The 262,889-nt window shown below is 40.0% G+C and overlaps 12 protein-coding genes and 1 long non-coding RNA gene across 25 annotated transcripts in view; 8 read left to right on the top strand and 5 right to left on the bottom strand.

Moving 5' to 3' along the window:
- The first annotated feature begins 16,712 nt into the window (after positions 1-16,712).
- LOC120442247 lies at positions 16,713-43,077 on the top strand. Its single transcript, XR_005614583.1, has 3 exons — positions 16,713-16,849; positions 17,051-17,242; positions 43,020-43,077. It is a non-coding gene; the product is annotated as an uncharacterized LOC120442247 (long non-coding RNA).
- A 7,310-nt stretch (positions 43,078-50,387) lies between these two features.
- Positions 50,388-71,004, bottom strand: cxxc5a (CXXC finger protein 5a). 5 transcript variants are annotated; one of them, XM_039618957.1, is made up of 4 exons: positions 70,697-71,004; positions 63,048-63,150; positions 62,141-62,953; positions 50,388-52,077 (listed from the first exon to the last, which is right to left on the bottom strand). In XM_039618957.1, the coding sequence occupies exons 3-4, from the start codon at positions 62,933-62,935 to the stop codon at positions 52,033-52,035; spliced, it is 840 nt and encodes a 279-aa protein (XP_039474891.1). In that variant the 5' UTR covers positions 62,936-62,953; positions 63,048-63,150; positions 70,697-71,004; the 3' UTR covers positions 50,388-52,032. The 5 variants fall into 5 exon arrangements, with proteins under 5 accessions (XP_039474891.1, XP_039474889.1, XP_031615892.1 ...); XM_039618955.1 differs by having other exon boundaries at positions 62,141-63,150; positions 70,693-71,004; XM_031760032.2 differs by having other exon boundaries at positions 62,141-63,150.
- Positions 71,005-80,428: 9,424 nt separating this feature from the next.
- Positions 80,429-111,980, top strand: ppp3ca (protein phosphatase 3, catalytic subunit, alpha isozyme). 2 transcript variants are annotated; one of them, XM_031760042.2, is made up of 14 exons: positions 80,430-80,736; positions 85,646-85,846; positions 90,688-90,812; positions 90,910-91,021; positions 91,496-91,641; positions 91,732-91,871; positions 100,844-100,921; positions 101,052-101,146; positions 103,150-103,275; positions 103,390-103,467; positions 104,537-104,621; positions 104,785-104,882; positions 106,805-106,855; positions 111,767-111,980. In XM_031760042.2, exons 1-14 carry the CDS (start codon positions 80,682-80,684, stop codon positions 111,943-111,945), a joined length of 1,569 nt encoding a protein of 522 aa, XP_031615902.1. In that variant the 5' UTR covers positions 80,430-80,681; the 3' UTR covers positions 111,946-111,980. The 2 variants fall into 2 exon arrangements, with proteins under 2 accessions (XP_039474781.1, XP_031615902.1); XM_039618847.1 differs by lacking the exon at positions 106,805-106,855 and having other exon boundaries at positions 80,429-80,736.
- Positions 100,992-147,338, bottom strand: brd8a (bromodomain containing 8a). 6 transcript variants are annotated; one of them, XR_005614691.1, is made up of 21 exons: positions 146,795-147,338; positions 146,303-146,399; positions 145,729-145,798; positions 145,505-145,554; positions 145,270-145,392; positions 145,099-145,179; positions 144,910-144,974; positions 142,576-142,718; positions 138,954-139,139; positions 138,442-138,532; positions 137,907-138,056; positions 137,526-137,692; positions 136,952-137,399; positions 136,799-136,842; positions 136,398-136,666; positions 135,780-135,872; positions 135,629-135,697; positions 135,258-135,540; positions 112,560-112,717; positions 103,709-103,763; positions 100,992-101,124 (listed from the first exon to the last, which is right to left on the bottom strand). XR_005614691.1 is itself a non-coding variant. In XM_039618845.1 (20 exons), exons 1-19 carry the CDS (start codon positions 146,811-146,813, stop codon positions 112,577-112,579), a joined length of 2,589 nt encoding a protein of 862 aa, XP_039474779.1. In that variant the 5' UTR covers positions 146,814-147,338; the 3' UTR covers positions 103,524-103,763; positions 112,560-112,576. The 6 variants fall into 6 exon arrangements, 4 of the variants coding, with proteins under 4 accessions (XP_039474779.1, XP_039474780.1, XP_039474778.1 ...); XM_039618845.1 differs by lacking the exon at positions 100,992-101,124 and having other exon boundaries at positions 103,524-103,763; XM_039618846.1 differs by lacking the exons at positions 100,992-101,124; positions 103,709-103,763 and adding an exon at positions 146,457-146,568 and having other exon boundaries at positions 112,547-112,717; positions 146,303-146,369; positions 146,795-147,337.
- On the top strand, positions 115,718-128,585 carry dnajc18 (DnaJ (Hsp40) homolog, subfamily C, member 18). Of its 2 annotated transcripts, none has more exons than XM_031760024.2 (8): positions 115,718-116,232; positions 116,920-117,088; positions 119,036-119,181; positions 119,721-119,927; positions 120,159-120,271; positions 120,545-120,654; positions 120,772-120,944; positions 124,318-128,585. In XM_031760024.2, exons 1-8 carry the CDS (start codon positions 116,106-116,108, stop codon positions 124,440-124,442), a joined length of 1,170 nt encoding a protein of 389 aa, XP_031615884.1. In that variant the 5' UTR covers positions 115,718-116,105; the 3' UTR covers positions 124,443-128,585. The 2 variants fall into 2 exon arrangements, with proteins under 2 accessions (XP_031615884.1, XP_039474782.1); XM_039618848.1 differs by lacking the exon at positions 115,718-116,232 and adding an exon at positions 116,265-116,635.
- A 4,924-nt stretch (positions 147,339-152,262) lies between the features above and the next one.
- gng8 (guanine nucleotide binding protein (G protein), gamma 8) lies at positions 152,263-155,078 on the top strand. Its single transcript, XM_031760039.2, has 3 exons — positions 152,263-152,620; positions 153,354-153,451; positions 154,658-155,078. Exons 2-3 carry the CDS (start codon positions 153,368-153,370, stop codon positions 154,784-154,786), a joined length of 213 nt encoding a protein of 70 aa, XP_031615899.1. The 5' UTR covers positions 152,263-152,620; positions 153,354-153,367; the 3' UTR covers positions 154,787-155,078.
- A 134-nt stretch (positions 155,079-155,212) lies between these two features.
- Positions 155,213-159,756, top strand: tmem45b (transmembrane protein 45B). Its single transcript, XM_031760035.2, has 6 exons — positions 155,213-155,387; positions 157,117-157,314; positions 157,394-157,600; positions 157,709-157,893; positions 158,461-158,603; positions 159,497-159,756. Exons 2-6 carry the CDS (start codon positions 157,125-157,127, stop codon positions 159,606-159,608), a joined length of 837 nt encoding a protein of 278 aa, XP_031615895.2. The 5' UTR covers positions 155,213-155,387; positions 157,117-157,124; the 3' UTR covers positions 159,609-159,756.
- Positions 159,757-159,790: 34 nt separating this feature from the next.
- nfrkb (nuclear factor related to kappaB binding protein) lies at positions 159,791-168,796 on the bottom strand. 2 transcript variants are annotated; one of them, XM_031760002.2, is made up of 26 exons: positions 168,717-168,796; positions 168,232-168,373; positions 167,920-168,121; positions 167,701-167,828; positions 167,439-167,610; positions 167,149-167,253; positions 166,937-167,010; positions 166,765-166,846; positions 166,157-166,352; positions 165,936-166,047; positions 165,723-165,849; positions 165,540-165,617; positions 165,368-165,444; positions 165,184-165,230; positions 164,979-165,039; positions 164,708-164,882; positions 164,501-164,607; positions 164,059-164,182; positions 163,470-163,549; positions 163,172-163,365; positions 162,781-163,048; positions 162,507-162,689; positions 161,495-162,220; positions 160,834-160,940; positions 160,526-160,661; positions 159,791-160,394 (listed from the first exon to the last, which is right to left on the bottom strand). In XM_031760002.2, exons 2-26 carry the CDS (start codon positions 168,355-168,357, stop codon positions 160,257-160,259), a joined length of 3,825 nt encoding a protein of 1,274 aa, XP_031615862.2. In that variant the 5' UTR covers positions 168,358-168,373; positions 168,717-168,796; the 3' UTR covers positions 159,791-160,256. The 2 variants fall into 2 exon arrangements, with proteins under 2 accessions (XP_031615862.2, XP_031615863.2); XM_031760003.2 differs by having other exon boundaries at positions 162,507-162,686.
- Positions 168,797-168,855: 59 nt separating this feature from the next.
- LOC116336197 (ryanodine receptor 1-like) lies at positions 168,856-224,379 on the top strand. The gene is made up of 106 exons (XM_039617990.1): positions 168,856-169,022; positions 170,480-170,552; positions 175,106-175,225; positions 175,316-175,414; positions 175,549-175,569; positions 175,730-175,804; positions 175,896-175,974; positions 176,058-176,170; positions 176,253-176,352; positions 176,421-176,517; positions 177,578-177,652; positions 177,755-177,911; positions 178,016-178,180; positions 178,264-178,385; positions 178,505-178,691; positions 178,812-178,947; positions 179,073-179,168; positions 179,389-179,507; positions 179,637-179,770; positions 179,867-180,108; positions 180,626-180,818; positions 180,936-181,152; positions 181,225-181,329; positions 181,424-181,527; positions 181,611-181,694; positions 181,799-181,958; positions 182,387-182,534; positions 182,661-182,866; positions 182,946-183,120; positions 183,202-183,410; positions 183,501-183,859; positions 183,960-184,089; positions 184,254-184,414; positions 184,518-184,680; positions 184,872-184,958; positions 185,072-185,298; positions 185,384-185,822; positions 185,949-186,518; positions 186,611-186,811; positions 187,037-187,148; positions 187,232-187,375; positions 187,642-187,915; positions 188,022-188,136; positions 188,258-188,390; positions 188,489-188,583; positions 188,657-188,792; positions 188,906-189,092; positions 189,177-189,288; positions 189,368-189,488; positions 189,679-189,848; positions 189,947-190,167; positions 190,250-190,340; positions 190,430-190,570; positions 190,763-190,926; positions 191,016-191,094; positions 191,263-191,352; positions 191,435-191,575; positions 191,673-191,750; positions 191,824-191,899; positions 191,987-192,110; positions 192,627-192,742; positions 192,834-192,901; positions 192,993-193,114; positions 193,259-193,308; positions 193,496-193,556; positions 193,648-193,774; positions 193,853-193,964; positions 194,264-194,345; positions 194,431-194,561; positions 194,652-194,972; positions 195,061-195,301; positions 195,444-195,531; positions 195,620-195,712; positions 199,632-199,802; positions 199,910-199,969; positions 200,079-200,213; positions 201,170-201,282; positions 201,480-201,576; positions 201,656-201,765; positions 201,880-201,931; positions 202,037-202,129; positions 204,929-205,028; positions 205,100-205,179; positions 205,271-205,347; positions 205,436-205,509; positions 209,603-209,683; positions 209,781-209,869; positions 210,078-210,206; positions 210,288-210,392; positions 214,455-214,536; positions 214,633-215,954; positions 216,061-216,143; positions 216,452-216,611; positions 216,705-216,791; positions 216,906-217,178; positions 219,050-219,180; positions 219,298-219,340; positions 219,421-219,554; positions 219,638-219,698; positions 219,777-219,923; positions 220,005-220,139; positions 220,221-220,377; positions 220,600-220,664; positions 220,737-220,837; positions 222,549-222,600; positions 222,698-224,379. Exons 2-106 carry the CDS (start codon positions 170,505-170,507, stop codon positions 222,791-222,793), a joined length of 15,234 nt encoding a protein of 5,077 aa, XP_039473924.1. The 5' UTR covers positions 168,856-169,022; positions 170,480-170,504; the 3' UTR covers positions 222,794-224,379.
- Positions 224,380-224,443: 64 nt separating this feature from the next.
- LOC120442380 lies at positions 224,444-227,975 on the top strand. Its single transcript, XM_039618865.1, has 5 exons — positions 224,444-224,516; positions 225,283-225,541; positions 225,792-225,825; positions 226,762-226,936; positions 227,026-227,975. Exons 1-5 carry the CDS (start codon positions 224,474-224,476, stop codon positions 227,367-227,369), a joined length of 855 nt encoding a protein of 284 aa, XP_039474799.1. The 5' UTR covers positions 224,444-224,473; the 3' UTR covers positions 227,370-227,975.
- A 3,580-nt stretch (positions 227,976-231,555) lies between these two features.
- Positions 231,556-237,057, top strand: sms (spermine synthase). The gene is made up of 11 exons (XM_031760026.2): positions 231,556-231,691; positions 232,606-232,726; positions 233,307-233,394; positions 233,734-233,798; positions 233,880-234,055; positions 234,198-234,352; positions 234,523-234,612; positions 234,847-234,961; positions 235,056-235,135; positions 235,357-235,472; positions 235,998-237,057. Exons 1-11 carry the CDS (start codon positions 231,646-231,648, stop codon positions 236,026-236,028), a joined length of 1,083 nt encoding a protein of 360 aa, XP_031615886.2. The 5' UTR covers positions 231,556-231,645; the 3' UTR covers positions 236,029-237,057.
- A 3,053-nt stretch (positions 237,058-240,110) lies between these two features.
- LOC116336167 (adhesion G-protein coupled receptor G4) lies at positions 240,111-255,942 on the bottom strand. The gene is made up of 30 exons (XM_039617921.1): positions 255,660-255,942; positions 254,731-254,810; positions 254,048-254,122; positions 251,035-251,105; positions 249,818-250,947; positions 249,013-249,052; positions 248,893-248,930; positions 248,682-248,812; positions 248,517-248,595; positions 248,321-248,379; positions 247,614-247,664; positions 247,437-247,504; positions 247,275-247,318; positions 247,134-247,173; positions 246,509-246,543; positions 246,256-246,389; positions 246,023-246,137; positions 245,456-245,913; positions 245,164-245,365; positions 244,593-244,749; positions 243,815-243,979; positions 243,531-243,653; positions 243,159-243,204; positions 242,967-243,070; positions 242,743-242,867; positions 242,241-242,612; positions 241,836-242,119; positions 241,143-241,244; positions 240,469-240,615; positions 240,111-240,369 (listed from the first exon to the last, which is right to left on the bottom strand). Exons 1-30 carry the CDS (start codon positions 255,749-255,751, stop codon positions 240,266-240,268), a joined length of 4,671 nt encoding a protein of 1,556 aa, XP_039473855.1. The 5' UTR covers positions 255,752-255,942; the 3' UTR covers positions 240,111-240,265.
- Positions 255,943-258,580: 2,638 nt separating this feature from the next.
- gabrr3a (gamma-aminobutyric acid type A receptor subunit rho3a) overlaps positions 258,581-262,889 on the bottom strand; it is a 9,954-nt gene continuing 5,645 nt past the window's right edge. Inside the window, exons 6-9 of the mRNA XM_039617979.1 lie at positions 262,108-262,245; positions 261,139-261,291; positions 259,351-259,544; positions 258,581-259,232 (exon numbers count right to left, since the gene is read on the bottom strand). Of these exons, the coding sequence (XP_039473913.1) occupies positions 258,936-259,232; positions 259,351-259,544; positions 261,139-261,291; positions 262,108-262,245 (782 nt within the window). The 3' untranslated portion in view covers positions 258,581-258,935. The remainder of the gene's footprint in view (positions 259,233-259,350; positions 259,545-261,138; positions 261,292-262,107; positions 262,246-262,889) is intronic.

Here is a 262,889-nt window from a genome sequence, read left to right as displayed (position 1 = left end):
GTGTTCAGTCTCTTTTTGATGTAAGCTTTTCTTTTTAAATCTGCTCCAATGTGATTGGTCAGTTGAACTTGAACTAGAAACTAGCTACAACAGGTAACCAGTCAGATCAAGAAGCAAACAGTCTTGTCCCTTTCCTACTAATTCTGAAATACTGGATAATTCTATTCATAGAATTTATAGTTTAGCTTACTTTCATCACTGTAATCCCAATAAAAAAGAAATTTAAAAAAATGTTTCATGTGGCGTTCAGAGGGCAAAACATTTGAAATCATTTGATTATTTACTTGTAAAAAAAAAATAAAAATTCTGTAACATGTAGGTTGCAGCTGGTGAACTGAGAATATCTGCCTTTTTTAGATGTCCAGCCTCAGCAAATATACTTGCATGCTTCACCAGGGTCAGTGTAAAATTTTAATTTCAGCAGCACAACAGATACACCCACACGCTTATTATCGCTGTGCTCAGACATTTCTTGCTTAATTTCCAGTAATGCTCCTCTCCAAGCCTGCAGATGAAATTCAAATCTTTGCAAAAATTGAGGCATATTTTCACATTTGTACCTGCGATTTCCATTGCAGATTGCAGTTGCCTTGGCTAATGTTTGGCACCTGGCTAATCTGTTTAAAGAACATCCCCTGTAACAAATCAGCCAACTGGGGGTGAATAACAGCAACATTCCAGCACCTTTTAAGTTAATGCACCACTCACTTATTAATGGTGAGTTGCAAATTGCCCTCTGATACCCTACAGTGCCATCATTAACAACATTTAGACAGGAAGTGTTTTGTCCAGCAGAATAAAGTCTGGCACTGGATTTTAAGGCAGGAGTCGCAGGAGCACATGAGATGGAAGTAAAATAGCATGCTAGTTTGGGGTGACAGAATTTATGTTTTTGTAATGTCTGGATAGGCAGCAACATGCATGCACAGGTCTACAAAGCAGAGCCCATGACTCAGCATTCGCTCTATACTCTACAAAAGACACAGTGTAAGGGTGTCATGACGCTGCTGATTGATCGAGACTCCTTTCAAACATAAGTGCACACTGGCACCATTTTAACGAGTTTCATTACAAGCTATTGTATTAATTATACTGAATACGTCAGAGTTTTTCACCTGGAACCAGATGTGCCTCAGATCCCTGAACACCTTGGAGAGACCAGCTTCTGCCTTAATGATTGTGATGACTTCAGATAGTAGGGGTGTGTGTGTGTGTGTGCTGTGGGTTTATTAACTTGAATTTAAAACTGTTACAAAAATGGATAATGTAGGAAGACTGCATTCACTCTGCCTTAAACACTGCTTGGACTTTTAATCGCTTAATCTAAGAACAGCAATGCAGTAATCAACAGAAGATAAGAAAATATTGGTGTAGAGCATGATTACATTAGATAAGCATAGGTAATTTAGATAGTATGTCTATGAAAAAGTGACAATATTAAAGTAAAAAAATATTCTTTATATGTATTTAAAGAATATTTGAAACTAAAGATGATACTTAAAAAACATTTACTGGGGAGACACATTTCATAGAGTGATGACTTGTATGCTAAGACGATATCATAATAAAATTCGTGTTTACCTAGTCTTGGTCACCCACTGGTAAATGCATTTAATGTCACTGTGTTTGTAGAATGATTTTTGCATCCGTCTAAGATATTATAGGAGAGAAGCATGAATTCCTGAATGGAAGTCTTTTGGAAAACTCTGCGACAGCAAAGATGGCCCTCCCCTCAAAAAGCATGCAACAGCTGAACCAATAAACATGCAAGCCCGCTGTGTTGTTGCGCTGACACATGCACACAGCAGAGGTTAATGACAGTTTCAGCTAAGCAGTGGCAAGCATATCTGCTTGTTTCTGTAGCGAAGAAGTAGCTAAGTTTCCTTCTCATTTTTCTTTGCAGATACGTAGAAAGGCAAAAATGCCTTTTAATCCTTATTATGGGGAAAAATAAGGAAACTTCTGAAACTTATTTTTCCTTCGGATGATCATTCTGTACATAGTCTTTATGCCTGATGACTACTGAAATTTAAGTTATGGCTCTCATCTCATTTATTCAGATAAGGGCTAATATTTATTAGAATGTGACTATTTTGTGAAACCAGATCAAATATAGCCTTAGGCCTTTGCTTATGAATCTGTTCCCACCTGATGTCTTTTGAACCAAACAAGTTTTTTTTCTCCTGATTATGACTGTAAGATAATTTTCATATGATATGATGGGCTACTCTAATATTCCCATCTGGCACTGCAAAGTCATTGCAAACAAAACACTGCTGTCTAGACTGGTGTGGATCTTGTATCTGTGTAGGCCCACACAGAGGGCAACAGTGTTCTCTCCTGCAGGAAAGTGCTTTATAACTTGACAAACGACCTGCGAGTCCACATCCTCAATCAGGTCTCATCACCGAGGTCTTCTTTTAGGATTTACAGCACAACACGTCATGTAGCATACATAGTAGGTTCTATTGTTCACGCTCTAGGTACTTGTGCAACACAGTGAAAGTGCTGAAGCACGCAACTGTGCAATGCCGCCTATAGATCTCCGTCCCTCAATGAGCCTAACAATGGCTGTGGCTGTTCTCTGATGCGCAGAGACATCGTCGAGCAGTTTCCAGGAGATATCTGTGGCGAGTCCCTTGGTATGCCCCCCACCCCCCTCAGCCCCACACACACACACGCGCACACACACTTTTCTCTTCATCCACCGAGCGCGGCCACTGCTGTCGTCAGGGCCCTCCGATGGGAGATAAAAAAGAAGCTGTTGTTGTCTCCTTGCAGGAGAGATGGACGCCTGTTTCTCTCTCTCTTTTTCTTTTTTTCTCTGCCTCACTTGTTCCACGCTCACACAAGGGGAAGTGAAGAGATGAGAGGAAAGAGAGGGGGAAAAAACGAACAATGTGGAGGAAAGAAAGAAAGCTATACTGCGTGCTGTGGCGTTCCACCACACCACCAATAACTCCCCCTCTCCTCCAGCACCAGCCCCATCCACAGCAACCCTAGTAGAGAGAGAGAGAGTGAGAGAAGAGAGGGGGGCCAGGGCCATGTGATATGGAGAGCATGCGGGCACAGCTTCACCCCCAGGCAGAATGAACGGGGGCCTGCTGTGTCTCTCCTGCATGATTAATCTGGCTGAGGGGCAGGAGGACTGCCACAGCCCTGCCTGCATTAACTCCCTACTCTCCAGGTCTGCACGAACACACACACACACACAAACTCACACACCAGCCTTAGAACCATGGCAGGATACAGGTTGCTAACCACACAATGCAGTATGTGTGCGTGTGTGTGTGTGTGTGTGTGTTTGTGAAGAATAGTGAGTGGCAGTGAAGCAGATTCCTGTTGAGGTATCTGATTCTGAAAGTTGAACTGTATATTTGTCTGTGGCCAAGGGGCAGCGTCTCACATGTTATTCATGCACTGACATGACACTAAACCTTCTGCATGTTGCCAAACTGTGAAGACCACCATGATGCAAGGGTCATTGGTTTCTAGGTAGTTCTGGGTTTCCGTGAGTCATAGTCTCATGTGACCTCTGTCTCCCAGGCAACATTGCGGATGTTTCCTGGTGTCGGTCTTGTCTTTTTGTGTAATTCACATGAAGCAGATGGTCCAAGAAATGCGGCTTGCTCTTTAAAATTCTCCCTAAGAGTATCTGGCGTGTAAGTGGTCAAATTTTCAAATAGCCGTGACAGCTTCTTCATGACAGTACAGCAGGTCTGTGTTGTCTCTCAGTACCACACTTTCGGCTAATGTAGACACTGTAACCGTCCTTCCCGAGGTACGCTGCACTTTCTTTCATAGGAATGTTTAAGCCCTGGACTGCTGTAAAGCAGGAAGTGTTGGGGAGGACCGGGTATTGTGCAACAGTGGAGACCAAGTACCAAAAGGCAGGCAGAGGGTTAACATCCTGCAGTACGCTCCACATTAACTGGAAAGGAATGAAGTGTCAAGCATGTTTTCACCACAGCGAGACGGTCAAAACCCTACCCCCTCCTCCTCCCACCAACCAGTCACCCCTCAAACCTTCTCCCCCACATCACCCGCATGCCTCCCACTCCCAACAGCCTCCCACAGCCATGACCAAATTATTTTCCAGCCTCCCGAGATTCGCCTTGCCAGACAAAAATCTGCAGCGCAGTCCTGAATCGGTGCGCGAGCACACTCAGCCTCCCTTGTCTCTTGTTGCCTCTCTGCCACCACGAAGAAAATAGGTCTTCCTTTTGCCAACTTGGTCTGTGCATGTGTTTACTTGCCAGATGTAAACAGCTACCAGCCAAATGAGTAGCCTGCCTGCGCTTTTACTTTGAACAATGACACGTTCAAAGTGCTGAAGTGTTTTGCAAAGGATTCATTGAATACAGGTATGAAAGTGCTGAATGAGCCGCAGAGACACAGAGAGGGAGGAAGCGCAAGACAGAGAGAAAGGACAGGCGCTCGGTGATTGAGAGAGTAAGTGAAAGGGGGGAGTAGAATGAGAGAGAAGAGAGACAGAACGAGGGAGGGAGAGAGAAAATAAGCCCCACCAGTGAGCAGGCCACACAGCCCTGCCAAACTGCTTGAAAAAAAAGCCCCCTCTGTTTTATTTATAGTGCACTGTATCCATGGCAACCAGAGAGGTCAGGCAAGCTGGGCCTGCGCTTCACCCTGCTCTGGGGATTAGGATTTCACAGAGGTTCTCAGATGTGAGGAAGGTGGGCTAGAGCAGCTTGCTGCTCGCCAACGCAGTCCTCCTGCCTTTTGGTGAAGTCTGGGCCCTTCGCGGGAAGAGAGGGGGAGCAGCAGAGAGTCATGGGAATACTGTGGGAACGGTGGTTTGTGGTGATGGAGCTGGGAAGAAGGAGACTAGCACGGAGAGGAAAAGTACACGCATGTTAGCAGTTGCATGCAGAGGCTGTTTTCACTGAGTACCTTCTGTCACACCAAAGCTCAGCGGAGTTTGTTCTGTTTTTTCGGTTTGCTTCTTAGAGCAGAATATAAAAGGTCATGCAAGGTCATGGGAAACTTCACTTTTGGCAGGATACATAACACTGTTTTATACATTAAATCTGAGTCTCTGGTAATTGGCTAAGGTATTGCAAGATTATTTATTTTGTTAAGATTTGTTTTAAATGTCATCTTTACCCAATTTAATAATGGTTCATGATATAATATTCCTATGCAGTGTGCACCTTTGCCATGTGTAGAGGCCACAGGGGGACGTTTACGGTTGCTGTTCTGAGCTCTGTTCTAGTGTTTGTGTTTTTTGGTACAGACTTCTAATAAAGCCCACTGGTTCTGAGGTCGATGCTGTCCCCAGGTTCTTACTTACCTTTGACCTGAAACTGATTTAATTAAGTGCTAGTCAAAAGTAATGTATAAGTACAGGTTAAAAAAAATTTAAAAAGTGAGGCAATGTTGACAAGAACAGCCACCTGTGATCAAAAATAAGAGACTTTAGGTCGGAAAAGCCTGGGCTTTGTATTAGTTATGTTCTTAGCTTTGCTTTTTGTTAATATTTCCCTTTTCCAAAGCTATTTACAAGAAACTAACACAAAAAAATTGTTAGAATGAAGAATATTCAGAAGAGAAACACAAAGACATAGGCCAGGAGTGAGGGAGTCAGTGAATAGATGAGGAAAAAGCCGATTGCCCTCCAGGAAATGCATGGTACAACTACAGCAGAGGCCTCCAGATTCCTCCTGGGGCAGAGGACCTACGTTGCTAGGAAATGGCTCTCGGGCTGGTGTTTTGCCATGTGTGGAGGCTGTTGCCTGCCATATTCGAATGCACAGGAGAACAAGGATTCAGTGCACTTTCAGGCAGCATGCTCAAAAAGACCTTAAGAGCCATGAAAACCCCCCCAAAACAAAACCTGTGGTCCATCGGCATCATCCAAGAGCAGTACTGACTTCCCCTGTCTCTAGGGGGCACCCTCACCACCTGAGTCACAGGACCAATTCAGCCAGATTTTTTCCCCCCTTGGAAATGTGACCAGTCCAATATGTGTGGCTGCAAAAAAAAAAAAAAAAAGGATGTCACAGGCACATGATCATTGGTGGTGATCAGTCCATCCTCCATAGACCAGTGTATGGTTCATTAGATGGATGGAGGATGAGGTGTCAATGTGCAAACAAAGAATGAATTCAAGTCGCTTGAAAATTGCCTAATGGGCACGGGCTATGCTGCTATTAGTGGCAATGACAGAGGAAAAACTAGCCGGGCCACACAGCAAGGTATAAAAGTTCTGGCTCAACAATACGAAAGTTACAAAATACTCGAACATTTAGAAGCCTACGTTATTTTTTAACATGTACCTGTGAATAAACCTCACGCAGAGCAGATAAACTCAATAAAAACCATTTGGGTGAACAAACAACTTGACTGTAGTAAAGATAAACTAGACTTATGCTTATTGTTGTTATTGTCAATTCCGTTACATTTTACTCAAGATTGTATTGCTGTTGTCAAATGAAAATGAGCTGTGAGTCTGTTTTTACCCCATCCATCTCAGGAGGTTTGTGGTTTATCATGCTCACATTCTATATTTAAGGTATATAAAGCTTTTACTTTGTTTCTACAGCAGCAAACAACCTGAGTGTATAATAATCAGTCTAAAACACTGCACCATAGCGTAGCAATGCAGATACGATGGGGTGTCTCTCTGTCCGAAGAGATAATTATTCCATGGGTTGTAATGATATTTACACTCACCCAGGCTCACAGGAACTAAATTATATTGCACATTACTGTAAATAGGTTTTCAGGAGAGTCAGTGTACAGAGTTGGTTGTGAAGCAAGTCTTTCAACCAGAGCAGCCAGGTTCAAGCCCTTCTGCTGCAAACAGACCGCCTACTGTAGCTAACCCTGTTGTCGAACTTTAACATCAACAAGGATTTCACTTCTCAGTCCATTTTTTATTTAAGTAAAGGGTTTGATATATAGTTCCCATGTAAAAACTATGCACATTTTCTAAATAAAGTAATACTCTGGGAAATCTTGGATCCATCCATCTATCACCATCTAGGTGACCAGTTTAAATGAAGACACCCAGACTTCCCTCTCCTCAACAATCTCCACAAGCTCTTATGAATGGACATAGAGGTGTCCCCAAGCCAGCTGAGAGACACAATTTGTCCAGTGTTTCTTGGTTCTTCCACGGTCTTTCCCCAGGTGGACATTCCTGAAACACCTCACCTAGGAGGAGTCCGGGCGGAATTTGGTTCAGATGCCCAAATTACCTCAAATGGATCCTTTTGATGTTGAGGACAAAGGCTCTATTCTGAGACCCTCCTGAATGACCATCTCCTCTCCCCATCTCAAGCTCACACTGCTTCAAACTCAGGTGCATAAGAGCTTGAGGTCATCATGATCAATCAAACAGGATCACATCATCTGCAAAAAAGCAGAGCTGAGCTCCTGAGACCACTAACCTCGACACCTCTCACCACTAGGTTACATCTAGAAATTCTTTTAGGCATTCATGTGAATGTGATGTTGACATACCAGCCACGTTAAAGACTTCTGCAAATCAAGAACATCCCAGTGTGTGCCACCATACTGCTCAGGGACAGCTAAAGGAACACGACAATGAAATCTCCCAATCTCCTAAAGTCCCAGTGCCAGACACCACCACTGGCTTTCTGTGTCCAAGCCCTGATGGGTTAGAGTTGTGGCTAATTGTTGTAAATTTTTGCATTTCACTTTTTAAAGGCTGCTTATTTTTAACACAACAATAGCCCATTCAGCTAAGCTTTAACCGTTGTTTCTTTTGCTGTACTGAACAAACAACTAATATCCAGTACACAGTTCATGTTTATTTCTGGGAATGATCCTCTCTGTTGCACTAGAACTCTTACATTACCAGAAAAGACAAAACAGCAGCTGTTTGTTTGAAATCAATACAAGACCTCAGCATGCACACTCATAGACACCTTGAGCAAGCAAATGAACAGACTGGTTACCTGCAGAAAGGTAAGTTTCAACAGCCCCAGTACAACAAAAACAATGTCAGTATGGGTCAAATAAGATATTCTTTAAATGTAGTGAGTGGCAAGAACCTTGCAAGCTTTGAGGGAACAATGAGTGAGAGAAAAGTTGTGGCCTGCTTGTCCAAACTGATTCTCGAATGTGTTGCAATAGCAGACTAAATGCTAGGAGGTAACAAAGAGGGGTTGGGGGGCAAACATGGATTTGGTGGGTCAATGGGGTGACAAGGTCATGCAGATCCATTTATGAAAAACTAACAAGATCTTTTATCTACTCAGTCTTTTTCTAATAAGTAGTATTTTTATGATCTACTCTTACTGAAGGCACATAACTCTGTAGAAGTACCATAATGCAAATAACACTAGCTGTGTCTGAAGAACTGAAAACTTGGACTGTAATTGTAGACAGGAAAAATGCATTGTTACTGGAATATTATCTCAAGAAGTAGTTACTGCAAATATGTGTGCAGATGTGCATCCAGAATAAAGAAGCAAACATGGCACTTGTGAACAATGACAGTACTAACTATAATCACTAACAAATTGTAAGCACTGTCATTAGGCCTGGACTGGGACAAAAATTGGTCCTGGCATTTTTGGTCCACAAGGTGTATGAGCACACAGGGAAGGTGGGAGAGGTGAGAGATTTGAAATTTGATTGGGCAATCCATTGTCAATAATGACAATGAACCAATGGGCTTTTATCAGTGCTTGTGGGGCCAGTGTATAGTGGCCCTTCAAGCTGGCCTGTAGGCTATATAATATATCGACAAAGAAAATAAATGCCCACAACTGCCCCGGCCCACCGGGCAAATGTCCGGCATGTCAGATTACTAGTCCAGCCCTGACTTTCATCATAGTGCACTTATATAACTATAATGACATTACTGGGATCTCTGTCAGGCATAAACAAACTGAAAATACAATATGAACAATAGTTTCTATAATGGTAGTAACAGGCACTGAAGACCAGAGTAAAAGTGAGAAAAAATAAATAAGCCAAGACCAAGACAAGCAAGGAATGTTACAATGTAGAAAAAGGGTTAATTCAGAGCCCGATGTACTGAACTTACAAACACTGAAACATGTTTTAGCAAGTGACCACCTTGGGGCTTAAAATTTAATCCATGAACCAAGTATCAAAGACTGCCAGTTGAGGTAGGCTCAAACCCAATATACGCCCACGTTTTAATACACTTGTACACACTAATATCTTTATAGATTACTACGTTTCTTCATGAAAAAGTGTACAACTATCCCACTTACCAGTTCCAGTTGCACTTGGGCTCCAGTCAGCTGATTTCAGTTGTGTGTGGAAGGGGGAGGTCTTCAGTCTACAGCGTGGGTACGGGCATAACCTTTATTTTTATTGCACAAAAGGAGAAGAGCGTGATGGTAAAGTGGAAACTGCATCCAGGACAGAAACAGCTGCTGCTAACACAACTTCAGCTCCTTGTAAGCATCTGCACAGACAGCATGCTAATGCTAAGCTACCTAAGAACCCAGAATGAGTTAAAGATGAGTGAATGGCAGGCTGCTGCCTCTGTTTCTACCTGTCTATGTTTCTACAGTAGAATCACTGTGGGCATTGCTTTAAAGTGTCTTTGTGCTGGTTTTCATTGTTGCTTTGTATTCATACCTAAATACTAAGAGAAAAATTATTTGTGTCCTCATTAGGATAGGCAATTATGTTGGTGTGTGCGGCTGTAGCTTTGGGTTATATTGATGTCTTTCAGCTATTTTACAGAGTAGCATGAAAGTAAATGTGACATTTGTAATAACTGTTTTTGTTGAGTAACGACTCCAACACTGATCACAACAAAGTGGGAAAATACCTCAAAGATGGACAAACATTTCACCCACAGCATGAAGTTAATTTGCATGAGTATAATGTCACTGATATGCTGCTTAGTGATGGTGACCACTCTCAAAACAGAGGCAGTTAGAAAATAATGAAAATCGATAGGAGAATCGATATTGGATCAAATTGGTAAGTGATATCAATTTGATATCCATCACTAAATTCATATCAGCTCCCATCCCTAAACAGGACTAAACTCAAGTTGTCATGGCAACACAGGAAACAAAAGTTTCATTATAAACTGCTCAAACAAAACTAACAAAAGACCAGACAAACTAGAGTCAAAGAGAAGCTTGAATCAGACTGAAGTAGATAACTCATTACAAAGAATCACGTTTATCTGTTAAATACTTACTTTACAACTTTAAAGCTATAAAATACAAGAAAATAAGAAAATATCTAACTTAAAAGTCAAAGAAAATGAGCAACATAATTTAAGGTATATAAGTTACCCCACTACCCTCAGTTGTGTAGCAACATTTGGCATGTCCCAATTAACACTTCCTGTTTTGAGTAGCATTGAAAGGCCCAACTTTGGCTCTTAAGAGGACATCTTCTCAGCTAACAGACCACTCAGCATAGGCAAAACAGCACAGATTTTTTTTTTTTAAAGGTATGAATTAATACAAAATAGAGTAATTTAACAGAGCTGAAAAAACAAGATTTAACAAAAAGTTGACTAAATGCGTGCACTACAGAAATAGGAAATAAGCACAGTACAGAAATACAGTAAGTTGCACAACTTTACCTACTTATTTTTGAGCATATGCATAGATGGATGTCTTATTTATGGTAAATGCCTTGTAATATATATACACACACACACACACACACATATATATATATATATATATATATATATATATATATATATATATATATATATATATATATATATATATATATATATACATTCCACTGTTATGTACTTCTGATAACTACAACTAAAAGAAGTAAATAAGGCAATAACTGCTGAATGTCACTATTCATTCAGTGACTTAACTACACATAAATGTACAAGTCCTTCATCACAAGCAGTTCTGGACAAATTCTGTATCATTTACTTCACTTTTATTTAATTTAACAACTGCCCCAAGAGTTTGAATCATTTGTTTGTTACATATTTGTTTTTACTTCAACTCTGACAAACTCAACTACAATTTCTGTTTCACTGTTTGAATATTTGTAATATCTATGTTTTTGTGTTTCCGTTCAATTCTCTTTATTTTTGAATAATTTCCTAATTATTTTTCCCCCATCCTCAGACACTATATCTGTCTATTTAAAAAAAATAAGAAGTGAGACATCTTGTCACTGCGTGACTTTGTGTAAAATGTCCTGTTTTCCTTGTCATATTGGCCACACTTTTGACCATGCTTTTCCGCTGTCCATCTCTGTTATTGGCATTGTCCAACCATTCTGTTGATGTCTCTCTCTGTATTTTCCTCTCCCAACACTGGGTAACTGGGGACTTGTGTTGGTCTGTGGAGACAGACTGTAGCCAGCACTGTGAGGGGCTCAACTTGGTTCTCCTCTGGTTCTGGTGCTGGCTGACCAGCAGGCCCCCACAGCTCAGGCCCAACTCCAGGACAGGCAGTGGTGAAGCGGACAAAGGACTTCATTCTCTACTGGATGTGCGTGTGTGTGTATGAGGGGGGGTTATAGGATGAGGAGGCGTTAGGAGATGAGGAAAGCAAGAGAGGAAGGGGGGGGGCTGGCGCAAGGGTCTTATCCTCCCGGCTCAAACACATGCCACCAGCTGCTGCCCCCTTCCTGTGCTTTCATTAAAAAGCCTCCCTGTGTTTCGCTAGGGTAATCCACATGCTTTCCTGAAAAAGTGTGCGGTAAATTCTGTTTGTCTATCCACTGTGCTATTTTGCCATCTCTTTCCCTTTGGTGCTCCCTTTTTCACTCTTTCTATGATGTGCTTTGCTGGCCAGTGGAGAGCGGTCCATTCTCTGCATGTCTGTGTGTGTATGTGTGTGTGTGTGTGTGTACCTGTATGTGCGCCCATGGAGTCTGTCAGACTCTCAGCATTTCCAGCACTCAGCCCAGAGCCAAGGCAAGCATTGCCAGAGGGAGTGCCTGCAATGTAGGGCGCCCAGCGAGCTGGACGCAGGCAGAATATCAACGCCACACGGCAGACACTCCTCCCAGCAGCCCACCTGCTGACTTACGTGATCCAAATTTGAGGAGGAGGGGGGGGTGTTTTGGGGAGAGAAGGTGGTGGGGGAGGATAGGCTGCAGGAAATTGCCAGGTAGTTTCCAGACCCACTTCCCTGCGTTGCGCCCAATTAATCAGGGCTACATCTGTGTTGGATGGACCTCTACCCCAAGGGGAGGGGGTGGAGCAGAGACGCTGGTGTTTTTTGTCTGTAAATGCACATGCATTTGTGTGAGTGTGTGTATACTACCTGTGAGAGTGCACAGTGTGTATGTTGTATGGGAGCGAAGGGGGGTTTGTGTGTTTTGTATTTACCAGCAGAGATGGGAGGAGGTTGTTGATGCCAGGCTTGTTCTAGCCTTGCAGTCAGAACTAGAGTCATGGGTAACCTTCTTCGGTCCACTGTCCTCTTTATCCACATTATTCTTCCAGTTTCAGTTTCGGCTATACCCCCACTCATTCCCCCCAACGCATACACAGACACACACTACACACATATGCACACTTCCCTGGGTTTCTGTGCCTCACAAGGAAAAGGGTCATTTTTCAGCACCTGCGTAGCTCAGTGTCTGTATGTTTATTTCCTGAAGCTTCTGGCACACCTGGACCTGAGCTACCCCTCCTTCTTTCATCTCTGCTCTCTGTGTTTTTTCCTCTTCTCCCTGTGTTTGGCCGTTATGTCGCAAATCCCTTTCCAGGTTTGTTCATATGACTAACAAATAAAATAATATAAAGCCAGGCAGTGTGTGCAGGCTTCCACAAAAACCAAAAACAACTCATATTCATTTTTTAAAAATCGTCAGTTAAACTGATAAATCCCTCTGTGAGAAATAGAAAAAATGCTTGTAAAGGGCTTGGAATAGACAGGACAGACTCAGTTTATGAAGATGGATGTATAAGCGTACTCTGCTATTACTGGGGGCTGTTTATATTTTTAAGAAACACCAAATATACATGAGAAAGATTTAATGAGCCCTCGCTTTCACATATGTGTTTCATTTGACTGCAGCCTTTTGAAAGATGCCATCGGAGCAATTCGGTGGTCTGCATCACCTGATTAAACCATTCGTGAAAACCTTTTTGTTTAAAAACTATGAAGACACGTCCCATCGTGTTTTGATGTGTTTTAATGCTAGCGTGCATGTGTGGCTCACGATCCTGTGTGGAGGCCTGGCATAGTGTGGTGCAGTGCAGAGTGGAGAGGAGAGACAGCTGCCCTGACAGATGCCGGGAGGCAGGACCCCACTGGGAAGCAGAGGGAGGGAGCTGGCACTGTCTCACCCCAGCGGAAACACCATAGGCTGCAGAGGAAGTGGGCAGGGGGACAAACCAGGGGCTCAGTGTGTGTGTGTGTGTGTGTGCGTGTGTTTGTGTCTGAGCTACTTTAAGAGGACCTTGGCAGTTGTTCATGTATGTATGTATGTATTTACATCTGATGCACCATAAGAGCAGAAATCCAACTAATCAGGCAGGCTACACGCTCCATGCTGCAGCCATGTTATTCCAGCTCACTGTGGCTTTTTGCAAGAAAAATGGATCGCAAGTCAGCTTGCAGCTGCGTGACATTAAAACTGAAAATAACTTAATGAATCCTTAATGAAAGTACATTAACTACATTTATATACTGTGCTATTATGCTAAACGTTGTTATTGTAAGCACCTTTCCTTCTTAATGTTGTATCCTGGACATGTTGCTGAATCGATAATTCAAGATGAGATACATCATTCAGGTGTAACCCAACAGGGTGTGGAAATGGCCCAATTAATTTTAATGGAGGGACACGAGTGTTGGTCGACTTCAAAAACAGAAAGTTGGGATCAGATGACCGTTTTTTTTTTTTTTTGATGGCCGTGATTCTATTGATGGTATTGCAGTTCTACAAAATCATCCAGGATCAGTTTCTTACGCTCGTTAAAAATAGTTGAAATGGCAGTAAATGTACTATGATGCTTTAATGTCTCTCATAAGCTCTTTAAAGCACGATCAGTACTTAGTTTCAAACTTTAAGCCTGGATTAATTAGAATATTTAAAAGAATATATTTGAGCTTTATTTAAATTTCACTTTAAAGTTATACTTTGACCTTTATGTGACCTTAAGGGTCTTTACCTTGCAGTTGCCATTGTGTACAATGAGCCTATTTGGATCAGACAGCGGTGGTGGTTCTTAGTTCTGTAATCCTTGCACTACTGTGTATTTGTGGCATTTTGTATTCACTTGATTCAGTAAACACAGAATATCTCTTTTGACTTTTTTGTGTATTTCAATAAAGACTGTATACAAATTGACAGACTTTTTTTTCTTTTGCAATTGATCACACACAAGACTGCATACACCACTGTGGCTGAGGCACGCATTCACATATTTTTCAAGTGACTGTATATGTTACAGAATGAAACAGACAGACCAGTTCAAACCACTGTTGAACCCTGTGCACCTGGCAGAGACTGCAGCTTTGGCTCGTGATCAATATATTTGGAAAACTGACCTTGTCCCCTGCCTGTCTCCTTTGAATAGCTTCTAATATTAGCAATGTGTTTTCAAGAGAAAAAAATGAATCTGAAGAAGTTCAAAGAGGCTTTATAGAAGCATTCATACAAATAGGTTGGCTGAGTTTAGCTGATACTGTGTCACACATGTAGTTAACCAGAATCATGTGTTTTATACAGTTTTCAGTGGTAGTATGAGCTCTCGGAGTGTTCACTATATACAGTCTTCTTTGTGCTGGTTATTTGTTACTTCCTGCGTTATTGTAAGATGCGCTTTACTATTTCTGAGTGTTGTTTTGCTGAGCCATCTCTGAATTGGCAGCGTTATTATTTTGGGAGATGAATGAAAGCATCGTCTTTTAATCAATAGGCAGAGAAGTTGAACTCTTTATCCTGCTAAAAGTGTTGCTTCTGTTGAAATCTCAAACATCAGTCCTATAAATGTGTCACATTTTTTCCATCTGGAACATGCTGAGCATACAGATTTATGGAGGAGAGTGGCTAGTTTGAAGGCGCTGTTTGAAAAATTTCTGTTGACATTTTGACTCTTTCAGTGTGAAAATTTTGGATTTCATGCCTGACATTTATGACTACTTGATGACTCCCTTTCTTCTCTAAAGGAGAGTGAAAGAGGCATGAACAGTAAGATAAATTTGCAAATAAAGACATAGCAGATATGTACGTGCTGTAGGTTAAGGTTTTAAGAAATCTAAGTTGTATTAGGTTTCAATATCATGTGCGTATTTACGTATTCACCAGTTAACTGCAATCAAAGTGCAGTAAATCAAGAGAAACTACATGATCATTACTATTAGTTCTCCAAGTGCACATTTCTTTAGTGTACTTAGCGAGTAGATTGTTCCAAGCTTGTTGGAGAACTGTCCTTTTTTTAAATTTAAGCTTTCTTACTGTTTCTTGCTGTCTTCTGCCTCTTCACATAATTAGACCCACCCACTGAGTAGACAAGGGGTCTATTTGGATCCATACCATCTGTTCAGAGGACAACTTATTCTTCTTGTTGCTGAAGATAGTTTTCTGTGACTTGCTGCGCGTTCATGCAGCAGAATTCATTTGCGATCAATCAGATTTCTCCCTGATTGTACTAGCAGAGTCTAAGCATCTTGGTCGCCTAAAACCTTTGCACAATACTGCACATTTTTACTCAGAATTTGATCCCAAGATGTATTTTTGGTATTTTCCCCCCTTTTTTCACTGCTAAAATATCTCCTTTGGAAAAAGAAGTCAAATATCTTTGATACAAATTATAGACTTTAAGTCAGGAACACATGTTGTGAGCCATTTGCTGCACAAAATGTTACAAAGCTTTCATGTGGGTGCAATGTGCTCTGCTCTCCAGGTTGTTCTCCGTGTGATTCTGAACAGCTTAGGCGCCATTATAACAATACATTTATATGACAAAACCCAGTAGATAGTGCTCATTTTGTAATTCTACCTATAAAGGCCACAAACATGTACTTGCAATGACATTACTGATTAATGCTATGAAAGAAAAGTGAAGTAGCTCGCTGTTAAAAAGCCAGACTGGTGCATACAGATACTGTAGTGCATATTTTAGTTCATGTATGGAAGAAGAGTGTAAGACCTGCTGAGCACACACATCTTATAGCCACAGAAGATATAGCACATAATTGAGCTGGTATAGGCTTAAAAATCAGATTTTTAAGATATTGCCACAGCATAGTATGCCACAATATTAAGCAGAATCAAGGCCAAGTACCTTAAAGGTGACTTTATTCGTAATGTTACATTTTTAGAGAAAGGGTATAACGGGTTTTTAATGATTTTCTGGCCAGATAGCAGCAGGTGGCCCCTCTGGTCTGAACCGCAGAGGCAGTAGTATGGCTTGTAGGCAGCTGCTTGTTCAGTGTCACTGACCAAAGACCCCAAGCACTTTGAACAAAGTACAAAGCACTGATTCAACTCTTTATCCTTCATCTTTGACAAGATAAATTCATGAGATTCACAAGATTGAAAACTAAAGCTCTTTAAAAGAATTCCTGTTGTTTGATGCTTAAAAAAAAAAACTTCACTCTGAAATTAATTCCACAGAAATAACTCCCGCTCATAATAACTGCCAACAGCAGAGATAAGTATGGAGTTTTGAGAAAACTAAATGTCACTGTAGCCAGCTGTTTTTGTTCTAATTATGTATGTGCATACATACTTGTGAAAAAGATGTGTTTGTGGGTGTATGTATTCTTTAGGGTCTCTTTAGGAATACTGGAGACCTGGTTTGCATGCTGTGTGCAGAAGACTAATGCAGCTGCAGGGCCTGCACAGTGGGAAGTGTTGCCATGGTGAGCTGGGTTATCGGGCCCTGAGAGAGACCGTCCACACAGTCCTCATGGTCAGTGCAACTGACTTTACTGGTAATGCAAATGGTGTGTGCATGCTGTCTGTGCTAGTGTATTATTCTACACAAATATTCACAAATAGTGAATATGTGTCAGTGTGGTTTAAACCCTTGCAACAGAGAAACAGCCGTAGCGGTAATGTTCAAACCCAATAGCTACTTCAAACTGTGCTTCCTCCTTTTTCCTTTCTTCAGACACAGCAGCTGACAGAGTGAGACGTCCACAGGGATCATGTCCACTGGGAACAGTGCTGTGGAGGCAGAGCCTATGGAGAGCCACAGTGACAGTGTCCAAGAACAATGTGTCTGCTAAAGTCATCCATGTGTGACGGGCTAAGGAAGAGGGATCTTACGAGGTGTTTGTTTCTCTAAGGGCTGTCAAAGAAGGTAGGGTAGTGAGCAAATATGTGCGAATAGTTATAAGATTCATTGGACATTTGGGGAATATCCTCATTTGCTTTTATCTGAAGAGTAGATGTGAAGATTGACATGACTCATATCTGTGCTAACTATGCAGTTTGACTTAGCAGTCTGTTAGCTTAGCATAACAAAAGACTCCAAATAGTACCTAGCCTGGTTTGTCCAACTTTAACAAACTTCATCTAGCAATATCTTACAGCTGACTAATGAATAAATAACATCTAATTTGTTAAATATGAAAATCTGTTGCTGTTAGGTGGGTGTTGTTGTGTTGTCTTTCGGCCAGCTTTCTCCAGCCAGTTTTTTTCCCTCAAATCGGATCATTGTACATTAGAAAAAAAACATTTGGCTGCAGGTTCTAACTTTATTTTTACTACACATAAACATTAGAGAGGTATCACAAATTTTCATTTAAGTATATATGCCAAAATGTTGAACTGTTAACTTAATGGCTGAGAGTTGTATTTCTGGCAGATAAAGATTCATTACACAGGATACTAATACAACACTGCTTAAAAAATGAAAATAGATACAAACAAGACTAAAAATCGAAAAGAAAGAAAGAAAAGAGGGACAGAGCTTGTAGTTTAACCAGGGCGTAATAAATACCCTTTTTTACAGAAAGTAATCTGTACTCAAATCTAATGGGTTCTTTCATTCACCCAGCTGCATGTCTCTGCCGGGTTTCATGAAATTCAGCTTTTTAAATTTCAGCGTGAGCCACACAAGTATTCATATTATGGACAGGGCAGAATAATTTGGGCCAGGCCTTGTAACTACAGACGTTAATACTTTTAATCCTACACCTTCTATATATTATTGCTGGTAAAAGTGTGTGTGTAAATTAAGAAAACAACAACCAATCTATCATCGTCATTTTTGCTGTGGATTGTGAAGACCAATACATGCTATCTGTTCACTTAAACACTGAAATGCAACGTGTAATTAAGTAGATATCTTATCCGCAGGATTACTGTCACATAGATGAGAGAAACAAAAAGCCTGCTGGATGAGCGACACTGTGTCATATCAACAGAGAGAGAGAGAGAGAGAGTGATGCACTGTGCTGTAAATTCATTAACTTATCTCAATAGAAACCACCTGTGCTTTCAAGGAGAAAGTAAAACAGGCAGACAGCTCTGACTCCTGTCTGTTCTGTAAGTTCTTCTACTTTGAACAAAAAAAAAGACTATTTGCTGCAATCAGTGAGTTCATCCACACTGATTAACCCATTACCCACCTTCTGTGCAGCCAGAAACTGAAGGAATATTTCTACTGTAAAACAAAAATAATAGTACATTATAATAATAATTACACAGTGGCCAACAAATGGTGTAAACTGGGGAAAGCCACACAGGTTGAGTAAAAAAATCACATCTGTATACAGTGCAAATTAAGCTAAGGAACTTTTCATCCTCAGCCACCTCTGAACCATGGTGTGTTTGCTCAGATGTAGCAGGTGTTGGTCACTGTGAAACAGCTTGTTGCGATTGGTCAGAATTTGCCTGTGATAACCTAATAGGTTTGCTGTTTACTTATTTAGAAAGACAAACACATTAGTAGTATTTTGCTTACTAATACTACTAATGCTTCTCATGGGCAGTCAGGATGGGCCTGTCGGGTGGTCCCTGGCCCCTTAGGCCCACAAACAATGCTCCAGTATCCATTATCTTGCTGATAGACAAATTCTTGCTTAGCTGGAATAAAAAATATTGAGAATAAAATATTCTCAAATATTGGCATAAAATATTATTTTTCCTCCAGTAAGTGATTCCCAGAGATCTATTAGCTGAAAACTTAGTATAGTGTATCTCAGCATGATGGGCAGCGTGTCGTTAAAACAAGAGGAAACTGGACAAGTAGAGGACAAAAGATGAAGTGGCTATCTACAGAAGATAAACAGTAACTGAAAGTCATGGCTTTAAACAGAAAGAAAATCCATTTGAGTGATGAATCCAAATTTCCAAATTGTCTTCAATATGGACAGAGCAGGTGAGGAGAGAGGTACAACAGTGAGCGTCTACAGCCATCTGTAAAACACGGTGAAGGCTCGGTCATGGCTTGAGACTCCATTTCAGCCACTGGTGTTAGGAATCTTATTTGAACACAGAAAAATACCGTCCAATTTCACCCACCATGCAATACCATCCAGAAAGCATCTGATTAGTTATAGCTGCATTTTTCAACATGACAATAACCACAAACATTCTGTCAGCGTATTATTAAAACCATACCTGGATAGAAAAACAGACAGTGGAGCACTATCAGTTATAGATCAGCCTCCCCAGAGCCCGGACTTCAAAATTATTGAAGAAGTGTGTTAACATCCAACGAAGAGCTTTGAATGTCCTTCAAGAAGCCTGAAGACCTCTTCCTGAATAGATTTTTTTTAATTACAAGAAGCTTGACTAAGAGAGTTTAGGCTGTGTTGAAGAATAAAGGTGGTCATACCAAGAATAGGCTTTCAAGCTTGTAAGAATTGTACAAATTGTGGTTTGTTGTTGCACCTTTCCTAGCTTATATAAGAAAATGAAATGGGGCTCAAGACTTTTGCACAGTATTGTAGGTTTCAAGTACTTTACTTTACTGTAGAACAGCAAACTTGAGGTTAGTTACAGGTGGTGAAAAATATTTCAAACACTTCCTTGCACACTGCTTTTTAAATGCTGTCCTAATCCTTAGATGCAGAGGATAAAATAAAATATATAAAAGATATCAAGTCTGGCTCTCGGTAGCCAGGTCAGTGGAACAGGCTGTGCTCTGCTGAAGTTTGATGATTGAGATTTCTCTAGACATATCTGCTTTCCTCTGAAAAAAGAGCTAAGCGCATACCACCCAACTATTGTGGCTCTGATTGAAAAATAAAATGAACAGCAAGTGGGACTGAAACTTTCACCAGCTTTCAATCAGAAGTCACAAACTTTTGGCGGTCTTGTCACGATATTATGGAACCGCATTGTTTCTCGTCGATCAGTCAAAGCCTGTCATTTAGTGTGGAAATTATTTAAGACTTCACAGCCTGAGTGCAAATCGTCTGAAGCTGTAGCTGCTGCTGCTGATGATGCACCCTCTCACAGTATTTCCGTGTAACAGCATGAAGATTTGTCAGATCAGACTCTTTTGTACTGGTGAGCAGCCACAGTGTCCTGTGCGTCAGATTTAGACATGCTATGACAAAGATGCTGAGAACTCAGTACATGACATTATCGCAATTTCAGGTGAAATTTGTCCGTCCTGGCAAGACTTTAAAACATGACTCATGCTGACTCATCCTCTTGCCTCTTTATTCAGCCATGATCTGCAGAGGGTGTAGCCCCAGTGTCTGCAGAACTCCTCTCAGAAATCAGAACATCTCAGTGTAAGTTTGCGTTGTCCTTTTATTCACTTTGCTATGTTTGTCACAAATGTGGAGTCTTCTAAAGGCCTCTGTTAGAGAAAAAAGCCAGTGCCGTGATATAATGTATTGTTTTTTATTAATTATATAAAGACTGAATTTGTGTTACATGTTCGTCATGTTTGTCTCCATGTTTCACTGTTTGTTGTTTGGTCTTTAGGTACTTTTTGGAACACGTTTGTAAGGAGAACTGCTTACATATAACCTTGCACATGTGGTCTTCCTTTTATTCATTTATATGGGCAAAAATTGACATTTGTAGGACTAATAACTTTCACACAGACCTTTAAGTGCATATAAAATCTTGATATACTGTACACCCCACCCCCCACACACACACTTTTTGTTTTTGGTTACCAGTGTCCTGTAGTGTCCAAAGTGTTCTGCCTCTGCTTCCATTTAGCTGAGCTGTGATACGAAGCTCTCAGGTGATGTGACGTGCCTGAGCAACTGGCTACCACCCAAGCTTTCTGATGCGTAAAAATTAACATGGCAACTGCTACCATGTGCAAAATCTTGCAGTGCAGTGCAGCTGGACCGGGAACAAGTAATGACTGAAGGTTCTTCACTAATCATCTCTATTTGCCACATAAGAAAAAAAAAGAAGCTATAACGATCGAGCATGTCTTCCAATTTTATAAAATCAAGTTTAATAAACTCCAAGAGATCTTTTGATAGCCTTGCTTTTTTTGCGGACGACTCATAATATAACAGAATGTGATGATATAGTTACAGTGTTAACAGTGACTCACTGAGGCATCAGCTCTTTTGTAAGCATACAGTGCATCCAGAAAGTATTCAAAGTGCTTCCCTTGCACCACATTTGTTACGTTACAGCCTTATTCCAAAATTTTTCACCTAGAAATTCCTTACTTGAAATTACTGAAAATTTATTAGAAACATGAAACAAATATATAACATATATAATATAATCATTTACAGCTTTGCCTTGACACTCAAAAATGAGATCAGGGGGATTTGGTTTCCACTGATCATCTGTCCGATGTTTCTACAACTTAATTGGAGTCCACCTGTCGAAATTGCACAGTTGTGATTTGGGAAGGCACACACCTGTCTGTATAAGGTCCCACAGGTGACAGTGCAGGCCAAAGCTCAAACCCAGTCATGAAGTCCAAGAGATTGTCTAAAGACCGCCAAAGCAGGATTGTATCCGTACAGATCTAGAGAAGGATACAGGAAATGTTTTCAGTATTGAAGGCCCCAGTGAGCACAATGGCCTCCATCATCCGTAAGTGAAATAAATTTCCAACCACCTGGACTCTTCCTAGAGCCAATCTGAACGAAAGGAATAGAAGGGGTTTAGTCAAAGCTGCAGTGTTGCTCTGTGGAGAGATCCTCCCAAAAGGACAACCATTTCTGTAAAAGTAATCACATGACAGCCCACCTGGTGTTTGCCAAAAGGCACCTGAAGGACTTCCAAACTGTAAGAAACAAAGTTCTCTAGTTTGATTACACAAAGATTAAACTCTTTGGCCTGAATGTCTGGAGGGAACCAGGTACCACTCATCACCTGACCAATACCATCCCAACAGTGAAGCATGGTGGTGGCAGCATCATGCTGTGGGGATGTTTTTTGGCAGCAGGAACTGGACGACTAGTCAGGCTCTTGAGGAACCTGGTAACCTTGATGATAACCTGCTGCGCAGCACTCTAGATGGTGTGCCAAGCTTGTAGCATCATATTCAAAAACACTTGAGTCTGTAATTGCTGCCAAAAGTGCTTGAAAAACATGTTGAGCAATGGCTGTGTCTTTTTTCACTTTGTCAGTATGGGGTATTGTGATTAAACTCATTTTTATTTGAGAATAAAAATGAGTTTAATCCATTTTGGATTAAATAAAGCTATAACATGACAAAATATGGAACAAGTGAAACAATGCTGTGAATACTTTACTAATGCACTGTATGTGGAACAGCCTTTGACATGAGCTTACAAAAGCAAGTGAAGATTTTTTCACAGGATGCATGAAAATCTGTGTCCCATCATTCTGACTGTTGCTTTTCATGTATTTCTAGTGGTTTCAAAGGTCATAGACACTTTCCAGAGTAATACTGAATACAATTCCACTTAAACTATTAATATAGTGTCAAAAGGCTACACAATGAAAATTATAAGTGAAACAGAAAGCAGACTCCACAAACTGAGCAATGTTGGGATCCAACATATGCATAGCCCAGCATGAGGCTGAGTACTAATTCAACCTGACAAAATCGTTTTTATGCTGATCTCAATTGGAAACAAAGTGCTTGTTTTCTTGAAATCACAGAAATGTCAAACACCCTGCTTCAAGCATCAAAGTAGCCACCTTCTTAATGGTGCCCATTGTGATGTAAAGTTATCCATTGTGATATAGGGGTGCATGCAATCTTGTATGGCCATTTGCTCGTACATTAATATGCAAGAACAAGTACATTTCTTTGTTTTTGTCTTCAGATAGAATGAAATTGAGCCTTCATGACAAAAGGAAAAAAAAAAACAAGACCAGTGGAACTGGAGTTAAACAGCTGGGTAAAATATATAGTCTCCAATTAATTTGCCAGATGGATGCAAGCGTAACACATGCCAAAATCAAGGTTATTAATACAATTTTACAACATGTAAATTTAAAAAAATGATTTACAACATTTAAACTTGCTATATTTTGTTTAATTGCAGACAGTTTAAAAGATTGATGGTACTCTTACATCTGTGAGTAGAATAAACACAACTTAGCCATTTGAGGGTGACACGTCACTCCCTTATGTATCATTTCTTTCACTGGCTAGCTGCTTGTTTTCTGTCTTCATGGTGAGATATAATTATGCCCCTTGTTCTTTTTTTAATTCTCTTTTCTTTTACTTGTCAGCTCTGGAATTGTTACGTTAAAAATATCTGAAAATAAACATAATAAAATCAAACTGGCTAACAAGAGGAGCCTATAGAGATTTTAAAGAGCTCTTCTTGCAAGCAAATGTATTTCGCACAAACATACATGCAGCATACAGACCATGCTTCTGCTTGCTAAAGCTGCCGGACAGGACCTGAACAAAGCAAACGTATAAAGTATATCCTCTTAAAATTTGATATCATATTTAGATTTAGATTTAGATTGATTTGCACTGTTAATTAATGATTAATTAATTAAAAATCAAGCAGTCAGTTGCCTCATCTGTATCTGATTTTGAGAAATATATTTGTAGCACTAAATGATTCATGGCAATGTTATCCCCGTATTTATGTTTCTACTGTAGATAGATAGATAGATAGATAGATAGATAGATAGATAGATAGATAGATAGATAGATAGATAGATAGATAGATAGATAGATAGATAGATAGATAGATAGATAGATGATGTCGTCAATTGCTTGTTCCTAAGGAGTCAACTGATTGTTGAGGTTTTCTCTGTATTATTATAGGATCATTACCTTACAATACAAAGCGCCTTGAGGCGACGGCTGTTGTGATTTGTTGCTATATAAATAAAAATGAATTGAATTGAGTTGAAATGGATCCACATGGGAAATTGTTGTACTGCTCTGTCTTTTGTTTCTCCAGAAGGAGCTGAACAAATCTGATCAGCTGACTAAGTTCACTCAGCGTTTGTCTAAAATGGAAAAAGGAGAGGAGTCAGAAAGGTGTGAGCCTACCAGAACTCTGTTGCCTGCTCCTCTTATCTGCTTGAGGCCAGAGGCTACATTAGGCGCTTCTATCACAGAACAACTGAGTTGTCACTGTGGTCAGGTTGCATTGTGGGTAATGTAGGCCTTAGGTCTTTGAAGCGAAAGGACAATCTGCAATATGATTTTGATTTTGGCTCTTTTTTTTCTATCATGAAATGAGCGAAACACTTTTTAGACAATCAAATTCAGAATTGTGTCTCATTGCGTCATTAAAGAAATTCCACGTGACCATTGGCGACCGGACATATCAAGTACAAAACCATAATTACGTGTTGCTGTTCACTTGGCGATTCCTTGAGATTTTCGCTGCCAGCCATTCTTTGTTTGACTGTGGACTCATGGATGCCTGACTGTTGTGAGGAAGGACAGACTGCAGCAAAAGTATTGTAGGGACATTCACACGCATCTCCTCCCTGCACTCCTGGGGGAGGATCCATTCCCTTCCAAACACACACCATCGCCTGAGGGGCAGAGTGACCGCTCAAGCAGTGCCTGCCTCAACACTTGCACACACACAAACACACACACAGACACAGAGGCATGTTCATGTTAGACCGTTGCAACATCCTAGCCAATTGATTAGACAACAATGAATGCCTAACGGACTGACTGCCTATTAATGATTAGCAGCAAACCGAGATATGTGTGAAGGATATGCTGCTCTCCAAACAAAGGGTGATTTTAGTTTGACTGCTGTGAGTGCTCACGCTTCTCCTTCTTCTTCTTCTTTCTTTTTTTTTTTTGCATTTTAATGCAACACCCTTATTCTTCCACCCTTTATCTTTTTTTAAGTGAGACCACATGTTCCTGTCTGTATTTCTTTGCTTTATACAACTATCAGTCCTATCAGCACACACACACACACACACACACACACACACACACACACACACACACACACACACACACACTTTAAGAACAATGCTCTACTCTTCTTCCCCGCAGTCTCTCATTACCCTGCTGTTTATATCTTTGTCTTACTTTCACTTTCTAGCTCTATCTTCCTTGTGCCTCGTACTTCTTTTTCATATTATATCCGTGTCCCCAGTCTTTTCTTTACCTCATCCTCACTGGCATGTTCCCTCCTGTCTCCCACCCTTTGTGGGTCTTATGCTTGACACCTTCCCCAGCCCTTTGACATGCTCCACTTCATATTATGAGTGTCACATGCCACCTTGTTAGGTTTTGTGTGTGTGTGTGTGCGTGTCTGTATGCACACACTGACTGTTTTCCGCAGAAGGTGAGAGTGAAGCAAAGAAAAAAGAGAATGAACAAGGAGGAAGAGTTTACGCATTTAGCCCGAGTTTGTTAATAATTAATGTGTCACAGGTTTGCAAAATTGCCTCACGCTCCCTCTGCTCAATCCTCCCTTCTCCCTCTCTCCCTCTGGCTTTCCTTTCTCTCCTTCACTCTGTCTTCTTCCTCCACCTCCCTCGTGGCGTTGGCTACCTCGCCCTCTCCATCTCAATCTTTCTCCAAACACAATGCTCACTCCGGTGTTGCTGTGTGCCTCAAGGGAAGATGAAATGTTAATACACTCGTGGGGAAAGAGGCACCAAGCGTCCAGCTAAGATGCCCACCATGACTCCATCTTTCTGACCAAAGTCGTGGGCAGTCCGGGTGACAGTGTGCTGCCATAACAACGGGGGCACATCCAGCTCACAGTGGATTTTGGTAGCACTGTCAGTGAGAATTTACTTGCTTTTACTGCCTCGTATGTTTTGAAGACCCTGCTGATGCACCGCTTGTTGCCTCCCGGTTAATTTTAGACATGAAACGAACCAGTAATTTGTATTATTTTTAAAAGCCGATCAACGAAACTAAACGAAAGACTTTCTTCGCATGTTTCTCCCTTTCTCTCCTCTCACTGCAGTGCCCGTCACTATGCCAGCCGTCTAATGCTTCAGGGTGCTGGACTGCGCAGGCGGCAGGTGACACGGATTTCAATAAAAGGGATTATAGATGTGGGGACTGCAGAGAGGGAAAAACAACACATTCATGTACACATTTGGGGCAAAAACATGGCTGCAAATAGGCAGTGTACACACAAGAAAGCATTTTGGCTTAATAATTTTAAGACTTATAGAGAATGGTCTCATTTTAAAAGAAAATCTGGGTTAAAAGTGCCACCAAAAAAGCAATATAAGATCCTGGATTCAGTCATTCAATCTGCTGTTGTAGTTACAATATGAATGTAAAAATCTGTGGACAGCTTTAGAACCAGCACCGAATGAATCAATTTCAATGGACCTTTTGTATAACAAAAAGTTTTGTTAAAAACAGGATTTTTTTTGAGCATGCACACAGTGTGAAAACATTTAATTTTTAATGATAGGTACACCATCTTAATTATAGTTCTTAATCCACTGAAAGAGGTGTCTTCCATTTATAGTGGAAGCCAAACATTCAATTATATAAACACAGATGCCAAGTGACAGAAATTTAATAAGAGCCTCTCAAGGTTTTCTCATATTTGAAACCTTTTACAGTGTGTCCATTGTCAGGTGCTGGACGTCTGTGTCTCAGTAGGTGGACAGAGGACCACAGAGTGACCTGCTCAGGACAGCTGCTGACATAATGAGGCCAGTAAACAAGCATCTGTCTCGCCCACTGAAAGGCAAACTCACTCAGACCAGGCCAATTCTCTCCCCTTCTTTCTCATTGTGAGTTTTAAGCTGGGATTCTGCAAATGGTCAGACTGGAGACAGTAAAAACATAGGATCTCCCATAAGCCTATGGCTATAATGGCTATAATGTAGAGATGAGAGAGGTCATAGTAGTATTTAAACCCCTCTCCTTACTGTTACACAAATGCAAATATTTAAGATGATTTATCAACTATACAAGGAAAAGAACTAACGCATGTTCTTTTTTCAGTAATGATCGAATTTGTGTGTACTCAATTATATTCAGTTCATTTCTGCCATGTAGCACTGCCGTCTGATTGGTTGCCCCTGATTTGTCGTTGGTTCGTTAGTGGTTTTTGGTTGTTTATTGGTAAAGTTTTCCAGGATGATTTTTAGAGGCCTGGACAGGACTGATGCTGTCCTCATCTAGAAAACATTCAGTTTTTTGTGTAAGGTCTGTGTAAAGGTTACAATTTAAAACTTAGACCATGTTTTTATACTTAAAAAAAAAGTGAAATTACAAGAGTCCAACTTGTAATTTGAACAAAAATTTGTAATTTTTATATGGTGAACATAATTATATCATGTAGGATCTGTATAAAATTAAACAGCTTAATTTATTCTTGTTGCAATGATGTGATAAAATCTAGCAAGAGTGGTTACTTGCCTGGACTCGCCATATCACAAGATCACACAAGATTTCAAACCATGGGAGACTTACTGGGGTTATAAGAGGCAGAAACCTGTCGTCACAAAATATAAAGAGAATTCTCTATCAACCCTGGTAATGATAGTTATCCTTCTTTATTAAAGTATGGATTGACGTCTCAGTGTCGCAGTGATTAGCACTGTTTCCGCACAGCAAGAAAGATCAAATCAAGAGTTCAACTCCACCAACTAGCCGGGGCCTTTCTCTGTGGAGTTTGCATGTTCTTCCTGTGTTTGCATGGGTTCTCTGGCTTCCTCCAAGAGTCCAAAGACATGCAGTTAGCGTGGTTAGGTTAATGAATGCGAGTGCCTCTCTGTGTTAGCCCTGTGATAAAGGTGTACCCTGCCTCTGACCCTGTGACAGCTTTTGTGACAAGCAGATGGATGGAGTGACAACTATGTGAATTTTAGAGGGAAAAAAGATCCACATGAGAAGTTTTATGTCAACACAAAATGCACAGGTTTATGAATATTAATAACTTGTGTTAATTTAACTCAAGTTAAAATTGCTTCCATAGCAAAACATTTGTGTGCAACCAATGTCCACTAATGAATTAAGTAAATCCAACATTCTTTTTTTTCTTCTTTTTTTCAGTGTAGGTTATAACAAATTTGTATTTTAAACCAAACATTGCTAACCTGGTTAGCAATCTTTTACAAATGCTAACCTGGTTAAAAGTTGGGTGTGTTGGTGTGCTGCTTCTACACTACCTGCTGCTTGATGCTGGCTTTGTCCTTTTAAAGTGGAAACACTCCTATGTGTCCTTTTAGGGGTGCTTACAAAGATGTTTCAGACAGTAGGAACAAACTACCATTGTTATTAATTTATCTGGAGGAATATGCTTTCAGGGAGTATACACTTCTTAGGTGCTTTGGAACAAACAGTTATGGGGACTACCTGGGAGTAAGTACCCACACGGGAGGTCCCTCATGAACTAAATAATTTCCAAGCCCTTTTTTCCCCTATTTTCTTTTTACACCACTAATAGGAACTTTGAAGTGCAATCTCACCTCTGCTAGTGTTCCTTTATTTTCTTGTTTCGGCTTGTTTCATTTCAAGTCTACATCTCATCGCTGTGTGCTGGATGCCTTGTAGCAAGTTGGGGGAAAATTAGTAAAGAGTTTTATATTGTAATCTAATGAGTTAAAATGGTAGAACTGCATATGGGTCCAGCTGAGCTGAGACTCCAACCAGCTTTTGTGGTGCATTCATTAGAAGCTGGAAGTTCGAATTTCCAAATTTCCAGTCAGGATTTTAAAACTTAAACGCCCCGTTGGAAGATGGACTTTCAGCTCAGAAAGTTAGAGCAGGTAAAGCTTAGTAAAAGTGTAAAATCAGCCACTGTTGTGTATTTGTGACTGGAAAAATGATCCATATGCAGATATTTGACCAGGGTCTATTTGTGAATGCGCTTCTGTATTTTTTTACTGCACAAAAGCAAGCAGTGCACTGTATTGTTAGTAATACATGAATGCCTCTACTTTTCTAAGGAGCAAAATAAATCCTGATTTTTCTTGTCTTTACTTCTTCGCCATGCTCAAATCAGGAGTGACGTCACTCCCGGCTCCGACATTTATCTTCAGAGGTTAATGGCCTGCTGCTTACACAGCTAATGTTTTACCAATGTTTACACTTTTTAACTCATCTGGCTGAAGGACCGATGAGCTAACGCCACGGAGAGGCATCCGCCTTCCTTCTATCCATTCACACTTCAAGGGAATCACTATTCCTCCGGCTGCGCTCGTCAGATTTTAGTGAAACTTACACAAAGTGATCACCTAATGGTTCTTTACCCAAACAAAGCTCATTGTCAAGGTCACATTTGTGGTTTTACAAGGAATAACCTGTGAATTCTGATTCGTTAGCTGGATGAGCTACTGCAACATTGATGTCTGAGTATTTAATTAATGGAAATTGCCAGTGCTGTATTTATGTGCGCTTCCCTTCTTATTTAGTCTGATTATCTTGTTGGACGTATGATTTCAAACCTTCTTCCTATATTAACTATGGCCAGTGAGAACCAGTGAGGGATGTAAACTCACAGCGAAAGCAGACTATTGTAAAGTATAAGGGATTGAGTGATATGCCAACATTTCATGACCTAGAGTTTGGTGAGACACACTAAATGTAAAGGAATGAACCATTGGTTGAGAGGTTACAAGCCAGCAAACGCTTAGGTAAAAATGTTTATTTTGGTAATAGCAATAAAATGCAATCCCATATCTATATATCTATCAAATGGGGGCTTTCAGATTTTTTTAAACTTGTAATTTTCTGTGTTAAATCAAGGTTATTAAATCTGCTCTCACTATTTCACTCGTGGTCCGACATCTCAAATAACAGCAACCATAAGCTACTAGGAACATTGTAGTATTAGTACAAAGAACAGTATCATCAATGCACCAGATAGCATCTAAAATGACTTGGAAGACAACTTACTAAAGCTAATTTCCATAATCACATTGTCTCAGCTGGGAAACCTCCACCCACATACCCAATGATGCAGTGGCTACAATACATACAAGATTCGGCATTAAAGCTTATCCTAACAATTCATGAAGAAAATAAAACAAAAGGGAAAAAATTAAGAACATTTTAGGAGACAAACATTAATACTTTTCCACAGAGAACAAGTAACTCAGACTACATTAATATTACTCTTAAATGGGGTCTAATGACCACACCCATTTTTGACAATTGCATGTGTTTATACTCCAGAGGAGGGGGAGAATTGTGAAAATTTATAATCAAAGTCATCAAAATCTTCATCAGCAGGTTTCCTTTATGTTAGCTGGCTCGACAAAACCTAAAACTACAGACAGAGAAAACTTTCTTTGTTAACAGCTGCTTTCTTCCTCAGACTCTGTGCACGCTCACATAAATAGGGGGGTGTTTTACAAGTCATTTTACTCTCCTTCCACTGAAAATGAACCGCTTGAGTGCCGCCTACTTCAGTCACAAGGTCATCGAGCGCTATGAAGATATATAGCAATATATATTCCTGAACACTATTAAACTTTAAACTTGATAGATTTAAACACAAGTCTCGAGAAGTGCACGCAGGTCTCGCTCTGTCTAATGAGTGAGACATGGAAATCTCTGAAGGTTCTGGTCAAACCAGAGTAAAATCATTTTTCTTGAATATATCAGTGAACACTAATCCATTTTCTAATGCGCGATTGTGCCGTGATAGCACACAGACAGACTCAAGAGGTGAAAACAATATCAGCCATGCTGTCAGTGCTGGTGAAAACTGTGACAAGACTAGACTAGACTTCCTTTAATGCTGCATTTATTGCTCTTCCACAGTTTGCCTTTACTGTATTTTAACCACTGGTAAGGTTTTATAAGTACTGAAAAGGACTCCCTAAATCACAACATAAATCATTTTGTTTTGTTGCGGAGTGCTACCAAAGCATGTATATAACAGCATGTTATATTCTTACAGCGCAGGTGCTGTCAGTGCAAATGTCAGGCAGCGTCCTGCGGTGGTAAACTGCACTGGAGTTTGCATTTCAGCTACACCTGCATGCCTTTGTATGAAGAAGGCATACGTGTGATACACATGTAAACATGCTGCCACTGATGATACAAATTACATTGTCTGCATTTGCATAGAGAAGGACTGGAATGAGGCAGAGGAGAGATTTATTGCTCCATAAGACAGTAACGGGGGTTGAGGTTGTTGGAGAGTGAGGGTAAGGAGAACTGTTGAGTCTTTTCCTGTAGTATGAGTCATTGTTGGCAACCTGACTCTCCAGTCTGATTGCCTTGTTGAGCTCGCTTTTGGCATGGTGGCGCTCTCACTATATCCTCTCCTGAGCGCCTGATCCATGATATTCATGAGGTTTCTAAGTTCCCCGCTAATAGCTGTTGAAGAAGTGGTGAATGTCACATTTTATCGTCTTTGAAATCGCGTTATGGTTTCCAAGGTAATTGTATCTTTGTATCAAGACGAGTGCAAATTTGTTTTGATTAAAGCGTATGATCTATAGTTCCTTAATTTTTAGAGATATGTAGGGTGAGACATTCACAACAGAAAAAAAAAATGATGGTGAGGTGTAAAGTAGAAAATATACTGTAGAACAAATCAAAGCTGTTTAGGGTCAATCTTGCTTCCGTAAAATGTCTTTTTTTCCCCCCCTAAGAACCGAACGCAGGTCGTGGCTGCTGTTCAGACTGTAGAGAGAAGGTTATTTGAGCATTTGAGAAGCAGGATAGAAGAGCCAGGGCTCAGTGGAGTGCTGACCAGAGAAGGAAGGGCCAGGCAAGAGAGGGAAGCAGAGCGTGGAGTACGAGCAGTGTGCAGTGTTGGAGCATTGCCTGGAGGTATGGGGGGTGCGGCTGCCTCGGCAGCACTATGTGCCTGCACCAGGGTTTACAATCCATTACGAACAAACCACAGGCAGCCAGTGGATTGAGTGATGCACAGAAATCGACATCACAGGAAGCAGCGAGGTCTGCCAGTCTACGTTTCACCAAAAATGTGATTATATCTCTGCTATGTACAACATCGTTAGGTATAAGATCTGCAGTGGCCTCTTAACATGTAGTGTTGTTCAAAAAAATTTACTCTAATTTTTTTTATTATTGACCTTTTTGTTAAATGTTTTTATGTAAAAAATCTGATTTGCAGCTTTCAGCTTCATTTGGGTGCATATTGTAAACAAGGTTTAAACTGCCTGAGGTTCTATACTCCAGCAAATGAATGACGATCCCCCACAAAATCACACATTTCCTATCTTGTTTCAGCAGTACTCCACTTCCCAACGTGACACCAAGTACTATGTGATTGCTTGAGAAGCTCTTCATTCATTTGCTTCATTGCCAAAGCTTGTGCAGTCCTGCAAAGCCCTGCGCATAAAATTTGATGAATTTGGACTTTTTAAAAACATTCTACATGTTCACACAGGAATTGATTGAAACAAAATGTAAAATGTGATATTTATCTAATACACACTATTATTTTTATACCCATAAAGCCTTACTAGACCATATAAATGTTCCTGAAGATTACATTTATCACAGGCTAGTTAAAAGTATATTAGCGAGTATATCATTAGGGCATGAATTGTTGCTACTACAGTGTAACAAGGAGTCTTTTGGGTTTGTTTTGTATCTGAGTGTTTTATCATAAGATAATACCTCACACCTCTGGGAACTTCACTGCACTATTTAATCCTGCTGGGCTCTTCTTGTTAATAAAATTGATTGTGCATATTGCATCATTATTTTTAAAAAATTCTCTGACTCATGCACGTCTCACTTCAAAGCAACAAGTGCAGCATGCGCAAGAGAAACTAGAATGGATACATTGTGTGTTATTTGTCATATTGAAAGACTTTATATTCACAATTTTGATTTTAGCACACTTTATTACTTTTTTGTGAAGTCATGTAGTGCTACTAGTCCTAGAGCTGTACAAGTTTAAATACTCATAAAAGGACAATCTAGAAAAGTCCATTGTTTGTCAGTGGTTCATTGTTTGGTGGGCAAGGGAGGACCCAAATACAGGACTCACTCCTGGTTAAGTCCAAAGATACGGACAGATGATAAAATGTTTCATTGTTTTGGGGGGGGGGTTTTACAATATATTTGCAACCACAAAAAGCGCAAAGGTGTCTGTAGCATGGCTCTTTTTCATCAAAATCCAAACCATTTTAGTGTGAGGAAATAATAAATACAATGTCTGAAAAAATTCAGTTTTCCATGATTTTATCCTTTAAAAGTAAGTCGACACTTAATATTGTGCTATCTAATTTAAACTTCTGACTCATGTGATTCGTTTTGCTGTGACAGAGATGAAAAATAGTTCGATGATGAGTTCTCCTCCTGATGCTGGAATGAACCAGGCCAAGTCTGCCAAAGGGCCAAGGGTTAGAGTCATCAGAAAAATATAATATTTATAATAATAGCAGAAATAAAATGTATTTTATGTTTCTCTTAAATGAAAGAAAATGCTTCAGTAATTTCTCTTCTTGGTCAGTCACAATTTGTGAGTGTATAAATACGTCATATCTTCAAAAATTATTTATCTATTCTGCAAAACACACACTGGAAAAACAGCTAACCTCTTATAATCAGTGCCTACCTCTATAAAGGCCAGTTAGCCATATAGTTGTGCAAAATAGAAACCTTTCCATATATCTGTAGTAGTATTAGTAGTAGTAACTATATTTTTTGCTTGTATATTGTTGTATTTTTACACAAATATCAGCCTAATTCATTTTGTCAGGCATACAAACTGTCTGTACTAAAGTTTATGGGCATGAAAAATGTGTCTGAGATTTCTCAACAGCATAGTGGAAAGGACACTGCCCTCCCCAAAGCCCCGCCATGATCTTGATCTCATTCTTGTTGTGAAATTGACAGAACCTGTTTGTTAGCAAACAAAACAGCAGAACCTCCCAGCAGCCTCTGGCTGTTATTTTTACACCTCAGGTACAATTAGTGCTCCCTTTGCCGAACTAAAAACCTCCATAAGTCTTTCTTCATTCTTCACAGGGCCTTAGTGAGAGTTGCACAGACACGGGGAAAAGGCCAGAGATGCAACACACAGTTTTCCCACTGGAGCGAGACATGGAAAAATAAGTTAGACAGAGCAAGCGAGAAAGGAATTGAAGCGAGTTGAAACGGAGTAGAGAATGATAAAACCCTGTTGGGGACACAAAAAAGAACAGGATAGGGGGCATTTCATCGGGGCATAATTGGCAGTCTTTGTCAAAGGAGGCCCTTGATTTAATAGGCAGGTCTGGTGACTAAACCACTGGAGTGCAAACAGTGGAGAAAAAGCTGTGGCAGATCTGGAGTTTCCTGACCAGCCGCCCCTCCCCTCCTCTCCCCTCCCCCTCCCTGTCTCTGTAGACAACCAAGCAACTAGCTCACAGCCTGTTTTCCTGACTGCTTGCACCCAAGCCACACTGCATATCTCACCCTGCCACCATGTGCGGTGCACACTGCTACACACATTCACAACACAGCGCCATTATCAGCTCCCCACCATATTAAGATTTCATCCCTTCATTGACAAGAGGGAGAACTACAGACCAGAAATTTTATGTGATCAGTGCAGCAGCAGCAGCAGGTGCGTACACCTTAGTGTGGTCTTACCGTGTGACAGAGCAGCCTTTACTCAGTCTACAAATGGGATGTGATACCCTCCAACCTTACAGTAGACTTAGCACAGCACAGATGAAGGAGCGTCTATAACTTCCTTCCTGAAACCTCATCAGGTACATTACAGCATAATACCAGCTATTGCAGAACTATATGGGGCCATGTACTTGCAGCTGTATGCTCACTCCCCATCAAAGCACCTTTTAACTTGAAGAAAGGAAGATCATGGACCTGATATGTAACAAAAGCTGGATTTCACTGCACATGGAGCTGCAGCGGGCTACCTTAGGTTAGCCAAATGCACAGAGTAAGCATACTGTAGTGAGATTTACATATGATGTACAGTACTGCCGGATCACATACAACTTGCTAGACATTGGTCTAGCACAGTCAAAGGCCACAAAAAGATAAGCAGCTGGAGGGCAATTTTCACCTATTCAGCATTAGAAGTGATGACAAAAGAAGTCACACCTTATTAATTTATTTTAAGGGTGTTATCCCCAAATTATCCCCAAAATAATTGCTTCTAACTGTTGCAGATTTAACGCTGCTGAAAAAAAACCAGTATCTTTTTCAATTAATTCATGCCATCATTAAAATAGACCCTACATGTCAGGCTTGAAAAGGGTAGATTAATATTACTTGATGTACTACATGCATTTAGTTCAACTAAATGCATGTAGTAAATCAAGAGATAGAGCATGCAAAGCTGCACAGGTCTCATACATGTATTCCACCTCCTCTGGCTGTGGCTCACGTGGTACAGGTTCGATGCCCAGTACCACAACGCGGTGAAGTGTCCTTGGACTGAGGAACAGCTAATGCTAAAAGCTCTGATAAAAGTACAGAGTCATTTACAATTCCAACCAGACCCTGTAGTCAAAAATAGATAGATTTGCTGGTAACTGCTACAGGGGAGATATAAATAAACCCAAATCAATGCACACATTTTCTCACATTACAAAGCTTATATCTAAATCAGGAAATTCCTTGTACCGGGTATTTCCCACAGTACAACTGGTCAGCATTTAAGGGGTTAAACATGAATGTCTATACATAACATAACTTCACCATCTGAAACAGAGAAGCACGTCAAAAATCTTACCTTGTCAGAGTTTTGGTTTCAGTGCACCTTGTGGTCAAAACTGCCGGTCATACATCATTCATTGCACACTCAGTCTTATCTGAAAGGAACTTTCAAAACCACCCACAGGTTATGAAGTCTAGGCCAGTGAATAAAAGCTTGAGGAATAGAAGGAAATGATAGACTGCACCTGAACTGACCCAGTGAAGTTACAAAACCCAAAGCTTTGGTAAATTTGGTCCTTTTTTTCTCCTCCAGACAGCTAAAATATAACTTACAAATTTACATTTCCTGATTTTATGTAATGTGATGTGACAAAGAACAACATAAAAACAAAAGAAGCGATACATAACAACCCCCAAAGATTAAATATGCTTCCAAAATACACAGTTATGATACAAACCCATAATTCTGCATACAAAGCCCTAAAATTTGTTTTAAAAATCCAAAGAAAACACTGCAGTGTAAGATAAAGATATCACAAAAACTGATTTAAAAATGCTATTATGTTTTGTATGTGCTCTCTATTTGTGTGTTTAGTGCTCGGAAGGAATTAAGGTGCTAAAAGGTGTGACAGAGGAAGGTTAGGTGGGGATGAGTGGCGATGGAGGGGGGTGGGAGGGCGTGAGGTTGCGTCAATGCTATGATTAGCGCGGACCAAGCTATGCTGTTATTGATTGGCACAGTGGAGACACTGGGCTGCCTTCCACTACACTCTAATGAGAAGCCCTGACCTCCACTAGTCAGCAAGGTCACCAAAGCCTACTGTAATTGCACTTTCTCTAATGGCGTCAGTCACGCACGCACTCCAACCCCAGTAATGACAATTACCATAATGTCACCAGGCTCTGCGGGGGCCTTCCAATCATCTGTCATTTTGGGAGAGGGGATGTTAGTCAGCTGCTGCCAGAGATTCAAAGGGTGCAAGAGTGTATTTGATTATGATACCTTCACACACTGAAACCTGTTTCTTAATCACCAGGGTGCACCAGATTTTATACCGACCATGCACACACATGCGTGCTGCCTTAAAAAACCAAAAATATATTAATCTCACATGAAAAATAAATGGCTCGCACTACGTTTAGCTACAAACTCATTTCCACGTGCAGCCTCTGGGAAAGCAGGACACCAGTGATATCGATATTTTTTCTTATTACTAATTATTTTTGTCCTGCATTGTTTGTGTTCTTCTGCTTTGTTTGTTTAATTGTTTCCTTTCTGTAGGTGAAAATGGTTTGTCTCAATGTCAGAGACTTCAAAGACCTCAAAGACTCACAAACTAGCCAAATACTCCTCTTCCATTACATGAAAAACACCCCTATTTTACTATATACTACACTATACTATACCATATTTTATATGTATTTATCGCCCAGACTTATCAGAAAAATGACAGCACTGATCAATTGTTTAAGGGGGTTAAAACAATCAGTGTTGACGTGCATGACCTCTTAAGAGCATGCGGATGCTCTATGCGTCAATAAGCTAAGCTCGGTGCATGTTTTAACCCCTGCTGAAGAGGTCCATGTTACCAAAGAAGTCACCTTGAAACATCAGAAAAGAAATTGCTACATTTATTACTGAGATTTCTTTGGGAGGTGTCAAAAACCTACAAAACAATCTAAACCACAGATGGTCAAGGGCCGCAAACATCATCCACTTTCCCAGTACGAAAGTGTCAGTGAAACCTTTGTCTGACTTAAAAAATTTTTTTTATGTGTTTTTGATGATTAGGCTGGAATTTGAAGAGTATTCTTTGCAAGTTTCCATTGCATTAACTTCAATAGTTACAGTTAGGACCATATGATTCTTGACAATGAAACTTTATTGTGTACTTTTTTTTGGGACACAACCATAGTTAATGTAAAATTTTTCAGTGTGTGATTAAAGTGCAGACTTGTGACCTGTATTGAGAATTTCTAAACACAGTCTCCCATTTTCAGAGGCTCAAAATCAATTGGACAGTTGACTGATAATCAGTTTCATGGTCAGGTGAGGCCTGTTTCCTTCTTATTAAATGACGCTATTAAGCAGATAAAACATGTGGAGCTGATTCTAAGTGTTGATCTTGTTGGTAATTGTTCACTGGAAATCTCGATACAGGAACAATCTAGTGCGCTCTTAAAAAGAATGAATGCACTGGCTAGCTCAGCAACACCAAAAAGGCCTGAAAGAAGACCTCGAAAGCGCATGATGATGGAATTATTTTCATGGTTAAGGAAAACGACTTCACAAATCTATCCAAGTTTCAAACACTCTTGAGGAGGTGGGTGTATCATTGTCTCAATCTACAACCAAGAAACACCTTCATGAATGGAAGTACAAAGGTGATTTATAACAAGGTGCAAATCACTTCTTTTTCCACTCAAGAAAAAGAAGGTCACACTTGGTCTTTTTCAGATCTGTGCCGCTTCTTTGAGATGTTTTCTGGCAAAGTCTAAGTTGAACTTTTACCAGAATGATGGGAAGAGAAAAGGATGGAGAAGGAGAGAAACAGCTTATGATCCAAAGCACACCACTTCATCTGTCAGACATGGTGGAGTCAGTGTTATGGCATGAGAATATATGGCTGCCAGTGGAACCGGTTCACTAGTGTTTATTAATGATGTGACTGCTGATAGAAGTAGCAGGATGAACTGTGAATTGTACAGCGCAATGCTCTCTGCTCATATTCAGCCAAATGCTGTAAAATTGATCAAATGGTGGCTCACAGTCCAAATGTATAATGACCCAAAGCTTACTGTAAAAGCAACCCAAGAGTTTCTTGAGGTAAAGAAATGAGGTATTTTTCAATAGCAAAGCCATTCACCTGATCTCAGCCCAACAAAGCATGCGTTTACTGAAGTTACTCTAGAAACATGAAGACGGAGAGAGACTTAAGTCATTGACTGTTCTTATATTTAAAACAATGCTAATTTGTTCAATTACTTCTAAGCTCTGAAAACTTGTGTCTGTGTATAACAATGGCTGTAATTCCTAAACATTTAATTCAAAACTTGTGTTAAGTCCCTTGAAGTAAAAGTAAAAGTCTGGACTTCAATCACTTCTTGGTTGTTTTTTTGTTTTGTTTTTTAATTATATATCATGCAGAGAGGGAAAATTTTAAAAGGTGTGTCATTGTCCAACAACTTGTTGACCTTACTGAAAATCTGCATGTCTGAAACTGCGAGGTGACTGTGATAAAAACAGAGCACAGATCGCTTAGTGTCGTTATTATTGAGGGGTCAAAATTTGGTCAAAATACAGTTTTAATACAGTTTGTTTGTTTGTTTATCCCCACTTGATTTTTCTCTGCAGAATATTGGGTTTCCAGTAGAACAATGCCAAATGGCTCTGTGGGTGTTTTTAATAGCCTACTGTGTTTGGCTTGTGTTTGCTGTTCAGTGTTGAAAAATCAATCTTCCTTCTACTTTTCCCCGTCTCATGAGTACTGTCGTGCATTACAGTGATTCAGTTTGTTTTAATTAGAAATGCAAAGAATAAACTTTTGTTTTCTAATATTTGTGTTCCCTTTATTTCTTTCTATATGATTAACATCTGGTGGGTAGGTGTGAGCCGCCTGCTGCTGAGATTTTTTCCTACCTCTACAAAGAGTTGCATTGTGGTAAAAACTGTTACTCTTATAATGGAATAAAACTGCTACAGCTAATAATATGATATTTTTATAAGTAGAGCAGCCAAAGTTAAGACTGTAACACAGGTTTAATCTTAGCTCACTGACCAAATCCTTATTCATGTGCTCATATCCAGCAGCTATAGTTAGCATTAAAGCTGTAGCATCTTTTTTATAATGACGCTTTTACACACACTTCAACACCAATATCTCATGTTTTACCCCTTAATAAAAACTAATCAGGCATTGATGTTTTCAATAAGTCACCCTTTAAATTTTGCCTTGGTTGTCTTTTGTCAACCTCAAACTGGACCATTCAACTGTATTTGTTGTCCTTTTGTCTTTAGCAACATTTTAATGCAGTTGACCAGCAAAAACTATGGTTTGATGATTTGTTACTTTTACTCAGACATTATCTAATAAATATCACTTAGCATGAATTTGCATATGCGTTTGTGTCTGTGCGTATGTGTCCATGCACCCATCTTGGGTAATAACTTAGCACTCCACATGCTCATCCAAATATGGTAACCTCTGGCTCCAACGAAACTGACACAGCACATATCAGTGCTAACAGTGAGGCTTTAGAGTGGGACCTTCACAAACCAGCAGCTACATCTTTTATGTACAGTATATGTATAAGACACGTTCTTGAGATTTAGGTGTCCTTCGCTGTGTATTATACCTGGATTCTTTGCAAAGTTATGATGCATAATAAGAGATCCATAATGAGATTTTAAATGGGACCTATTTTGCTTTTCTTTATTTTATTTCAAATACTCATATACAAGCTTGGGCAGCACAGACTGCAGTAGTTAACACTGTCGCCTCACAGCAAGAAGGTCTTGCTGCTAGTGCCTTTATGTGTAGAGTTTATATGTTCTCTAAATTGGCCGTAGGTGTTGTCTGTCTCTCTGTTTTAGCCCCATGATGGATTGGCAATCTATGGACTGTTGTATCCTGGTGTATCACCCTATGAGAGCTGGGACAGACCCTCAATTGGAAAGAAAATGAATGGATGGATGGATACAAGTATTCTTACAGTGTTAGATGTTCATATTAAAAATGGGCAGAAAATAATCCCTGTGAGGCAAAAGCTAATGTTTAACTCTGCTCTAAATGCTCAGTTTCAGACTTCTCCTCTCAGTTGCTCCCTTTAGGGGTCAATGCATTGGACAATCTGCCCCATCTAACCCTATCCCTATCTTCTTCTGTCACACACTCTGCATGTCCTCCTACACTACATCCATGAATTGTCTTTGTGGTCTTCTTCGTTTCCTCCTGCCTGGCAGCTCCATGTTTAACATCTTAGCTCTCTTATGTCTGTTAGGATGTTCTGAATATTGCCAACTGAGGCACAAACTGAAGCCCCACTCATATGCTGTTTAAATCTTTTTGCTTGTGAAGCGCGGCCAATCAAAGGAAAGTGACCTTAAATGATGAGGAAGGGAGCTAAAATCTCTTATCTTAGTGACTGAAATGGGAACATTAGAATTATTTTGGACCAGAAAAGCTACTCCAGTAACAACCAAGCATAAAAACATGATGCTGGAAATGAGTATTAAAGACCAGGACCTCCTCTAAAACCCAGTCCCTCTTCCCACTGCAGTATTTTTTGTGCAATCCCTTAAGAAATGGCAAGGGGCTCAAAGCCTTCCAGGATTACAAACAATGTGAAATATATTGTATTGACAAAACTGGTCCAAAAGTCACCAGATACCACCAACAGACTGTTTTTGTGAAATGGTGCAGGAAAGAGTCACAAAAACCGATCATGAGCAGCAGCAGCGTGAATGTGCTTCAGGAATGAGTATGAGCCACGTTGGCTTAAACAGACCGACTTATTGTCAGTCTGATTGTAACTTGGCTGCTCATGGGTCAGCTGATAGCATGCATGACTGAGTGTCCTATATGAACCGCTTCAAGCTTGACTTTGAGCTTTCAAGAGTGGACTTTTTAAACTCAATCTGGCCCCACCTACACGTGAAGCGAAGCGAAGTTCATTATGTAGTTGGCCTGAGCCAAAGCCATTAAATGCAATAATCACTGAGTAAAGACTGTGTTTAGCTTTAGTTGTACTTCATACTAGTGTGATTCATAGCGTCTCTCTGCAACGTGAAGATGAGAAGACGTTTTCGCAGACAATCGGCCACTATGCGTTCATCTGCATGCGTGATGAGGGGAAAAGGTTTATGCTATCTGGCAGAAAGCGTACGCGCTTTCCTTCAGATTTACTGCAGCGTGTCTCCAGTTTTAGGAGGTTCATGTATTTAAGTGAGAGCTGGGGTCATAAAAAAAGTGGGAGTGAAAAAGAAAAAGTTAAAAAAAAAAAAAAAAAGATGGCCAGGGTAGGTGGTTGCTAAATCAGTGAGAGCACAAAGAGGCAGGCGTCTGAGAGGTATTGACCCTCCATTGATCGTCAGAAGCTGCGTGGTGGTATTGACCAGATAGAGGAGAGACCCGGGGAGGCAGCACACAGCTCCACTGCTGAGAGAGAGAGAGAGAGAGAGGGAAAAAATACAGAGAAAAACAACCATATACACTGCCTACTCTGACCTTGTGGGCCGTCGCTGTCCTACAGCCCACACCACTCTACCCCCACCTCAAACAGAAAATGTGTGTGTGCGTGTGTGTGTGTGAGAGAGAGAGAGTCAGTGGCCCCTGCAGAGAACCATGCAGAAAGCTTGGCTTTATCTTACTGAGGCCATTTCCTATCGTGTCTCTCAAGAATCTTCACTGTAACGCCGGGAAACACCGCAGCAGATAACAGTCCGCAAGGGCCTTCTTCTGCTGCCTCTGCTACAAAAACACCCAGTCGTGTCCGTATGTAGAGCTGGACCTCGGAAAAATCGCTGAAATTGGTCAATATACAGTATTTGTTATGATCCTGATTTGATGGTTCATTACTTAGTAGCAGACAGTTTTCACACTGTAAACAGAAGGTGGGGGGCAGTGGATTTTATTCAAATGTGTTACAAAACAAAGCAATGTCTCCAGTCAAATATGAATGCAAGTAATTTAAAGAACACTTATCTTTGCCACAGTTGAAGCAGTAACTGGGAAAATGTGGTGCTCAAAGAGGCAGGCAAAACCGCCCATGGTAACCTGTAGCATAAGCTATAGCATTGTTGATCTCAGCAATGTATGCTTCCAGAGGTGAAGGAGGGTGGAGACGTGTGGTGACAAAGAAAAGGTGCATACAGTATTTTGTCACCGTCGGCTGTGATGTCAGTCAACACAACATTTTTTTAAAAATTTGCATACATGAATGAATAAGATGATATCAGCATCATGCAGGCACAGGACTCTGTGCTCGGGGCTCCAAACTCAGGAAAGTCATGGGGTAAAAAAAAAAAAGGAAAAGGTGGAGGGGAGGGGGGGTCATTAAAGTGAAAACCAGGAGCCACATGGGAGGCAGAATTTTAAATGACTCCCCTTGTAGCAAGACTAGCCCAACAGAAGGACTAAACCTCTCTCCCTCTCGCTCTCTATCCATCTCACTCTCTCCCTCACAGAGATGCAATTAATTCGGATGGAGCGTGCCAAGTGTGCAGAGATAGAGCGAGCGGGATGCGCCCTCGCACATGCCGGAGGGAGGACAGTTTCACATTCCCCAGAACAAATACAGATTTGGGGGGCTTTCAGCCCAGCGCGTCACGACCAAACTTCATCCCATCATTTCCACCTCGTCTCTCCTGAGTTCCTCCTCACTGCAGCAAGAGCACCACCCAAGCTTGCTTCACATCTATCACGCTCGCGAGCTCGTCAGCTAATAAAAATGCTGCACAGCCCAGAGTTTAAACCAACTCTAAAAGAGAGCATGGTGTGGAAACATGTGGGTCGTTCACATGCTTGCTTATACCCCCTCCTCCAGAACACAGTTACCCAGCTGTTGACATTTCTCAAGGCCAGGATCGGAGGACTGCAGGTGGTAAAAGCCCGGGGTTGGAGTGGGTGGGGGTGTTGGATGTGGTTGAGTGTGAGTCATGTCATGGTACACAAAGCACGTACCATGCAAAGTGCAGGAGGGAGTGCAGCTCGGGGCCAGGGAGGCCATCGATACCAGGGAAATTGATTGTAATCAACCAAGTTACAGAGACTGAGCAGGGATTGGCCGACGACCATCTTTCCCCTCTTCTCCTCACAGTCCCTCCTCCTCCTTTCTTTTCTCTCCTCTTCTTCCTCCATCTTATGCTGTGGTTCCTGACGCCGGTTTTACCCAGACTGAAGAATAATTGCTAGTCAGCAGATGGAAACAGGTTGCACAATGTAAACACCAAGAAAAAAAATAAAAACACGTAGGAGCAGGCAGGTATGGTTAACGCAGGCTTTTTATTTAAACGTTCCAACTTGTCTGATAGAATTATCTTTGTCCCGGTCTCTGTGTGGGAGTGCGTTTGATCAACCAAATCAAAAAGAAATCACACGGGAAGAAAACAAAGAGTTCTTGAAAATCAGTTGCATCTCCTCTGCTGTGGCTCCACTGTAATTTCTCATTTGAAGACAGTGGCATACCTGGCAGTGCAGCTGCACCGTTAAAAACGCTGCCCCAATTATAGCATAACACCTAGCCTTATGGTTTCCATGGCTGCACGATGCATTTTCCCGCAGGACGCACCGTGGAGAAACGAGTGTCTTATCAACCATCACCCTGGTAATAACACTCCCTCGAGCCTTTGCCGCATGTGTCAGACCTTAACGAGAACCCTGGGTGAAATCTCTCTCCCAGTCCAGCCACAGCCATTGATTTGGACTTAATCTGTTCCTACGTGTTCTCGGGTGTGTGTGTGTGTCTGTGTGTGTGTGTGTGTGTGTGTGTGTGTGTGTGTGTGTGTGTGTGTGTGTGTGTGTCTGTGTGTGTGTGTAAGAAAGAAAGAAAGACTGTCTTTGTGTCTGCTCAAAACTGTGTGTTTATGTGTATATTTCTGTTTGTATATTAGTGGTTGTGCATGCTCAAAAGTATTATATATATATAATACGTGTATAATACATCAGGTGTATATTATAGGCCTGTTATATTGAACTGAATTGTTTCATGTTAAGTGTTAAAATTTTTAAATATACTAAGTTGGTATAAAAAAAAATCATAAATACATATCAAGTCCATTTTTATTATTGCCATTTAGGATTCAATTCTATCTTCAGAGAAAACACCAAAACTAGAAAGGGCTTGTGAGGCTCAGACCCAGACTCTGTGGCTGTTGTATCATTGCTGGAGCATGATCTTAGCAGCGTGCACTGCTGCAGGAGTACATCCCAACCTGCCCAAGCATACCAAAAAACTGCGTTTTAAAGCTTTACACAGAGATGGCTTTATCCTCATGCTTGTCCCAAGCAGCGTCCCTATCAGAGTTGACATGGACATGTCTTCAGGGCCTGTTTAATAGGATTTTTTTTTCAAAGTTAGATAGAAATTGTAATGGGTTGCGCAAGATTGTGTCACTGTGCTCATTCACAGTCATTTATGTGTAAAAAATCTGGCCTAGTGTTGTTCAACTCACATCCTATTCACCCCCAACCTTTTTAATCTCACAGTCTGGCCAGTGTCACAGAGTCATTGGTCTGTGTGTCATCTTAAGAATGTCATACATTTGTAGCCTCAATTGTTTTGTTTTTAACTGTATGTGTTTGGAAAAACTTTTTTTTTTTAAGTACAAAATGACTTAGAGGTTCCCCTGAGCAAGGTCACTTTAAATTGTGCTGATCCTCTGTAATTTTCCTAATCATGAACATGCCCTTAGTCAGCCCTCTGGTTATCAATAATATATTTAAATCCTAGAAACTGGTGGTGAGATTTTGACAGATGAACTTTAGTTACTCAGTTCTTTTGCTTCCCAGTTTTAGATAAATGAAAGCATAAATCTGATGATCAAAATTGCTTTTAGATCATTTATTGCACATAACAATGAACCGTACTTTCATAATCCAATCCATTCTCTGTAATTACTAAGAATGGATTGGATTAGCAGACTCATATAACAAGTCTCAAGCCTTATATAGAAAATGTGGTGATTTGTCCAAAGGTAGAGTTTATGAATGAAGTTTGATTATATATTACAGCAGAGCAGCATGAAGTATTCTTACAGCTTCTCGCAGCAGCAGCTTTTATTGTAATAATTTCAATAGAAAGGTTTCATTTACAGCTCAGCGTGGTTTTTTTTTTTTTTTTTTTTTTGGTCACCACTTAGAACAGAAGAAGTTAAAAATACTGCACAGTGCTCCATTAAATTCAGCCACCAGCTCATATTTTAACGACATTTGTGCTAAAACACCCACAAACAGACTTTCCCTGATTCCATCTGTGTAGAGTTTCAGGTTAAAAAGTTACAACGGATCTTCAGTCTGACTCCAACAATTGAGACTCTGCTTAACGCATCATTTTTATTTATGAAGACGCAGCTGTTGGCTTTTGTTTAGTTTACTTAGACTTCAGCAGGAAGCACCATAATGCCTTTGAGTGACTTTTACATACTTGTCGAAGCAGCTCAAAGTAACTTTGTTCCATCCACACGTGTCAAGAGGACAGGGCTGCGGTGGCAAAGGAGAAAGTGACTATTTTCCTCATTTATACCCAAAATGAGATGAATCCTTTGCTATGCTTGATTCCTCTCTGATCTTATATGTGTTTATTTGTGCAAGTTATTATTTCACACATACAGGTAGTTTGCGAAAGTTTGATTCAGCTGCACTCCCTTGGTGACAAAGCGTTGATTTCAACACATCAGCTTTCTGTAAAAAGCCAAAAATGGGACTAACTTTAAAATCCTTTCTAATCGCTTTTAAGGCAGTTTGGTTTCACCAAATATCAGAAAGCTGCTAAACTGTTTGGGGTTCACGAAGGTTTCTTCTGTGTTATTGCTTCATTGTCTTTGGTGACTTGATTAATACTTATGTAGTTCTACTGCATGGACATAATAATCTATTTTAAAAGAAGCATGATGAAGGAAAAAACTAAGTATAAAATGTATTAACTGTGATTTTCCTTCTTTTGTTGACAGTTTTTGTTCTTCTTCAGTACAAATATGAGCAACGGCTCAAATGGGATGGTGGTTGATGAGCCTTACAACACAAGTGTCATCTGCTATATTTCTTCAGGTTTTTCTACAAAGCTTAGCTCCCCTTTCAATGTAATTGGTTTTCTAAATACCTGAAATAGCTTCTTTATGAGTCCTGTCATAGCTTTGAGTGTTACCATTAAGCCTGTATGTTATATCTTTAATAGACCTCTAGTAAAAATAATCATAGGGCAAAAGACAGTGGAGACAGATAATTAGAAAACATCCAGACTCACATTTAACAACTGGAGCTTCAGCTGGCTGACATAATATCACTTTGATTAATTTCACTATGGCTGTAGTCTGCTCTGATCTATGACCAAGGGTTTCCAGATTAAACTGTAATCATGCGTTGCTTCCTTCATCATGAATTTGTTCCTTGAGGATATATATTAGCACATACATACGTTAGCATTATCACTAAGTTCATGAGGCAGCACTGGAGAAAAAAACATTAGCTTCATCAGACTTCTTGTGTTTTTCTACTTGAATCAGGTGCATCAATGCAAAGGTAGTATTTTATACAAGGTTTTTATTATTGTACCTGTTTTCACACAAGTGAAGAATCAATTTAACTTAGTAAGTTAGTTTATTTACTAATATAAGCTATTCATAACTATAGTAAAAATGGTTGTGTAGTAAAAGACTCAGAGGGGAGCTTTTGTTGAGGATTTTACAAAAAGGCGTGCACGGTCTTTAAATTGTATATCCTATGCAGAAGAATCACAGAGAAAATTCTATGAAGACTATATTTTCTTTACCTTTACAATTAAAAAGGGTCTTGAGGGAGTGTCGTTGTTGTTGTGACCTGGCACTATATAATTACATCTGAATTTAATTCAATTTTTTTCAATAGCAATCAACAGTTGGCGTAAGGGGAAACAAATGTTTTGGGAGCATCTAACACTGGGATCGTTTTTTCCAGTGAACAAATTTAATATTAATACGTAAAAAGTCACTGAATATTTTGTAAGGTTGGCGATACAAGTTCTAACACAGCTGTATCATAAATGACCTTTGTTGCTGCTGTAACTGTTCTGCAGAGCATGCAGTGAGACAAAGAAATGGTCTACCCTAATGAGACCAATTTTTCATCCACGTTCCTGCAATACGCCGAAACAGATAAATAGCCTAAGATAGTTAGAATCGCTTTATTAAAACCGTTTACAGTCCCCCTACATTACATTAAGAGAATATAGAAATAGTCCAATTAATGGGGCATCATATTGACTATTTTTTATGAAGGCTAATGTTGTTTTTTTACACCACAGCTCTAAAACAACAATGTTGTTTGGTGAGATTATGCTTAAAAAAACAACTTTAAGGACATATGTCTCTTTAAATAGCCTCTTGTACCTCATTCTGCTTTTTACCGTGACTTGACTTACATTCGGTCAATTACTAAAACCAGGGTTGCGCCTTGTACTTACTTGAGGAGCTTGTGTTTTTCTTCCTGTTAGTCACATTTTACAAGCAACATTCCTCCCCTCCTCAACAATTGGACTGCATCAGTCGCTGCTATCTCCCCGTTCGAAGAAGGTGGCGACTGAGCTGAGAAGGGGCCAGCCTGTGCAGGGGCATTTGGATGGGGGAAGGGCATGTCTGCTGGCAACAAGGGTGAGTAGATCAGTGCGGCTCAGTGTCTGTGAGGCGGTGATAAGATTCCAGGATTTTCCCAATGTGACAGGCCTGCTCACCAGCCGTACACCCCTCTGTATGGAGACAACCGCAACCTCCACCACATGACCCTCTCACCCCAGCCCTTGGGCTGCTACAACTCAGCAGGCAGGAGCCACTGTCACCTGCAACCACACCCAGAACCTCAGCACTCACGGTGAAAAGATGTTAATCTGAAATCTGCTAAATGTAAAATCCAGTTTCTACGTTACACTCAGACGCTTGCACCCTGTACACAAGTCGTGCTGTCTCTTTCTTTCTCTCTGGCTCACTTCTCTTTCTTTATCTCTGCCTTCTCAGTCCCCCCTCCCCACTCCCTCTCCCTTGGATGGCAGGTCAGGCAGTGAGCTGTGCGGGCTCAGAGGAGGTAAGGACGCCGCGGTGCACATTAATAATGAAAGGCCTCAGCCACCACCCCCAGACACACACACACACACATACACACACACACACACTCCCCCCATCGCCATGGCGATGGCACTAGCCCAGCACTGTCACCGGGGGGGAAGCTGGGAATATAGCTATGCTCTCCAAGTCTCTGCTCACCAAGCTGATCACAAGCTCGTACACAAGCCCACCATACTGGGCCTTCCACCATGGATATTTGCTAATTAAAAACACTCCGCACTTTGGCTGTCTGTATCTACTTCCCCACCTGGATAACAGATAGTGAGTATGAAGCTGTAAAACTAAATTAATCACAGAATCATTGCATAGCAGGGAATGGAAATCAACTCAGTAATTACACTAAGACCAATGTGATCAGCTCTGCCTTCTCTTATCCGTAGATGAGTCTCAGAGTCTTGCATGCTTCCATCGTTATTCTCGCTATCTTTAGTGCATAAGTGTGTTCACACCAAGAGCCAGCCTCTGGGGCTGGAAACGCAAGCCAACGTGGAAGCTTCATAATCTTGCAGTTCCTGGAATGGCCACTTGAGGCTTACTCAAAAAGCAAGTCAATCCCCGTAGATTTTTGTGTTCACCATCTTCACAGCCTGATATAAAACAAATTCTCTGTAAGCTGTTTACATCTTATTTTATCCTAAAAGTTAGACCACGTTGGCTGAGGGACGGGTGTTGACACAGGGAGCTTTCCACTGGGCTTCTACTTCACGAATTTGAGTCACAGAACCAGACCTCTCAGACGGGTTTGTGGTGTTGGTGACTTTTGGAGTTTTAAAGGAATTATCTGCCAAATAATATGGCTCACTGTGAGGTACAGCCCATCCAAGAAATCTGTGCTCCAGTTTTGGAGAGTCTGCTTGGATTTTATTGGATTGTTATTTAACATTAATTAGTAGATAGCTGTGCATTGGAGACAGACAGTCTCTGGATACCGCTTTTAGCCTTACCTGATCAAAATTCAAAACACACACACATATTTGACAACTTGTAAATTTTCAATAAACTAGTCTATGTCCATGCGACAGGTTATTGCTAGGCAACATGTGATCATAATATACCCTTCATAATAAAGGTTTTGTGGATGGATGTTACTGAAGAGAAATTAAAACCATATGATGGTTTTGTATGGTGTTACAGGTGCATAAATGCTACAAATGGGTCAATTTTGCCTATTGGTAGGTGGTTGCTAGGCAATGTGATGACATCATAATATCTGATATAGATAAGAACCTTCACGGGCCTAAGATGTACCTGTGTGCCAATTTCGGTTGCTCAACTCCAACTGTGTTTAAAGGAGTTGGGAGACAAGCAAACAGACAGTGAGTTATGTATTATAGTAAAATGCTAGCGCAACCATTCCCATAAAGTGAACAACTTGCTGCATTCAATTTAAGATGACACTAGTGTGTTTAAATTCACATACTGCATGTATGCAGAGTACACAGTGAACTACATGGAAGTGTTGAGATCCAAACTTTTAAAGTCTGTGTACACATGATACTATCAGCGTTAAGCACCACAGCCTAAATAGGTCTGGACACAGAGCTTGCAATCATCCATCCGCAAATATCATCAATTTTCAAAACTTCTGTTTGTGTTTTCTGGTTCTAAATGTCAAGAAGTTGGGCAAATGTCACAAAGATCTTGTTGAGAAAGAAAAATCCTCGTAGAATTAAAAAAAAAAAACATTTACGTGGAGCTTCAAGAGGTCTCATGCAATTTGAAGAAAAACTGCAAACAAAAAGATCTTATTCAAACATCATTTAAATCATTTTGGTTACATTTTAGCATAGCAAGGGTCCATTGTTCCACTGTAGGCAGATACACTATATGGGCAAAAATATTGATATAAAAAGTATAAAGTGTAAGAAGTAAAGTGGGTAAAAGTCACCAATGATCTGCTGGTTCAATAACTTCAGAGCTCCAAAGCTCTTCTGGGTTTAACATCAGCACAAACACTGTGTGCCAGGAGCTTCATGGCATGCGCCTTCACGGCCTAGCCGCTCCTGTAGGGTTCATGTGTAGATTGCCCAGTACTTTTGTCCATATAGTGTATTACATAGGCAGTAAAAAAGAGATCTCAGTCAACCCAAGAACATCTTAGCGATTCATACCACCACCTGATTTACTTTAATGAGCTGTGTTTGAGTCAAAATTATGCTGCAGCGTCCAATTGTAAAAGAAAAGGAAACTTTTTTTTCCTTCTAATTTGTGGAAAATGTATGCTTAATATTTATTTTGTCAGTCCAACCATTTTTTAAAATCAGCTGTTAAAAAAAACAACATGCAAATAGACAAGTAGACAAACATCAGATTTGTAAATTTTGACACGAATACATGCATTCCTTTTTATTCACAAAACCAGTCCAATTTTCTAAACAAATACAAAGATTGGTTATTTTTAAAAGCTGTAGCTACCCAGCAACATAACTAAATCATGAAAATATGACAAATAAACAAATAAATTTAAAAAAATGCTTGTCCCAGTGCTTTCAGTAGGGTAGACTCAGAGCAAGTGCTGTCTCTTAGTGCTTTTGCCCTGAGCAGTATTGGCACATGCTCAGTAGGGCCACAGTAACAAGGCTGCCAGTTTCACTAAAGGAACAGTTTGGAAATGCAGAGGAGGGCTGATTGAGGAGATTACAGTAGTGACGGCTCTGGCGAACAACATCTTCAAGCCAGCGAAGAATCTCAGGTGATCTGCCCATTAACATGACTTTTTTTTTTTTTCGTTTTTTTAAGTTTCATTACAATCCAAAATGGACAGCACCACAATTTGAAACATTTTCTTGACTGTCAAAGGACAACCACTTAAATCTTTCTGGAAAGTAAAATGAAATCATAAAGAAGACGAGGGCTTTGAGTAACATAATGGTGAAGAATTACAATAATGTTTACCATTAGCCACTAGTTTTTAAAATATAGCTGTAAATTTACATTCTCTACACAAGTACTTTATCTTTCCACACATGAACAACATTAACACCAAACACAGAAATTAGTTGATTGTCCACACTCAGTCCGTCATTTCTGTTTCTGGCAATGAGCAGTTCCATGTTTAAGCGACAGAAAAAACCTGCTGGGATAAGGACAAAAGGTACCAAAATGGAAACATAGAAAAGGGAATGAAAGTTGCCATAGATGCTTTTCTTTACGTTTTCATTTTTGGTTCAAGGAATAAGTAGGTGCATCCATTATCCGGCTGATTTTTTTTCCTCTTTTTTTCTGCTTTTATTAGTTTAGTTTTTTTGTTTTTTGTTGTTTTTTTTTCTATAATTTTATTTGTTGCTAGCTTGTTTATTAGCCAGTGTCTGTTCTGGAGACAATCCAGGAGTTGGCATTGCACTTCATGGCAGAGCTTTGGGTAGGGAGCGGAGGAGGAGGAGGAGTCCTACTGGAACCACCGGAACGCCGCTCCTGTAGGAAGCATCACCTTCTTGGAGAAACAGAAGACAAAGAGGGAGGAAAAAGGGGGGAAGGGGATGGGAGAGGAGAGGAGCAGAGAGAAGATGCGGGTGTAGTTGTTAATGAAAAGCAGCACATTCTATTTGGCGTTGCAAAGATAATGTCAAATCCACCACTTATCTGCTAAACATTTTTCGAAACTTGAAAATCGAGGCGTGTCTAATGTTTCCCTCCAGTTAACAGAGAGTTCCTCTGCCTCATTTTTGGGCACCAACCAGTGATTAGTTAATGAAACAGTGATTGCTTAATGCATGAAGAAAAATTGTTTGCTACCAGAGGCCATAGTGTGACAACTTGTTGAGATTCAATTAGCAATCTCACACCAGTCATACAAGAGACGAGGACAAAAAACTCGAGATGAAGGTGAAGTATTTCCAATTGACAATCGACTGGAATGATTAATGTAAATTAAGTTTAGCAGCTAATCAGTCGTCCAACACTTCTATCCCCCACCCCTAGATGACTAGGTCTGAAATCTTCACATCTTTATCCTCGGCAGCACCACAGGAACAGGCTTCAGTCCTGGCTTCACACAAAACCCAATATGCCACATTTATTATTTAGCCACCACACGCGTTGCTCTCCCACACCATCATCAATGATGGTGCCGTTTCCCGTCTCCCCCACCCCTTCACTCTCTCTCTCGCTCGCTGTGGTTATCTGTGTGCCTGATTGAACTGAGCAGGAGTGGCACACATGCATGCAGCTGCAGGGCTCAGCAGCAGCCTGCCAGTCGGGAGATAGAGAGCAGCTCGGGTCCCTGGAGCCGCAGCACGGCTGGCGTCCTGTAAAGTGCAACTCGATTCTGCAGCACGGATTCTTCCTTTAGGCCGGCTCTGCCTGGAGCGAGGCAGGAGGAGCTCGGGAAACATTTATGCACCCACACACACTCTCGCACCGAACCAATATGTATTCAAGTACAGTCACACACCTCCACACACAGCGGCACGTTAACCGACACTCACAATACACCCCCGAAATCGCACCAAACAGCGAGACTGTTGAACTAAAATTCTCATAAACGCTGGATTCATTTCCACTTCTCCATCAGTGCTCAACAGCAGAAGGTTTCATAAGGAATCATGCATACTGCGAGTGCAAACACAAAAACACACGTGCTCGTGATGGCACGGAAAAGTAAACAAAAGATGCACTAAAGGTGCGTACCAGCCTCATATTTATAGTTCCCCTCAGAACAATTTTTTTTTTCGATTCTAATGAAATTCAAATGAAAAAATTATTTGTAACCTGAACATAATCAGACTTGATTTTTTTTTTTTTTTTTTTTTTTGGGTAAACTGTTGTGCAGCTCTTTTTCACAGCTGCAGTGAAATTATAAGTTTTTCAACAAAGGCAGCTCGGCAGCAAATGGCCCATTAGTTCAAGAAGGTTGTTTGAAACCAGAAACAATGCCAGCTCTAATTACTTTTCAGGCCCACTTAAACCATTCCTCTACCCTTGAATCAGCAGTACAGTGTTCTTTTGACTGCTATTGTTCATATCTGGACATGAAACTGAATGACAGCAGGGTTCGTGCTCCACAGGTTTCGTGTACTTTCATTTTGAAAGTTAACTCCCGCTGACAAAAATAAAACACTTTTGCTTGGGTAAAAAGAATTCAAACAAGGTAATTATTCTGGTGGTCTCAGCCAAATATAACCCACACTGTGCTTTATTTGTGATGTTGACTCAAACAGGAATAATCTGACAGAATATCACAGCGCTGCTCGTAGCTCGCGCCTGCCTCTCAACGTCTCAACTTCTCATGTTTACGGATGCAGGCTTGAATTAAGTATAGCTTAAATTTTCCCTACAGCTTTCAGTCCTGTCAGCAAATCCTTTTTGGCTCAAATGAATATTAATACAATCCTCAAACCCAGAGGTTAACAGCCAATGTACATCTAAGATGATTTGATGATCCGTGTGTTAAAGTGTGCTAGCCTCTCATCCATCTCTGTGATGACCTTTCTGTGGTGGTACTCAGCTGTTAAGAAGACAGACAGAGGACACAGCAACATCTGGCACTGTCGCAGATGTCAAAAATCTGGTAGGGGCTAGACTGACCATGACGTAATGTGTGTGGAGGGAAAAACAACACATCCCTCGACCGAACTGTAAACGCCGTTTTTCCTCATTATTAAACATGTGCAATCAATGGAAAAATGGCAGCGTTTCAGGAATAGACCCCTTTTTTCACCAACACTGATTGCAAAGGTTCAAACAGATGGGATCTGTGGGTGTGAAGTGGCCAATCACTAAAAATCGATGGATGTGTTTTTTCAAACAATGCATGCACATTTGTCTTACCGGTGTGGACTATATCACAAAAGTCAAATGAAATTAATGTTTTTTTTAAGCGAGCTCAGGTTACGCTGCTTATTGTTATGTGTTACTGATCCCCGGAAACCAGTTTAACCTATCATGAAATCATGTTTTGGCCCCAGGGCCTCGCTGAATGTTCTGGCTATTGTTTTCATTGCTTTATCATCAACAGTTTTCACTACTTTCTTATAGACACCCACAAAAAAAGGAATGAAACACAAAGCATCTCTGCACACAATTGCACATGTGGGATGTTGCAGCGTCTGTAGCTCACAACGACCAGGAAAGAAAAGAACCTTTAAAACAACTGAGTCAAAAACCGCGAATGACCTCCAGCTGGCATAAAGATTCACTGTTTGTCTGGCTGAGGGGATGATGCATTTTCCTAAGCAAGCGCTCTCTTCCAAGAGTCGATTGTGATTGATTGTAAATACATTTGATACGATTCCTCTTACTTGACCACTAAACACATCTCACAGCCAGGATCGGAGTAATAACACAAACACAATCTGATCTATTAACCCAAAGACCTTGAATTTATTATTTATTATTAAACCATACACATCCACTGACATAATCAATTGTTGTCTTCATTGATTTGTCTGCCGATTATCATCTCAGTTACTTATTAATTGCATTAATTGTCTTCTTCAGACATGGAATATGGAGTTGCTAACTTCAGTTAAACTGTTAATTTTGTTTTATTAGCCATGCCTACAAAGACACTTTACTAGAGTTCAGTAAACACATCAAACCTTTACTGAGGATTGCAATTTAACTGTAGCTAACAGCTGTTTGCTCTGTGACTACACAGTGTCATATTTGTTATTAGATCCTCAACCATCCTGCCTCCACGTCTGGGGTAGACTAATTTATCAAATATTTTCTCAGGTTTGTGCTACATACGAAAATGTGCACCACTCTCATGGTTGGACCCTACAAGTATGTAAAAAAGCCCAGGGGACTCCCGCAAACTGACTGTCTCCTGTCCCGTCTTCATTTTGGTAAAGATGTTACCCTTAAGGTTGTGTTTTACAGATATGTCACTTTAACAGATGTGCAACTACTAAAGCACACCGTCTGGGGGGAAACTTCAAATAGTTGTAATGTATGCCAGCTGAATGTATGCTGCTTGGGGCATCCTCCAAAACAATCATGTCTCGTAGTAAGCCGAGCAGCTCATGAGGTGGCGCAGGAGAGATTTGCAGATACCACGACTTATATCTTAATCTTGTGCGTGAATCGTTTCATGCAGTTCACACCTGTGGTTTGTTGAAAAGGATATGTAAATGTTACCCGGTCCAAAGTACCGTGGTTAAATTGCCTTTTGTTGCAAAATAGTTGCAGATCACTTTTCTACTCATCATCTAACGTATCACTTTATCATCTTAACTTTAACCTTTCAGACCCACGGCCATTAATCCCAGATCAAAAGACACATGGACATCTATCTTAAAGCTGGGTTCAAACTGAAAGATTTTTAGAGGCCTCTACATATCGTAGCTGTTCAACAGTGTTTCTAAACAATGATACCTGAAGATTTTGTTGTGTTGTTGTGTATAACATATAGGTCTTAAAATAGTTTTAACCAGCCAGCATTTATTTTAAAAATATTTAAAACTACTGTATTTAAATTTTTGAGCTGGACATTGGTATAACCAAGGCGACATTACTACTATTACTACGGGCCCTTCAGAAATATCAGCCATGCATAATTTACATTTACAGCCGACTATAACCACAGACGTACTGATCATTCATCGCGAGTTAAAAAATATTAGACCAACATCAAGTTATAAAGTGTCCGATTTTTTTCTGTATGCGATGTGTACAATTTCGACAATATTTATAGAGATCTGATTGCAAAACCATCAATTTAGACGTCAGTCCTCTCTAGCTCAGACATCTCTATTGTTTTTTTTTAGACTGATTATAGCACTGGATGCACACAATACTATGCTGCATTGATTAAATCTGTTCTACTTTTTATATCTTATATTAAAAGAATACTCAGTGGGAAATGCTACAGCAGAAGCACTATTATAGATTGACTTAATAAAATGTTAAATACAGCCTACATGGCAATCAGACCTTTTTTTTTAAGTATGAAAGAAGCCAGCCTATTGGTCGGGTTATTGCCCATTAGTCAGTCGGGTAGTTGTATTGTGAAGTTAAAGTGAAAGAGAATGCTGCAGTTCAGGGAAAATAAATGCGGCCTAAAGTTGCAGTAACTGGGATATTCTGTGAAATTCAAGATTTTTTTTGCCCCCCGGGGCCTCATGGGTCCTTTTCGCTTATAGCAGCAGTGAGTACGACACCTTGGCTGCCTGAAAACCTCGTCTCTCTCGTTGTACCTACCTCTCCCTTGACTGTCCACTCTAACTTGTCCCTCTGCCCGCCCAGCAACTTGCCCACACGTCCATGTGTCTCTGTGTCAGTCTGCATGCCTGTCACTTTGTGTGAGTCGCTGCTGTCCTGACTGCCTGATGTACAGTGTCTGGGAGCCAGGAAAGACCATGAGGGAATATGCTGCTCCCATATCAGCGTCTGATACTGCCAAAGTGGCTCCCAATGGAAAACACTTGTATGTTTAGGTGTTAGCTGCATCTGAAGCACACAACCACTGAATTTCATAACAGAACACGCTCTTCTATGAGTAGACAAAGACAAAAAAAAACAGGTGGTCTTATCTTTTATGTAGTCCCGACACTCCAGTACAGTACGTCCCAAGCACACGATGACATTCAAGTAAAAACAAGGTACCTAACCCCGGCTTTCCTTTTACTTTTTTTATGCCAAACAGCATCGCTGAGACTTACATCACTTGAGGGTATTCAGACATAGCGCAGAAAGGAACTGCCTTCCCACTTATTTCTATCAAATGTAACATTCCCAGAATAAATCCAGACACCTTCAGCCAGTGAGCTATGAGGTGGCAAAGGCCTCAGCATACTGACTCCCCCTCACTTGCCAATTTTACGCTCCTCTTTGAGCTGCCATGAGCTTTCAATGGAAACCGTCAACACCCTTAAAATAAGCACACTGCTGCTGGACTGCACTTGTGTACCGACGTGTATACGCTCATAGGCTCGGTACAAACACGAGAAGAAAAACCTTTCAATGCAAATTCAGGGAAGCGAAGCCAGGATATTTCTGCCAGTCTTTTCTAGCTGCAGCTGCGCGCACACATAGACGAGCCGAAAAAACAGTCAAAACCATCTGATAAACTGACCGCGCAACGTGTTAAATAAGACATAATGCTCCTTTAGAAACTGTGCGCCGAGTATTAAAGCCACAGCAGACGGGGATGTGCTGCACTATCTTTGATTGGAAGGAAATGTGACACTTAGGGGCTGTCTGAGCTACAGCTGAGCCTCACTGCAGCTCACTGTGGACTGTGAAAGCCAGGAGGATCTTCTGTTCTGGCGCAGGTGCTTCCCAAGTTGCCCTGAATATGCATTAACGGAAAGTAGAAAGTTCTCTTCTAAAGCCCGTGTTTAAAAAATAAATAAATTCTGCGTGAAACACATTTTCACAGCATCTAGTCGATACAGACATTAGTGAATTACGCTGAGTCTCTGCTCTTTCTTCTGACATGATTCCCACCTTGTGAATCTCAGTCTCTGAGTGTGATGTACTGATGACATCACACTCTGACAGTGCAGTTCGGGCTTTAATCTGTGATCTCATCACCTGCTAAACAAGATCTGCAGACTTAAGAACAAAGACAGACAAAAATGAAACTTTTGTAGTACTGGCAGAGCTCTGCTCCAAGGGAAAAGATATCAAATAACATTCAGGGCAAAGGCATAACAGCTCGCGGACGTCTTTGAATTAATAAGACCACTAGGTTTATAAAGCAGCATCAGAGGGATTACCTCAAAAAAAATGTGAGTTTGTTTCTCGTGTGGGTAGACTGCCAGTCACCTTAACATGAACGTTTCCCACCTTTCCCCAAATGTAGCCTCGCTGCACCTGTGGATCTGCAGGAATACTCACACATCCAAGGTGGCACTGCAGCATTGTTCAACAGAAGTCAGACTTCATCTGTTGTACAACAACAAAGCACTTGTTGTTCTCTTTAATATCTGATGTACCGGCCAACTTTATTGTGGCATATTCAGTGAATTGAAAAGTGACAACATTTCATGTTTACTCCAGCTACTAATGGATTAGGTCAGGCAATGCTTGACTTTGAAAGCACACGGCTTGCTCTGGTCAACTACGCTGCTCTGCAGATGCTATCATGAGATGATGTAATAGGAGACGCTGACAATATTCATTATTCTTGTATTGCTGTATTATTTTTCACATTTAATTAAGCGGCAATAAAAGATTAGCCTTCCCATATCTGGTCAGAAAAAAAAGAGGAAACAGTGTGACAGGGTTATTAAATAAATTAGTTGCAAGTAATTACTAAAGCCAGTAATCAGGCTGCGATTCTACTTAAAGCTTTGACAGGTTTATGCTGGTGTTTCTTTCATATGAGGTGGTCACTAGGAACATCAGCAGGCTGCGCCCTTCCAAACAACACGATGACCCGTATTACCGTCAACTACCCTGATTATTCCAATCCCCCCGGGTTTGGCATCCGTGGTGTGAACAACTGGTGTTAGGCTAACTGCCATGACAACATCAATTGCAAATCATAAATTAAAATTAAATCCTTTCCTCTAAGAGACATTGAGCCGCACCACCTACATAGCAAGCTGACACATTTCACCATTTTCGGTGAATCATCGACAAAGACAAATGGATCTTCTCATCAATTTGAATCTGAACAATGCGAGAGGCAAAAGCAAACTGATAATATTCATACAGATCAGTCTGATTTTCAGCATCAGGGAACATCTGGCTGTTTTCCCCTAACAATGGTCGTGTCTGACCAGGTTAGTTTCACACTTTCAGCTCACGGAAGGGCCAGTAATAAGTTATGGCGTGTTTGTAAAAGGTTTTTACTCCATTAGCATTTATGTAAACTTTTTAATGTTGCCAGTTATTTCCTTTTTTACATTTATTTACATGCTGCATGAAAACTATTGCCAAGGATGCTGTCAAAGTACAAATTACAGCTCCAAGTCAGTCAAACCAGACACAATCTCCACTCTGACAGAATCAGTTAGTCCTCTAAGGAAAAATAAGATCAAATCAATGCTGAGTCACTATTCTTTCAAATTACACATACAGTAGAAGCCCTTTTTCAGTCTGACATGCTGACAACCATTGCAATGGATAGGATTTGGGGAGGTTTCCGCCTTGTTATGCATGGACTCTGATCTCTTTTCTTTTTTTTTAGGTATTTCTATATCATGGCTATAATAAAAAGCATGTGGTTAGGGTTGGGAAAGACTGAGATCATTGGACAGAGACAGCATTACTGACTGTGATGCTCTAAAATAGGAAATGAGTAGTAGTAGTACCTCTCTGTGCAGACTTAAGGGGGAAGAATGAATAAGAAAAAGATTCCTGAGTTCATCCTTTGCTTTAGACAGACAAAATTAGGGCCACACAATCAATCCAATTGTAATCTTGATCACAGTTTTGGCTTCCCACCATTCAATGAGCATGACTGAGCAATATTATCAGCACTCAACACGTGCCAATCACAGATGTTCCCTGCACCACGTCGCTTGAAGTTACCTGGACTAGTCTGGACGCGTAACAGCGCACGAAAACAGATAAACAACAGGGAAAAAACCTCAAACGTCCAGCAGGCCGTTTTCTGGAAATACTTTTGGGTTTAACTAGGAAGAAATCACATGCACAGAGCGCTGTGTGTCTGCCCCATAACAAACAACAACAACACAACAAACTTATTGAAGCGCCTGAGAAGCCACCACAAACTGCAGCGTTTAATGCACATAATTAAAGCCAAGAAAAACAACGTATTGTTGCTGCTAACATAAATCGTCCAGCATCAGCTCAGATGTCTGTGAAACCGCAACGATGTGTCAACGTATCCAGCTCACGGAGATGCACTGAAATCACCAAATATCTTTGGCCAAAGCTGTGTGTCCACTAAACACGGTGAGTAACGACTGTTTCCAGAAAATGGTCAAGATACTGGACAAAAGCTACATTATCCCATCGCGCAATTATTTCAAAGTGGTAATAAATGCACTGTATGCAAAAGTTTAATTCACATCCATCATATAGGAACAATGAATGTAGTGCAAGATTTTCAATTATTTGTCAGTAAAGAAAATTTTAAAGAATACTAAAGCACAGTTTATCAATGTAGTACAATGTAAAGATGATGTTAACAGAATTTTGTTCTATGCACTTTTTTATATATATTTTTTTATATATTACTTATATATTATAATGTTGGTTTCTTAGCAAGACATAATCTTAAAGGGCTAAAGAGCTACATTAACCTCCATTAATCAAGCTAAACTAAGCTAATCCCTTTCTAACGTCACATTAAAGTGTACACACAAGCTAAAAAATGTCTGCATTACTCAAAGTGTCCAGTGAACATGCTATCAAGTTTGACCGTGGATGGTCAAAGTCAGAACATGGAGACTGAACACCTTTAGCCTGCTAGGATGAGGCCAAGCTGTCACCCTCAATCAACATCAGAAAGCGAAAGTGGTAAAGCTATTAGCAGTTGGAATCATAGATCCAGTTTGTGTCAATTACACCAGCGGCCTCTCTGCTGGTTCACAGGGTTACATATCTGTCAATTCATTATGTAACGGCAAAGCGACACTATTAGGCATTGATCGCAAAAGTTTATTTCCTTTGAGATGGAACATCTGCTGAGATGGATTCCATGATTGGTCATTCTGTCACCGCAGCCAGAGTTAGTTAGGCCGCTGAGTGTGACGGCGGAAACAGACAGGAAGTTCAGAGTGCCATTTAGATGAACAGGAGTGTCACAGGAGAGAAGGACAGTGGCGGCGAAGGCTGCCGGGGGGAGGAGATGGGGGTTAGGTGGGGGTGCGTGTGCCACGCTGACACCTGGTGCTCCAGATGACAGCTCTGTAGCCAGATGGACCTTGTTACATGTGTACACATACACAAAAATGCCCACACATGTATGCTTACATGCATACTGTACACATATTCACAATTACTTCCACTCTGCCTCCACACACCATTTTATTTGCATTTCCTGGCAGTTAAACAGAGGAACACACAAGGCAGTTTTATATGGGATCAAATCCAAAGTGCTCTAGTAAAGGGAACTGCATTAAGTAGCATCATTTTAAAATGACATGCTTGTTTTTTAGCCGGTGAATCAGTCTTCCAGTAAAAAAAATGTGGACACGGCGCTTGTTAGTTTTGGTGAACAGATTAAAGAGACCCCATGGCATGAACTTACCCACCGCACTCTTCACCACCTGTCATTTTCCTGCTTGTGGAGCCATCACCCCACCAAAAAGCCTCCCTGTACTATCCACATTAAAGGGCAAGGACATTCAGGTATGAATCTCATTTGTGCCTTCCAGTGTGATTCTCAGATTTGTTTGTAAAATTTAAACGCTTTTGTGGCAACTTTTACAGAGGTTTTGGGATTTTCTCTGCTAACTTCCCAGCTACAAATCTTAAAACCAATAATTACAACTGTGTGGCTCATATTTCTTTACCTTTACAGATAATGAATGGTAAATGCATCCAAATAGCTTTTTAATGACCTTTTGCATCAGACCTTTTGCATCAGAATGGCCTCCTAAAGCAATGACACATCATAACAAACACTGTCTTACCTCCAGAGCAGCAGAGGGCTTCTTCTTCAGTTCCTCACATTTGCGAAACTTGCAGATCTGGTGGCCCGTTTTTCGATTCCGGCAGCTGCTGCACTGCTCACAATTAATCCGCCGTCGGCAAGGTGGGCACATCCCACAACGTTTTCGCTTCTTTTTACCGGAGTTGATAGCAGAGGCCAGCTCGCTCTGCACTGGGTACTCGGCCAGGCCGGCCATGTGCAGCGCGCTGTCCGCCAGAAACACTCCAGCCGGCGTCATGATGAAAAGCCCCGGGTTGAAGGGGAAGCCACCCCCTACTCCATATGGGAAGTCAACAGGACCACCTACGGCGTCCGTGACAGACGTACCCTCCAAATCGCTAGCCCCCGAGCCTGCGTCTCCACCGCCAACTCCCACTCCCATTCCCCCAGGCAGGAGCATGTGCTCCATACCGGCTCGCTTTAACAGTGCTGCTGCCTGGGCAAAGTGCAGCAGGCCATTCTGTCCTTCCAGAACCTGTTCTAGGGTTCGGTCCAACTTGGCTGCTGTCAGTGCAGAGACAGTGGGTTGGGGCTGCGGGGTGGGCTGAGGCTTGGCCGGGTGGCTCTTAGTCTCACTATTGTCTGTGTGTCCATTGGTGGTGGCAGAGGAGACCGCTGTATACTGGGAGAGGGTGCGGGAGTTCTTAAGGCTCTTACTGAGGGGCTCACTGATGATGCCACTGCGGTTTCGGCGCTCTATAACAGGAGAGTCCTGTTTGCAGCTACTCCGCTCCAGGTCCTCTGTCTGGCCACCCTCCGATAGCCCGCTAGACATGGTCCAGAGCGTATGTGCCTGGGTTGGGGGTGAGGGTGGAAAGGGGGCAGGGGTGAGTAAGGAGGGACCTTTCCTCGGTCCGTTCTGTGCCCCAGTGAGAGCGGTACCTCACCTCGATGGAGCAGTCAGCCAGGCGACGACAGGCAGGCCTCGAAGCCCTCTGTCCCCACTACAGCTCAGCCCTCATCCACGCTCTTCCATGAGCCATCTGGAAACTTTAGACAGGGAGAGAAATGTGTACATTATGCATTGATGATCACTTCTCCGAAACACAAATCAACTCAAAAGTACAAAGAACCAGTATATTGGGAGGGAAACAATATTGACATAACAGCACCTTACACTTCATTTCATATCAACTGTTTCTTTTTCACTGTAAGACTGGAGTTCATTCGATCGTGCTTCTGACCACTTGATGAACAGAAGTTTACTCTTCGCTCAATCAGCACGCTTTTCCTTTTGTCTGCACCATTTGCATCTCTTCAAACCCAAGATGCTGCACTGCTCACCAGCTAGAAGCTAAGTGTGTTTCCAGTACTGCACTGTGAGTTTCTGCTTTAAAAGACAAAAAAAACCCAGCTTCCTTGTGTGGACGAAATGATGTTAACAGAAACCAAAACGGCGACACTGTAGGCCACACAGCAGAGTAATGAGATGAAACTCAGCATAAAGCTCCTTAAAGAGAGCAACAGATTTGAGTGGCTTACTCAGGCTTACTCGTGAACGCTTTTAGATTCTTCTGCTCTTTTCACGTTACAATTTTATATTTAATCATTTGTGCTTGTATTAAAAAATGTTATTGTTACATTAAAAATATCAGGTTCACACGAGATCAGCTGAAGATCAATAAATTAGTAAATTAACAAACCCAACATCCTGTTCCAGGCCTCGCAAAACATGATAAAAATTCTCCAAATTTAACAGGAAAAAATATTTTATTAATGTTGTATAGTGTAATATTGTGCAAATAATTGAATTAAGTATTGAAATGTGAACTATTTTTGTTAGTCTTCTAATACTTCTGCTGCTTTGATACATAGTAATTAGCTTATGAGACAATAAATAACACTTCTAATAATATATAAATAAATGAATACCTGCAGGGATTAAAACTCGGATAACAAGAGCCAACTCATTTTTAGTTGAGGCAGAAAAAAAAAAGAAAGAAAACACCCATCGAGAGGGACCAAAATTTCGTCTCAGTAAATCAGCTTTAATTCTGATTCTTTTCTTAACAAACTACAAAAATCAAACCTCGCAGTTTTGGGCTGGTGAAGAAACACCAGCTCCCCTGGAGATTCTCTGATTGGTTAGCAACAAAAAGAAATTACAAGGTAGGGAGCCAAATCTTATTGTTATCTCATTATTGTCCAATTAACTTGTGCTAAGAACAGAAATTTCTTTGGTAAACAACACAAATTGCAACTCAAAGGTTCATTATACCTTCTTGTTTTTTCATTCTCACCTTAAATACTCTGAAGACCTTTGAAAATATATGAAAATATACTCAGCATCATCATGTTGTCATCATTGCCTACAGTGGAACGGTGCTCAGGTGAACTATATTCAAAGTCGACTTGTTGATCTCAATTATTTTATAAATTATTTTATACTTTTAGGTGAAGGTTGTCTTTCCAGAATTAATCATTACCTTTGTTATGTAAGTACAGGTGCATTTAAAGACCAACCTGGCAGTGAAAGTCAAATAGCATGTATTGACCCAAGCGCAGTTTAGTCATTTAAGAAAAGACTGGATTTATTGACAGTTACAGCAATTTGGTACAAAATATGGGAGAAAATAAATATCTGTGTTATTAGACTTTCTCACACAGCTCAATATCAGGTGTTTCTGCTGATAAAAATAAGACAGAAATCCAGGCTTCTGTAATGACCGTCCTTTTCATCGGAGCATCCCTTCATTTTTTTGTTTTTTTGTTGTTAAAGACCAAACATGTGGAGCAATAAAATTTGGCAAAGTGTTATTATCAAACGGGCAGGTAAGAGATACGAGGAGGGTCACTTGCAGCAGACTGCAAAGTGGATGAGTACACATGCATCTAGAAGCTTTTAGTGCAAGACTCCTGTGACTGCTATGAAAAGAGGAAAAAAACTACGCCGCTGTTCTCCTGACCTGTCCGTGTTCACAAACAAGCACACCACCTCCCACAGAAAAGCTGAGGAAATGGCCGGGCAAGTCCTTATAAGGGAAACAAAGGGAAAGGGAGGGGAAGAGGATTGGGGGGGGGGGTCTGTGCAGTGTGTGGAAACTGGAAGGCCAGAATTAGTGGGAGGTAAAGCTTCAAAGGCAAGAGCACAGCCCCCACATTCTCACCAGCTCAGGGGGATGTGGCGCCAGCGAACCAGAGCCAGCGCCGCAGCCCCTCAGCCCCATAGTTTCAGTTTCTCCCACTACAGCACTGACCGGGGTCCAGTTTCCCAGAAGCATCCCCTCACCGCCGCTATCTCTGCTCAGCTGTGTGCGAACAGCACGTGAACTCATCAGAGTAGTGCATGGGAGGTTTGTGGCTTTCATAAAATACTGGCATTGAAGAGTTATGATAGAGGTCAGTTGTGACTCTTCAGCGAGAATTTAAACGCATGATCCCGAATAAAATATGAACAGCTTATTGTAAAACTGAAGAGTTTCCTGGTTAATCGGGGCTGATCTGTTTCAACAGTGCTCTAAATACAGTAAATATGCTAAACGACTTGAGTATCCCACATAATTAATGAACTGGCTCATTTTCAATTGCTGGAATAAATGAGTCCTCAAGCTGAAAATCATTACGCATGAAAATGGCTTCTGATCACTCGTGATGCAACCCAACCAGAACACCAGCTCCAGTAACTGGCCTGTCGATGAAACCATTAGTGTGTTGTTTATTTAAGAAAAGGGAAGTCTTTCAGATAACACATTGGCTGTTTCAAATAGGAGCTCAGTCGTATTAGATATACCACAATACCTTTCATAAGTACTTCTGACTTGCTTTGTTTAGCACCCCTATCCCCCAACACCCACATACAGTATGTTGATACTAGAGTCTCAATAAGCTACTTTCAGCTCCTCCTTTGTCACAAGGTGTCGCTCTACGTATTTGATTTGCCAAATTTTTTATGCTGGACGCCCTTCCCGATTCAACCTCCAAGGGATTTGTGTCTCCTCCATGGATCTTTTACGTTTTATGTGAATGTGTAGACAACTACACTACAGAGCCGCCTTTCAGGAAACAGCTAATGATATTTAATAAGAGGGATTCGTAGGTAAGCATAAGTTCTTTTCGTACTCTAGCTCAAACATCACTTTGACAAGTGTGGCTTTGAGCTAAATCGTCTCCCTCGATGAAGCATGGTTAAAACCACAATTCTAGCTCTGGGTGATGCAAACTTTTGGTATGTCTATGGAAGAATAATCAGTAAAATATGAGTTAAATTATTATAATGGACAACAGCTGTCCTAAGATTTGCAACACAGGAATCAATTATTCAACTAATTTTCAGATATGATGGCGTGCAATGGCAAAAAAAAGAGAGAAAAAAATCAATGGCGCTAAGGAAACCAACCCGGAATGACAAACACATGTATGTAGATTTATATTTCACATGTTTAAAGGATGTGTGTTGCCCACCAAGGCACATTTATTACTTTGGTCAACCACATTATCTAAGAAATGACAGTAAGGGCACCTATCTAAAGACTCACACTCATTCTCCTCTGCTGTGTGTGTGTGTATATGTATGTGCGTGTGTATGTGTGTGTCTATATGTGTACACATCTGCCTTCCATCTCACTGCCCTATCAGTCACACTCTTTCCATCACCATAAACCCTGAGCATGGCATATAGTCTTTGGCTAATCATCCTCCTCCACTTCCAGCGTCATGGCTCTTCAGATCCCCTCACCGCATCATTTACAGAAAAGGTTTATGTCCTCATGTGAACTGTCTGCTGAGCCACAGCTGCATCTTCTACTGAGTAACTATGATACTGCTCAACTTCCTGTGATTTTATTGGCCTGTTGCTGTGATTTACATTATGGACGGCTAGTAGGAATAACCCCTGTTTTTCTTTTCTGAACTAACAAGTTTCTGGCACGTTTCAAGCCTGTTTTCAGAACAACATGACCGGGTGTGCATCAGAAGTTAGTAAAGCTGATCTCTGCCTATACAGCTTAGTAGGGATAACCTCCTCTAATGAACATCAAACCACAGATTTATTGATATATACTAAGGTCAAATGTTGTCTTTAAGGGGGAATGAATTAAAACTTTACATCACAAGTTTCTGTGACTTGGCTTGACCCCTAAACTGTAACTGATAGTAACATATTAACGCCAGCATGAGCCAGATTCCTCCTTTCCAGCTCCTTCAGAATAAAAAAGAAGAGTAAAATGTGGCTTGTCACCTTCTCGAGTCACTCTCTTCCTCTTTTTTTTTGTTAATTTATCTTCATGCGACACGCTGCACAGGACTTACAGAGAAAGGTGTGAACAAAAATGATCAATAAGGTCCGACAACTGCCTGTGTCGCCCCTTTCAGCTTAACCGGTGAGGTCTGCGTGAGATTTCAGAGCACACGTTTATCCTGAGAACTTGCATTTAAACCATCCACAAAAATAATTGGTGGCCTTTGTTTAAATACATTCAGACTTCAACAGGACAAGCGTCACTGTACATCAGTGTGTTTTTGAGCTGGTTTTGGTACACCCTCACTGTTATAGTCAAAACCGAATCGCCTTTTTAAGCTCTTCTTGCACAACTGGGGAAGGATACATGAGTGTAGAATAAATTTTGGTTTCAGTGGTCGGTAAATCATTTAGTGCAGCTGACAAAATATTTACTAGCCTGTAAAGGTACGACACGGGGCGCTTAATGTGATTATAAAGGTTGCTGTTTAATCAGAAAAGACGGCAAAAATCTGGACATTAATTAGAGCCATGTGCACGCTTCGTCATCAGCGGCCGATCCAGTCCACTGATTTGAACTCTATACTTTCATACTGTAATAAACATGACAGTGTGATACATAGAGAAGCTGTTGTGCACTGTCACACAGGGCGTCATGTAAAGATGATTTTTTTTCTTAATCCAGATATTCCTGATCTAACAATCTTTATTAAATTCACAGCTCAGTATCAGTGACCTTAGATTCACAGTCAAACTAAACATGTTCCAGATCAACTGTATTTCTTGCTGAGAAAAAGCTAAAAATATCCCTCATGGTTGGGTAATTATGAACCTAGGGCAAGGAAATTATTAGCTTAGCATAATGACTGGAAACAGTGGGCAACTTAGTCCAAAGTTTCAAAAAGTGACCTACTTGCACCTTAAGCTGACGACTTAAAACATTACTTCTTTTCAAAAAAAAGTGGATGTTATCTACCAGGATGATTTTCTAGCCAAGAAATAATAAGGATCAATAACACAGGTTCCTTCTCACCAGTAAGTGGCAAAATGACTTTTTGCTAGAGGTGGCTTCATATTTAGGAGTGTGTGTGTGTGTGTGTGTGTGTGTGTGTGTGTGTGTGTGTGTGTGTGTGTGTGTGTGTGTGTGTGTGTGTGTGTGAATGATATCAGTCTTCCCATAACTCTTGGCAAGAAAGCAAACAAGTACATTTCTGGAAATGTCAAACTTTTTTTTTCTTCTAGGCCACACATGGTCAGTACAATCCAATCTTACCTGAGGCAAAGCTGGTCATAACACTGTGTCAAAGCGTTGTAAGAACCATTCAAAAGCCCACATGATGTCAGGTGTATGACTGATCAGCAAAAATCTGGTGCACACAAACCAAGTGGAGTTTTGGTTTGGAGCCTCAAAAAAAGACAACTTTCAGGCTTGAAAATCATTTGTGAATGAAGTAGCACTTTAACAGCGCCATAAAAAAGGGAAGACTAGTTGTCAGCACTGCTGTATGAACATAAACAGCTCATTTAACATTCAGATGCTGCTCTCAGCTTGTTACAGCTTAAAACCTGACTGGCTTGTCACCTCAAAGACACAATTTTAAACTGATTTTTCTTCTCCGATTACACACCAGCTGTTGCGAGAGGATACCAAGAGATCCGTATATATAAATGAAAGCCGGCCCACAAAACAGTGACAGCCAGCTGACTGATGGATGAATGGTTGGCTGGTTCAGTCATTGACCAGTTGGATCAATAGGTGATGGGGGAAAGGAAGAGAGCATTTAGGGCCAGTGTGCGTCTCTCTTTTCCGCTATTTCTGGAGCTGCGCCGTGAAATTATCCAGGTGTGAATCTCTACGGCACTTTGCGTCATCCAGTGATCATTCCTGATTTACACATTTAAAAACTGAAGTAAAAAAACAACTAACCTGGAAAAAAAAAATCACAAAAAGATGACAAAACGAAGCTGTGTGACACATTCAGGGGGCACACGTCCGTGTGTAAATCACGGGATCTGAAGTGGGCTAACTCCTAGGTAAGTTTCCGTCACTGACGTCACTGCTTGCGCACGTGTCAGGTAATCGCGGTGAGCTTTTTGACAGAGGTGGGGGGATATTGTGTGATTTCCTGCATGGTTATGAATCATTTGGTCCCCCCACGAACTCCGGAGCAGCTGACTACACCTCCAGACCTCCAGAGAGACTGCTTAATGCGTTCAAGCGATGCGCGACGCAAATGCACTCCCTCCCTCCCTTACCTCCCCTTTCAGACGCGCTGTCTGCGGACTCTTTATTTGTCCACGGTGAGCTACACACTCTATTTCTCCTACCTCCTATCGACTGACGCGCGCACACGGGCGCACACGCACAAAAAGGCAGAGGGAGTTAGAAAAGCCTGGTGACAATAATTAGACTCAAGGCTTCATCCATTGTCCACAACCTGCTGCGTTTCTATTCTCCCTAATTAGGCAATGCACACAAAAGTTAGAGGAGAAAAACAACCACGCCGCGCACACTGTGACTTCAAATTATTCGCCAGCATATGGAGGACTTGGAGCTGCGATATCATCGGTGGCGGATTGCAGGCGGTGAGGAAGAGAGGAGGAGGGGGGTTGACTGTAAAATCTGCAGGTAGCTCGAGAAACGCTGCCGGGGAACTTTCTAATGATGCCCGGAGAAGAGGGGGGGGGGGTTAAGAGATATAAGAATAATATATGTTTAAAAAAGAAACAATAGTCTCTTCAGGTCTCAGTGAGAAACTGTGATATTCGTTTTGCGGTTAATGGTTTGGGATGACTGCTGAATAAAAGTTTCGGTTATAAACAGACAGTCTGATGTCAAATATAAGCGTGACCTGACTCCAGGCATTTCTTTCATTAAGTGTAAGCGTCAAGTTTGGCGCGCATCATTAACAGCTGATTCACAATAAACCAGCGGACTTTTTGCTCCGGTGGTGTGGCGATCCGTATCGGCGCTGAGGGCGACTTGTTAAATAAAGACAAATGACGAATCCTGTTGACACTGGCTTCTAGGAGAAGCTTGTAAAACATCTCCTTCAACCTATCACATTAAACTCATCAGCTTTTTCCCCCTTCATCATTTAATCACTAAACAGATCCAAATAACTGGCTTCTTCCCGGACTCTGTTTGAGCACAGCCTATCTGCGGTACCAGCATATGCTCTGCAGTCACACAGAAGCTCCCAGGTTCACCCTGCTATAACTTGATCCTATACAAAGATGACATCCCAACTTTCAGCACACTTCAACAAAGTGTGATTCCCCCCTCCATCCAACCCCTCCTCCCTCCTTTTCTATGTATCTGCATATTTGCAAACACGGGCCCATTTTATTCGCACCTACCAAAGCAGATCCGAGCAGAGGGGAGGGCTCCCACAGTCCGAGCGGTCCGTCTCTCAGCCTGCCGTGCAGAATGGTGACAAAAAAAAAAGAAGAGGGCAGGGGGAGGAAAAAAAGCTTCTTCTCCGAGAACACAATCCTACAGAGTGCCTCTCTGTTAATGGTGAATGTGAAAAGAAAAAAAAAATATTCACCGTCAGTTATTTCGGAAAAGCGTACTTTCTCAGAGGCTGAACGCGTGGGTTCCCAGAGCTTTCTCGGTCCTTGCAATCCCACCTCTACATCCCCGCTTGCGGAGAGGAACATGCAAACACATTTCATAGATTTTTGGAGCTTCGCGGAAAAACCGACCTGGACTTTTCGGCGGTGCGCGCACTTCAGCCGAGGCAACAACAAAACGAGAGCGAGGGTTTGGTGTGATTTCAGGACAACTGTGGAGAGAGAGCTGTGTCAAAAATAAATAAACACAGCTGACAGCACCAATCTACGCGACTGATTACTGGCTGTGTTTATCCTGTCTTCAGATACTCGGTATTGGCTATGATAGTAGTATTCCGACATTATAACAATTATTATTTGCTTTTTGCCCAAACAGCAGAGACACGTGGGCTTAATTGTGTGATTTAAAGAGTGATCTCTGTTATCACGAAGGATTCGGGGTAGCTGAGAATAAACGGGGTTAACCTCAGTTCACCAGTTGTGTTTATTTGGAGCACAGAGGTTGTGCAGAAATGACGCTGACATAAATCAGTCTCATCCCCGGTTGCTCTTCCTTTCCCTCAGCTCCAGAGTCCAGTCCGCCTTTTTCGACTGTCCTGTCTGCTGGCAGGCGGCCAACCCAAGTGTGTGGAAATGACACCGCCAGGGCGGCAGAGATTTTCCTTCATTTCTCTCCTTCCCGATCGCAGACTGGCTGACATTGGCTAGAAAGTGGAGCAGCTCGTCAGGGACAATCAATGCGAATCGATCGAGCTTTGCGGTTGAGGCTCCAGAGCTGGAAAATATCGCGGCAGCTGAAGAGAGGGAGAGGGAGGGAGGGAGAGGAGAGGAGAGGAGAGGAGGGGGTATTCGCCTAACTCTGCCCGTAGCCAGCCAACCTCCCTGCAAACAAATAACGCTACGGCTTTCATAAACATGACACTCACTTCGTAAACACTGAAGTCAAAAAGCCGACACATGCGTAATTACGCACGGTATTTGTGCTCTAAACTCGGTCACAATAAAGGTGTCCACCCACAGGCTAGTCCATATTCTGTGCGTGCGAAAACATTGACAATAACGACTTTGTTGAAGTTTTTGCGCTTCTTTCCACAGTACTTACCTCGTGATGAAATGACTCTGACGTGAATACTTCCGAAACACTTTTCTCCGAGCAGGAAACATTTGAAATAAAATGCCAGGAAACGATTGGCTCCTTTAAAAAAGAAAATCTGTTTAAAAGAGCGTCTGACTTTGCATTCTAACTCCTCATAAATTAAATTAAATCCCCTTCAAGAAGTGTTGGGTGAAGCGTGCGTGTCTGTGTGTTATTTTGACATTAACAGCTTCTCCACTTCAGCAAAGAAATGTTAATGCAGCGGGGATTCACCCTAATGTGACTTGGGATTAATATAATTAAAGGCATCTTTAATACATTCCGCTTTTAGTCACTTTCAAAACTACAATGGACCTACTGTGGACACCTGGAAGCGGCACTTAAACGCCACATGTAATCATTTTGCCCAGTACTCACCAAATTTAATTGCAGAAACATTTCAACACACGTTTTCTGGTGACACGGGGATTCAAATATATATAAAATTATAAAAGTCTATATTTACACTATATTGTTTACGTTCTGCCTTTTTACACCTGTTATTGCTTTTGATTTTAGTCATTGAAAGATTATCCCCTCTTTTGAGCATGAACAATTCATCAAAGCAAGCAACATGGTTCAGATCGAGAACTCAAGGCTGTAGCTATGGTGGCAAAAAAAAAGAAAATCCAGCTCTGGGTGTCTATCTTCTCTGAGGCTGCCCAAAAATGAACTGAATATCCACTGTTCCACGTGCTCATGATTGCACTCACAGTGAATGAAAGTTGGCTTCGATAAACCTGCTTACACTTTCATAAAACACGTGATAGTTATACTGTAGCTACACTCGAGGAGTAGACATTAAATTAAAGAGAGGCCTTTGCTCTCTTCACAAATTATAGTGTTTATGTAGACAGCATTAATGACTCCTTACTCAGACGTGTTTATTTTATGACTAACAAAATGTAATGCAGATATAAATGTTAGATGAATATACATGTGAGCACGTCAATGTGTGGCTAATTAACTTTCCAGATAACTTAGCAAAGATGGCTCAGATATGGTTCATTAATGTCCACATTTACAGTTCCAGTGCAAAACAATTGATTAGAGCTTCACTTTTCTACATTTTCTGCATTCAGGGTTTCAGACTATGTCACTGCCATTCTACATTCACGTGGGATAAAATGAAGCGACCATGTTCTTTGACTCTTTTGTAGCAGACGTCCTTCCCTTTTAACCTCCTAAAGTCCTCTATTTGTGTCCGGAAAAAGCTGGAACGTTACACGGCAGCCCGCAATCATACGTGCTTTTCTCGGGTTGAAAAGAGGATCAAAGAGAGAAAGCATGGGTTAGGAGAGTCATGCATGGATAGATGGGTAGGAGTGAGCAGCAAGCTGTGACTCTTGGACATGTTCTGGTGGGTGCACTGAACCCCGGAGGCTGCAGCCACACTCAGCCCTTTGTTGTTTTCACTCTGCACAGGGAGGCAGGGTACTTTCCTGAGCTGGGGTGGAGGATTAGCGTTGCATGGCCTCCATCTCCAGCTGCACACATGACCAGAGCTGTAGGAAAGCCCCCAGTGATGGCCCAAAAAGAGGTACGTAAGTGATGACGGGAGCAAGCAAAGCATGAACATCAGCTTTTTCCAATTACAAGCCCTGTAAACTGCCTAAATAATCATTGTAACACACTTCACACATGCCACCTACGGTATTTCTGAAAGACTGGCTTCGTGTTGAGTGTCTCTCCCATGTTACCATATACAAGTTTTTCTTTTTTCTCTCAGTTATGGATTCTTTAACCTCTCACGTATATCCACATCAATACGTGTAATCATGCCACCTAATAATCGCAGTTCACATTAGTCGTAAAAGCACACTTTTATGTCTCCATGGGACCCACTGAAAACAAAGCTCTCTCATACTAGCTGGTCTTTGGTGCCAGGTGACGTCACTTAAAATACCACAGATCATCTGTCACCAGAACTAACCAGTTGTTAGAGCGGAGTGTTCCAATAGCTCTTTCTTTTCCCTTGCCAGGAAGTGGAAATGCTTTGAATTATTGTTTTTTTCCAGTTGTTTGGTTTTTCTCACACATGGAAGCAGCTATAAAATGTCACAGACTACTTTATCTATTTAGTAAAAACTCCTATGTGTCAATTGCAGTCTGCCCCTTATCTCTATGCACTAGCTTCAACAGGCCTGGGGTCCTATCAGAGACTCCAAGAAGTCACCACAGCCATGGTGAGAAGTAGTTCTCTCTGCCAACTCTTCTTGTTGTTTTCCAGTTACAAATGTTTAATTAGTGAGTCGTGGAGATGCAGGTTGGCATATTTTGGGGGCTCGGAGAAAGACAGGTTGGTGGTTTCCCTCTTCCTTCTTGCTCCTGATCGTCGTGTTGAACTAAACTAAGTGCCTTCGGGCTCTGGCTCAAGAGCTGATGCACAAAACAACTCTTGAGCCAGAGCCTGTGGTGTCAACATACTCATGTAATTCATGCTAGAAAAAAAAAAAAAACCCAAAAAACCCTAGTGACTATTGGTCAGAGATTTTTTAAGGTACTCCTAAGGCATAATTAAACATTTTTTGGTGTATTTATACTGGTACTGTGGTTTTAGAAAATGGAAGTGAGGAAGTTTAGCCAAATTAAAGGCCAGTTTTTGGAGCATTACATATGGATGACACAGCTTTCTATCAGAAATAAAACAATATGTATATGTATGTATATATTTACATAAGTATTTCTTTAAACTATTTGGGATGACAGTGAGAGAGACAGAGACACGGGAATCAGCATTTTATTAAACTTGGGAATCAATAGTATTTATGAAGCAAGGCAAGTTTATGATCTGTATGAGTCACATGCAGCATGGCTTGTGATTCGATGAACTGTCTGTGTGGTGACATGACCAAAGATGCTTAACCTCCAGCAACATTTGTAGTATACTGAAAACTTTATTGTACTTTTAGAATATATAATGTCTGAGATGTTGATAAATAGACCCCCTTTTGGTAATTTCCCGTTCTCCTCCCTGCATTTTGATAGTAGTGCCAGAAAGCCCTAGTGATGTGATTGCGAGAAAATGACTTAGAGCAACTTATGTGGGGGCTTACAGCTGGATAAACTCCAGCACATAATGCAGCTCCTTTCACAGTACCGTTTTCTCCTACTGTTGCGCCAGGACGGCACGCCAGTAAAAATAATATTTAGGTTCTGCACGTCCAAGGATATGTCATTACAAGATCATGTAATGTTTTTAGGCAGTAAATCAGGATTGGCATTAAGTTTCTGAAAAAATATTTTTCATTTTGGTGTTGTTTTTATTTGTTAGTTTTTTGTGTTTAAGTGAAGCAAAAACAGGAACATTGGCAGAAAACCGTCTCCACTCTGTTTTTTTTCTGTCCTGGTAATAATGACAACTCCAAGGACATCCCATGTGCAAATCCAACATGCAGTGGACCGACTTTTGAAAAAAAAAATTCAGTTTCTAATGTGGTATGGATTTTGTGTGCCGTGTTTTCCTGTCCTACTGAATAGGCCTAAATCAGTCACACCTTGTGTGAGCCTGACAGCTGCAAAGGCTTTCTGCCTGATGAGCAACACTTGTTCCATTTCTAGAGATTTATTACTCATCCTGCCACTCATCACATGTTCTGCCTCATCTGTCAGCGAGGAAGTGCCTCTGTTGTCTTGACTGACAGTATTAGGACAAAAAAGCATGACAAAATCACATCAACAACTGTTTAGCTTGTGCCACTAAATAAGCGGTGTCACTGCCTTCTCAAATTATCACGTCTCATAATGCAAAGCAGCAAATGCTGCCCCTCATGTAACAGTACCAGAGAACCAGCTGTTGCTGCTGCTGCTGCAGTTAAAATAAAGGTTAGAGCTCCATCTAGTGGTAAGTCTTCAAAGTGACGACTGTATAAGCAACCATAAAGTTTCACGTCTAAACCAAATAAAACTTGTCTTGGACAGAGATTGGCATCAGCATCTATCCAGCTCAAAATGTTATGAATCAAAATGACATCTGTGAACTCTGTTTCTGTTTCTCTGTTTCACTTGAGATTTCTTTACCTTGACTTTCTTCCAGTTTGTTTGTTCCACATTATGTGGATCTCTCAAGTTCACCCTCAACCTTTACAGATAGAAGTTCAGCAAAATACTTACAAATATAAACAATATAAAAAAAAATACGTGCACCATAATATAAAATATACACTTAACATAGTAGAAGATACATAATGCTGACACTGTCACCATGAATCATGGGACCATATCTTGTTCGCTTATCCAATGAAAATGATGAGGTCATGGCACGGCGTCCGCTGTCTGTCCATGCATCCACAATTCACAAGACTCACTAGTCCTACAGTACTGGTCTGAGGGCAAGCTCACATCTGTCGTTTTACAGACACTTTTCCATTTTCACAGCATCACCTTTATGCTGCACAGGACTACAATGTCAGTTTCTTAATGTATTAAACAATATTAAACTCAAACCATTTAGCAAAGTCATCAACATAAGATTTTTAACGTTGATACGTTTTGCATGCACACGATGTCATGAATGATAATAAAAACTGAAATCGCTCTTTGCTATACGATACATAGCATTTGTATCCTGTTAGATGGTCCTGGTTGGGGCCTTCATTTCACCATTAGCAGTTTGGTCAGTGCTATGAAATGCACCACATATTTTCATGCTTTTTAAGGCTATATGTGGTCATAACAAGGTTAGTTGCAGGTAGCAGTTAACCAAAAGTAGTTAAAAAAAACATTTTAGTTAACTACAATAAAAAAAACGAGACTTTTAAAATTACTTTAAACTACCTGAAATGATTTTGTAAACTTGGAAAATTACCTAAAAAAAATATACTACAACTAATAAAACAAGAAGCACCTCAAGAGTGCCAAGTACTGCTGCCTGGGTAGTATTTACATTTAATGGAATACTATTGTATTTTGTTTTCTTTGTTCTTTTTAAATGAACTTTGAGATGTTTGTAGTGCATTAGAAACAAATGCAAAGTGTGGGTTTTTCTTATTTGCCCTTTTGAAATTTATTTTAATATACCTGACATAACTGGCAGAAATAAAACGTAAAAGTGAGGTCAGAGGTCAAAGCTGACATGATATATGATATGTGGCAATGTGATATTTAAAAAGCAGATATCCCAGTATCACTAAGTGTTGCCAATACAAACAAAGGTAGTAGAATTTTAACCATAATTTTAAAGATAAAAGATATTTTAGGAAAGTTTGACTTTGAAGAAAAGGTCAGAGGTCCAAAGTAATGCATCATTATATCATTGATTATATGCCTATATGTTGTTAATTCAAACAATGGCAGTAAGAAACAAAGGTTTAAATAGCTCTGTACAGCATTATCCCCTTTGACCTTCAGCTCAATCTACTGACCTTGAAAGGGAGGTCAAGTGTGACATGTTATTTTAAATCTTTATACTAACATATTTACCTTTTTTTTTAAGTCATAAGGCTTTTTGTCACTTTTCAACCACTAAATCATTAAGTAGACCTTGAAGACCTCGGTGGATGTATATGTTTCATGTTTACAGACAGAGTGACAGGCACACATGCAAACGCCACCAAAAACATAATCCATCTTGGAGGTAATAAAGCAAAAAAAATGTAGAGGAAATATCCTTAGGTTTAGTATTTGTTAATTTATTAAAACTAATCACATGAGAACTTGCCTGAAGAGGCATTGATCTCCGTGTATATTGACACTTTAACTGTTTACAAGACTGTGAGTCAGCTGCTTTGAAAAAATTCTGTTTTCTTTCTTTTTTTTTTACTTGTGCTGATTTTTCTAAATACGCTAACACTTAAAAAGGCTAAAACTGAAACTGGAACTAAATAAAAATTAAACTGAAAACTAAAAGTCAAAAGTAAAACTGATTAGAAAATACAAAACTAGAATAACTCAGAGTCATAGTAATCCTGGCCTGAAACAGTCTCATTTCTGCCAAAATTGTTCACAAGCCTCTTTGACTCATTGGAGTCTTTGGATTTTAGTTCTAATTAGTTTGTGCAGTGTAGCCAAACAATAACATGAAAACGTATCACTTTCTTTATGGACCTCGCACATTATAATAATCTGTGAATTGTGGACTGTGAGCTGGATAAGATAGGACTAACAACAGTCTATTAAATAGTAACATTATTATGGAATGAAACCATAACTCAAAATCTAAAGAGACGACCCTCACTTTGTCACAGATTCACAAGAGAGGACAAAATTGCAGATCAGGTGAACTGAAGAGAAAGTGGAGCTTTTATCTGACTGTTGCAAAAATCCAGAGAAGTACAAAGTCCAAAAAAGAAAAAGGTGAAACAAAACAGGAAACTAAAACAGGAGCAAAGAGAACGCTGGGAGACACGTGAAGTGCAAACAGACACTCTGACAAAGACACAGATAAGATTATATGCACAGAGAGGGCTGATGGCCCAGTGAGGTACGGGCTGGAAGAGGGCACAGGGGGTAAATATTTAAGACAGGGCAAACAACTCACACAGGAGAAACCATAATACAGGTGGAAACTATCAGAGATGTAGTAGAAAGACAGAGAAGGCACATAACGAGAAACCAAGGTGAACCAGGAAGAAACTGCACGAACTTAAACATCAACAATGAAATAAAACACTGAATTGGTCTCGTGTTTCAGAAAGCAGAGACCTAACACAATGGATTCAACTAAAGGAATAATCCTCATTCACTCAGGTGAAATCCTTCACTTGATTTCCTATAAAGAAAATAAGTAAGTAACATTTATTTTTAATCACACTATAGTGATTGTGTAGCTTATGTATGCTTGTTTGTACATTCCCTATCAGATTGCTTGCTGACGAGTAAAGTAAAAATGAAGCCCCTTTCCATCTTTGATTTGCTTTTTGTTCGTTTTGTTTTTTTGCTTTTTGCTATGTTATCAGATTTATTGTGATACAATTTAGTATGTAAGTTATAAATAAGTTTATAAATGTTTATTCTTGATTAATAAGCTTAATGTGCTCATGGTAACATTTCGAAAGTCTAAGTGATTAAGAAACTATTTAGATCTACATTTATATACATATAATGATTAAGATATGAGATTTGTTTGTAAGCTCAGTGCATCTCTTTCTCTTAAACCCCTCTTACAAACTTGGACTCTGGTCCTACCTAATACTTTTCAGTATTCTGCAAACCTCCGGTGGCAATAAATATTTGAGTGTTGTGTATCTCTCTGTGCTTTGGGTGACTCGTTTTTCTGTTGTGAAGATAGCTGAGACTTGCGCAGTCTTGGGGTACTTTAATTTTCATTTTTAAATACCTTAAAAGGCAAAAATACTCCTCACTTTAAATGAGGTCACACAAAAATACTTAACAACTAGTAACTGCCTGAATTAACCATGAATTAAAATATGAAATAAGTATTTATAAAACCTTTATTAACTCACTCGCAAACAATTAGTTGATTAATCAAGAACAAAAATATCTGTATTTATAAATTACATGCATGCTAATGTGTACATGCTAATGTGCGCCATAAATGATGCACCCGTGTTAAGTGTTACCAAACTGGAAAATAATTTTAACTCGATTTTCTTAAAACTCTAACTGTTCTGGCTACAATTTGTGCAGAGTTAAATGTGAAACTAGACTAAATTGTGAGATTAGATGAAAATACAGAACCATTATATGTGTCATGGTTGACAGTATGAAGAGTGTGGTGATGTGGGGAGAGCAACAACACACTTGCCCTTACAGTCTGGTATTTTCATGTGAAGAGTTCATATTTATAGATTGATGAATGATTTTTTTTCTTAAAAACTGAACTATAATTCATAATAAGCAAATCAGTCTGAGCATCAGACGACTAGTGTTAAATATCATTCATTTTAAAGTGCGCAATCACCATACAACGCGCTAATTTACCTTTCCTGTGTCCAAACGTGATTATCTCATCATTAGGATCCATAGTTAACCATATTAAGCATTTTCCTTGAAAGATCCATGGACTAAGTTGCTACTTTGATTGCTTACTTTGCATAAAACCTGATGGTTTGTCGCCACCAAGTGAAAAGTCTCCGCCAACATTTGCACCCGACTGCTGCTTTTGGCGCACACGTGTGCGCGCTGCGGGAATCAAACCGAACCCGTCTGATTGTGATGAACGTGTAACACGTTTAAGCCGAGGTCCACGCGCTGTCATTATCAGGCGTATAAATTTCGAGAATACCGAAACATGGCGCATCGTGCGTGCGTGGGGGCAACCCCGTCTCAGCCTCCATCTGATGGCAGCATCAGGCAGTCCCGTGAAACATTTGCGTGGGAGTTCCCTTCACCGCCATGTCGGGATAGTGCACGTCTCTCTCTCTCTCCCTCTCTCTCTCTCACTCCCTCTCTCTCCGCGCATCCTCCCCCACATTAACAGCTTAGGACAGCAGAAGCAGCTCCTACAGCATCCAGCACCCAGCATCCATCCCTGCCTGGGGAGCAGCAGTCCTACCCGGCGCAGCACCGACGCACGGAGGGGGCGCATCATCTAAGTGATGCCACAGCATCAGCCGCATTTCGACAACAAATACTGAGAGTACATCCTAAAGGAGAGGGAGGACGAGGAAACAGAAGATAAAATAAAATAATTAAAAAAAAAAAAAGCTTCAGCCTCGAAGACAGCAACTGCCCATGAAGATGTCTAACGCTGACATCGTCTTAAACGCCACGGATCGGGTGGTGAAATGTAAGTTAGCCTATATTTTCTGCGTGCTTATGGCTGTATTACATAACACCCCCGGTGTTTAGCTCTCTGCGGATCGGCAGGACGCGGACTTTATGAACGTGTCGCGCATTAATGGTGCATATGCGGCCATCAAGTTGTGTTCGTGGTGGTGTTGGTGTTGGTAGTGGGCAAGTGAAGCTTTGATGTTGATAAACAATCCGGGTTCCTCTGCTGCACAGCCCCCGCGGAGAGCGAGCAGAGCACACGGGCAGCACCAGGAAATATGAAGTGTAATACATTTTTAATTGTGCCCGCTGATTTATGTTTAATCGTATCTGTCATGATTTGACTGTACGCTGGCTTTCGCTCACGACGGGAGGAGAGGGGGAGTGAGGGGGGAGAAGGAGGAGGAGGAGGAAGGAGGAAAAAACAGCTGAATTGCCGAGCTTGTGGTAGAAGCTGGAGCAGTGATGCAGCAGGATTTCACGGGCTTAGACGGGGGCCAGCAAAAGGAGGGAGAGGGCATGAAATGGACATTTATTGGGGGGTTTATTTTACCGGTCAGGGTTTAATTTGATTAGAAAAAAAAAGGGTGGTGGTGTGTGGGGGGATTCCAAAAGCTGAATCAGTAGATGGATCAATGGAGGATGATAAAGTGCCCACAGTTGTCATAACTCACTTAGCCCTGCTCATTTTTCCCCCTCTCTCTTCTTTACAGTGGAGCAGCCAACAGTCAGCACTCTGCCTGAATATATATATATATATATATATATATATATATATATATATATATATATATATATATATATATATATATATATATATATATATATATATATATACATATATATATATATATCCACATTCCGTATATTATCATAATGTCCGAGCAGCTCAGTCAGCATTAACAACTTTGTCCTTTAGCCTCCGGAGTTTTAGAAACACCGTAATCTGCACTGTGAGATGCACTTACATGACAGTGACTGCAGGCGCACAAATGTACTGCGTGCACTAGCAGTTACAAACGAGCCTTAAATTGTCATTGATTACAGAACGTGAACTGTGTCACGTGAAGAAAATTTAAAAAGGAAAAAGACAGACTCTTCCTGAGCTGCCTGAACAATATTGTTTTCTAGCTTTATTTTAAGTGGAGTTTTATCTAACAGGCCATCTGAATAGCTTCCGTCTCATGCTGCGGACACTTTCGTTTCATTATACTTTTACTGTACTTTCACCTTTTTCACAGGATATTCGGTTTCAAACAGAATTCTGTTTCCGTGCTGTCCATCATAAAAGGGAGAAGTTGGATTTGATTTGCCGTGCTGTTTTCTGCACATTTGAACACGAATTTAAAGCAGTGACAAAACCATTGTGGTTATTTCCTGGCGCGGCTTCACTGACACCCAGGAATTCAAAAATATGTCAAACAGAAGGTTTATATCAGCGAACGTAACGCAGCCAAGAATTCTGACTCAGTTTTCTGCTTTTGTAACATGGTCATGTAACACTTTAGGATTTAGGACTTGATAAGTATTGTGTATTTTCTTTCATTTTCAGGCTGTGTGCCCTGGATACTTGTTAAATAGCCTCACCTGTGATTTCTAATACAGATTAATTTGGCTGATCATAGAGAAAGAATTATAATTTTTCAAAATCCTTTTTTTTTTCCATGCTCTGAATTGTCAAGGTGCTATAAAGGTTTGTTATTGCTTGGCCGACACTGGATGTTTCTTTTGTCACTTTTATCTGCTCTCCTATTCTTGCATACCACTTTGAAAAAGAAGTAAAAGCCATTTTTACAATCCCCAAAAGACTGAAAACTGGGGGGAAAAATACAAAGAAGAAACTGAATCTTGCATCCATCAGGTGATCAAAGGAAGCTATTGAGGTAGTGGCAATTTTGAGCCAGAAGACTGACATTTCCTGCTGTTTTTGTGTGCGCTGCTTGTAGTGAACTACCGAGCACTGACACTACAAGCTACTCGAAGCTATTTTTATCCCTGCTGTGTACATAGCTTCAACTTAAACCACAGCCAGTTTCTCGCTGGTTCTCTTTTAGTCTTACATGTCTTAATCTGACAGAGCATATTTAAAGTGGTACAGTAACAGTAACTGCTGGGCTGTGCAGTTTGTTTGCTACAGTACCGTCACCACAGGCTGTTTAGTGCAGGTGCACTCTTATATTTCACCCCGAGGTTTAATATGTCAGTGTAAAACTGTGTCACATTCATGTCAGCCTTTGGTAACACCATCCAAATATTTGTATTGGCATTAGTAATTTATTAATGGCCATGATGCAGCAGTAGTTAGGTTGAGAGAACAGACCTGCTCTGATAGCATCTAAATAAAAACATCAGTCAGGTGGTACATACAGTAAGACACTGAATATCATACAAAGCAAGCTATAGCAGAGAATATGGGTAATAAACCAGAATACTTATGTCATTGTTTTATTTTATTTTATTGATCTTTTAATTGCACTGTTTACTTTTGTGGAACCATCCTGCACTTCACAAGACAAACTATGGTTAACAAACACATAAACCCACCATATACTTATTAATTGAACAGTGCAGAGAGGCAGCTCTTCTTAGCAGAATGCCTTTTAACCCCATACAGACGCTTAAGATTTGACCACTGTGTGAGCATTTGCATCACTGTATCTACGTGAACCCCCAATGCAAATCCCAGTTTTCTGCGGAGCACAGCTACTGGCTGTACTCCAACAGTTAGCTGCTGCTGCTGCTGTTGCCCGGCAACGTACAGTATTTCATAGTTCAACTCTGCTCGGGTGCTGAGCAGAAGTCAGCTTTTCATCTCTCCACCATACATCTATATCAGGAGACCGCTCACATGTCTGTGTCAACATATGTGTGTTTCTTTAAAATGTGCCGTTGAGGATTATCTCGAAATAATCTCTGTTGGGTTTTTCTGATAGTCGGCTAAAAAAAAACACAAAAAACAAACAAAAAAAGAAACAAAACAGAAAAAAACAAAGCGTAATGTTCCTTTTAAAGTATCCACATGAGGCTCGTTTCAGCTCATTTTACAGTCAAATTGCTCTGCTAGTTTGAAGTTTAAAATGAAATAAGAACAGTTCCTGAGTGATCTGGGCTCCTGCACCACATTTACCTTTTTACGGTTATGTAAGGTACATGATAGCACCTACGCCAATGTATTTCAACACAGGTCATGTTTTCAATCTTTTCCATCTGTCAGATATGCTACGCTGACTTATGGTAATTATCAGCTTTAAATCAAAATGACATATTTTCATCTGGCCTGCCTGTAGCGATGTCTGGCTGTTCTTGTTTATAAGGCAGTGGATGTAACTCAACTGGTGATTCTCAAAGCACTTACAACCATCAACTGGTCCTCTGCATGGGCAGTGGATGGGACAACAGTAGATAGGCATTCCTATTCACCCAAGTGTAGTCTGTGAAAACTGCAGACCAAGACTTCAGAATATCGTTGCAACTTATTACACAGTCGACCCATGCACTGACTTGTAGCACATCAGGCTGTTAATTTTTAAATATTGCCACGAGCGCAAGCCCCTCATCATGGGTAGATGTTTGGTTTGGCAGTGATGCAGTGCACCTCAGTATAAAAGTAAATAGTTGGTATTTAAAATTGTTCACGCTGAGGTTTGTGGATTTTTCTTTTTTTAAGTAACTGGGACATTATTTTTTGGAAGGACACATTGTTGCTGAGTTTTTCACCACAAGACAAGTGCTACTTAGTTCCAGTACATTCAGGAGATGCAGACATTTCGACAGCCTGTGGATAAACAGGTAGGGTGTTTAAAGGTACTTTGCGAGCACTGTCCACATACCCCACAGGCTCACTTCACTTCCTCTCCGTGCTGACTGTGCTGAGTTTGTACTTGCTGGTAAAGCGTCAAAGTACATATTGCCATCACAGATACACGCTGCACACTGTGAAAAATTGGAGTCCCATTAAAAACACTCGCTGGGGCTTGCCTCATTATACCACGAGCGGCGACTTTGAGATTCCTCTAGTCAAGCATTCATTATTGAAGAGCATGTTGATCATGTTCAGTTTAAGCCTGAGATTTGAGACTCTTCCTTTGTCTTTTTTTCATTTGGCACTGCTGAGTGGCTCTGTTTGCTATGCTCTGCACAAATCTGGCAGGCTTACCTTTACTAGTACGTGTACTACGGCTGAATGCTTATGTTGTGCGCACCTGTTTGCGTGTGTGTTTGTGTCTAGCTTTTCAAATGAATTCTGCCACTGGACCTCATGTGATTTTTGTTAAGCTAGATGAGGCGTAGATTAACGTAAATACACAGGTCCTGATAGCTTGCAGTTAGAGTACACAGAGCTCGGCACCAGATCTAATAAATAACCTTCGCTGCCACTGAAGTAATGATCTGTGGTTGGATTTCACAGTTTCACAGGCTGTCTGTTGGTAGGTGACTGATGCATTTTAATGGGCAAAGGCTTTAGCGATCCAGGGAGAGTGTTGGATGAGTAGATGGCTTAGATATTTTATCTGGCACTCAGAAAATACAAGTAACCACATAAAGGATAGTTTGTCAGTATGCTAAGATAGATAGATAGAGAAGTCCTTGCATTTTCATGGGAGATTCTTTCAGTTTTAAGGAAAACTGTGCTCTTAAGAATGGTCTTCATGCCAAAGTGCACACACCATCAACAAAGATGAAATGAAGCAGCTGTGCAGTATTGCTTGCAGGCAAAACATGGTCGGGGTTTTCTCTTTTATGATTGCTGCATGAGTTCCTTGATAAAATGTTGTCAGTATCATTCCCAAGTGCTGTTTACTATAATAATGCAGCACAGTGGCAACAAAACAGTCGGGAATTGTGTCGATTTCTTTAAGAGTCGCCATAGTGACCGTGATGTCCCTGTGCTTAAATGTCGCTGCGTTCCTGTGCTCTGTCCTCAGCTGTCCCCTTCCCCTTGAGCCACCGCCTTACGATGAAGGAAGTATTTGACTGTGAAGGGAAACCTCGCGTGGATCTCCTGAAGGCCCATCTCACCAAGGAAGGTCGTGTGGAGGAGGCCGTGGCGCTCCGAATCATCAATGAGGGAGCAGCTATCCTGCGTCAGGAGAAAACTATATTAGACATCGAGGCACCGGTCACAGGTATGAAACCTTTCACAGACACTTACCTGAGACTTAAAGTCAAACTGCAGCATGGCGAGCCTGGAACTTGAAACGACTGAGTGTTCAGATTAAAGATGTAGATCTGTTTGGATGCAGATCAGGAAAAGAAACAGGTGTTTTTAATGTTGGCTCATTTCTGCTGAGTGTTGCAGTAAACCATGACAATGAGGCAGCCTGCGCAATAGCCAGGAGCAAGCTCACTTGACTAGAGCACAGTCATTGCTAATTTAGTTTACTTTAGTTTGATGCCAAGCTAAAATGTTTGCTCAGATATAATATGACATGGGGCTGGCATTTGAGCGTGCATATGAAATATTCTAGTTTTAATATCCTTTATATTAGGAAGTTAGAGGATCTGCTCTGTCTTGATTTTATTGGACAGCTGATATTCGAGAAGAACCGGAATCAAGTGTTAGATAAATAGAATTGAATATGTCTTTTTAACTTTCATCATCACAGTTCATCCATCATTTAGTGATTGACAAAAGTTTTACATTTTTAATTAATTCAGAAAATATTTAAAGAAAGCAGTCAGAAGTAATAAAGCAAAACCAGGCGATATAATGTCTTGTTGTTTTATTTTTTCCATTTCTCAGGCTATTTTTGATCTGGACTATATTTGCCAGGGAAACTGTTCAAATAAAGCGTATAAAAATGAGTCCTGTTTAAGTTAAAACTGTCTTGACTCTGTATAGTAGTATCATATTATTATGTATTACAAAAAACTTTAAGCTTTTTTAATTAAAAGTTGTATACAAGTAACTGTCAGTGAGACAAAAATGCAGCTCCTAACTTTAATTTCCTAAACATCAGCAGCTCTGTGACAGTAAACTTGAGCTAGCTTAACCAAGTACGTTTACCATGTTACATGCTAACATTTGCTAGTTAGCATAAAAGACAGCTGATGCTATTACCCTTATTTGTCAGGTAAGTTAAGACATTTTAATAAATTGTAAGGGGGATCGTAGATCAAATTTCTGCTCCTTTATGATCAGTATTTTTTAAAGAGAACAGAGAGCACAAGTGATTTTTAAAAATAGATAAAGGAGAATTCGTGTGAATACAGCAGGAAGCTGTCACTACCAGGCAGAATCATCATTATCTTGTTAAATAAGTTCATGTAAAGTAGTTCAGCGGTATCTCAGAAGCACTGTGTCTCTGCGCAAATTTCTGGTCTGTTAGGAAGATGTTAATCCCATAATGTTTCCTTCTTTGTCTACATTCTGCCACAATCGTGTTGGAAAACACTAGTTTGAAATATATAAAAATATATAAGTCAAAGCTTTAAACCTATATTTACTTTAGATGTAAGTAGAGAGTATAAAAGTTAAAACAAATGCTGAGTTTCTAAAAGCCTGAAGTATCTCTCATGTATAAACAGATAAAATCTTTTTTCTGCTGAACACCCTGCAGTGTGTCCTAGTTATGCTCTAAAATATTAACATGCCTCAGCCCGACACAAAAGTATACTGTGTACTCAACCGTGGCTTCCCATCAAGAAAATTTAATTAAGAGACTTAGTTTTATTTCTTTTGCATCATCTATTTAGCCAATTTTATCTTACTAAAGTTGTGAATATAAATGCATTTCAAATTAAAACTCAATATTGTTTCTTGTACTAGTGAAATGTCAGACTCTGTTGTAGCCGGTTGTGTTTCAGCTAAATTTAACATGATTCTGTCGCCAATATGATAAAGGGGTTATTTGGGGCTCTCACTGGTCTACTGCTTACCACACATACCGTATAATTACAACACCCACCTCTTCAGCTTTCAACCTTTGTTGCAAGTAATTTCTCTAACTTTCCCTATTTTCCATCTGTCGCTTTCTTACTTCTTAGTTTAAAAAAACAAACACTGTTTTTCGAAAAAGCCATTTATAGGGTTAACAGAAAATGGTCCAAAGAAGAGAAAGAGTTGTCTGAGTGAAAATGCATTGTTGATGCTAGAGGTCAAAGGAGAATGGCCGTACTGCTTTGAGTTGATAGGAAGCATAGTCCAACCTATATAGGATTTTTAACACTGACTCACATGTTTGGTTATTTAAAAAAATCTAATATATTGGTCATTCTTTTTTTTTTTCCCAGGCATACAAGACACAAACACATTTCCCTAACATTTGTTATGTACGGTCATTTGTTAGTTCGTACTGAGCTAATGTGACAGTGCAGTTTCAAGAGAATCTTGTCACAGAGTACTCGTTTAGGCGCTGGCTGATTCGGCTCACATCAGCTGGTTGTTGTGTTTGTGGCGTTCAAAGCTCTGGAAGCATAGCATGAACGTTCACAGCATTGTTAAAAGGTGTTTCTCTCATCTTTTTCTTCCTTTTTAAATTTCTCCTTTACCAACCTTTATAAATACAGAGACAGATATGTTGACAAATAGCTCAATTTGCCCAGAATAGCAGAAATATTGGGGTCTAATAGGAAGCTAACTCAAAAAACCACTCATGACAACCAAGATTTGCAGAATCAGGTGAGCTACAGCATCAGAAAACCACTCCTGTCAGCTAAGAACAGGAAACTGAGGCTAACATTCACACTGGCACACAAAAATTGGACAGAGAAGACTGAAAAGACTGGCTGGATTGATGAGTCTCAGTTTTCTATATTCAGATGGTAGGGCATGCATACGTCCTACCTTCTGTCAGACTCATCTAATAGTCTAAGTGATTACTTTGGGCCCCTTAGTAACAGCTGAACATCGTTTAAACATAGCAACTTAGCTGAGTATTGATGCTGAACGTGTTCATGTCCATTTGTGAGCACGGTGTACCCATCCTCTGGCTGCTCCCAGCAGGATAACTCAACATGTCACAAAGCTCATATCGCCTAAAACTGGTTTCTTGAAAATGACAGGAAGTTCACTGTACTCAAATGGCCTCCACAGTCACATGATCTCAGCCCAATAGCACCTTTGGGATGTGGTGGAACAGGAGATTGACATTATGGACGTGCAGCTGACAAATCTGCAGCAACTGTGTGATGTTATCGTGTCGATATGGACCAAAATCTCCTAGGAATGTGTCCAGCACCTTGTTGAATCGATATCTATGGTATAATTGAGGCAGTTCTGAAGGCAAAACAGGGCCCAACCTGGTACTAGCAGGGCAGGGTGTACCTAATAAAGTGGTTGGTGAGTGTATATTGAACATAAATGTGAATGCACATGTAATTATGCATTTACCTAGCTTCCTATCAGCTTAATGTCATCAAAGATGACAAATGCACTTCAGGAGAAGGCCTCAGCTCGACCTGCATCAGCAAAATGGAGGCTTTATGTACTAAGTATGAAATATGTATGACAAACTAAGTATTATGTCTGCACATTTGTTTATATCTGTGTGAGCGCGAGCAGTGTTTGAATGTCTCTGCAGCCGATTATGCATGTGAATCCTTCCTTGCACGCATGTTTTACGGGTGTTTGTGCATGAGCTTGCATGTATGTGCGCATGTGTGCTTTTGATTGCTTTAGTCACACAAGAAGTCTCCCACTCACATTGCTCTAAGCTTTGAGTGGGCGAAGGCCACTGTGGAGCTGATAGGGGAGACGGAAAAGCGAGAGGAGATGGAGGGTGAGTAGGAGAGAAGGAGACAGAGAAAGATGATAATGAAAAATTGAAGGCAGCGAGGAAATGAGATGTAGGTTTGCACTCCAGTGCCACAGTGTTCACTACGAAAAAGTGTATATCTCCCCGGGGGCTCGAGATTTTTCTAACTCTGGGAGGCGTGAGCGTCTCATTTCTCAGAAGCAGAGGACAGAAGCCTTTCAGCTAGAGACCTTAGAAATATCTCAATACAGCGACACCTAAAGAGGGGAGAATTTCTAACATGGCATCCATCAGATCCAGATGCACACGCAAGAATATTATTCTCATAACATGCCGCTCTGCTGACAGGCCGTGCTTTCTCTATATGTGAGCACTAAAGAGTTAAAAGAATGAAGAACACTTCCAGTGACAATGTGAATAATTAAGTGCTTCGAGTTCTCCATGGAAGGAGAGAAGAAAAGTGCACATAGTAGATGGAGTAATCCAGAGAGCTGATAAAGAAATGTGTAAATGCCCATTTGGTGAAACCATATTTTTCACCTTGCACAGAATACGCTCAGATCTTTATGCTTATGGCATAAGTAGTTATTTTTATTTATGCCTTTGTTTATACTTACATTACATCCATATTTCACTGTACGCAATACTGCATTATTAACAAGAGCCCGTTCTACGGCTACATTCTTAACTGTTGCAAAAGGTATTACACAACACAACGAACGCGAGACATTTTTATCAGATGCAAATAATCAATAGAGTTGCGATACAAACAGCAGCATCTCCATGCAGCTGCACAGCCTGGCTGTCTATTTATGCAGCTAACCTGCACGCAGAAAATGAAGACACACACCTCTGGTACAAAGTGTACTATTCTGTAACGCCATGAGCTCCTGTCACAGTGGTCTCTGCTGTCTGTCTCTCATCTTCTGTTCTTCAAACCTTCGAAAACAATAAATATCAAGCCTGGAAATGCAGGCGATACATATAGAAACTCACACTTCATCACTGTCGTGTGAAAAGACAACAGTGATGAAGTCAGAAGTATCGGTCGAATCTTGAATGTTTTGTTTCGTGACAGCACTGCAATGGCTGCAAATGGTTTTACAGGCTACAGTAGGTATGACCGAAATGATAATGTACTGCATTTTTTTTATCCTAGCAGATGGGAAAAAGATGCGTGCACATGTTGGCAAAGAAGAGAAAAGGATTTTCAGTGGGGTTTTTTTTTTTTTTCGGTTTCATAACATCTGCCTTTTTGGGGTGTTTTTCAGTCTGTGGAGACATCCATGGGCAATTCTTTGATCTTATGAAGCTGTTTGAAGTGGGAGGATCACCAGCTACAACACGGTACCTGTTCCTTGGTGACTATGTTGACCGTGGCTACTTCAGTATTGAGGTAAATCCAAAAGAATATTATTAAGAACGCCACACAGGAATCCAAATAGGAAAAAAAAAACATCACAAGTAACATTTTCTTGTGCTTGTTTCAACAGTGTGTTTTATACCTTTGGTCGCTGAAAATCCTCTATCCAAAGACACTATTTTTACTTCGTGGAAATCATGAATGTAGACATTTGACAGAGTATTTCACCTTCAAACAAGAATGTGAGTACCTCTCAGTTCTTCTTTCTCTGTCTTACTACGGTCCTGTGTAGCCTGGAGCTAATGTTAATGCTATATCAAGGTATATAAGGGAATGGAATTCACCTCACCCCAAACTGGTCATGGCAGACGGTTTCTTCCTGTTGAAAGGGAGTTTTTCTTTCCACTATTGCCAAGTGCTCGCTCATTGTTGGAGGTTTGTCAGTATTGCTGTAAGGCTTTTACCTTACAATATAAAGCACCTTGAGGTGACTGTTGTTGTGATTAGGTGCTACATAAATAAAATTGAATTGGAATTGCCTGTGAGAAGCCGAAAATGAAGAGCTACAAATGCAACAAGTTAAACAAATTAAAACTAAAAGAACTAAAAGCATGCCTACCAGCCAAAGTTAAACCCAAATAATTACCACTTGCTAACATTTCAGTGTTCAAAAGGTGACTCATTGAACCAAATCATTACTTTTTGTGTTGTGCCAGGTAAAATCAAGTACTCTGAGCAGGTGTATGACTCGTGTATGGACGCGTTTGACTGCCTTCCCCTGGCTGCGCTCATGAACCAACAGTTTCTGTGTGTTCACGGCGGACTCTCACCTGAAATACACACCTTAGATGACATTAAAAAGGTAACAGTCCGGTCACGCCTCACCACTACCATATCGCACTCTGCTTTCTTTGTGTGTGCCTGACATCAATTTCTGAATCCGTGTGTAAAGTTGGATCGGTTCAAGGAGCCACCGGCTTTTGGGCCCATGTGTGACCTGCTGTGGTCCGACCCTCTCGAAGACTTTGGCAATGAGAAAACCCAGGAATATTTCAGCCACAACACAGTGCGGGGCTGCTCTTACTTCTACAGGTGAGCTTTTTCTTTTGCTACCTGCAGCAACTTCAGATCATGTTTCATAGTGGAGGGAACTTTATTCCTCGCTTGCTGCAATCGTTTTTTGAGATATTTTATTTTATTCTAGGTCTCAGCGAAGCAGCATAATCTTAAAACAGAGAGCGCTTCAGCTTTATGGCCTTCTTAATGACCTTATGTAAGATTTGCCAGCAGCCTGCTGGTTTGAATAATGTTTAATACAATTTAATACATGTTCATTACTTGCACCCAAGACCATTTAATACAGTTAAGGTTGAAGCTGAAAAAGCTGTAGTAAAATGGTCATAAATGCCATAGAAAAATATTTAAGTCATATAAATATGTAGGAGAATATGTAGTTGTAATTATAGTCACATCTACTTGTGTCTTAATGTGGGGACAGATATAATGATAAGTCTCTTAGCACATCCGTATTTTTGTCTGTCCTGATTGTGGCTGCACCAAATGTATCACTTTCAATCTCTTTTACATATTTTACACTCCTTAAATCTTAGTTTTGGCTTGTACAACCGCAATTCCAAATTTGTGACTCTCATCTCGAAAGTTGGGACAGGGGCAACAAAAAGGCTGGAAAAGTAAGTTTTACTAAAAAGAAAGAGGTGGAGGAAGATTTAGAGCATCTTAGTGAGGCAAAGTTTCTCAGATATAAAGATGGACAGAGGCCCAATCTATACAAAATTGTGTCTACAAATTGTGGAACAACTTTATGTCAATATTTGTCAATGTGAAATGGTGAATACTTTGGATAACTCATCTTCTACAGTACATAATATCATACAAAAGGAGAAATCTCTGTGCACAAGGCTGAAACTGGGTGTCTGTGATATTTGGGCCCTCAGGTGGCACTGTGTTAAAAACAGGAATGACCGTCATGCATGAGCTCAGCATGAGTTCACGGTACTATCCACAAATGCAGGTTAAAGCTCCATCATGCAAAGAAGGATCCATATGTGAACTTGATCCAGAAGCGCAGTCTTCACTGAGCCTACGTTCATTTAAAATTGAATGAGACAAAGTGGAAAACTGCCCTTTGGTGATTAATCAAAATGTTGAATTTTTTCATCTGGACTAAAGAGGAGAGGAACACTGTTACACTGGAAAAACAGTGTTAATGCTGAAAGGTATATACAGCAACATGCCGCCATCCAGACAATGTCTTTTTCAAGAAAGACTGTGGATATTTGAGCCACATACTGCAACTATTACAACAGCATGGCTTCATATTAGAAGAATCCAGGTGCTGATCTGGTCTGCCTGCAGTCCAGACCTTTCGCCAACTGGAAACATTTGAAGCTTCGCAAAACAAAGAATACACCAAAGAAGCTGAGGGAAGGACTGTTGAGCAACTAAAACCTTTATCAGACAAGAATGAGAATACACTCTTCCCCAAAATGCAGCAGCTCAGTTCCCAGATGTTTGCTTACTGTTAAAGAGGGGAGGGTGCTAAACAGTACTAAAAATGCCCCTGCCCCAGCTTTGTTTTTTGAGATATGCTGCTGCCATCAAATTCAAAATGACACATTTTTTTCTTAAAATGTTGCATTTCCTCTGCTTAAGCATTTGATGTTTTCTGTGTTGTATTGTGAATAAAATGTGGGTCTATGAGACTATTTTTTATACAGCATCCCAAGATTTTTGAAACTGGGGTCACAGATTGTTCTTAGAAGAACAGGATATATCTATATTGCTCTAGATTGGTTATCTGCTGCCAGCATCTCCCTATTTGGAGAAATCTCTTAACCGCTTACAGAGTCGTGATCACAGTTGAGGTTTAGCAAAATTAGATAATAAAAAATACATCCTTGGTATGTTGAACATGACTCCCGGTCTCTAATTGTACTTAAGTTTTAAAGGAAAGACTGCAGCTCACACCGTGAAGCTGTCTACAATAAATCCAGGCTGATATAAATAGGGCAAGCTTAAAAAAAGGAAAGATAGAAGCACATGTGCTTTGATCTTGAAGTAGGTGGCTATTCATCAATTGTGTGTATGTCACACTCTTTCTACTTGGAGTACAGTTAAGAGATGGAAGAAGATGGGAGGACAGGAATGACATGCATTTAAAGTTAACACCCTTAGTTATCAGTGTTGATGATCTCATTTAATCTTTCGAGGATAATGTTGGGTGAAATTTGACTGTTGCACAGAACCCATGCAAATGAGCTCTTAATAGCAAAAATAGATGTTAGGATTATAAACTATTAATAGATATCAAACATTTTGTTTTTTATACCTGAGCACAAATTAAATACGGACACAGCTAACATGAACACAGATAGATTCAGACAGATAAGCATATCCCTGACCCTTACAGTGTCTATCAGTGAAGGAGTCCCCATGTCCCGAGGTTAACGTGGTGATAAAGGGGTGGTAAATATGTCAAATAAAAGCTGGGGCAGAAAAGATGCCCTGGTAACGTATCAAGACGATAGGAAGTCAGAGGAAGAGTGAGCTCTGTCCTAATGTTGTTGTGAGATGGAAGAGAGCTGTGGAAGTAGGTGGTGGTGAGGAGAAGAGATTAGGTGGCAGTTATGGTGAGAGTTTTCTTAATGAAGGTTCAGAACAGCACAGAGCCATGCGTGGGAGCTGCAGATCTGCTCAAATCACAGAAAGTCATGAAGACTTGCTCCTCCACCAAAGAGTAAATGGCATTCTGGACAGAGTGTATAGGATAATTGTAGTTCCCATTATAACCCATCTTTAATTTAATTCCTGTGTATTTTCAGGCACCGACACTAATATCTAAGAAAGTGTCCTTTTTGTTCAGTTGTAACAGTTTTAAAGAAGTCTTATCTGCTTCTGAGGCCTAACTTAAAACCGTTCTGACAGTTTTGTGTATATTAGTGTGTTAGAGTCCAATTTGCATAGCATTTACAACATTCCCAAAGCATTTTCATTTTTATTTTTTATTTTTGTTTGAGCTTCAAGAACACTGATTTGTGTTTCGGAGATCACCTTGCTGCAGGAGCAGAGGTTTTCAGATTTTTGTATTAATGTTTCCCCGCAGGATAAAACCAACTCCAATTAAACATATGAGATCTCTTTGCAGCAATAAGATAAACTTGTTTACTGTGGTTGAATTCTCTTATAAAGCAAGTTTCAAATGTCTGAAGGTGTTGATTATATTACAAAACTGAGGTGAACTTCAATATATTATTCTTTGGAAAATGGATAGCAGTTGCAGGTGCTTGAGAATAGTGAAGATGAACAAGCAGAAGCCAATAAAGTGTTTTAACTTCTCCTTTCACTCCTGTTAAATGGTCACTGATAGCTGTTCACCAGGAGATGGGAGCTCAGTGAGGATTATTCTGTGGATGTGTGGAGGCTGCTGCTATAATAGTCATCTATCTCCCCGTGGCTTAGTTCCTGCCTTCACTCTCAAACGTACCTCTCCATCATTATGACTCTCGCTAAGCATACAGGATGCATGCTACACAGAGAACCTCATTCTGTATTATTGACAAATGACAAAAAATGTAATAGAAATCGAGCAGATTAAGAAAAGTAGTGTATCGAAGATGCAGTCGGGTATAGATGAGGACAGAATTATTAGCCCCTCTATGAAAATGTCATATTTTCTAAAAGTATTTCCCAAGTGCTGTTAAACTGAGAAAGAAATTTTATGTCGCAGCTTTTTCACATTTTTTACATTATGTTACTTACATACACAAAATTATAAAAAAAAAAAAAAAAAAAAAAAACTGCCAGGGTTCAAAATTATTATCTCTCCTGATGCTAACAGTTAATTAGATTTGATGGTCATCTGGTATGGACCTTGGTCTTCAGTTCATGCCCATTCAATGGGATTCAAATCAGGGCTTGAATCACCCCATCATTAACGTCGACTTTGGTCTTCTGAACAAAGAGCAACATTTGTTTTGGGGCATTGTCATGTTGGGAGACAAAGCGATAACCCAGAGCCAGTTTTGTTGCTGACTGATTGATGTTTTCTTTCAAAATCTTCACGTCCTCCTTTTTTCGAGATCCCTTCTACTTTGATGGGAATTTGTATTCTAGACACATTAAAGCATTCCCACAGCATAATAGACCCACCACCGTGCTTCACTGTGGAGCCGGTCTTCTTTTGACCTCTCCCTTCTTTCTCTAAACATAAGCAGTGTTTTGACCTGCTCTCTCTGAATTCCTTGATGATGTTTCTCACAAGGTATCTGTGATACCATCTCCTGCTTTGTGAGCATCGACAATTCTTTTTCTCAAGTAAAAACTGATTTCTTTTGTTTTTGGCACGATGCTTTCTCAAGTGACAGCTCAAACATTTACAAGTTTTTATACTCTGTATAAATTGGAAGATAACCCCTCAGTTTTATTTCACAAGCTTTTGAGCATCACAAAGTTAAAGCACATCATTACACAGCAGTGGTTTGTGCAGTTACTCAATAAAAAGGTCAGTTTTTTCAGGGGGGCTAATAAGATTAACCCTGGTATTTTTTTTTTCCTGAAATCATTCTGTTATTCTTTGCAAATAGAATAAATAAATGCATGCTTTCTAAAGAAAATTAATAAGAAAAAAACAAGAAAAATATCTTTCTCTGTTAAAATAGGCAGCACGGTGGCATGGTGGTTAGCACTGTTGCCGCACAGCAAGAAGGTCCTGAGTTCAATTCCACCATCAGGCTGGGATCTTTCTGTGTGAAGTTTGCGTGTTCTCCCCGTGTTTGCGTGGGTTCCCTCCGGGTACTCCAGCTTTCTCCCACCGTCCAAAGACATGTGGTTTGTGGGGATAGGTTAATTGATTAATCCAAATTGCCCATAGGTGTGAATGTCCAGGGTGTACCTCGCCTCTTGCCCTATGACAGCTGGGATAGGCTCCAGTGCCCCCTGCGACCCTGAAAAGGATATGCGGAAGCGAATGGATGGATTTAAAAAATACTTAAAAATTTAGACAAAATCTTTCAGTTTCATGGGGGATCAAATCATTTTGCACATATAATTATTAGACTTCCCCAATGTGTGTTCCATGAACGCAGTTAGCAATTATATTGTTTTTTTCCCATAGTTTGGAACAGCATGCCTGCCTTTGGCTCCTCTGTGATACAGTTATCACATACAGGGAAATTTGCTTCTTTTTTTTCTTCTGTTGTTTTTGTTGTTGTTGCAGTCGGATCCTTTTTTGTTCCTCAAGTGACCTTTGATGAATTGCAGTTCTTAGCACTTGTACATTGACTTTATTTTTCAGCCTTGGAGGAAATGCATAAGTGCAGGCTTATCTTGTTCAGTAATGTGATGTAGTAATGCTGCATATGATTTAAGGTTCTGCATTAAATCTGCTGTCTCATACAGTGTAGGCACTACATCACATCGTATGTTTGTTTACCTTGGCCTTTTATTCTTGTCAGTCTTATTATTATGATATCAAAGCACTAACTAAACATTTCTCATGCGCCAAGGTGCAATCAGAAAAGTGTGAGTCAGCTAAGCGATTATGGATATGTTTATATGATTTCATAGCTTTTATAGTGGGGGGAAATGAGATTAATGACCACCAGCCTGGCAGATGGATTTTCTAAGGTGAAAGGAAAAAAAACTCTTTCACACTCACAACACGCCACTTCCATCTCTCTCTCGGTCTCTTTCGCTCATACTCACTTGTCAGATTCCTCGCGCTCTCTCACTCACAGGCTCACCGACACATTATTGTGTGTTTTCACAAAGGCAAGAAAAAGAATGTGAGCTGCGGGCAAGCATTGTGTGGGTATTCTTTTCCCTTGCAGTAATCAATAGATAGAGCGGACAAAAGAAAAGGAAAAAAAACGTACATCAGTGCATGAGGAGTTCTTTATTTTTATCTTGTTACACGACATGGAAAGAAAACAAAACAGAAAAATGCTGTTTGCAGCTGTAACAGGCTTAATCTTCAGTATGTGTGATGCAAAACTGCAGAAATGCATTGTGGATGTGTTTTTTAATAGAATCTGTTATATAACATTTTTTGAGAACACCGTTTTGCAGATCGGTAACGGTGCAGCAATAAGGGAAAGGGTTTCAATACGTTCAAGCTAATCCTGTGGTTTGTATATTGGCCACTAAAGGAGGGTTGCCCGTGCGACCTACTTACATATGGTGGATGGCATAGTTTCGCCAGGTGCTTAGGGCACAGCAGTCTCCTTGTTGTTTCTTCCGGCACAAACCTTTGAGCGCTTAAATATTTTAAACACTTCTGAAAGTTTGATGGGTCCAAGGATGGCAGAGACTTTAGGGAAGTGCAGGAGGAGAGGATCGTTGCTGGGGAGGGTTATGTTGTAGAGATTCGGAGAAAGATGAACGCGCTGAAGCGATTATGTTTACATGTTTTGAATAATTTCAATCAAGCTTTTCAAAGCAGCTACTTTTCTGACGATTATCAGTGTAAAGTGAAGATATTTCTATTTTAGACAAAACTAGCTAACTAGTTATATATCAAAGCATAGTGGAGAGATTAACTAACAATATAGATATAACAGTACAACATGGATGTAGCCAACGTCACATTAAATGAAGTCCCATTTTAAGTCCCGGAGATGAACGTTTTCACTCTCTCTGTGTTCTGAAACTGGATGTGATGAGCGAGAGCTTGATCTTATTGGCTAATGACTTGTTGATCACAAGTTGTTAGCCAATAAACACACCCGTTCGGACATTTAGAGTAAGGAGATTTTATAAAATGGACTTCATGTTTTATTCAACAGGCCCCAAAATGAGTGACTGAGACCATAAAATCACCAGCAAAGTTTTTTCATTAAGGTCGAAATCTGTTTAGACTTCTATTGAGGTTTCATACCATGACTTTATGTGCACATTGTTTGAGATTTGTTCACCAGATTAGATGCAGTACAACCACTGGTTGCTAGGGAAACATTCCCCAATTGGTTTGCAGTAGTTCCCGGAGGTTGTTGGCTCTCAATGGGTGAAATCAGTTGCAAAGAAGGCGGTGAACCAAAAACCTCCCAGCAGATTGCCATGGTTGCCTGCATGTTTGTCTGCAAACACTTTATCTATCAGCCAAGCAGTAGTAAAACTTGAAAAAGTGCAAGGCAATCTGGAAGTGGAGAAGGATAATGTTCAAAGTAAAATTTGTGCTTCAGAGCTTGTGAATGTTTTAAAAAGCACAGCTTTTACTTTAAAGGCAAATAGTTTCCATTTAATGTTACACTTATTCAAGTTTTAATACAGCTCAGCTCGTAGTTTTACTGCTGTTTGTAGACATGCCTTATTCAATTGAGCCTACATTGTCGCCATGATTGTCATGTTCAAAATGGCCAACAAGTTAGTGGTCACATGTCTACAAAACCTCAATAGGTCAGGATGTCGTTTTCAACTACACCCCTCATCCCCTAGTAGTTGTTTAAAAGAACTGCATTTGGTGAACATTCGTGTATGAAAAGCTGAACCCACCAACATCTGGGGTCCATATATTGGAGCTGTTTTGTAATGTTAGGCCCTTCGGTATCTACAGCTGTTGTCTGTGATAGGTCAATGGAAGAACATCAGGGTAAGAGAGAGTGAATGCCAATCAATTAAACTGGAAACAGCCTAGTTTGCGATGTGTGCGAGGTGTGTAGCTGGAACTGAGGGACTAAAATATATCATTCTTGTAACTTCTTGAAAGCAGCAGCTGAAATAAAGAGATCACAAAGGACTTTAAAAAAACTTTTTAGAGAAGTGACAGATTGAGGTGATGTTGAATCGAGGACAGTAATTGTTGCATTTAAAAGGGCTAATTAAACTGTTCTCTAAAATCCCCTTTTCTTTTTTCTTTTTTCTTTTTTTTTTAAATCTACAAGACTGAGTTTGAAGAGATAATGTGATTTTTGAATGACAACCTTTCGGGTGTTACAAATCTCAGGTGATAGCTGCTAAATGTACCCTACTGTGGCTGGTAGCTGAAGGTGATCCACTTCTCATTATTTCTCCCTCCTGTGTTAGGGAGGTCTGATGCACTGCTCTATGATTCATGGCTATGAAACTCTGGCCTGAACTGTAACACTGGAAGTCGTGTGTTAGCATTGTTAGTCTCCATGGGACAAATCCTTGTCCATCTGGCTAGAAAAAAATACATAAACCAATAAGGAATACCACTATTAGCCACATTTTAATTAGTTTTTTGGAAATGAACGTGTCATAAGCAGAACTAGAGAGGTTGTGTGACAGTAAAATCAAGGACTGGATCAAGTAGGTTCCATTTGAGATTATACTCATTTAACATGGTTTTTGTTGATGTTGTTTTTATAGCTGTAGCTGAAACACATACACTAATAGGCTGAACATTATGAGCACTCCTGCCTAATATGCTATCGGTCTTTTTTGTGCTCTGGCCTGCTTTACAAGACCTCTGAGGACACCTTACCCAGCACCAAAGTGTTTGAAGCAGATGCTTTAAGTCCATTTATAGTTTTTCCCTCACTAACACTGCCTGGGAGACCCCACATTTGTTATCATTTCTGAGATGTTTGGAGTAATGGCAGAATAAAAATATCAACTCTAGTTGACAGAAACACCTCAAACACTTCCAGTTCAATAAGGTGAGATGATTATAAGGAATTGAACTTTGATATACAGAACAGTGCACACAAAGATACGGAGTGAAGCAGCCCTTTTTTGCGAAGCACTACATAGACAAACAAAGCAGCCACAGTCTCAGCTGCACGTTTCCTGTCAGGACGGGGCTGAGAGGCAGGAAGGTCTGACCGCCGCTTACTGGGTTTTATATATTTATTTTATCACACCAGGTAGATATCAGATGCTTTTTCACACACTTGCATCACCCGTGTAGAAATCTGAGAGTGACAGACCTGGTGAGTGAAACCAGATATGAATTAGTAAGTCACACCTTAAATAAAGTTATACCAAGTCACTCCCATTCTCTGTTGCTAGCACCACTCTGTTATTTTTACCTGGTGTTAAAGTTTTGTTGCCGCCTCTTAACACAGTTTTCATTGACTATCTTTCAGTTATCCAGCTGTATGTGAGTTCCTACAGAGCAATAACTTATTATCCATAATCCGAGCGCACGAAGCACAGGATGCTGGGTATGTAATCGCTACAAAAAGCACGGAAAGACACACCTATGCGCACAAACAAAAATAAATGAATGTTTACCTATTTAAGAGCAATGCTCTGCTTTTCTTCTGTCTTCACCTCCACGTAATGGCCTTGAAGCTACCGGATGTACCGTAAAAGTCAGACGACTGGATTCCCATCCCTCATTACCATCTTCTCAGCGCCAAACTACCTGGATGTTTACAATAACAAAGGTCAGAATATCCCTTCATCTGTTTCTGCCCCATTTTTCATCATCATGTGCAGTTCTGTTGGGGTTTTTTTCCCTGTGTGCGATATTGTGTTGCTTTCTTGCTGCTGTTTTTATTCAGAATGACAAATATGGGTCCGAATTATATTACGTTATGTAGAATGAACATGTTCGTTTATTAAATGTTGCAACAGAGAATAGTAAAGTATGCTGCTGGAAAGGAGAGAGATTCCTCCAGTGGAACACCTGCTACCCCGGCATTTTAGCTGAATCTAGATTGCAACTAACTGATGAAAAATAACAACAGATTTGTAGATCATCAAAAGCACATTTTGGCAAACCTTAAAAAGTGGCCCTACATCTGATTAAAAAGATTGCCAATGGGCTCCTCAGACTTACGTATTAAAATGTTTTTAACAATACAAACTGCAGTGCACGAGTTAGTGCAACTGCATGTAGCTGTGTGCAGGCATAAGAATGCATCAGGGAGGCCCCGTTTGTTTGTGTTCTCAGATCTGTGTCTTGGTTGCCATAGGCTATGATAGATGGGGAACGTGGGAGGGACTGTCGGCATTGCTGACTATCTCCATGTGGCTTTATTCCTCCTGATATAACAGTGTCAGCAGTCCCCTGCCTCTACTAGGCCATCTAGTGGCTGACTTTATTTTATTTTTCTCCCCTCTCTTTAACATCACTGAGTATAAACATGTTATGGTTCCTCTGAGGACACGTCAGAATGAATCTCAAACTGAAGCTTAATAATTCTGGAGAAGGATATTAACACAACAAAAGTATGTAAATTTATCTCCAATAGGCTTATTTAAATCAAATAATACTCAAGATTAAAACTATTCTATGACTGCTTGAGTTGTGGTAAAGATGTGTTACAGTTATTATCATTAAATGATTTTAATCACAACTGTGATATGCTGTAGTTGCTATGCATCAACGGAGATGCAGAGAAATAAAGTTACTACCCTGTCCAGCAGAGCTGCTCCGACTCCATTGTTTACAGTATTGTCAGGGCTGTGAGCAACACATGTAGCAGAGTGTATCACAGCTGAACAGACAGAGGCAGAGTGCCAAGCAGTGTCTTAACTCTAACTCGCTTGTATGTAGCTGGAAAGTTAACAAATGATTACCTCACTCAGTAGAGTTTTAATATACCATATGTTAAATATTGGCCTTCTACTCGCTACATCATGCTTTCACTGGGCAGCAGTGGCACTACTGAATCTGAAATCTGGATAAGCTTGCTATTCTAATTTAGAAATCCTTATCCTCACATACAAGATGATAAATAATCAGGCCCTTTCATACCTTAAAGACCCCGTAGCACTACCCTATCCTAATAGAGCACTTTCCCCCTTTGCCTTCTGGCTTACTTGTGATACTAGGATAGTTAAAAGTAGAATGAGAGGCAAAGCCTTTAACTTCTAGTCTCCTCTTCAGTGGAACCAGCTCCCCGTTTGGATTCAGGATGACATATGCACTCTCTAATTTTCCGATTAGGCTTAAAACTTTCCTTTTAGATCAAGCTTACAGTTAGGGTGGACCAGGTGACCCTGAACCGTCCCTTAGTAATGCTGCTGTAGGTTCAGACTGCTGCAGGACTTCCTATGATACACTAAGCATTTCATACCTACTCACCTCTTCTCACATTTATATACCACTGCAGCATGCCATTAAATCACTGCGTGCTCACAGAGGTTCATCTGATTTTTGGGGTTTTCTCTCTACCTTGCACTCCTTGAGCACCTTGAGGCGACCATTTATGTGATTTGATGCTATATAAATAAACTTCAATGGAATTTTATCAAATTATTCGTCAGACATTTTAATGAACTCTAATCTCTTTTATATGAATACTTCATATCTGCTCTATGGATCTATGTAAAAGGAATTTTATGTTGCCTTCACCAGGTCTATAACTACATATTAATGCCATAAAATGTTATGAGACTTTATGGAAAGTTTTCCTCTTCTGTGTCTCACCTGCCCCAACAGCTGCCGTACTGAAATATGAAAATAATGTCATGAACATCCGACAGTTCAACTGCTCACCCCATCCCTACTGGCTGCCCAACTTCATGGATGTCTTCACCTGGTCTCTGCCGTTCGTTGGAGAAAAAGGTATTTGTATTTGTCTGGGTTTATTTGGTTTATTTGGAACAACTTGGTCGGTTTTCTCCACGGCTCGTTGCTCAGTGACTTTACCTTTGTTGCACTCTCTATTTTTTATCCTAGTCACAGAAATGCTGGTGAATGTGCTGAGCATTTGCTCTGATGATGAACTCATGAATGATGAAGATGAGATTTTTGATGGTAAGATGTTTTGTAAATAAACATGCCATTTTTCATTTTTTAGTATTTATTATTGTTCATTTAAACTTTTCATACACTAAACTACAGATCTGTGAAATATTGAAGGAAAGGCTAACATATTGTATCTCATTATGGTAATATTAACATTGATTGATGAACACAGTAATCACAGGTTTGTGGACAAAAACAACCACACAGAGACGCTTTAGAGGAGGTAGTGTATGTCTGATTTCAAACATACTTGCTTGTCCTCACGTGGTTTGTATTGAGCTAATGCAGTTCGCTTGGAGTTTCCTCTGTGTGAAAAGAAACAAAAACGCAGGTTAAAGGCTACAAGTTTACAAACTCTTCGACTGATTTAAACCACAGTAAACGAATTCCTGGTGTGAAAATGCCCTAACACGTCAATCTTGAATCTCCAGAAAAGGGTTCAAGATGTGGAGACTGTTAAGGCCATTGCAGTTTTACACTATTTTTAAACTTGTCAATACGATGAAGGTGATGACTCTGAGCAGCTGCGTATTGATTTACAGCAACCCTTCTCTAGAAGGCGACAAGTGGACCCAAACCATGCCAGCAAAATGCACCTTCACAGCATAATAAACCCCCTCGTTGTAGGGGTCGAGGATTGAGGCCTTTCTTTGATTTGTCGCCCTTTTGTAAATCTCCCAGTGAAATGTGGACAGTGGCGGTCAATGCTGGCCTTTAGTGACATTTTATGCAGCCCACGACTCTAGAAAGAAATGAATTTACTGGACATTTCATTCCTTTACAGCTCATCATCAAAAGCTATTAGCCAGCAAAAAAAACCCATCACATGTACTCAAATGGTTCGAGCATATTTATATGAACGCTCGCTAAAAAATGTGCATTTTTTTCTGTTTTGAAAACTTGAAAGAGCTCGCTGTAAAGCATGACAGTGACCTAGAACCCATTATAATATCACACATTATTATCAGTTCACAGATAATTAACAGAACATTCTTTGTGTCTAAAGGCTTCAAACAAGTTTTTCATGCACCGTAAAGCTTTATGAGACCAAAGCCTTTAATGACATGTTCCTTTGCAGCCAACGCAGCTGCACAACGCAAGGAGGTGATCAGAAACAAGATCCGCGCTATCGGGAAGATGGCCAAAATGTTCTCTGTTCTCAGGTACATTATTTACACGTGTATGGAGGTATGATTTCCCCCCCAAAAAATTTTCAATATAGAGTGCACTCTGTATGTATATCTACTGTTATGAGAGTGGGGGCATCCAGTAAAATCGTTCAGCTGCATTTTCTAATCTGTTTGCTGGCCTCTGTCTGTCCTGCAGAGAGGAGAGTGAAAATGTGTTGACGCTTAAGGGCCTGACGCCCACTGGCATGCTGCCAAGCGGGGTTCTTTCTGGAGGCAGACAGACACTGCAGAGTGGTGAGTACGAGGCCGGGCCTAAGCCTGTTCGCCATCATTCTCTTCATGACCGACATCAGTCCCCTCCATGACTCTTATCTCTCAAACTGTCTCTCTTCTGTCTTTTTTACTTCTCTACCTTAAATTAAGTTAGCTTTGTTTTAGCCTCTGACTGATGTTCTTAACAGAAGAGCCTAAGTTAACGTAAAGGTCCAGTCTTCCAGTTTTTTTAATAGTTTCACATGATGACAGTCATACAAATACGCAAGACAACTGCATCAGTGCTCAGAACAAGTTGTCTTGAATTCAAAGTTCAGACCTAACATTTAAGCTGCTGTGCTTTTTTGAGACTTATTTATAGGTGGCAGTAAAACTAATTCACAGCAGCACACCACTTTTATTTTATTTATGTATTTATTTTGTTCAGAACTGATGTGATGCAAATAAAGTTTATAGACAGGGGTGCAGATAAGTGCAGGTGCACATGCGCTGTCAAAATAAAAGACGCGCACCAGATAAGAAGTTGCAGCGCGCGTTTGCCTACATATAAAAGGCACTGTTTTTGTCCGCTAGAGTGGGATTTTCACAGCATATTCTGCTCCATATCTCTGTGCGTTCATCATTTGTTTGAAGCCAGCTCACCTCCTGCAACCACTTTTCCGAGAATACGCCTTCTTTTGCGGTTCAGACTCCTTCTGACATTTCTTTGGAGGTGGGGGAACACCAAAGTAATTGCTTAAAGGAGCTTGCTTCTTCGACATCTTTAAGAGTTCTAAACAAATGTCTGTCCTCCTCCAGAAAATCTTATGTACTCAAACACTGGTGCACCCCTGTTTATAGACATTGCTTATTTCCAAAACAATGTCCCTCTTTGGGCTTTTATGCCCATGAAGCACTGTAAAGATTTACAGCGTGCAATTAAATTAAATGGCAATACAGTACTAGAAAAATATAGTGTAAGACAGATAAATAATTTAAATATATGGATACGTAAATTCCAAAAATATAAATAATTATGAAATTATAGTATAATTAGTCCTAGAAATGCAATTACTTTCCTTCCTTTAAATGTAGCCTATTTATGCAAGATAATTCATAATTTTATTGGGGGGGTCATAACCCCCCTAACCCCCCTGGAAATTACACCCCTGGTAGAAATACACTTTGGGGCCAGACTGTTTATACATTTAACAATTAATTTAAGAAAACAGACATGAAACTCTCAAAACTAGGTATTATCATTTTTTAGAAATATGACAATGATGCCACCTAACAGGCTTTTTATCCATTATTTTGAAAGTTTGGTTTTATAAAGGTGATGTTTGAGCTCAGATTGTCATATGGCACAGCCAAGCTGTTACAGCAAAGGTATTAGTTCCAGAAACAAAACAACATGCAAATCTATGTGAAGCCTAATGTCTCACTTTTTGAAGTCACTCCTAAACTAACTACTGGCACAGTCTTTGAATTTTTTTTATTTCACAGTGTACGATTACAAATGACCCTACTGGTCTTTTTTTTCTGTATAAGATGAAAAAGATTTAAACTTTAAAATTCAGTTTTTTAAATCAGGAAAAACAAAGGAATTGAATATAGTGCTAAGCAACTACAAGTTATTTCTGTCATTGTATCTAATATATGTATATATATATGTATGTATATATATATATATATTTTTTTTTTTTCTCAGCCTACTACTTCTGCCATCTTATTGTTCCTCACAGTTTCTTTCTTCATGCCTCTGTCTTAATTATTTTTCATACAATTTTTCTAACCCCAGATTGACAGTATTTCTCTCAGTACTAATGCATGGCGCTCCTCTGAGTTTGGCTGCATTGCCAATATCTCATCCGGCCTAACACGAGCTGCCTTTTTCGCTGGGGCTGCATTTTACATTTGCATGGCTTAATCAGGAGTAACCCGATCCCCTCCTCCCCCCTCAGCCACCATTGAAGCCATTGAAGCCACCGAGACGCATGATGAGGACGGAGAAGGTAAACCCCCACCCATCTCCCACCCCTCTCAGTATATCATCAGGTTCTCCTGGAGTAGGAGCCACCTGCCACTAACACGTTCATGTGCACAACAGCCCACAAAATAATTCCTCCACTCTTATAACTCTTTAATATGGTATGGCTGGCACTTTACTTTGCAGAGATTAGATTAAACAGAAAAACCAACTAGATGATTGGATTTAAACTTTTAGAAGAGATGGAACTTTATAAAGGACCGTGAGCTGGATTTTAACACAGTTGTGTGTAATGTAGACTCTTTTATCACAGGGAAATATTGGCAGTGTTTGCTGGGTGGGGGGCTGGTGTGGTATCATGTTCTTGTAACTCTTGAGTCAGTGCGCTAAGGTTGGAGGGAACTGTTTCACACCTAATGCAGTATTCCTGTGGACAGATAAAAAGACGTTGATCCATGAGAAGTTTATATCTAGAGGTTCAGCATCCACAGTGGCTGCAGCATACATTTGCATTTAGTAATTAGAAAGTGGGCAAGAAAGGGAAAAACACTACTTAAAAGAAAGGAATTGCTTTTTAAGGTATATAAGGGATATATAGTCATGATAAATTAAAACACTGCAAAGTCAAGTGCTGCTAAGAGATGCATGACTAAAGCCCATTATTTTGGGTTTGGCTTGTAAATGGCCTCCATCTGGTACTAAAAAGTGTTGCATGCAGAAAAACAAGAAACGGACCAGCGCATCAACATGAAATATGCATCCCTGTGTCTGAGTTCCTGAGGTAATCTTAACTCATGAACGAAGAGTAAGAGATTTACAGCTTTGTTTATTCGACACATTATTTGTGCACTTTCAACAAAACTAAAGTAGCAGGATGACTGCCAAGGGACATTGTAGCAAGTGTTTAGAAATGGTGTTCGTTTTATTGAGAAAAAAGGGCAAGATTACAAACCATTGACTGATGTCACTTTCTCTACCATGCAGTTTATGACTGGATTATTAAAAAAAGAGGTATACCACAGCTTGAAGTAACAAACATGCAGACTTGTAGACTTTGTAGACATTTTTTTAATCCTCTAGGTCTGTAGGCCTTGAGACTGGGTGGAAACTGCCTGACAACTACCAGTGAGTGTTTGCTGGTGGTTGCCTAAAGACCAGTAGGTGACTCAACGGTAACCACTGCTTGCTAGTGAAAAATGTCTATTCCCTGAATGGCTGAAAAGTAGTTGCAGGAAGCTACTTGCTGTCGCTAGGTGACATTGGTTGCCAAAGTGTATACAGTGCTGCATAGAAAACCTTCTTTGTATTTTACTGATTTTGCCGCGAGCTGACTGCTGCGGTTACATGTACTTTGCATGGAAGATGCTAACTTGTCTGCAAAGACTCACTTACTGCTGTAATGCAAAGAGGAAACGTAGGCCGTTTGCCTTCAAAGTGAAAATTGTACTTTTGGAAAAATGTTGGGCTCAGCAGCAAGGCACACTTTTAAGGCAAACACTTTCTGGTTTGCATCACACTTTTTCTTTTCACTACTGCTTGGTGGTTAGTTAGCAAGTGTTTGCATGCAAGTGGCCACCTTCCATACAAACTACACACAACCCTGGCAATCTGATAGCAACCAAAGTAATTGCGAGATGGTTTTTGGTGCAGAAACCATCTTTGTGACTGATTTCATCTAGTGGCATCATGATTTTCCCTAGTAACCAGAGGTGGTCAGGGGGTTGCTGACCAGTCTCTAGGCCTGTGTGACTGAGGTCTAAGGAACATCAGTTGAGGGAAGGGCAGTTTGACTACAAGAAAGCGGCTGTCACTATTGTTAGTCGCAGAGATGAGTGATTAGTTTATATAAACAGCATGTGACCATGTGCACTTTAATAAAAAAGTATGAGGGGCCGTACAAGCCAAAATTCATTCTTTCACTCTCACACACATACATTCTTCTTTCACACACATATATTTTCACTCTCACACACATACATTCTTCTTTCACACACATATATTTTCACTCTCACATACATATATTTTCATTCTTTCACTCTCACACACATACATTCTTCTTTCACACACATATATATTTTCACTCTCACATACATATATTTTCACTCTCACATACATACATTTTCATTTATGCATTCCTACATTTTGCTCTCATTTACATGCATTCAGTATGCATTTAATCTCACAAATAATATATGTATGTAAGCAGAGAATGCATACATGTCAGAAGAAAATATATGTATGCAAGAGAATAATGTATGTGAATGAAAGAGTATAGTGGAAACGGAAGGAGTTTAATGGAAACGGAAGGCTGGGTGTCTGTACCGCTGTGATTGGCTGAGAAGCACGCGCGGGTCACTTTCAAGTGTCTGACAGCATGGAGGGGGGAGAAGAAACTCGAGTTCTTCAGCAAGCTATCGGGGTGTTAAGAAATATTTTATCATCTCCTGAAACGGTCACATCGTTGTCCTCGTCACTTGATCGAGATGGGACGGGCTCAACTTTTTTTTTTACGTGCGCTCAGAATAGTGGCACAAAAATAACGCCACAGTAACCCAGAAAGAGTAATATTTAAAACTCCGCCACTCTGTGCTTCTCTGCCACTGCCTCGTTTGAGTTTTGGACGAAATGGATTCTGGGATATTGCATTTCGTCATTTCGAGCCGATTGGAGACCAGAACAGCCAATCAGATATTTTTGCATCCAAGTCTGTGATTGGCTGGTTTTGTGGCACAAAAATAACGCCATAGGTCACAAAATAAACTTTTAAGATATTTTCATGCGAGAATGGTGCTGTGTAAACTTCAAATATCTGCTTGATTCATCAAGACATCACATATTTCCATAAGTGCTCTAACATTTTCGGAGATGCCTGTTACCTATGGCCTTATTTTTGTCCCACTATTCTGAGCGCACGTAAAAAAAAAAATTTGAGCGCACGTAAAAAAAAAAGTTTGCAGGTGCAAGTGTTGCATTTTGAGGAGAAATTTATTTTGAGCGAAGAAAAGCTGAATTTGAGCGAACAAAATTCATTGCCGTGTGCAAAAAATGTATTTCAGTGTTTGCTATTATCCATACACACACACAATAGCAGCCCCTCTCGCTCAGTTTTTGTATTTGCGCTCACGCTCTCAACATTTCTGCCCGTGCGCGCTCAACTCTTTGTGTACGCTGTTATATTGTGCCACAAAACCACAATATAACAGATGGTGATTTTTCATTCTTATGTTTGTTTGTTTTTGTAACGGTATAAACAATGAAAGGTGGTGGATCAGCCAATTGGTCATGATCAACTCTGGGCTGGACCAATTACAATACATCCGTATTGAGAGGAAAAACAACGCGATTAGTCCCGTACTTCAGCTAGAATGAAAAAAGACAAAGCTGGAGTTATTCTGTCTTTACGTTGCACAGCTGCCTCTTCTCCCTCATTCTCTCCCCTCCCTCCCTCTCCTGTTGCTACTTCAATCATGAAACCGATCAATGATCACCTGATCGTCTTTCTTGTTTGTTTATCTCCCACTTTGCGCCAGAAAGAGGAAACCAGCGGATGTCGCGCTAAACAACAGCAGCACGTTCAAGCTTGATAAGCTGTTAGAATTTATTTAAAATTAATTTCTAGTATCAGCTGATGTTTGCTGGAGCCAGAGCTGTAAAAACTGCTGCTCATGGTATCGGTTTGGAAACATGAAGGTGATACAAATCATGCATATATACCAACAAGACAGTGTACATCACTGTCACAACAGCGTTTGTTTTAGTTCAAAGGCTTTATGGTTTTTCCTATAATACCTGGTGGTGTAGTCGGTGATTTTTTTGTCAGTTGAGCTTTATATATTATGTTTAACCCGAGTGACCACCCAGTCAGCTGGTGGGTAACTATGGCGTTATTTTTGTGCCACTATTCTGAGCGCACGTAAAAAAAAAAGTTGAGCCCGTCCCATCTCGATCAAGTGACGAGGACAACGATGTGACCGTTTCAGGAGATGATAAAATATTTCTTAACACCCCGATAGCTTGCTGAAGAACTCGAGTTTCTTCTCCCCCCTCCATGCTGTCAGACACTTGAAAGTGACCCGCGCGTGCTTCTCAGCCAATCACAGCGGTACAGACACCCAGCCTTCCGTTTCCATTAAACTCCTTCCGTTTCCACTATACTCTTTCATTCACATACATTATTCTCTTGCATACATATATTTTCTTCTGACATGTATGCATTCTCTGCTTACATACATATATTATTAGTGAGATTAAATGCATATTGAATGCATGTAAATGAGAGCAAAATGTAGGAATGCATAAATGAAAATGTATGTATGTGAGAGTGAAAATATATGTGTGAGAGAGTGAAAATATATGTGTGAGAGAGTGAAAATATATGTGTGTGAGAGTGAAAATATATGTATGTGAGAGTGAAAATATATGTGTGAGAGAGTGAAAATATATGTGTGAGAGAGTGAAAATATATGTGTGTGAGAGTGAAAATATATGTATGTGAGAGTGAAAATATATGTGTGAGAGAGTGAAAATATATGTGTGTGAGAGTGAAAATATATGTGTGAGAGAGTGAAAATATATGTGTGAGAGAGTGAAAATATATGTGTGTGAGAGTGAAAATATATGTGTGAGAGAGTGAAAATATATGTGTGTGAGAGTGAAAATATATGTGTGTGAAAGAAGAATGTATGTGTGTGAGAGTGAAAGAATGAATTTTGGCTTGTACGGCCCCTCATAAAAAAGAGTATACTAATCCATTAATGAAATAAGCTCACTGATTCCTAATAGGACTCACGTACTGAATTTACACATCTTCATTAGTTATAATCCCTGGGAAATCACAACAGCATTTCATGTCTTGGGAGGGTACGCATCATATTAAGAACACTCTGGAATTGCGGCGTTACGTGAAGATCCTGATCCCTTTATTTGTGTTTTTCAGCTATCCGTGGGTTCTCCCCCCAGCACAAGATCACCAGCTTTGAGGAGGCTAAGGGCTTGGACCGCATCAATGAGCGTATGCCTCCTCGCAAAGATGGGGTGAACCATGTGGGTCACTCCATCGGAAAGATGAATATGTCAGAGGCCAACGGCACAGAAGATAACAGCAACATCCAGTGATGTGCTGTCTGAGCCTCAGAACTGCCGGTGGCTACGCAGCAAGAACTTTGCTAAATCCTGAATTCAGGCCTCTGAACATAAAATAAAACAGGCCCTCAGATAGAAAATGAAATCTGCAGCAAATCTAAAATGGCAAAAAGGTCATTTCTTTCATGACACTATGTCATTGCACGGTTGGGGGAGGGGGGAGTTGGGTTCACGGCAAAGGGCAGGCATAAGGAGAGATGAGCAGGCTTCAGCTCGACTGAAAAAAAGTCAAGTGATTGAAAGTTGTGTCTGCCTGTTGTTCCCTTTCTCGATTCAATTACAGACTGAATTGTTGGGGGTTGTTTTGTTTTGAGCGCTGACACGTGTCTGCTCCTTCATCACAGGGCCTGACAGCAGACATAATTGCAGTATCCATGCCTCACAAATCCTTTTAACTGTTTTATAAGGTGTTTATTATGAATCACTCACAAATTCACTTGATGAGGAAAACGATCTTGTTTACCTACATGTTTTGCTAGTATTAGGTCACGCCACTTCATCAGAAAGAAAGAAAAAAACAAGCAAAATGCATACCTCTTCAAACCTGCAGTGCAATCTTACTGTTGAACTTTAATTTATTGATTTACCTTGTGGTAAGAAGCTGTTATCCTGCATGGGGAAGAGGACAGGGTGCTTTGGCCTGGCCACCAAAGATCAAACTCCACTTTGCGTATGTCTCCGTAATCTCCAGCACTGCTCTTTTCCTCACCTTCCTCGCTGTCAGCCATCTCCTAGCAAGACATAACTTGGAGGAGATGTGGGAAGAAAAGGGAGGGGGATGAAAAGAGCATTGTGAAATTTTTATTCCACCTCTTACTGTAGATATCCCAGTATCAAAAATTACATACAGTCCGAAAATGTCACACTACCCTAGAAGTTCAGAAAGTGCAACATTTGTAGGTGAATCTCAGAGGGTTTTATTTTATGTGCTTATATCAGAGTTATTTACTTCCTCTTCACTGTCTGTTTACACATTTCACATGAGAGAAGGGCAAAAAATTATAGTTACTTTTTGGGACATTTTACACCTGAGCATCCTCTGCTGCAGGATGCTTAGTGTCACGGGTATTTCATCTCTTCTTCATCGCTATGACTGCCAACATTGTGGAATTAACACTAATTTCTGGACCTCAGAAGAAAGGTTTTTAAATTGTGGGACATACCCTGCTATCAGACACCACCCGACATTTCTCACCTCCTTATTGCTAAAGATAAAATAGTTGGTGCAGTTAAATATGAAACCAGTGCCCTTTGAGTTTGCAAATTCAGTGAGATTTCATGCCACACACTGAACTGTATACGATGAAGAAATTCTGCAAATGTGCTGTTGAAAGCTTCTCTAAAAGCCACACCATTGTGTCACTTAAAACAAGCAGACTTGGAGCTAAACTGAAACATATTGACATGATTAGCTTGGATGACGAATCCTGACCAGAATTTAGTTAATGGATATTAAATTGTTGGACATTAAATATATGAATCTGTTAATCCTTATTTTTGAATCGTTTTTTCTAATTTAAGTAGAGTAGGGAAGCAGACTGAGAAAATCTTTAATGTGATCTCAATGAAATGGATTCCCATGGCCAACAATAAGTAAGTAAATAAGTTTAAGCAGAAACACTTCGAAATCACGCCCAACACCTACTATATACATTTCTACAAATTCCTATCATACATCAATATTTTTTCTACTTTATATTCCATCTTTCTATTTAATGATAAAGGTATGTGAATTAAGGATGAACAAAAAGTGATTTTTACACACAGCATCTATGGTATGGAACGCATCAATGCATGCAGTTAAGTTCCTAATTGTTATGTGAGATTATAATTGTGATCGTTGTGTTTCAAATAGTAAACTTGAATTTATTTATTTTGAAATTCTATTGTTAGTTTTATTTGTCTTGTTTTATACATTTTATAAATAGGCTTCCTTTAGTTGATTTGGTCCATATATATTTTTTTCATTCTGTTATTAATTACCACTGGTTTTAATTTTATATTAGTTTTATTGTATGCAGAGATGCCCTTCTAAGGTGTTACGCATTGTGTTTTAAATTTTTTCTGTTGTACTGATGTACAGAACATGTTCAGTAGTGTGAATGAATATAATCTCAGTGAAAAGCAACTTTCAGGCTGCCAAAGCATGATAGCATGGTTTTCAGATGTAAATGAACTGGACACAAAGAAAATCATGTGTCACACTTACATTTAACAGGAAACATTGTACTCTGGTTATATTTACTGCAGATATTATTATTGTTACAATTTAGCTTATGGTTACTTTCCTTCCTCTGTTTCTGGGTCTTGTATGGTCTAAATGCATATTTCAACAAACAAATATAATGGATTTTATCTTGCAGCCTTTTTTTATTATTATCTATCAAAATATGTTTTGGCATTTGACCTCCTAAATAATACACACATTGTAAGCATGCCCTATGGGACAAATCACATTTTTTTACTCTTGAATAAAATATGCATGAACAAAATGTGTGATGTCATTTTTTTTTTTACATCTTACCGGTGGAAGTACATTTTAACCTGTCAAATCTTTTAAAAGTTTCATTAGGTATATCTGGAAGATACAATTCACGCAGACTCCCCAAAAGTGGACAACAGAAGAGTGGAAAAATGTTCCGTAGTCAGATGAATCTCAATTTCTGCTGCAAAATGCAGATGGTAGGGTCAGAATTTGGCATGATCATGAAAACAAGGCTCAGTCCTGCTGGTGTATGCAGTGTTGTGGGGGATATTTTCTTTGCACACACTGGGCCCCTAAATATCAAGTATTATCAAGGTATCAACCATACCTTGATAACCATAATGTATTCACATCATAGATGTGCAGGTGACAAATCAGCAGGAACTGTGTGATTGTATCATGTCAACATGGATCAAAATCTCTGAGGAATATTTCAAGCACCTTGTTGAAATCTGTACAACATAGAATTAAAGCAGTTATGAAAGCAAGAAGAGGTCCAATCCTGTATTAGGAAGGCATACTTTATCACCATAACAGTAATCTACCATTAAGACTTTCTTTAAAAACTTTAATTTTCCAATATAAGACTGTTATTTTACAGTGTACCCACTGTTATCTACAACATGTTTTTACTGAAAAAATATTACATTACTCTGGTGTAGAATAATATAAACTATAGAAACTATAATAATATCAAATATTTGGTTGCCATGACATTGCTATTGTCAAAAAACAGCTCATTACTGTAAAATGTGTTAAAGTACTGTAAAGCTGTTGCAAATGTTAAGGCAGATTCTCAGTATGCCTTTTTATTTCAATGCTCCAGAATGCTGAAGTCAAATTATTTATCTCTATTAACTAGAAAAAATATGTACTGTATGTACAGTACAGTATTTGATTACGCTTCTTTACATCTAATTAAGTGTGCCTTATTTTATGCCATAAACAAAAGCAATCATGATAGATAGTGAGTCATTGTCACAGATATATAGACAATTATATGTAGTTTTGTGCGTTGAGCTTTTTGTTCAGTACAACGTACAGTTCAATGTACAGTAATTTTAACACTTACAGCAGGACTTAGAACTAAAACTCCTATTTTTTAACCAGGCAAGGGAGGGAGATGGGATTTTACTCAGAATGCAGATTAATCAAAAAGCTCGACTACCAGAAGTTATGTTTTCAGATGCTTTTCCTTGTGCATATATACACTTACATGTTTTTTTAAAGGCACATTTTAAACCTTATTACACCGGATATGACGCCACCACGGTCTCGCCTCCGTCGCTTGTCCATCACTGGACGGAGAGATCCCTTTAATTTGATAAGGTGGCTCTTTAAACGCCACTAAAACAGACAAACAGTCAATTTCAAGACTCTCAGCTTAAATAATGGCGCAGCTGCAGGCCTGTTTGCAGCCTCACAACCACCGCCACCGTCTGCTAATCGGATAGAGACAAGGACTTTGAGTGACTGCAGGATTGCGCCTTGCTAATGTTACGCAGCTGCTGTCTGTAACCAAAGCTAGTCGGCTATCTAACGTTAGCTGAAGCGGCTCCGCTTTGCCATATGATATAGACGCTCAGTGTACAGGGACAAACCTGAGCAGAAAGCGACTTGCTCCGCTAAATAGCCCAATACCGCTGACATGGACAAAGAAGAAGCAGACCGGCTGATAGAGAAGGCCAAGCTGTGTTTACGGTCAGGACGGAAAGATCGGGCGTTGCAGCTGCTATATGAGGCGCAGAACATTTACCCCAGCACCCGGGCCAGAGGTAAAATTAGCTGACGCGCATACTGCAGTCACGGCCAGATTATTTGCTAACGTCGGCCCAGTACTTAACTTATTCCAACCAATAAACTGTAGTAAACATATATTCAGATGGATGGGTGGATGCACCGAACGGCTATTTTAGATTAGGACTCGCCACCTAGCTTTGATATTATTTATATATTGATACATGCTGATTTGGGGCTTCAAACTATGGGACAGCGTTGTGTTTAGAAAAAAAATCTTTGTGGAACTTGTAATTTTCAGTGGAATGATTATGCTGTCATGGATTACTTTAAGATCATTGAACATAACGTGTACGACAGCCCATCTTGCAGCATTATGCACAGGTAATGTCACCCTACCCTATCTACATACAGACGAAAGAAAAGACCAAGATCAACAAGGTAAGAAACACTGTTAATCAAACACTGTGACCTTCAAGTTCTCCAATTAAAAACCTGTGGCAGATTTTGAAGGGATTCCACTGACAGCACCTTCATTTTTAAAACATCAATTTCAGCAGGAAAGATGGTCTTCCGTCCCCCTGGAGTCTTAGAGATAAATTACCTTGGCCACTAACAATAATTTTCCTTTCTTGTTTAAACATGTGCCATCTTCTTTCTTCCCTTTTTTTTTTCCCTTTATCTGGATTTTCAGCTGATTGTCAACTGTTGCTGCTGTTTTGTAGTGCTGATAGATGCCATACTGAGAAATGGAGGCGGTGCCGCTCCAGAAACAAACCACGTGCCCCCACCGACAGGATGGCGAGATGAGGACATTGGAACCAGTGAAACAAATAATGCAAGTGGTGACGAGAAGAAGAGCTACACCGAGGAGCAGCGCCAAGGTGTTCTCAGGTGACTGTTTACTATTTTAAACTTCTATATTCATTTCAATTGCCATCAATTACTCTTATTTGCAAACACATGTGAATTTAAGTAAATTGTTGTATTTCTGGAAAATAAAATCCTCCTTGGCTTACAACTCAGATTGTTTACCTGCAGGCAGGTGAAGTGTTCTCAAGTATGATTAGTCAGTCAGAAAACAGAACATTTCCAATACCAAAAATCTTGTCCCTTTGCAGCGAGATCCTGCATATTTTCCTTTTGAAATCTATAGAGATTCCTGGTAACAGAGCTCTTGTTTATACACTAGATTACCAAAAGTGTTCACTCAGCTATTCACACCTATGGGCAATTTAGAATCACCAGTTAACCTAACCCCCCTAACTGCATGTCTTTGGGCTGTGTGAGGAAGCCGGAGTACTCAGAGAAAACCTACGCAAACACGGGGAGTACATGCAGACTTCGAGCAGAAAGGCCCCAGCCAGATGTTGGATTTAAACCCATGACTTTCTTACTGTGAAGCAACAGTCTAACCACTGTACAACCATTCTGCCTGCCTTAGGGTGAGAGGCACTGTACACCCTGGTAAAATCAAAGACTCACTACTCCAAACATTTATGAAAAAATGGGTTTCTCTCGGTGAATCCCATCACGATACCATAATAGGATGCCACCTGTGCAACAACCCCAGTCATGAAATTTCTTCCTTACTAAATATTCAGCAGTCAGCTGTGTGACTGGGTATGACAGGTAATCAGCCACGAAGTGGAAGGCCCCACAGGGACCATGTAACGTGAGGCGAAGAATCCTCAAAGGTCAACAACTATCTGCTGAGTCAATCACTAAAGACCTCCAAACTTCTTGTGGCCTTGAGATTAGCTCAAGAACAATGTGTGGAGAGCTTCATGGAATGAGTTTCCATGGAAACAGCTGCATCTAGACATTACATCACCAAGCTCAATGCATAGCGTCAGATGCAGTGACATAAAGCACGCTGCCACTGGACTCTAGAGCAATGGAGATGCGTTCTCTGGAGTGACAAATTGCACTTCTTTTGGCAATCCAAAAGACAAGTCTGGGTTTAGGGGTTGCCAGGACAACAGTACTTGACTAAACGCATTGTGCCAAGTGTAAAGTTTGGTGAAGGGGGGGTTATTGTGAGGGATTGCTTTCCATGAGTTGGGCTTGGCCCCTTAGTTTCAGTGAAAGGAACTGTTAACACTTCAGTATTCCAACACATTCTGGACAATTCCATGCTCCCAGCTTTGTGGGAACAGTTTGGTCATGACCCCTCCCTGTTCCACCATGACTGTGCACCAGTGCACAAAGCAAGATCCATAAAGACGTGGATGAACAAGTTTGTTTTGGAAGAACTTGACTGGCCTGGACAGAGTGCTGGCCTCAACCCGTTAGAACACCTCTGGGATGAATTAGAGTGGAGACTTTGAGCCAGGCCTTCTCGTCCAACATCAGTGTCTGACCTCACAAATGTGCTTCTAGAAGAATGGTCAAAAATTCCCTTAAACACTCATAAACCTTGTGGAAAGCCTTCCCAGAAGAATTGAAGCTTTTGCAAAGGGTGTGCCTACAAAATACTAAGTTTTATGGATTAAGAATGGTTTTTCACTCTACTTCATAAGCGTGTGAAGGCAGAGAAGCAAATACTTTTGGCAGTATAGTGTATTTTCCTTCTAAAACTTTATGGAGATTCCCAGTAACAGAGCTCTTGGTTATATGCTCCTCATCAAAGCTTAACCATGCGCCATTGATTGGTCTCCATCCTACAAAACAATGCTCTGTTAGCAAAACATGCCACTATGTTCACTGCTGTGACCTTCCTTGACTAAGTATTATGTTTCACTCAAAGCAGAACAGATATGCAGTAACAGAAAGAAGAGGTCATAAGAAGCCTGGAGATATTTGATATGCATTCCAATTCTCCCCCCCCCCCCTTTGCAGGATAAAGAATTGTAAGGACTTTTATGAGATTCTCGGCGTGCACAAAAGTGCCAGCGATGAAGATTTGAAGAAGGCCTACAGGAAGTTGGCCCTGAAATTTCACCCTGACAAGAACTTTGCTCCGGGAGCCACAGATGCTTTCAAAGGTACGAGCTTTGGCGATAAAAAAGCAAAATGAGCTTTTATTGCCCAGTTCATTGTATTCTACCAAATGCAGAAATTTATAAAGGCTCACCAAAGTTAGAGTTTGTGGTCCGCTCAGCAGCTGAAACCTCGTGCGGGTAGTGTCTCATTTAAAATGGATTTTATCAGGGCTTTAAGCTTTCGCAGCTTTGAAATGGTTTTTTTTGTGTGTGTGTTTTTTAGGCAGTTTGTATTCATTTATGACTGTGAGGTGCAGAGGGAGAGACATGAGACACACTGCAGATATTGATCCAAAGATGATCATTAAAGTCCAGTCAAATCTGTTTGGAAATCCAAGAAAATGTTTCTTGGAGCTCTTTGCATGAGAGTCAGCACCGATTTTGTTCACTATTAAATCTGGCTGTCACAACAGCCTGTATGGCCATAAGTACAGGAGCTGCTCATTTGAATCCACTGTTTTGCTCTTTTCCCAGCTCTGTTGCTGCTTATTTTTTTGCTTTGGACTTCATGCATCGCAAATTTTTCCCCTCTCTCCCTACAGCAATAGGTAATGCATATGCAGTGCTGAGCAATCCAGAGAAGAGGCGGCAGTATGATCAGTATGGAGATCAGTCTGCAAGTATGAACGCACCCCAGCAATCCACCCACAGTCGGCACGGACACTACCGCAGCTTCCACAGGGACTTCGAGGCTGACATTTCCCCCGAGGAGCTCTTCAACATGTTCTTCGGAGGAAGGTTTCCCACAGGTATGATGGGAGGAAGGTTACTGAAAAGGTCACTATTCCAGGCGGCTTTTAGTGGGCAATTTGTAATAAATTTGCAATTTAAATATTTCCAATAGAGCTTCCAACAAATGAAAACACAGTGAGCAGCAGTATTAGTATTTATGGTTAATTTTGACTGCTTTATTTTAGGTATATTACATGCTTTTTTTTTATGTTTAAGTGCCGATTCCATAGAACTGTGTCTCTCTACAGGAAATATCCATGTGTACACCAACCAGGGAGCCTCCTACTCTCAGTTTTATCAGCCTCGTCGTCGACGTGCTCATGAAAGGCGCGAGGAGGTGGTGGAGGAAAATCAGAGTCAGGTCAGTGACTCACTAAGCATGAGGAGAAATCCCTGTCAAACAGCCTCAATATTATGTTGTTGTCGTCTTTAAGTCTTTGATCATGAGTCTACAGAAAAGCATTGAAAGGTTCTGGAATTCCTTTTTAACATGACTGTATCCCTTAAGTTACTGTTTCTGCTCATATTCCAAAGACGTAGAAATACCGCGCTGGCATGAGTGCGGCGTAATCATTGCAGCCTACATACAGTATTGCATGCTTTGTAAACTGCGCTGATTTCTATCTTCCCACAGAACACCTTCACAGCTCTTCTGCAGCTTCTCCCCGTGTTGGTGCTAATCCTCATATCAGTGTTTACTCAGATGATGGCCACTAACCCGCCCTACAGTCTCTTCTATAAGCCGTGAGTCTGTTTGACAACATATGGGTCTCACTGCTGTGATTTTTAGCCATCCTAAGGGTTTTGACATGCTTGACGCTGTAAATCCACTGAATTAATTTGGTTTGGTTTTGGTTTCAGAGCCATGGGGCTAGTGGTGTCCAGGGAAACGCAGCACATGGGTGTACCATACTATGTAGACAAGGGTTTTGAGAAGGAATACCGTGGCGCTGCACTGCAGGAGCTCGAGAAAACCATCGAGAACGACTATATTGAACACCTGCAGAGCAGCTGCTGGAAAGAAAAACAGCAAAGTAAGCAAACAGGTTCTTTGTTTAGATGGGGAGTATAAACTGCTGGGCCAAAAAAAAAAAATCCCCACCCGCTTAATATTTAATTACATTGCCTTTAGCTTTGGTGATGGCCTACATTTGCTGTGGCATAAATTTCGATAAGCTTTTACAGTGTTAAGACATTCATTTCCATCCAGAGTTGCATTAATTTTTTTGCCAAAATCTTGGATTGATGATGGTAGAGTCAGACAACTATGTGGGCTTTCTTGAGCCATGCTTTCAAACCTTGAGCCTAACATTGGTATTACCATTTTGGAATATGGCTGTGCCATCAGGAAATGCAAAAAAAAAAGTCCATTGATTGGGGATAAGTGGTTTTCTTAAGGCTACACAGCTAAATAATTATTTGAGCAGTGAGTTCTGTTATTTTTTTTTTTATTAATAATTTCACCTAACACTTAAGTAATCTCTGATTAGATTCATTTATTTTATTTTTTTTATTTTGACCCCATTCCTTTCTCAAAGATGATGATTCACCACTATGCTTACAGGTTTTAGTAGTCTTGGACAGTTCTTGACCCAATTTTAGATTGTTTTTTTTTTATTTTTTTTATTTAGTATATTAGTATGCAGGGCAATAATTTTCTGAAACTAAGTATCATCTTCTCCACTACCTCAAGATATGTCTTCCAAAGTTGTTATTTAAGAAATAAGAAAATACTCAGTGAAATAGTTTGTTTAATAATCTACTGCCAACTCAAATATACAAATCACTGCAGTAATTATCTGGAAGGCCCCCTTACTTTTTGTAAGGGAGGGGCAGTGTACATTACTGCTAATTTGTTAAAGTTCAGATCCTTAACGTCCTCAACATTGCATTCAGTTTAAATTGTAAAAACAATCTGAAGCCCAGGAAAATGTAGAGCAGGGGTGTCCAAACTTTTTTCACTGAGGGCCACATACATACAAATATAGGAGGGGCTGGGCCACTTACTAGAAATTAGGTATATAACCTTAACTGTAGCGCATTAAAGTTAGAAAAATCATTTAAAAGTGGTCAAATGTGTTATATTGTTGAATATAATTAAAGACAAAACTGCCTTCATCACAGCTTTCCATAAATGGATCTTTATTGATTTATTCAGAAAAAGCTTTGGTAGCTCATTCTCAGAACAGCAGCCTCAGATTTCTTCTTGGACAGAAGATTTACAGCACAGAGAAAAAACAATAAAGGGGAAAATGGGACGGGTACATTTCAAGCTTGTTATTTAAGTTCTTAGGCTTAGCAACACACCTATTAACGTTCGTTTGAAACGGTTATCAACATTAACAGACTGAACTGGACTTAATAACAGGAGTGCATATAATTTTAGTAAATTATTCTGGTGAGTATCAGCTGCGCTGGGTATGTAAATCGGGCCATCCAGCCGCGGTGCTGATCGTACGCCACTCGTGCCAAAAATCCGGACAAATGTCACTTGATCAAGGAGCAAATCTGCATCAGATGAGATCAGCTGACTTTGCGTATGCTTGCGCTGTGCACAGCGGTGTGTACTCTGTGTGTTAACAAGAAAAACGCATATAAGAAAGTGGTGCGCAAAAGCAGGGTAGTGACAGAATTGATGCGCATTATTGATATTTGAAGCATGTGTACCTGCACATTAACACACGGGTACTGTGGAATATATTTTTTACTCACCTAAAGCGCTCGTGCTCTCGTCCACTCCCCGCAAAAAAAAATTAGCAGCTGTGCGGTGTCTGTGGCATCGGTGCTCTCATCGCATGCGATGGAGTAAAAATGAAAAACACAGCTTTATCAGACAGTTGCAGTTTAATGTTGGCTGACGACTCTTCAATGCGTGGCACAACTGTACTTCTGGACATGCTGACGTTGCTGAAGTCCTGCACTTTTTTCGGGCACATTATTTCGGTGACTTTAACGAAGCCGTGTTTTATGAGGTCTCCATCTGAAAAAGACTTGCCATGTCTTGCGGTGAGTTGGGCGACCTCATAGCTGCTATTGGAGCCTTTTCCTGGACAATTTGAGCACGAAAAAAATACTGTTGCTTGCTGACCCTGCAGGAGAGCTACCCTTTGCTTTAATTTCTGCTCTCGCTCAGCACCAGTGTAGGATGCATAGGCCTGATGTTTGGTTTCATAATGACGTCGTACATTATACTCTTTCATAACTGCCACAGTTTCAGTGCAGATCAAACAGACACACCTCCCCTTGAATTCTTTGAAGAAATACTCACTCTCCCACCGTGTCTGAAATTTTCTGCATTCACTTTCTACCTTTCGCTTCTTTGGTTCTGCCATGTTTGGTAACTTGGGGGTAAATTTCTTCTGTGATTGTCCTTTTTGGTGGAGCGACTGCCTTGATCAACAGTAGCTCCCCCTGGTGTTAAAACTAAGAAGTGCAATACACTCAAGCAAAAGTTGAAGTGCGGGCCATATTCTATTCTATTTATAAAATTACTTGAGGGCCAATTAAAAATGGACTTTGGACACCCCTGATGTAGAGTTTGTCTTTTATGGCTGCCCCTCTCTAAGCCTGGTTCTGCTATAGGTTTCTTTCTGTTAAAAGGAAATTTTTCCTTCCTACTGTTGCCAAGTGCTTAATCAAAGGGTGTTATTTTATTTCTCTATTATTGTATGGTCTTAACTTACAATATAAAGCTCCTTGAGGCGACTGTTGTTGTGATTTGAAACTATATAAATCAAATTGAAAATGGGACTAAATTTCCATATCTGTGTGATGATTCAACTGCTGCAGAGATTTTTGCTGGTAGAGGATTGTACCTGCTTCCCAGAGTTTCTGCCACACTCCCATGCTGTAGATAAAAGATTGAAGTAGCTAATGTTAGCTAGCTTGGTGCATCTATAGACGGTGCAGGTGCCTCACAGAGACATAGGGTCCTGCTAATTAGTGCTGACATGTAAGATCAATTTCACAGAGACAAAAACTGAGAGCAGGCTTAACCACATTCAGATCCATGTTTTTTGTCACATGACTATTAAAATGATCCAACAGCAAAAACATGGTCCAGAGGGTTCAGAGCAGTGAATCAGATTAGCTTAGGTGATGCTGATCAGTCATACTTAGGGAAGTACAGGCACAAGCAGCTGTCACTAAAGCAGCCACACCCCTCAACATTCATGAATCTCCCTTACAGTTGTAATAAAGTACGTTTTTGTAGCCAGCCTCAAGTGACCATTTGAGGAACTGCAGTTTTTTGGGGTTTTTTTTTTTTTTTTTGGTCCTGCTCTCGATCTTTAGTAGTGTTTCTCACTGCAGGATAAAACCAACTGTTTCCATCTATTTCTCTGTTTATGGTAAGCTACATTACCAGTCTGCTGCAGCTTCATATTTGTCATTCCGTTTCCTTTGCAGAATCAGACCTGGCAAACCTCGGACAGCTGTACCGAGACGATCGTTTAAAGCAGAAGGCGGAGACGATGAGGCTGGAAAACTGTGAGAAACTGCATCGACTGCTTGGGCGTCAGAGAGGAAAATGAGGACTCTCGGAGAGGAGAAAGTGTTTCTTTACAGACTTTACAATAATGTATTTTACCTAAGTGTGTAATTTATCCAATCTGGCCACTTTGTGAGGAAATCTCTTTGGGTACAGCACAACCAGTGGGAGATTATGCCGCTGGGAACGATGTGCCTTCTCTCCTCGTTCGATAGTAGAAAGTGAAGTTGCATGTTAGCTGCCGGCCCTAGCTGTGGTGGTAGCTGTGACAGGTGCGGAGTCACTGTGGAAGCGTGTACAATGTCTCAGAGCCTTTAAACTTTCTTATAGAAATGGCATGACATAAGGGGGCTCCCTTTGGGGTTACAAAGGCAGTTGTATGTTCACACATACATGTTTTATCTGGTTGGGTTTTGTAGTTCACCTGTATTTATTTTGGATGTTTCTGTGTCCTTGCTCAAATTTTAGGTGTATTTATTTAGTAGATGATAGAGGAAACATCCATTTTTCTTTCCTGTTAGAAATGAAGTACAGTGTACTGTAGTCTTATTTTTAGTCTGCAACATTTTATTTATGATTGAAACATAGACAAATCACTCATTTGGACCTTGAGCAATAGGAGGCACAGTAACATTTTACAGAATATGCTGTTTTCTGTTTGTGCTGCCAAAAAAAGGAGCTGCTTCCTACAGCAGAGCTTCAGGCTCCCTGCGTCAGCGCTTGCATAGGTGTTTATTGTGTTGGTCATTTAGGAATGGCAGTTCAGCCGAAAGAAAAGGCAGTTCACAGTGTTTCCTGCTGTATATGGGAATCTTCACTATAAGCAGTTTGTATAGTTTTATGGAGTTTAAATGGCTTGCAATACAGTTTTTTGTTTGTTTTCCTAACTGAAAGCTCAGATGCTTCCAGAAAAATGGGTTTTCAGCTCAAATCTAGATATTTTATAAATCCGATACCCGTAATTTCTTCTGATCTTTTATAACAATAATGATCATTTAAAAATAAACGTTAAAAAAAAAACAACCTAATATATAAGAATTGAATGGCTATGATTAGAAAGCCTAATCCGATAGTGGTAGCTTCAGTCAGTAGTGGCTGGGAGTTTTTCAAAGAAACAAGCACGAAGCTGCTTTGTCTCTTTGTGCTAGCAGTCGTAGTCCTCCGATGCACTGCTGCCTCCCGGTGTCATTTTGTAAATAACGGAGACTGTTAAACTCCTTGGAGACTTTGTTTTCCACAGCTAACTTGTGAGTATGATCATTTCATCCAGACAGAAACCAAAATTGGGATTTTTACTTGCCATGTTCTGGTCAAATCACGTCATCATTAATGGGATTCTAACTTATGGAGCCCTTTTTTCTTCAATATATATATATTTTTTTTTAAATAAAAAAAGCTCAGCTCACACAAACCCTATACAGACATTAATACTTGTTGCTGCGCACTAGGACTGCCAGACTGCCTTACCTGTTGTCATACTTGTGAAATATTCAGGTTCACCTCAAGCACTTTTTAAGTTCATATTAACTCCATATTGTTACTGTTGCATGCATCTTTGTGATTTTTTTTTTTTTTTTTTTTTTTTTTTAAATTAGTTGCAAATTAATTTTTTGGCTAATACATCTTCATGACTGCTGAAATTATAAATGTCAACTGTCAGAATATATTCAGATCCACACTGGAAGTCACAAACATGTAAATGATATTATATTTACTGTGATACACACGAGTCAGGGTTTGGTATTAATCAGTGCAGACATACCCCTTGAGTAAGAACTGCAAAGTTAAGCTTTCAGCCAAAAATACCACAAAATTAAAGAATAATCAGAAAATCTTCTCAGTCTGTCTGGTTTCTTTTTCACGGTGGCTCTTTGAATGCATCACTTCATGTTAAGCTGCTATTTAAGAACCAGCTCTTAATTTTTAACTAATAATCATGGATTTCAAAACTATATCACACAAAAAATATCAAACGGTGAGCTTCAGCTTCACTGTTTACTGGGTCTGAACCTAATTTGCATTGTAGCCGTGATGCAAACTGTTCAAACTGGACTCAAAGTCTTCAGATGTTTTCACTTTTTTCAAATGATTTCATTGTAATTTAACTTTGAATTGCTGTATTTTTTCCTCTATCATTCTTCACTCTAACCCTTATACAGAAGCATATACAGTAAAAGGTCCCACAGTTCACTCCATGTCAGGATAAAAACCAAGTCAGTGGATTCAAATAACTCTGTAGTTTTTAGATAAAATTGTGGCGAGGCTTAAATAGTGACAAAGGTATCGAACTGTTTCTCGAGCTGTCGCTTGTGAAATAGAAACATTTTAGAAACTCTAAGATTCTTCCTGGAGTTCGCCCCACAGCCAAACAGAGAAGCCAAGCAAGAAGGGCATTCATCCAGGTCGTGACCAAGCACCCAATGGTCAACAGTTTCAGACGTAATCTTCACAGATGGGAAAGCCAGAGTTGCTTCAGTCCACTGACTGTCCTTGAGCGGCTGAGCCAGAACCCAGATGTGACGCTCATGACACTGGTAGAGAGAACTAGAGATGGCAGTTATCCAATCTGATAAAGCCTGAAAGGATTTGCCTGGAAAAATGGAATAACCTGCCTTTATCCAGGTGTGCAAAGTCTGTAGACTTAGCCAAACAGATAAAAAGCTTTTAAAGCTATCAACAAAACTTCTGCAGAGCACTGAGTAAAAGATCTAAAGGCTTTTGTAAATCAAATACTTGTGATTTAGACTTTCAGACAAATTTTGGGGGGAAAAAATCTGGCATGCTTTTGCTTGGTTATGGGAAATTTATTGTATATTGATGGGTTTTTGTTTTGTTTTTTAATTTTGAAAATTAAAAGTGTGGAAAAAGTGACAGGGTCTTAAAATCTTCTCAAAGCACTGTAAACGCTTATCTAAGACGAGTTGTTTGTTAAGCAGACCAAATGTACAAACTGAGAACGTCTCGTACTTTGAATTACATAAAAACCAAACATTTGTCTGCTTTTGCATATTTACAAGGAAGAGCGAGGACAGAGTAGCATCATGAGCTACTAAACCTGGAAATATCTTGGCTTGGGTTCTATAAAAGTTACAAGCTTTATTCATTGGGTCATTAATACTGAACATGATTGAAGAAAAGCAAGTGGGAACGCTGTGAAAAACGCTGCATCTCCTTCGGTGTGCGCACAGGGTTTAGTATTAGTGTTCCTTAAAGCCAGTCCTGAAAAATACTACAAGCTTCCAAAATCAATTACGGTGCATGAAACATCAGCCTCGCAACAAAAAAGGGGAATTTCACTCTGACAAAAACAAAAAAAAGCCAACTGTTCTCACCGATTTGTGCGCACATAGCTTGCATGAGAGTTTGTGATTGGCTCTAACAGTGACCGCTGTGGTCGGTTTTGGGTTGGCACAGTGGAAACGTTTTGTGCAAATTCAAGTATAACGTAACAGCTTTTTTTTTTTTTTTTAAACAGACTTTAAAGTAAACAACAGTTTAGAAATGTAACACTTAATCAAAAGCACTGAGTATGTAGTAGAATAAGCATGTAGGTACTGTTTCACAGAAGTGTCACATTGATAAAATAAATCAACACAAACATTACAGTAATGCTAAAAAAAAAAGATATCAAAGTCTTAAAATTAGATTAAAATTTGTTTTACACCTGCAGTGAAAACACTTCTGTTTGAAATCAACGTGCCCCTCTGGCCAGACTTTTTGCCCTCTGGACGCTAATCTAGGGATCAACTTCAAGCCCAGTTAATTCAATTTTCAGCCCAACTGTATAATAGGAGCATTTTTTTAAAAACATCTCTACATCCCCATGAACTTCAGAGCAGGTTACGTCTGAGTGATGTGCAGCTATATCTATGAAAGGTCTGACATGGTCTTTCAGGATGCTCCCACTCTAATCTGGGATTATACTTTATGTAATCCACGACTGTATGGCTGTCTCAGAACAAATTAGCATCTCCACACTGCAGTCTATCCTTTTAATCTAGAGTGCAAGCAAAGGTTACACTGCACCATACGCAGAGCCACAATCTGTGCAACTGAGAGACAATGAGATCAGTCTTTTCACTTTATCTCAGGGACACCATACTGGTACAATATCATACTGATGGTTTCATTTCTTCATTTTGAGGTCAGCTTCTATGGCACTACGGCGCCCTCTGGTGCCTCCATCCTGCAGTGGAAGTGGGGGAAAAAACATTTAGTCTGAACTTTAAGAGACTAAATGAAATATTTTAATAAAGTCTTCTTTGTTTGTTTGTCTTCTTTGTTTGAATATATGTAACTGCAGTTTTAAAGGTAGTAAGGAGGGTACTTACAAAAAGAGAAAGAAGGAAGGCAGGGGAAGACATGGACACAGTGTCCTGTAAGAGGAAAATGACAGATAAGAGCTGCAACTCAGTAGTGTGCTGAAAAATCTCAAACAGGAGCAAAATAATACAAAGAGAGAGACAACACGGTACATTCAGCTAGAGGAAAACTGGAGACAAGCTTTAAAAACACACATTAACTGCTATAACACTAGTACTACATTTACTATGTTTTGTTGCTGCCCTGCCATTAGATTACAGGACGATGCCACATGTTTAGCTCAGGATCTTTATATCATGTAAGCTACGAATATACAGAATATTGTTGTCAAGCCACTTTTCAAGGCACTGCAGGAAGCTTTAGTCATCTCCTACCTTTCAGTGATTTCGAGGTTCCCATTAACATCAGTATGCTATGACACATCATTATTTAACTCTTTAAACTTTCCTATCTTCAAATGGGTTATCTGTAATCAGAATATTTAAAGAAACAGAAAAAGACATTCTGCCATACTAGATGACCTGGAGGAAAAATCCTTTATTTCACCAAATACTTTGGGTGTAAGTAACATTGAAAGCCATTGTTAAAAATGAAAAAATACGTATTTTAGATAGTATGGTCTGTAGCATAAGTGTTTTAAAATCATTATTAGTTTGGCAGTTCTTTATGCAGTGCTTTTGTCACGGAAATGTGATACGTCTTTTATAAATCAAACTAAAGCTGATTGAACAGTAGCTTTAATTCATTAGACCTAATATCCAGCAGTCTGCTTTCATAGTAAACACTCATTGAATGCTTTGGATAAACTATAAGCACATAAAGGCTTCAGACAATAACTTGAGGTTACTCTATTCCGTAACCTCCGTTCTCTGATAACATGAGTGAGGTGACTCACTGTGGGGAACGCTCTCTCAGCGTTGTCCTCAGAAGCCTCTGTCATTACTCCAGCCAGCATTGGCTGGAGTAATGACGCTTGCGTCAGGGAGGGGCCACCCTCCTCCCTATAAAAGGGTGTGACGCAGCGTCACCCGTCATTCAAGATAAGCTCACATCTTCCTCGCTTCGTGCAAGGAGGGTGATCTGGTGAGACACCTCACTCATGTTATCAAAGATATGCAGACTCCCATATTGCCAGGTAAGCCCATCTGAACGACTGACTGCCAACTTAGGTCTCGTGGGGACCCAAACTTAACACAGTGTGGGCTAGAGATGGTGCAGTGACATCCAACCTGTAAAACCTTGCAAAGGTCAAAGGTGAAGCCCAGCTCGCTGCTGCACATATCTCCTCTATAGAGACACCCCTAAAAAGGGCCCAAGAGGTTGCTATGCTTGAATAAGCCAATTGGATTGCCTCAACAATCCAGTGGGAAATGCGTATAGGTACATAAAGCCTTAACTGGACAGACAGCATCTAGGCGCTCCTGTTCAGGGGAGGAGAAAGGAGGAGGGCAAAAAGCTTCCAGCTCCAATGGGGTGCATTGGAGATAAGGATTTTGGGGCACAAAGGCCAGATTTGGCCTGAGTATGACTCTAGAGTTATCCCGCGTGAATCGGGTGCACTGTTTGTGTATTGACAGCGCATGAATATCGCTGATACGCTTCGCAGAAGCGAGAGCCAGGAGCAATGCAGTCTTCAAAGACAGGATTTTTATTTCCACCCGGCTTAGTGGCTCAAATGGTGGCTGTGAAACTGCCCCCAGCACCAGGGATAAATCCCATGTGGGGACGAGAGGTTTAGAAACCGGGTGGAGTTGTTGTGCCCCTTTCATAAAATAGCGGACTAGCGGGTGATGGCTCACTGGGCCATCCACGAAGCCCACATGACAGGCTGAAATGGCTGCTAGATATACTTTAATTGTGGAAAAGGCCTTTCCTTTATCTAACAGTTCCTGGAGAAAGGAGAGAATTGTTGTCATAGAGCACTAAAAGGAGAGAGTGTGAGACTTTCCATACCACTCCTCAAATACCCTCCACTTGTTCTCATAAAATGATCTTGTGGAGGGGGCTCTAGCACTCTGAATAGTGGCTATAACACCCTGGGGGAGTCCTGCCGTACTCAGATTCAACCTCTCACAGGCCAAACCCACAGGGCGAGGCGCTCGTGGTGAGGGTGAAAAAAAATCTCCCCCCTGGCCTGGGAGACTAGGTCTCGTCGCAGAGGGAGAGGCCAAGGTTCGCTCCACAAGAGGGGCATAATCTCCACTAACCAATGGGACCTCGTCCACCTTGGGGCGATCAATATTATTGTTAGCCCTCTCTCTCTCACTCTGGTTAGAGTGGGAGAAATTAAAGCCAGTGGAGTGAACCCATAAAGTCGAGCATGTGGCCAGTTGTGAGCTAATGCATCTACCCCTAGCGGAGCCTCCTGGTCCCTCAGGGAGAAATACAGTGGACACTGAGCGTTCTCCCTCGAGGCAAACAAGTCGACCTGTGGCTGGCCAAAGCGGGTCCAGATTTGGGTCACCACCTGTGGGTGCAGGGTCCAGTCCCCGTACTGCGGGTTCCCCCTGGACATTAAGTCTGCTCCCAAGTTCAGAGCTCCTGGAATGTGAGTAGCTCTCAGTGACAACAGATTGATGCTGCTCCACATGATCAGTTTGCGAGCCAGCATGTGCAAAGGACGGGACTGTAACCTGCCCTCTGTTGATGTACATCACAACAGTGGTGTTGTCTGTTCTAATCAGAACATGGTGGTTTCTTAACAGGGGAAGGAAGTGTCTCAGTGCTAGAAACAATTAAAGCCAGTTTATGTGAGCACCCCTCTGTCGTGAGTCCCAGTTGCCGCTCACTGCTCTGCCCTCGTGAGTGGCACCCCAGCCTGTGAGACTCGCGTCCGTGGTCACCACCTTTCTGGCTGTGAAAGCCCCAGTGACACCCCCTGAGTGAGAAATGTGGGATTTCTCCAACAGTGGAGTGCTGGAGCAATATCTGCTGTCACTCTGATATGGTGGTGGGCATGGCGCTTTCGATTCAGTCTCAGTGATGCAACCCATTGCTCAAACTCCCTCATATGCAGTCTGCCTACTGGAATGACCGCCAGTGAAGACACCATTAATCCCAGCATCTGCAGGCATCTTCTGAATGGGAGATATCTTCCCACCTGAAAAATGCCGGCATGTGATAGCATTTTTTTGACTCTATTCACTGAGAGACACGCTATGTGCGAGGTGGAGTTTAGAGCTATTCCTATGAAAGAGATGGCCTGAGCTGGCTGCAAGACACTCTTTTCATAGTTTATGGTGAAACCCAGAGCCATCAGGTGATCCACTGTCAACATGGCGTTTTCTCTTCCCATTATTTCTGACTCTGATAGCAGCAGCCAATCGTCTATGTATGTTGCTATGCAGATGCCCCGCCTCTTCAATGGGGCTATGGCTGCCTCTGTGCATTTGACAAATACCCGAGGGCTCAGTGAGAGACCAAACGGCAGGACCTGGTACTGGTACATTCTGCCCTGAAACACAAATCACAGGAAGTTTCTGTGAGGCAGGTAAATAGGGATGTGAAAATATGCGTCCTTCAGGTCTATTGATGTAAACCAATCGCCTGGGCGAACTACATGCAGCAGAGTGGTGGTTGTCAACATCCTGAATTTGTATGACCTCAGATGCTGATTCAGAGCCCATAGGTCCAGTATCGGACGCAGTCCCCCTCCCCTCTTGGGCACAAGAAAATACTTTGAGTAAAAGCCGCATTGGCTCTGCTCCTGCGGTATTTTTCGTACTGCTCCCTCTGATAGCAAGGTAGATATTTCTTCTTGCAGAATCCTGGCTGATTCGCCTTTTGCAAGAGAGAAAATCACTCTGTGAAATCAGGGAGGGGTGGTTGCAAATGGTAGCCTCGCTCTAATGTCCTCACAATCCATTCTGGCGTAGCGAGAGCTCGCCATCTCTCTTTTCTTGCTGACAGCGGCCCCAAAGTCAGGCACTCCGCAGTAGACAGGGCTTTGGTTCTCTCTTGTGGTGGTCCTGCAGGCCAGACCCAACTGCGCATGCCAGCGTTCATGGGGCCGGACACCACTGAGGAAATCGGCCCCGGTGGTGTGGTGAATGGGCTCCAGAACTGAGCCCTGAAGTGAACTTGTAGCCTGGGCTGGTCCCGCTCCAATCTCCCCGTGGGGGATGTTAGGCAGTCCTTCTTGCGGTCCGACTGCTTGGCTGGTGGTGGGGCACACTGAGGGGCAGCAGGCGGGACATGTTTCCTGGGCCAGTGGGTCTTGGGTTTCTGCGATCCTAGGGGACCCTGGGCCGCGACCTGCAGGGCTGGGCGGCGAGGGATTTTAAACTTTGGCACGCCGGCTGGACGGCTGGTGACCTGAGCAAACATGCGGCGATTGGGTGGAGACGGGGGCGCAGCCTGGCTCTTCCTCGGGAGACACAGCTGCAGGGCCTCTCCCTCTTTCTTTTTCTCCTCGCACCATCTTTGCATGGTGGCAACGGGGTCCCGAAAAGGCCAGTGGGGTCGATCCTTTCATCTCTGTCCGAAAGCCCCGACAAGTTCAGCCATCTTGCCCTCTCCTGCAGGACGATGATGCTGAGAGCTCTGCCCGCCGCTTGTACTGCTGCTCTAGTGAGGTGGAGACACAGGTCCGTAACGACGCCCAGCTGTTCCCACAGCTCGCTAGCATCGGGCTTCGCAGCAGTGTGGTCCTGGAGCTCCGCCGAGTAGGCTAGCAGGAGCGATGAAGCGTTCAATGCCCTCACAGTGGTGGCAACAGATTTATACGCCTTGTCAGCCAGGGAGGACTGCAGGAGTTCGGCCTTGGAGGGCAGGGATGGACCAGATGACATGGAAAGTTTCTGGTTTGGGTGGAGATGAGAAGTAACCAGATTCTCCACTGTGAGAATTTGGAAGATGCCCTTCTCCTTCATTCCAGCACAGTCAAACGCCGACGCTCCCTGCACAGGGTTGGGTGACAAAAATGGCTTTGCCCAGCAGCGTGTGACCTTGTCCATGCATTCGGGGAAAAGCGGTAGTACCTGCTTAGTAGTGCGCTTTGCTCTGGGGAGCCTTTTACCCTCGTATCATGAGGTGGAGGTCTCCGTTGTCACCTTGGGCCATGGGATTGCCAGCTTTTCAGCTGCCCGTTTTGCAACGTCAAATAGCTCCATGCCTCGGGACTGTGTGCCGGGGTTATCGGCCCCTTGACTCGCAGAATTCCGACCAGAGGGGGCAAAGAAAACGTCGTCATCCTCATCCGAGACTAGATGTTCCAACGCTCCCTCAGAGGATTCGCTGAGTAGCTCGTCATTAGCCTCGAGGGAATCAGACAACATAGCTTCGCAGCTGGCCTCGGCATTGTCCACCAGCAGGAGGACGATATCCATCTCGTCGCCCCAGCTGGGGTCTGGTGTGACTGACTCAGTGTGCTCCATCGGTGCACCGATTGGAGACAGCATTGGGTCTGGCTAGCCTATGATGAAGACTTTTCAGGGTAAAGCGAGCGCAGTGTTCGCATGAACCTGGTGTTGAAATAGCCACTTGGGCGTGTTGCAGCCCAAGGCACATCACACAAGCGTCGTGCGTATCTGAGCCTGAGATTTTGCAACCGCAGGGGCAAATTCTGAAGAAGCGAAAAGAGGTAACTGAATGACGGGTGACGCTGCGTCACACCCTTTTATCCGGTCTTTAAGTATGATGTCATTAGCCGTGCCTGGGCCCAAACTCCGCTGCAGGTCCATAAGTCAAACGATCACTGCAGCATTACTGAGAGCTGAAAAACTGTCTAAATTCTTTCATCTGTAATAAAATGATTAGTGTGGCTGCTCTAGCAGGTGTAACAATTAAGTTTAACATCCAGGCATCCACAAAAACAGAATTTATGAAATTTAAGGAGTTAGAAGTTAGCAGGAAGTTAGCTCACTAGTTTCCATCTAAATATAAGATACCATGTTCTGACTGAGGGATTTATGAAATAAATTAAGACGTACAGCTCTGCTATCACTTCCGACATAAATGAAGACAGGAAAGTAAACAGCAGTGACGTTTGTAGGGTTACTGAAGTTTGGCTAGCTGGTATATAATGTGCTACGTGATCACTAGCGACACAGCTATGTTAGCATAACATAAACAGTGAAGCTGGAGGACGAACGCTAACGAACGTAGGACTTTTTTCCATTTAATAAAAGTTAACATGAGGGTTCCCAAAGGTTAGGGGCAAATGCAATCGCATGGCAGGATCCTGTAAACGGACCAAACTTCAGTCAGGAGAAAAACTGAGATAATCCATCCACAATACAAAGTTAGTCATTAAAATACTACTGCATGGGCTGAGCTGTAGTTACATGTAAGGTTTTAAAAACTGAGCTTTAAAATGATTAGCGGTAATAAAAACCGAGAGAAGCCGACAGTGATCACTGACTGGTTTTAGGGGCTTGTTGAGCCAATGGCTACCTAAGAAGAACTGATTTAAAATCAAACGTCATGCTTTGGAAAATGGCCATCAAATAGTTTGGCATCACTTTCTTCTACCTTTGTTGTCTCACCCTTTTCTCTTCTTCTGTACTCTGCTTTTGTCAAAACTCTAGTGAAGCACCTTGTCAGTAGAGTCCTGTTTGCGCGTGCTCTCACGGCCTCTCAGGCTCTTGGCGCTGATACCAGATTCTGACGTCTCCATGATGAGCTGGGTAGCTAGAAACTGTTGGATCTGCTCCAGGACGTCACGCTGCATCTCCAGAGCCATGTGGTACACGTCGTGGTCCAGGCTGTTGTACATGACTGCGTTCTGAAACATCAGCATGATGTCCCTCTGGAACTCGGCAGTGGTCCGTATCAGACCGTTCTCGATGTTCTTCTTTATGGTTGCCAGGTCCATGGGCCTGGAGAACAAGAAGAGAAGACAGTTCTGTCTGAGATGTTTTTCTTCTAAAGCTCCAGTAAAGTGATACAAAAATATTCTTTGCTTACCTGTGCACAATACTGTGGTATCCAGGTGCAATCTCTTCTGTTACTGGCTGAAGGAAGACATTTGCATACCTACAACAGGTTTACACGACGCGTTACAGAAAAATATCGGAGACTGTGCATTTAGTGTTAGAGTTATGAATCAGATTCTGACCTGTGATTGGCTGCTGCTCGCCACACAAGCATAATGGCTTTCTTCCAGATTTTGTGAGCCTGTAGAGCTTCCAGATCCTCACTGCACACAGAACTGCATGTTGAAGGTCAAAAAAAGGAAGTCGTATGAATGCAGAAACTGATCTGCTGCAAAGTCAGTATTCTTACACCATCAGCACCATCTAGAGCAGGCGTCTGAAACTCGCGGCCCGGAGGCCACTTGCCCCACTTGTGTCACCCCTACTTGCAGCCCGTATATTGACTAATGTCTGGATTTTTATTTTGTTAAAAACAAACAAAGTTATAGCAGAAGTGCTGCCACGTGTCTGGCCAGAAAGAGAGTACCAATTTGTTTATTTGGTAGTTTAATGAAAGGCTTCAGTGAGAAAAAAAAATTCATTCGCATTTGCAGTTTTTTCTTGTTATACAATATTTGACATTTTAAAAAACAAACAAAACACCACATTTTCGGAAATATTTGTGGGTGTTTTCTTGTTTGTTTGTTTTGTACTACTTGAACACTAAAGTGGTCCTCCAATGAGATGACAGTGCCAGCAGTGGCCCACAGCTCATTTAAGATTGAGACCCCTGATCTAGAGTATAAATGCATTTCACTTACAACTGCGAAGAAGCTGGACTGCTGGGGATGGAGTCTGCAGTTGTATGGAGCTGCAGTGAAGAGGAAGCCGTATGGAGGCTGTATCCATCCTCACTCTCACTGGCCGCCGGTTCTAGCTCAGTTTCGCCGTCTGGCTCTGATAGGAATTCTTCCACCCCATCACCCACTTCTTCTCCACACACCTCTGGCCCATTAACTTTGTTTTGCAGGTTAGTCCCCGAGGCCTTCTCTCCTCCCCCAACAGTTATTGTGTCCTCCCTCTTTGTCTCCTGCAAAAATGTAAAAAGGCACAGACAGATTCAAACAAAACTGAAAGTGCCGGGTTACTGTGGAGCACACTGCACATTTTAGTACAGCAATTACAAGCATCATGCTTGCTTTGTCCTCATACAGTGCTATACCTTTGGATGCCTTTCTGTCAGTGGGTTATCTTCTAATACCGAGTCTGTCAAGATAGTAGAAATGAATAATAAGGTTTGCAAAATGCATAGTCTGATGCAAACTGCATGTTATCTGGCAAGGCAGTACAAATGCTTAAGCATGGATGTTCGTACCTCGGTGGATTTTTTCAGGGATTTGCTGTGCCCACTTCTCACGTTCACATTTTACGGATGACATTTGGGTTTTTGAGTGCACCGCCTCTCCGGTCTCTCTCACTGCTGCAGACTGTGGAGGCGTTCCACTGCGGTAGTGCTCCAAAATCTTTGAGTCGCATCCAGATGAGGAAGAGGGAGGAATGCTCCTCAGTCCCACAGGAAATCCTGCAAGATGGTTATCTTGACTGTTGCGAAAAGAAGAGAGTGAAGCTTCTGTCCTCTCCTCCAAGCTACAGTGAAGAGATGAAGACTGTATAGCCCCAGTGGGCACTGTGGGGTTGTGTGGCTCATGAGGCTGGAAAGGCCCAGAATCCCAGGCAGCAGACAGAGCGTGGCCATTTTCTTCACAAAGGGACAGAGCAGCCTCAACTGCAGCTGCATCCAAAGCATCAGCAGCTTCATCAGCCTACAAAAACGAAACATACAACGAATACCCATATTGTAAAAAATAAATAAATAAAAAAAAAATCAAAACAGGTCTCGTAAATTATTTAATGTAACCTAAACAGTAAGGTTTATTGACTTTTAGAACCTTCTCTTCAATGATGGCAATGATGTCCCCCACTGTCTTCAGGTCCAGCTCATCTCCCATGTATGACACAGTCACATCGTCCTCACTGAGCTCTGACACCTTATCTTCTACCATAGAGGAGACAGGCTGGCATCCAGGAGCCACAGATGGCACCATCACATTTACCTCTGCATGAATGCAACAACTGATTTACTATCTGTTTAATATTTCAACACCATGAATCTAAATTCTTATTTGGTATAGCATTATTACATCTTTGCTAGTTTAGAGCAGGTGGCCAAGAACAGATCTGATCAACAGGTCACAATTAAATCCTCTGTATACAATGCAAAGTTTGTGACATTAAGAATGTGAGGGTGTTGGAATAGAAAGTGGACAGACCTGCACTTGCTGAGATGTTTGATTCAGCAGGAACAGGAGTGGTGGCAGAGAGAGGAACGCTGGAGGCAGAATCTGCACTGACCATAAAACCTAATGGAGGGGAAAACTGGGCGGGGCCTGCTTCCAGGAGACGGGACAACATCGGGGCACCTGTCATGCAAGTATTCACGCACGCATTAACACATGAAGTGCAGAGCTCTGACAAAGCACCTCAGGCTATCAGATGGCCAGAGTATTAGCAAACATTTGTGACAATGGCATCACCAGATAGCACCCATGCATTCAGAGTTCAAGAGTAAAACTAACAATTATAAAACATGTTCAAAGAGCTAAAGATAAGAAGACCTCTAGGACGCTTTTTCCTGTGTCAAAGGGGGTTCTACTGAATGCTTTTTTTACTGGTATGGTAATCTGTTGCTTTGTGAGACATTTCTGTTTATCGAAATCCGAAAAGTAAGATTTGCTTTTGTAACAAGACATACAAAACTCAGACATTTTAACAGAGATCAATAGTGATCAAACACAGCATCTGTACCTGCTGCCTGAGAGAGAGGCTGACAAGGTGGAGCCAGCTGCAAGTCATGTGCTCCTGACACATTACCTGTGGACACGTCACCATCTCCAATCTGAGATAAAGATGCATACACAAATCAAACACGTCTAAAACATGAAGCAGTGCTGTTTAATAATAAATCTGTTACTCATTAACAGGCAGGGCAGAATAGCTGGTGTTTTTTTATCCCACCAGTGGTGTCTGATCAGTACTGGATTTTTAAGGCCAGTGCCAATAAAGAGAGTAGGCAAAATGGTTTCTTCTTCACACATCACAGTCCAGGATATGTGAAGTGAATTTTATATATACAGTGATTTTAAACAGAATCCAAATCTAAACGATAACAGAGAACTGTAAGGAGACAAAATGGATAGCCAAATTATTAGACACCCTCTAAAGCAGAGGAATTCTTCACGTGATCATATAAAGGTAGACTGCCCTGCAGTCTTATACAAGTTCATTATTGGCATATATATTAAAGCCCTTCAACACACCAATCTGGAATTTGTGGCCAATATACTGCCTTTCTTCAGTAACTCTGACAGGAGGGGAGATGGTGGTGGTGTGGCTTTCTGACATAGTAACTTCTTTTGGGTGGGGTCCTCTAGCAGGGACCCGTGGCTGATGTCATCATTACCAGAAGGCTCAGCAAATGTCATTAGCCTGGCTGTTCCAGAAGCCTAGAGACAGACAGAGGGAAACGTGAAGTTTTATTAGGATTTCAGATGTAGTTATTATCAAAATATGTTTTCTTTTTTGTCTCTGAAGGGAACATTCAAAAGGATTAGACTCATTTCCAAAACAAAAACAGTCATTTTCTATGCCTTACATCCCATATAGCACTCCTGGTAAGTTACTTTAAACACCTAAAGTGAATTTTTTTTAGGTATTATGAGCCCGACTTTAGCAAATCTAAATTTGTGGCACACAAGAAACGCATTACATTACATCTACTAGGTATATACTGGACATATAATGAAGGACATTATATCTGCTGAGTGTTGTGGTGAAATAGATTGTTTAAATTTGTGACTATTTAGCAATTTTTCTTAATAGTACACTTTGTCTTGGTGTAAACTACATGTGTGTAAATATATAAATATTAGTAACAGACAGATCATAGCATGGGCCAAGCAGGCACATTCCCAGGAAGACATTTGCATATCTACAACATACCAAAGGTGACTCTTCTCAGTAAGATTTCTTTCATGAATACAGTATTATTGTGTTTTTTTTCTTTAATATTTTTATAAAAGGATTTTAAAATTCTAGTATGATGATAAAATAGATGGAATGTTTTGTAAATTAGCCAATCAAGTCACAATGACAAATCAAATGTCAATTGGGTGGTTAATGAGGAGAAATCGGTCCGTGGGGGAAAAAGACGCATTTAGCAAGTTTGCAAAGTGTTAACTGGCAGGAGCCATCCTGGTGCTACAGTCGTGTTTACTGTAGAAGACCTGGATGCTAAAACTGATTTCCCCTCTTGCATCATTTTGAGGCTGACGGCTGGACGCCTGCAGACATTCAAAATCCGGCTGCCTAGGTAACCCTCTAATCTACAGATAACGACAGGTTTTTTAGCCCACCAATGAAAATCTATTAGTATTAGTAAATAAGTAAGTATTTCCCAAGTGCTGTTAAACCTGGAAAAGAGTTTTTAGGACTTTTTAAGAATAAAACACCCACGTTTTATCTATGATCCTTACATTTTTTTACTTTAACACAGAAACAAAATTATTTCATAAAAACAGAAACTACCAGGGTTAAAATTATTAGCTCCCCTGATGCTAACGGTCAATTGTGTATCCTTGTTGCTAGATAACAGCCTGCAGTCAACTGTTGTAGTTTTCAGCAAGTCTCACATGCGTCTCCTGAGCAATCTCAGCCCAATTTTCTTTGGTGAATCTCTCAAGATCCTTCAAATTTGATGCTCTCCAGGCACGGACCTTGGTCTTCAGTTCACCCCACAGATTTCCAATAGGATTCAAGTCAGGGCTTCAATATGCCAGTCAGTTATGTTCACTTTGGTCTTCTGGAGGTAGGAAGGCAAAGCGACGACCCAGACTCGGTTTTGTTGCTTGTGGAGGTTTTCTTTCATAATCCTCACATATCCTTCTTCCTTCATGATTCCTTCCACCTTTCCAGCTCCAGACGCACTGAAATCTCCCCACAGCGTTTCACTGTGGGGACGGTGTTCTTTGGCTTGTATACTTCTCCCTTCTTTCTCCAAACATAAGCAACATCTCTGTGGCCAAAGAGCTACTTTCCTCTCATCTGACCAAAGAATCAGGTTCTCCGGGTTGCCCTTAGCACACTTCAGTCTGGCCTGAAGGTGTCTCTTTTGCAGAAGTTTTCTTAGTCTGCAGCCTCACAGTCCATTCCTATGCAGGGTTCTGGTGGTCGTCTTCTTTGAGACTACAATTTCCAACTTCCAACTTTTTGCAGTTGTTCTAAGGTCTTTAGACACGTCTCTCACTAGTTTTCTTTCCCTAGTCTTTGAAATCTTTCGCTTCTACCTCTGCTGGGCTTGTTCAGTACTGTGTTGCCCTATTTGAATTTCTTGATGATCCCTCTCATTTCAGTTCTTGACACTTGGAAAGGCTGTGATAACCTTGTATATACATCTGCTTTGGAAGCAACAACAATTCTTTTTCTCAAGTCTAAACTGTTTTGGGGGTTTTTTTTGGCATGATGTTCTCTCCAGTAACAGCTCAAACCCTGGCTGAAGTTTTTATAGTGTGTGTTAATTAGAAGATAACACTCAGTTTTAAATTGATTTAACAAACTTTTAGCACAAATCTGAAGCACATCAAAGTCTGTTACGCATCAGTGGTTTGCACTATGGCTCAATATGAAAGGTTAATAATACTGAATCTGGTAATTGTTGTGTTTTCTGAAATAATTTTGTTATTGTTTCTATATCATTGCTTCTATCTAACATTCACACACATTTATACTCCGATGGATGCACTGGAGAGCAACTTAGGGTTAGGCCTAAGGATATTTGGCATGCAGCCTGGAGCAACCTGAAAAATTTGACACAAACTTGAAATTTCATTAATGCTCCTATCACAGCTAATTACTGAAGCTTGAAAGAGCTTTTGTAATTTGCATTCTAACTAGCCATGTGTTCATTTTGGCTATGCTGTTAGTGCCTGGACTGCAGCTTTGGAACGATTGATGGACCAGCAGCGCTAGCACTAACAGACAAGGTGCAATGCTAAGCTGATGGCCTCTGACATTTCCTCTGAAGGAAAAAGGTACTTGAATGTGGATTACATTCCTTCTATTAAGCATATTTGACACTTCCTGTCCGTGTCTGCCAAAGGGTCTGTTACTGCTGCAATGTTCAGGATGTTATAAACTAATTAAGGATAACACAAAGACACCTAAACAGCCTGTCACTCAAGGCTATTGAATCTGAGCTCTCTGGAAGCAAACGACTTCATCAATGACTTTTCTTGAAAGAATACCAGAAAAAAAAAAACAATGCTTTAGACAGGACTTTTTTCATTGTGCCTTTTTTTTTTAAAGCAACTCTGTGTGTTTGACTCCTCAAGATGTATATATTGAGCCGCACAAGACATATATAGAACATAACAGGATAGCAATAGTTTAACATGTTAAAATAGCAAATATAAGGTCAATGTAATACGAGCTATGTAAGCTATCTTGTGTTCTTGTGCTTATGATAATTCGCTCATGGTATTAGTGATTAAGACAAAGCTTCAGTATTTTGCATTCTAACTAGCCATGTGTTCATTTTGGCTATGATGTTAGCCTGGTTTTAAGATTTATTTTAGTCTGATGAAAGCTGCAATTTTTACAGACTCTATATGTGGAGAGTGAATTGGAAATAAAATAGAATACTAAAGTTTATTTGTAGTCTACAACCCAATCATGATCAAGTGATAATGCCAGGGATAAAAAATAATTTACCAATTATGTTTTTTCTTATTCCCCCTAAAAGAACATGACAGAAACAAAATATAGTTATAGAATCATTACACCATTATTAAATACTAATAAACAATGTAAAATGTCTGAAAATAAGGCAGGATAACTGAAATGTCAGGCATTGTCATAAGTAACTCTGAGTCTTCAGAGACTTACATTCTTTGTAGACGTAAGATCCAGTGTCAAGCACTCGAGTTGGTCACCTGGGGAGAACTCCTGGCTTGGGGAGCTACAGCCTGAGGGCGAATGCATGGTGACACTGGGTATCCGCTTGGGTGTGTTCTTTGCCACCTGTCTGGCTGAAAGAGGGACAGGCAGCACAGAGAGCCTTTTCTTGTGAGTCATACAAAAGCAAAGCTGATGATCAAATTTCTTTTCAAAACAGAGCTCCCTACAAGGGCTGTCCAATTGGCTCAACCTGAGTATGAAAAATGCTGACATCTCTTTGACAGGTGATCACCTGGAAATGAAGGATATTTTCTTTGTTTATTCCAATGTTTTCTAGTGCCAACAGCAGTTTAAAGTTTCTGGTCAAACAGTACCCTGCAGAGTGCAATACTTCTAAAATACCTAATCAAGTCTTGATGAGCTTTCTGTAAGACCATTCTTAACCCAGTTTAATTGTCAGATACATCTCAGTTTTTCATATTTTCCTTAAAAGAAGCCAGACTTTCTTCTAATTTACAAAAGTTTTCTCGAGCAATATAATCAGTTTAATAAATTTCAAAGGTTTTCTTTGGACATCGCCTGCTTTTTCTCTCATTTTCAGTACCTGACCATTTTTAGACAACTTTTACTTTGTTTGTTTGTGACCCACTTAAAACTGACCAATAAATCATGAAAGCAAAATTATCCCCATTTCTTTAGTTTAATCTATTAAAAAAATGACAAAGACAATACAATTTTTTTATATACTTTTTTGTCATTTGCCTTTATTTGATAGTGGAGACAGACAGGGCCACAGGTCAGAATCGAAACACGGCCACTGCCTTCTGGCCGGTCACCTGCTCACCCACGGAGCTAAGCTGGCAGCCAGATAATATAGTTTGAGGCACAGGCATAAAATTGTACTTTTGAACTAACCAGGGGAGCTGGTTGGTTCAAAAAACAAAAAAGCCTGCATACTTCAGCATGGTATTAAGAATAAAGGTGGTATTTCCAAGTATTGACTTTCAAGCTTGTTAGAAGTGCAAAAACCGTGTTTTTCCCGTGTCTTTGTTGCATGTTTCAATAAATCACTGCACCTTTTTCCCATTTTCTTAGCAAAACATCTAGAAATGAGGGTTGGCTCATGACCTCATTTTGAGGCTGACGGCTGGACGCCTGCAGACATTCAAAATCCGGCTGCCTAGGTAACCCTCTAATCTACAGATAACGACAGGATTATTAGCCCACCAATGAAAATCTATTAGTATTAGTAAATAAGTAAGTATTTCCCAGGTGCTGTTAAACCTGGAAAAGAGTTTTTAGGACTTTTTAAGAATAAAACACCCACGTTTTATTTATGATCCTTACATTATTTTACTTTAACACAGAAACAAAATTATTTCATAAAAACAGAAACTACCAGGGTTAAAATTATTAGCTCCCCTGATGCTAACGGTCAATTGTGTATCCTTGTTGCTAGATAACAGCCTGCAGTCAACTGTTGTAGTTTTCAGCAAGTCTCGCATGCGTCTCCTGAGCAATCTCAGCCCAATTTTCTTTGGTGAATCTCTCAAGATCCTTCAGATTTGATGCTTTCCAGGCATGGACCTTGGCCTTCAGTTCACCCCACAGATTTCCAATAGGATTCAAGTCAGGGCTTCGACATGCCAGTCAGTTATGTTCACTTTGGTCTTCTGGAGGTAGTTCTTCAGAAGAATTGTTTTAGGTTGTGTTGGAAGGTAAAGCAACGACCCAGACTCGGTTTTGTTGCTTGTGGAGGTTTTCTTTCATAATCTTCACATATTCTTCTTCCTTCATGATTCCTTCCACCTTTACAAGATTTCCAGCTCCAGACGCACTGAAATCTCCTCACAGCGTTTCACTGTGGGGACGGTGTTCTTTGGCTTGTATACTTCTCCCTTCTTTCTTCAAACATAAGCAACATCTCTGTGGCCAAAGAGCTCTACTTTCCTCTCATCTGACCAAAGAATCAGGTTCTCCAGGTTGCCCTTAGCATACTTCAGTCTGGCCTGAAGGTGTCTCTTTTGCAGACCCAGACTTTTGCACAGAAGTATATGTTACTTGTATCACAGTGTCTGTTATATGTTTCAGTGGCGCTAAGCACAAATATATCTAAGAAGTTATTTTTCATGTATATTACTAGCAGGCCGACTTAGCTACACAAAATCTCAGTTTAATAATCATGTCTAAAGCAACTGAAAAATTATACTTAATCTCATTGTTTTTTATTTTCATTATTTATGGATGACCCGTGTAATTACTAAAATATAATTCTTTATGGATGTGTTCCTCAAAAAAGACCCTTGAAATTGAAAGAAATACCTTGATAAGCAGCATCTGTGTTTTTTCTTTTCATCTCTGCTTCCTCCTCCTCCAGTTTCTTCTTCCTAACAGATGCACAACAAAAGATCATTTCCTTTGTTGTTACAGAGAGGCCAGTGTTTAAGGTTTACAAGAGAAAAAGACATGCATGATTGTACAAACAGGGTTGATAGATTTGTTGCTTCTTACTGCAGAATTTCCTCCCATAGCTCTTTCAGTTTGGAATCCAGATGTCCCGCTTGAATCAGTTCAGCCTCTCTCTTCAGCTTCCTACGAAAACAGCAATATGTCAGCTCATCTCACTGATGCAGTTTGAGGTGTGTGTTTTTTTTAGATGAATAATGTGTTCGTGCTGGTTACCTGTGCTTCTCCTGCGTTTCTTTGATCAGCTTCTTTAGTTCCTCGATCCTCTCAGCCGTCAGTCTGCGAACTATCACATCCTCCACTGTCTCCACCACCTCACCTTTCTCACCGCGCTTCCGCCTGAAGGTAACAAAGGCATCAGCTCGTAACGCTGCATATCCTGTAGATGCATTCATCAAACAGGGTAAAGCTACATAAGCATGTTTGAAGTTGAAGTCACTTATGTGCTCACTTTGGGGCCTCTGTCGCTTCCAGGAGCTCTGAGTATTTGGAGGCACAGTGCTGTGAAGATCCAAAAGAGTATCAAGAACAACTTCACTCAAATAGAGTGCGTGAAACCTACTGCAGAGATCACGGATTAAGCTTTTAATGTTGTGAAAGTAGCCCTGCGATAGTCTGACAACTGTACAGGGTGTTCTCTGCCTTTCACCCTGTGATAGGGTGCTTTGGTCATACCTTTTGAGAGAACCAGTCAGGTGGTCGCCCAGGTTCTGCAAATGGTTTTATGGCACGACTGACCGATACCCTGATGAAAAAAGCATAAGACAACCCAAGATAAATACAGTTCTAAAGACTTTTAGAGTTAAACAATGTTCTATTTATGCAATGGTTTATTATATTTATATTTCAGGAACAAAATTATATTAAATCTATTTTTTTTTTCCATTTATAATTACTCTTTTATTTGTTACTTCATGCAAACCTGGTACTAAATTAAAGCCAGCCAGCACTGGGCTGCATCATGTATGCCAGTGTAACAGATAAAGAACGACATGGCTAACCATGGTTAAGTCATCCTGTTTGTATGTCACTCTGTACTGTAACAGGAAAGCAGACCAGCAACCCTTTTAAGTACTCAGGCACAGGAATACTAACAGAACCACCCTAAGTGACAACATCTTATCTTAAAACCTAACCATAAGAGAAAGGATACATGTGTAACTAACAACATCTAATGTGCCAGATTATGACTCACACTATTGAGCACAATACAGAATCGCTGAAACCAGCTGAAAGAGGCATGCATTACCAGTTCTGGTCCCCACTCTTCATGACAGATGTGGCCAAACACAGCTTCTCCCTCACTGACCATGGTTCTGTTGGTCCAATGACAAGCAGCTTGTGTTCTGCAGACGTGGACGAAACATAATATATACTTTATGCAGTATATTTTTAATACAGACTGTGTTCTGCTGGACTTCTCCGGCCTGGATCTTGTTTCTTCTTCTTCTTCTTTTTCTTTTTTTTGCCATTGTGATCGAGCTAACCACCAGTACCGGCACTTTAAGCATGCAACTGCACACACAAAGAGAGAGCCTTTGATATAGCTGATAGCAAACGGTAGCCACCACCAGTGTAAATAGAGCCGTCAACTCGTGATGACAACCAATAATCCGTGCAGGCTGCCACGCAGGGAGCGAAGAGAAGTTAGAAGCGATAAGATCCAAGTACGACACACACAAACACACACACGCTAACGGGTAGCATGTCATGACATTTGCTATTTTCTAACGTTACTCACTTCCAGCCCCGTTTGCCATCTTCCTGTCATCCCGACATCCCGCACATCTTGGTAGATAGAAACCCGGCGATTAACAACGCTGGCGATATGCGAAGGCTATACTCATAGGCTAACATCAATGGATGTTAGGCTGGATGTGGAGGCTCTAAAGATTTTTCTCACTAGCTAGCACGCTGAATCACCGCTGTTGCCCGTTAGTCTCAGTCTGGTATGCCAAAGCTTTTGGTAATTTAAGGATTAACCAGCTTGCTAGAATGCAAAGACTGCGTCTGTAAAAGAGTCACAAAACGGTCTAATTACGTTAGAAAGAGTTTATGCTACCAAGCGACAGGCAGCCAGACGAAGAAAAAATTTTAGCTTACTGTAGCCATAAACCTTATTTCTCATTCTAGCTAGCAGCGAAGTGTTCGTACACGCCCACCACAGTAATAATAATGTACCACCCTGCAGGCGGCTGAGTTTTCATAATTAAGCAGGATAGCTTGTTTTTTATGGAAAGATGGAACTTAACTTGTGTCAGTAGAAAGATAATTATATGTATAAATGTCAGTTCAGCACTTCTTTTTTCCACATAACTGGGTAAAAGCACTAAGCACAAACAACAAGTTTAGTACACAAGTTGTTTGCAACACAACTAGCTAGGTTCATATGTAGCATGCTGCGCAGATGTGCTACTACTACTACTAAAAATAATAATATTAAATTCTCTATTAATTTGTTATCAGTTTCATGTAGCTTAAAATAACATTAGACTTCAAAAATATTTGTGCCAAAAATTAAATTTAATGGAATCCAGTCAAATAAAATGTACTTGTTTTGTATACATTCAGTCCTTTCCAAGCATGTTTTCCTATATTATTAATTATTTGAACAAATACATTATAATTTGATATATCTCAGTTGCATTATACTCAAAATTGCCAAGAATCATTTTTTGAGTGTACTTTAATGAACAAACACGCACAGTCAATAAAAATAATGCTAAGCTATATGATTTCCAAAAAGCTCTCTGAATTGAAATGTTGAAATTTACGTTTTTTATGCTGTCTCCTATTGAATAAGGACTACATTAACAGCTAGACACAGCAGAAAATAATATCAGAACTTGACACTTGTACTAAACAACAATAATAATAATAATAAAATCACTATTTTCCCCAAAAATGCCCTAGATATGAGGAAACCAAATACTAGTTCCCCCTAAATAATGAAATCATTGATTACAGTATGAGCTATACTCTATGAGGAATGTTTCCAGCACCCTGTTGAATCTATGCAACAAAGTATGACAGCTTGGAAGGCAAAATGGTGTTCAACTCGGCACTACCAAGGTGTACCTAAAAAGTATCCAGTCAGTGTATAAACAAGCTTTAAGCACATTTAAAACCACCCCAATCCATAGTTTTTAGATTAAACTTAAAAAAAGTGTCCCTCAAGTATTGTTTCCCCAAAACCTGGGTCCACTCATGAGCAGCATTTGGTCCATCAGAGTAAGTTTGCATAAAATCTTTTCTGGTTTAACTTTAACCCTCGTACAGATACCTTCTCAGTATATTCAAGAGGAATTTGTGGTCAAATCTGAGACTGGCAGTTATCTAGTATTGACTTTCTCTAGTTTTCATAGTGGACTTCCTACTGGCTCAACTCCCATGAAGGTAAACTCTGTGCACACGCTTTCTGATTAAGATATGTGCAGATCCTGTGAAGACATTTAGAATTTCTCCTCATTTCTGGTGGACTTACTTTGTCCCCTTTATTCTTGCCATTGAAGTTGTGTTTGGCAGTATACAGCACTTTTAGATGATTTTCACTTAGGTGGGTGAGTTATTCAAAATGATTTACAGATGAGCTGAACCATAACAAGATCAGGAAATTTCATGGAACTGAAAGAAAACAAAAACAAAAAGCCCTAAGAGCCCCAAATGCAATTAAGATGACTTCTAAATTATAATTACAGATACAGTTTACATGTACACGGGAAAACACTAACAAACCCTGCTGAACAGAATTGGGACAGATTTTTATAATCTTGCATCCAGCCCCCAAGAATCCGTCTACTTCAAGGCTCTCCCAGCCTAAGAGATAAGGCCAGAAACAAGCAACCTATGTCAGTTGGTACTGAGACTGTCTGTCTCTAAGAGATATTCTGCCAATCATAATCTGACTTGTCTCACAACACTTCTTTCCAAACACCTATCAGTGTAAACCAAATTCTAACAAAATGAAAAGAAATCTATCTCCGGGAAGAAGAGTTAAAGCCCTAAAAAACAGGTATGAATTAGCAGAATGTCTCTTAGGTGTCAGAAACATAAAAACAGAGTCAAATTCTAACCTAAAAGAAGGACCACAAACTGGCAATTGAACAAGGAAGACACACAAGGTTGTGGCAACCGAAAGATTAGAAGAACATGTGATCACTGTTTGAGAGGTGAGGTTGAAAGTGAGACATTTCCTCCTGAAATGTAAATCATTCAGTGAAGTAAGGAACACTTACTTTAGCCACTTCAGTTCTGTAATTCCAAATTTCCAAAAGCTGAACATCTCAGTTGACGGGGCATGTCTGAGCCTGCCATATATATATCAACATGCTACAAACGAATGGGTTGTGAATGACCAGCGCGCGTGCACACACACACACACACACACACACACACACACACACACACACACAAAATTTTATTAATTTCTATTGTTCCTTTTTCTGTTATTGTTATTTAATTGAACTTTTTTTTCAGTGAAAATAATAATAAAAACAAGTACACGAGAACAAAAGAAAAATCTATTTGGTTTCCAAATTTTTCCAAACCTGAAAATGAATCTTTTGTTGGCCTTTACCTGCATTAAAGATGAGTGTGTCACACATGCAGCGGGAGCAACAAACTTGAAAAACCGGTTTGTTTTCAGCATGATATGGCAAAAATAAATTGTGCATGACATCCAGGAGGACTGGGTCTCTTTTTATAAATTGGTCTGGCTTAGATATGTTTACAACAGTCACCATCATGAATTCAAGGTACTCATAAATAGGTCATTTCTGGATCTTCTTCTTGCCTTAGTAAAGACTATATTTTACAGTCTTGTTTCCTAGCCACGCTGACCTTAATGAAGGTTACAAAAGAAAATGAGAATGTGTAACAGAACTGTTTATGTGTACAGCACACTGTAAGTCACCATAAGGACCTCTGTGGACAATCAGCAGACATTGATTCTACAAGAATCAAGCAGACGTTATGACAACAATTTAGACAACAATTTAAAAGGAGAAAACAGCAGCTAGTCCAAAACTCATTACTGTTTGCATAGTAAATGGCACACTCGCTATGTTTGGTTAGCTGGCAATGCATGCTCTTATTTCTATGGCAAAACACATTATAAATATTAACTCTAGATGAGTTTAAAAACATCTTTGTTGAAGCTGTGTATAGATCTCCTCTCTGGTTTCATTCATCCTATGGTGTAGCATCTATTATGAATGAACAGAATGTCAGAAGAGACATGTTGTTTTGTTGACTGGACAGATGGATTGAGTTTACAAATGTTGCCACTGAATTCATAAGAAGCACAACAGAATCTGTCCATCCATCCATTCTCTTCCGCTTGTCTTTATCGGGGTTGCAGGGGAGGCTGGAGTCTATCCCAGCTACTATATTGGGGGGGGGGGCATCCAGCCTGATGCAGGGCTAACACAGAGAGACAGACAACTATTTGCACTCCCATTCAATTTGCAATTGAGATTCACCAGTTAACCTAACTCTACTTACTGCATGTGTTTGGACTGTGGGAGGAAGTTGGAGTGCCCAGAGAGAACCCACGCAAACTAGAAATCATGCAAGCTCCATTCAGAAAGGCCACAGCCAAGTCAGGGAGTCAGGACCTTCTTGCTGTGATGCAACATTGATAACCTCTGCTCCACCTTGCTGCCCAGCAAACACTGATTAGCTGCCCAACAGAATCTGATTACATTTTAACACTACAGTACTGTGCAAACATCTTGGGCCTCTCATTTATTTATATTTGGCCAACAAAGAGCCAAGCTTTTATCATTTTTTTTTTAAAGTGGTCTTAAACGGTCATTCTCAGGCTTTTATTTGTTAGTTATTATTCGGACATTAGCTGCATTTTAAAAAATTTTCAGTCCAGTCCTTAAACTGACCATTTTCAGATAAATATTTTTTTTGTTTGCTTGTTAAGTCACTTAACATTGATCTATAAAACAAATATCTAACTCAAGAGATGAACCAGAACTGTGTGTTTGCACATAAAAGACAGCCAATTTTAAATTTTACCTTCAGGCACTTTGTTACTGGCAGCCTGTCTCAAAAACATGTTATTCCATTCTCAAAAACATTCAAATTTTGTAGCTGAATCTTAAAAATACCAAAGATAACGCAGTTATGTTAAAATTAAAACTGTACTTTTCCACCAAGGGGGTGAGTCCAAAACTTTAGCATCATTGAGCATGGTGTTCAGTGTGCCCTTAAAAATCTGAGGAAACTGGACAAGTGGAGGACAGAAGAAGAATTGTCAGGCCTAAAAAGAAATATAACTACAGCAGATGAACAATATCTAAAAGTCATGTCCTTAAGTAATAGAAAAAAGTCCAACAAAGACCCAACACAGGACCCAAGAAATGCATCTGGACCTTTAGTTGATTCAACTACTTTTCACTGAAGCCTCATCAGAAATGATCTCAGTGGGAGGGTGGCTGTCAAGAAGCCATTCTTAAGGAAGGGAAACAGGGAGAAAAGGCTGAGGTGTGAAATTATATAATAACTGGACTGGCAACAGGTCTTACTGAGTCATGAATCCAAATGTGAAATGTTTGGTTCAAGAATAAAGGTGGTCATTTCAAATCATTCACTTTTGGGCTCATCAGAATGGTACAAACTCAGTTTTAGCCTTATAGTCTGTATTTACATGTACCCTATGTTTTCACATTTTGATAAATAGCTGTGCCTATTTTCCATTTTTGTAAGAAAAATAAAGAATTGAGTGGTGACTCATGACTTTCACACATTACTGTATAGACTTTTTAAATGACAGAGGAGGGTTAAATGAACCAGAAGCTTTTTTTTGCTATAAAGGCTTATATCGTCCATGAAGCAAGACCAATTACTACAGGGAAACAAATGTTAATGAGGCATTTGACATTTAACTCCATCACACTGCCACTTTGCTCCCTGCTGCTCTGTGGAATAATAGTCAGCTCTACCGGAAAGACTGGCAGCCTTGAAGAGGATCGCTAAAATATGAGACAAATAACTCTGTTTCTGAGAAAATCCTCCCCTTGACAAAAACTCTGTCACTGAACATGCAAATTTACCAGAGGTTATATTCAAGTGTTCTTGTGTCTGATAGAATTAGTCCAACTCATTTTAATGTACTCAGTAATTCCAAGAATTTAAGGTTTAATATTTTGATATTTTATACACAAGCATGTTATGCAAAGTCATGAAAAATAACTGCCTGTTCTGTTGAGGTGTTATGATCAAATACACTTTATTCTACACATATTATTATTTCAGTCATATTCCATCTTGTTTTAAAAGCTACATTTAACTCTCTTCGGTGTAATCTCAGATGTGTGAGTGATAGAGAGTGTAGAAATGAAGGTCATACCACATGTTGCCTTTAACTGTTGCACTGCTGCACTGAGCCCATCCCATAGGCAGATCCACCGCTAATTATGTGAAGGTTGGAAGCCCAGTGAAGATATCCTCTACGTCTTTGCCATTCATCTCACTTCATTCGGAGCTACAAGTTGCTGTTTCGGAGGACAAGTGTACTTTCACTCCAGGAGCCAGTCGTTTGCTGTCGGTCTTTGTTGTGAGTATGTTTGGAACTATTATGAGTGACTGCAAATTTTTCTTTATCATCGTCATCATCTTTTTTGATCTTTTCATGTGCATCATACAGATGCACAGAAGCAGCCTATTTCAAATATTTCCACACATATCTCAGTGTGTGCTGCATGAATTATATTAGCACTAGAAATTACTTATATTGAATTTCCTTTAAATTATTTCTAGCAAAGTTTTTTTTTTTAAAAAGGCCTTCTGTTGCTGTTGCTTTTATTTACTCCCCTATTATGAGGATCATTAAGTTGGTACTTGAATGTGTCTTTTAAACTCAGAAACATAACAGCATCTACTTATAAAGAAAAGCTGAGATTTGAAAAACAACTTTAAATGTGCACTTTATGACAGACATATTCTGCGATAGCAACATGTTAATATTAGGTGTATTTACAATCTCAGCTAGCGGATGCCGCCCCCTTGGGAGAGCTGCGCTACCTCCGCTCCCCTGCCCTTCTCCTTTGAGACCCTCCCTGTTCCTCTTGCAGCTGAGACCCAGGGAGCAGAATTAACAAGCAAATTGAAACAGACTCTAACCAGCACCTCAGATACCTTCAATAATGTCTCACATTGATAATTTGTGACAATGTTCTTTATATTGCTCTTTATAAGAGCAAACTTGTTTTCTACAACCACATTTCTTTATTGGTAATCTGTACTTTTGTGTCTTGTTTTTAAATTTGCTCCATGATGGCTGATCCAAGTGGGAGAGGGCAGGATGTCTAACAACATGGCCAAGATTGCAGATGCTCGAAAAACAGTAGAGCAGTTGAAACTGGAGGTCAACATAGAGAGGATGATGGTGAGTCAGCATAGACAGTGACTGGAAACAAAGCAAGGGCACAAATAAGGCAGCGTGAATTGAAAAGTCTTCCGATGAGCAAGTATTCACTTCAGTTATGGCACCATGTGTTGTTCCTTTGTACTTCACTGTGTCTCGGAAACTTTCAACAAAAAGTTACATTTTACATGCTTTTATTTATCAGATGTATTTATACTTTTGACAAAGAACCACTTATTTGCAGCAACCACAGATGTGTGAATCTTTATTATCGTAGATATGTGCTCCAGCTTAGGTTAGACCCACAAATGTTCAATCAGGGTTTAGATCTGATGATGGTACTGTCCACTCCTTTAAACAGAATACTAGCTGACAGCTTCCTTTTAAAAAGTTCTTGCATAGTTTGGAGCTATATGCCCTGGTTCAGTAATTTCACTCCAGCCTGGCACTGCACGTACCATCAAATCATCACACTTCCTCATATCAAGCACTCTTCCAGCCCCTCGCTCAAATGTTCTTTTTGACTTAAAGACCTTAGACTTCAGATATCATTGTGTATAGCACTTTTCCAATCTGCCTCTGCCCAATATCTGTGTTTTCCTGCTTATTTGTTATTTCTTACTGTTATTGGCCAGTCTCAGATATCCTGGAGGGACTTCATGAGTGCCATTTAATGAGCCTGCCATTTGATATCGGGAGACTTTAATCGACTTGTCCTCTTGTTCAGTTATGCAGAGGTCCTCCCACTTCTCTTTCTTATTCTGTGTAGTAAGCGAAGTGAAATCACCAGATTTTCAAACATTTTTCTATGGACTAACTTTAGTCCAGAAGAAACACAACTTATTTGGCCACGATGTGACTACAATTACACCCACAAAGGCTGGCAATCCAGAATATGATAGTAAAATTTATTGCTACTTTAATAAACACAATTTAGGTGTCGGCAATGGTTTTCTCTTTAAAGCAGACTCTGATCATAATAAACATGATAATAAATAAAAAACAGGCTGTGCATTCAAAACACAGCTATTTCACCAAAGTCATCCCCAAACATTTGCGCTATAGAGTCAATTATATATATATATTGTTAATTTCAACACTACACCGAGTTCTTTTGATTCCTCAGAGGCATATACACACACAATTGGAACAGATGAGCTCATACTTAACATCTTATCTTGCACTTTTATGATCACTGACTCACTTTAACACAGTCTGCTTTTACAGGTATCCAAAGCAGCAGCTGAACTGATGGCCTACTGTGAAGCTCATGCCAAAGAGGACCCCCTGGTGACCCCAGTGCCTTCATCTGAGAACCCGTTTCGAGAGAAGAAATTGTTTTGTGAAATCCTATAACTCTCTTGTGCAAAATACACACACACAAACGCACGCACACACACACACACACACACACACACACAAAACAAAAACAAAAAAACAATGACAAACACTTTCTTTATTAGGACTATTTTCCAACAGCATTCAGTTTTTAATTTAGGTAGCGATTTCCTCACATGTCAAATGACTGTGTGTTAAGCACGATAAGAATGGCAATAAAGATTTATTGAAAAGAGTGCAAAGTTCATTTAAACAAGCCACTGCTGCTGCATCTCCCACTGTGCACACAGTTTACATATTAACAAAACTGCATATTTAAGTTGTCACCGGGTTGTTGCTCGGTATTAATCTCGGTATTAATCTTTTTGTTGTCAAATGAATAGCCGAATAAAGCTCACCGTCTTTAAACAGCCTCTGTTTTTCTGCCCGTTTCCCAGGGGGCTGTTACTTGGTCACTGAAACCTATGCAAACTAGGGGTGGGGCTATGTGTGATCCGTCAGTGCAGGTTAGAGGTGCAGGGATCAGGTGTGCACAGTCTCCAAACAGCAGGGAGCTCTCATTCAAGGCGGTTTGCCAACATTAATTTGTTGTCTTTGGGAATTAGCCGCAGAGATTAAGGTATGTACATTTTATCAAGCATGTACTCAGTTGAAGATTTACCTCGGTACAGGTGCTGATGTGCCACAGGCTGACTGGACTTTAGATAAACACGTATTTATTGTGTCGAAACATTATTTGGAGTTAGCTCTGATAATGTGAAATCAGCTATCTGCCTCCATACACGTCGACAGTTTTGGAAATGTTGGACAATGTGTGAAAAGTGTATAGTAACATCACGCCAGGCAGGGCTGATCAAGAAAAACTTGTCTGACTAACCGAACACGCGGATCTTAAACACACCCGTGTCTCCAATACTAACATTAACAGCAGGGGGAAGAAGTTTTAAAGTCTGTTATAAACCACCGACTCCCCTTTGAACAGTGGAAAAAAGCCCGTGTTACATGTTCATTTTAGATTTCACTTTAATGGGTCAGTGGCAGAATTTAACCTAAAACAATATAATTGCGCTTTCCCATTTTCTTAGTAACTTTCAGTTAGTCGTTAAAGTATTACTTGTAAAACTTTTAATACTGTTTGTTTTTTCCGATTTAAAAGGCTGCACATTTTCTATCGAACAACCCTCTTTCATTTGAATTTCAATTTTGCAAAACAAATGTCATCTGGACCAAAGAACACGCTCTGCAGGCGCCGCCCTAATCAGACAGGATTATATTATAGATTAATCGCTGCTTTTTCCCCATTGTATGTAGAAAGCAGTTTGCAACACTGTATTTGTTTTTATGTAATGCCAGCTGCTTTGAAAAAGCCCTCTGTGAATGTGGCCATCTATTTTGATTTCGTTCCCTTAAATGCCAGGTTCTTATCTTCTCAGTAAAGCGGAACTAAGAGCCTGCACCTTAACCTCAAAGCTAATACCTTTGAACTTTAAACGCTGCATTTCGTATATACTATATTTCCATTCATCCTAATGTATTAATATATTGCATATTTGTCACACTTATTGTTTTAGATCATCAAATTAATTTTAATATTAGTCAAAGATAACTGGAGTGAATACAAAATGCTGTTTGAAAATGATGATTTCATTTATTAAAAGGGGGAGCTATGCAGCCCAACCTGGCCCTGTGTGAGGAATTGCTCCCCTTGTGAAATCCTGAATTACCTTAATTACAACATTTATTGACTTCAATTTCTTCAGCCACACCCAGGCCTGTGAGACATGTTAGATCAAGAAACCTCTCGAGTAAATCCTATCTGACAAAGTGAAGCAGGTTAAAAGTTCTCAGAAAACAACAACGCAATCTAAAGAGACAGCTGAGTCATTGATATCCATCAGTCTGGAACAGGTTACAAAGCCATTTCTAAGGCTTTGGGATTCCAGTGAACCACGGTGAGAGCCATTATATACAAATAGAGTAAACTTGGAACAGTGGTTAACCTTCCCAGCAGTGTTACCAAAATTACTCCAAGAGTGCATTCATGAGTCATCCAGGAGGTCACAAAAAGACCAAGAACAACATGGAAAGAACTGCAGGCCTCACCTGCCTCAGTTAAGGTCAGAGTTCATGATTCAGCAATAAGAAAGAGACATCCTTAGGAGGGGAAAAGATCAGCTGCTGAGCAAAATGAACACATAGGCTTGTCTCAAATTTGCCAAGAAACATCTTTATGATCTCCAAGGCTTTTGGGAAATTATTGTGTGGACTGACGAGAGAAACATTTAACTTTTTGGAACGTTTGAGTCCCAATGTATGACATGACTAAGGCATATTTCTTCATTTTTCAGGCCTAATAATGGCCAACTTTGGAGGACACGCTATTCCTGGCTCTTTTTTCCTGCTCTATGGCTTCTGGCTAACGGTGAAATACGTTCTCCAACACTACTGGAGGACAAACCAGCCTAAAGGAAGGCAGACTTTGCCGCCAGTCTTTAAAAGACTGGACTACATTGAAGGAGGGCTCCAGATATTTGCTGCTTTTGTTGGTCAGTTTTTCTGTAAATACATATTCATCAGTTGTGTGCGTCCACCTGTTCTAATTTCACTGATGCTGTCCTGTCACAGGTATTATGGTTGAGCAGTTTGTGGTGGATGGGCCACATGCTCATCTCTACAATGACGGCGGGTGGATTAAGTTGATGAACTGGCAGCACAGCACAATGTATCTGTTCTTTGGGATTTCTGGAATAGCACTGATTTTAAGTACAAAATTCCAACTGGTGCCAAGAGGAGTGGGCCGCTTTGCTCTCTCGTTAGCTCTTTTTGTTGAAGGTAAGCTGTAAGAAAGCCAGGTTTTAGTTGTACAATATTTTTCACCATAATTCCTGGTGGCTAACGTGTATTTGAGCTACATTGTGTGTTTGACTCTATTTCACACAGGGTTTCTGTTCTACTACCATGTGCACAATCGACCTCTTCTGGACGCCCACATCCACTCCCTGCTCCTGGTGGCGGTGTTTGGAGGCTCAGCCAGCATCATGCTGGAGATGTTCATAACAGACAACATTATTTTAGAGCTGTTCGGGTCATGCATGTTCATCCTACAGGGCTCGTGGTTCTACCAGGTGATTAGCCAAATGAGATCCTGATGCAGAACACCTTCTTTATACACCCATCAACATCTATCCACCCATCCAGTTCAGCCCATCTGACACAGGATGACAGACAGGGTACACCCTATACAGGCTGCCAGTCCATCACATAGAGACAGTCAACCACAAACACCGACAGGCAAATTACAATCACCAATTAACCTAACAAGCACGTGTTTGGACTGCGGGGAGACCAAGCAAACTATACACAGAAATGCCCCAGGAGGATTAAACCAGGAACCTTCTCGTTGTGCTAAACACTGCATCGCCATGCCACTTGAATACTAAAACAAAGACCACTTAGAGGACCAACACCACTTTTTAAAATATTTACTTGTATAGTGTAATCACATTTTCTAGACAAGCAGTAGATTTCATTAATTTCTGTACACTTCAGGACCAGCTCTGTGCCATCTGTGTGGACTGTCCTTAGATCTTGCTATTTGTGAAAACTTTGTTTTTGTTAACTTACGTTTTTTATTCATTTGCTAATAATGATAATAGGTAGTTGGCTTCTTCATCACACATTTGTCATTTCAGATTGGATTCGTACTTTACCCACTAAGTGGACCGGACTGGAACTTGACCGAGCACGCCAACGTCATGTTCGTCACAATGTGCTTCTGCTGGCATTTAGCTGTGGCCCTGCTTTTAGTCACTTGCACTGCAGCTGTAGTTTGGTTGTAAGTATCTCATCCTTTACATACACAAATTTTACAACCAGATCAGTGTAATAACCGAGTTTGCACAGACTAGGTTAGAAAACAGAACAAGCGGGATTCAGCAAAACAGGTACAATTATAATCTTGTCACAACATGGCAGAACAACATGTGCACCTGCATTTATGATACGTGTACTCGGGTTATTATTCCCTGTAAAATGCAACTTGATCAGGGTTTAGCCTGCATGTTTTGCTCTGAAATGATGTTTCATTAGAGCATAATGTGCCTCAATGGGATAATATCACTAGTTCACTTGAGATTTCAGAATAGCTGAAGCAAAGGTTTTCGGGGACGGTTTCAAGGACAAGTAAACTTCCTGATAAATCACTTCCTGAACATTTTGTAAGCTTGGTGAAAGCCACCTTTTTTTGAATTCTGACATTCAAACCTGCTTTTTGAGGTGTTTACAGGTGATGTTTATATAGGCAACATGTTTTTGTTTACATTCAACATTTCTCATAAATACCCAACAGCTAGTGGCAGCTTATTTTAGTAGTTCTTAACCCTTAAGGAGATGGATATTTACAGGTAACTTATAACCTGTATTAATCTGCATTACTTGTGTTCTTTATCTGTTATTAGTGGGTAACATTTTACACTGAGTGCTGTGATGTCTTGCATCTATGGATCCTCTTGCGGTTGTTGGTAGAAAAAGGTTTAGGTTTAAGAGGCACTAATACTGTTTAAACCTTGTCTCGATTTGGAACTTTTGATTAGATTTTACTGTCCTTTGGTAATATTATCATTAATAATGATAATTAATAGTCATTAATAATTCTTTAGCTTTCAGGAGGTAACAATAACAGTGTTAGTTGTGTAATCTTCATGTACACTTTTGTGTTTGTTCCAACAGGACTGTGGTGCAATTCTCGGCAAGGGGACGAGACATAGAGATCGGAATGCGTAACACATCCTCTGAATTGAACTCTCAGAAAGCTTTGCTTCAAGAGTCAGATGAAGAATGAAGGCATGTTTATGGCTCTTTGATTTCATTTTTCAAATGTTGATCTATTTCATCTGTTTTTAAAAACATGTCTAAAGAAAATATGATTGAAATTCTTGTGAATTAACTATGATTATCATGTTTGTAAATATTAAAAAGGACAATTCATATTTGTGTATAGCCTGCTTTTACAAAAAAATGCAATATATTGAAGTATTTTATTAACAAATCACAACTTGCTTATATTAAACTGAATTAGTACTTTAATACAATCTGACAAGTTGTTGTTTGAGGTTATCAAGAGACCATGTAGACTTTTCAGTTTTCCCACAAACTTGCGCCTGGAATTTCTATGGAAAGATTATAAACAGGCTGAATTTCTTATGATATATTTTGTTTATAACAATGTGGAGAAACAAATTTGGGAGGTAACATTTTGTTAATAAATGACCAGAATTTGCAGGTAATACTTACAACTTGGAGAAAAAGAAAAGAAAGCCAACAGGGTTTTCAGGGAAGAATAAGGTTTCTGGCTTTTATGTTTTTTAACTTGCAAACTGAACTAAAACTCTGATAAATATCGGACAAAAAGAAAAAAAACAGTAACAACAATCCTGGCACATATATAGCATCCTTGACCTATGAGTCATTATAGTCTGACAGGATGAGATCACTGTTGTGGAGCCGGTGGAGTATCAGGTGTACATTTTGGTGAAGGTGCTGTTGTGACTACGACTGTTGAAACAGATTTCGGGGAGCCTGCAGCCATGTGCTGAACCTGCTGCGCTGGAACTGTCTGGATCCGAACCTGAAGAGGAAAAGATAGTAGACAATTCTCTGTATTTGTTTGAGTCGACTAAAACAGATAATTGATCTGAACAGACAAACTATAAAATGAAATCACTATATGTGCTAAAAATGAAAAGCATCTACAAGAACCTGTGTGGCCTGTCCTTGCTGCTGAAGCTGTTGGAACTGTTGCGCTGTGACAAAACTGACAGGTTTGTTTCCTGCAATCAGCTTCGTGCCAGCAGGCATGGTGGTGAGAATGATGTTTCTGCCCAGGCTGCTAATACTGCTCGCACAGGAGAGAGAAATGTATAAATATAGATCAAGCGACTACAAAAATGTGCACTTCTACTGTTATAATGTCAAGAAAACACAAATTGCTGAAATAACATTTTATCTTAGAGCATTAACCTTCACAATAACATGAAAGCGAAAGGTCTAAATCTGTGCAGCCGTACTTTGTGTTCAGGCTTGTTTTCCCAATGGGTGTCGTCACAACACTCTTGCTCTTCAGTGGCTGATTGAGGACAGACAGGGGGACTGTGATCCGTGTGGGTAACTTCCCCTACAGTGTTCACAAAGAACAGAATGGTTTGGGCCATACTGAGACACTGTTGTTGATGGTTTTACAGTACACTTAAAGCAATCATTTAAATAAGTCAAAATTCCCATTATTGAGAATATCCTATTATAGATTGATCAGTGCTGCACATCACTAAAGGAAAAAAAAAAAGTAGTCTGCAGTGAAATGACTTGCTGAATGCAAGCAGACTGTATGTTTGGAGAAAGCGAGGAACAGGTGGATGCATTCCTTGCTTATCAGTTCCTGGTTTTCATTTGAGGAAACCATGCAAATCAATACATTACCAACCTGTTAAAACATTAACTATCTGTTAATACATTAACTGTTTTAGTTTTAACAGATAGTTACGCATAGTTGGGATAATCTTTTCAGTAACTGTAAGCTGTTTGGTTAAATCTCACTGCATTCAGATGTTCAGGCCAGATTCTAAAGACAACCACTTAAACCCTTCTTAAGACATGCATTAGATAACATTGTTGGATTCAACAGTGTGTTATAGTGATGACTGACTGAATAACACTGAATATTTCTCTAACCGTTTGTGTGGTGACAACTGTAGTAGGGACCTGTCGCACAGCTGTAGCTGTTCCTAGCGTCAGAGCTGACCCCGAAGCTCCAGAAGCCACTGTGATCCCTTTAGCACCGGCCACAACACTGGCAGGCATGGTCACTACGTTAGCACATGTAGTTGCTGTGAGAGGTTTACTGCCAGTGGTGGTGGTCATTGTGATGGTCTGACCTGGTTTCTGTGGAATTACACCCAGGCCCGGCATTATCCGAATAGTGGCGCCGGCCTTGTCTGGGGAGGTCACAGTGGAGAAAGTCCTAGATTTTTGGTCGGCCACAGTTACGGCCAACGTGGGCATCAAACGAATGGTTGTGTCTCCTGCAGCCTTTAACAAGGTCGAGGCAACGTGTCCTGCTTTAGTGGTCTGTACTTCCCCAGTACAGGATGCAGCACTGGACACCGAAGAAGGTGAAGGGTGGGGTGGTGTCACGTGAAGAGTGGCTGATATGCTCTTGCCGCCTGTGGAGGCAGAGCCCAGAAAGTCAGAAGTGAGCTTGACAGTCGTAACTGGGGATTTGGCAAGTGTAGCCATCATGTCTGGGGTGATCCGCAGCACTGTTTGGCCTTTAGCATCTGTGGTTATGGATGATGGTGGAAGGCGTAGGACATCTTTTCCCTGGATGCGAAGGTTTGTAGCTGTGATAGGAATTCCTGCTCCTGGAGACTTTACTCCCAGTTGTCCTGTGATAGACACCTGCAAATAATAATAATAATGATAATTATACAAATAATAAATCATGGGATCATTAAATGGTAAACTGCCTTCAAGGATTTTTCTCCTGTCACCATCCTCTTCCTGTATACTACTCAGTTAAACTACATTTCAACTATAGATTTTGTGCTGAGATTGGAAGGAGTGAAATTTGTTTATTCATGTGTACATCTGTAAGCATCTGACATTTAAGGGAACATCTCTCCTATACGGTTAATAACTATTCACCAAAAATGATCTTATTATCAGTTAAAAGAAAATGCTCGACCTGTTTGATGTTCGGGCTGGTGACTCCTTGCAGCACAGCTGGAGAAGCAGGGTTGTTAGCTGGGCTACCAGGTGATCCAGACTGAGGTTTGGCCACAGTCACAGCTGACACAGACAATGTGGTTGGAACTTGGATTGGACTGCTAGCAGGTTGACTTCTTAAAGGCACAGACACCACAGCCTGCTGACATACATGACAAACACAGACAGAATTAATTGTACATTTGCAACAAGCATCCATCCATCTTTTAAAAATTATTAGTTGTTTTTGGTACCTGTGAAATTCCTTTAGCTGCCACTGACACTGGCATCCGGATCTGGTGAGGGGTCTGATGCACCAGTGTGGCTTGCTGACTTCCTGCCGATGACCCAAGGCCAGGCTGAGCAGGAACGACTCGTACTTGTGGGAGAGAACCTGCCGCCAGGTGACTCACTAAACGAGCTGCGTGGGATGTAACTGGCTGTGAAGCTGGTGGACAAGCCTGACTTGTGGGCAAAATGGTTCCCAGCTGGGGCAACGATGGAGGGGACACAAGAAGAACACTAGGAGTACAAGAGGGAGCAGAAGCAACAGACAAGAGTTGATTTGAAATTGCACAAATGAATCACAGTGTATGTTCTTAGACAATATAAATTAGAAAAAAAAAAATCATATTGGACACTGACCCTGGGCTGGTTTTGATTGTATCTGGGACTCCGGTTTTTGTTGGTGTGGTGGCTGTGGAGGGTAAGGGTGATTTGGGGGTTCCAGGTGTGTTCGGAGTGGGTGTCGTTGGGATTGGTGACATGGGATTAGAACTTATATCCTGTCCTGCTTCCAAAAATCCAGTTTTGTTGCTTCCATCTTTGCTTCCAGACTTCTAAACCATTAAAAAAAAGATTAATCAAAACAATAAGTGGTAAATGGTTATTTCCCCCAGTAAATGCTGTTGGGTGTTTGATTTTTTTTTTCCTGTGGACTTACAGGTTTAGCTGCTGGTTTCGGTTTTTGCTGTAGAGCTTTTCTGGCTTTAGCAGCTGCAGCTTGAGCCTGGTGGATCCTCTCTGGATAGGACAAATAAACCAAAGAATATGGTTTTTTTTTCCTCCACTGCTCAGTGATTAAGTCATTTTCTGTATCTAACAGAGCTAAAGAGGCTTTTACAAATGAAACATGTCTTTTCTTCACATGGAAAGAGATGATGAAAGTAGTTCATTTTGCTTGATGCTAATGTTAAATGTGCCATGACTCACGCACACAACAGGAACAGAATCAAGCAGGAAATAAAACAGTTAATGTTAGTTGAGCTGAGGACAACAAGTGCAATAAAGGCGATAATTAGAGTTAATCTGTAACACCTCATGGAGACGTGGACAGGGCCAAGAGCCAGCGAACCAACCAAGTAAGATATTGTGCAAGAAAGGGTAAGATTTTAGTAGGCTCCTAATGTCTTCTAATAATGTCCTTCATACAGAGCAGAGTACTGTATCCTGACGTTGAGTAAAAACAAGACACTGTTCTTTAAGGCAGCTCCATAAACCAGAAATATTTTGAAATAAGCTTTGTGGCTTACCAAACTCTTCCTGGCTGCGATTGCGGTGCAGGTAAATCCACAGTTTGCGGCCAATGTCATACTTCACACAGGGGTCTTTCTCATAGTGAAGTCTATCCAGAGCCCCACTGACAACAGTATTCACCTAAATGGAAAGCAAAGCTCCTTACTCATGGTAAATGGCCTGTATTTGTATAGCGCTTTACTAGTCCCTAAGGACCCCAAAGCGCTTTACACATCCAGTCATCCACCCATTCACACACACATTCACACACTGGTGTGTGAATGTGTGTGTGGGAAATGTCACTAAAAGGCAAAAGCTTAAAGCCAGTGTCTGTCTCTGACAAGTGGTCAAATCATAATCAAACACAACAAAGAAGTCATCTGTAATTATGAAAAATGACAAGGGACACAGAGAAAAAACTAAATGAAGGGGAAAAAAGAAGGGAAAAGTCTTTCATGCCTGTGCACTTGTGACATCTGGAGCAAGAAACTGTGAGTCTTTCAGCAGTTCACAGATCTCTGCCCTCGTTCCTTCCCCATTGGGTAATCTGGCTGCTGCATCCCGTACTAGAAAAAAAGAAAATAGGCAAAAGTCATACTAATGGCTTTGCTGCTAAAGCAGTGGGTCCCCACATCAATGGAATCCACGTAAAACAGAAGCTCTAACCAAGAGAAAGAATGGTGACGTATGGTGGTCGGTCTGAGCGCAGCAGCGTGTGCTCCCTGGCTTTGTTTAGTGACATCTCCTTATCGAACACGCCTTTAACTGGACCCACCACAGATTCAAAGCCGTGCATCCTAAACGTGAAAGCCTTATGTGGCTGGTTGTACCGTTGCTGCTCCTAATAATTAAAAAGAAAAAAAGTATGTGGACTTCAGAGAGGGCATGTCAGGCCAGATGTGCAGATCACTTTAAACGTTGCAGCACAAAAGCAAACCTGGACTTGAAACACTTGTCTCTCATCTCCAGTGCTGGGACGCACGACATAATCAGTTGAACTGTGTGAAAGGCGGACAAAAATAATTAAAAACTTACATATATGTATATTACACTTCTTAAGAATAACTTTAATGTCACAATAATTCAAGAAACAAGCAGAAAACATGAAATTAGCAATAAAATCATAAATTGCTGAAGCTTACAGTCTCGGTGTGGGAGAGGTCATCTCTAATGTTTCTTCATTTTCTGTCTGTTGAAGATAAAAAGCCTTTTTAAATATTGTCAGAGATAAAACTGATAAAACACAAAAAAGTACAGCATTGAACAAACTGTAAAGTCACACTTTACACTGCATTTTTCGTAGTATATATATGTTTTTTGTTTTACCTTGACAATGAAATCTTTGGAGTCTAACCACAACTGACAGAGTGCACTCAAATCCTTCTCTGTATCCTGAGTGGGACCTAAAAGAAATTGTGAATGTTAATCTCCTTTAATGACCACCCGGAACACCAAGCACTACTTCAGGTCAGGTATTACTGCGTTTGAACGTGCTTACCGATCCACTTCCACTGTTGACATTCATCAGAAAATTCCACAAATGGAGAAAAGCCACTGGGCAGTGCCATCATGCCATCTGATTTACAAACAGAAGAGTGCAGAGGAAAATACTTGGATATTTCTTCCCACTCCAACACGGCAGAAAAATAACATTTTAGTGTGAGTGACCATTGCTACTTACCTTTAGTCTCTCCTGCAAGAAACTGCAGGGCTTGAACAACCAAGTCAGACCAGCACGAGGCTGAAGAAAACCATGCATTAATGGGACTTGCTGGAGATGACTGCCATATTTGAACTTTCTCCTCCAACTGAGGGGTTAAATTAATGGTGTTAAATTCTCTACAGGGATGTTACAAAATTTAAAACATGTATGCAGGCTGAAATTAGCGCTTACCACTGAAGTACTGGCAGGACCTTCTGTCCTCAAGATGTTTTCCAGCAAGCTGAAAAAACTGGCGACTATTTCCTCAACTGGAACGGGACTGCTTAGACACTCCTCCACAACTCTGCAATGATAATAATAATAATGATGATAAGTAGAAGAAGAAGAAGAGGATCCATCATCTAGCCAGACTTTACAGTTAATTTTTGACGCCAGCAATTTGCTAGACTCACTCCTCCTTAATGTTGGTTAGCGGGGTAGACGGTGTATCTGGCATGGAGTTGATTATGTTTGCTGGTGGAGCTGATGGGGTGTCTGGAGGTGCAATAGTGTCACAGGTGTCCTCCGATTCAACTTTTATCGTCCTCATTTTCTTCTTCCTTCTCTCATCTCTGATCTTCTTCTTAGGCAAAGACAGATCGAAGAGTGCTAGACAATTAAAAAAAACAACAAAAACAAAATCATCACAGTGTCACAGTGTAATCTGAAAGTACTGACATTCTGTATCAAAGTTTCCACGTTCCAATGCTCTCCCTTTTAAGAACGATGGAAGACATAAAGGTTTTCATTACTTTTTTTGTATACCTCCCCAGACGTTCACTATTACATAAGTCTTTCTTGAAGCTCGAGGTACAACTCATGTTTTTCATTATGACATAAGCTGTGAAAGCTGAGGTGGACTGTATATGAGTATTTAAGGCCTTCTATTCCCATATATTTTTAAACCCCTATTTGTTGTTGTTTTTAAATTTTGGAGTTGTCTTTGTAGATTTCTAACAAAAAAGGTCATCAATTTTTTAATGTTTCATTAAAACATTTAAAAAGTGGATATTTTACTCACGCATAGTCCCTTTACGACCCATGTTTGCTCTTGAAAGTATGTCTCCAAGGTGGATATCAGAGGTTATCAAGTCTGGATGGTCCTAGGAATTTTTTTTTTTTTAAGTCATTAATGATTTAGTGAACAAACGTTATCAGAATCATATATTTTGTTTCCTTCTCTTGCAACTTACCGGTTGTCGCTTCCTCTTCTCACGATGATTCTGCAGCATGACTTTCAAGTCCTGCTCACCAAGTTCTATTTTTTCTGTTATGATAATAATAATAATAATAATGATAATAATAATAATAATAACAAATGATGTAACAAAGAAAAAAAAAAATCACACTTCCTGTGCTTAAACAACACAGTAACATTATTCAGGGTACACGACAAATCACGTACCAGTACTCTTCATGTCTTGGGTGGAGAGGCTTGGTAGTACTCTGATTGAAACTGTGGGTGTTGGAGAAGAGGGTGACTGAGGTGCCGGAGTCCATGGTGATATATCTGGAAGGCATCCAAAGCAACTGGTATGGTCAGTCTTGTAATGATTCAAATTGATGTATCAATCAATCTGTATGTTTAAGTTTCCTCTCAATTTTTCATATTCATATTATCTGTCAGTGAAGTGCTTCATAGATTACAAAAGAATGTTATTAGCATTAGAAACACTCATCCAAGACCAGACAAACCATCATCATCAGATGAAGCATTGCTGTCCCCACACTCAGTTTTGACCTCCTTCATTATGCGGCTCAATCTTCTTCTCACCCTTGCCTCCCGCATTTCAGCATGGGTTTTGGTTGGTAACCTTCTTTTATGTGGAAAGTCCTGACCATTTTGTACTGCAAAGTCCAGCAGCTCCTGCAAAAAGAAATACATCAAAACTCACAGACACAGACAGAAGCTAAGAGGCTGTGTGCAATCTTCCACAAACTTAAAAAACAAAAATACCTTTCTGGAGACGAGGATCTGCTTCAGCAGCCTGTGGTAATACTGCTGAAGGCAGTGCACCTGTCGTTTCCTCTGGGACTTGGCACACAGTTGTCTGTACTTGACCACCTCAGGATTGAAGTAACCATCTGGGTTAGGATAACAAGAGATGTGATGAGTAACTGCTTCAAAAATCAATTCAGCATCATTCACTCTTCTCAGCAGTAAAGTGGTAAGCACCTCTGAATAGTTTTTGTGCAAGATGAAGGGGGTTCCCAAAGTTAAAATTTTTATCGTTGAATAGGTCACTGATGGTACTGCCCTGCTCCACACTATTGTTCTCAGGAAACTGCGGCAGAAACTGACGAAGGTGCTGCCGCTGTGAATCTGACAGTACTTCACGCCAGGTGCTTTCACTCAGCACAGAGAAGAAAATTTCAGGCTGTCGTAAAAAGAAGTGAACAGCAACATATGAAGATATGTGAAGCAAAATATGAACCGTGAAACAGCAGAAAAGAGGATAATTTCGCAACTAAATGGCAAACAACTCACGTCCTCCAGGAGGTCCTCTGGAAGGCTCACTCTGCAGTTCCCCAGCATGCACTCCTCGGTGATTTGCTCATCGTTCTCTTCTTTTGGATCAAGAGGGTCCGAAAGCATGTGTGCAAGTGCGTCCATTCTCCTCTGTTCCCACCTTCAAGTATTTCACATGACCACAAATTCTCAGAAACCCTCGGAATACGTCTTTTCACTTATTCACGTTGTTCATTAAATAGTTTTGGGGTAGTGTTGTAGCGCAAGCAAGCAAAACCATCCACAGCAACAAAACACCTCTTCACAAACTACGCTAAGGTGCTAAGCTAAGCTAGCAGGAAGCTCAATATGACGCGTCTATATACGATCTCTGTTCACTAAGCTGGTATTTAGCTTAGCCACCAATGATAGTACTCTGTGCAGTATGCTGGCTAATAGAATAACATGTAAGAATACTGTGCTCATATAGATGCAAGTGATTAAAAACTGTTGGTAGCTCTTACCTGACTTTGCTTTATGTTTTGAAATGAAGAGGGAACTATTTTACCGACGCACGGTTTTCTTCTTCTATTGATATTTGATGACATACTCGCCCCCGAGGATTTGCCGCCCTCTAAAGGAAATGAGTAAGTATGTGCTTGGTCTGTAGCTGTACCAAACATAAAACTTAACTCTGCCAAATTGTAATTTCAGTAACATATTTACTGTTATTCATTATTTGTGCAGAATTAGCTGTCTAATTTTATGGAAGTGTTCGAATTAATAATACGGCTTATAAAATCGGCTGGGTCTAATTTCATTGCATGCAGGTAAGTCTATAAAGGAGCTAAAGGCTAACTCCTAAAAATTCCTATGAAGCTAATTCCTAAGTAACAATTAACAAGAGTAACTATTAAAAACTTAGTTGGTATCCCTTTCGTGTATTATATTCCCGAAAGACACCTCTTCATTTTCAGTTTAGCCTCATGACAGTGTTATATAAACTTATTACATAAGCTAATGTATGGCTTATAATAATAAATCAGTGTAACATTATAGCTTTATAACTTATGTGCGTGTTTCGTTAACAGAGTCATTCTCCAATTGCAGGACACTTTCTGTTCCACCCAAAAATTTAAAAATAACTCTAAAACAATAGTTGTGTAAATTACACCTGTCCTGAGGCAACATGTAAACCTATTTGTTGAAAAAGTAGATCCAAAATATTCTTTAAAATACAAAATAGCTCTTGAGAACTCCCGCAAAATGGCGTTTTTCTCTTCCTAGTCAAATTGCATGATAAATATGACAATTATAATAAGTTGTAAATTAACTATTATGGTTTCAATACATACCTCTTATAATTGTTTCAGTCTAAGTTTTGACCCACCTCTGTGCAATCCTGTCACTGAAACCTGTTTAGTCTGGAAAAAGAAGTGACAAAACACATGATCACATGATGTGCTAACACCATAGGTAGACCAAAGTTTAGTCCTGTTTGAGGTATTTTGTATTTTTCCAATCTGTTATGACCAGTTTGAATGTGTTACTGTAACCCATGTAACGCTCATTTTTTAAATAAGGCTGATTAATTTCACTTTTTATTTATTTATGTAACTACATTCTTTTCACAGTCCTTAACATTCCATGGTTAACATCTTCTTCTGGGAAAACACTAATACTGGCACTGATTGTTGTGTCAAACATAGATATTCAAGAAAAAGTGCAGCTTTGATGCCTGAGCTGAACAAAATCAATTTTTTAAAGGTTTATTTATCATTTTCTTTAAATACATAACAGCTATTTATAAAATAAAGGGTATGGGTTTTTGTTTTTTGTTTTTTTACAGTTTATAAATTGTATTCTAGTTGTAGAATGACCCAACAGATAAACACTTAACATAATTGTATCTCCCCTGTAACTTGTGAAGAATCCTCCTTTTTATTGAACGTACAGAAGGAGAAAAGAAAAAAAAATAATGGTGAAAAAATAAATAAGGGGTCATGTCTGATGAACTCTTGTCTGACTTCTTCCTCTTTTATATTCAGTTTTTATTTTAGTGTCCTTGCATTGATATATGAACATCTGAAATGCTGCTTCGGTTTTTGCTCCACCTCTTTTTGATGCTGTAATGAACAGACAATCCCTCTGCCTCATAACTCAGCCCGGGAGAGGCAGGGGACACACTCTGTCCTTCAGAAGTCTTCACCAGCATTGTCCTGCCATATGTGGCTGGCACAACGAGTGGCAGAGCTGTGAAACGAACACTTTCTCATTTCTCTCAAAGGTTTTGCCTTTAATTCCTTGGGAGGATGGCAGAAGGTGCAGATGGAGAGGAAGAGATTCAATTTCTGCGTACAGTAAGTGATGCTCCTTATCTCTTCTCGATTAGTTGTCAACTGTTGGTAAACTTATTCATCAACAACAAATGGTAGTGCCTATGCTTGTCCATGATGTGGTTGCTTATAACAGATAGTTAGACAAGCGTTCAGTGTGTTCGGTAGCTTTCTTTACATAGCACAGATAGACAGGCACAGGTGGCTGGTTTTGTTAGCATTGTTTCCTATTTATATCCCATTGGCTACTTGATATACAACTGTTTTGTCACAGAGAAGAAAATGTCTGGTGCCAGTTGACAGTTAACACGTAGACATATCGGTCTCATTGTCCCATTCCCACTGGCTTTATGGGAATGTTTATGTTTTTGTTATTTAATTGGCTGTAGAGCTACAAGAACTGATTCATGACTCCCGTGTGATACAGAGGCATGAAACATCAATTGTTACTTCTTCCTGTTGCACTTTCATTTTATTTTTGCCCAGTATCCTTCAAGATTAAATCCTTCTTTAGTCCTCCTACAGAGTAAATAAATAAATAAATAAATAACACCCAATGCTCTTCTGCCAGTTGACAGATTTCAGTTTTTTAAACATGAGTTGCTTAATTGTTGATTATTATTACATTATGAAGTATAATCTCTTAGTATAATCTCTGCTGTGTGGATATAAATGAATCCCACTCAGAAATTGAATTTTGTTTTGTTTTTATTACATTACAAGTTTTTTAGTATATTTTACTTAAAGTTTCTTACATAATTGACTGTACTATAGTTATATCAAGTATTTAGCTTAAACGAGTTTATCTTTGCTACAGTCCTCTCTGCTGAGCTATCATATTTCCTTCTTAGATCTCTGGGCCAAAGCTGACTGCAGAAGGGCATTGTGGCCTTGCAATCAGACAACTCAATGTAACACTCTTTATTTGGATGGTCGGTCTATGTTGCACATGTTCAACATAGTGGTTGAACATGTGCAGTGTAGTAACTCTAGCCTTCAAAATAGCACAAACCAGACGCTGATTATCCAAAGCTGTGTTATGAGAATTTCTCATCTTTACAGTTTTTTGTTCCTTCTCGATTAAATGTGTGTGTTCTGCAGTCTGCTACTTTGTGCTTAAACAGGTGCCCTTAACGGATAATTAGAACAATGTGAGCTCTTTGAAATTTAAATGTGTTTTCTTGTAAATATTTAACCTTGAAGCTGCTATACATAATTCTAAGAAGCACACATTTTCACTTGACATTGTCTCTCGGCTTGAAACAGAGCACTAAGTAAAATATGTCAACAATGTGTCACTGTCAGTCTGCTGCTTTTCGTCTTGAACTCAGCTGGGGTCTAAATTTACTGCGTGAGGATTAACAGTTTCAAAGCTTGGCCCATTTCAGCACCTGCTTACTTCAGTCCATTTGAGAACTGCATTACTGCAGTAGTGCTGGCTCTTTAGTGGAGTGTTTTACCACTGCATTTTCAAAGAGAAGTAGAGAAGCTGAATCGCAACACCTCTCACACCGACAACTGCCAAGGTTGACTGAGATATAGCTGTCACTGTCACTGTAGCTACGACTGAACTTTGGTTGTTAAAATGAAGGCTGAGACACATCAGACAAAAGTGCTTCCTAGATCGAATCGTTTCAGATTCAACCAAAAATACAACCAAAAGTGAAGTAAAATCATCCACAACTTCACCCACATAGCCAGGCAGAAACTCGTCCTTCTAAAAGGAATAATAAGCAATAAATGCATCACTTAAAGGTTTACAGTGTCCTTCTTTATGTGTCTGGAGAGCATTCTTTGACTGTTGAGTATTTTAGAAACTGCTGACCTAAGGGGATTTTCCCACCATCTGTAGGGTTTACAGAGTGGTCCAAAAAAGAAAAAATATCCTGTGAGCAGTAGTTCTGCCAGCAAAACTGTCTTGCTGAGGAGACTGCTTTGAGCTGATAGGAGAATAACAGTTACTCAGATAACCATTCATTACAAAAGAAGATGCTCTTCTGCATGTAGCATACTGAACCTAAAAGCAGATCGGCTATAGTGGAAGAAGACCACACTGTGACCTTTAGCAGGGTAACGTGCCATATCACGAAGCTCATATAAAAAAGCTCATATCATCTTAGTCTGGTTTCCTGATAGTGACAGTGAGTTACTTGTACTCAAATTGTCTCCACAGTGACCAGATCATCAATCCAGATTCACATCATAGAAGTGCAGCCAACAAATCCACGGCAACTGTGTGATGCTATCCTGTCAATATCGACCAAAATCTTTGAGGAATGTTTCCAACACCTTCCTTGAATCTATTCCATGAAGAATTAGGGCAGTTCTGAAGGCAAAAGGGGGAGCAAACTGATAACTGAAGCAGGGTGTACCTAATAAAATGACTAGTGAGTGTAGGTATATTACTACATTGAGGGGAAATGCATAATAGCTGCCCTGATCAAAACTGCTGTTGTGATCCTGTAGGGTTCCCGTAGGACTGTCAGTTTATTAAGGCTCTATAATATTTTGCTGGTCTTTAAGGTCAACTGCAAGATGTACAGTATTTTTTGCTTTAAGGTTGTAAATGATAGACTTGACTTGACTATGCCAAAGGTTAAAGATATGAAAAGACTGTGATCAGATCATAAAATTAATTGACAATAATAAGACTGTATTTTTATGTTAATATGATATTACGTTATAATTATCTTAAAGTCATGCTAAAACTGAGTAATATAAAAAAAGAAAACGTAGAATTACAGTGTTAGAGCTGCGTCGCGGTACTGGACTATCAATACCAACAGACTTTATTAACTTTATTCAAGATCTGAAAAACTAAGACTGAGAATATGTCATTTCTGGGTTGTATTTCATTGATTTATGTTTTTAGTTTAAATTGCTTTGTTGTTTTTTTTTTCAGAATTCACCATAAATGAAAATTTAACTTGAGCCAGGGTAATCCAACACTACAGTAGATGTATAGTAGTGTAAATACCAGTATCAATTTTCAGACTTTTTTTTTTAAGTTCTGACAATCAATAAATTCCTTTTAGTATTCTTTGTTGGGTGTGAGCACGTGCTATGATTAAGGGGGAGAAAGAAATAAGATATTTAGCAATTTTTAAATACAACAGTGTGTGAAATTTTGAGTTGTGTTGCCTCAAAGTAAGGTTTTATATATTTCTCTCCTTTGAAAACATGAGTAATTGCATTACTGGACAAGTGCAATGTGGGGAGATTTTCTTCCTGGCTGTCAAATCCTAAATATCTTTCGCTTTCCAGAAAGGGATGTGTGAACAGCAGGTGCAGCCGCCTGAAATAGATAACTGTGCTGGGGTCTCAGAGCCAAAGGAAGGGGCTTAGGGATCTGTGGCCAGTGACATGCACTGAAAAGTAACACAACACAGAGGCTCAAACTTGGGGAGTAGCTTGAAAAATCACAGGTTGATTCATTTGTCTCAACTTTATTATTCATGTTGTTAAGCAAGTTCTTTGTTAAATTAAAACAGTACATGCCTGTGCTACAGTGTTGTTCAGCCTGTTTGTACTGTTGGCCATTAAATTAAAAGGACATGATGCTTTTATAAGGTGTAATAGCCACATAAATGCTTAAAGTTACCCATTTTTACTATTTTTGTACCTATAACACCTTATAAAAGCATGTACCTAATATACTTAATACTTTATACTTAATATATGAAGTATAAATCAGCTTTTGTAGTTAAAAATGACACGATAATAAAACAGTAGGATGCTTTAATAAGAAATTCTAGCCATGTAAAGGCAAAAAACAGGCCATTTTAGCCTGCTGCCCGGTGGTTTCTAGGCAGCCTGATGGTGTTAATAGTTTTTTTTTCATGCGTAACTGAGGTTTATGGAAAGAAATTAGCTGCAATTATTGTATAAAAAAGGTACTACAATTGTTCTATAAGGTGTTAAAGTGATTAAAAGCAGGTTATTTTAGCCTGCTGCTAGGCAATATGATGATGTCATAAAAACCGATATAAATAAGAACTCATGGTGCACCGATGTGCCAAGTTTGGTTGCCCAACTTCTGATGGTGTTGGAGGAGTTGGGGGTCAAAGAAAACATATAGATATAAATTTTTATATAGTGTTAAAAATCAAGCATTTACATTATGTTACGTTGCTTCTTAATATGTTTGACACCTCTTGTTTTGGTTGTTACGTCACTGTTTATAAATATAGTACAGTCAATATGGACTGATCAGTGTGACTAATTAAAAGTTAAATATGTTTACCCGTGAAAAGTAAGATGCACCATGAAATCTAAGATTTGCTTAAATGCATTTGAGGTTATAGATTTCTGTTACATCAATATCAGAACACTAAACTAGCTGTTACTAGCATAACTGAAAATTAGGCAATCTCAAAAGACTCATTTGTAATATTTTTCTATATAAACAAAAATGTTTCAGAATAAACAGAAAGGTTAATCCGAAACACTTTGCTTTTGTATTTGTTCGTTTGAAATCCGAACTTTTCTTTGATTCAAAGGCTATTTTGACAGACCCCTCTGTGCATGTTTTCCTGTCAAAATGCCTACTCTGCTTCAAGCTTATTTTATCCTTGTAGGATGACCATGTAGTGCTGCAGTGCACTGCATCTATTCTTAAGGAACAGATCAAGCTGTGCCTGTCATGTGAAGGTTTTGGAAATCGTCTGTGCTTTCTCGAGACCACGTCGAATGCTCAGGTATTTAAAGGACATAATGCAATGATACAATTTCTTTGAGAGCTTGCATTGCTGCTGTTCACCAAGCTGACTGGTTGTTGTGTGTTTCAGAATGTCCCTCCAGACCTCGCCATCTGCTGCTTCATTTTGGAGCAATCCCTGTCTGTGCGAGCATTACAGGAGATGTTGTCCAACTCCTCTGTGGATGAGGTAAGATTTAGAGGTTACAAGGTTACACGTGATATAATACATACAAGTTCTTTGATTTAATCTTTTGCTGCAATGAACTTATATTCACGTTGTTTCTTTTCTGACTTTATACATCTCCCACCTGGCAACCATAGGCAGTCGATTTGGACAAATGGGTAGGTTTGCTCAGGTTTCCTTTTGTCCGCTACTTAAATCTGAGTTTTCAGTGTGTCATAATTTATTGAAGTTGTTTCTAATATCCTGCTCACAATATTACAATCAACTTATCTCATTAATACATTAAACACTGAATCTTCTTCTACCTTCTCCACTCAGTCGTCACAAGGTGGGGGTCATCGAACCCTCCTGTATGGACATGCCATCCTCCTGAAACACACCCACTCCAGCATGGTGAGTACATTTGCAGTTACTGTGGTTGCTTTTCCATCATATCGTCTTCTTAAAGCTGATTGGAAGTGTTATCTCTGTCTTTCCACTGCAGTACTTGAGCTGTTTGACTACGTCGCGCTCACTGACAGACAAACTGGCTTTTGATGTGGGCTTGCAGGAAGACTCCACAGGTGACTACGAACATTTTTGCTCAACATGTCCATCACACTCCGATGTAGATTTTTTTTTTTTTAAATCTGTATATCCACTATAGGAGAGGCCTGCTGGTGGACCATCCATCCAGCCTCTAAGCAAAGGTCTGAAGGAGAGAAGGTCAGAGTGGGAGATGACCTCATTCTTGTCAGTGTTTCTTCAGAGCGATACCTGGTAACCACGACTGCGTTTACTTGCATCAAAAGTAAGAGCTTACAGTCTGTCTTACTAATATTACCATCTGCACACTTTGCAGCACCTGTCCTATGCCAGTGGTGATTTAATGGTAGATGCTTCCTTCATGCAAACTCTGTGGACCATGACCCCTGTAATGTCTGGATGTGAACTAGCTGAAGGTATGTAATTTTCTTTCTGCTAAAGTAAAAACAATAAACCTAACCTTAACCTAGCTCTTTGTCTCTAGGTTTTCTGACTGGAGGGTATGTGCTCCGGCTGTTCCACGGTCACATGGACGAGTGTTTGGCAATCCCAGCAGCTGACCAAGGGGACGACCAGCGCAGGTGACCAGTGTCTTTCATGGCAGTACATGCAATCCGATATTAACTACATAAATACCACACTCGTAGGTTTTGATTGTTTTAGCTTTACATGTCTGTATTTCTGTCACAGACATTTTTAAATGTTTTTAGGACTTGCTGTTTTTTAGTAGCGTGTGGCGTTATAGGACTGTATCGAAAGCCCCAATGTGGGTCTTTCTTATGGCTAATGTTAGCTAACATTGTCTCTCCTGCTAAGACGGATGAACTGCTAACTTCACAGGATAACAGCTAGCTAGCTAACATTGTTGGTAGAAAAATATTATTTGTATTGAGCTTTTGGCCATATGTGAAGTTTTGCTTGTCATCCATTGCTTCGTCTCTGACAGATGGTCAATCCAGGTTCTGGTTGCCTAGGTAATCCTCTAAACTATCTACTACACAGCTAAATGCCAATCAATGGTATCCTGTGTTCTTATTGGTAGCCTCTTAAATTGCTGATCTCAAACTTAACCAAAAATGTAAATATAGATTGCCTATTTCCCGTCGCTGACTTTCAGTGGTCTTTGGTTGCACTGTCACTGCTAGTTGCTTCCTGTGTGGATGCCCCTTTACAGTCTATCGTGTGCTGGAACAGCTTTTGTTGTTAGGGAGCTGCTTTTAGGTTCTGGGGCAAGGTATTGATGAGTCGGAATAAATGTGACATCCACTATATAGGCAAATTTGAGCACCTTTAATATAAATCAGTCCACAGTCAGTCAGAGGAAACTTGGATTGTGGGAACTTCAGTCAGTTTTAACATTTCCCTTTAAGTGTAGTTTTTATGTGTTGGCAATAGTAAAGCATTTACATGAAAAATGCTTCATAGTACACTTTAAAATTGCACTATGAAGTCAAGACCGCATTGGTCTGGACTTATGATCTGTGATCTTGAAATGATTTAATAAAGCTCTTAAATTGTCATAGTGTGCACATGAACTAAAATTATTGCTGCATATAAGAAAAATCCTAATATTTTGGAATTTTCAAGCTTGACATTTCCTGATGCACATTGCACATCATTGACTGGCATGTTTTTTTCCAGAGTTGCTCACTATGAAGGAGGGCCAGTATGCAGTCATGCTCGATCCTTATGGAGACTTGAGCCACTACGTATTGCGTAAGTATGATGATTCCTTCGCAGGAATGACTTCGTGTTGACGGAATGACTAGAGTGACTTCATGTTGTGGCTGATGCTCATTTGTTTGTGCCCGTTGGTAGCTGGAGTGGAGGCCACATTAAGTGGGGCCAGTCTTTCCGGATACGTCACATAACAACAGGCCGATACCTTTGTCTGGATGAGGAGAAAGGACTTCTGTTGGTGGACCCAGAGAAGGCAAATTCCAAGATGTCAGCCTTCTGCTTCAGGATTTCAAAGGTCATTGTACAAAGTGAAATCTATAAAAGGCAGTGTCTATCTCTTAGCACAAGTGTAGATATTCATAACAGTCTTAAAGGGAACACTTTTTATTTAAACTACAGGAAAAAATTGAAGTGACCCAGAAACGAGATGTGGAGGGCATGGGCATACCTGAGATCAAGTATGGAGAGTCCATGTGCTTTGTACAGCATGTTTCATCTGGCCTGTGGCTTACATATGCTGCTGTTGATGCCAAATCTGCACGTCTAGGTCCTCTGAAGAGAAAGGTAAAGCAGAAAGCATTTACTCTTCTATTTATGAGTGTTGAGTATATATTTATGTTTGAAGAACACCCGTGTTTGATTCGTAGGCCATACTCCACAAAGAAGGTCACATGGATGATGCCCTCACGGTTGCTCGATCTCAGACTGAAGAGTCTCAAGCTGCCAGGATGATTTACAGCACAACAGGCCTCTTCAACCAGTTCATCAAGTAGCATTTTATATGTTATTTCAATCTTTTATATTAGTCATTTTCTTGTTTTTTAAAAAAATATATGTCATATTTGTTGTGGTATTCTCATGTCTTCTGTATTCTCTTTATGTTCCCAGAGGACTTGATGCTCTAAGTGGAAAAAATAAGTCTGCCAATGCCCCGTCTCTGCCTATGGACGCAGTGGTGCTCTCGTTGCAGGATCTCATTTTCTACTTCCGACCCCCTGAAGAGGAACTGGAGCACGAGGACAAGCAGTTCAAGCTCCGCTCCTTAAAAAACAGACAGAACCTTTTTCAGGAAGAGGTTAGTTTGGATAATGAGAACTCACTGTTCACAAGAACAGCTAAATTCTGGATGAACATTTTATTTGATAGATTTAATTTTTGGTCAGTGCTTTTATTTCAGTTTTTATTTCTGTAACAGGGAATGATTACGCTTGTTCTGGACTGCGTTGATCGCCTCAATGTGTACAACACAGCAGCCCATTTCTCAGAGTATGCTGGGGAAGAAGCTGCTGAGTCATGGAAAGAGATTGTGAATTTACTGTATGAATTGCTAGGTATGTCCAAATGATGGTTTATTTCACTCATTCACTGTTTTAGACTAATAATCATTAGTGTTACTACATCTGGACACTTTTCTTGTTTGTGATTCTGTTGCATTTCTAATCTTTTCTTTGATCAGCTTCTTTGATCAGAGGTAACCGTGCCAACTGCGCCCTCTTCTGTGACAACCTTGACTGGCTGGTCAGTAAACTGGATCGTTTGGAAGCATCTTCAGGTATCTAGGACATGAATTTGTTTATTAGCTGATGGAAACTGGTTTTGTTTTATAACGACAGAGGGTTGATAAAACTGAACTTATTGTGCTGTGTTCATTTGCATTATATACTTTTTTTTCTGAGAACATATGCATTTACTATGTTGGTCTTCTACAATTTAATATAAAGCCCAAAACTTTACAGTGTATTCATATATTGTCATATTTTTTACAACAATAGGAATCCTGGAGGTGTTATATTGCGTCCTGATTGAGAGTCCAGAGGTTTTGAATATTATTCAAGAGAATCACATCAAATCAATCATCTCTCTGCTGGATAAGCATGGACGCAATCACAAGGTCAGAAACGCTGCAACGATGTTTTCTGAGCATACTGCAAAAATCTGCAGCATGTGAACTTATTGCTTTCGACATATTTACTGTATAAAATGCAGTGAGTCTTAGATTCTATAAACCTTTTCCTGACAGGTCTTGGATGTGCTTTGTTCCCTCTGTGTGTGTAATGGGGTCGCTGTAAGGTCAAATCAGAATCTCATCACAGAGAATCTGTTACCAGGACGTGACCTTCTACTTCAAACTAACATCATCAACTATGTAACCAGGTGGGTCAGATTATAGTGAATGCTTCATCTTTGTAGATTTCACGAAAGTATCTAAACAACTCCTCTGACTCCTCCTTTATTGTAATCTTACCTCAGCATGAGACCCAATGTTTTCCTTGGAACTTGCGAAGGATCCACTCAGTATAAGAAGTGGTATTTTGAGGTGATGGTGGACCACGTGGAGCCGTTCCTTACGGCTCAGCCATATCATCTCCGTGTAGGTTGGGCTCTGACAGAGGGCTACAGTCCTTATCCTGGTGGAGGAGAAGGCTGGGGGGGTAACGGGGTTGGAGATGATCTCTACTCTTATGGTTTTGACGGGCTTCACCTCTGGTCAGGTAAAATCTACTATGGTTTATGGTAAATGTACACAGGATTGTTAATTTCCCTTCCAGCCATTGTTCATGTTGTATTTCGACTTCCAGTTGCCCGATCCTTGTTTACTTAAAATTGAGGTTTCAAAAACTTTGCCTTATTTCTAATCTTTTTCATGAACGTTTTGGTAGATTGTTCTTGGATATTAACAGAAAGTTTCCAAATAAGCTTCCATTTTGGTTTTCTCTTAAAATCCAAGAGGAGCCTCCACAAGGCTTTCATTTGTGCAGTCATGTGCAGCTCCTTATAGGAGTGAAAGAACACCAGTCAGTTGTCTCTCTGGTGGCACTCCTGTCAAGTCTAATGAAGGGAAGCAGCTTAATCCCTTATGTGTAAAAACATCCCCATACACACACTTTCAGAAGTTTTTTGCATCTTCAGTACCAACTCTAGTGCAGACTTTTGCTGATTAGTCTTCTGTATGAATTTTGGAAATAGTAAACTGTAAAATATAATTTTACTCACTTCATGTGTCTGCAGGACGTGTTCCACGTCATGTCGCCACAACAAATCAGCACCTCCTGGCAGCAGAGGATGTGATCAGCTGCTGCTTGGATCTGAGCGTGCCCAGCATTTCCTTTCGTATAAATGGCCATCCTGTTCAGGGAATGTTTGAGAACTTCAACCTAGATGGACTGTTCTTTCCAGTTGTGAGCTTCTCTGCAGGCATCAGGTAGGATATTGTGCATTTATCGAGTAGATATTATGATTTTATTTATTAATAATTGCATTACAGGTATTTAAATAATTGTTTTGTAAACCAACTAATGTCTTTTTTTTTTCCCAAAAGACTGCGATTTCTTCTTGGAGGTCGTCATGGGCATTTCAAGTTTCTCCCACCTCCAGGCTACGCTCCGTGCTATGAAGCAGTGCTGCCCAGGGACCGTTTGCGGATCGAGCCCATCAAAGAGTATAAGCATGATTTTGATGGTGTTCGGAATCTGCTGGGTCCAACTCAGTCCCTTTCACATACGGCCTTCACACCTTGCCCAGTCGACACTATACAGGTAAAATCCAGTTTTAACTGCTTTCATTTTCTTTTCTTCATGCTGTGCTGATTTTTTTGACTATTATTTCAGATTGTGCTTCCACCTCATTTGGAGCGCATTCGAGAGAAGCTCGCAGAAAATAGCCACGAGTTATGGGCTGTTACCCGCATTGAACAAGGGTGGACGTATGGACCAGTGAGTGATTCCTGGTTATGTTTCCCACAGAACATATTGTTGTATACATCAGCTGTTTTGTTTTAAAAATCTTTGCACTTTTTGTTGTTAAAAGTTTCGCGATGATAACAAGAAGCTGCACCCCTGCCTGGTAGATTTCCAGAGTCTGCCTGAACCTGAGAAGAACTATAATTTAGCAATGTCTGGAGAGACACTGAAGTACGGTGGATTCTTCACTTAATTAACAGCACTGGGCTTTCATCTGTTTGTGTTTCTAATGTTTTGTGTGATTCATTTCACAGGACTCTGTTGGCACTAGGCTGTCATGTAGGAATGGGAGATGAGAAAGCAGAAGAGAATCTCAAAAGGACCAAACTCCCTAAAACGTGAGCTACAGAAACATTAATAACCTTAACTCGTGAAGTTATTTTTATAACACTCTGTAAAGGCTCTCCAGGACCCATTTTGATCACATAGCATTGTTAATTAGGTACATGCAGAGTAACGGATACAAGCCAGCCCCTTTGGACCTTAACCATGTCAAGCTGACTCCTAATCAAAACACTCTAGTGGAGAGACTGGCAGAAAATGGACACAATGTTTGGGCAAGAGACCGAGTCCGCCAGGGATGGACATACAGTATTGTCCAGGTACCACCATCCTTTCTATGGAGTCACAAAAATGATAATCATCACTATCGTCATACTAGTATGGTTGAAGCATATGTGTGCTGATGTGTGTGTGTTCCCAATCTCCTCCCAGACGAGTAAATCAATCCTGATGCCAACATGTCTGTGGCATCTATTTTCAAATATTTTATAGAAATTCCAAAATCATTTATATTTGTGCTTTTGAGAGATAAGTTGCAACAAATTCTCCTGACTGACTCTAAAAAAAATGCCAGATGTGTCACAATATAATGTTCCATATCATCGTACTATAATGGTCATAGCATATGCATGCTAGAATGCCCCCCTTCTCCCACATGTAACACAGGGATTTGCTGGTAATAATAAATATAATTATAATGTGTGTGATTATATTTTAATGTATAATCACACATTATTTTTTTGTAAAGGACATTATGAACAAGCGCAATCCTCGTCTGGTTCCTTATAACCTCCTGGATGAAAAGACAAAAAAGACCAACAGAGACACGGTTTGTGCCGCTGTTCGCACTCTGATTGGTTACGGTTACAACATAGAACCACCTGATCAGGAGAGCAGTAAGTTTCCACCATTTAAAGGCAGTAAATCATGTTTTTAACGTCATCTTGGAAGATCCTTTATTAAAGAAATGTACAAGGTTTTTAATTGTTGAAGTGTTCATTAGTGGGTTTGTGCTTTTATAGGTGGACATGGACCAGGCAGCTCCCGTGGAGATAAAATCAGAGTGTTCAGAGCAGAGAAATCTTACGCTGTTACACAGGGGAAGTGGTACTTTGAGTTTGAAGCTGTGACAGTTGGAGAGATGAGAGTGGGCTGGTCCAGGCCCAATGTTCGTGCAGACACTGAACTTGGTGCAGATGAGTTGGCGTATGTCTTCAATGGCTTTAAGGTGGGAGACCGTAGTTTCTACACTGTGATGCGTGCCTACATCTGTCTGGTATTAAACTACAAAGTTATAATGTTTTTAGGCCCAACGCTGGCACATAGGAAATGAGCCATTTGGCCGTCAGTGGCAATCTGGTGATGTGGTGGGTTGTATGATTGACCTCACTGAGATGAACATCATGTTCACACTCAATGGAGAAATGCTGATCAGTGATTCGGGCTCAGAGATGGCCTTTAAGGATATCGAGATAGGAGAAGGTAGGTACAATAAAAAGTGAGTACCTTTGCATGTGTATTCCATGTTTCATGTGTGTTCATGCATGTTTCAAACACCTCCAGGCTTCATACCTGTGTGCAGTCTGGGCCTGTCTCAGGTGGGCAGGATCAACCTGGGTCAGAACGTCAGCAGTCTTCGATACTTTACCATCTGTGGCCTACAGGAAGGGTTTGAACCCTTTGCTATCAACATGAAAAGAGACATTACCATGTGGTTCAGCAAGAGCCTTCCCCAGTTTATTCCTGTCCCAGCTGATCATCCTCACATTGAGGTACTGTACATCATCTGTTACAATGGTTTGCTTCCATGCTGAAAACATAACTTCCAGATCACAATCAAGACCTGTTTGTCTGTGCACTAGGTGTCACGCGTTGATGGGACAGTTGATACCCCCCCTTGTATTAAAGCGACCCACAAGACATTTGGATCTCAGAATGCCAACACAGATCTGCTCTTCTTCAGACTCAGCATGCCAGTTGAGTTTCATGAGACCTTTAAAATCCCAGCAGGGACCACTCTTCTTACTCGCAATTTGACCATCCCGGAGGATGAAGTGTTGGAGGTGGACCCAGGCTCTGATTTTGAAATACTCAAAAAGTCTGCTACTCGCAAGGAGCAGGAGGAAGAGAAGAAGGAAACCTCAGTTCCTAAAGAGACGCCTGCTATCAAAAATGGAGAAAACGAGAAGGATGCCTCCACTGAGAAAAGCAAAAAGAAAGGGTATGAATCACATAGCACCACTTTAGAAGTGGATGTGTCAAATCTACCGATGTGATACTGTGTTTGTGAGCTTTAGTGTAATTGCTGTTGTTCTTTGCAGTTTCCTTTTCAAGGCTAAAAAGGCAGCGTTAATAACTCCACCCCCTGTTGTACCCACCATGCCCCGCTTAGTGGAAGATGTAGTACCAGATGACAGGGATGACATGGACATCATCCTCAATACCACTACAGTATGTCTGAACTTATGTAGTTATTATATTCATAAACATATAAAGTTTATGCCTAAACTTCCCATTTATGGCTCTACTGCCAGTATGAAATCATTAACAAACTATATAAAAAAACTGCCTTTTTAAACTTTTTTTTTTGCTTCTTTTTCTCCTTCGGTCACCAGTACTATTACTCAGTACGAGTGTTTGCTGGACAGGAGCTTAGTGGCGTGTGGGTTGGCTGGATAACACCTGACTATCACCAGTACGACCTTCATTTTGATATCAGCAAAGTCAGAAATGTAACTGTCACTGTAGGTGATGATAAAGGCAACATTCATGACAGGTATGTTACCTATGGAAAGACCCCCAAAAACCTGTGTTTCCAATTGAATATGATAAACATACACAAACAACTGGTTTCTTGGTTCTTCTTTGTGTTTTTTCAGTATCAAACGCAGCAATTGCTATATTGTATGGGGAGGGGAGTTCAGTAGCTCCCAGCAGACCCGAGTCAGTCAGGAGGATTTTGTGATTGGCTGTCTCATTGATTTGGACACTGGACTAATGACTTTCACTGGAAATGGAAAAGAGATCAATACATTTTATCAGGTTAGATAATTCTCAGTCTGATATTATGCCTTCCTCTTGCTTGTATATATTGTTGTTTATTCCTGCTGTCTTACTATTTATATTGGCATGGAGCACCCACAATTTCATTGTACATGGACAATGACAATAAAGAGCTATTCTATTCTATTCCTGGTTAAATTCTGTATGTGTGTTAAATTATCTTCCTTCAGGTAGAGCCAACCACAAAATTGTTTCCGGCTGTCTTTGTTCTGCCTTCCAGTCAGAATATGGTTCAGTTTGAATTAGGCAAGCTCAAGGTCAGTCGCAAGGAATTGCTGCATTTAATCAACCTTCAAAATAGGAAATACAGTTTCCAGTTATCGGCTGTGTTGTGTAACAGCCTTTCTTAATGCCTCATTTGTCTTGCTAGAACATCATGCCGATCTCAGCCGCGATGTTTCGAAGTGAACGCAAAAATCCAGTCCCCCAGTGTCCTCCTAGACTGGATGTCCAGATGTTAACTCCAGTTATCTGGAGCCGAATGCCTAACAACTTCCTAGCTCCAGAGATGGGACGTGTTAGTGAGAGACTAGGCTGGATGGTGGAGTGTACGGAGCCACTCACTATGATGGCCCTTCACATCCCCGAGGAAAACAGGTCAGCATCTCTGCTGTATTCATCTTCTATTCTTAGAAGATGATAAGATGTGTTTTTTTTCAGCAAATCTCTTTACTTTAAATAGGTGTATTGACATCTTGGAGCTGTCTGAACGGATGGATTTGCTGAAGTTCCACTACCATACTCTAAAGCTATACAGCTCAGTTTGTGCACTGGGAAACAACCGTGTGGCACATGCTTTGTGCAGCCACGTGGATGAATCGCAGCTCTTTTACGCCATAGAGAACACCTACCTACCTGGACCAATGAGGAGCGGCTTTTATGACCTGCTCATCAGCATGCACCTGGAGTCAGCTAAAAGGAATCGGCTGGGGACCAACAAGGAATTCATAGTTCCAATGACAGAAGAAACACGTAGTATCACTCTGTACTCCGACAAATCTCACGCTTTACCTGGCGTCGGCCTAACTACATGTCTGCGTCCAAAACTTCATTTCTCTTCTGTTGGGTTTGTGGGAACAGATCAAGATATTTACACTCTTAGTCCAGTCATTCCCCTACAGGTAAGACTGAGGTGTCTTTGCACTTAATGGCAACTCTGAATTTACTAATAATCACATTTTTACATGCATTATACTGTATATTATATACATTATACCTTACATTTAATCAACATATTGTATTTTTAGGTGCTAAAGACCAAAGCTCTGAACATGCTGACTGAGGCAGTGCAGGATGGAGGTCAAGCCATGAGAGATCCTGTGGGAGGCAGTGTTGAGTTTCATTTCGTTCCAATCCTAAAGCTCATCAGTACCCTTCTCATAATGGGTGTGTTTGATGATGAAGATGTCACACACATCCTGAAGATGATTGAGCCCACAGTCTTTAGAGGCAAGCAAGTGGAGGAGCCTGGTGAGGGGGATGCCAAGGTGCAAGAAGAGAAGGATCTTCCTAAAGTAGCAGCGATTAAAGAAGGGGAGCAGGAAGCCCTGGGGGAAGAAGAAGAGGAATTTGAGGATGATGGGTTGGGTTATGAAGAAGAGGAGGAAGAACTGGAGGAAGAAGAAGCAATAGAGGAGGGTGAATCTATCGTGCAACATGAGGAAACAGTGGTTGAGACAGACCCGGTAAATGGTGAGAAAGGAGCTGAGGAAACAGAGAAAGAGGGGAAACCTTTAGAGACGGGCGGGGAGGGAAAAGAAGAACATCTAGAGCAAGGACTTTTCCAGATGAAGCTACCAGAGTCTGTGAAACTGCAGGTGTGACAGTTTGTGTATTTAAAGGAACTCTCTTTCCGAATGCTTGATATCTAACTTTATTAATGCTGATTCACTTTGCTTTTGTCCTTTAGATGTGCACTCTGCTGCAGTATTTCTGTGACTGTGAGCTACGTCATAGAGTGGAGGCCATCATTGCATTTTCTGACCAGTTTGTCAGCCAGATACAGTCCAACCAGAGGCAGCGCTACAATGAACTCATGCAGGCCTTCACCATGAGTGCTGCCGAGACTGCTCGCAAGACCCGTGAATTTCGCTCCCCACCACAGGAGCAAGTACGAAGAAAACAGTACATTTGTTAACTGTTAAAGTGGATAAATAAATGCTAAAAATATTTTTAAAAAACTGGCTACATTTTCTTTGTCTGTGTTTTATTTCAACAGAAAAGTGGAAAAATAATTGTGCCTGATATAAAATGGACTTAGCTACTCATGTACTACCATGAAACATCCCTTAAAGTAAAAAATGATCATACTTGCCTGTTCCTAACCTCACTGTAGGTCAACATGCTCATGAACTTCAAGAACTCTTTTGAGGATGAAGAGTCCCCAATTCCTGATGAAGTCCGCGAATCTCTGCTCGCCTTTCACAACACTTTGCTGGCACACTGTGGTCAGTTTTCACTTCCTGTATCAAGTGTGCATTGAAAAATTGTCCCTACCATTACATTGACTTACTTAAAACATCGATCTCAGGTGTTCACATTGAAGAGGAGGAACAAGAGGAAGAAGTGGATAATTCTGTCCGTGGACGGCTCCTTCGATTGCTGGAAAGGGTGAAAAAGTTTCGTGAGAAGAAGGAGGAGGTGGAGTCTGAGCCACAAGAAGACAAAAAACCAAGTAAGCCTTTTTTGCTTTTAACAAGCAATTTAGTATTTATTACCAAGTTAAACATGTTTTAATGCAAAATGATGATTATTGCCCATAAAGATAACCAGTTTTTGTATTTGTGGTCTGTCATTTGTCGATAATGTATTTTATTAAAGCAGTTTTTCCCAGGAGTTTTATTGTATATATAGTATTGTCTTCCAAAATTAAATCTAACTAGGGTCACTTTAATACAGGACCATTCTTATTCTTACTAAACTTCTGTCTTTTTGCACCAGGCACATTGCAGGAGTTGATTTCACATACTATGATCCACTGGGCGCAGGAGTCATTTATCCAGAACCCTGAGCTCGTGCGTATGATGTTCAGCCTCCTTCACAGGCAGTATGATGGACTCGGTGAGCTCATGCGTGCCCTTCCGAAGGCCTACACCATCAATGCAGTTTCCATTCAGGACACCATGGACCTCTTGGAGTGCTTGGGCCAGATCCGCTCACTGCTTATTGTCCAGATGGGTCCAGAAGAGGAGAGACTTATAATTCAAAGCATTGGGTTTGATGACATTTAAATTTTCATTCTCATTTCTCAGTATCTTGCATTAAAATAAATGATTGATAAGTTCGTGTGATACAAGCTAAATTTAATTGGTCTTCCTTAGGAACATCATGAGTAACAAAGTTTTCTATCAGCACCCCAACTTGATGCGAGCTCTGGGCATGCATGAAACTGTCATGGAGGTCATGGTCAATGTACTTGGCGGTGGGGACTCAAAAGTATGTTTTTTAATTCATTCATCATCATTGTAAACATCTTCTTGGGGAAAGACAAATGTATAAAATAAATAAAATCTACTGTTTTATTTAACTTACTTCTTCTGTTGCTTTATCCCTACAGGAGATCAGATTTCCTCGGGTGGTGACAAACTGCTGCCGTTTCCTCTGCTACTTCTGTCGCATCAGTCGTCAAAATCAGCGTTCAATGTTTGACCATCTCAGCTACCTTCTCCAGAACAGTGGCATTGGCCTTGGTGATTGTCTTTGTTGAAATCCAACGTTAGTCTCGATGATTTCTTTCTCATATATGGACTGTAATAAACCTGGACACTGTGTTTGTTGTATTCTTTAGGAATGCGTGGCTCCACCCCCTTGGATGTGGCTGCAGCATCTTGTATTGACAATAACGAGCTGGCATTGGCTCTTCAAGAGCAGGATCTTGAAATGGTAAAACGAAGTTTATCTGCTCAAAATTCTACAGCTTTTAAACCTGACTTGAATACACTCATAATCTTTCCAGGTAGTGAAGTATTTAGCCGGATGTGGACTTCAGAGCTGTCCAATGCTACTGGCTAAAGGATACCCTGACATCGGGTGGAATCCTTGTGGTGGAGAGAAATATCTTGATTTTCTTCGTTTTGCTGTTTTTGTCAATGGTCAGATGTTTTTTTCAACATTTCATTGCAACATTTCATTTTAATTTCCTCATTATTTCTGATTCTCGATCTTATCAATAACCTATAAGAACTATGGTCTCTATTTCCTGTAGGAGAAAGCGTAGAGGAGAATGCAAATGTGGTGGTGCGTCTCCTCATCCGTAGGCCTGAGTGCTTTGGTCCAGCCTTGAGAGGGGAGGGTGGTAATGGACTCCTGGCTGCAATTGAGGAGGCAATCAAAATATCAGAGGACCCTGCAAGGGATGGCCCTAGTGTTAAGAAAGATAGACGCTTTCCCATGTAAGAGCTTTTTGGCTTCATTGGAAGGATTTTATTATCTGCTCTAGTGTTGCAGAAAGATAGAGACATGTTTTTTACCGACAGGTTTGGAGGAGAGGAACAGCATGAGGAGAACAGGGTTCACCTGGGAAATGCCATTATGTCTTTTTACTCTGCTCTTATTGACCTGCTGGGAAGATGTGCTCCAGAGATGCATGTAAGCTGCCATGCTAAACTTATCCAAATGTTTTAGTTTTATAGAAAAAAAAACATTTATAGTGTGTTTGTCTCTACAGTTGATCCAGGCTGGTAAAGGTGAGGCTCTCAGGATCAGGGCCATTCTGAGGTCTCTGGTCCCTATAGAAGATCTGGTGGGAGTCATCAGTCTTCCTCTTCAGATTCCAGCTTTTGGAAAAGGTGAAAATTCCTAATAAATTAGTTATATATTCAATCAGTCAACAAATTATCCCAATATCCCAGTAAAACCATTATTGGTTTTACTGGTTGTCCTACATTGTACACAGCTGTGTGCTGATAGATCCTTTCTCTCTGGGTTTTCAGTCATTTTAATTACTTTCCCCAAATGTTTTCTTCATGTTGTTCTTAGACAACAGCGTTATTGAACCAAAGATGTCTGCTAGCTTTGTGCCAGATCACAAGGCTCCCATGGTGCTGTTCTTGGACAGAGTTTATGGTATTGACAACCAAGATTTCCTTCTCCATGTGCTGGAGGTGGGCTTTTTGCCTGACATGAGAGCTGCTGCCTCCCTGGATACGGTAAGGCTCAAACAGTTCACACTGTTTTTGTTTGTTTCTCTGGGAGCAGTGCAAAGCTTATACAGACTAAGATAACTGCTAAGATTTCTTGCCAACAGGTTGCTTTTAGCACCACTGAGATGGCTCTGGCTTTGAACCGCTACCTCTGCTCTGCTGTGTTGCCACTCATCACCAAGTGTGCCCCGCTCTTTGCTGGCAGTGACCATCGAGCCATAATGATTGACTCCATGTTGCACACAATCTACAGGCTGTCTCGTGGACGAGCCTTCACAAAAGCCCAAAGAGACATTATTGAAGAGTGCCTCATGGCTCTGTGCAAGTGAGTTTAACGTGATAGGATGCCTTACATGTCATTTAATACTGCCAGGTTTGGATTAGGTGTTAATTTATTTTTTCTTCAGGCATCTACGTCCGTCTATGCTTCAGCATCTGCTAAGGCGGCTGGTATTTGATGTGCCCATTCTCAATGAGTATGCCAAAATGCCTCTAAAGGTATGAGGCCCTGTAAAATGTTTTCACTATTAACAGAATATTTTCCTTTCAGTTTAGCTGTTTCACTTTTGTTATGTTGCATTCTGCAGCTTTTAACCAATCACTATGAGCGTTGTTGGAAATATTATTGCCTCCCTAATGGTTGGGCTAATTTTGGAGTTGCATCAGAAGAGGAGCTGCATCTTACACGCAAACTGTTTTGGGGGATCTTTGAATCACTAGCTCACAAGGTAACTCCTGCAAATTATTTTGCTTTTTCAGTTTATTAGTTGGCTTATTAAATGACAGCTAGGATGGGCTCCAGCTGCCCTAAGTCCTGGATGGATGGATGGATGGATGGATGGATGGATGGATGGATGGATGGATGGATGGATGGATGGATGGATGGATGGATATTGTAATCTTTTTTATTGTGATTCCAGAAATTTGATGCTGAAATTTTCAAAATTTCAATGCCATGCATCTGCGCCATTGCTGGAGCCATTCCTCCTGACTATGTAGATGCCAGCTACTCCTCCAAGACAGAGAAAAAGGCATCAGTAGATGCAGAGGGAAACTTTGATCCTAAACCTGTGGATACAACAAAGTGAGGCACTTTTTACTTCGCTAGAAATTAATCATCTCTCTGTTTCGTAGTTAAAGCTAATTTTACTCTGATGCTTCTTCCAACCATAGCACTATCATCCCTGAGAGATTGGATCCCTTTATCAACAGATATGCCGAATACACTCATGACAAATGGGCCTTTGAAAAGGTAAAGTTTTGTTTATAAATCTTTAGCTAAATCTAGACCAACAAATTAGGTTAATTTGATACAGCTATACATTCATCCGTATATATAACTCTAAAGAAATACAAAGGGATCCTAGTAAGCGTGACTGAAAGCTGTAATTCATGCTGTATATGGCCATGTATGTTTCAGATTCAGAATAACTGGTCATACGGTGAGACACTGGATGAAAATGCAAAAACCCACCCCATGCTTAGACCGTACAAGACATTCTCAGAGAAGGTACGTTCACAGACATAGTGATCATCTTGAATCTTGATGTAATGTGTGTATTTGTTTCTGCTCACACTGACTTTTCTCAAAGGACAAAGAGATCTACCGATGGCCAATTAAAGAGTCAATCAAAGCCATGATTGCATGGGAATGGAACATTGAGAAAGCTAGAGAGGAGGAAGAGTCAGAGAAGAAGAAGGCAACATCACGAAAAATCTCACAGACTGCACAGGTATACAGCTGTTTAGAGCCCTTGACTGACTGCATTAATACTTAATAATATTGTTGCTTGTTGTACAGCAGAGTGCATAACAATCTTTCTGTTCTAGGCAACTTATGATCCAAGCCATGGCTATAGTCCACAGCCCATTGATATCTCCCATATGGCTCTTTCAAGAGATCTGCAGGTATGGGGTTAAAATGTTGCATCCTTCTATTTTGCAATCTTAGCATCTTACTAATATTTATATCTGCTTATAGTCAATGGCAGAACAACTGGCAGAAAATTACCATAACACCTGGGGAAGAAAGAAAAAATTGGAGCTGCAAGCAAAAGGTGATTTTATTTCTTTTGAGCGTGGAATATAGAGAAAGAAAGATTTGTCGTTTCCATATAGTTCTGGATGCGCTTTTGTTTGTGCAGGAGGTGGAACGCATCCTCTGCTCGTGCCCTACGATACCCTGACAGCTAAAGAAAAGGCACGAGACAGAGAGAAGGCTTATGAGCTGCTGAAGTTCTTGCAGCTTAATGGATATGCTGTCACAAGGTAATAACAGAATAGTTGAGAATGGACAACATTGAACATTGGTTCAAAACAAAGTAAATTTATCCAAGCTACTCAAAAGACTTTTTGAATGCATGGATTTGTATGGTATTACATGCAATAGCAAAGAGTTTGCTATTGCTGTTGCTAAAATTCAACTTTGTGGTTTTTTTTGGTGTTGATTGATAAAAATAATAGATAGGGCACGTGAACATCCTTTGGCATACCAGAAAAAGTTTAACCACTGACTCCGATCTTCTGTCTTTTCAACATGAAACAAACATTAATTACAGGCTTCATCTCGACTGAAATAAACTGATGCATAACAGCCTGACTGTATTATGATGTACGACCAAGAGCTTGAGCATTATGAGCATTAATTCTTTCACTATAAGAAACCAGTATGGCTTTTATGCTGCCTCCTTAAATAGTGTTTTATTATGGCACAAATTCTGAACAGGAAGTCTTTTATTGTTATCATATATCAATTTCTGAGATATAAACTCTCCCCGACTTTAGAGGCCTTAAAGACATGGAGTCGGACATATCATCCATTGAAAAGAGGTTTGCGTATGGTTTCCTTCAGAAACTGCTGAAATGGATGGAAATCGCACAGGAGTTCATCGCACATCTTGGTATTGTGGGGCAAAGATGAAAAATAATGTGGTGTACATTCAAGTTTTGCCACTGTTTCCGTGCTATTGTATATTGCAATCTGTTTTACAGAGGCTGTGGTTAGCAGCGGACGAGTGGAAAAGTCTCCCCATGAGCAGGAAATCAAATTCTTTGCCAAGGTGAGACTATTGTGTGAATGTAAAATGTAAAATACTTGTACTTGTTATTCCTGTACTAAATGTGGAAAACCCTCTGAATTCTCTCTCTCAGATCTTGATGCCTCTAATAAATCAGTATTTCAAAAATCACTGCCTCTACTTTTTGTCTACACCTGCAAAAGTCCTGGGTAGTGGCGGGCATTCTTCCAATAAGGAGAAGGAGATGATTGCAAGGTGATGTCTCAGTTTTATAGATATGACACAGAAATATATATATTTGTGTATCTTTTTTTTCAAATATTATGTTTCTCCTTTTATGAGCTTTTGAGTTCTTCTTGAGTTTTCTTTTTCTTCCTTTTCCTTTCTTTCGCTTTGTAGTATCTTCTGTAAAATGTCTGCTTTGGTGAGGCACAGAGTTTCTCTCTTTGGTAAGATGGCAAACTTGCAGCACCACTCTTTCTGAATCTTTTCACTCTCTTCTCTGTTTATGTGTGTTTCTGTATTTTGTGAGCTGTAATGCACCATTCTGTCATCCGGGTTAACCTAAGTGCCATTGCTCCATGTTTTTATGGATATACAGTAGGTGATGATGTGGATTTATTTCTATATTTGCAGGAACGGATGCCCCAGCAATTGTTAACTGTCTTCACATTCTGGCTCGATCACTGGATGCAAGGTTTGGTGTTTTTTTCTTAATAACACTATAAAACTGTATTATATTTATGTGTCATATTTTTCCTTTTAACCTTTTGTGTTTACCTCATTAGGACGGTAATGAAGTCAGGACCTGAGATTGTTAAAGCAGGGCTACGATCGTTCTTTGAGAGTGCTGCTGATGATATTGAGAAGATGGTTGAAAATCTCAAACTGGGCAAAGTATCGAAAGGCAATCAGGTATATGATATTTAATATTCACAAATTAGAACTCATATATCCGAGTCCGTAATCATATGCTGCTTCTCTTTTTTCCAGCAAGTGAAAGGCGTCTCTCAGAACATCAACTACACCACCATTGCACTGCTCCCAGTACTTACTTCCCTGTTTGATCACATTGCTCAGCATCAATTTGGAGATGATGTCATCTGTGAGTGCTTATTCATGCTTTATATTCCATCCATCTGTTCTTTTAACCACTTATCCAATTCCAGTGACCAATTCAAGCGACACTGCACAGGTTGCCGGTCTATCACAGGACTACTAAAGAAAGACAGACAACTACTCACCTACAGCCACTTTAAAATCTTTATTGGATAGTGAGAGGAAGTTAAGACAGAACTCACACAGGCCAAGGAAGAACATTCAAACTCGACATGTGTTTTGTATCCTCATTGTTATTTATTAATCATTCTGACACTCTCGGTCTCTCTGTGTTTTTGCATACAGTGGATGATCTGCAGATGTCATGCTATCGGATCATGTGCAGCATCTACTCCCTGGGGACTGTGAAGAATCTACATGTTGAGAGGTGACTCCATATTTTTTAAGATGTAAAGTAATTTACTACTGATCATTTTGGAGCATTTGCTGCACTCGTCCTTTTACCTTTACAGGCAGAGGCCAGCTCTTGGAGAGTGTTTGGCACACCTTGCAGCAGCTATGCCGGTGGCCTACTTAGAACCCCATCTAAATGAATTTAATGCTTTCTCTGTATACACCACAAAGACTCCCAGAGAGAGAGCCAGTGAGTGCAATACTGTTGTCACACTTTTTTTTAAATCTAGCAAAGTCTTGTTTTTCAATTATCTTTCAATATTTCTCTTCTGGATTAAAGTCTTGGGCCTTCCCAATGAGGTCCAGGAATTATGTCCAGACATCCCAGAGCTGGATACTCTGCTGAAGGAGATCGGGGACTTGGCAGAGTCGGGGGCTCGTTACACTGAGATGCCTCATGTGATTGAAATTACTTTACCCATGCTTTGTAACTACCTCATTCGCTGGTGGGAGAGAGGACCTGAAAATTTTCCTGAGATGGAGGGCCGACTGTGCACTGAGGTCACGTCAGAACACCTTAATCAGCTGCTAGGAAGCATCATGAAAATTGTAGTGAACAACCTGGGAATAGATGAAGCCTCCTGGATGAAGAGATTGGCTGGTGGGAGCTGTTTTAAACTCTGCTCGCATGCCAGTGTTTTTTTGGTTTCTTTTGCAAGGAAGTTAAAACCAGTTCTTTTCTCCACTAGTGTTTTCACAGCCCATTGTTAGCAGAGCAAAGCCAGAAATGCTCAAGTCTCACTTTATCCCAACAATGGAGAAACTAAAGAAACGCACATCAAAGGTGGTGGCTGAGGAGGACCACTTAAGGATGGAGGGAAAATCAGAGGGAGATGAGGAAGATGGTACTATACGTGATGAGTTTGCTGTCCTCTGTAGAGACTTGTATGCCCTTTACCCTCTACTTATTCGTTATGTGGACAATAACAGGTAGAATAATGTTACAGTCACCAAGCTATGAAACCTGCCTCATATTGACAAAATTGAAATATATAAATCTTTTTATATACTGTTAATTATCAAAACTTGTGATAAAGAGAGCTTAGCCTTATAATAATTTATTCTGCTACAGAGCGAGGTGGCTGACATGTCCTGACCCAGATGCAGAAGAGCTCTTCCGAATGGTTGGAGAAGTCTTTATTTTCTGGTCCAAATCTCATGTGAGTATGTTCACTTGGCCTTTTTGTTTGCAAGCGTTTATAAAAACTTAATCCATCCAATAATTATGCTTCTGTTTCTCTCCTGCAGAACTTCAAGCGAGAGGAACAAAACTTTGTGGTGATGAATGAGATCAATAACATGTCATTCCTCACCGCTGACAGCAAGAGTAAAATGAGCAAGGTGAGTTAGTGAAAGGCAGCACATGCTAGTGTAGACCACATGTCACATTAGGCAACTTTACGACTCTATTACAGACATATTGTTTTACAACTGTATGTCTTCCTTCCCTTGTGGCCATATTTTATGGTATAATTTGAAGATTTCATGACACTACCAACCAGTTTCAGCCACTTATAATTCATTCATGGCTCCAGTCATTTAATAAGCATTTTGTTATTCTTAGCATGATGGTAATAGCTTTAAGGAAAAAAAATTATTTGAAAGCCGGGGAAGCAGTCTAATACAAAAACACACTTACGCACCATTTTTTGTTTTTTGTTTTTATTTAAACACAGTGAAAGCTGCTGTAACCTCTTTGAGATTTGATTTTTAATTCAGATCTTTGCGAAGGCTCGCAGTTGTGTTAATGATATTCTCTCTTTGGCTGTCCATTGTTCTCTTCTTTCGTGTTGCGGCTGGGTTTCCAGGGCGGGGACACAGAGGTTAGACTTTGTTTTTGCACGACCGCTGTGCTGACCGCATGGCACCTCACTTTGGGGGAGCTTTTCATCAACCTCCCCAGCACACTGGCACATCTGATCCACACAAGTACAGTCTACAGTCGCTACATATCCACAAACAAATGTGAACACAAGTAACTCGTGTACACAGAAACACACAAAAAATCCTGCAGATTTTAATCAGCGAGATGTGGAATTAATTCACTGCCAGTGACAAGGGCCTCTATGTGTAGTTGTTTCTGCAAAGTCTTGATTTGCAGCCCCTTAACGATGAAGCAAAACTCTGCTGTGAATTTATTACTACACATATCTGGTAATTTATATTAATTAAAAGTCAAGGTCTTAGCCATATATTTCATTAATGATTGGTTTGGATACACTTACACTGGCATTAGTTTTATTATATTGAGATTAAAGTCTACACTGACACAATGTGAGCACAATGTACTATATCTTACACAAAATCATTCATTTATATTGTATCTCTTCATAGACTTTAGTGCAGAATTGTTCATAATCTGGGAAAAGATACTCATATAGTTCTCAAAAAGGATCACTGGACTAATGGGCAGGCCCCACCTGCGGGCTTTCCCCAGTCCTGCCAGTGTGTGTGGGGGGGAGTCTGGAGGCGTTTGATGAAAGTACTCAGCTGTAGAGTTGGGCTCATGGCACTGGGCTTTACACAAATATCAATGTGGAAGTGGGAGCACAGTGCCATCATGCTGTCACTGAGTTTGCTCTTTTTTGATCATAGCTGAGTTGGAGTCTTCTAGTATGCCTTTTGTTTCTCTTCATGGAAGATGGTTTAGCTGTAGGTATTTGTAATGTAGCTTTTTGTCCACTAGGGGATGATGTTAGTCTTCTCTGTGCTCTTTCTTATCTCCTCCCTTAAAATGCCACGGTACATCATTGTTTTAGTTTCTTTTATGCTCCCTAGTACCCACACTAACACACAGCTTGACGCTAAATGTTACTGAAGCAGATTTACTGAAACATTTGTTAGGTTCTCTTTTTAAAAGTGCTCAAAGTACCATGAACCTAACCAACATATTAATTCACACTTATTTCCTAAAATATTCCCCAAAATGCTTTGCACCCTCTAAACTACTTCACCATAACAAACATACACCTTACACTGAGTTTTTTATTTCATTAAAAAAGAAAAAAATGGGTCATCTGGGACCACTTTAATGTCTAACAGTGATGCCTCAGCAAAACGCCTTTAATACAAAGATTTAAGCTTTTATGTATAGTGCTGTGCAAAAGTCCCGAGCCACCCCTCAGTTCTATGTATTTTGCTAGGAAAATAGGTGATTAATATTTGTGTAAACATGGAAATACAGTTTATGAGGCAACAAAAGAGTCTGCAATTCTAACAAGCTTGAAAATCCATATTTGACATGACCACCTTTATTCTTCAACACAGCCTGAACTCTCTTAGGCAAACTTTCTTGTCATTTCTTTAATTAGTCTTCAGGAATAGTTCTCCAGGCTTCTTGAAGGACATTCAAAGCTCTTGTTTGGATGTTGGCTGCCTTTTTGTTCCATTCTCTGTCAAGATGATCCCACACTGCTTCAATAATGTTGAGATCTGGGCTCTGGGGAGGTCAGTCCAAGACTGTTGGTCTTCCACTGTGTGTTTTTTTTTTTTTTTTTTTTTTTTACACAGATATGCTTTTACTGCATTGGCAGTGTGTTTGGGATCATTGTGATGTTAAAAAATGAAACTCATGCTTGAGATGCTTGTAAGATAATATTGCAGATGGTGCTTTTCTGTGTTTGTAATTCCATCAATTCTACAAGATCCCCAACATCACTGGGTCAAATGCAGCCCAAAACCATGACAGAGCCTCCACCATGTTTTGCACATGGCTATAGATACTGTTGTGCCTCTCTCCTGACCTCCATATGCATCTACATACAATAGATTGATTAACCGAAGGATAAAATGCATCTCTCAGGTTCTGTGTCAGCTCTTTGCTGAATGTTTTCCTATTTCTTAAGGACATGACATTTACATAGTGTTATTATACAGTAGATACCTTTTTTTAGGCCTACCAGTTTTTCTGAAAATATGTGAAAATTCACCCTGCCCCCCCAAAAAATGGGGGGTCAGATGATTATTAGAGAATTATTATTCCAGACCACTTACAATAAATTACAAGAAAGTCTGTCATCTTGAAAGTAAAATAGAAAGAAATGAAGGATGGCTCAAGTCTTTTGAATCAATCGTTTATTTTCACAAGGCAAGATAAGGGTTTACATAAATAATCACCAGCACCATGATAGCGGTCTTCCTAGAAACAGATTCTATAATATGGGTAGGATCAATATGAATCATGTACATAGTTCAGTTTTGTTGTTCAAATAGAAATACCCTGTAAAGTAGAATTCTTAGAGCAAATATGTAATAGAGTAAACATTAATATTATGAAAGGTATTTATATACTTTATGCAATAGCATCCATTTGCACATTTTGGAGGACTCTAGAAAGAGCAGCTAACAGAAGGACTGAACTCTCACAGAAGCAGAGCATGAGCTCAGAAGTCAAATACAGGGAAGAGACATTTCCTTTAGTTTGTTTAATTGTAGCTGTGTGATTTTAACAGCATGCTACTAATAAGTCTAACTCTGAAGATCTTGTTCTTTAACATCATCTAATATTTTGAGCTTTCACCAAGGGCTACAGTTCCTAGAAAATCTCATTTTCAATTACAGTATAAAGTGAATTTGTTTTGTTTAGCTGTCCTTTTCATGGAATTTTGAATGGATTGTGACTTGAATGAAATATTTTCTCTTGCACGTTGTTAATGCAATGTGACTGATTTACTTTATTCTACGACCCATTTCCTTTCAGCCTCCCCTTCAAAAAAGCAGCAATATTCCCACTTTCTTATCATATTTTCACTCTCTCCTCTACTTAACAGTCTGGGCTCAGAAAAAAAATTACTCTATAGTCGGGGAACAACCGGATTCTGACCTTTAAATATGGGCACTTGTCTTTTTAGTGCCGATTGTTGACTGTAACATGTTTATTAGTTATATTATTAGTAGATGTAGTAGTGTGTTTCTACTTGGAGAGACCTACTGTGCATAATAAAAACGTTTGCAGCACTGTGCATTGCTCAGCTGGTGCTAATGTTGAATGACTTTCAGTATTTAGTATTAATACAGTCACATCACGAGTTGTAAAGAATACTGGCTGTATCATCATAATCATTTTATATATTTTTATTCAAGCTTATATTCAGAATATTTTGTAATTTTTCAAGACAGTATTTTAAATCAGTTTGTTAAGTTAGTGTCAATCCTAACAGGACATAAATATTCAAACTTATCAGTCCTTGTCTGAGCTGTTGTACTGCTGGCACGTTATTAGATATTGTTTATGCTCTCTGCCTTATCGTCCTTTTCACAGGGTGGAGGCTCAGATACTGAGCGTACCAAGAAGAAGAAACGGGGAGATCGTTACTCAGTCCAGACCTCACTTATTGTGGCTGCCTTGAAAAAGATGCTCCCCATAGGCCTAAACATGTGCTCTCCTGCTGATCAGGAGCTTATCAACTTGGCCAAGATCCGATACTCTTTGGTAGTTTTTTTTCTCACTTTGAACTTGGTTCTAGTAAACATCTGAAGTATGATTTGTATTATGATATACATGAAGGAAAACAATCGCTAAAATGTTTTACTTTACAGAGAGACACAGATGAAGAAGTAAGAGAGTTCCTGCAGAATAACCTGCATCTACAGGGCAAGGTATACTTAAAGAACCGGTAGTAAAATAGCTGCAGGGATGAGATTTGTAACTACAGATAATTAGTCTCGAGATATTTCAGAAAACTCTGTATCCATATGTTGTGAAAAGGTGGACAACCCATCCATGCGCTGGCAGATGGCGCTGTACAAGGAGATGGCAGGGAAGGCTGAAGATGCAGATGCCCCACCGAAAGTTGTTAAGAGAGTGCAGGAGGTTTCTGCGGTCCTCTACCACCTTGAAGTGGTGAGTGCTGATAATTTATACTGCAGCAGGTGCACTATGTCTCAATCATAGATATTCAAAAATACCCACAACAACGATGTCTACACAGCATGTACTACATAGATATGAATACAGGGATAACAGAGGCAGCATGTCCTAACAGAAAAGAAAGGATAAGGCTTGAAACAATTTTAGGTGTTACTAGTCTAAGTAGTTTTTAGCTTATGTGGGTGAAAGACTGGTAAGCTTATGGCATGGCATTGCGGGTTTCCATCCATCCTTTCATAAGTAAAAAGAATTGCTACTCCTCCTGTAGCGGTGGTGTCAGACATAATCGGTCTGGCAAAGACTGCAAACTACACCAATATAAGGAAGTAAAAGACGAACAATTAAATGACAGAAAAGTTCCAGTTTTTACATTATCTGCTATAGGAATTACAGTTTTTAGAATACATCCACAGTAAGATAAATAAATAAAATGGGACATTTTCTGTAACTTAAAAAGAAAACTTTTATAATTACAGGTCAGTCTAGGCCAGAGGTGTCAGACTTTTACTTAGAACTTAAGCCCAACGAGTTGTGCTAACAGATTTCTTTCATTTGCTACAGCAGCACCTATCATGTAGACAAACTGAGACATACTGTTGAAATTTCATTTTCTTCTGTTGAAATATTGCAGAGATTAAATACGCAGTTGAAATTCTGAGAGAAAAGGGATTATCAGCAATCTGGCCCAATTAAAATCAAAGTGGGATGCATGCGGTCCACAATGTGAAATGAGTTGTACATTCCTGCCCTGCAGCATTGGTCAGAATTTAGAAGAGATTCTGTCAGACTCAGAATGAGGTTAGATACCTTAGAAATTTCTATGTTATGGAAAAAAGCAAAAAGTATATTGTTAATATAAATCAATTGGAAGTGTCAGATACCATTAGAAATTTTTTGATCACTTTACAAATGCATGTCTTTTCTGATAGACGGAGCATCCGTTTAAATCCAAGAAGATGGTGTGGCACAAACTGTTGTCCAAGCAACGACGCAGAGCTGTGGTCGCATGCTTTAGGATGACACCACTATATAACATTCCAAGGTAAGAAATCAACTGCTATGGTGGCATGTATGTAAAAAAAGCTAAGTATAAATACAATAAATATCTTAAAGTCCATCCAAGTTGTCTCTATGTTTGTGAATCTGAACAGACCCAGGTCTAAATCTGAGTGATTGGAGAAGGCATACAACCAAAAGGGAATATATCTGGTCTATTTTGTTTTGCTTTTTGCTTTTCAGGCACAGAGCTTCAAACATGTTCCTTGAGGGATACAGGCGCAACTGGCTTCATCCTGAAGGCTTCTCATTTGAAGACAGAATGATAGACGACTTATCTGTGAGTGCCATATGTAGTTTCATCTACAGATGTTTTCCTTTTAGCGTTACTCACACTTTTGTTTTATTGAACATCCCAGAAAGCAATGGAGCAAGAGGAGGGAGATGAGGAAGAGGAGAAGGAAACAAAGCCAGATCCCCTTCATCAGCTAATTCTCCATTTTAGTCGTACTGCTCTTACAGAGAAGAGGTTAGATCCTCACTGATACAACAGCAGTGAACTGCAGAGACGTGGTGTACCTGTGGGAAAAAAATCAGCATGTTATTTCAAATTTCCTTGTGATCTGCACTTCTGTCATTTCAGTAAACTGGATACTGATCATCTTTATATGGCATATGCGGATATTATGGCAAAGGTAAGTCATCGCAGAAGGTGTTGAAGTGCGCTGAAGTTTGCAGAGAACTACAGCATTGTGTACTCTGAAACACTCATGTTTATTCTCCCCTCTTTGTGTATTTAGAGTTGTCATATTGGTGAGGAAGAAGAAGGTGGAGAGGAAATGGGGGAAAATGCTGAGGATGAGATGTCCTTTGAGGTGCGACAGTCAGAACTGGTAATGGGCGGCCAGGGGCTGGGGACCAGGAACACATTGGAGCGGTAGCTCTCGACGCATTGAGTGACCTCATCATTGGAGCATTTATTCACAACCACATCTCTCTCTCTCTCTGTCTCTCTCTCTGTGTCTCTCTCGTATCGTCTTGTTGCTTCTTTATGTTCTGTCTCTGCTGTTTTTTTTGTTTGTATGCTAAGCTTCATTCATTCTGAGTTTCTTTACTTAGAAACTCAAAGCTCCAATCCAGGTATGCTGTAATTGTGTAAATTACTGTATACTCCCTAAATTCAAAATGTTATTATGCTTCAACTTAAAACAGCATTCGACTGCAGTCATTTTCATGCACCATTTACTATTTATTGCGCCTGGATTGGAGTCTGGATTGGATCTAATTAGATTAAATAAATGTAAAATTACCATCAACAATAATAATAACTGTAACTCAAATTAACAATCATGATGTTAATTAATCTATTTTTAAATCATTATCAGCTCAGGTTGATGAACAATTCCTCCTATTTTAGATCAAGTAAAGAAGTAAAGTGTAGCTTTTTCTGATTTTCTGGTACTCTATAAAGGCTACAGTGTTAGAGTAGGCTAGTGGGGATTTTTTTTTAAACATTGACAGGCAGTAGCAGCTGCTCTGCGCAGGCTTTACTACATTAATTGTGTCCAGTTGTGCACAGCGTCTCAGACACAGTAGTTCATTGTATACCCCAGTGCTGATTGTGCTCTTAGAAGAAACTGCCACTGAACCATTAAATACTTCCAGTGAGCTGTGTTTGTTTGCTCATTGATGTTGTGCTTCATCATTATGTATCATTGCTTTAAACTACTAAAATATTGTATATAATATTCAAAAATGCCTTCCAAAACATTTGTGAGGGGTTATATGAAACTGGGGAGTCAGACATGCAGAAACTGGACCTAAAATTACATTGGATATCCTGTTAAAGTCCACTTAAATTCCAATGGCTATTAAAAAAAACATATACTCATTTTATAATAATGTCATTCCTCCCAGTTTATATAGCTGTCTGTTTTGTCTCTCTCTGTCTCTCTTTCCTCATTGTTCCATCTAATTAGTCTCACCTTCATAACACCAGTCTTTGCTAACTGAATGCTTGTGTTCAATGTTCCCTTCCCCCACTCACATAGCATACTGACAGACTACAGTGAAAGCCAGTGTAGAATATACGACACGAAAAGCTGTATCTACGTACACATAGTCGTAGCTTTAAAGTTTAATTCACGTAGTGCGCAAGTCAGGCTTCACTAGAGAGTCAGGGACTGCAGGGTAAGTTTGAGGTCCAACTGCACGACACATAGCGGGTAGAGCTCGGCTAGGCATACGTGGGTGGCGGGAGGGTGGTTGGGAGTGGGGAGGGAGGGAGGGGGGCTTGGGAGCAGTGGTTGTTGTTGTTTTAGGGCCACTATGATACAAGTTGATATACAACGTGGCTGAACAGAGGAATGTCAATTTGCCTTCTGGATTCAGAGATATTCATTTGCTGTTTTTCCTTTCCATAAATGGCATTTAATATGCGATTGGCTCAGTGCTATGAATAAAGATGAATATTGAAAGCCATTTAGATTTAAAGAAGAAAAGAGAGAAGAAGAAGAAGGGCTGAAGAAAAATGTTGTTTTTATTTTGCATGAATATTTGAAGTCATTTGTCAAAGTAAGCACAGACTGCTATGGAAAGCCAAAGAAGTATCTCTGATACAGAAGAATAAAGGCTTTGATCCAAAGTATCTTCTTTGCAGGACCGCTGCATTTAAGAAACTTTGGGTATCTACATGGCTGAAATGCTAAGCCAGTGGAAATGTTTCCTGTAGTCTAACGCTTGCTCCAGCCAGCAAACGTGAAGAAGTAGTGTAACAACCCTGTGACTAATGAAGTGAATTGAAAGAATGTGTGCAAGAGTCAGGTTTTGAATTGACTCTGAAAATCTGAATCTTGATAAAATTATTGTAAAATCCATGAAAGGACATTAATAATTAATTGGTCATTCACAAAGGTTAATGATTAATATAGATTTTCTTTTTGAGGTACATTCATTTTTCTACAAACATAGAGTGAAAAAAACTGTTAAGCTGATTGGTGATGATGATTTAAAGCGGTAGGGATTTGTGTGAAAGGCAAGTGAATGTGAAATTAAATTTTAAATCTTAATTGATAGAATGGACTTTTTTTGATGAACCACTTTTTTAGCAAATATATACAGCACTTAACAAATTTATTAGCACCTCTTACACAAACAAGACAACACAAATATTTTAAAAATCTGTCAAAAAATTGTTTAAAACTAAAAATTATGTGGTCATTTATTAATCAAAAAACAAACTGAATTGTCAGATATTAATCAAGAATGACAGTCAATCAATAAAACTACTTTTTCTTTTCAGTACTGCAATATAACAATTTGGCATCTTAGTAAAAAAAAAAATTCTAATAACAATTTACAATTCTTTCTGCTTTTCTATGAAAACATGCATTTAAAAAAAAAGTCGATTGAAAACAACAATAATGATAATTTTGTATTAAAAATGTAATTTCAGTTTAAGAGCTTGTGCATACTGGTGGATTAACCATTATAGAAACATAAAAAATATTTTGGTAATTAATAATACTGTTGATTTAGAGCAGCTGTGCCATAAATCCTACATTGGGTGTAAGAGATTTGTTCAGCACTGCATATATATTTGTAATTTGATTCTATAGTCCATCCTATCGTTTTACCTTCTCTCTGTGACATAAAATGGGAGCAAATCCTCATAATGTTTGTGTTGACCGCAGGAAAAAGAAATGGAGAAACAAAGACTCTTGTACCAGCAGTCTAGACTGCATAATCGTGGCGCTGCAGAAATGGTCCTGCAAATGATCAGTGCCTGCAAAGGTAGTCTTTATCCTTATGTTTGGTTAGCTTTGTTTACCCGCATTGTGTTCATGGCTTATTGTTTCCTGCAGGTGAAACGGGCCCAATGGTGTCTACAACCCTCAAGCTGGGTATTTCTATCCTTAACGGTGGGAACAGTGAGGTTCAGCGGGTATGCCTTTTTAAAATAAACACATGTAATTATAAATTTGGAGATACCTCTAAAGAAGACCCTTTATTGAATTACCCTTATTTGTTGACAGAAAATGCTGGAGTACTTAAAGGACAAGAAGGATGTGGGCTTCTTTTTGAGTGTCCAGGCATTGATGCAGACTTGCTGGTCAGTGTTCAAATACTCAACAAACGTGTAAATGTGGTTTATAATTTTTAATAGTAAACAGGAAAAAAAAGCTTTCTATTCTGTGCAGTGTCCTGGATCTAAATGCCTTTGAGAGGCAGAACAAGGCAGAGGGGCTGGGCATGGTTTCAGAGGAAGGCACCAGTAAGTCTTCATGCTGTTTTTCTTAAGCATCACCTTTTCACATTGAAGATACAGCAGAAAAGGTGTTACACTGCAGCTGCTGTTATATAGTCGATGATCAGAATCATTTATAAATGCAGATTATGGTGTTGAATACTGCTGTTAAACCTCGCATTACACAGTAATATACGCTTTGAGTAATAAAAAGACACTGGAGGAATCAAATGCATATACTTTAGACTCTTTTCCTGTGTAAACCACAATAGCAAAGTAAAAAAGACTCAAAGGAGTTTTGAAAGGTCAAGAGAAATCACTTTCTGTAATTCAACTGAAGAATAAGTGAGTACCCATTCATGCCATTGTTCATTTTATCACATGAATGATGAGATTTAAGACATTTTAAGCATCTATTAATTCATCTTTGTTTAAATCCATCTGTGCCATTACTGTACAAATTTTCATTTATTGAGTGATTAGTTCCTAACATAAAGTATTATTAACCCTTGGATAACTGTTAAAGAATTACATATTCATGATTTAACTTAAATTGGTTCAAATGTTTCCCTCTGTATGTTTAGTAGTTTGTCTATTGGGCTTCACCTACTTTTTTCATCTAATTCTGGAGGTTAATTTAAAGTTCTAGCTGAATGAATTTGCCATGGAATGTTGTTAATCTCCCCCTCCTCATCTCTTAGTCCTCTTCTGTTGTCAACACACTGATCCTCTCTCCCTTCCCCACGATCACTGCCACCTCTCCCTTGTCCCTCCTTTCATGGCCCTCAGACTTGAACCTAGATCGGGGTAAATCATGTTTCTGTCCATCTGCCTCTCTGTCCTACTGCTGCTCCTCTTTCACTCCCCTGTCCTTTTTTGCTCCCTCATTTCTCTTTCTAACATTGAAGAGAGGATTGGATGCCTCTCCATCTTTCATGCTCACAGCTCGCGCCCTTCCTCACGTGTCTTGTTCATTCCAAAAAGCCTTGGATGGAATCCGGTCTTTTCTGCTCATGAACGACTATTGAAACTGGGAATGAAACTTTCATGAACGATATTTGTTATGAATAGTGATAGAGCTCCTCATTTCTCAACCCTAATACCTTCTTGCACATTTCTTAATCACATGACGTATAAAGAGGCTGTTCTTATCTTGAAACATGGCCACAAATGATGCTATAAACTAAACTATATAGAGCTAAAGTTTTGAAAGTCTCCTCGATTGTTATTTATTTCAATTTGTGAAATTATGAATAAATGTGGCACATCCAAATACACATCTCCTTCAAATTAAGTTTCATGTGACAAGAAATGTGTGGTTTCTCGGATGTACTCTATCATGCACTGGATTCCCTTCAGCCTTTTGTTGGACAAAACCCCAACCTCTCTGACATTTACGTTAAAAGCTTGTATATGCTGCATGATTCTGCGTTTGTGTGCTTGTTCCATGTAGCCAGCGGTGAACGGGGAATTGAAAAGAAAAGAGAAAATTAATCAATCAAGTAATATCGCGGGTTCACCTCTGACTACTGCTAACATTTCACTTTACTGCTTTGTTTCTGTCTGTACAAGAGTCCTTTATCATTGTCTCAGTTTATACATGTTGTGACCAAATGTTTGTTACTGTCTCAGTTTTTTGGGGTTTTTTTCTCTTTAAATTTACTGTATGCATGTGATGCTGATGCCTCGTGTATGGTGCCTGACATGTGCTTGTATGTCAGACTTTGTCAAACCGCAGTCATTTGTATTTCTTTGATTTATATTAAAACCCTGTTTCCAAAAAAATTGGGACATTGTGCATAATATTGTTAAACACTGAAACAAAAGGAGTGCAACGTATCAAATTTTGGAACTGAGAAATTGTATTCTTTTTTTAAAATCCTCATTGTGAATCTTATTTTAGCAATAAATACATTAAAAAGTTGGGATACGACAATAAACAGCTGAAAAAGATGCATAATATCACTAAAGAAACTTAAAGAAAATGGAGATATGGTTTAAAACTGAAAGAATTTTATCAGAAAAAGATTTTATCATCCGCAGTACTTAATGTTATTCAAAGATTTGAAGCATCAAGAGAACACAAGGGAAAGCACTGAAACTCGCAACTCTCCACACAACTCTGTGCACAGGGGTCAAAACTGTGATTGAATGGACGTGATCTTCAGTCCCTCGATGACAATGGATTACACAACACTGCTTTAATAGCAGGCGTGATTATGTAATGAAAGTCACTGCAAGAGCTCAGAAGCATTTCTGAAAACAATTGTCAGAACCTACAAATGCTAGTTATAACCCGACCATGTTTTAAAAAAACCCCCAATAAAACAAACATTTAAGAAGGTCTCAATATGGAGTTTAGTTAAAAACTGTCCTCGATCTATCGAGTTAAAATTAGAAACTGTTTTTGGAGCTAAGGAAGCAGAGTCCTCCGGGCTAAAGAGGAGAGCAACCATCTGGCTTGTTTCAGCACAAAATTATAAAGCTAGCATCTGTGAGGGTTTGGGGGGCTACAATAAGGAATGTGGAAACCAAAAATTTTCCACATTACAAAGCCTCAGCTCTAACATGGAACAATATTTACAAATTTTGAGCAGCAAATGCTGCCAACTAGACAGCAGTGTTTTTTAGATGTTCCTTTTCAGTTTCAGTTTTAGAGTCTGGTGAACTTCAGTGAAAGCATGTTATGAAAAAAGAAAAGTTTTATAGACAATCAAAGGAGATCCTGAACTGGTAATGCAAGATTATTTATGTTGTCAGTTCCCAAACTCAAACTGTTAACATTAAATCTGTTACTTGTGGCAAACATTTCTGCTAAACTGTATCAAAGCTTTTACAGTCATGACATCCAAAAGTCTGGTGGCTCTGAGAGGTCAAACACACTACAACTTAAGAAATTACCATTAAATAGAAAAACGATGAAAAAGCATATAAAAACAATGGAAATTTAAAAAAAAACACACAAGCTGCAAAAGTGCACAAAACAAACCTCACAAAGTACACAGAAGTGTGAAGCAAAACACACATTTCGTTATGGCAGGTGTGTCAAACATAAGGCTCGGGGCCCAGAATTGGCCCAGCAAAGACTCCAGTTCGGCCCGCTGGACAACTTTAAGAATATAAAGAAGTTTGTAGATTTAGAACTTTTTATTTTACAGCTTTTCCTATTGATAAGGCCATCCCCATTGCCCCTCATAACACACCAAAGCAATTACCTAACAGACAAACAATGACAATAAGGTCAGAGGTCAAGTTTTCTGAAAATCTTGTGAATCCGATAACTCGAGAACAATGTGAAGCAGGATTTTGAAATGGATACCACACGTGTATCTGCTAGTACACTGAGGTGTAGAACTGACGGCCACCAGTATTTTTCTACTTCCACTGTGCTTTATTAAATTTCCATTGTCTTTTGTAAATGGTAAATGGCCTGTATTTATATAGCGCTTTACTAGTCCCTAAGGACCCCAAAGCGCTTTACATATCCAGTCATCCACCCATTCACACACACATTCACACGCGAGGCTGCCGGACACTGGCGCCACCGGGCCCTCTGACCACCACCAGTAGTAGGCAACGGGTGAAGTGTCTTGCCCAAGGACACAATGACCGAGACTGTCCAAGCCGGGGATCGAACCGGCAACCTTCCGATTACAAGGCGAACTCCCAACTCTTGAGCCACGATGTGTGCTTTTGCATTGTTTTTCTATTTTCTGGTGTTTTCTTAAGTTGAAGGGCTCTATAAAAATGATGTTTAAAAAAAATCTCAGTTTCAACATTTCATATGTTTTGTAAAGTAAACCAGTTAAATAGTATAGGGTTTTTTTTCCTGACATTTTAAAAAGCTTCCCACGTTTTTTAGGAAATGGGGTTGAATTTGAAAAAAAAAAAGAGTCATCTTTAATTTTATTGAAACGAGCAGCACTCAGTCAGAGGTGGTTATTGAGGTGCCTGATACTAAAATCCTTGTATTCATGATGGTAAGTTGAGTAATGAATTTTAGTTATTATCCTCACATTTCTTATACTCAGATAAGTTGTTAGACTTTTTTAACGTTACGTGTAATCTGATTTAGCTCGAATGTATCTCTTTGATTCATTCATTTGTCTTATCTTTTTAGATGAGAAAGTGATGGCAGATGATGAGTTCACCTGTGACCTCTTCCGTTTCTTGCAGTTGCTTTGTGAAGGTCACAATAATGGTGGGAATTACTCATGTGTCAAATGAGAGTAACAATAAACTGAGCCACTCATGAATCACATATCTTCTTATTCAAAATTATGTCAATTTTAATGCAGATTTTCAGAACTACTTGCGGACTCAAACAGGCAGCACAACCACCATCAATGTCATCATCTGTACAGTGGACTACCTTCTCCGTCTCCAGGTACACTGGCTGCAGTTAGTGCACCATATACAGATTGAAAATAAAGGTTTTAAGGCTATGGTGGGGCTTGTGATATTGCAAAGCTACACATATAGTAAAAGGGGTTTCTCTTTTAAACATTTTAAAACTATGCAATAATTTTACTTCTAAAGTGTGTTCGCAGTATGGTATCAAAATTTCTCTAATGACCCCTTATTTTTCATTCAAGGAGTCTATAAGTGACTTCTACTGGTATTACTCTGGGAAGGATGTCATCGATGAACCAGGCAAAAAAAATTTCTCCAAAGCTATGACAGTGGCAAAACAGATTTTCAACAGTCTAACTGAATATATCCAGGTAACACTGGAGCAAATCAGGCCTTTGTACAGAGTGGATGCTTTTGCTGTTTTGCGTAAAACACATAGTCTCTCGTTTCAGGGTCCATGCAATGGCAACCAACAGTCCCTGGCCCACAGCAGGCTGTGGGATGCTATTGTTGGCTTTCTTCATGTCTTTGCCCACATGATGATGAAGCTGGCACAGGTATGTACATATAATTCAATCAATCAAATTAATTCCAAATTAAATGTATTTATTTCTTTGTAGAAGTGAAGACAGTGTTGTCTCTGTTCTGTAACATCATCAATTGACCTCCTGACCTCTCATGCTGCATTTTATTTTCAGTGACCATGAAAGAAAGTCAGTGGTAAACATAAAAGGTGTGATGCCCATTACATGTGAATTATACCTCTGCATCACATCTATGCTGTAACTTATGCCATAAAATGCAACCGCATTTTAACCCTACGCCACAACTTTCTGCGTAACCTGACGTGCGCCTTTCAAGAAATGTAGCTACACGTCTGCTTGATGCGTACTACAACGAGTTAAATGGCGTGGAAGGTTGCAGTGTAGGGATAAATACGAGTTTCTGGTTACTACCTAAGTTAGGACGTAGATTTTCTGCATAAATCCAAATCAAGCTTCAGCTTTACAAAAAAAAAAAAGCTTTAGCTTTACACTGATGGTGTTTATGTATAGTATGTTAAACTACTCAGTGTAGACGTGGTATCAAGAAAATCTTTTTGAAGTACCTCCACTGGTTTTATACTTTACAATGGTTCTTTCCTTTACTTGCACATGAAAAAGCTCTGTTGTTATAAACCTGACAGTAAACACATAAACTTTTCTGTTAAACAATTGACAGAAGCACCTTACAGTACACCTCAATATTACAGAAAATATTACAATTTCTATTTTTTTAAATATTTATTTTATTTCATTTTGTATTCGATTGGTCATTTCAGTCATATTTTGACATGTTGCCTAAGTACTAGTGTAAAAGATTAAATTATAATTTTGTGAGTTTCATGTGACTGCTTAAATATCAGTTTTATGGTATTATTTATGCAGGCTCTCCGTGACAATGGTTTCCCTTTCTGGGAGATCATTGTTATTTGACTACCTGCACCTTTTCCTGTTGTGAATTGCCTGGTGTAAAAAATAGAGTTCATCAGCATTTAATATAATACACATTAAGAGATTTAATAATAAGACTTGCCCAGTTGATTCTATACCATTTACTATTTTAATTTAAAACTATACCATATAGTTATACTTTAAGATGAACTCAGTTACCTATTTATGAATTCATTACTAAAAAGTTGAACTACTGTTCAAAACATGGGAAAAGGGAACTGTAAATCAATTACTATGGTTAAAAAAATATTTATAATATTTATTTAATTTGTATGTTGTCCGACAAAGAAAAAGAAATGCTTTACAGAGAGTGTTCCTTAAGTCTTTCAGACTTTAATAAGTTAGAGAAAGGTTCAACAGTCAGTGAAATGGTTGGTGTGTAAATAGTCTGTTAAAATGTGGTGATTTCATCATCAACAGAAAATAATGGCATTAAAAGTTTTAGAGAATCCAAAGACATCTCTGTACACTAGAGACAAAGCTAAAAACCAGTCGTGTGGTGAAGATCTTTGGGTCCTTAAGCAGCTCTGCATTTAAAAATGTATCGGGTTATGTCATGTATTAGTGCTTCAGTGCTTAGGAGCAGTGGAGTACAGGCAGGCCTCTGGTCCAAACCTGTGTGGTTTATGAAGGAGGCTCAAAACTGTTGAGTATCAAAAATCTCAAACCAAACAAAAATTCTTATATACACTTGACCACATAAATAGCAAACTATTGTTTATTGCCAGAGGTATGTTTAGCACCAGGAGTTTTAAATGAAATATTATATAATAATGAGCAAACATGATTTTTTTCTTTGTTGCTTTCAATTATTATAACTATACACAGTGTTAAAGTGTTTTCTAATTGGATGATTTTTAAAATACAGAAAGCTATTTGTGATGCTCGTGCTATAAACAAAAGGTCAAAATATTTACATATGTTGACATTTCCATTCTGTTTAGTGTATTAATCCTCTGCAGATAACTGAGGCTAATAACATTTATCATTGATAGCTTTTGCATGCATAATCTTTTTAAACATGTGGCCAGATTAAGAGATGACCTATGCTTGACCTGTAAGTTCCCAGCTCAGCATATTTTAACAAATATTACACACCTAAAACAAATGACCTTACCGTGTGCTTTTGCTCTTTAGCTGATAGTCTCACAGTCAGCTTCTCTGTTTTACATTTATCATTGTGTTTCAAAGTCTACATTAAACTTGCATTGTTTTGCTGTCAAATGAAAGAAAGCACACACGCAAAATGTAAAAAACAAATGTGAGTGTATTTTGTTTAACACCTGAATAATTTATTTATTATTGAAATTGTCTTCCACATGGTCAATGCAGGGTAAAGTATGTATCTACTTTTTTTATTTATTAATGCAGTATTGTGTTTACTAGTTTTTCATTTATTCAATGTTGGTTTCTCTTATCAGGCTGTTTTATATCCACCTGCTTTTAACAGAACCCAGTAAGAGTCAGTATTTACTTAATGCTGATTACAGTGTATTTCCAAACAAAACTGACATACTAGCACGTTGAGTCATTTCAGGAAATAGAAAAAAAGTTTGATATATATATCAGATTTTATTTTATTTTTATTTTTTTTCAGTACACTATACGGTGAACTAAACCTTTCTGTAGCACATTAGGCCTCATGAACAGCAAACTGTATATTTTCAGACACTGCAATAGTCTTTTTGTTTTTTTAGTTTTTTTAGTTTTTACCCTATAAAGCAATTTTCAGCATTATGTTAGCACCATGAGTTTTAAAGCAACAGCCTTATAATTAAAAACAAACACAGTTTATACTTAGTCAGTTTGTGACAAAGAAGCAGGTGACTACAAAACTTCCTGAGGGAGGGCCTGACTTTTAACCTCAACTGTTGGAGTATACACTTTAATATAAAATTATTTTGTCTTTGAAAATACACTTTAATGTGACATCCACTTCGTGTGCACACATTTAACAGAGATTACAATTTTTTAACATCTTTTCTTTTTCATTTACGGTGTGTTGAGCTGTGGCTTGTGTGTTGCTTCGATTTAAAATAACTATAAATCTATGAATTTTTTGTAGTTTTTCCTCTGTACACCACCATAGTGCAGTTTAAATCAAACAGGCTTTCAGCTTTAATTCAAGGGGTTTTACAACAATTTGGAATTACCTCTTGACGAATTACACAGTCCCGACTTTGTCTCAAAATTTACTGGATAATTAAAAAAAAAATAAACATATCAGAGAAATAACGTAATACTTTAGGAGAATCCAAATCAAATATCTGGTACAAACCTACAAAGAAGGAATGCAGTGGTGAGCTCAGCAACACCAAAAGGCCTGAGAGACCACAAAAGACAACTGATGTGAATGATGATAGCATTTCCTTATTGATGAAGAAAAACAACTTTACAACATCTAACCAAATCAAGAACACTCACAGTCAGTGCATTATTCCTAAGCTCTGCAATCAAAAGATGCCTTCATGAATGTAAATACAGAGAGTTTACAACTAAGTGCAAACCACTAGTTACACTCAAGAACAGTGCAACATAGTCATTGTCTGCAAATTATTTTAATCCAGGTATCATAATCAATCGTTAAATTTTAAATTATATCCCTTAGTTCTGTTACTTTTGAGTATCTGAGTAGCTGTGTATAAAAATGGTAATTCTCTGTGGTGGTACACAGAGGCAGAACTACAAAAATGGTATCTTTGTCCAGTAAATTATGGACCTAACTCTACATTTACACACAAGCTTCTGCTTTAACTTCTAATGCTCACTGTCATAGAAATATAATATTCACAAAGGGGTACATGAGATTTAAGCACTGTTTTATCACAAAAATGGGAAACAAAGTGTTCACATTATGGCATTTTTTTAAACCATTGTTTCATAAATTCTCTCAGCATGACGATTTGGTTCATTAACATCCTCCTTTGTTATGAATGTGATTGTATACAACACACGGTACTTTGAATGTCCACTTCTTATCATAACAAGGTTTTGGGTTCCTGACACTTACAGTATAACTTGTGCTTTCAACTTTGCCAAAGACTGTGTCTTTATGTAAAACTCTAATGTTTCAAGACAGTATTGTTGTCATTACTGTAAGGTCTTGTTCTTCTTTCATGGTCACAGGACTCCAGCCAGATTGGTCTTCTGAAGGAGCTTCTTGACCTACAGAAAGATATGGTTGTTATGTTGCTGTCTTTATTGGAGGGTAAAATAACTTTCTCATCGCTTTCATGTCAGTTTTCATCTTTTTATCCTTTTCCAGTTTGTTTGTTTTTTTAAATTCTGCTTTGTATTTATTCAGGAAATGTGGTAAATGGTACAATCGCTCGCCAGATGGTAGACATGTTGGTAGAGTCCTCCAGCAATGTGGAGATGATACTCAAGTTCTTTGACATGTTCCTCAAACTGAAAGATATCGTGGCCTCAGATGCTTTCCGTGATTATGTGACAGACCCTCGAGGGCTTATCTCAAAGAAGGACTTCCAGAAGGCGATGGACAGTCAAAAGCAGTACTCCCCCTCTGAGATTCAGTTTCTTTTGTCCTGCTCAGAAGCAGATGAAAATGACATGATCAATTATGAAGAGTTTGCCAGTCGCTTCCAGGAACCCGCCAAAGACATTGGCTTCAACATTGCTGTGCTGCTCACCAATCTGTCTGAGCATGTCCCTCATGACACCAGGCTACAGAACTTCCTGGAACAAGCAGAGAGTGTGCTGAACTACTTCCGTCCGTTCTTGGGGCGTATTGAAATAATGGGAGCCAGCAGAAAAATTGAACGCATCTACTTTGAAATCAGTGAGGTTAACCGCAGACAGTGGGAGATGCCTCAAGTAAGAGAGTCCAAACGGCAGTTCATCTTTGATGTCGTCAATGAGGGTGGCGAATCAGAGAAGATGGAGATGTTTGTCAACTTCTGTGAAGACACCATCTTTGAGATGAATATAGCCTCACAAATTTCAGAGCAGGAGGAAGAGGAAAAGGGGGAAGAAGAAGATGAAGGGGAAGAAGGGGGAGGTGAGGGTGGAGGAGGTGGGGAAGGAAATGGAGGAGGAGATGAGGATAATAATGGAAGGGAAGGGCCACATGAATCAACCTCTGCCTTTGCAGATTTTATAAACAGCATGTTAAGCTTCCTCGGCATTTTCACCTTCCGTAACCTTCGCAGACAGTATCGTAGAGTGAGAAAGATGACCTTCAAGGAGATTGTAGTGGCCTTGTCCACTTTTTTCTGGACCATACTGATGAGTATACTACACTTCATTTACAATGTATGCAAAGGTATCTTTATGATCATCTGGCAAACACTGTTTGGAGGTGGCTTGGTAGAGGGAGCCAAAAATATCACAGTCACTGAGATTTTAGCCAGCATGCCAGATCCCACCCAGGACGATGTGCATGGCGATGGACCAGGGGAGCCAAGGACAGGGGAGGAACAGGACACTGGAGGTGTAACAGATACTGGTGAGACTGGGAGTGGAGAGGAAGAAGAGGAGGATACCCAAGAAAAAGAGGGTGGGAGGATACCAGGAATGGATGCTCCAGGTGGACTTGGAGATATGGGCGTGGAGGCACCAGTTGAACCTCCAACTCCTGAAGGAACTCCCATAACAAAGAGAAAAATGGTAAGGAGTAGCTTAGTCTTATTCATCAGTTGTTTGTGATTATACATCTACCAAAAATGTGGATAGAAAAAATCAAGTCTTGTGCAGTAGATTCTTTTGTCTACAGGCACCAGAAGAGACTGATGCTAGTCAGAAACCACCAGAACCTCCTCCTGTAGAAGAACCTCCTACGGAGCCTGAAAAGGCTGAGTAAGACTCTTTAGTTGGTGATGTGTCTATACTAATTTGCTTCAAGCATTTCTCTCTCCTTTCCATGGATCTAAATCAGATTATACTTTTTAGCCAGGACAGTCTAGGAGGATAACAAAAAGCAACTATGAACAGTTTGAGGTTAATGATTATCTGAATGCACATTTTTATGAAATGGGTTGGTTTTCATTGCATTGAAGCAACTTCCCGAGCTAAGAAAAAGACCATGGACGTTTTAGTGCACCGTGATTTTTAAATTCATGGAATGAACTGATATGACATTAACTCAAGACTGTTTATTTTTTTAGTGCTGAAACTGGAGAGAAAACAGAGAAAGAATGTGAGAGCAAAGAAGAAGTAGAACCAGAAAAACCAAAGAAATCAGCAGCCAAAAAAGACAAGAAGCTGAAAAAGGTTGGAGGTTTTCAAATCTGGACTGAGCTGGAAACCCAAAGGAATAAATTTATGGTAGTATTTGTGTCAAAAGTGATTTTGTTGTGCAATTTTAATGTCAGTATGAAGTGATTGATCAGCTGAAGAATATTTATCTGTCTTTTATAGAACTATCTTTCCAGAAACTTCTACAACCTGCGTTTTTTGGCTCTGTTCCTTGCATTTGCACTGAACTTCATTCTTCTTTTCTATAAGGTAAAAAGAAATACCTTTAATTTAATCTATCCCTTTTTTACCTGGAGACTGGGATGAGTCTGTTTAATGTGGCTACTGTCTGTTGTTTGATCATTTTACCCTGTTAACTCTTAGGTGTCGGACAGCCCGCCTGAGGGTGAAGAGATGGAAGGCTCTGGACTATCTGAGGGAAGCGGGCTGTTCGAAGGGTCTGCGTTGTTTGAAGGTTCAGGCGAAGAGCTTGAAGGATCCGGAATTAATGGTGGAGGAGATGAAGATGAGGAAGATGTTCCAGTTTATTACTATTTAGAGGAGAGCACTGGATACATGCAGCCTACTTTGTCCTTTCTTGCGATGCTTCACACAGTCATTTCATTCATCTGTATCATTGGCTACAACTGCCTGAAGGTAAGCTGGACAAATATTTTAAAATGTACTAGTACATAGTAAAAAATAATTTCATAGAAAAAAATTAATTTTTGTTTAATTCAGAAAGGCAAATTTTCAAATTTTTATAATCATTACATGTAAAATACATTTTTCAGGTTTTATGAATCACAAAGGTCAGAAATCCAGTATCTCAAATTATTAGAATATTTCCTAAAATGAATTACAATATAGAAATGTCCATCAAAAAGTATGTTCATTTATTTACTCAATATTTGTCTGAGACTCATTTATAAATATCTGCATCAGTACGGCTGAGGTCTTTTTTGAAGCCCAGGTTGCTCTGATAGTTCCCTTCCTCTCATCTGTATTTTTGGTTCAGGTGTTTCTCATCTTCCTCCTAACAGTAAGGTCAGGAGAGCATAGGGTAGCCAATCCATAACATGATCAGAAAACCCTGGTACTTCTGGTACTATGTGTAGGTGTTAGGTGTTGGAAATCGGTGTCTTCATAAAGCTTGTCAGCAGATGGAAACATGAATTACTCCAAAAATTTCTAGATGCCTAAATTGACTTTGGACTAGATGAAACACAGTGGACCAACCACCAAAAACACCAGCAAATATCACGGTACCCCAAATCATCATAGATAGCAGAAACTACACTGGACTTCACACATCCTGGTTTCTGTGCCTCTGCATTCTTCCTACAGACTTTGGGATCCAGTTTCCAAATGAAATACAACATTTATTTTCATCTGAGACAATTCAAGCAGTTCAAACAATTCTGACGATGTCTCTAGTTCATGAGTGGCTTGATATTAGGAAGGCGACAGTTACCAAGCCATCTGTGTGTGGTTGCTTTCGATGCATTGACAGCAGCCTCAGTTAACTCATTATGAAGTTCTCCCAAGTTTTTGAGTGGACTTTTATTAACAGTTCTCTCAAGGCTTCAGTGATTGCAGTTGCTTGTGCATTTCTTCCTAGCACATTATAAATAATAGGCTTTGATACAGTGCGCTGCAAAGTATCAGCCATTTCAGCACTGACCTTATGCAGCTTACCCTTCCTGTGGAGGGTGTTGATGTTTGTTATCTGCAGAACTGTCAGTAGTCTTCTCCATGATTGTTGTTGCATTTACTTAGCCAGTCTAGGAGAAGGCAGTAGTTTGAATAGTATTTAATTAAACATTATAATACGCAAAATTACATATAAGAATTTGAAATACTGGATCTCATGGTCTAAGGTCCATAATAATCAACACTAATGCTAAGCTAGCCAAGAACCCAGAGTGATGATAAAGCTGTGTTTGCTGACCCCAGCCCAGTAACTAGACCCTAAACTTCAACAGGTAACAAACAGATGAGTAGTCAGGCTGATGCCTCCGTTACTACCTGTTCATGTTTTTACAGCAGAAATACTGTGGCGATGGCTTTAAAGTCTCTTGATGCTGGTTTTCAACTTTGCTTTGTGCTGTCAGCTTTGTGTTCATACCTAAATAATGAGATCATGTATGTGTCCTCATTAGGATTGGGATTTGTGTTGGTGTATGGGGCTGTATGTTGTTAGGTCTGTTGTTAAGTAGTAATTATGATCCAGCACGTTTCAGGTCATTTGAAAGAGAAAGCAAAGTAATATAAAGAGTAGTATAATAAATAATTTTAACCTGGGAGTAATTAATTATGCTGCTTAGCAATTGTGGTGACTCTCAAAGCAAAGCCAGGGAGAATCAAATGAGAATCAGAGAGTCGATAATGAAAAAGAATGGAATGGAATTGCTAAATTTTTATCAATTTCCATCTCTATTTCTTCATCAATATTGACAGATTTTGATAAATCATATTGAATCATCTGCATACCTCAGTGAAACAGCACTTCCTATCGTTTCTGCCAGATTCCTCTGGTCATTTTTAAAAGAGAGAAAGAACTTGCGAGAAAGCTGGAATTTGATGGCCTCTACATCACTGAGCAACCGGAGGATGATGACATCAAGGGGCAGTGGGACAGATTAGTCCTGAATACACCGTACGTAGATAAAGATCTAGAAATTTTTTAATAGTGAGAAGATAAAGCAGGTTCACAAGAAAATTCTGAAAAGCTTTTTTCTTAATGTAATTGACAAATGATCCTATTTCCCTACAGCTCTTTCCCAAACAACTACTGGGATAAATTTGTCAAGCGAAAGGTGAGTTAAGATTGACTCAGGTGGTCTTAACTTTGAGCTCAGTACAGCATGTTCACATGTAATGGCATGTCCATGTCCAGGTTCTTGATAAATACGGAGACATTTATGGAAGAGAAAGAATTGCTGAGCTCCTGGGGGTTGATTTAGCTTCCCTGGATGTGAGTCAACAACATGAGAAGAAACAGGAAGAACCAGATAACTCTGTGTTTGCATGGTATCGTATACAGTCAGATGCACATTTGGCATGATTTCTGAAAACTAAAACAAGCACATTAAAGAGAATGTTGTCTCTTTTAGGGCGACTTCTATTGACATCAAGTACCAGATCTGGAAATTTGGTGTGGTGTTCACAGATGGTGTAAGCAAACCTATATACTATATCATACTATACTATTTCTGCACTACATTGTACTAAATTATACACATCTCTTTGTAGACTTTTCTTTACCTCTGTTGGTACTTGGTGATGTCTTTGCTTGGGCATTACAACAACTTCTTCTTCGCCTGTCATTTGCTGGATATTGCGATGGGTGTCAAGACTCTTCGCACTATCCTGTCCTCAGTCACACACAATGGCAAACAGGCAAGAGCAGGAAATACTCACTAGCACTAATGTTGTTTAAGCTTCACTTTGCTCACTCTTCTTTCTTCTTCTCCCTGCTAGCTCATGATGACAGTGGGCTTGCTGGCCGTGGTTGTGTATCTTTACACCGTAGTTGCCTTCAATTTCTTCCGCAAGTTTTACAACAAGAGTGAAGATGAAGACGAACCAGATATGAAATGTGACGATATGATGACTGTACGTGATTGTGGATGATAAACAAACTTTGTACTTCCTCTCACAACTTTGCCACTTCCCACATTTTTTTTTACTTTACAGTGTTATCTGTTCCACATGTATGTGGGTGTCCGAGCAGGCGGAGGCATTGGAGATGAGATTGAAGACCCAGCTGGAGATGAATACGAGCTTTATCGAGTGGTCTTTGATATTACTTTCTTTTTCTTCGTCATTGTTATCCTGCTGGCCATCATTCAGGGTACAGAAAATCCTCTCCTGGGAGACATTTATCAAATCCCTCATTACTCATCAAATGTTATAATTGTATAATTGGTTTGAACTAAAAGTAAAGAAACACAATGGGACAGTGTGAGGAACATCTGGATAATTACTGTTGGCACAGAAAAGTGATTTTAGGACATGTTCGGCTCTTGACAGATTTTATACACACGTGTGATGATTGTGTTATTGTGTACTGCAGGTCTGATCATTGACGCCTTTGGAGAACTCAGAGACCAACAAGAGCAAGTCAAGGAAGACATGGAGGTACAGTCGAGTTCAGTGTTTATATTTTGCACACATTTATCATGCCACATTGAACACTGTTTTTTTGTGCAGACGAAATGCTTCATATGTGGCATTGGAAGTGACTACTTTGATACAACGCCGCATGGCTTTGAGACTCACACTTTTGATGAACACAACCTGGCCAATTACATGTGAGTGCCCCTCTTCTGTCTTACCTTGTATACAGTTAGGTCCATATATACTTGGACACTGACGAAAGTTTTGTTTTTTTACCTGTTTACTAAAACATATTTGAGTTATATTATGGGTGTGGTGTGGACATAATGTGTAAACTATCTGCTTTCACTTGAGAGTATCAACATTTAAATTGAGTGGAGGGTTTAGGAGTTTCAGCTGTTTAGCATGCGCTACTCTCTTTTTAAAGGGAGGGTGTCCAAAAGTAATTGGACAATTGACTCAAAGGCTATTTTATGGGCAGAGGTGGGCAATTCTTTTGTTATGTCAATATCAATCAAGCAGATAAAAGGGCTGAAGTTGATTTGAGGTGAGGTGTTTGCATTAGGAAGATTTTGCTTTGAACAGACAACATGCGGTCAAAGGAGCTCTCCATTCAGGTGAAACAAGCCATTCTTCAGCTGCAAAAACAGAAAAACCACATCTGAGAAATGACTACAATATTAGGAGTGACAAAATCTACAGTTTGGGACTCTTGAAACAGAAAGAAAGAAAGAAAGAAATCACTGGTGAAGTCAGCAATGCAAAAAAACCTGGATGTCCATGTAAGACAACTGTTGTGGATTATTGCAGAATCATTTCAATGTTAAAGAGAAACTCCTTCACTCCTTCCCAGGACATAGGCGTATCAATAGTCTACCATAAAGAGAAGACTGCATCAAAGTAAATACAGAGAGTTCACTGCAAGGTGCAAGCCACTCATAAGCCTTAAGACGGCTATATTTGACTTTGCTAAAAATATCTAAAAAAGGAAGCACAGATCTGGAAAAACATTATTTGGACAAATGAAACCTTTACCAGAATGATGGCATGAAAAAAGTATAGAGAAGGTATGGAACGGCTCATGATCCAAAGCATATCACATCATCTTAAACACGGCTAAGGCAGTGTGGGCATGCATGCCTGCCAGTGGCCCTGGGACACTAGTGTTTATTGATGATGTGACACAGGACAGGACAGAAGCAGCCGAATGAATTCAGAGGTGTTCAGAGACATACTGTTTAATCAAATCCAGCTAAATGCAGTCAAATTGATAGGGCGGTGTTTCATAATACAGATGGACAATGACCCAAAACATATAGGCAATGCAACCAAGCAGTTTATTAAAGCAAAGAACTAAAATATACTTGAATTACCAAGTCAGTCGCCTGATGTTAACCCAGTTGAGCATACATTTTACTTGTTGAAGACTAAACTTTGGACAGAAAAGGCCACAAACAAACAGCAACTGAAAGCTGCTGCAGCAAAGACCTGGCAGAGCATTAAAAAGGAGGAAACCCAGCATCTGGTGATATCTATGAGTTCAAGACTTCAGGCTGTCATTGTCAGCAAAGGGTTTCCAACCAAGTATTAGAAATGAACATTTTATTCTTAGTTATTTAATTTGTCCAATTACTTTTGAGCCCCTGAAATGAAGGGATTGCGCTAAAAAATGCTTTGGTTTCTCACATTTTTATGCAATCTTTTTGTTCAACCCACTGAATTACAGCTGAAAGTCTGCACTTCAACTACATTTGAGTTGTTTCATTTAAAATTCATTGTGGTAATGTACAGAAGCAAAATTTAAAAAAAAGTTGTCTCTGTCCAAACATTTATGGGCTTAACTATAGTATATCTGTACATGGATGTACAAATGAGAAAATATTAACAGGATCTTTTTTTTTCCAGGTTCTTTTTAATGTACCTTATCAACAAAGATGAGACCGAGCACACTGGGCCGGTCAGTCTGAATGTTTTTATTACAGTTTTTCTTTAGTTAGTGTTTCCCATTCATTGTCTCACACTACCTCTTGTTTTCTTATATTATGTCTTTTCAGGAGTCATATGTGTGGAAGATGTACCAGGAGCGCTGTTGGGACTTCTTCCCAGCTGGAGACTGTTTCAGAAAACAGTTTGAGGATCAGCTCTCTTAAAATATTTCCTTCAAATATTTTACAAATGAGGTTGTCATGTCACTCATATCACAGCAAACTGGAATTGTCTAGAAAAATCAGGAAAATCCTGTTTGTGAACTATTAAGATGACTATTAATAAAAACTTTAATAATTTATATGGATAAATAGGAATAAGAAGGGATAAGAATTTACCCTAGAAGGGAAATTCATGCCAGTCTTTTTGTAAAGTTTAGTCATTTAGCTACTTATTTGTAAAGTATTGCCTCTGACACAAATTTAGAGAATTTATGGATTTTGCTCATTAGTTTTCTAATGTCACTCACAGTTAACCTGTTTCAAAGAAAGCAGCTTACTAGTTAATGTGCAGTAACTCAAGTAGACTACCACACATATCACAAATGCATATTAATTGTACTTACATACTATTCAATTCAATTATATGCTATGGTGGTTGTGGCATCATTGGAATTTTAGCATATTTATTTGTTAGAACAGCTGATTTTTTCAGTTTTCATTTCTTCACATACTACAGTGTTTATGTTGAATTTTATTTACTGTGTTTTTTCCTAAATTAATGTAAAAGTCTGGGATAGTGAAAACATTAGGGTACATTACATTAGGGTAAGCTTGACTGTAATATCACTATTAGTTGATCTCGGACTTGGCATTAAACAGTATGTGTAATGCAGATGAGTTTGATCAGCGGTGGCTCAAGTAGCCTTATACACAATTAATAAACACACACAAAAAATGCAGCAAGCGAAAGCTGCAACTCAGAAAGAATGAAAAAGACGGAAAAATTAAAACCAGGTTAATGTTCACTTCAACCATTTTTAAGCTTTTAAAGTTTCTCAGTTTTATCAGGCACTCCACCATTCATTAGACAGTAATCCTCTTTAGCCTGAAACGATAAATGCATTTATTCACTGTCACCGAATCCCCAAGTGTGCATCCCACCAGTTAACCTTTACTCAACTATTTTTCAATGGATGCATTTTACTAGATTATATAATAATAGTCGATTAAAGGATATCTTCATTTAGATTATTTGTTGGTAACTTTGAAAAGTCATTGCAAGTTAGTTTGCATTTCAGCTACATTTACAACCCTGATAGGTTCCAATAAACCTACAATTTTTTAAATGCGGACTTATTTTTTTTTAAGTAAATGTAAGTGCACTATTGTCTGATTAGACACGGGTTGATAAATATTCACAGTTTAAGATAACAATGCACTAAATTGTCCCCAAAAAACCCCAAAATGTCATTATTTTTATTTTCATGACAGCAACAAAACTTCTGAAAGATTAATTATATTGTTGGCTTACTATTCATGGTGTGCATTTAATAAAAGAAATGGATGTCTGGTGATGGTTTGATGATTTCAAATGACTTTCAGTTGTAATATCCATTTGGTGTATGTAAAAGCAAATGGGTATTAAAAACTAACATTCAAAAACAATCAAATCATCCTGATTTACACAGTATCTCTGCACGCACTACAGCACTCTTTGTGTAACGTGTCATCACAGCCCATTTTCATACCATGCTGCTGAACTTTGACTCTGTGGAGCGTCCCAGCTGACTGGGGATTAAAGCTGAGCATTAAAAACTCACATTGAGCCTCGTGTGCTTTTTGGCCATTCTGTCTGCAAACATTTCTCTCTCAGCCCGTTGGAGTCACACATCGACTGTAAACATGAACATCTCGGGGATACATCAGGGGATGCTCAGGATGTATGGTGAGTTGGATCTTTACTTCAGGTGTGGATGTTTCTAGTGGTAGGCAAGTGTTGCTTTTTATAGGGCTTACGGTAATTTCCCAGTTTGTTGTGTACTTCCTGTCATGCTATTGCAAATGCAGATTTTGTTTATATATTTATGTATAATTTCCATTACATTGTCTATCTAACATGGAGATGGTGTTAAAAAAAGGATGATAAATAGGATAAGTTAGCAGTGCTCTTGAGTACAATTTTAATAGGAGAAACCTATCAGTTTTCTCATCTTTGTATCCATTAGCAACCATATAATGAGTTTTTCCTCAAATAAGTACAGACGAATCTATATATACATTGTTTCACTCAAGATTCAAAGCTGTGACAAATGCTGATAGAAACATGACCTAAAGCTGTAGTTTGAAAAAAAATGTTAAAAAGATGCTTAGACAGTTGTTATTTTAATACCCATATGTTGTTTACCATTGGCATATAGAACAAGTAAACACAAAGTGTGCGTGCGATTACACTATATGATGTGCACACGGTGGTCAACAGGATCTGATTCATGCTTGATCCTCCAACCATCTGACTGCCTTTAATCTGCTGGGATGATGGAATGACACAGTGTTCATTCTTTAATCCACATGTACAATGCTCCCTCTGCTATCTTGATCACTCTCAGTATGCTCTGGGGGTTTGTGGTTCTGATTGGAATTGTTTATCACATTGTCATTTTGTCAACAAGCATTTTCTACAGTTCAGCTTTCTCTCTGTATTTCTGGTTCAGGTGGATTTATTTTCAAACAGTGGAAGAAAAGATTTCTCCTTATAACTGCTGAAGGCAGTCTCCTGGTGTGCCATGATGCATCATCCCCTCCCAGCCAGCTGGTACTCTTGCAAAACAGTTGTGAGGCGATTGTGGAAGGCAAGGAGATCTTGGACCTACCTAAATTACCCTCCGGCGGGGGCAGAGATTGCTGCTTTGCTCTGATCCTGCCCCAGAATAAATATCTGCTTTTGCTGGCGGAAACCTCTGCAGAGTGCAGGTGTTCTGGGGCTTTCTCTGCTAACTCTTGGGCTTTGTTTTAGATTAATTCTGCACGCATTTTAGTTTAATATAACAAAGTTTGAGTGGTTTGGGGATTATGCCTTTTTGGCTATTTTGAAACATATATGTCAGGTGAAAGATACATTAGCTACACATTCCAAAATTTCCAGGTATTCCATTGTTGTACATGAATTTATGTACATTATGTCTTGCATAAAGGTAATAACAATCACTTTTTTCACTTTCAGCCAGTGGGTGAATGTGCTGAAAAAAGTGAAAAGGGTAAGTTAATAACATATTTATATTATTTATAATTATGTGTAATTATTTAGCAATAATGTTTACTATGTTCACCATCTATGTTTACCATCATTATTCAAATTGTAATTTGTTATCATACAAAATAGATGAACTTGATAGGACTGTCAGCAGCTTTTTTTTTTTCTCACATTAATGCTGGCTATTATAGTAGAAGGGTCAAAGAACATGGGGCATCACACCATGCTTTGTATGGCAGATTGGTCGGAGTAGCCATGGTGACCCCATCTACTTTGATGCATACCACCTATCAAACCTTCTTGCAGACTATTTACACTCCTGGATGCTGCAGGATTTCCTTAGCCACACTGAAAAAAATGATGAGAAACTTAAAAACGAGTTCAATGTGCTGACTTGTCCTTAAAATTCCCCAAATCAGGATTCCTGAAGTCAAGTATGTATCTGCAAGCGCTGAAAAAACTAGAGCTTAGAGATACATACTGAAAGCGCCTGCCAGGGCACCTCTGTAAACAGTCCATGTCACAAAGGTCAAAGCTTTTGGCATCAAAAGGGAGACCTACACAATAGACAGGTTAAATGAGTCTGACTGGTGCATGTCATTGCTATTCATTAAATGTGTGTACCCAAGAGATGCTTAACATAAAACAATGAATGTAGACCTTGTAATGGTGTTAGAAAGAAGGCTGTGAATCACCAGAGTCAGTAGGGCGAAAAAGTGTGAATATATTTTAAGAAAAATCCCTATTAGCATGTAAAATCACTATACACTACACTATAGACTCTTTGGAAATTAGATTAATTTATTCACATAAAGAATGTGCTCTGCACATTTTTTTTGTGTTTTAATCAATCAATTAATTAATTCCTTTGAATTCCTGGCAGGCATTGTGTTGGGAACATTATTTTTCTTTAACAGCATCTTCATTTTCTTTTCCACAGAGTCTCTCATCACCTCTCAGTCCTTGCAAGCGACATCAGATGCCACAACCACGTATTACTCTTCAAGATCTTGTGCCTGAGCAAATCCTGGATAAAGATCCACCAACTCCACCTGTCAGCGACACAGAGTCATCCTCCCCTGGGCCGATGACTGGCGCTTCCCCGAAGGAGAAAGGTGAGCACTGGTGTTTCTTCTATTTTCATGTAAAAATGTTGCATAGATAGTTTATTAAAACATGTTTTTCAAACTGTTCATTTCAACAGGCAGGAATTCTTCCCGTACTAAGTATCATAAAGGAGGTGCATATTCAGCAGGCTGTTTGCGTCACGGCACTATCAATAATGCCCAAGCAATGAAGGCAGTTTATCTGCTGATGGGAGGGGCCGCTGCTTCATCTGCCATGGGTTATTTAGGCGCATGCTCATCTTCTAATCTGGAAGCCAAAGCCCCGGATCTGCCACTCAACACAGATTTCTCCAGCATAGGACCAGCAGGAGGGTACCACACTGGCACTCCTGCACTCAACTCCCCCCACTTTAACAGCTTTGACTTTGAAGTGGCAGACTCTGATTTTGACGCTTTTGATTGTGGTGGATTTACTTTCTAATAATCTGCTTGTTGGAGACTGTGGATACGGATATATTTAATGGTACTGAACAAGTTGTTCCCACATATTTTGTCAAAATGACAAAACCACGTGAGGATATTTTATTAAGGGATCAAAGAAATAACCCTGAATGTCAGTCAGTAAACCTGCAGTAATAGAATTGTTGCTCATGGGTGTAGTGGCAATGAGTGTGAATTCAACACTGACAGAAATGTGATGTGCATTTGGGCAGTAATACTGAGGTTCATCATTTTATTGTTGTGTTGTTTTGTCACTGTCATTTATCATACAAAATATCAATTACAGCAATTTTAATAACACACGTGACTCCATCCTGTGGAAGAATATTGTGTGTTGTTTTGGTTTAAATGTTCCTCTGTGTTTAATGGAGGCTCTGGATATTATGGGTACTAATTGAAGACTGGTAGCATGATACACTTAAGTACCATTTGTGCGTAGTGTTGAGAGAGTCTTAAAAATTATGTAATAACCCAGATTGGATTCAAATCCATCTGTAATAGAAACATTGACATTGTTCAGCTTCTGACCGAGGACAAACTACTAGAGCTCCTCTTAATCTTTTTTCAGGTACTGTGTTCCTTTCAAACATTCAGCTGTTAATTTTCCTTGGATTTATGTTACATTCAAAGTAATTCTGTCTGAGTTCATTTCCTTTAAATGAATAAAAGCATTGTGTGGAAATGTATTCTACTTGTTCTCTTTGTGCTGACAAACGTGCAGTTAGTTACTAACCACCTAAACTTAATTTCTTTCAAATACTTTTAATAGAGAATATCCATTTTTGCATTAAACTGAAACCAACAAACTCAATAAAAGCCAAATTAAATTGAAATTAAAACAAAAAAAAGGAGCAAGGAATGAAAAAAAACAAAAAAAAACAAAAAAAATGGGGATGTGTATTTTTAAAAAGTTAAAAAAAAAAAAGTAACTAAACATGATCAGTACCTCTCTCCTGCTTGCAGTGGAGTGAAATCTGTGAGCATTCTCCGCACAAGGTCAGTCAGGTTTTCAGCATGTGCTTGGAGTTTGCCAAACTTTCCACTTGTCTCTGCTCCTGTTTGTGATATGAACCCAGGCCACAGCCAGGGTGAGAAGAGTGTCCAGTTTAAGAACAAAATCATGCCTCTGTTTTTTTAAGGGTTTTTTTTTCATAGTGGAAATTATTTTATTTGCTTACAGTATTTAAGTATGAAAGTGAGCGTTAAGTCTTAAAGTAGTGTTAACCCTGAGGCCATGGTTCACTGCTGGAAAACGGTGGACTGCTTCCTCTGAGTTGTGAGTGAGTTGCTGCCTTCTCAGAGGCCTTTGGACAGCCAGATCAGTGAGGCACTCAAAACTTTCACAGAAAGGATGCTGAGCAGGAGGCAAGGCTTTTGATTTAGCAGTCAATCTGCCTTCCAAACGTCAACTTTACTAACTAGGTCTGGGTGGACTCCTAAACAGTTTACCTGGCTTTGGTGGTTGGACCCAGCCTCACAAATAGTCTATGGATCTGGCACATCCACAGCTCAGGATAGAGCTGCTTTTCCTTTGCTCAGAAAGAGTTTGACGAGGTGGCTCGGGCGTCTGATTAGAATACCATCTGGGAGACTTTCTTTTGGAGGTTTTCCAGGCATGACCAGCTGGAGCTGTAGATTGCTTGAGGGATTACTATGCGCTCAAGTTATGGAGCAACTGGAAAATCCTCCCCATCGATGTTTCCAGCAAACTGAAATCTATTGCTGGGGAGAAACGAGAGACCTCTGGTGTGCCCACATAGTCTCCTGCAACTGTGAGCTGACCTGGGAAGACTGGAGGAAGATGAAAAAAATTAATAAACAAACTATTAACTAATCTAGTCCCTCAAATATTTCAAAATAAAAGTACTTTCATCGTGAATCAATAAAAACAATTATTTACAGTTGGTGGTAGCAACCACAATCTTTTCTTTCTTTCTTTTTTAACAAAGTTAAAAAGTCACAGAAGAATCAGGATTCAGGTACTTTAGATTTTCTATGCCAGCCATGCAGTCATAAGTCAGTCAGGTTAGCTAGAAAATTAGCCTGCATTTAAAGAGATTTAAGGGTTAGCTTACTAATTTAGCAGCATTACTTAGTGAAAAAAGTTTGGCTTAAAAAACCTTATATCTTCCAGTTTCAGCACTGCCTTTGAACCAGGTGCTATATGAACCCTGAATACATATCTGTGCACACGTGACCATGGTTTCTTAACGTCTACAAACAGAAATATCTTCAGAGAGAGGTGTGGGCACTTATAAACAGTATCAGTATCACAGCAGTTTGTGTAACTTAAGTACACAACAAAATAGACACTATAAATAACAATAAAATGTCTAAAACCCCCACCAAAAACAAACATAGCAAAGAAAGCAAAGTTGGTAGCTAAAATCTCTAAAACAAGACAGAAAACATGTGAAAATGATATCAATAAAATCATTTTTATGACAGCAAAAGAAAATTAGGAGTCATTTTGATGATCACCACTGCGAAACCAGTTAGACAACCTTTAAGAGGAAAAGGCCAGAAGGCTTTTTTTTTTTTTAATAAATTGTTGGAGGCTGAAAGCTAACAAGATGTGCAACTGTCTCTCCCCCCAGGCTGTTACACTAAGGACTCATTTAGCCCTTTTGACAAACTTTAGAAAAGAGTGAACGTGCACACACACACACACACACACACATTCCTTCAAATTCATGAATGCTGTGTACATTTTCTAACTAAATATTGCCTTTTTAAGGTGTGTAAAGTGACAAAGAAGAGACTTCTTGTTTAATCTTAGGATTGTACTGCATGTGCGTGAATTTACATTGTGTAATCATATATGTATAATACCAGTAATATAAAGGTAATATAATATAAAGTAATATAATAACATAATATAAATGACATATACTGGCGGAACAAGCATTGACAAAGGTCTTTTTCATTCACATCCTTTTTTCTGAACATACAATAACAATATTATTTTATTATTTTAGAGGCTTGACATTCAAGTAGTGCTTAACAAATTTATTAGACCGCCTGTCACAAAAACAAGAAAACAAATCTTTTACAAATCTGTCAAAAACTTGTTTAAAACTAAAAAGTTAATTTGAAACATCATAATTGAAATTGCAGCAGCAACAAAAAAAAAAATATTTTTAGCAATTACCAGTGCTGTCAATTCAGGGCAGCTGTGGCATAAGCCTCACATTAGGTGATGGTCTTTTAAATTTGTTTAGCACCGTAAATTATGACGGGAGTCCATCTTAAAAGGAATGTGTCAATAGTCATATGCAGCTTTGCTGACAAGTACAGTCTTCTTGGCAGCCAGTTAGAGCCTATACAAAGTCTTGTCCTACAACATTCTGAGGAAGTATTCCAAGTACAATACCCCGCATCTGTTTACTTATATCTGCCCTCATGATGGAAATGGAAATTTGTAACACGAAACAGCATGTGCAACAGTTTCTCCACCCCGGGCTGTCTAAATATCTCAGATCAGCCCTCTTTACAGACTTGTAAAGAAAGAATAAACATGCGTGCATGCACATTTTCATATGCAATACCTTTAGGTAGGAGTCCTGTGTATATTTTGTGTTGTGTTTTTATGATGTATAAAGTGACAAAGAAGAAATATATCTTTTAAACTAGTCACTGTACTTCATTTGCATGAAATTGTTGAACAGAACATACAAAAAAATAAAGATAAAAATAAAGTTAAAAAAATATGGAATAATCATAAGAGTACAAGAGTGATCCCTTATAGTCCAGGGCCTTGTTCCAGAGGGCTTGCTGGCTGTACTTTGCAGATCTGGAAGCTATATCCATCTTTCATGTATGAGACTCCACTTTTGTAAACTAGAACCAGTTAAAAACCGAGATACTGTTTCATTATGTGTTATAGGACATGACAAAGGAGAAAAGTTCTGTGCAGTCACACATGAAGTCGGACAGATGGTAACAATATCTGCAGATTTGTTTGATTATAGGATGTGTAACATCATGCGCTGAATGCAATGACTGTGAAATGTTTTAACAGTCGCTGACTGAATGAGATTAAAATCAAAATTCCCACTTGTCCTGATTAACACATGGTGATGTAGTGAATCCCCACCTTCCCGCGAGCCGCAGCCAATAGGACTTCACGGTCATCGCAGAAGCCCTGCCCACTTTAGCAAGTGCAGTCTGTATCGGTAGCAGGGTCCGCCCCCTGTCTCTGCAGATAAAGGTTCGCAGTCTGCTATCCCAGGCATGGATGACGGTTGTAGTGAGACATGGCAGTGCGACATTACACTCTCGACTTCAGCCTCTCTACAGCAGGTAGGAGGAAGATGATCCATAGCTGACTGTAGGAGCGTCTGTCGTTACATTTCTGCATCAGGGCTGCATGCTTTACTAGCCTGCTAATTTTGGCCTGCTAATTTATAGTCAATACCGCCGGGATTATAAAGTGCCACTGGTATGTTACCCATGTTTAGGCGCTGTATGCATGTGCCCTAGTGCTATGTTGCTTGTGCCCACCAGTACAACCCCCTGTCCGCAGGCAGGTACGGCTTGACACTGGTAGGCCACTATTAGCTCGTGAACTGTCACATCAGTATGCATATTTAATGTGAATGGCACATATTTACAGGCCAGCGTAAATGTCTGTTTAGCGGGTATCTTTGTGGATAATGCAGTGCAAGCAACTACGGTTGAAACCAAAGTCGCATCACTGTCAGTGCAGCATAAGCTTCTAATGAAGCTCAGTTAGCTTTGGCTAACATGGCTATGATTAGCCTAGCCGTGTTAGCAAGTCTCTATAATCAATAACAGAGGGCCTGAGCGAGCTCATCAAATAGTTGCGAAGAGTACAGCTTGAATTAATATAATACGGATATGTTTTATGACGTATAGGACTTATACAGGTGTGTGTATTTCATAAGTATAAATTATAACGTCAAGTGTGAGTAATGGTTGTTTAATCATGCAGCACGCGCTTTTCGTCGACCTAAGGCTGTGACCCCGTTGTCACTCCGTATTCAGTAAACATATGTAATAAGCGGGCACCCGTGCGCTTTGAGGGCTCTGCCAGGCATTTATAGTCCAATAAAGTAGTTCAGGAAGTGGTGCATTTCTGCCATTTTTGTAGTTTTGTGCTTGGATGATCAGTAAGTGATAGTGGTGTGAGAATGAAGCTATGAAGATGCTCTCAAACTGTCATCAGATCAGTTTTATTTGCTCCCCTCTTTCAGTTGACCCTGCCTCGACGGTGTCTGGTCTGCTGTCTATATTTCATGAACAGGAACTGACAGAGACTATTCATGATACAGCCGGGCATGGTTACCTTGCTACCTTTGTGGGCAAGAATGGCAGGTAAGGTCAATATTTGTCACAAATAAGTGACTCTTTAGGTCTAATTATAGCTCTTTAGCAGTAAAACTTGATTACTAAATTACTAAATCCTAATTGGGCAAAACATTTTGTGTATTAGGAAGTGACAACTTGAAGCTAATCTGGCTAGAGTAATGTACTTGTCAGCTCTTGCTTTTGAGTAGTTTACAACAGGGAAATGTCTTCAGATTTGTGTCTGTATAAATAAGTGTACCAATTATCCCAAAGCAAGGATGTGTTTTTACCAAATGTGGGTCTTTGAGGAGGTCTAAAACTTCTATGTTGTCTAAGTGCTAGGCAATGTGTAATGCTTCATGATGGACTTCCTCGTAAATGCTAGGCATGCTTCTAGTCAACATAGTTGGACAGCATTCCAGGAATGTTTCAGTTAATTCTTCAAACTCAAAATATATTACCCTTCAAACTTCTCTGCAACAGAGGAACTTTTCACAGCTTCCTCTGATTGATTGAGGTTTTGCGTTGCACACGTGTGACTTTTTTTAGTTTTGGGTTCCTCTAACTTTGTTTTGCATCATCTTCTCTTTCCCACATCAATTCTCAGGTTTGTTGTCCTGCGCGTGCACTCCCACGGGCTGGTCACAGTTGATTTGCAGTGTTACGAAGAAGATGACATTGCACAGCTAGACAATGTAAGAGCATACACAGTGCTATTGTTTTTACCAACGTTGAAACTAATAAGGTTGAACATCTCTGGGACTATATAATGATAACCCAACCCTTGTTGACCTTAAATATCTTTTGACAGACCGTAAAGATGCCTATCAGTTACTGTCTCTGTACTAGCTTCCTGTATTCAAACAACTGCACATCCCTAATCGCAAGTGCATAGATGGAGGGTTAAATTACACAAACTATGGTGTTGTTTACTCCCTGCGTGTTTTGCATTAGGGCTGTCTGTGTAGCAATATGAAACCTTTCAGAAGTTTGGTGAAAGTGGCGTTTAAGCTGCATCTGTTCTTACTCCACAGCTTTTGAATGCACTGGAAAATAAGCTAAAAGTTCTCTTAAACGGCAATATTACAAGGATTAAAAAGTAAGTATCACTATTTTGTTCTCGGAAATGTATTTTACTTCATGGTGCAGTATTATTTATCCCCCCCCCACCTCCCAAAAGGCTTCCAGCCCTTTTGCGAGGAGCAAAAGTTGACCGCTACTGGCCCACAGCCGATGGCAGACTAATTGAGTATGACATTGACAAGGTGGTGTACGAAGAGGATTCTGAATACCAAAACATAAAGATTTTGCACTCACAGCAGTATGGGAATATTCTAGTTCTGGATGGAGACGTTAGTAAGTACATAAATCATGGCATGTTGCTTGCACACAAGATTTGTTTTTTTTTTTTTTTTTTTTCAAAATGACTGTTTAATATAGTAGATTCAGTCTAATAAGAATTATTTGTTTTGCCTTTAAAAACAAATTTTTCTTGCAGACCTTGCAGAGAGTGACTCTGCCTACACCCAGGCCATCACGGGCAGTGGAAAAGAGAACTATGCTGGAAAAGAAGTGCTGATTTTAGGAGGAGGTGATGGAGGAATTCTTGCTGAGTTGGTCAAACAAAAGCCAAAGATGATCACCATGGTGGAGATATCCTTCACTGAGCTTTTATTAGAGTTACTTTGTTCATATTAAAGCAAACATTCACTTTTTTAGATTGCGCCAAATCACAACAGTGGCCACCTCAAGGTGCTTAGATTTGCATTATTCTCAGTGTAATTCTGTGTGTGCACCTGACTTTTCCTTAATAAAGCTTCTACATTGACCAGAAGGTGATAGATGGGTGCAAAAAATACATGAGGAAGACTTGTGGTGATATCCTGGACAACCTGAAGGGAGACTGTTACCAAGTGAGTGCTCTATGGATTTTTTTTTTTTTTTTTTTTTGTATTTGCTAAAAACGTATTTTCTGTGACTATACCATGCACAAAAACTTGTTGCTTGCATAGTCTTTAATCTGTTATGTGGAGTGCGTTATTAATATTTATTTATTTTTAAAGCAGCAATAGGCAGTGACAAAAGTTTTGAAGCAGGGGTAAATTGAAGATGCATTTTGAATAATCTCCTCGTCTCATGGATTGCAGATATTAATTCAGGACTGCGTTCCCTTGCTGAAGAAGTATGTCCAAGAAGGAAGGACATTTGATTATGTTATTAATGACCTCACTGCAATCCCAATATCCACCTCGCCAGAAGAAGGTATTGATAACAATAGCCATAGATCAGGAAAGTCGGCACACAGGTGCAGTGTGAAGAAATGTTTAACTTGCCACATGCTGTCTGGTTTCTGTAGACTCTACATGGGAGTTCCTGCGTCTCATCTTAGATCTATCTATACAAGTGCTGCATCCCAGTGGGAAGTATTTCACACAGGTGAGTCTGCTCCTAATTTTACCATACAGTTCATCATTGGGGGATTTTGTCAATACTGTTTTTAAAGGTGAACTAAATATTAATTTATTTGAAACACTGTGTGAGAAAGTGGATAATGGGGGAACAATGACCAAGCATTAGAACGCATCATTTCTACTGTGTGTCAGGGCCTAATATTTACCTGTATGAGTCTCATGAATCTTTCTGCTACTGGCCATCAGGGCAACAGCGCAAATCTGACCGAGGCACTGAATCTGTTTGAGGAACGGCTGGGAAGGCTCTCGTGTCCAGTGGACTTCCGCAAAGAGGTGGTGTGTGTTCCATCCTACCTGGAGCAGTATCCTTTCTATCAAGTCCCATAATTTATAAAAATGTTTACTGAATTGAAGTATTAAGGCTAGGTTATCATTTCTGCTTCCATTAGTAGAGAAATTAAATAATGGTGTTTTGTTCTTATACTGTGAGGGAGAAATTCAAAGTGTCTGCTTTTAAAAAAACAAAACAAAAAAACCCAGACATTCAGGCACTGTCATAGGTCACCTTTGCATATGGGCTGATTATTAAAATTGGGATATTTGCTTGCTGTGGTCACCTGATCCTGCCAGTGTAGTTTAGTTAGCAGGCACATTAGGACCATCTGATTTTCATGATCCAGTCGAAGCGTCTGTCTGCAGGTGCAGCTTGCACACACTGCAGCACTATGCACTCTAAACACCACTGATCTAATTGAAAGACGGTCTACTAACACACCGAAGCCACATGCAGGTGAATAAAGATGGTCCTCCCAGCTATCTAGCTCAGTTTCAATTCCAGTCTGACATTTATTTTTGTGTACATGTGTAGTCCTTAACTCCACTATCAGATGGGTTTTTTACACCGCTTGGAAAAAGTAAACAAGTTCTCTCCTGAGATTCTCAGCAGCTGGAACGTGAAGGCTCCTAATTTCTCCTGTACCCCTCAGTTGTATGCAAATTGAATGCAGCCTGAAAATTGGAGGCCACACAAAATTCAGTTTAGTTTTAAATGTTTTAAAATGTCTGAATTGTTCACACGCCTCTGTGCACATTATTGGTGAGCTGCAGCTGACTGTTTAACACGAGTAATTTAATTTGCCGTTTTCAGTTAACAAACACTGACTGCAAAACACTCCAGCTTAAACCAGTCATGTTGGTGTGGATAAGTTATGAGAATATATATGTATATGTTTCTTTTTTTTTTTTTTTTTTTTTTTTTTTTTTTTTTTCTATAGGTGACTGAGTTCAGAGTTCACCTCGAGGCATAATTGGAGTTTTATCATCCCCATTCTTTTAATTTTACAACTTGTCAGTTGTATTGTCTGTTACTTGAGTTTTTTTGAATGTCCACTTGCATGTGCTCTGAAGGAACTGTTGGAACACTGATTTTTATACACTGATAATGTGGATTAACTCATTTTCCCATAGGTATGTACTCATTTTCTGTAATCTTGAGTTATGAAGTTGAATGAACGTGCCTCTGCATGAGCCAGTGCACAGGTGCAGCATACCCAAAGTGTCACTTTTATGCTTCATTTTTGTTGCTGCCTTTAAAATGTGATTTCTTTCAGGTTGTATTAAGGTGGTCATGCCCAGTGGGACTGAGGGGCTTAAATCAAAGTGTTTTAAAAGGGAAACGATTCCTCCAAATTTACTGCCACCTCTGCTTGTGCTGTTTTGTCATGTTTTATCGGCACCTTTTTGTTTTTTCCTGATAAAGTTTTTTGTTAAGACTGTATTAGGTGCACGTAAAGGACGGTGAATGTAGCTTGCATATACAGTACAATGCACATTTGATCTACCCTGTGGGACATTTATTTATTCGTTATTTCACCAAATGCTGTCCTTTCCTGCTTGAGATGATTTTGACCATCATCGATTAAACTGTTTTTTTGGGGGGGAAACGTACCTGTGGTGTTTGACTCATTCCTCTCGATCACTGTTATCTTAAGAATAATGCAAGAGACAGGAAACGTGACTGTTTTTCTCATAAGAACTAATATTTGTCCAAAACTTAAAGTAACAGTTTGTTAGCCAAAATCTTAAAGCTTAAGTAATCAAATGTAATAAAATAAGGCGGTAGAGGCTAAAAATGTCAAACTGAGCTTAACGCCCCTGCTGCAGCTCTCTGCATTTGCGCCACTTTCCCACAAGTTTACACAGATGCCATACTAGTGACGCTGTGTGGTGTGTTAGGAAAACCCAGGTAAATAAGATCAGTGACCACCAACTGGTTTAATTTAATTGGTGTACCATTTAAACTTTACTAGTTAACTACTGGGTTCTCAGTCTTTTGACTCTAGAGTACTCTGGTACTGTATACAGAATAGATTGTTGTTCCAGAACTTATTATTCATTCAAATGCAACTTTGCAGCACATGCTAGGTTTGCATATTCTTTTTATAGAAAAAGCTTTCTGTTAGCAATGTTTCCAAACAAGCCATAGTTGTTCAGTCTTTGCAGGCCTCAGCATGTTAAATGCTAGAGTCTGAGATGTAGCTTTTTTGGTTTTCTCACAGTTTGAGTATTGCATGGTCTGATGCTGGGAGGTCCCTCCTGGGAACGTTTACTTCTGCTACCATCTTTGCTGTTGCTGAATACTTCCTTAGATTTGATTTCAATTCATTATTCTATTGTCTATTTTATTGTCCTGAACATATGCAGAGGATATAATAGTTGATTCAAAGGTACTGTGGCTGCAAAACAAGCCCAAATCATCACCCTTCCACCACCGTCCTTGACAGTTGGTATGAGTTATTTGGCCATAACACACAGTGCCATCTCTGGTGAAAACCAAACACAGCGTATTAGCACCAAAGGACAGAAATCTTGTGGGGTTTTTTGGGGTTTTTCCCCAGATGCAACTTTGCAAACCTAAGCTGTGTTGCTGTATTCTTTTTCTAGAGAAGACGTTTCCTCTCAGCAACTCTTCCAAACAAGTCATACTGGTTCAGACATTTTTCTAACTGTACTGTCGTTACCTGAACATACCGAGGCCTGTAGAGTCTTGAGTGTTTTTGCCCCACCAGCAAAGAGCCATAGCTTCTGCTTTAACAGAGTTGCTCACACTTTCTGATGACCAGTTAATCAAGTGCATTTGATTCGTAGCATCTGGCTGCTATTTGCCCTATTAGTTTCTTTGGAAGCAGTAAGGTTGGACTTGGTTTTTCACAGCACTGCATAGAGACCAGTGAAAACTAATTTCACTTGAATGTAAAAGACAGTATGTGTGCCACCAAATATCTGATCAGTGGAGGAATCTAAAGTCTTGTATCAAGGGTAAACGCTCCAATGGCCTTTCCAGACATCGTGCTTTAGTGCATACTCAATTCAATTCAATTCAATCTTTATTGTGTGCATTGACATGGTTGTGACACATCAAAACATCTTACTTTACTTTAGGTGCTTTTAAATTTGTATGTTAGTCCATCAGAGCAGAGGTTCCCAAAGTGTGGGGCCCGCCCCCTAGGGGGGGCGCGGTATGAAAAGAAAAAAAAAAAAAAGAGCGCTTGGACACTGTGGACAGGTTTTTGACGGGGCTCCCACACAAACGCAAAGCAGGAGATGAAGCATCGCCAAATATGTTTCCAAACCAACTTCCTTCCAAGCCAAAGACAGGAAAATATGGTGAAGCATATCTTCCCTTTGGCTTCACCTGCACAAGTGCCAAGGTAGGTCTCCCCTGCAAAATTAGTTTCCCTGCGTCGGGAGCACGCGCTGTGCTCTCCAAATCACGGACAAACAGTATCCCACATTCTTGATTTTTAGTTCACAAACACTTCTTGTAATAACTAACTACTCCTGACATTTTGGACATGTTACTAACATGTCCAAAGCACGCGCTGTGCTCTCCAAATCACGGACAAACAGTATCCCACATTCTTGACTCCTGACATTAAATGTCAGGAGTAGTTAGTTATTACAAGAAGTGTTTGTGAACTAAAAATCAAGAGCTAACATGATGTTAGCTCTTTATGCAGTAAAGTTACAGTGGGATACAAATATCAGGCTGATCCTGCCGTAATTTGTTCCCCCTGTTCAAATCACGGACAAACAGTATCCCACAGCTGTTTATGTGTTTAAACCCATTTTGCACAGAGAGGCATTTTTGAAAAATGTATTGATAGCAATGTTGAATATTATTACACAGGAAAAAAAACAACTACACGTAAAATAATTACACCGTGACGCCTCTGCCTTTCTAAATGGAGGGACAGTAACTGCGTGTGTATATGTAAGCGTATAAAACCTGAAGATAGTCAGATTAACAGTATTTTGTCTCTATCTGCCATTCTGCAATCCATCTCATGTAAACAATAACGTGGCGCACAGCGTGACGTGAAAAAAGGCACATGCCTTTGACGTTGCGTGACGAACTCTGTAATCCTCGTCCACACGTAAACGCAAAAAAGGAGTTTTAAATAATCTCCGTTTTCGGTGAATCGCAACGCCGTTTACGTGTTGACGAAAAGCCCAAACGCATATGACAGCTGAGTTTTCAAAAATACCCGTGTAGGTGTGGACGTAGCGTAAAAGAGTTAGTAGTATATTTTATTACTACCTGTAATTTATTGCCGTTTACTTGTATTTGCTTAATTGTTTACTAAATGTTTGAGGTGTGAAATAAACCGCAATGGGTTTGTAAACAAAATATGGGTGTGCGTGTTTGGAGGATGTGTTTGTGCGGGGGGGCGCGAACATTTTCTTGTAAAAAGGGGGCCTGGCAAAAAAAGTTTGGGAACCACTGCTTTAGAGCAACTATGTAAGCATACATACATTTCAACACTGTTTTAAAAGTGAAATCTTTGTTATTAACTTAATGTTTTTTATTAGAAATGTAGGTCTGTGTGAAAGATTTAGTGGGTTACATTAGTGAAAGCAATTTACTTTTTGAATATAAATAATATATAATACTTTAGTGTTCAGAATATCTGTAAGAATACAATGGGGGAAAGAAGATGTTAAAACAGTAAGTTTCATTTATAAAGTCATTTAGCTAATACATATGGCCTGCAGATAGCTTGTACATAAATTATTCTGTTCATTTACATTATACGGTACAAATATTTTTTATAAAAAAAAGAGCGCTGAGAGAGGCGGCTTTGTCCCTCCACTATCAAGATGTTTGTGAGTGTCTGTGCCGCATGTTGATCTCGTTGAGGACCACATCCATATTTGAATCTTCATCGGCTGTGATTACTCTGTCTGCATATGGACTACCTGTAAGACAACCCTACTGTCATTATTTCTAAAAGGGAAATCGATATATTTTAAGAGTTGCAGCAATGACAGAAGAAATGCAAAAATGTCAGTTCGTACCAATCCCATCACTCTGTTCTGAAAAGTCACTGTTGAGGAAAGAGGAGCTGGAAGAGTTATTGCCACGTGAGGTACTGGAATGAAGAGATGTGTTGTTGGTCAGCGATGACTTCTTTGCAGTCTTCTGTGTTGCAGTGCGACTCCATTCTGTTAAAAAAAAAGACCCACATGAGGAAGGTAAACGTGATTGTGAATTGCAATCATCACACAGTCCATCCATTCTCTTCCGCTGGAGCCTATCCCAGCTGTCTTAGGGCGGGAGGCAGGGTATGGACAGGTCACCAGTCTGTTGCATGACTAACACATAGAGACAGGCAACCATTTGAACTCACATTCACACCTATGGACAAGTTAGTTACCAATTAAGCTAACCCCACTAACTGCATGTCTACCTGTACCCGGAGAGAACCCACGCGATCACACAGTCGATATCGATCGATGCTCAGACACTGAGCGGGGACAAAGAACGCTAACACTGGGAAGAGGACATGTCACGGGAGTCGGCAACGCACTGAGCAGTTATTGTTATTTTCCATTCACTGTAAATAAACGCACTGCTTGCATTCAGAGCTCCGTGCCTGGGTCCTCCTTCCTCACATCCCCACGGTTGGCCAGCGTCAACCGTGACACCTTCACCAGTTTAAAGCACACAGTATAAAATGAACACCGCTAACCTGAGTTCTCTGATAGTCTCATTTTGCCGCAGCACAGATAGATCCTCCACTGCCTCCTCACGGTTTCCTTCACTGCACAGTGGAACACGAATATAAAGAAACCTACAAAACAAGCGTGTTTGTTAATGCCACGTTTCACAGTGCAGTACAATGTTACTTAGAGGAGCATTTAAAACCAATTAGACAAAAAGATGCGATTGTATTTTTGTTGTTAAAATAAGAGAAGAGGATGACGTCAATAAAAACAGTGGTTAAAATTGAGGACAAAAGAAAGGAAAACAGCAGAATTACTATGTAAACTCTCCAGTACACCATGATTTTGCTCTTTAAATTTAGCCCACTGTTAATTTGTAGGCATCGCTACTGACATTTTACAGCATGTGCCTTATTTCCAAACACTGGAAATTCCCTGTTTTAAAATAGTTAGGTATAGAAAATGCATCCACTCAATGTTAGTTTTAATGCATTACTATTTGGGATTATTTACCAAAGCCAAAAAAAGGGATGGTTACAAATACTTAGTTGTACAACATGATATGCACGTGACACTGAAAACTGCATATTGATAATAACGTATAGTCACATAGTGCACAATAGGTATTCATCCCAGGTATTTGTTGCAGAGTAAAAACTGACCAGATTTTAGTGAAATCACCATTATTTCACAAACCAGCTCAGAAAATGTCAGCTCACCTTGCAGGGAGTTAAAGATGGCAAAGAGGTACATGAACGCCAGGTTAACCGGCCCCCAGGCAAAAAAGGCAAAGCCCCACGTGAGGCCTAGCAGGATGGTTATCCCCAACACACTGCGCACATCCTGCAGTGTGCTGCGGTGCTGCAGATTTTGAGGGTTTTGTCTTTTTATCCGGCACAGCTGGACCATAACTACAATAAACATGATGAAGTTAAATAGAAAAATGACGCAGAAATAGGCCACCACTGCCACGTAGAACGCGATGTCATTTTTCAGCCAGCAGCTGTGGGAGAGTCGGAGGAGAATTAAAGGTTGGCTTATTGTTCTGAGGTTTTATTTCATGGATTTTGTATTACTTTATGTAGAATAATGTGAAATAATGAGATTACGAATAAAGCACTCACAACTCATCAGTAGTTCCATCACTAAACCTTCCATAGGAAACAAGACCGTAGTTGTTTTTGTCAATTGCAATGACAATAATGACCACGATCATCGGGATACCCCAGCCAGCCAGCGAGAACTTCAGCATGTAGTGCGATACATTGACGTTGAAGACTTTCACAAGTGCCACATACATATGGACGGCCTCAAGTCCCATCCATGTGAAGGCAGCTAGCAAGAAGTAGTGAAGGAACCAGGCAGTGGAAATGCAAAGGCCCACGGCATCTGGGTAGAGCGCCAGCCAGGCGTCCACCAGGAAGACCAGATTCAGCAGGAGCAGTGCAAAGCACAGCTGGATCAGGATTTTGGATGGGATGTCTTTGCGCAACTTGCTGTGGATGAGAAATTATGATGACAACATGTAAAAAATACCTCAGTGAGCAAACAAAAATGCATAGAGCTTTAGTAATAAGCAATGAATAACAGATCTGGATCATCTATTTGCTGGATTTCTATACTTACCCAAAGGCCAAGTAGGTGAGGAGGGTGATGGCCAGGAAGATAGCAGAGATTCCACAGCCAATGTATGTGATGAAGGTAAGGATGGTGCTCTGGACACGACTGGTTATAGGCTGCCTGGAGAGGTCCTTTATGAAGGAGATGCCCCCCAAAAGTGTTATTATTCTAATCAGCAATATAACCAAACATGACAACATACATGACAAAATGCATTTTGATGATCTTACCAGCAGGATGGCAAAACTGGTTAAATGGTTGCAGCCACAAATTGTCTCACTGTCCGTGCTATTTTGGACAGAACAGCCATTTGAACTCCAGCCACCCGATCCATCTGTGGGCAGAAAACAAAAATGAGTCGTGATTTCACACGTGTCTGTTTATGTTCACTGAAGTTCTTAACTCATGGCTGGACAACTTACTATTTAATGCAAAGTCCCAGAAAACACATGTTGCCACAAAATTTGCCTGCAATTTGAGAAAAAGAGTTTATCATCTCTAATTGCACATGATAGTTTTCTCTCTCTCTCTCTGTGTTAAGGGTGTGTTGCTTTTACAGCATGTTTGTGGCCAATTGCCGCTACATTTAACCACACATACATGTGTAGCTCGGTCGTAAAGCTCTGGCATGTGTAGCTCTGGCATGTGTGCGCTGCTACAAACTGGCTTGGTTTGTCTGGTTAAACCTGTAGCCGAAGTCCTTAATGCTTCCTCCAGAAGTAAATTTCTCTATGAGGACACAACTGTTGCCTTTTTATTTCCCTTTAAATAACAGTTGGTGAAACCAGGCTTACCGGAATAGGCTCTTGGTTTTTTAGGGTGATTATAACATTGTCTTGCAGTCCTGTGATTGACAGGTTGGCGACACTTGCTCCTAGGATCCCGCTATTAAGCCTGCGTACTCCCAGGGATTGGTCCTGTGTAGCCATTTAGAGACAACAAAACAAGTTTATAAAGAGTGTGTAAGTATCAGATTTAAAACACTATATTAAAAATAAACATATTTCAGCCTTTTTTTTTAAGTAGGTGTTTTTGTTATTGGTGAATAAGAAGGGGGCTGCTGGTTGAACTGTCAGACCTGGAATACGGTGCTCTTCTGGTAGAAATTGAACTGAACTCTGGAGACCTGCTGCTGTTGTTGAGATGTGAGATTCTGAGTGAGAGAGGCAGGCAGCGTGATGGAGCCCTGAGGGATCGAGGAGTTTGTTGTCACGCTCCTTCTCAGTCTGGGATTCCCACGGACCTGTAGCAAACATGGGACTCGAGCTTAACAGACTCGATCATCTGGGAGTTTTTTTTTCTTTCTATTTGGGGCAACTGGCGTCTGTCTACTAGAGATCACTAGTGACACAATGGCTGCTTATTCTTCGAAACAATATTACACCCACATTAACAAGTGTAATCCAGGGATGTACTGACAAATCATGTCATGTCATTGTGAGGAAAAGAATTTCTGACCTAGATCACCTGGTTGTGTTTTTAAAAGCAAAAACAGGTCACATGATTAAACCTATTTGTTGTATTTTATGAGTTGATTCTGGTTTTGAATGAACCATTTTACTCTGAAAAGCTGAAAAAAATAAATTTAGTTTTAAATTTAGTTTAATCTGAACTACACATGCAAGTACACAAAATACACAAAATCTGAGTTAGTATATTCTTTTTCTTCTTTTAAATATGCCAATTACAACCTAAAACAATTACTCCAACCTCCCTATTAAAATAACCATAAAAAATTAATTCGACAGTAAAAAGGCACTAAATGTCTTCTATAGGCTTTTCTAAACAGAAGTTGAAATGCTGTGTTACATGAGACACAAAGCACTTGTACAAAAGTGAAAGTTATTCTTCCCTACCTGTACACTGGTGGGACTTGAGATGGAAAAACTTGTTTTCTGAAAGTTGGCGCCATCTACTGGTTTCACAGACAGCGCCACAGCCGGGGAGAAAAGGGTCTGAGTCGTACCTCCAACAACCAGCTTGAGCCCCACTGTGTCAACGATCCCTATTATCCTGGTGAAAATGAATTAATAAATAATAGTACATTTCATGTCTTTAATTACAACTAGAAGCAATATTATTGGGTAAAAAACAGATGAAAATAAGAGTTGCAATTGAGGAGTTTTGTCCTCCTATGGATGAAAGAGGAAAACTGGGGTTTTGTTGGTTTTCTTTAGAGCCTATTTCTGGTTATTGTTGTGAAAATGTTCTTGAACCTTGTATTGATTTGTTTGTTTCATAATGAGTTGATTATCACACGATTTCAACTTTTAACAGTGAATAAAAACTGTAGTGTCAAATGCAGGTGTACTTGCAAATATTCCAAAGCAAGATCCTGTCTAGCTTTATGTTTCAGTTCATGTAGTTTTTATGCACCGCATGCATTAATAATGTAAAAAGACCAAAATAAAAATGAAAATCTGTAACCTGTTGGAGGACTTTGACAGCACAGATGGAGAAGCACCCAGGAGATTGCTGACAATGTTGACTGATGTGTTCCCCAGCCCTATGCTGACATTTGGGCCTGACAACAGATTCTCCAGGTCAGACACCAGCTGATTCACCTGGCTGGAGTTCAGTTTGGACACGTCTTTCGTCAGGTCAAGCAGTCCGTTGGCTCGAGCTTCAGCTGCAGTCAACACAATTTGAGGAGACGGTGACGCTATGATAAGGAAAGCATTACAACAGAGTTGTGCACGCAACTGAGGTGATCACAAACCTGATGAATTTGTTGTCGGACTTCCAGTCGTGGTCACAGAAGCATTCTGATTTGTGGTGGTTGTAGTAGTGGTGAGTGTAGGAGACTTGGTTGTAGTTGTGTTACCCGTACTTGAGTTGTTAGCGGTAGTGATAGTTGTAGTTGTAGTAGTGTTGACTGTTGCTGGCACTGAGACATTAGCAGCACTGGTGGTGGTGGTTAGATTCACTCCTTGTGTTGTATTCAGCGGCGTTGAAGTTGCATTTACAGCAATAGAAGTGCTATTAGCAGTGCTGGTGGTAGTGGTGCTGTTGGTGGTGGTGGTGGTGCTGTTGGTGGTAGTGGTGCTGTTGTTGTTGGTGGTGGTGGTAGTGCTGTTTGGTTGCATGGTTGTCACATTTGGGTTGGCTGTGGTGGTAGACACGTTTTGAAGATCACAACTGTCCTTCAGCTGCACAACCACATTGTTTCCATTTTGACTATTAAAAAGAAATAAAGAAGTAACATTTTACTTTGGATCCTTTTGATCTGCTGCAGCACATTTTGCATAAATTTGGTTAGTGCGCAGGATATTAAGGTCATACAAACCAAGTGAGGCTGCTAGACTGTGCTGCAGGACAGAAATCTGCGGGCTTTATGTCAGTGCTGACCCATGTGAACTCAGACTGCAGGCTGATGTTGGCTTGTAAATTTCCACAAATTGCTGTGGAAACACAAAAGCACCAATGAGAAGCTTTGCAGCACAAGTCGACACTTATTTTTTGACTGCTTGAGCTGATATTTCAGTCCTCATCTTGTTTCCTTTTGGTTAGTATACACACCCGCTCGGATCACGTGCCCGTTGAAACTGATTTGTTTCTTAGACTGAAGCACATACATCACAGCATTTGCTACATCACAGACGGGGACCTCATGGGCAAAGGCCAAAATCACGCTACAGCTTTGAAGGCTATAACTGAAAAAACAAAAAGACAACAACAACAATTTCAGCTTAGTGTTCAAATGCAACAGATGCATCAGCGAGATTTAATGTGAGTTTAGACAAATGTTCTGAAATAACATAACTGGACTCACTTTGTTGACGTGTTTGCACATGCCACGTTTGCGTCCTGTGTAGAAATGTCGGTTTTAGTGAAATAACTTTAAATGAATGTAATAAAGTTGTTATTATTAAACATGTTAGTTTAATAATAACACATGAAATGCAAATTCCTTCAGACATAAAGTATATTTTTCCTGTGGGATGCCATTACATGGTGAGTTTCTTGTCATGTGTAAATGCACACTTTCTTTCTTCTTTCTATGAGTTTGGAAAGTGAAGTTTTGTAGACAGAGAATAGTTCCTACGTGAAACTGCAGTATTTTGTGTATTTTGTATTTTCCTGTATTTTCCTCAAAAATGAACAACTCAAAAGACGTTAATCTAGATGAATACATAACAATGTTTTTACTGTATCTCCTTTAAGTCAAATAAAAAAAATCAGTTCAGTTTAATTCATTTTTTTTAGCGCTCCGATTTAAAACAAGGTTCGCCTGAAGGTGACTAAGATGATATTTCTGATCCTACCCACTTTATCTTTTTCCCTAATACAACCTAAATGCCTTACTTACATTTTGAAAACTTGCTTTTGCTCTAAATCATCATAACAGAGACAGAAAAACATAAAGGTAATAATATCATAATTTGGTGGTTGAATACCTTGTACTCAGATGCATTAATGGACACTGGACATAGACCTCTGCAAGGGAATATTACAAGATTATTATTATTTTTTGTATTTTACATGTGATAAAAAGGTATTTATTTATTTAAAAACTGGTGACAAAAAACAAAACTTACACTGCACTTGGGGAGCAAGGTGGAAGCTGTCGCAGCTGAGAAATCTGTTAAAGTTGAAGATATTAACGATGAATTGATGCTCCAAGAATTTATTCATAGAATTTTTACATTAGTCATTTGTTTATTTATATGTATTTGTGTTCTGTGTGAATGGAAGATTACCAGGTTGGTGACATTTAAGTAGTTTATATTGGGATCTTGTATGGAAATGTTAAAAGTGTAGTATGCATCTAAAAAACAAAGAAACAAAAAAAGGAAAGATAATCAAGTCACCAAGCTTTCAGACTGTGTGATTTACGTCATAATGCAAATGGTTTTGATAGGTGACATCACACTAACCTGATCCACTGCAGTAATCGGAGCAGTTGCAGTTGGTTGTGGTGATGTTGCCTGAAACAAAGTCAAAGCATGATGGTTTACAGTGTGGACCAAATCAAGGCACCTTCAAGACTCTACTTTTACACTTTAGGGGAAAAATGCATTTAGAAAAAATATTTAGAAGAATCTTGTGCATTTTGCTTTTTTACAATTTTATTTATTCATTTATTCGTTTTTTAATTGGCACAGTTTATGAAGTATGAAGCAACCCCGAGCTGCTGGCTAACCTGGCATACAATCAAAGGCTTAATGAGTTTCCTTATGTTTCCAGTTATTATGATAAGCTAAATTAACAAGATGCTTTGTACAGAACAGGGTTTTTAACCATTTTCTATTTTTAGGCATCGTCTAAAACACTCACAGAACAATTAATCCTATATAATCCTGAAGTGCTCTGTAGCGTGTTCACACGATTTGGTATCCAGGTATAATGTTAATGGTAATGGAACTGAGACTTAATTAATAATATTCTTTTGAAATGTGTGTTTCCTGACATGCCCTGAAGTACTTCCTGGTGTCTTTTAACACAAGTGCGTTGCTTCATCAGGTTTCAGTAACAGTAACAGTCTAATTCATGTATTGATGCAATGATGTTTTTTGTTTGTTTTCATGGTTGGTCCATTTAAACTGAGCTTAACTATGCTTACATTGAATAGTTTAGAGCTCACCTGCAGTGCAGTTAGTTGAATTACTTGGTGGAACCACATATGCAGCTGCAGACTCGTTACTGTAAAAAACAAACAAACAAAACCATGAACTTTCGCAAAAGTAAAGTATGAATTTAAAAAGTATAATTTATCTTTAATTAATCAGTTAATATTTAGCACTTGGGAAAGCACAGACTGCCTGTACTGAGGATCTTACCATGCTGCGTTGTCTTGACCAGTATAAATGCAGCTGTTTTCCACTGCGCTGCTGTTATTGCACGCATTTTGGAGCTGACCTGTTAAGCGACACAGAGGATTTATTACATTGCTACTTTTATAACATCCTGCAGACGTATCAGGTAGGTAACTATGCATCACTCACCCACTCTATCTGCCTTTTTCCCCAGCACGTAAAAATCAGATGAAGTGTTAGTGGCTGCACAGAGAGTGCGGAGGATACAGCATGAAGACACCGCCTGACTCAGCTTCAGCGTCACAGAGCACGTGGTGTTTCTGCAGCATAAGATCAGTGTTAATGTCGGGATCGCGAGATAAGCTTATTTCGATGACTTGAATGTCTTTACTTCACTTACCTTATTTCAGTTTTTGTCGCGCATGACACTTCCATTCCCTGGTAAAACACAAATCAGGCTAAATTCATGTGATCTTTTTTATTTACAGAAACCTACAGATACAATTAAGTGCTCACTCACTTGAAATAGGCCCGTTGTATTTATGACATTAGTGTTCAAACTGAAAAGTAAATGGAGATAACGTTAATGGGTGTCAGGACTAACTGATATGATTAGTCATCTCAGTGGCATTAGGACTGATTGTGCAACTGCGCATATGATCTCCAGCTTTATGAAAAAGTCAAACAAGCGTCGCTTATTTTGCTTAATGCTTGTTCAAGGGGATTCAAGAGGGCAAAAATACTGGAAATTCAGTGTTTGGCTGCTGTCAGCAAAGGAAATAATCAAAGTTAAAACTAAACTAAAACTAAAGTAAAGGCAGGTGTGAAAAAACCTTTTTGTTAACAATAATAAACTATAACATGACTAGAATAAAAGTAAAAAAATGTGAAAAAATGAAACACTAGCTGAAAAGATTTTGTTAAGCTGGAAAACTAACTAAAATAACATAAAAAATATCCTTAGTTTGAGCTTTTTTTAGTTTGGTAAAAATGTTAAACTAGCAATGAAATTAATAAAAGCTAAACTAAAACTAAATATTTTTACAAAAACTAAACTGAAATGAAAAAAACAAAGAAACTGAGTGAAACTAAACTGATTTAAAACAAAAAGTCAAAAATGAAATAACAATAAAAACAAATTTTAAAAAATACAAAACTACAATAACTCTGGATATAATCTCACCTTAAATGATAAACGTAACAAATCCTCACAGTGTGGATCAACAACACAGTTGCCACAATATATTACAGAAAATGCTCGATGAAAATTCATAATCTCATTTTCCATCTTTTCATTTATTTGATAGAAATAGTTGCATTCATACCTGCTTTGTGTCCCATTGACACTAACGTCCCGAGCTACACGTATCAAGCTTCTTTTCCGCTTTGAAGCCACTATTGTCCTGCTGCTTAGTAATTTTGTTGCAGTGGTTGTGAAGTTGCCTCCCGTAGGTGTGGCTGCTGTAGTTGTCGTGTTGCTTTGTAATGTTGTTGCAGTGGTTATGAAGTTGCCTCCCGTAGGTGTGGCTGCTGTAGTTGTCGTGTTGCCTTGTAATGTTGTTGCAGTGGTTGTGAAGTTGCCTCCTGCTGGTGTTGCTGTTGTAGTTGTCGTGTTGCCTTGTAATGTTGTTGCAGTGGTTGTGAAGTTGCCTCCTGTGGGTGTTGGTGCTGTAGTTGTCGTGTTGCCTTGTAATGTTGTTGCAGTGGTTGTGAAGTTGCCTCCTGTGGGTGTTGCTGCTGTAGTTGTCCCATTGCCTTGTAATGTTGTTGCAGTGGTTGTGAAGTTGCCTCCTGTGGGTGTTGGTGCTGTAGTTGTCGTGTTGCCTTGTAATGTTGTTGCAGTGGTTGTGAAGTTGCCTCCTGCTGGTGTTGGTGCTGTAGTTGTCGTGTTGCCTTGTAATGTTGTTGCAGTGGTTGTGAAGTTGCCTCCTGCTGGTGTTGGTGCTGTAGTTGTCGTGTTGCCTTGTAATGTTGTTGCAGTGGTTGTGAAGTTGCCTCCTGCTGGTGTTGGTGCTGTAGTTGTCGTGTTGCCTTGTAATGTTGTTGCAGTGGTTGTGAAGTTGCCTCCTGTTGGTGTTGCTATTGTAGTTGTCCCGTTGCCTTGTAATGTTGTTGCAGTGGTTGTGAAGTTGCCTCCTGTTGGTGTTGCTATTGTAGTTGTCCCGTTGCCTTGTAATGTTGTTGCAGTGGTTGTGAAGTTGTTGCCTCCCGTGGGTGTCGCTGCTGTAGTGCTGTTGCCTTCTAAGGTTGTGGATCTTGCACCTGTACTATTGCTCTGTAATGTGGTTACTGCAGTTGCTGTGCTGTTGTAAGTGTTCAGTGTTGATGACGCCACTTGTGTTGTCTCATTGACAGTACTTGCAGGTGTAGTCTGTGGGGAGGTCGGTGTGGCAGTAGTTTCTGGAGGGTTTGGAGGCACGCAGTTCTCCAGCTTGGAGCTGAAAACCTGCTTGAGCTGAGGAAAAGAGCATACGGTTTGCTGACAGGATTTAAGCATTACATCTGGTGTTTTAATAAGCCTGCTGTTGTACATGTTACATACCCAGGCAGAGATTTCAGATTCATTCTTGCTCTGTCCAGTGACATTCACCGTAATGTCAACAAAGTAGTATACTGCATTAGAAAGCAAAGAGAATCATTGGCAAAAAGTTGCTAAACTCTATAACAGAGGCCAAGATACCAGCTGCTGTAACAAAGAAGCAATCTAAGGGCTGAAAAGGGAGACAAAAATAGAAGTGACTCACATGGCCACTTGAAGCTGGCTGCTCATTTTAAAATGCCAAACTATATGATTAATTTCCATGGCTAATATTCTCCTCTGTGGTAACTGTAACAGGAGTGGAGTTTAAGATAGTTAGCTTGTTTGTGTTGTTCTTGCCATTTGGAGCACTTTTGTTCTGTTCCAAATTATACGGCTTTCATGGTGGTTAATTTTAACAGGCCATTCAAAAATGTGCCCCAGTTTTGAGAAATGTTTGTATTTTTATTTAGCCTAATTTACTTAAATACTATTAGCTGTACAAGTCAACTACAGTGGGGGAAATAATTATTTGATCCCCTGCTGGAAGTGTAAGTTTGCTCACTTGCAAAAAAAAATGAACAGCCTCGAATTTTTAAATAAATAAATAAATTTAAAAATTACATAAAAGTTATGAATTCATTTGTATGTCATTTAGAGAAATAAACATTTTTTCTACTACCCAACCAGAATTCTGGCTCCCGCAGACTGACTGCGTTCCCATGTGACACACAGATTTCAATACATCAATCAATCAAGTGCAGATTCATCTGCTCTCAATTCATTATGTGTATAAAGCGCACAGAATCAGTTTCTTTCATTTTAACCTCTCCACCATCATGAGCACAACCAAAGGACGTCAGGGACAAGATTGTAGACCTGCATGATCATCCTGGGGGAGGATAAGCACCTAAATCATTTAGAAAAGCCTTAGGAGAAAGTGCTGTGGTCAGATGAAGCCAAAAGGGAAGAGAAATGCTGAGTATGACCCAAAGAACATCTTTCCACAGTCAAGCACGGAGGTGGAAACATCATGTGTTGTGCTAGGTATGGGAGGACTTCACTGCATTGAGTGGCTATAGACAGGGTCATGTACCATAAAACCTAGGTTGATAACCTTCTTCCCTGAGCCAGAATACTGAAGACGGGTCATGGATGGATCTTCCAACATGACAGTGACTTAAAATATGCTGCCAGAGGAACAAAGGTGTGGCTAAAGAAGCATATTAAGGTCACGTAGTGGCATAGCTGGGCTCCAGACCTCAGTCCTTAAGAAAATCTTTAGAGGGAGTTGAAGCTTTGAGTTCTCAAGCAGCAGCTAAGAGACCTAAAGGATTTAGAAAGTTTCTGTAAAAGAGAAGTGTGTCATGGTTCTGGGTGTTTTGTCCCATCATGTTGAGTTTCATGTCCCTTTTGCATTGTGATGTTCTAGTTTATATGGTTTAAGCTTCACTTATTTCTGTTTGAATTCTCTGTGTTTCCCTTTTTCGTGCTTTTCTGTTTAGGTTCCTGCCATGTCTGCTTCTTCCACGCTATGTTGGTTATAGTGTCGTCCCTTCAGAGTATGAGTCTGTCATGCCCCCTGCGTTTAAGTCTCCCTCGCCCTTTGTGTGTCTCAATGATGTCTTTGTCTCCCGTCATGTCCTCTGTATGTGTTTCATAGTTATGTCCATGTCTCGTCTCTCATTGCCACTTCCCTGTTCCTTGTTAAGTCTGAGTGTTTTAGTCTGTCTTTTTGCTGTTTTATTTTGAAAGACTCGTGGTCTATGATCAGTGTGTTCAGTTTTGCTTCCCCTTTGGCGACATGTTCATTTGTATCAACTGTGTTCCGCATGTGTTTCCACTTCTCCTGATCACCTCCTGTCTGTATATACTGTGTGTGTCATGGTCCCGTGGCTCAGCGTCCGGGGAACCACGGGATGCTGCGGTGGCCACACCCTCGGGCTGCGCCATCTCCTACACACCTGCATCCCATTCGAGGCAATCACTGGGGGACGATTTCCCCCAGATGGCTGCTCCTTGCCAGTCCGTTAGTCACCCCTCAGTGGTAACTAGGCTCTTCATAAGTTCTGCATTTACTGGAGAATTTCGGAATTCATCTTAATATTGTGTCTGTGCACTTAGAGAACGACGTTCGGCACTGGAATCCTGCCACCTACTTGTCCCCCTGCTTGTTCGCCTCCCATCCTCGTTCCTGCCTCCTCGGACTCCCTCCACAGACTCTTCCCCCTCCGAGTTTCACGGTCCGGCTCTAATCGTAAGCCCTGACGTTTAACTTTGTCTTGCTGTTACGCGCCATTCCTCAGTACTCTAGTAATTGTGTTTCTCCTGTTGCAGTTTTCCCACAGTCCAGATTACGGCGCTCCAGGGCTTTGTGTTCCCAGTTTTTCCCTGGCTTGAATTTGTAGTTTTGGTTCCCTTGTTTTCATCAAGTTGCTTTGTTTGTTAATAAACCTGTACATAGTTCTAAGTGGCTGCACATTGAGTCTGCTTCTGGGTCCTTATCGTAAGTGTACACTGAGGTCTTTGACAGTGTGAGTTTTCCCCTGACCTTTGTTGTCGCGTCTGCTTCCCCCCCATAGCTCTTCTGTGTTCCTGCCGTGTTTCCAAGGTTTATCTAGCGTTTCTGGTTTTGTCTTGTTTTCTTAGTTTCCCCACTTCAGGCGTACCTCTGTTTAGTTTTTTATTAATAAATGGCACACTTAAAATTAATTCCCGTTTTCGTCTTACTGTGGTCTGCATATGGGTCCTCACATAAAAGAATCCACACAATCTGCCTCCGCATATCGTGCGGAGTCGGCCCAAATCCTTCCTGAGGTGTGTGCAAACCTTGTGACCAGCTATCAGTAAACTTGTTATCTCTGTGCTTGCCAACAAGGGGTTTCTCAACCAAGTACTAAGTCAACCAAGTATTCAAGTTTTGCTTGAAGATCAAACACTTATCTCACTGAGTGACATTCAAATCAGTAACACAGATAAAACAAACGTTTTTCCTAAAAAGCCAAGGGGTGAGCAGATTTTATCAGGGTTCATTTACCTGATATTTGTGGAGCTGTAGTAGAAACAGTGAAAGGGGAAGGAGTTGTAGTGGTCTGGTTGCAGGAAGCTTGCCCTGATTGGAAAAGAAAAAAGTTCTCAGTTACCACTGTTGACAACTTAATTTTGGTACCAAAAGCCAATCGTGTGTATTGAACACTAGACACCACGTCAGTGTTGATGGACATTAATATGATCCAGTTTCAGTGTACGCACTCAGAGTTCATAATGTGGTTTTTAAATCCTACACGCTGGAAAATAGGAATTCTGAAATCACTCTATTTTTCAGTTTTTAAAAAAACAGAACACTTCTTTAAAAATCAGTGCACTTTATGGTAGTTGTCTTTTGATTAGTTGTCTTTGAAATACATTTCCATTCCCTCACTTCCTGTTCTCTGTGTGGTCTTTTTTAGTCTTCTCCATTTGTTCCTTTCTCAGAATAGCAGTCTTTTGTATGACTAATAAGCAAAACTCGACTAACAGGTTACAGTATATTATGAAAGAGTTCAAGGTATTTGTGTGCGTACTGTATGTATGTGTGTGCGCGCATGCCATGCATTGCAGGTTATAATTAGAGGTTCAAAGCTGTCGGTCCACTAAACAGCCGCCTCCACTCAATTGTCTGTCTCAATTGTCTTCGTGTTTTTTCATGTCTTCTGTGTCACAGCTGATGTCAGAGCATACCTGCTAAGAGGACAACGATGACCACCAGGTGTGTCTGCAACAAGTGGAAACATCTGATAAGGGAGCCTGGCTTCTTCACCCTGTTACATAACAAATAAAACTGGTCTTAATAAATAAGTTTAGTAAATAAACACAGGGGGCTAAAGCTTTATTCTATTTATTCTGACATATGACAGAAGAAAGAGTCAGACTGAGTCATACAATAAGCCCACACTAATCACCATCACACCCATGCTAACAAATGCTGAAAGGCTGTAATTAAAATGTGTCTTAAAGGTTTTATCTCCAGTTCTGGTTGGTACAGATGAGTAATGCCAAATGAAACACTTGAACGATTTCAAGATAGTGAGGGTGGTCTAACAGAACAAACTCATTACCTTCAAAGTGCACATGATGTATGGAGTACATACACCATGAGCAAATAGCTATTTGTTCATGTTCATTTTAATCTCTTATTATTAGGCAGCAAATAATTTGCATGTACAACTCTCTAAACTTTGCTTCCTATTTTTTTTTAAATAACAAGCAGAATAACAGTGAGTAAGTGGACTGACTGTATAACTAAATGTCTTCTTTCACATCCATGGAAAGCGTCATTGTTAGTGGCACATCAGGTGCATCCTCTCCTATATTCTTATATAACCAGTAACATCAGTCCTTAAAAAAACGTGTGAATACTTTGCAAATACAGAATAACAACAAATTTTAATGTTATTTGATGTAGATCAGAGGTTTGCAGCCGCATAAGGAAGTGATTTATAGATATGAGCGTATCTGTATGAACGATCTGGATTAATAATCCTGACTGAAACCAGATCCAGCTGCTGTTTCTGAGTTAAGATGTGTTTCCCTCCACATTAAGGAAAAGGTGATACACCGCCACTTCCACCACCTCCACCACCACCACCACCACCACCATCTCACTTTACCTGACTAAAGGAGCAGATATTTGCTGGCAAAGAAATCTGCCTGAAGAAATCCTTGGATCCTTCATGACTCTGTCTTCATTTTCGTGGAACATAGCTTCCCATAGGCGAAGTAAAACGTTCAACAACAAACATTAATCTAGCCAGTGCTCTCGGCTGTGTGCTTTGTCAATTCTCCACCACTTTCTCATGCACAATCAATAGCTGACACACGTGGCACGCCCCTGAGACGTCAAGGTGAGCGGGTGGACGTCACATACATTCTCTTCAGCTCTGGCACCTTTGGCTCAACATTTTAACACCACCCAAAGAGGAAGCCGTCCGATTGTACAACTAGACTCAAAAATAATAACAGGGTCCAATCGTCTGCCTTTAAAGTTCCCTGTAGCTTTTTGGAAGGAAGAGATTTGTGTGTTTCTTTTTCTTTTTTGTTTGTCAGTACAGGTGTGCCTCAGGGTGTGTCATAAACCTGTGTTTTCAGTAATAGACATGACTGAAAGTGTTTCCAGGGCAACACTGCAGGGCTCTAACATTGTGGCCCTGACTGCCACGAAAGAAAAAAAAAAAAAAAAGTCACGCACCATTACACTGTAAGTGCCTGTGTTTCAGGACTGTGAGCAGTCTGTCAGAATCTGTCTGTCACACACCACCACATTTATTTCCTTCTCTGTTCTGCCTCTTACGCTTGTATTTAAACAAGGAAACGCACCGCGAAATACAGTTACAACCTCAAAATGTGGGTGAAAGCACTGTACAGTATTCATGGTATAGCTTTAAAACGCTGACATTGTCAGAGCTTCTGTTTCTGATCTGAATAATATAAGGCTGTGAGGACTGTGGACAGATAGATAGATAGATATTTTATTGGCAAGACAATAGTGCAAATTACATTTATAAATAATATGTTGTTATGTCTGACCTGTGTGTTCACCTGTCAGAGAGTTTGACAGAGAATGGTAGGGATGATTTCCTGAAGTGTTGTTTATGAATTTAGACAGAGATAATAGGATCAAAAATTGCGCTGTGAAACTGTTGTAGACTATTTAAAAAAATTGGGTCTAATGCAGAGTGACAGTAAATAAATAAATAAGATTTAAAACTATTGCGGTTAAACTTTGATCAGGAAAGAATAACTGAGAATGCAACAATGTGTGTATTATTTATTAAAGTAGATGCTGTTATTTTTATACCTTAGATGAGAATGCTCTAAGACAAATTCATACATACAATAAATGGGTTTAATTCCAACACGGTTCACATGTTTCTTTCCAATATAGCTGGAACCACAAAAAGAAGCTGTAGAGTTGTTGGTGTGTGTGTGTGTGTGTGTGTGTGTGTAGCTTGGATGGGGTTTAGGTATTTTCTCTAAGCCTGGGTTTTGTCCAGGTGTTCTGCCGTCCTCCCAGCTCTATTTCTATCTCTTTGGTTAGGCTCCAGCTGCCCAGTGATACTAGTTGGATAAGCTTGTAAGAGAGTGGCTATATGATTAGAGATGTTGCTAGCCAGATTTTTTTTTTTTTTATCCTTTAGCTACTTCCCCCTGTTTTTAATGTCTTTGCTTAGCTAGATAATCATTTCCTAGCTGCAGTATCGTGCTAAAGATACAGAAATGAGCAGTTTCTATGTTGCTCCTCACCAAAACAAGAAAATTAGTGCATATTTCTCAAGATGTTTAACTGCAAAAAACAAAGCCCTTTTTTTTTTTTTTTTAGAAATTGCTTCGGCTGTTACGTTAAAGCTTTAATATCTAATGGTCACATTTAGACATAATTTGAATTAAGATGCCTCCCGCTGAGCTCTTCCATTGCAGGTATTATCAGTCTGGTATCCTGCTGGCTTTCTGTTCCACAGCACGCTGTTATGCAACTGAGTGAACCTTTTCCATTTCCCCCCTCACATTCTACATCCACTAATAAATTTAACATATTTCCATGCCATTGCCTTGGAGACTCAAAGCCCTTTGGGGCTGCGTCAGGTAGTCAGGTAAATTACACCAAAATAAACATGCAGTATGGCTCACTGTTGTGACCCCTTGTGAATAAGGGAGTGGCTGAAAATTTCTTTCTTTTATTTCCATGCAGTTATTGTGCACCAACATATTTCATTTTGTATAGAAAAACCTATGTTGCTTTCAGGACTATGTGCAGCCTGCAACTTATTTGCATGTAAGGTCAGATGTGTCTATTTTATAATTCGTGTCAACCTGTGAAGACCATTAGGTTTCATATTGTGGTCATGAGAAGGTGTAGGTATGATTGCATGATTTTGATACCAAGTCCCTAACACAGGGCAAACATTTGACACCTGAAGAGCCAGGAATTCTGAGGAAAAACAAATGCTGTGTTCTCCTGAACATGCTGTAGTGTTTTTGGTTTGATCTGCAAAGAGTGTTCAAGATATTCACAGTGGTCAGTAATAAAACACACTACTATCAAATAGATATGGATCTAAAGCAGTATCCCTTTTTCCCACTGTGAATCCATAGAAAAAACATAATGTTCTACAGTAGATACTGCAAAAAGGGAAATTTCCTTTCATTGTACTGTTTATCTGTTACTTAATTTCTTTGGTGTGGTATGAATGGCCCTGGGGGAAATACAATTAAAAGTCCAAAATCTATTACCTTTTTCACATTTTCCCATTGGGCTAGATTGGGGTGTTAGCCAGGCTGATTAAGCCCCCCGAGTCTTATCTCTGAAACTATCTAAACTAAATCTTTTTGAAATTCAACATATTCAGCAAAACACACCATTTTCTGTCCGGTGATGATGATATTAAACATGAACTTGTTTATAAGCGCTCCACTGGGCCCTTTCAGTTGAAAGTGTGATGCACTAAATATCAATAAAGTTCAAGGCAAAGAGAATGTGAAGCCTGAGACAGACATTTAAGAGCATACACATATTTATTTTCAACATGTACAGTATTTAAAGAATTTGCCATTTCGCATCTGATCCAGCAATAAAATAAAATCCTAAAAATGTTTATATATTTTGGATTAAAACTCTTTCTGTTATAAATCAGGCATGCCAGAAACACACATAAACATTCATTAAAATATCAGCCGTTCACTTCCACAGCCGCTCTCAGATTTTCTCCAAGTTACAGCCGAACACTTTTTCATTAGACATCATGAAGGACATCTATACTCAGCAGACTCGAGGTTATGTCATTAATTATTATTATTATTATCCATCTGTTTTTGTTCATTTGTGCAATTGTGACAAGAGTCAAAAAAGGAACAGTTCTTTTGTTTTTTTCTGCTGCTTACTTAATGCGTTATGCATACATGCTCCAGTAAATGATGTTGAAGAGCAGGTAAGCCAGCGGGAATAATACCCTGGAGTATGAGTCGATCATGTAGCTGTTGCTCATAATGAAGCTGAGGTTTCGTTTTAAAGGGTGCTTGCGACGTAGCCTGGTGCCTTCTGTGGGTGCGGAGACAGTCGAGTTTCGAGACTGGATGTTCCTTTCTGTATTTGGGGTGCTGGCGGGGAGGGAGGCCAGGTCAATTTCATTGTCGTGGAAACACCCATCAAAGGCCATAGCCTCAGCAGCATTGTAAGAGGTGGGCATCTGCAGAGAGAGGAGAGCAGATCACTGTTAGTTTCTGGGGATTGCCTTATGGCTGCACACCGGCTTCTGTGGGCTAAATAGGACAGGAGATTTGAGAAGATTTTAGAAAGAAGTTGACCTTTGCTCTCTTCAGCTTCTTCATCTCCTCCACTGTGGTGAAATAGTTGACCGCAGCATACTCGATGACTGACAGAAAGACAAACAGGAAGCTCGCCCATAGATAGATGTCTACAGCTTTTACGTAAGACACCTGTGGCATAGAGGCCGACACACCGGTGATGATGGTGGACATTGTCAGTACGGTGGTGATGCCTGAATACAGAAAGACCAGTTGTGACTGTTGCTGCAGAAACATTGCAGAGAATAATGTGTCTTACAAACAAGTAATAACAAGAAATTATCCTTTGAAGTCCTTTTATGTACCAATGTGAATTCAGTGTATGAACAATTATGCCATAAAAATCACAGCAAATGTGATAATGTAATCGAAATAATTTAGTTGTGGTAAAGGGCAGTGGGCTTGAAAGGGCATATCCTTTATCATCATCCTCAGGGTTTTGACAAGCATATAACCATGCAAGTGTATTTATGTTCACTAATTACAGTAGGCAAAGTCATTATTACATCATTGCTGGATGCAAACTAGCTTAACTCTGATTTAGTGCTCTTTTGCTCGTAAAGCTTTTAGAATTGGAATTTGGATCAGAGTCTGATTCCAAAAATAGCCCAGGCGTAATGATGGCGTCTCCTTGCGTAAGCTAACTGTGTAGGAGGGGAAAAACATAGATGGTGAACCAGCAGACACCCTTGGATACGCTTATTTGCTTTCTTGCTGAGCGGCAGATCAGAACAGTGACACTCATCTCTCCTATCCATAAGCCAGGAAATATCTACTGTTTGGCTGCTGGGAACTTCACTATCATTGTCATTGCAGGTCATTGCACCCAAGTGAGAACCTATTGTAAAACAATGATGTGAGGTTTTTTTAAAGTAATGATATTGCAAGTGGATGGATGGATGGCTGGATGGATGGCTGGATGGATGGATGGACGGATGGATGGACGGATGGATGGATGGAGGGATGAATGGATGGACGGATGGACGGATGGATGGACGGATGGATGGATGAACGGATGGATGGACGGATGGACGGATGGATGGATGGATGAACGGACGGATGGACGGATGGACGGATGGACGGATGGATGGATGGACAGATGGATGGATGGACAGATGAATGGATGGACGGATGGACGGATGGATGGATGGACGGATGAATGGATGGGTGGGTGGGCTTTTACCTGTATTAAACAAATGAGATCAAAATCAGTGCTCAGAAGAACTGCTGCAACCGGTTCGTGTTCCTTTATTGCAAGGTGTCTTTTGGGCATGATTTTGCAACAATGATGTGAGTTTCACTAACTTATAACATAAGAATCTTGTGAACAGGATATTTTAACCCAAACCACACTACTTTCCTGAACTTTAACCAAATAGCAATTGGAAAGAGAAAGAAAATAACAAATGAAATCATAACAAAATGTGCAAAGCACGAAGCTACCAAAATACCAAGCAAACTGGGGTCTCCTGGTTGACAAACTTCCTCCACCCCTTCCTCCTTATGGGGAATTTCTCACAGTTTAAATATGGGCAATTAGATCTCAAAAACAAGATGTAATTATTTGATGAGACGATGTGCTTCCTGACTGACCTATGCCTAATCTCTCCAGTATTTGGCAAACAAGAGAGTGGAATCAATCTTACCATTTCACTCTCAAAAAGTTAATCAATGGAAAGATGAATTTAAAGTAAAAATTAGGCATGGTGATATTTTCTTATCAGTCCGGATGAAAATACAATTTCGGTAATTATTTATGTGGGTTGTATTGGCTCAATGGCTTAGTACCCAGAGAGACACGGGCAGGTACGGCCCTCCTGTCTATCCAGAAAGACACCCAGGACAGCATCACCATCAGCATGGTGGGAAAGTACGTCTGAAGCATGAAGAAGAAGATATGCCGCCTTAGAATGAAGTTTATGTAGAGCCGATTGTACCAACCTGAAACAGATAAATGGACACAGTGGAGGTGGGGCAGGCAGGTGGAAAGCAGGGTGATATCAGTAACTGACAGGAGAAAATAAGCTTGCACAAGACTGTGTAAGTTGTCCTTATTAAAAATAAAATTGCAACATGAACCTACTGGGAGAACCTAGAACTCAAATGAGAGAGTAAATCTCTTTAATGCTGGAGTTGTATAACATCTTCATAGATTTGTGTGGAAACCTACAGTATCCAGATTGTTTAAATCTCTCTGGCTCCAATTCTAGCTTTTCTTTCTACACAGACAACAATAAACGGAAACTGAGTTTCAAAAAGTAGACCCCGCAGTCATACAATTCTAAAACACCTTGAATAATCAATACCTTTCTGCTTTGCAGAGAGGCATTGATTCCCATGTCATCATTTTGGAAAATGTGGTTATTTTCTTTCTCACAGAGAACTTAAACAATCAATAGCACTCAGTCATGTCTGTGTACATATAAAAGCTTTTGCCCGTACACAGTTACTGTAGCAAAGCATTATGACTGGAAATGGGAATAATGTGTTCATTGGTAAACTGTTCAGATGCTGGTTATTGGATTTTGTAGCCTTTGCCGGGTAAGCTGTTTCCACAAGCTTGGACAAGTTAATCAACTGCTGGCTGCATCTCCATAGAAAACGACTGTAAGAGTGGTGTCAAATCTTTTTATGTAATGCGTATTTTCCAAAATGTTAAACTGTTCCTATTTAGAAAAACAGTAGGGGTCTGGAGCACTCTGGTTGTTTTCAAAATGAATACATCTCAGAGTGTCCGCAGACTCCTGCCGGACATACCAGTGCTGCTGTAGAAGGCAAGCCCAAAGGAAGGCTGGAAGTCTTCAATAAAAAACTGAGAGAGCACAATCTCGTCAGTCCTTAATGAATCGTTCCCGTTCTTCCAGTAGAGCATTAGGTCGTTCTCATTGTAAGCATCTTCAAGAGAGGAGAGAAAGAGGGTGGGCGTTTGGGGTTGGACACCTTCACGTATTGCCTCTCTTAGAAGTTTCATGGATGTTTCTCTCAGAGGAGAGGAGAGAGCTGCCAAAAATGGAACTACCAACTCTCCCCTGAGATCAGGATCCATGATTGAGACACACAGAGTGAGAGAGAGAGGTAAAGACAGAAAAACAGGATGGAAAGACCAAAGAATTCCCAAACATTGCAGTAAATCCTGCATCATGAGGATAGACAAGCATAATGCACAGAAGCTGACTTGAATGACCTGAGGATTATAATTCATTTGTGCAAAAGGGGGATGGTGATGCTTACTGTGAGTATGAAGTAAGGTAATGCACTCTGAGCTGTCTCTGTCCCAACTGTATAACATTCAAGCATATCCAGTTGCGTTTTTGTGCGTAAAATAGATAGTGTTTGAAAATTTAACAAGCTAAAAGCTTTCTCTAGCCCAAATTTTTTAAATTACATAATAGTGCATCAAATGTTGTGTAACATGTTTACCAGCGAAACATGTCAACACAAGAACAAGTACATTTAATGTAGGAATTAACATTATTACTCTGCAAACAACACTGGATATCCTATTAGGTATTTGCAAGCAACCACGATGTCCCAACTGC

The sequence above is a fragment of the Oreochromis aureus genome, linkage group 10 (assembly GCF_013358895.1).
Source record: "Oreochromis aureus strain Israel breed Guangdong linkage group 10, ZZ_aureus, whole genome shotgun sequence".
In the NCBI taxonomy this organism is placed as follows: domain Eukaryota; kingdom Metazoa; phylum Chordata; class Actinopteri; order Cichliformes; family Cichlidae; genus Oreochromis; species Oreochromis aureus.
The sequence above is the reverse complement of the archived record's forward strand: the minus strand, read 5'-3'. Positions and strand labels throughout refer to the sequence as shown.

What these genes read in the sequence shown, in the direction of transcription:
- brd8a (XM_039618845.1), bottom strand. An exon ending in TGGCCACAAATTCCAGATTG is followed by an intron (nt 138,533 to 138,953) that starts GTGTGTTGAAGG and finishes TCTTTATCTCAG; the next exon opens with ATTGGAGATGGTGACGTGTC. An exon ending in GCCTCTCTCTCAGGCAGCAG is followed by an intron (nt 138,057 to 138,441) that starts GTACAGATGCTG and finishes CTTGCATGACAG; the next exon opens with GTGCCCCGATGTTGTCCCGT.
- LOC116336167 (XM_039617921.1), bottom strand. Translation starts at nt 255,751, where the DNA reads ATGTTCCACGAAAATGAAGACAGAGTCATGAAGGATCCAAGGATTTCT. An exon ending in CATCGTTGTCCTCTTAGCAG is followed by an intron (nt 254,123 to 254,730) that starts GTATGCTCTGAC and finishes TTTTCCAATCAG; the next exon opens with GGCAAGCTTCCTGCAACCAG. An exon ending in AATCTGAAATCTCTGCCTGG is followed by an intron (nt 250,948 to 251,034) that starts GTATGTAACATG and finishes TCTTTTCCTCAG; the next exon opens with CTCAAGCAGGTTTTCAGCTC.
- gng8 (XM_031760039.2), top strand. Translation starts at nt 153,368, where the DNA reads ATGTCTAACAACATGGCCAAGATTGCAGATGCTCGAAAAACAGTAGAG. An exon ending in TCAACATAGAGAGGATGATG is followed by an intron (nt 153,452 to 154,657) that starts GTGAGTCAGCAT and finishes CTGCTTTTACAG; the next exon opens with GTATCCAAAGCAGCAGCTGA.
- dnajc18 (XM_039618848.1), top strand. Translation starts at nt 116,419, where the DNA reads ATGCTGATTTGGGGCTTCAAACTATGGGACAGCGTTGTGTTTAGAAAA. An exon ending in AGCCACAGATGCTTTCAAAG is followed by an intron (nt 119,182 to 119,720) that starts GTACGAGCTTTG and finishes CTCTCCCTACAG; the next exon opens with CAATAGGTAATGCATATGCA. An exon ending in CGGAGGAAGGTTTCCCACAG is followed by an intron (nt 119,928 to 120,158) that starts GTATGATGGGAG and finishes GTCTCTCTACAG; the next exon opens with GAAATATCCATGTGTACACC.
- LOC120442380 (XM_039618865.1), top strand. Translation starts at nt 224,474, where the DNA reads ATGAACATCTCGGGGATACATCAGGGGATGCTCAGGATGTATG. An exon ending in GAAACCTCTGCAGAGTGCAG is followed by an intron (nt 225,542 to 225,791) that starts GTGTTCTGGGGC and finishes TTTCACTTTCAG; the next exon opens with CCAGTGGGTGAATGTGCTGA. An exon ending in CGCTTCCCCGAAGGAGAAAG is followed by an intron (nt 226,937 to 227,025) that starts GTGAGCACTGGT and finishes TCATTTCAACAG; the next exon opens with GCAGGAATTCTTCCCGTACT.
- tmem45b (XM_031760035.2), top strand. Translation starts at nt 157,125, where the DNA reads ATGGCCAACTTTGGAGGACACGCTATTCCTGGCTCTTTTTTCCTGCTC. An exon ending in GTTAGCTCTTTTTGTTGAAG is followed by an intron (nt 157,601 to 157,708) that starts GTAAGCTGTAAG and finishes TATTTCACACAG; the next exon opens with GGTTTCTGTTCTACTACCAT. An exon ending in ACTGCAGCTGTAGTTTGGTT is followed by an intron (nt 158,604 to 159,496) that starts GTAAGTATCTCA and finishes TTGTTCCAACAG; the next exon opens with GACTGTGGTGCAATTCTCGG.
- sms (XM_031760026.2), top strand. Translation starts at nt 231,646, where the DNA reads ATGGCAGTGCGACATTACACTCTCGACTTCAGCCTCTCTACAGCAG. An exon ending in CTTCAGCCTCTCTACAGCAG is followed by an intron (nt 231,692 to 232,605) that starts GTAGGAGGAAGA and finishes CCCCTCTTTCAG; the next exon opens with TTGACCCTGCCTCGACGGTG. An exon ending in AGATGATCACCATGGTGGAG is followed by an intron (nt 234,353 to 234,522) that starts ATATCCTTCACT and finishes TAAAGCTTCTAC; the next exon opens with ATTGACCAGAAGGTGATAGA.
- LOC116336197 (XM_039617990.1), top strand. Translation starts at nt 170,505, where the DNA reads ATGGCAGAAGGTGCAGATGGAGAGGAAGAGATTCAATTTCTGCGTACA. An exon ending in GGACATACAGTATTGTCCAG is followed by an intron (nt 181,959 to 182,386) that starts GTACCACCATCC and finishes TTTTTTGTAAAG; the next exon opens with GACATTATGAACAAGCGCAA. An exon ending in GGAGTTCATCGCACATCTTG is followed by an intron (nt 192,743 to 192,833) that starts GTATTGTGGGGC and finishes TCTGTTTTACAG; the next exon opens with AGGCTGTGGTTAGCAGCGGA.
- ppp3ca (XM_031760042.2), top strand. Translation starts at nt 80,682, where the DNA reads ATGAAGATGTCTAACGCTGACATCGTCTTAAACGCCACGGATCGGGTG. An exon ending in GGCTGCTCTTACTTCTACAG is followed by an intron (nt 91,872 to 100,843) that starts GTGAGCTTTTTC and finishes ACTATCTTTCAG; the next exon opens with TTATCCAGCTGTATGTGAGT. An exon ending in TGAAGATGAGATTTTTGATG is followed by an intron (nt 103,468 to 104,536) that starts GTAAGATGTTTT and finishes GTTCCTTTGCAG; the next exon opens with CCAACGCAGCTGCACAACGC.
- cxxc5a (XM_039618955.1), bottom strand. Translation starts at nt 62,935, where the DNA reads ATGTCTAGCGGGCTATCGGAGGGTGGCCAGACAGAGGACCTGGAGCGG. An exon ending in AGCCCTCTGCTGCTCTGGAG is followed by an intron (nt 52,078 to 62,140) that starts GTAAGACAGTGT and finishes TGTTTCTCCAAG; the next exon opens with AAGGTGATGCTTCCTACAGG.
- nfrkb (XM_031760002.2), bottom strand. Translation starts at nt 168,357, where the DNA reads ATGGACGCACTTGCACACATGCTTTCGGACCCTCTTGATCCAAAAGAA. An exon ending in CCAAGACATGAAGAGTACTG is followed by an intron (nt 167,011 to 167,148) that starts GTACGTGATTTG and finishes TTATCATAACAG; the next exon opens with AAAAAATAGAACTTGGTGAG. An exon ending in GTCCTGCCAGTACTTCAGTG is followed by an intron (nt 165,850 to 165,935) that starts GTAAGCGCTAAT and finishes TTAACCCCTCAG; the next exon opens with TTGGAGGAGAAAGTTCAAAT.